The 288358-nt window shown below is 42.0% G+C and overlaps 7 protein-coding genes across 12 annotated transcripts; 6 read left to right on the plus strand and 1 right to left on the minus strand.

Moving 5' to 3' along the window:
• Positions 1-666: 666 nt before the first annotated feature.
• Positions 667-49259, plus strand: ATOSA (atos homolog A). 5 transcript variants are annotated; one of them, XR_013957748.1, is made up of 14 exons: positions 667-1429; positions 24158-24245; positions 32342-32526; positions 33413-33615; positions 34040-34165; positions 34444-36298; positions 36804-36920; positions 37855-37934; positions 38690-38798; positions 39618-39776; positions 41670-41738; positions 42579-42778; positions 43365-43569; positions 48137-48260. XR_013957748.1 is itself a non-coding variant. In XM_080626407.1 (13 exons), exons 2-13 carry the CDS (start codon positions 24194-24196, stop codon positions 48288-48290), a joined length of 3309 nt encoding a protein of 1102 aa, XP_080482533.1. In that variant the 5' UTR covers positions 667-1429; positions 24158-24193; the 3' UTR covers positions 48291-49258. The 5 variants fall into 5 exon arrangements, 4 of the variants coding, with proteins under 4 accessions (XP_080482533.1, XP_080482534.1, XP_080482535.1 ...); XM_080626407.1 differs by lacking the exon at positions 43365-43569 and having other exon boundaries at positions 48137-49258; XM_080626408.1 differs by lacking the exons at positions 24158-24245; positions 43365-43569 and having other exon boundaries at positions 48137-49258.
• A 4068-nt stretch (positions 49260-53327) lies between these two features.
• Positions 53328-65266, plus strand: ARPP19 (cAMP regulated phosphoprotein 19). Of its 2 annotated transcripts, none has more exons than XM_080626709.1 (3): positions 53328-53518; positions 58394-58516; positions 61758-65266. In XM_080626709.1, exons 1-3 carry the CDS (start codon positions 53474-53476, stop codon positions 61926-61928), a joined length of 339 nt encoding a protein of 112 aa, XP_080482835.1. In that variant the 5' UTR covers positions 53328-53473; the 3' UTR covers positions 61929-65266. The 2 variants fall into 2 exon arrangements, with proteins under 2 accessions (XP_080482835.1, XP_080482834.1); XM_080626708.1 differs by lacking the exon at positions 53328-53518 and adding an exon at positions 53596-54075.
• A 4012-nt stretch (positions 65267-69278) lies between these two features.
• MYO5A (myosin VA) lies at positions 69279-166294 on the plus strand (the record flags this gene model as incomplete). Its single annotated transcript, XM_080626536.1, has 41 exons — positions 69279-69305; positions 88551-88661; positions 90073-90244; positions 95405-95549; positions 110388-110544; positions 114165-114308; positions 115720-115801; positions 117246-117353; positions 117886-117992; positions 120340-120605; positions 121136-121217; positions 123716-123856; positions 124629-124754; positions 126920-127003; positions 130507-130668; positions 132627-132724; positions 133365-133451; positions 133546-133654; positions 135165-135376; positions 136321-136477; positions 139979-140218; positions 140735-140983; positions 142089-142182; positions 142872-143020; positions 143612-143725; positions 145809-145952; positions 146782-146835; positions 147527-147754; positions 150298-150398; positions 150949-151029; positions 152912-153110; positions 154652-154726; positions 156682-156775; positions 158927-159073; positions 159478-159632; positions 160797-160886; positions 161584-161734; positions 162556-162838; positions 163666-163840; positions 165178-165258; positions 166142-166294. 41 exons carry the CDS (start codon positions 69279-69281, stop codon positions 166292-166294), a joined length of 5634 nt encoding a protein of 1877 aa, XP_080482662.1.
• Positions 166295-170349: 4055 nt separating this feature from the next.
• MYO5C (myosin VC) lies at positions 170350-203740 on the plus strand (the record flags this gene model as incomplete). The annotated part of the gene is made up of 41 exons (XM_080626538.1): positions 170350-170376; positions 172868-172978; positions 173857-174022; positions 174257-174401; positions 174821-174977; positions 175528-175671; positions 176408-176489; positions 177089-177196; positions 177749-177855; positions 178497-178762; positions 179197-179278; positions 179607-179747; positions 180268-180393; positions 181028-181111; positions 182047-182181; positions 182545-182642; positions 184220-184306; positions 184392-184503; positions 185417-185628; positions 186259-186424; positions 186832-186978; positions 187528-187692; positions 187920-188013; positions 188572-188635; positions 189841-190021; positions 190627-190720; positions 191560-191623; positions 191710-191790; positions 192418-192598; positions 194680-194773; positions 195544-195595; positions 195804-195969; positions 196224-196311; positions 197004-197099; positions 198067-198221; positions 199313-199402; positions 200691-200841; positions 201268-201550; positions 202562-202736; positions 203253-203333; positions 203588-203740. 41 exons carry the CDS (start codon positions 170350-170352, stop codon positions 203738-203740), a joined length of 5211 nt encoding a protein of 1736 aa, XP_080482664.1.
• A 5258-nt stretch (positions 203741-208998) lies between these two features.
• GNB5 (G protein subunit beta 5) lies at positions 208999-234531 on the plus strand (the record flags this gene model as incomplete). The annotated part of the gene is made up of 12 exons (XM_080626438.1): positions 208999-209121; positions 214712-214823; positions 218755-218891; positions 220457-220498; positions 221269-221345; positions 222842-222974; positions 226701-226844; positions 229977-230068; positions 230196-230244; positions 232915-233011; positions 234026-234192; positions 234520-234531. 12 exons carry the CDS (start codon positions 208999-209001, stop codon positions 234529-234531), a joined length of 1185 nt encoding a protein of 394 aa, XP_080482564.1.
• Positions 234532-239258: 4727 nt separating this feature from the next.
• On the plus strand, positions 239259-242278 carry BCL2L10 (BCL2 like 10; the record flags this gene model as incomplete). Its single annotated transcript, XM_080626660.1, has 2 exons — positions 239259-239660; positions 241253-242278. 2 exons carry the CDS (start codon positions 239259-239261, stop codon positions 241382-241384), a joined length of 534 nt encoding a protein of 177 aa, XP_080482786.1. The 3' UTR covers positions 241385-242278.
• Positions 242279-280144: 37866 nt separating this feature from the next.
• On the minus strand, positions 280145-287784 carry MAPK6 (mitogen-activated protein kinase 6; the record flags this gene model as incomplete). Its single annotated transcript, XM_080625977.1, has 5 exons — positions 280145-282505; positions 283107-283308; positions 283905-284069; positions 286351-286495; positions 287230-287784. The coding sequence occupies 5 exons, from the start codon at positions 287782-287784 to the stop codon at positions 281407-281409; spliced, it is 2166 nt and encodes a 721-aa protein (XP_080482103.1). The 3' UTR covers positions 280145-281406.
• Between the last annotated feature and the right edge of the window lie 574 nt (positions 287785-288358).

Consider the following 288358-nt stretch of genomic DNA (forward strand, 5'->3'; position numbering starts at 1 on the left):
TCCCCTGGGGCCAGGGGCACAAAGGCGGCCTCCTCCCCTCTGTCGCAACTTCTCTGGGCAGGCGGGGGCACAGCCTCCCGGGGCTCGGGTCATTCACACTTTCAATCGCTGCTCAGAGGATGCCTATATACACAGCTATATATATAGGTCCCTACAGAGATGAGCACGCGGTCTTGTGGAGACACGGGGTGCCAGCGCGGGAAAACCTCTGTGGCAGCACAGGCCGAACAGCGGGAGCCGGCGAGCGGCTAACGGCAGTGCGGGACGGGCCCTTCGCGGGAGCAGGCCCACCAACGGCTGGGCAGCCTACACCGGGTGAATAAGGGGCCGGGCGCCTCCCTGCCAAAACACTTTTTGGGCGGGGAGTATAAGAGGGAAGGATACCGGTAAACTGGAAAACCGATAAACCGCGGCAGCGCCGATCCCCGCCGACGGGTTGGGACCGCCAGCGCCAAAAGGCCTCAGCCGGGCCGGCGCTCAGTTGCTATGACAACCGAGTTGCCCGGCAGGCGGGCAGCCAGGCAGGAAGTGAATGCACGCGATTGGGCGCCGCGGAGCACGTGAGGCGGGCGACGGGCGGGGCGGCCGAGTCCGGCCTGGGGGTGGGATGAGCGCGGTGCCGGGTTCCGCAGTCCTGTCCGGTCCCGTCCCGTTCTGTTCCGTTGTGTTGTACCGGCGGCCGCGAGGCGGCCGAGCGCGGCGGGTCCCGCGCTGCCGAGCGGACGTGCCCGCAGCCGCCGGGCTGTCATGTGTGTGCCCCGCTCGGCGGGAGGCGGGGAGTTCCCGGCGGAGAGGAGGGGAGTTAGTCAGCCGCGAGGAGGAGGAAGGGCGGGAGGCAGAGCCATGGAGAGCAGCACTCCGCGGTGGCGGGAGGGGCGTGCTGTCTGACCGGGGCGAAGCGCGGGGGGCACGGCCCGGCAACCCGGGCAGCAGCGGTGGTGCCGGGGATGAAGGTGCCGGGCAGCCCCCCGCCGCCACCCGCCGGCCGGTGACGGGGCAGGGCCCGCAGTCCGCGGGCTGCGGGGCGGGGGGGGGGCCGCTCGTTGCCCTCCTCGGGGCAGGCGAGAGGGAGGGGACTCCGTCCGGGGCCGCCGTAGCCCGGGGCCGCGGTGACTCAGAGCCGGGGGTGAGCCGAGGTCTGTTGTTGTGGGATTTTTTCCTCGGCAGGTTATAAATAGCCCCGCTCGGCGCCGTGTCACGGAAGGACACCCTGGCCGGGAGCGGAGAGAGGCCGCCGCCGCTCAGCCGTCCCCGGCCTGCTGCCTGCCTGCCGGCGGGCCCCGCTACCAGGCGGGGGTCCGCTTGCTGGTCGTACGGCAAAGAATCGCTCTCGGGTAGCTGGAGGCAGCGGCAGCCAGCCTTCGTGGGGGGAGCAGCGGGGTGCCGGGGCTCCTGCCTGAGGAGACGGAGAAAATGAAGCCGGAACGAGGTAAACGGTTTATCGGGATATTTCTTTGTATGTGTTTTGTTTTGTCTCGGATTAGCCTGGTATTTTGTTTCGGTGTTATCGCTCTATTTCCTTATCCCCTCCCCTGTCATTTTGGGGGATGGGAGAGAATCTTGGTGCTCGGCTTCACTCCCATTAGCATTTCCCGAGTTGGTAGACTAGAAGGTACCCCGGGAATGTGTCCAAGAGCCCCATGTCCTGCCTGCCCTTCAGCTTCCCATTGTCTGGGTTGGACGGAAGGGAAACAAACACCGTAGCGAACTGCTTTTGCTCCGGGAATGCTGCAGTTGGTGTGTCAGCTACAACCGGCTTGCTCGCCGGGACTGCAGTGCTGGGGCGGGAGACGGTCAAAGGCAAATGGGACATCGACAGACAATGCCAGCACGTGGCCAAAAATGACAAAATGTAGCTGAAAAACACCCTCAGAGGAGCCGTAACTTCCATCTGTGATGTTTTGTAATCTGGCAGAAGCGTTTGTTCCGGTTATAAAGGAGATGTATCATAACAAGCATGCTGAAATACTATTTTTTGCCATAATTTGATTCCATTTTAATCTGGATTACTGACATCTGGATTTACAGGAAAATAAAGTCGACTGTCTACGTATGTGTTTATAACACTTCAGCCCTTTTGCAGTATAGCAACAGCTGCTGATGCCCCTAGAGTTGAAAATATGTCATGACTTCTCTCTTGATCTACAAGAGCAGTGATTATTGATTCCTGTTACTTAAAGCAAGATTGTTTTTTAAACAAATCTTATGAGTGCTCATCGTAGAAGTGAGTGTTAATTAAGAAAAAAATGCTTATAATTATTGCTTAGATATTTGGGTTTCTTAAATTTTTGGTGATTCTATTGTTCACCTGGTTGCTTTCAGTTTTAAAAACATGTTCTTTTTGTGTTATAATCACTTTGGTGTTTTGAGAAACACTTTAATATAGCTTAGATATCCGTGTGTTAAATGCTAACACTTACATGACATACACACCTTAATTAGGGTTGTTAATGACATGTTTGCTAATAGTGACACCACATAAATGACCACTCTTAGATGGATTTCTTGTATGTATATGCTGTAAGGATTATATGGTGTGAAAGTAGCACAGATAGTACAGAAATGATCACAAACGTATACATAAAATAATGGGGTTTAAGTACTAGGGTTTTGAAATGGGCTTTTCTCTTTGCTTCCTTGTTTCTTAATTGCGTAAACCTTTACCTGATCAATTGCAGCAAGGCAAGTTGTTTTCAGAATCTCTTTGTTTTAATACCAGACACTGAAGTTTGAAAGGTGTTTGCTGTTAAGGTGAAACAGAACTTCAAAATAGCCAGGTAAAAACCCAAGTCAATATTTGCAGCTTTAAGATGTTCTTCTGTGGCAGTTCAGAACCTCCATATGACCTTTGCTTATTCTTTAATTTTCAGGCAAAAAAAATTAGATGTGAATGTCTGTCATTAACTGGGTGAAACCCTTCAAAAGTTATGTTTTGGAATTCTATTAAGATTAACAAAAAATCCAGAAATATCACCAGACTGAGGGAATATCTCCAGCCATTTTAGTAGATACGTGTAGCTTATCTGTGTGCTAATGTAATAAAGCAATACCCTGCGCAAAGGGAGTTGTGAAAGTGCTGCCCTAAATGCCACACGCAGCCCATAGAGCCTCTTAGGAGGCAGGAATCATGCACATGTTTACATGTGCTGCTTTCTGCATAGCAGCTGTACTACAGGATACAAGCAGCCAAGTGTGTAGTCACCTGCTTCCAATCGTCCCAAATTAATAGCTAAGAACAGGGGAGAAGCACACTCAGCTTGCCACAGTCTGCACTTTTCTACAGACCCTCACAATCCTGAGAGGACTGCAAATCCATGCAGCAAGTAAAACAAAGAAACAGACTTAAACAATTTGAGTTTTTTTCATTCTTGCGAATAATTATATCAGAATCCAATTAGAGCAGAGGTGTAGTTTTTGTAGATAGAATTAAGCATAAGCTATAGTTAATAAGATTGTAATGGCCTTAGGCACATTGGGGAAGTTATGGTTTAGCCTTTGTCATACTAGGAGTAAGATTCTTGTTATCACCAGCAATAAAGGGTGGTGCAGGAGAAGAAAGGGGAGATCTAAATGTGCAACCACTTTAACAGTGGGAAATGTTACAGAATATTTTAATTTAAGGAGGTGAGAGGGATGAGCGGAAATGAAGAAAAAAGGGAAATCCTGCCCTAAGGTACTTACCTCCCTTTATATTGTGGAAAGTTTGAAAATTACAGCTCTAAACGTGCAATATATGAGAGCAATATGGAGAAGATGGAATGTGGAGTGTTGCATAGCAAACCGGTGGAGCAGTTTTGCAAATGAGGAAGAGGGGTTTGAAAGTACAGGTAAAAATGTGGTCTTGCTTCTTTGCCATGCAAAGGCACAGGCATTCACAGGATGTGTCTCATGAGCATCACTCAGGACTTGCCCATCAGGTGGGGTGTCAGTGTGGGAGGGCAGTGGCTGTTCTAAGCATATTCACATGAACGTATACCTGGTTTAGGGAATACAGTAGCTACAATACTGGTGGCTGCTGCTTGGCTTTACCTTTCCTATGCTGCCACTTTTAAAGTGAAGTGTTGAAGCATCTTAAAATACAGTGGACATGTTGGTTCAGCTGAGGCTTCATCAGTGCAAAGAATGATGTGTCTCCCTTTCTCGCATATGTTTCTGAAGTGATGTTTGAGTTTTGTTCTTTCTGGTTTGTTAGTTTTTGTCTTCCTGCAGTAGCAACATATCAGCTTACCTAGCTTTGATCCATAATACCATCACCATTTATTTTCTGCAGTACAGCTTCTTAGTCAGCTGCCTCATATTGGGTGTTTGGACCTCTGTTTCCTTTCTCAAGTACAGAGCTTTGCTCTTGCTTCTATTGAACTTCGTTCTAATGACTTCTGATCACTTCGCCAGTTTATTGAGTTTGGAAGACAGAACTAGGCTTTGTAGCAGAGTGCTTGCAAGCTTTTCCAGCTCAGCTTTGTTCATAAACTGTATAAACACACTGTTTCACCATCAGAGTTAATGAAAACATTGCATAATGTCAGGGTGATAGCTTACTGCCAAATGCAGAAGGATTGTTATGTACTCTTAGAGTACACTTGGTGCACAACTGGAAAAAATCTTGTGGTTTACATGAATCTACAGTATAGTCATATTTTACTGTGGGAATGTTACAAGACATCAAAAGTCTTAGTATAGTCTAAGTAGCTCAGAGTTTTTGCTCCTTCCTCCTCCCTCCCCCTTGCTGCATGAGTGATCAGTTAAAGGAGGAAGACAGGCTTGTTTGTCTCTAAATGCATGCTGGCTGGTTTTTATCACCTTATTCAAGTCTTTTCTTACTTTTTTATTACCTTGCTTTGTTTATTCCTCTGCTGTGTTCTCTGTGTAGACTATTCTGTTTTCACTTACAAATTAAGCTAAAAGCAGTTCTCTCTTACTTTCTGAAGCATTAATTCCCTCCTTGAGATTATCATAATTTAACGAAATGGCTTTCTGTCTACAAGAGAGGAACAATCAGTCTGAAGGTTGCTTATTCTCTTCTCCCTCTTTCTTTGCAAGTCAAACTCGGCTACATGCCTCTAGGTCTGCTTGTAGTAACTGGGTTAAGAAGGTTTCTTCCACCTTATTTGGTGGTTTGGTACGGAAAGAGCTAACTCTTTGGGCTCAACAGAAGTCTGTTTACTACCTCATATTGGAAGCATAGCTGAAGGATTTCTCAGTGTATCTGTGAGGAAGCTGGAGAAGAGATTAATGAAGATAAACATCTGATTGAATGCTTTACCTCAAATTCTTAGGAGGAAGGATTGAGGAGACATTGGGTTGGGGGGAAGTGAGCTGAACCAATGTGGTTAAGAGCTGTGGAGTTAGCTTAACAGCTAACTTAACAGCTCTGGATAAGGACCTTGTTTTAAAAAACAAGATCTAATTTTATGCCCTATATTCACTCTGTGAAAGGTTTTTACTAAAAACATTTTAGTAAAGATGGTGTGCTACAGAGTATGCAGATCAGGAAGTGAAAATATCTTTCTCAAAAGAATGAGTGGTATTTTAGTGTCCCATATTGCACTGTGATGCAGACACTTTATTTTTATAGTATCTTCTCAGTGAAATGTCACGAAGCGCTTAAACTTTTCCGTGGTGGAATGATATAGCCAGTAAACAAAGTAGTAAACTGGAAATGAGGTGCTTCCTGCTTAGAGGAGCTGTCACTCCAAAAGCGTTTGGGCAATGCTTGGGGCTTGGTTGCCACAGGTAAGTGCAGGTTGGGTGATAATGAGGTGGAGGTGACGCTGCTCCCTGGCCAGGGAGGAAGCCGTGCTGGCGGACACGCTGTGCAGGGCACGTGCAAGAAGGTGCGTGTGGCGAGAGGCTGGCTCTGACATGGGGTGTCTGCTGCTCCCAGGTTGGGTAGATTGCTTCCAAATAAAACCAGATCCCTTTCAAAGGAGGAAAACCCAACCAAACTGACAGGTGATCAAGATACTGCACTCGGATTCCATTTATGAGACATGAAGCCATCTAGCTCTAATCTTCGGGGAGAGCAGATTTGGCCTGATAGCAAATCATATGTAAATGGAGAGGATGAGTGAACAGGAATATAAGCTGCTTTTTTTTTTTTTTTTTTTTTTTTTTTTTTTTTTTTTAAATTGAAGATGGAGTCTGGATTCTTTCAATGTAGCCTTGTCCTGGCATCCAAGAAATTGGAGTATGTGTTCTGTTATTTCTTCTACAGAAATTTAGCTTAGGAGAATTCTTAGCTTTTAGAAGCTTAAGTCCTCTCCCTCTCCTCCTACCCCCAAGAAAAAAACCCAATAAAAATCTAAGGATATTAATTTGTAGACTTCATAGAATTGGAAAATCTTACAGTTTGGGTGTGTTTGCTTATGCTAAAATTTTCTTACTCTTCTGCAACTCGTACCTGGATGTTGACAATGAGGTGAGTTGTCCTGTTGTAGAAATAGCTCTTGGGTTGGAAGAGCGCTTGTATCTGTGTTCAACAGGGAGAGTTCTTCACTGTGTGCCTGTACCTCAGAGAACAAACCATAGTAGTAACAGCTTTGCCATTTGCTTTTTATTTATTTGGTGGTGTCCATACAAGCTGCATTTAGAGGGGATCTTGTGCTAAAATGGATGCTGCTGGAGTGGCATTTAAGTGGATATTTTGGGGCTTGTAGATATGCCAAGCCCATAGGTTTGGGCTATACTACTGACTCTTCTGACCATCTTCGCTACTTCCTGAAGTGAGAAACTTTGGCATGCCAGATCAGATCCCTGGGCTGAGGCACATTATACTGGACTTTGTTGTTAAGGGCAGTGTTGAAACTATTATTGGAACTGAGGTCTGCCAGCTTCTAAATGTTTTTAAAAATAAGCTAACATTTATAAATACAGATTCTCATGAGGGATGTGAGTTTGCTGCCAAATGAAATTCTGCTTATTAAAATTAGAAATCTTCTGTGAAAACAGAGTAACTGATGGGAACAAACCAGCTCTATGACATTTGTGAAAAGAACTTGCTCTGCTTCGCTGTTTATAAAATGTTTCTTTGTTATTTTGACAAATGTGTACTAATAGCAAGTGTTAAATGGTGGTGAAATAGCCATAGCTTTTCATTCTATCAGGCACAGGTTTAGGATAACAGTCTGGCAGTTACTAGCTGTTCTTTCAGTCAATAAGATCTTGCCATCTAACTGTAATTATAGCTGTAATAACTTCTCCATTCTGAATTGATACTTGGTAAATTCTGCTTTTTAGATTTTTGAAGGAGTCTCACATTGTTGTCTTTCAGGGTGGTAATAAATTGTTCAGTCTTTGCAGGTCATTTGTATTTAATGTTTAGACAGAAGCCAGTTTTTAGGTTTACATTATTTTAGAAGTGCCTGTACAATCGCATGGTTACCTTTGTACTCCGGAGTACAAAAACTTCATGTAGAAGTAGGCAATTAAGGATGTCTATAAACCTGGGTGAATGCAAGTACTGAAGAGTGCCTCTTGGACTTGAGTAGGTAGTTGGACTTTGGAAGACTTTGCATTCATTATGTGTTCCTTTTTCTGCTGGTGCTGTGCAGGGTGGGATGACTGTAGCTGTGAGCACACTGCCAAAGCCATATACAGTTATTTTTTATCTGCATTCACAACTGTACCAAGATTGGAAGAGATTTTTTATATATATAAAGGCTACTTGTAAACAGCAAAACTGAGCTGTAAGACAGTAATGAAAATTCTTCATCTGTTCTTAACAATTTAGTGTGGTTTTGACCAAATCAAATAAAACTCACTTGCATTAATAAGTTTTCTTCCATATTAAATCAGCCTGACTAGTTCTTTTGGCTAGTGATTGTTGCATTACCTTTTAATGTTGGCTCTGGGACCAAAACTATCTAGAGTTTCTATCTGGATGGTATTAGTACATTATGTTGACTCAAAATGCAAAGATGTAATAGAATAGTGTGAGAATGTTCTCAGGGATAATTTGAAGAGGAGAACTGTGCATGAATCAGTGGAGGCTGATGAACACAGGAGGAAAGAAGCACTCCACATGTGAAGTACTACAGACACTTTCATGTCTGTTCTTAATGTAAGAATCCCTGTTAGGAATAAAGGTAAAGAAAATAGTGTTACTGAGAAGTCTTCTGGACAACTTTGTCCCTTTAGGAGCAGTAAGGGGAGTTCTTCAGCTCCCACTGTACGCATTTCTTTTGATTTCACCACTTTTCAGTTAGTGGGAAGGCATCCACTCTCTGTCCAGGTATCTAGTGTGGGGCACATAGACTTCTCTCTTAGCAGCAATCAATGCATTTCCCAAACCTATTGCCAAGTATGACTTTTTTTGTTCCAAGGGAAAAAACCAAGTTGAATTGTTTCCTGAAGTAAAATAAAAAAAGAATTTATCTAAAATAAGGAATGTGTGGTGCACATGAGCCATGTCATCTGTTTTACATTATGTATCCTATGAAGTTACTGATGTTTTTTCCATTAAGATCCCAGAGATCCAGGTTGGTAAGTCAGTCCATTTTGGCTTGAGGACTTTAGTGAGACTGGAAGCAGGTGACTGCTCAAGCTAGTTTAGCCTTTTATGGTGCTGTGCATGCAGGAATTCCTTTTTCCCACTGAGCCTTGAGGATTTCTAGGGCATGTTTCACACTTTCTCTGTGCTGGAATAAATTAAGTTTCTTTCTCAGGGTGTCATACAAGTATCATCTTGTTGTTGGGTGTAATGGGGGAGGGAAGGGCAGAGAGAGAGCTGAGGATGGTATTAGTTGGTACCATGGTGGGAGGTGGCAGGGTGGTGGTGGTTTCCTCTGAAGGTCAGCAGAAGGAGAGGTGAAGGAAGAGCTGCTGTGGTCAGCACTTTTCCCACAGTGATGGGAAGCCCTTCTCCCCTGCCTGCCAGGTATTGTTCTCCTCTGTTCCCTGCCAGGGCACTAGCCCAACAACCTAAGTGAAACAAACCTTGGCTCAAACTCACACTTCCAGATAGGTCAGCAAGTTTGCTAGAAGGCTTTGTCTGCAGACTTGGAGGGGCAGAGGGGGTGGCTAAGGGTAGTATCTGACAAATGTCTGTGATGCCTACTTGCTGAGGGCATAAATTCTGTGTTAGCAGAAAGTGAATTTTGCTATGTTGTATTGATGTTCTTTTCCTGTGCAGTTTTTGTAAAGACACAAGTATCAATGTATGGTTTGTTTGCATGATAGATCTGAATGTTTATTTGCAATGTAGTCCTGGTAAGACATCCCATTTACTCACTCTTTTTTGTTACAGTTTTTAGTTAGGCTTTATTTTTGATAAAGTTGGACTTGGGAGTAAGGGGGAAGAGCACAGATGCATCAAGAAGAGCATTAGTAAATATACCAGTGATGTGGAGTAAGAGTTTCCCACCAGTAGGGACTGAGCAGGGACAAAGTCGTCAAAATCAGTATGCACTGGGAACGCACTGTTAGGTCAAAGGAATTTATATCAACACTTGTGCTACTCAAAGGTAAATCCTTTTTTCTCTGCTGTATAATTGCTTAAAAATGAGTCTTCAGGCATATTTCCTATGCAAGGTTTCCCACTTCAGTTGCATTTTAATGAAAAATATGGCTTTGTTTTGCTTTATTTTGAGGGGGAAACAGTTTCTTCCTTTTGAAGCACTTGCTATTTGAACAGGCAGAGAAATTTTGTTTACTGTGGAGAAGCAACAAGAAACAAAATATCTGAAGGACTAGAACTGGAGGAGTGAGCTGAGTAAAGGCTGCTACCATAACCATGCTAGTAGCACTACTCACAGTGCAGCTGCTTGCACCATGCTAACGCAAGCAAGGTGTGGAACACCCTTTATTAGATTTGTGCATGCTGTTAAAAAGTGAATAAATATAACCAAGTAGCTGGTTTATGAAGCTGAAACAGGAGGAATAGTTCATAAAACTAGAAAAAATTGAAGGTGAAGATCAGGAGATCAATGTAGAACTGGTAGGGTAAACATCTGCCTCATCTTACATAGTGATTAAGTTCACTAAAACTGGCATAACTGGCTATTATTGTACTGACTTTGATAGTCTCACTGAATAAACAGGTTTCTACAAGAAAGTATTTTGGATCCATTTCTGATCCACTAGAGAAAAAGGTTAAGGGACAATGCTTGATATGCATTTTATGTTCTTTCATCCCATGTTCATGTTGAGACTATGTAATGGCCTTTCCTAAATGTTTAGGACACTTTTTATAAGCTGGCTGTATTCATCCTCAGTCAAGCTTCTTGTATGAAATTTTGAACAGCTTTATGATATACACTGATTTTGTTTTGTTTTAAAATGGTAGCGGAATTGTTAGTATCTGATGCTACTTTTCTAGGTGTGCTGTAGCCAATATGTACAAAGAAGTCTGAGTTTAAACATAAAGAAAAACTATACATAATTATTAAGACTGTGAATAGTGTATCTTATGAGCTCTTTGACATGCATTGCAAGCATCAAGAGCTGACCTCAGCTTTGTTCTGAGGAAGTAAGCATCTGAGGAGGGAGAAGGGAAATAGGGCTGTCTGCATGAGTGTTTTCTCATTTTATACTTTTCACATTGATACCTCAGTCCAAAGTGATAGTTTTGAGCAAGGGATGCATTGGTAGGAGTGTGATTTTGTTTTTAGCTTGTCTCTGCAGCTAGGCTGTGTAAACATAAGGTGTTACGAAGTCACGCTTTGCTCCTTAGGGGTCATGTGCACACTTTGCTTTTCTCACTCAAGACAGGGCTGGAATTGAACTAGAGTGTTTTTCTGAACTAGCTCGTTACTAGACATGCTGTGCTTTGGCATGGCCCTCCAAAGGCTGGAGTTGGGCTTTTTTTATAACAGGGGTGATGCCAATTATGTCTACTGGCAAGTGCCTCTGAATTGATGCACAGCTGACTTGATACCAAGATGAACCACACTTGGCTGTGATTTCCTGCTTTGTGAAATGTGTAGGACTGCTTATTCCTAAAGTTTGTATTGGAATAAAATCCATTCTTTTTAAAATAATCTCTTTTTATTTTAATAAATGTTACCCTGTTTGTGGTAGAAGGTGGGGCGCAATAGTCCATTAAATTCAATCTTGCTTTTTTCTCGTCATTTTGCAATGTTAAAACTGCAAGGGTAATAGTAGTATTTTAAGTGCAGCTCCTTTATGATGATGGAATATGCAGCTGAGGGAAAAGTCCTATGAATATCTGTGTTGCTGTACATACTGTACATCTCATATTCAGTCACGCTACCAGTGTCCTGTTATATGTATCTTGTGCCTCTGAGAGTTTGTGGAAGAGTATGAGATCAGACTGACAAATGAATAGCATGTTTCAAGGTGGGGTTTTTTATTTGTGGAATTTCTAATATTGTAGTTTCTAAGTTTAGCATTCTGTTAGGCTAGATGCATTCATTTCTGGGGTGTTCTTCTACAAGCAGTCACAGAGCTAAGCTATGCATACCTACAGCTGGCTTAGGACTTTAAGCTTAAAAGCTGGGTTGTCAACATGCTGTCCTGCTTTTTACTGTACTTGAAGACTGTCAGATGTGAAAAGGATCTTTGTGGTTGCACCCTAGTATCCCAGTGTGGGGAGGCTGTTCAGGAGCACTATGGTGGATATGCCTGTCATCCAGAGGCAGCTGCTCATCACTAAAACATGGTCAGTTGGCCTGTGAAAACAGCTGGTGGCTCCTGAATGCTGTCTGTGCCAGCCCTTGCGGGAATTGACTTGGGGTTGGTGCTTCTGCCTCTTGTTAGCAAAGCTTTTAAACATAGTGCGTTTACTGACATGGTAAATATTCCTCTTACCCCTCCCACAGATACTGAATAACTGTTCCATAGAAAATCATCTGAGTACTTTTTTCAAAGGCTGGGTGGTTGATTGATTATGAAAACTTGAAATTGGTTTTTCAGACAACTGTGTAAACTTCTGGTGTTTTTGTAGAAGTAAATGTTCCATGAAAGAAAAATACTTGGAAAGCAAACTGAGATAAAATACACAGGAAGCTTGAATGTCAGTGACTAATGAAATGGTATGTTTCATGTATAACTTTCTGTAAGGCACTATCTGTATCTACAGTCTTTAAATGGGCCAGCTACTAAAAGGTATCCAGCCCTCCTCAGAGAAAATATCTGCTTAAAGATCTTGTATAGGCCACGACTTTGCACGACCACAGCTAACTAATACTGCTCTCTAAAATGTGAGTGGGGAGAAGGTATTGTTCCGTGAACATGTTCTCCATGCTCTCAATGGGGTAGTGAGTGCTACTGGATTTTGAACGTGGTTGTGAAGTCTAGTTTTATCTGGACTTACAGTTTCATGGCATCTAATTACAGAGCAGGAGTTGTGGTCCTGTTTTGCAACGTGGTTAGGGTGACAGTACTTTTTTTTGGTGCTGATCCTGTTAATGTGGTGCATGTAATCTGACTTCAGTTCTTGTAAATAGGGAGAAATTGGATGAAATTAATGCAGACAATATGTTGTTTAGACTTCGCCTCGAATAATACATGCGGTTTTGGGACTAGTCTCTTGAAACAACTTCATGAATTAGTCCCCAGAAGTGCCCCTGAAAAGATCGAGGAGGGAGTTGTAAAGAACGCTGAAGTAAAGAGCTCATCGGGTGGGTTAACAGCTGCGGTGATGCAGGGAGAGCCAGGGACCGTTTGCGTGGGGTCAGAGGGATGGGGCTGAGCCGTGTCAGCGGCGCTGTGGAAGCGGCTCTTGGGGCTGGCGGCAGGACGGGCCTTCGCCTTTTCCACTGCAGCAGCCGCCGATGTCCATCCCCCGCATACGTGCCCCTCTGTGTGAGCACTCTGTGCATGGGGCATGCGCGGGGCCGGGCGTTCGGCGGCGTCGAAGCCTCTCGTGTGGAGCTGGACGGTGCCGGTGTTTGCCCTCCCACGGGTGTCGGCAGCTCCGCGGCAGGGCACGCGTGGCGATAGCGCCCGCCCTTGTGGACAGCAGCGCCTCAGCACCCGTGTCGGCGGCTCCTGCTGCCGTGGGTCGGTGCCCAGTCCCGTCCCTTCGTTCACCTGCCGGCGGGGCGGTGCAGCCGGTGGGGCGGGCCCCGGCCGTCCTGTCCCGCCCCGGGGGCGGCCGCTCTCCCGGCGGGGCCAATGGGCGCGGGCCCTGTTGCTATGCGCGGCCCTACTCTGCCTCCTTTGTGGAAATGCCGTGGGCACCCACCCGCGGCGCGCTGGCGGGGCTCGCTGCGGGAGCGCCGAGCCGCGCGGAGAAGGTGTGTACCGGCGGGGAAACGGGCCCGCCGCGCCCGCTCACCCGCGCTTGGCTTGGGGCTGGCCGCGGCGCCCGCTCGCCTGCAGTTGGGGTGTCCTCGCATCCTGTGGCGGAGCAAGGGGTTGAACCGGGCGGTTCGGGGGCGGCGGGACGCGGGTGCCGGGAGGGGCGGCGGGGCTGGTGTGGGGGGCCGGATAGGCGTCCCTGGCTTGAAACCAGCTCAGGCTGTGGAACCGTGAGCGCGATCGGCGGTGTATGTCGGTGTTTTGCTGTGGGAGGTGATTTAAAGTCCGTCTATGCTGAAGTTTGCCCCTCCGGCACAGTGCGGGAGCGCACTGTGCTTGGGCTGTACATAGTTCCTTCAGAAAAACAAACAGTTTCCCCATATGTTCTCCCTTTCTTTCCGATTACTGAGCCTAGGAAAGGCTGGGGCTTGTGAGGTCTCTTTTTAACAACTCTGTTTAAAGGAAAGTAATGGACAACCTGAAAATTAATTCTGTTAATTCATTACATTGTTAGGGCAAAAGTATTAAGTAGCCTGGAACAGGAAGGGGATATTTTTAAGCCTTAAAAGTGAGACATGTAGTTAAAGTCAAATCTGCCAACAGTTGTCGGTGTAGCCATATGTAACTGCTTGACTCTTCATTGTTACAGAGGAGAAAACTTTTCCCCCCTCCCAAAACCACCCTGAAGCTTAACTGAGTTTCTTCTGTGCCTTGTTATGTAGGTCAAGTTTCTCTCTCTCTTTTTTCCCTTTTCCTCCAGCAGGAGGAAACTATTACAGTATTTTGATTTCTGCTGGAAACAATGCATGAAAGCACTATCAGCCCTTTGCCACCACTTGTTTGTCTTGGGACAAATGAAGCTGATGCAAGTATATCAGCTTTGGGGGCAACTACAAATATGTATTTTTAATTAGCAGCTTACTGGTTGCTTAACTGTAGGCTGTGTTTAAAGCTAATTAAATAGCATATGAGCTCAATGCTGAATTGAGGATTATCCATTTCTTTTTATGCCAACCTGTTCTCTAAAAATGCAAATGTTGTTCCAGCCAAGTACTTGCATGTATTTTCATCTTGGGTCTGAAGCTTGCTCTTCCTCTGAAAGGTACCAGAGCTCTAGCTTCAGTGAGCTGGCTGCTATTAGCCATTCACCTCCCAGTATGGGAGGAACAACAATTCCACTAGTGTACTCTTGTGGTTTGTGTGGGAATATTAGTTTTGACCCAATGAAGCCTTGCTTTATAAAGTAGTAAGGAATTTTTGAGAGGACAATGTGAAATTTCATAATTGCATAAATTGAATTTTAAATGTGTTAATTTCATGTCTGCCATTTTGCTATGTAGAAAATTACCATATATTAGGAGAGAGGGAGGCAAACTAGATTCTTGGCTGGAATTCTGTTAAGCCTTTCAATTTTGACCCTCTGTAACATTTTATTCTTTTGAGTACCAGAAGACTATTAAAGCTTAATAACATGGCGTACAATGTGGAAACTTGTAAATGGCTGAATTGTGCTGTTTGACACAGTTAAATTCTAAAATGATCCAAAATGTTCTTTTGTTTTATGCATGCAAAATTCCATAGTAGGTTCTGGTGTCCATTTTAAATTGAGCAGTCTTTTACACAGCGTGAGAGTTGTAATGTCCTCATTTGTCCTCCTGAATAAAGTTTAAATACAATTTTATGCGCCTGGCTGTTCTCCCAGAAGTTTTTTAAATGAGAAGCATATATTGTCTCTTTTGTAACTTTTTTACTTTTGCAGGTTACTGTTTAACCACTTAAGGGCAGGCCTTGTAGGTGAAGGTTAATAGCACTGGAAAAATTACCTGAGGAGCTTCATGCTGCTCCACCATCATTAATGTCATCTGGGTTCTTTCAGAGCTCCTTGCCTTTCTGATGAAGAAGCCTTTGGTGTGCTAGCCTTATTCCTTTCCCTCCACCTCACCCTCTAAATAATCTGGACTGCAAATATGGAAACAAACCTGAAGCCGGAGGTAGCCTCATTAGCTAGGAGGAGGATTTTGGGTGGTCAAACATGTTCTAACAAAGTTCTACAAGATAAATTATCCACCACTTAGATGACAATGAGCAGGTTGTAACATCAAAGTTTTGAGAGATGAAGTAGGAAAGCAGAAGATGAATACAGAAAGAAACTGCAGTAGAAGAGGTCAGATGTCATGAAAATAAGTTGCTCTGGGTTTTTTGATTTGTCTTTTTCCTTATTTCAGATAAACTAATGGGGTTCTTAATCTACATTCCTCACCTGGGGACAGTGTGCTTTTCTTTAAATACCGTAATAGCTAGTTCTGTTCTAGCAGCAGTACTGCAGAAGTTTTCAGCTTGTAGGTGTAATTTCTAACTGACATGATGTTGTAATAAAGATATGAGAGTATCAGCTCCTAGTTAACCTGCATACTACATATCTAATGTTGAATGTGCTGTCCATTAAAATAAAAGTCTTGAATTCTTGAGTGTTTCTCTCTTCTCCTCGTGCATATGGTTTAAAAGCTCTGTTATTAACAGTGCATTTGCATTGTTTGGTTTGTTTCTCATTTCCTTGTTTTTCAGTTATTCTGGGAAAATAAGAAAACTCTTCCCCAGTGTGACTATTTGTCTTGGACTTAGGTATGCCACCAGTGTTCGCAGAGCTTCTTGGAGTTGAACCAGGTCTCTGGAGTTGACATGATTTGATAGTCAGAAAGCTGCCCTGGATGCAATTCACACGTGAAGCTGAATATCTGTAATGGAGACTTTTTCTGAACATGCTGAAAGAAAGAAAACCCTTTTCAGACACTTCGTCTGTTCAGTTGCATTGTTCTTGTCAGAACGAGAAGTGATGAATTGGTCTGGGTTCTTGTTTTCATACAGTACCACACAGGTCTCTAAACCCATGCATTGTATCAGATCTATACATGTGTGGTTGTATCTACCAAATCTCTCATCTTCGTAGAATCTGAGAATGCATCTTAGCCAGTGCTGTCTGTGCACCGGGTCTTGCTGCGCTGAGAATGCTGGTATGTTTGCCGGGCTGTTGGTGGTCTTGTCATCTGAATGAAAGACTAGCCTGGAAAATCCTGTCTTGTTATTTGGATGAGTGAATTAGTCTTCTGATGCTCTGCAAGTCTCTCCCCACATAAATGCTTTTCAAATTTTTCATCCACTTTCAAAGTTCAGAGGATCCAATCTTTATTGGCTGTACGTGTGAGCAGAGTGGTCTTAGCTTATGTGATACCATGTTTAAGTTGTTAAATGACTGAAACAAGGACTTCCTGCTGAAAGCCTCTTACTTGCTCCTAATAGCACTGATCTTTTTTGCGAAGTAAGTTTAGGAACAGTAAAAGAAACATTCATGTTGTTCCCCTTTTGTCATTGAATAGCCTCCCACTTTCTTTTGCGAGCATGATGAGTGAGAAGCAGCAAGGCTGGCCTGCTATCCTAGGACTAGATTCAGAAAGAGTCAGTATTTTGCTTTAGGTTGTAGAGATTTGAATGTAGATAGTGATGATTTTTAACTCCAAAATTCTAAGCTTGGAAATGTGAGAACAAAGTTTTTGTTTTCTTAATGTGTACAGCTAGTAGATGAATCTATTTCAGATCCTCTTGGAGGATAAAAGGTAGTATTTCCTTGCTAGCAACACACCGTTGAGTCTATGCTATTCATACTCTGAAATAAAATTACAAAACTGTTTTCTTCTGCAATATTGAGAAGGTAGGATGTAGAAGATGAAGGGATACTTTGGAAATTGGGAATATAACACACAGTGGAATACGTTTAAATGGGAGGCATGTAGCCTGTCTTGGAGTTCAGCCACATCATCTACTGCCTGAAATTCTTTTCAAATTGATGCCTCTAACAATGAAGCTGGTGCTTCCAGAGGTTGGTGTCTGTATAAGTGTATGCTTTTTCCTTTGTGAGAAAGGAGAATACTGACCAAATTTAAGTAATGGTGGTCATCCTACCTGAAAGACAGCTGAGCCCTCAGATGAATTTCCACATTAATTAGGATATTTACAAAAGGGCTGAAGGTGGGGAGATAGATTCTGCGAACTTAAATAGCAAGCACCAGTGCTAACAAGCAAGACTGTTGTTAAATAGTTAATAACAGATGGCTGAACTTCTGATGCAAATGATCAGACAGAACAAGAGAAGTTCTCTGCATCCTGACCCAGTGACTCCTCACTGCTGCCATGGCAACTAACACTTTTTCACCCTCCTCTCTCATTTTAGCAAAGTTTATGAAACTGAAGATAACTTGTTGGTTTTATGACTTTAAAATAAATTTTAAAAGGCAAAGCAGACCAGCTGGAGGAGCAGAAAACATAAACTTTAGACAATGTGGATGTGAATTCCGAGAGGCCTAGCGTATCCTAGTTCCTGTAAGATATTTCTAAAAGATGTTTGAAATACTGTATACTTTAAAAGCCTGGCTGCTAAATCATTAGTTTAAATATGGAAGTTTATAATCTGAGATCTCTCTTGATCTTTTTCATTTGACTTAAGGTGAAAATTGCCTACTGCAACTCGAATAGCATGGCAAGGGGGAAAACAAGGAGGAGGTAGGAAGCTCTATGTATTTGGCCTAGGCATGGTACACAGGAGCAAGGAATATCCTGTAGCTTGTGGCCTTTCATGTGACTTACACTTGCAGCCAGGCATTTGTCCTCCCTGGTGGGAACAGAGGAATGTTGCTGTAGGACAGTGGAGGTCTATAGCAGGTGCCACAGAAGGGGTTGAAGCTCTTTCCCACTGAATAGGGCAAACTTCTCTGACCCTTTAGTTCAATTGTTAAAGACTGGGAGAGTATTCTGGGGAAATACCAGCACAGTCCTACTTTGTCTGTGCTCTTTTTGCTAAGGTGCTTGCCCTTGGCTGCTGTGAGCAGGATGCTAGAAGGATCCTGAGTGTTATCTTGCTTATTTTTACAGTAAAGTTAATCTACAGTTCTTGTACCTACTACAGTTAAATTCAAAACAGAAGGCTCAGTATGTCTTTTTAGGATAGGGCAACTGAAGAAGTGTTGGTATAGAGTAAACTTCATAGCACTGAAACTGCTGGAGGGAAGTGCTTCTGAGGCAGGTTTTGATCTGGTCCCCTGGGAAAGTCTTGAACAAGACCTGTGTATATTTCTGAATGCAGGTTGCTTCTCATAAAGCACAAACAACCCATTGTGAGTCTGTTTCATCAATGCTGTTAGAACACAGTTTTTTCAGCTCTTGCTGTTTCTGTGAGGGACATCTATGCCTGTGGGTCTTAACACTACAACAGTGGCTTCTTTACAGAATTAGGTCCTTCATGTAGGTCTGTAGCAAGCCACTATATTCTTCAACTGTATTTCCGGAGTGTATTATATTGCTGTGTTTGATTGTCTAGATGGATTAAGGAATTATTCAGCCTCCAGGTGCCTAACTCAGTCATAATACTACTTTTAAAGAGAAGGGAAGCAAATTCCTGGAGTTCTTTCCTGGAGATTATAATCTGTTATCTGTGATACAAATTAAGAGGTACATTCAGGTATCATGGCTTGCTGGGTATTATACAAGCATGGAACAAAAGGCCATCTTCACCTCAGACCTTATGCAAGTATCAAACATGAAATCGATGACTTCCAACAGAGGCCTGTAAGGAAACAAAGGGATAATACTGATGAGGCAGATAAACTGTGCTCCCAGCGTACAGGCTAACAAGCCTTTATCAATGTAATGGAGAAGCTAGGAAGCAGTCAGTTGCATAAAGTGTTCTTCCTGACTATAGGATAACATAGGGGGGAAGAAGTACAAGTACGATCAGAGGCTAATTGGAAGTTTATTGCAATAGTGAGTGGGAGACAATAGGAATGATGGTGAGCTGTGGAAGACCCTGAAAGTTGGGGTTTGGGTTTTGTATGTAAGTTATTTGCTTGTCATGAAAGATGATATTTTGAGAGGCAAAAAAGAGGACAGGATGTTTTCCTGTTAGACACTGACCAGATGTATCTTCCTCACAAAGCTGGATGCTGGTGAGGTATCATCTCTTCTTTGTCTCTTTCACACTCATTTTCAGTGATGAATTCCATGAGAAATCCTGTGGGCACTGCTGGCACTTCCCCAGCAGGCAGATAAGGCACTGCCATCTGCCTGCTGGAGCCCTGATGGCATTCACGTGGGCTGCACCCAGCCTAGAGGTCCCCACTGGCAGGGCATGTTTCCAGCTTTATCACAGCTCGGACTGTGAAGAATCTCTGAGGAAAATTGTAGGATTCCAGACAGTGTTTTTCCACAGTTGAGGAAAACCAACTCATGCCGAAAGCAATTCTCTAAATGCTATTTCCTAGGGATCCAACGCAGTATTAAGCCTGTAGTGAACCCAATTTGTGTGCTCTTCTGGGGATAAAGAGGGTGGGTTGCTTGTTGTCTGGATTCCCATGCCAGATTCTGGTCCTTTCAAGATCAGCCACTAATTCAGATGGTAAGAATAAAATGTTCTGTGCTAAAAATCTCTTGGATATGTTTTTTATTAGTTCTTGAAGATAAGTGATTACAAATACCAGCTGTTTATAGTAATAGCCAATGTAGTTATGTATTCCTAAATGTAAACTTGAAATCTTTTTAACTACGCTTAGTCTTTGTAATCTGTTAGGAAAAGATGCTCTTTCTCCAACAGAATTTGGTGTTGATGTCACTTGATAGTAATGAAATTTGTTTTATTGATTTTAACAGAAAATCTCTGGATAATCTGTTTGGTAACCGAGAGGGTTGACAAAACAAGTGTGGCTGTCAGGCCCCTGGATTCTGTAATGGTTCGGGGAGGGAGGCTGGTTGGTTCTGTGGGGTTTTTTGTGTGTTTTGGATTTTTTTTTTTGTTTGTTTTTTTCCCAATGCTCAACTTGAGCATTCACAATAATTTATTAAATCTATAAAACCTGGCAAGTAGGCAAATCCTAAATGTTGCCTGAGCTATGCTAGTAGCTGGTGTGTAGCAGATAGTGACTTTTTGGCATTTCTGAACTGAAGGCAGCTTGGGGAAATTTTCCCAAAAGACAGTGATTTTGACATCTTCTGATTTAAGTTTCATTGAATATTTACTTTGGACATTAATACCTTTTCTGTTGGTACCAAATTCAGCTTCCTGCTCTCTCTCCCCCCCCCCCCCCCCCCGGTATATTTTGTTTAAATATATTTTTGGAAGTTATCAGGGAAGAGCTAAAGTTGGGGTTTATTTCTTTATCTGCCTTTGCTTATATCAGTTGTTTTTGCACAAAACACAAAAGAGGCTGTGGAGGTCCTTGAGCTTTGACTGGATAAAAACATGTTGGTTTTCATATGCTGCTCATGTGTGCTATTTTTAGAGCACTGTTTTGTTTTCCCTAATAATTTATTGCTCTGTGTCTTGCCTCACGGGTCACCTGATTTTAGAGCATGCAAACGCAGAGGTTGGATCCTTCACTATTCTGTAAACTGCTAGTTTATCTTGAGGAGCAGGAGGATGCTGCTGCTGGTGAGATTGGTCTGGAAGTGCTCGTGGAGGGGTGAGCCCTGTCCCTTTGGTTCTCTGGAAAGTATGTTCTAAGAATACACAGTACAGGGTGTTACAAAACACACGTGCAACCAGTAAACTTGGAGTGAAGGCCAGGGATGGTGGGTGACTCGAGGTCAGTGCTGTGCCTGCTGGCCTCACCATGCCTGTCTTAGCTCTGTGCCAGCAATGGCGCAGTCATCCGTGAACTCACTTTTTCCCTTGAAGGGAGAATTGTTTTGAACAGATATGAGTACACCACTATTATTCTTGCTCTAGTAGTGGTCATTTTGGCACTGCATCTAGCATTGTCATAAACTTTTGTTCCATGAGGTGCTGGATGTTTCTGGTAGCCTTCAAAGCTGCAGCGCAGCACTAGCAGGATGGCTGAATGAAGGGGAGAGGGAAAGCAGACACATTTTGTAAGCAAACAAGTATGTTGTTTGAAATTTCAGTGTTCAAGTGGGCCCCGGTTTTAGAAAGGTACTTTCCAAGATGTGTGTATTTGTGGAGGGAAAACATAACAAGGTCTGAGTGCTCTAGAGTTTCATTAATCTGATTTTAAAGTTCTGTTATTGTTTTGTTTTTTAAATTTTAAAGTGAATATGAACTGTAACAAGATAAATGTCACTCAGTTACATCTTGGTGATCCTTCAAATCGCTTGAAAACAAGAGAGGAATGAAATTGCATCCATCAAGTTATTCAGCATTTGCACGAGTGAAATCAAGTCTAGATGTGCAAAATGGGTATTGTGATGGCTTGGATTGAAACAGAAGTTCATTACTGCCCAGGCAGTTGCAGATTTTTAATTCCTGTCCCATGAGGTCTTTTCAGCCTGGTGAAAAACTGCAGAAGTTGTGCAGACTTCTCTGGGGTTTACAAATAAAGCAAGTTAACCTTCACCTGTGTGGATCTTGGCTTAACTGAAACAGGGCTATCGGCTGACCTGGGTAACAGTGCTGGCATTCTCAGGGCTTTCATTCACATCATTATAATTCTTATAGGTTCCTCCAAGACCACACAACATTTGAAATTGGGTGTTGTGTGCCTTTGAGGGAGGGGGGTTGCTTTTTGGCTGACTGCAGGGCTTATCGCTGTGCTGGTGAGTTGCTGATAGCACCTCTGTTGCGCTTGTACCAAATATGTAATGCTGGTAATGAAACCAAAACCTTCTGAAGGCGTGACACAGCGAGATGATGCCCCTGAAGAACTGACATACTGATCGTGCACGTGGGAGGCCTCAGTTGCTTTTTTAATTTCTTTAATAGTCTTTTAATAGAGTAGACTACTTTCACCGAAAAGTAGACTAGGTCATAGATGGGTTTTTTTCCAGAACTTCTAAACTTCTACCCACCCCCATCCCACAGCCTCCTCGGGCTTACTGTTGGTTTGGGGTTTTGTTACCACAGGAGGACTGAGAAATTGCAGATAGTGATAGGTAGCCTTAAGGAGATTTTCAACATACAAAAGCTTCTTAGTATTTACAGTCATCTTGTATCTTTCTGTACATTGAAAAAAAGATCCTTTTCAAGAGATTAAAAGGAGGGAGGAATTACCAGGGATGTCTGATTTGTGCAAGTTTAAATTAGTTTGTTAATGTCAGTAGTTCCTGACATCGAAGTCTAAAGATCATGGCTATTGAAAAACCCATTTATTGGGCTTGTTGGTACCTGGCTGTAGTGTGAAGATGAGAGTGTTTGGCTACTGGTTGTTGAAGGTCTTCAGGCTTTGTGGAAGGCTGAGTACTTCTGTACTTACAAAACTTCACCTGCTTTGACAATGGTTCTGTGTTGAAGGCTGAGTACTTAGTGAAGGGTTTCCATAATGTGCGTTCCTGTAAATCAACATGGTACTTTTTCCAGGGGGTTTCCCTGACTCCTGTGGCTATAGCATCCCTGCTGATTCCACCCAAAAATGAGTCAGTGCTTTCACATTGCAATTTTTAAATCACTCTGGTTTATATTCAAGAAATCTGACTATGGGTTTGAAGCAAATAGCACATGATGTAACTTCTTTTTCTTGCAGTGATCTTAGGGAAGAAGAATATCAGTTTATGCACGGTGATCATAAACCACAATGGAACCTATGTTCACACAGCATAGCTGGCTTTCCCCATCAGGAGTTTCGTATGCTCCCATTACAGTTTTTCTCAGACCCTTAATGCCTCTTCCAAATCGTTCACTCAGTCTGTCTGAGCTGAAGGCTACTTTACATTCCTCCTCAGCACAGAAGTGTTATTTTATCGGTGTTGACAGGAAAATAAGTACAAGAACACTTTAAAGTGTATTGTCAAAGTTTCTAAGCACAATAAATACTTAAGGTGATGAAATAAAGCATGAAATACCCCAAAGAGATTAACTCTTAGTAGGGAAATTTCAAAACCCATTGTTTTTTGTCAAGTGTAACCCTACATCACTATGAATGCTGTTCCCAAAGATACTTGAGTATATCGTGAAGTTGATAAGCTACAGAGGAATAAATGGAGTAACACTTCAGCAAACATCTGATCAGCACAAGGTGCGAACATGTCGCATTTTAAATAGAGGGCTGCTCTCTCTGACGGCTCTCATAAGCACTGAAATACCTACTGTAGTAAACAGTCCTGTGCTGTTTTTCAGTAACATCTGAGAGTGATTTATTATTACAGATTACTGCTTTCCATCTTTAAGCCAATCTCTGTATAAAATATTGCAGAAGTCTGCAAATAGTTGAATCTTTGTCAAGCTGGATTGTTAAAAAAATTAGAAAGGAAACTTATGTTTGTTGTCATGAGTTGTTTTGTGTTTAAGGCCTCAAATAAAATTTCTGGCATGCATTTTTATTTATTTATTATAAAAATGCTATCACAGCTGGAATTCAATGTAGAGCTGCCATCAACCTGTTTAATGGGAGGGATGTCTTGGCTGCCAAATGGAACTGGACTTCCCAGACCTCAACTGTTAACAAGCGTTGTGTGGAAGATAGCCCTTCAGAAGGAGATTAAGCTTAGCTAAATACATGTACTTTTTCATAGTTGATTCATGTTAGGCTTCCTTTAAACAGAAAGCAACAGTTGTGGAGTCACTGCAGTATGGTGTTTACAGCTATCATAAGGCTGTGTAAGTTGATGAAAGCCTTTAGTTCATGTGTCTTCAGCCATGTAGTTGTGGCTGAGTTGATTCTTGAATTAGTGAGTAACAGCAGTGAAGATGGTCATCATCTATCATCATCCTTATCTCCAAAATGCTCCCTTGGCTGGAGAAGCCTTGATGAAAGATGTAATGGTCATCATCAACATCAGTGAAGGAAGCTGTGAAGTGGTAAAAAAAGGAAAAGATTGACTATATCTAGAATTCTCATCTTGGGAGATCTGTATTTTAATACAAAAGTATTCAGTTGTGTTTCCAGAGAACAAAACAAAAAAAATTTCTTAGGAAGAAATTTTCACATGTTCTGTAAGCTTAAGTGCATTCTGTTTTCTGTTCTAGGGTGACACACGGCTCCTTCAGCTCCCCAAACCAAGCATGTTGGACGCGGTTTCACATTATGGTGGCAGTGACTGTGAAGCTAGCGTAGGTCTGATCTCCACATTGCCCTTCCTCGTATGAACTAGGGTGGGATTTAAAACAGGAGCATTTCAGTAATTTCTTTTCAGTATAATTCTGCAAAATTTATGTCAGCATATTTGAGGTTGGTAAATCACTGTATTGATGGTGAGGGTGAAGACTAGATATAAATCTTTTATTCCCTTCAAATTACAGCTTAGTGTCTATTCTATACTTAGTGCCACAGCTACATATTTACTGTAAAAGAGATGTTTTCTCCTAATTGTTTTCTTTTATGACCTAACAAATACGTGAAAAGAATAGTTTTGAATTGCAGAATTAGAAATCTTATTGCTTTGTCAGGTTTTTAAAGTGTGTTTTGTTATGATTTTTTTTGTTCAGGTAGGTTTAGGTTTATTGAGTCATGTAGTTTGTTCTAACATAAGCTAATTTAGGCAGAGCATCAGTTAAGGGAAAAATGTGAAAAGCTAGAGAAGAATGAATGGAAAACTCAGAAATTACTTCGTCTGCTGCTAATAGGCTTGTTTGTTTCATTATAACTTGAGAATTTTTTGTGTAGTCACATTTAATAAAATCAAAATCTAGGAAACCATAATATAAAGGAAAACATAAATTGATATGTGCGTAAGTAAGGGCATTAGCTGAGACAAGTCCTCTTTGCTTTGTGTACCTGTCCAGTTATAACATGTCAGTACAAGTGGCGTCTTTTGCAACTTGTTCGGTAGACTAGGAAGTTAAGGGATCAGCAGAAAAGTATATGTTCTGTTCCTTCAATCTGCTTATACATAAAATGCTAAACATTGCAGCACTGATAATCTTACAGCTTTATACTGACAGTTCAGCACTTCTTTACCCATGTAAGAAGGTGTGTTTTAGAATATGTGAGTTCTCTTGCAACTTTTGTTGAACTTAGGTTTGAAATGAGCCTTAAACTTCACATTTTTCAGGTATTGCTTTCTATCTATGAAATACAGATGACGAAATCATAATGATCTACTTCACAATTTGTGATTTCCATGTGGAGCAAGAAACAATTCAGCTTACATAATTTGTTCTTAAGTATTCTTTTTCTTTGTCCAGTTAAGAGAAAATAAAACCAGTTTTCTTGATCCAAATGCAAATGTTGGATCTAGAATTTGGTTTAATGCCAAAAAAAATCAAAAGAAGCAGGTTAAACTGTTGTTGCTGAGATAAAAATAGAAAGCTACAGTTGGAAGAAGAGAAGTGACTCAGTAAGCAGTATGGTGATGGCAAAATAGGATGTCAGCCAAAATGCAGGAAGCAAGATGGGAACACCCAGATCAGTTTAACAGTCTGCATTTTACACTCTCAAAGAGCGGTAGTTTCTGAGATGACTGCAGGAAATCTTAGCTTTAAATAAATACAACTGGATTTTACTTCTGTACTTACTAAGCTGCTTGAACATGAGTAAGTTTTACTAAATATGAAATGTATGGTTTTGGTTGGGGTTTTTTTTTTAACTCAGCCCAATTTTAAGACCAGTCTCTTTTTGGTAACTTTATTTATGGTAAAGCTGCCTTGAGTTTAGCTTTGGATGCTGCGAGAGGCATCCAGCAGAAGCGTGTGGTAAGTAGGCAGTGATACGCACGTTCTGGGGAGTGACTGTGACACTGCAGTCTGGAGTGGAGCTGCTGGCACTGATTGGTACTGATTGATTTTTATTACTCTGGAGCCTCGAGCTAACTTCATCATCTGCCATGTAGCTGTGTCTTGACTTTTAAAAATCCCCCCTTAGTGATGTACATGGTTTTGTTTTTCTAATTATAAACTGGCATAACAACACAAGCAGGTAAATGTCTTCCTCTTCTGCTATGCAAAACTAAGTAGATTCAGCAATTTTTTATAGCTTATACTCTATATTTTCTTCGAATAGCAGCTGTGCATCAATCCTAATGTGAAATTCCTATGCTACCACTTCCTGCCTTCAGCTGAACTGCTTTGATAATCAGGTAGTGGTTCAGTTTGGTACCCTGGAAAAAGTAAGGAAGACAGCAAGAGTAAGATGAGGTACTGTGCTGCAGTCCTCATGTTTTCATAATGGCTGTCCCTGACCTTGAAGATCTTGGTCCCTAAGAATCCAAGATAGGAGTTAATGTGGGAGGAAAAATGTCTATGTAGGAGTATTGTAAGATAAGGTAACCAGTTCCTTGAATATGCTTTGATTTAAGTAAACTTAACCAATACTTTGTTTTTTGAAACAAGTAGACCATCTCATGACTTTACCTCTTGATAGCTTAAGTTATACTTAAACTCAATATTGCCTGGCTTTTGAAGCGTGTGACTTCAGATATAATTACAGGTTTGTAATATGCAGACGCAATATGACTGCTCATCATGAATTTGGGGGGGTTCAAGGGCAACTTTCTTTTGAAGTGAAGCACAACATGGAATTAGTTAACCGAAGCACCCATAGGTGTTTCTAATTCCAGAAGAGAAGCTGTTAGTCAAATGTTTACATTGTGTTTCATTTCCTTTACAGTAGTTTCCTGAACCCCTGCTTTATTCTTAAAATACGGATCTACCTTTACCTCTGCTTCTTGGAATAGTGAGATAATGAAACTTATCCAGTTGACTGTTTTGGGAGAAGAGCCAAAGAGCTTTTGCTGTACATTTGTAAATGCAGAGCGATGCCTTTGCTAGGAGGTGGTGGATTCTGAACGCTGACAGTGCAGCCTGACTGTCCTGCCACGGGGCTCTTAGACTGAAGCATCTCCTTACAGACAGCCTGTACTAAAAGCACAAAACCCCCAAGTACTTAAGGAATATATTTAGTCTTTCAAAGAAAATCGTAACACGTGAAGGAAGCAGAGAACCGAGATAGCAACTGTGCCATGGTGCCTGTTGGACAGCTGGGGTAGGTCAGGAGCAGGGCTTGTCAGCTGGGCATCCAACCAGAACACACCGTGTGCTCTTGTCTACTGCTTTGCTTACTGGGTTTCAACTTTCTAAGAAGTGAGATAGAAATCTGATTATTTTAAATCGGTGGCCTTCAAAACTCATTATGGATGCCTGAAGATTTTCCAGGAAGGAAAAGTCAATTATTAGTTGTTTTGTGGACCATCTTGGAAAATAGCCCTCCAAATCAGTGGAGGTCAGGACTAACAGATAGTTCAAGCTGAATAAATTTGATCTTCTGAGAAGTGGACAAGCTTGGCAGATGTTTATGGTATGCAGTGCAGTAGGAAAGGTGGTAGGACAATAAAATAAGCATGGACTAAGGGAGATTACAGTGGCACTGCCTGGTCGTGGCAGGAGGAAGGCACAGGGCTGTTTACCCTTTCACTGTCCCTGGGCAGGACAGGGCATAGGATTGCCGATGGCCCCTGGAGCACAATGGGTTACATGGTACCAAATGTCTTTGTTTCCTGTCAAAGCCTAGAAAATAGATTAAATGCTCTTCTAATGCACATGTTTCAGGAAAGCGTTTTCTGTAATGACTACAGAAAATGCTGTGATAGGAAAGGGAAGGGAGTTGGTCCACACAAGTGTGACCTGCTTGGGAAAGGAGTCGGCTGGGTACGAGTGGAATAACAGAAGTTTTGGGAAAATCCGTGGGTGACAGTTAAGTGGATTTGTGACTCACTGCTACCACATCCTAGCACTAGTACCTAACTTCCACAGATGTTTTAAGATGTCAGCCTCTTTAACTCTTTTGGGTTTTTTTGCGTTCTTATTCTTCATTTCAGTGCTCCAATGATGTGCATATGTGTGTAGTGGATGGGGGAGGACAAGGATTTGAAGACCATCTTTATGACTTCTCTGGTTAAATGGGCTTTTCTGCTTGTCCAGAAGGTGTACGAAATCAGCCTTAGTTGAGGTTGATATGTGCAGGAGACAAAGCAAGAAACAAGGATGTGCCTCCAGGTTCCAGTTCTCCAGTACTGTGTGTTCTGGTGTATGTGTAATAGCTTCAGTCTAAATTTGTGTTTGCCTTTTTCCCTCCTAGAGGAGTCTGACATCTGCTGCTATCTCTTGTGACCACCTGGTCAATAAACTTCAGTTCCAATGTATCTGTTAAAGGGCTGTAGTGTCTTGTTACTTTAATTCCAATCTACTCAGTCAAGTAACTGATTTTTCTTTGCTATTTTAGGGGGAATAAAACCCAGGTGCTGCTGGGATGCATATTTTATATTATATACTTGCATGTCCCGTTGCTAGAGATGAAGCAGAAAAGTAATCATTTTTGTATAGTCAGATTATAGGATTGAGGTTTCTCTATGCACAATATATGATGTGTCTCTTAAACAGGGCTGATTCATACACAAAAGAAAACGGTTACAGCACACACACTGTAAGACTTTTTATAACTAAACACTGAGTTTGCTGTTTCTATAAATGTCTTTCCACCCTTGTCCTCAATTACATCAACTTGCATCATCTGTGTCTTTTGTATAGGAACAATTTACCAGGCTTTTCAATATTTATAGGGGTTTTTCCTTAATGAAAAGGGGCTAAATGATATATAAACCTAATGGAGCTAAAAACCATCAATATGCCCATGAACTTTATAGAAAACCCCTTGCTATTTGTGCTTTTTTAGTCCGTATCAAATACTTTGTTACAATGCTGACATAAAGCGTTGCCCGTCTTCATAATGCTGTTGTGAAAACAGTAGCATTTCCTAGTTGAATACTTGCTGTTTACCATCCTTTAAGAAGATGAAGGTTTTATTTTGAAACAGTATCATGTTTTTGTGACTGCAGCCAATACAGATTTGAATCTCCAGCGAGATGAGTCTCCTATCTTTAACGCAAGAAACTGGTTGCTTCTGAAATAATGGGTCTGATACAGGAACAGAGGCAGTGTTTGCAAATTGCACTTAGAAGTAAGCTTTATCTGTTTATGTAAAGTAGTATTGCATATGTATTCTGAAATAATCATTACTAATTTCAGATTTATTTGCCCTACTTTATTCACTAGATCTTGCTTATTTACTACATTCACTGGATCTTGGACACGTTTAAATCGTCTATGGCTTGTTATGTCAATTAGTGCTACATGTCTGTAAAGACCCTGAGTGTTTTAGGTATACAATTATAAGCTTTGATATCAGATTTTTTTCATGCAAAAAGGGGCTGGGCTTTTTTACCTGCCTCTGACCAGCTCAGCAGAAGCACTCAGGCCATATGATTTATCTGTTAATTTCTGTCAAGTCCAGAAGCTTCTGATCAAATATGGATTTTTACCTTTTTTCTTTCTAAGAAAAGAGAGGGAAGTAATACAAGGTCTACAGCTTCACATAGTAAGCTGCTAATGTTAATTAAAGGGCTTATCAATTTTACTGTTCCTTGCTATTTAAAATCATTGAAGGTAAATTTTCAGATACCACATCTTACTGTGCATGTTTCTGTTACAGTAAGATGAAGTTTGAGATGGGATCTGTGTGCAAAAGCATGTGCAGATCTTGATCAAGCTCTTTATTTTTTCTGTAAACTCATAGATGTTTTTACTTATTTTAACTAAACAGAATTCCTCTTACACATTTTCTCAAGGATGAGTTCCCCTTCTGTTTAGTCTGCTAAGCATGAGGCAATTCTGATTTAAGTTAGTATCATTCCTGCTGAACAATTTCTAGAATTTTTGAACTTCTATGTCAGAGTAGGAAAAGTACTCCAGTAGTGATATTTCCTGCTGTGGCTTCCTTGACATTACCATGGCCTTGAGCATACAAAGATGAGCATGATGCTTGTGTTAGCAGAAAGATCGTAGAATCATGAATGGTTTGGGTTGGAAATGACCTTAAAGCTTATCCAGTTCTAACCCCCTGCCATGGGCAGGGACACCTTTCATTACAGGAGGTTGCTCCAAGCCCCGTCCAACCTGGCCTTGAACACTGCCAGGGATGGGGCAGCCACAGCTTCTCTGGGCACCCTGTTCTAGATAAATAATGCTGCTGTTATGTTTTTGGTCAGCTGTAATACCAAATGCTTTTCAGAGTCCTTGCAAATCCCATTTCCCTATCCTCAAGGATGATTTGCCTATTGCTCACCAGACTTTCAGCTGGAAAAAAAAAGAAAAAAAAAAAGCAGGTGCCTAATTTTCTAAGTGACTCATAACACCACTGAAGTGTCTTGTCCTTTTTTATTTACTATTCCTTTCATGCACCCTTTATTAGTCATTTTCTGCCATCCGTCAGATGAATGACCATTTTAACTCGTGCCAGATGATTTAATGTATTGTTCACGTGCCATGTGGGGTCTTCCAGGGTAATTCATCTGTTCTCTGGCTTTTCTTCTGCCTGAGGGCAGGCAATGGCCGGATGAATTGTCCTGGCAGCGCCCTGTTCTTCCAGAGCCCACGATCCCTTTCTGGTAAGGGTGCCCCCCAAGGTGGGGGCAGACAACTGTGTTAGAAGAGCCCCTTCCCTGCTCCCCCATGGAGGATGGAGCCAAGACCTGTGTTGGTTGTGGCAGTCCAGTGGCTGGCACCTTCTCATGGATGTGTGCGTGCAGGTGTGACATGTATGGTGTGGGTCAGGAGTGCTGCACCACTGGCTAGATATGGGCACACAGTGCAAAGAGGGGCCCAGTTATAGCCTGTCCCTGCCACTGAAAGCAGCTGTGTAAGTGCATCCCTTTAAAAGGGTGGGGAGAAAGAGTCAGTAAAGATGAGGATGACTATGCAATGAATTTTGTTCCCTGGCAGTGGGCTGGCTTCTCTTACTTACTTTATGTAGATCCATCAAAAAGGCTATAAGCCCTGGGGTCTGTGGAGTACAAGCCTGGGCTAGGCAAATATGTACATGCAAAAGCTAGTTTTACACACTTTACAATTTGCATATGCAGGTAATTGCACATTTAATTGGAGCTTTTGTTTCATGCATCTCTTCTTGTATGGATCTCTGAAGTCTGTCTTGCCATGTCTGGCAAACACTCTGCTGTGAGGGAATGAAGACAAAAGAGACTTTCTTTTTTTTCTAAGTGGAAAGGTGTTTTATGCATGGTAATCAAAACATGAATAGAAATTAACTCTGTTCCTGTGGCACTTTTGTTGGATGACTTAGGACATTTAAGCTAAAATTGTAAAGGTGTCATGTGCTTTTGTTCCCCTAAAGCATAAATATAAAGGTGAAGGACTGCTGGCAGCCTTGCCTCCACCTGCTTTTCTTTGCTGCTCTTAAAATAGACTTTGAAGTAGAAGTAGTTTAGCTTTTTCAGAAAAGCGATTTTCCTTTAACCTCTTCAGTAACTAAATCATTTTGAAACTTAAGCGTTTCTAAGCAGAGAAGGGAGTGACATGGTCTGGTTGTACTTGAATCTGTTTGAATGATGTATGACATCTTCATGATGAGGGGGAAGGAGGAGGGTGGTCATACCATAAACAACACCATAAAATCAGGGAACATTCTCCCTCTGTGGGAATAGAGTGTGCCAGGGTAATTCATGAAGAGCAATGCCAGCTGCTGCTTTGTCTGCGGAGACTTGTTGAGTTTTAATTCTTTGCGCAAGTTTAGACTGACCATGGTACAAAACAATGAACACTCTGTATGTTCCTTGGGAACCTTTGCTCTGTGTTAATGGTAACTGAAAATGGACCTCTCAAGTGAGCCTTGCTCTCAGCAGGAGGGAATCACAGTAAAAACTTCAAGAACATTGTCCCACTTTTTCTAATAGAAGACAATATTTCTTTTTTTTTCCTTATTCAATCTTTAATGTATTTTATGATGTATTGTGATTTCTCTTTCTATCCCATGATACTAACAATGCCAAGTCATACTGCCATTAGACTTTTCCTACCAGAACCCAGGAAACTTTTTTCTTCTAGGGAGGCTGTGATCCATCTGTGGTTCACAACACAAAGCATTGTTCCTCAGCACTGCTGACATGTGCTGCACTGACAGTTACGATATGAATCTTTCTTCAGAGTATTTCTAATCTTGTCTGCTTGTAGCGACAGTGTTATGGGATGAGGAAAATTATTTTGTGGTGGTACAGTAACTTATGGGGAGTGCAGCCAGTGTGGTACAAAGATCCATTTCCCTTAGCTCTCGCTTTAAATGTAAATTGAAACAAACTGTGGGGTAAGCCAACAATTGAAAGCTTAGTATACAGCAGATGTCATTTTTTTGTCTTTTTGAACTGACAGATACTCTGGATGAATACTTTGAGTATGAAGCTGAGGAGTTCCTGGTCTCCTTGGCCTTGCTGATCACTGAAGGTCGAACACCTGAGTACTCGATCAAAGGCAGAACAGAGGGCTTTCATTGCCCGCCGGCACAATCAGGCCAGCTGCCAACAACTAAGCATGAATGCAGCGACAAACTGGCTCAGGTATGATGGTACCCGTTTCATTTTAAGTGTCATGATGGGCATCCTTGCTACCCTGATCAAAGTCAGCTGAGAACCCCATGGTAGAGTTACAGTTTAGCATGAATAACAATTGCTTTCTGTCAGTCCCACATTTAAATGAGTATGTAATTCAGTATCATACTAATAATAGAGCTGTCCTTAAAATAAGAGATCATTAAGCCTTTTATCCTTGAACATGAAATTCTGCATGACTACTTCAATGCAGTACATTTTCAAGTCTTTATTATGCAAATGGTGAGTGCTATTCTTAGCATTCTTGGTCTGTTTGGTTTGGATGTTTTTTCGGTTTGGTTTTGGGGTTTTTTTTGAGAAAATATAGGCTGACTTGCCTAACTTCTTGCTTTTTCATGTATTATTGAAAAGTTAGTGATCCAAAAACATGATCGCAACAAATGTAGCTACTCTGTTTGGGCGTAAGGTTGGAGCATCCTATTTCAAGTAAAAGTTCCTAAGTACTGTGAGAATTTAAGCTATTATTCATGTAGAAGTTAGCCCGCTCCAAGACACAGAACTTATAAAGATACTGCTTGAGTGTGTCCATCCTAGAGGATGACTTGTGGAGAGAGAAGTGCAAGGTAGCAAAGTACAATTATTGGTGAAATGTGGTTTTATATGCTCTTTTTAATATAATTGTCTACAGAAGTTGCTCAGATGGCAACCATAAAAGGATTTGGTAATTATTTTTCATTTAACAGCTCTGGAATCTTATCTCTGATTTAGTGAAACCTGTTTTACAGAATTTCACCCTTAGCCTTTTCCAGTACTTTGGAACATGTTTTTAAAGTACACTTAAATCTGGATAATATTTTTATGGCTTGCATGCGTTGACATTTCTTCTTTCCTTCAGTGTCGTCAAGCCAGGCGAACCAGATCTGAGGTTATGCTACTGTGGAAGAACAATATTCCAATCATGGTAGAAGTGATGCTACTTCCAGACTGTTGCTATAGCGATGAAGGGCCCACCACTGAGGGGAATGATATAAATGATCCTGCAATCAAACAAGATGCATTGCTATTAGAAAGGTGGATTTTGGAGCCAGTTCCTCGACAGTAAGTTGAATATGAGGATTAGCTGATAGTTGCAAGAATCTTGTCATATTAAAGGCCTTAAAGTTATCAGCGGTTTTGAACTGGTCCATAGCCATGAGGACTGATCTAAGAAAACCACTATTTACCAATGAAATCTGAACATCTTTTAAACATAGTCTTCCCGTACTCATACGTTCTGCAGTGCACACTCTGCAACACAGAGTATGAAATGCTCCTAGCTGAAGATCTTTGTACATGACTTGTTATGTTAAATTGTATAAATTACTATGTGGATAAAACCAAATCAGGCTCTGTAATCTTCAATGTTTCATTGTTTTGCTTGATTCAGCTGCATTTTATTTTCAGAATGAAGCTTTTAAAATGTTCTAGTTCTAATAGTGTATATTCTTGACAGCATCCATGTGTTTCTTTTACTCCATTTTAGGAGTGGAGATCGATTTATTGAAGAGAAGACTCTTTTATTGGCTGTTCGCTCTTTTGTGTTCTTCTCTCAGCTAAGTGCGTGGCTGAGTGTTTCACATGGTGCTGTTCCCCGAAACATTCTGTACAGGTATGTCTGAGATGGAAAAAAATACTACTCATTTGCTGTTTGCAGGTTGTTGCAAGTTGTCTTAAAACCATCCTTCCCTCTAGTTTTCCTGTTTGCTTTCAGAAGGTGCCACATTGTTGTCCCAGTTCTTTGGTGGTTATATAGGATTCGTACACTTAGCGAAGTACAGCAATTGCTGGTTTTTCTAGTGTTTTTACTTAGACATTTGTGTTATGAAGTAGATAATTAAAGGCTCTTCATTTAGATAATTCTGTAAATGCCTTTCTGTATTGTTTCAGGGTGAGCGCTGCAGACGTGGACTTGCAATGGAAGTTTTCCCAGACACCAACTGAGCATGTCTTTCCTGTTCCAAACGTTTCTCACAACGTGGCCTTGAGAGTCAGTGTCCAGTCGTTGCCCAGACAATCGAACTACCCAGTACTGACCTGTAGTATTCACACCAACCTTAGCTTTTATGAAAAGAGAATGCCAGAGCGTAAGTTACATCAGCACAGTGATTCCATTGCGGCACAGCAATGCAGTACCTCCAGTCCACAGCGCTTCTGTGGGAAACAGACGTGGACAGTGACACCTGAAGGACAACTTAATGGGAAAAAGGCACCTGAATTTACCACATCTATCAGAAATTTAAAACTTTATCCATCTACTGGACTTGGATCTGACTTTGGGGCATCGCAGTCTAAAGTTCAGTGCTATAATGCTACAGCAGACAGTAAGACACAATCTCATGAAGCACCTGTCAGAACTTTTAAATCCTTTTCCCTAGCTGATTCTCGTGTTTCGAATAGTCATTGCTCTCATCAGCCCACAGGAGAAACCAATCCTTTGATAGGCTCTTTACTTCAAGAGCGACAAGAAGTCATTGCACGGATTGCTCAGCACTTGATTCACTGTGATCCAGCTACTTCACCAGTTGTTACTAGGCGTCCATTCAACATACATGAAAACAGCTTGGCTACACCAAAAGCTTTTCGGAGTACTTATGAGGATGAAAACTTGCCAAGGAAGGGCAAGGAGACCTCCCCTGTTTCTATTGCCAACTTAGACAATGCGATACAAGATGGCGGTGAAGGGAAAACTAGAGCAATACCAGAGATCACACTGCTGGATTCCCGTGTTCCAGTGAACCATTGTGGCCGTCAGTTGGCAGGAGAAGGCAATCCCCTGATCGATTCTCTGCTCCAGGAGAGGCAGGAGGTGATAGCAAGGATTGCCCAACACTTGATTCATTGTGATCCGGCCACTTCTCATGTTACTGGACATCCTTTAAAAGGACATGAGACTAGCCCAGTTACTTCAAAGATTTTCCGAAGTACGTATGAAGATGAAAATTTGCTGAAGAAAGGCAAGGAACCCTCTTCTGTTTCTTTTGCTAAATCTGATTTTAATTTGTTAGAAGACAGCAGTAAATCAAGGACTAAGACACCTGATACTCCTATCAGTCCTTCTAGGTTTGATGGAGAATCGAAGCCTTCTCTGAAACTCCAAGCAAGAAGAAAACTAGTTTTATCAAAACCCAGTGAAGCTGTCCGCAATGCATTTCATCAGACTTCCAATAAAACTTATCATGCATTTACTAACATTCACACATCATCATCATCATGTATTAAAGAAAATAAATCTGAATTGCCAGATAAATCAGAAATGAAACATTCTGGTTGTGCACAGAAAGACCAGGTAACCAACAGAATTAAACAGTGTTCAAATTTCAGCAACATTGATGAACAGATTTGCACAAATAAACTCAAAGAAAGAACAGTTATTAATGAGAACAACAGCATGGACACTTCTTTTAACAATTTACAGATAGATAAATGCAGAATACTTGAAGGTACAAAAAAGGCAACTGTGATGCAGGTTTCTGACTCTTCGCACAAAAATGAGCTCAAGTGTTTAGATAAAGACTCAAAAAAACCAATTATTTATGAGCAAAACACTCAGCTTATTAGTATTGAGAATTATTTAAATAAAGATCATGACATTTGCAAAAACAAAACCAAACAAGATAAAACTAAAACTGCACATGATGAGAATGAAGACCCAATAGGTGTCGATTTACAAAGCACTTCTCAGAAGAAACCTACAGAAGACAATGTAGTTAAGTGTGAGCGGCTGAAGAACGCAGATGTACAGGTAAATACATAAGAGGGGAAAAAACAATTCGTATAGCTGCTCTTAGTACAAGCTCTTAGCTTGTACTCAATATCTGCTAAGGACCAATATGAACATGGATTTAAGTCTAACTTCATAGAAAGCAGCATGTTGTCATTGCTGGTTTGGTCTGAAGTAATGTTTGGCTGGTAGTGCCTTCCCCATACCTTCCTAATTACAAATTTAACATTGAGAAGAACATTATCTTACTCTGCTTACGGTGATAGCCTAATGAACGACAATTAGGCAGTTAAGCATCCTGTCTTTTTATAAGTACACCAGTGTCTCAGAGTATGTGATCTTTAGTGACCAGTCTCTGTAGTTGTAGTTTGAGTCAAGGCATATTTATACTAAGTATTTCATAATATGCTAGTGTGATGCAGATCCATCTGGTTCAGAAGTCCTCTCCCTTACAGCAAGGAGAGTATTGCCATGGTAGGCCATTGAAATATGCCATTGAACTTGGGTAAATTTGTTTTGCTGACAGAAAGCACCATCTTTAAAACACGCAAATACATGGCGGAAACATAATTTTCGATCCTTGGATGGAACATCAACCAAGGCTTTTCATCCCAGAACTGGATTGCCTCTGCTTTCAAGTCCTGTAAGTTATTGTTGGAATTATACTGAGAAAGGAGGTATTTTGTTCTTTTAATATCTATGTATGGTAGAAAAATGGACCAATTACCTAGGTGAAGTGTGTGTGTTTACTTTCAGTGTCAGAATGAATGCTCTTGCAAGTGGAAATTTGAGAGTTAACACTCACATGAAGTTGAACAATAATTCTGGAAACGAGAATATTTAAGGAGGTAGTTGTTGAGATCCTATCAAGATTAACAAAAGGTGACATTAGAAAATTCTATAGAAAAAAAAGCTTTGGTGTTATTTTAGAGCATAGAAGAAAGCATTTTGCAAATTAGTGTAAGCTAACATATTTTGTCATTTAAGAGTTTTTTGTGTGAGTTATTAATACCTGATTGCCTATTGTTCCAAAGCTTTTGTTTCTGTGAACAGTTTGTACTGTATATTCTTCAGCAATCAGAGATGTCATTGAATGACTCAGTGATACAAAGCTGCTGTGATAAGACAGGAGGACATTGGGGAAGTGTTACAGCTCTTGGTAGGTTGTTGGGAGTCTTTAAAGAAAAAGGGAGTCTCAACTGAAACTTCTGAAGTACTGATGTTTTGTAATCAATGCCTGATATGTTTTATTCTTCAGTGCTTGTAAAGGCTGTCATATTTTCAGGGAACTTGGATGGAAATTGTTACAGCCTGTTTATTAGTAATGTTCTGTACCGTTCTAAAAAGGCATCAGCCTCTTGAATGAGTCTTTATTCAAAATCAGAATTTACAGTCTTGTCATCAATAATTCTAGGATTTCCTTCACTAGGTTTAGAATGTATAGGAATGACTTTCTTCTGCTCTGTGTTCATAGTTTTGTAATGTCATGAACATTACTGGGAAACTTGTGCTTACTTGGCAAAATTGCCCTTGCTAGCGGTACAGTTTTCAAATTAGCATGTTCTTTCCCTTTTGAGGTTCCTCAAAGGAAAACACAGTCTGGGTGCTTTGATCTGGATTCATCACTGCTGCAGTTGAAATGTCTGTCTGCAAGAAGGTGTGTTTTATTTACAAGCAACATCAATATTTTTTGGGGAGACATATCCATATGCAACCACAAATCATGTTAGCAAAGACAGAAAATGGGGGCCTTTCAAAAAGAATCCTTATTTTGAAATAAGGTTTGGCAGCTGAGAGGCTGCAGGGTTCCAGGTTAGCACAGTTCTGGGGAATAGCCACGGTACGAGAGCTGCTGCCAGGACGAGCTCTATCCTGGGGTAGGCATGCTGTCATATACACTTGAATTTTCAAACAAGATACAGTAATTGTTGATTCTTCTTCAAGTCAGTGTTATTTTTGTGTTTGTTTTGTTCTTGATGTTGAATGGGTTAAACATTTTGCCTTATAAAAGTAACCGACCGTGGTCTTTTGTACATTAATACCGTTAACGCAAACAGCTTATAGTATGGTATTTTGGTGTTAGAAGCATCAGGGTACGAGACAAAAATACCTGCATGCAAGAGAGAACAATCTGATACTTTGGTTCCTATTTAATGGAGTTAATGAACAACCTACGTTTTTATTATCTTCAACCCCTGTAATGTAAAACTTGTGACTGTATTTTTTTCAGTCAACTTGAAAATGTTTTGCTAAAGCATTACCAGGCAGTGTTCAACTGTTACTTCCTTAGGACAATATTTTGTAATGCAGTAAGTAAATGATTCTTTCTAGAGCTCTTTGTACCCAGAAGACAAAAGCCAATGCTTTTATCCTTTATATTTATTCTGTCTTTTTTTTTTTTTTTTTAAATAGCCCACAACAATGTATAAACAGAGACAGGGATCCAGAGAGCCATGGGAAACCATTCCTAAGTTCTAGTGCTCCATCAGTAACAAGTCTTAGCCTTCTGGGGAACTTTGAGGTATTGCATATTCTCTGGAATTCTTGTGGTATTGTTATTATTCTTCTGAACTGCTTTGAAAAGTACTTGACTGTGAATAATTCCAGCCTGATTACAATGTAAAAGTTTATAATTAAATTGAATAAAATTTGTTTTAATTTCCAGCTGTAAGGGCACGTATTTCATGCCCCAGACATCTTCTATGTCAGAGATTCAGACACAACGCATTGCTTAACTTTTATTTCCCGCTATGGTCAAGTGAGGAGGTGTTCTGTTGACTTAAATAAGATTTAATAATCTGTAATTGTCCGTGTGTATACCTAGAAAAAAAGATTCACATTTTCACTCTTTAAGACTACTTGATCACAAAAGCTGTGTTGAATCAGTGTAGTAAACAGAATGTATTTGAAGTGTAGCCTCCAGCTTTTCACTTTGTGTAGCGTATCAAATACCAGCAACTGATAGCAAGTGCATTAATGGGTTGTATCATACTCTGTGAAATACAGAGTGAGTATGTTGAGAAAAGTTACAGATTCTAGGTTACCCCACTCCCCCCACTATTGTATGTCAAGGAAAATCATGCCTAGATCCTTCTGCAATTAAATTCTCTGGGCTTTTGTACCAGTTTCAGTAGGATGAAGACCGGATGTGGATGGTGCTTTCTCTCAAACCTGTATCATCTTTCTGAATGTTCTGCTGTTGATCATAATTCTTGCCTCAGTGTTGATTTCTGGCTGGTCACCTTAGAACAGACCCAAGGTTTCATATAAACCTGTTCCCTGGTTTGCTGCTATATTCTGAGGGGTTTCCAACCAAAGCTGTGTGTGTTTTGTTTTTCAGGAATCTGTCCTGAATTTTCGCTTAGACCCACTTGGCGTCGTGGAGGGTTTCACAGCAGAAGTAGGAGCAAGTGGAGTCTTTTGTCCCACACACATGACTCTGCCAGTTGAAGTGTCATTCTACAGCGTTTCAGATGATAATGCGCCCTCTCCTTACATGGTGAGTGTGTGATTGGATTTGTTTTACATAAATTCTGATAGGTGGAGGTGAACAAGATCTCGCTGAGTAGATGTTCAGCAAGTGGGTTTGAAGGGATCTAGGTTATTTTCAGCTGCTTATGATGGAGTTCTGTCCCTTTTTCCTTTCCCTAATTAGTGCTTTTTCTCCCATTGCTGTGCCGCACCATCCAACTGCTCTCACCTTGGGATATTGGACATATTTGTCTCCCTCTGCACTGGAGGGATCAACCTGCACCATCTCTTTTTATCCACCTAACTTAAAATAGGCAGTGAGGCAATAGCTGGACTTAATGGGATACATTTTGTTGTCCCAACAAGCAGCTGCTCTGGGCAACTAACCACTCCCAAAGTGGGTTAGATGCAGGCCAAGGTATATTTGCTGATGAAGACTTTAGGCACAGAAGTTTTTCAGCCCTTTCTTTTAAAGCGAATAATGTCTCAGCTACTGTGACACGTGGCACCCTCACAAGCTGTATGGTTTGCTGATGTTCACACCGACACAGTATTTGTGTTCTCAGTATTTGTGTGCTAATTCCATGTTTCTACAACGACAGCATGGTTTTTGGATGTTTCAAAGTGCTTCCTTGTAAAAAGCATGCTTCCTTGTAAGAATCAAGGGATCTCTTATATGATAGCATTGAATTGGGCAGCTAGATTTGTTCTGAATGCCTGTTAAGGGATCTCAGTGTTACTGATTTTTAGAGGTTTTCAAGTGTGTATGTCTGTCTAAGATATAGTAAATAGTCCATTTAAATATGTAAGTAAAGCATTGAACATCTGATTATCCCAATACTGAGATTGTAAATTAATGGCACTTAACATATTTCTCACCTTCTGTTTCTGACAGAAGGTCAGAGCAGTGAAAATGACCTTCAGGAAATGAAATGGTTTTACAAATTATGTTTGAGTAATACTTTAAACTTTTATATATCTTCTCTTAACCACTGCAAAGAAGTATCTATTGTTTTGCTTTCATTTTTCTAGATTATTTCACTTGATTTTGCAGGAGGTGAAGGGATTCTGATGTTCCTCAAATGGTTAAAGTAGCATTGCTTATCTTCCTAGCTGAGTTTCATTGTTTCAGGCTTTTCCACATGCTCTAAACATGCTATTATGGCTGAATCTCCCAGGATTAATACAACATTTGTATAGTGCCTCCATCATCAGAAACATTGTTCCTATTTTTATAGCTAGTTTCTCTCCTCTGGGGTCTTTTTTTGTTGTTTGTTTGGGGGTTTTGGAGATTTAGGTCCAGTGCAGTGGGGGCCAACAGCTGTGCACTGCAGGTCAATCAAACGTGTGCTCTAGGGCAGTACCCTAAGGGTGGCCTCAGCAGTGTTCCAGCGCACTCGGATGCTCTGTAGTTCACAGCTGGTACAAAAGCAGATGTCATCATTGCTAAAGTTTGGATTAGAATGGAAGATTAAGTGCATCTGCTGCCTTTGAAAAGCAGAAATCAGTTCTTTGAGATATGGGGTATATTGGTGCGATTGTAGGTGATATAAAAATGGAAAGGAGGAGACAAAGTTTCCATTTTAACTTAGGAGCCATGTTTTAAAGACAGCTCTATTTTGCCATAGCTCCCTGACTGCTAGTTTGGGAATGCAGCAAGTTGGATCTTTACAAGATGAGAATATACCACTTACTGCACAGCTTCTAATGATCTGCCAAAGTATCTGTAAGGCCCCTACTGTTGATTTTTAGCTGTATCTTAAATTCATTGCCTTCTTTATTTTTTAGTTTTTATACATTACTAGTTTTGGGTTTGTTTTGCTTTTTAATGAATGCAATTACATGAATAGAATGTTTTGATTTGTTTACATCTCTCCCTGTGAATTAAATGCGTGTCCTTCATTATCATTTTTTTTCCTAGGGTGTAATTACTTTAGAGTCCCTTGGTAAAAGGGGTTATCGGGTACCGCCTTCAGGAACAATACAAGTGGTATGTATTCAGCAGATAAGGGTGCCTTGAAACCACTAATATCAAAGAAGTCATGCAGAGGAGATGGGGTTATTGGAATGAGCACGAAGCTAGCAGTATAAATGCTACATCTCTGTAGGTACTGCAGTTATTCAAAGCAGAAATAAGAAGACTCCCAACCTTTGAACCCATCTGTGCTGTGAAGAGACTTAAAATCAGTTACTGAAGATTTAAGAATAGTTGGGGACACTGTGGCTTTGAACACGTAACAGGGAAGTAATTGGGCCACAGTCCAAATTCTGAAATCCTTCTAAAGGGATTAAGATTAAATACTCAGTTGTATCTAAATTTTGTAACATTTTAACACCACCTATTTTTTTTGTAATAAAATTAGAAAGTAAATCACAGTCGTTGCTTAAAACTGAAGATCTGCCTCTTTCTTTTAAGAACCCAGTCCAGGGTAACACGTTTCAGGATTAAAAGCAGAGCCCACCACTGTGCTTCCTGTGAGCATATTGTGTTTAGAAAATAGCATAGACAAAAAGCTGACTGGAAAAATAAACGGGGAGGGATGCAGATTAGCAAAACAGTATTCATACACTGGTGTTTCATTCAGATGAGGTTGTGTTTAGTATTATATTTAAAAGTGGGAATTGCTAGTAGCTAAGGTGTTGAAAACCAGAAAAACTGCACAATGTTTTTACATAAACGTTTCTGTATGGCACCAGAACAAAGTGCATAGAGGATGGCGACTATTTTGGCAGGTGGAGTTTGTTTGGGTTTTGTTGTTTGTTTGTTCATTTATGTTTTATTAATTTGCCATCTCTAAAGAGTATTGCATTGAACTATTTGTCTTTTCAGACCTTATTTAACCCTAACAAAACTGTGGTGAAGATGTTTGTGGTGATCTATGACTTGAGAGAAATGCCAGCTAATCATCAAACATTCCTACGGCAAAGAACTTTCTCTGTTCCTGTGAGACGAGAAGTCAAGAGAACTGTCAATAAAGAAAACAGTCAACAGACTGAAGAAAGGCTACTACGCTACCTCATACATCTGAGGTAAGCCCCTCAGAGTTAACAAAAGAAGCCCCCAAAATCAAAACAACCCAAACACACAAAACCCCAAGTACCTCACAACATTTATCTCATGATTTCCTTCCCAGCCAACCTTTCTGTACGCAGACTGATTTACAAAAAGAATGCCTTTAACTTTGGTCCTGAAGCTAGACAGCAGAGGAAGTAGAGCTAATAAATAATTTGGCTTGGGAGAAACAAAGTTAAAATATAAAGCTCTTTTTTGGCATTGAAGTATTTTGTACAGCCTTGTAAAGCTTAATACTTAGTAAGAGAGATCTAGTTCTGGCTGGATCAATGTACTTTTTCCGAGGTTACAGGAAATAGTGAGTGTGGATGTTACATGGGGAAAAGCCAAAACTAAGGATCAATGTAGAGAAGGTGCCCAGTGTCCCACATGCATACCTCTTGACCAGAATAGCTTGTAATATGAAAAGCGTTCTGAGTTACTCCTAAAAATGTAGAGGTTAGTGGTAAAAAATGTAAATGCCTGTTCCATGATGCAAAACTGCTGATAATGCCTTTCACTTTATAAAATATTCACACAATCTTCCTTAAATGATTTACAAAGCACTGCCTGAAACCAGATACTGTGCTGCTGCTCTCAGGAGGTTCTGGAGACTGTAGTTTGGAACAAAGGAGGAATGGTGGATATACTCTGTCCTTCTCCAGTGTGCAGACTTTTGCCTGCATTGTGGAAAACAAACCACATACGTGCAGACCCAGTGCTTTCATTGCAGCACTTGGATAAAAACAATGGCAGCTGACATTCTGGGGTGAGCAAGCCAAACAAAATCAAATCTCTCATACTCTTCTCTTTAACTTGTTGTAGAATTACTTCTGGTACATACTATTTTCCTTATTTAGTGGTGCTGATTTCTACCCAGCAGACTTCTGAAACACTACTTTGTTTAAGGCAGTGATTCCAGGCCAAGCTTTCCCATTACATGAAAGTTGAAAGTCATAAAAAAATGTGTGTTGGTTCACTGGAGTGTGAAAATAGCATTCTGCTGAGGCTGCTGAACTGTGTTTTCATTCTGAATTTTAGCCTGGATTGAAATTCACCCTTTCAGGCCACACTAACTTGCCGTGTCTAACTTGAGAATGTGGTTCTGGGCTAAACTCTGAAAAAGAATGTGTAGGCCAAATAAAAGGCCTCATTCACTTGTAGTGTTGAGCTAACTGATGCAGAGGAACTGGGGACAAGCATCAGCTGCAGAGGTGGGCAAAAGTCTGTGGCCAACCAAGTCTGGCATACAGGCATGGAGAGTAGTAGACTTGTGTCCCCTTTCAATTTCTGCTTTAATGTAGTTTGTAAATTTGTTGTAGACTGGCCCAATAATTACTTGTATTTGAAGGCAAACCTGGTTTCCTCTCTGTTGGCTTTTATAGCTGGAAATCTTCTTTCATGAGCTTCCTATTTCTGATACCTACTGAGAAACAGAAATGCTATTTTGATTCTTCTAGTTTTGAAATACCTGTACAATTTAGCTCAGCTTTCAGACATCTCATAGGGATCAACTTATAATATGTAATTTGAAACGCATCCATTTCTGGCTGAAAAAATGACATTTAGCTGCTTAGTGTGGAAAGTAAGGACCTGCAGAGTGTCCCAGAAGTTCTCTGCTTCAGAGATGAACCCAAGCAGTGGGTCCTTTCTCACAAGTGGAGAACTACAGAACTCCTTGAAATATTATGGGAGTTTATGTGGATCTATCTTGTGGTTTATTAAAGGTACTTCACGTTTTACAAGTCTCAGTTGTCAGTTTAGTAGCCTTCTTTACTGAAGATGGATTTTAATCAGGAGAGCTTAAAAAGTCTTAGTATACTAATTTCTATGTAAGTTGGTTTTCAAACTTCATTTTTAAAAGCAGCAATGTTTCCTCAAACCCGTTTTACTGAAAGCTTATACACAAACCTGAAAAAATTAAACTACTAAGATTTTTTTCTGTTACTCAAGTTGGCTTAGAACAGCCTTTCAGTTTTAGTTGCAGCAGTTGTTGAAAACAAGCATCTTAAGCTTACATGTTGAAACTTCATTTAAAAAAAACAAATGAAGTCACCACCAGTAAGCTGCATTGTGGTTGCATCTGCTTGCGAGGCCTTAATCACAGTTGTCAGCACTCGCATTATGAAAGCTGCTTTTCAAGTGGTAATGCAGCAAAAATGCTTGCACAGGTCTGGAACTTAACATTGGCAGCCAGATTTTCTATAACACTCTTTAAAATGTCAGAATTATTGTGTATGCAGCTTCTGCATGCAGCTTTGTATGTTTGAGATACTGTTCAATATGCCATTAGACTGTATTTATACCCACAGCTACAGTATTGAGATATAAAATGGAGCCTGAAAGGACAGCTGAGCTTCATTCACTTTTAAGAAAATCAAGAGTTGCATCTGCAATTTAAGTCATTTCTTGGAGATGTTTTGGGGATCAATTTTTTGTTGCATGTGAAGCAATGATTTTTGCATTGTATTTTATCTGCTGAGAGTTGCGAGTCCAGCTCTGCTCATGCCTCATTTCTGCCAGTGTTATGAAGGTGATGACCATTTAGGTTTCTAGGTCACATTCTGGCATCCCTATAAAAGACAATTAAACAGTTAACCTGCCCAGAGCTCAGCATTTTTCAAGTTTTTAAAGCTTGGTCAACAGCTTTAGTTACTGACATTTCCTCTTTTAATTGCATGGAGCATCGTTGTTGTCACTTAACAGCTAAACAGGGGTTGTTACTGAAGGCTAGGTGGAGGGTAAGCTTGAAACTGGTTGTTAAAAGTAGTGATTCTTCAAGGTGTTAGAACTTTAAAAAAGAAAAGATTTCCTCATGTGGCATATGATAAATTTACTGATGGAAGCTGAAGGTACCTGCAATTACTGATGTAATGTTTGGGCTTTGATCTTTCTGATCTCTCCGCTTTCTTCCTGATCTCGAAATTTGTGTCCTTGTCCTAATCAGTTTACTTACATATTTTACAGATGGTGTTGTATAGTCTTTTCCACCTGCAAAACATGTCTTGCTACCTACGTTTTTGTGCTCATCCTGCTATATCCTGTTTCTGTGGCTTACTCTGTGAATTTTGATGGCGTATAAAATATATTGGACGGGGTTTATGCTTGTATTTGCTATTCTTCAGTAATGTTTGTCACTTTGTTTCCTCTGTCAGACTTTCTAACTCATCTGATATTTGTGTGTTTAAGCCTTCCTGTATTTGTGTATTGTAACTGTTCCTAGGACACCATCTGTCAGAGACCTTTGTGTTTTTCTTGATTCCTCTACACAACACTACTGAAGCTGCCACAGCTCCAGAGCCAGTCCCATGCTGGCCACTCCATCACCACCCCTCAAGGGTGGTGTGTGTAATGGTTGTCTCTTGATTATTCCAATGTATTCACATGTACACTATTTCTAAATCCCAATTACTATGATGAAAATTTCTCAAAGAAAAAAGGTGATGGAAGGAGAGATGAGAAGAATCCTCTGAATTCTGTCTCCACTCATAGAATCATAGAATCATCCTCAGTCCCTGCGAAATGTCATGCTCAGAGAAGCCACGTTGCAGGGAAGTGTTATTTTCTGGGCAAAGGGAGTCTTGCAGAATTTGCACTAATAGAAAATAGTAAGCTTGAGAAGTTTAAAAATAGACCTTGCTAATTATTTTCCAATAGATCCACGTGTAAAATGGGAATTGAGCTCTACTTTATGATGATGCTCTGATAACTAGATCTGTCTGTTCTGGATGAATTCATTTCAATCATAGTTTTGCTGAAAAAGATCTTTCAATATTTTATTTATTTTCATTTTAAAATGTCTTAAGACCTACATGCTGAATTAACTGAATTAATGTGTTCAGTTTGTCCCTCGCCTCTTTCAGTCTTCCTTCTTGTGCTCTCCTCCAGAGTCTTAAGATAGGCAAAGGAGAGAGGATTCTATCAGGTAAAGGGCTGACAGCACCAAGCAAATAAATAGTGATGGATGGGAGCTCTGTGGGAGCCAGTAGGAGCATTCTGACAGACTCCACCACATTTAGTGTCCTTGACAGCTGTATCTAGGAGAGTAGGATTTTCCTTTGTCTGTCTGTGGGGATGACTACAGGCTATTTTACATCACTTGCCTAAATGAAATGGGGGCACAGAATCCATTTCTACAACCTGGCTGCCCCAGACAATGAAATCTTGACATATCTTCTGTAGCTGTCTCTTTATTGCCTCTCACAATTCAGCCTGATTATGGCTAGGTTTAATCTAAGAGGTACTACTTTTGCTTCAGAGTGGTCAATGAGTAAATGCTTATTAAAGATCTGTGCTAATTGTAATACATGGGATAATACAGTGTGCACTGCTCTCAGCATTTGTAATGGTATCATTTGATCATTAAAATAGCAGTAGCTTTTCTGTTTCTATTTCTGTTACAGTAGCAATAGCTTTTTTTCCCCTTACCGTGGCATGGTGATAAGGACGTTAACATCAGCTGCCATGAGAAATGCTCCTTAGGCTCTCCTGCTTTTCCTGGTCGAGGGAAGGAAATCAAGGAGCTCTGCCAGATAAAGACTATGGAATACAACTCTCTGAAATGCAGATCTCTCCTCTCTATATATACTTGTTAAATCTCAGGGAAAGTGGAACTGGCACATTCCTGGCAGGTTTGGAGGACCTGAATTAGGCTGTTTAGTCAGAGCATAGAAGATAAATGAGTGCAGGAATTGGCTGCTGTTTACTTTGGTGATTAGGCCAGTGAACTGTAGTCTCTTTGAAATAGCTCCATATTCGGTGCAAAAACCTTTCAACCTTTCCTGTCTGTCTGCAGAGATCCCTCTACCTACTGTTTCTTGAGTTGGACTTCAGTTTGGCATGTGGTATAAAGCAGTAGTAAACTTCTTGCATGAACAGAGTAATGAAGTCTGTATAGTAGCTAACAGTGAGATGCATATATAATATGTATATATGTCTTTGTTGATAGCTGAACTTTCCCTTTTCTGTGTGCTTAGGCCACCCTCTGGGCATTTTTAGGCGTGCTCACTGAAGAGCACCTTTTGCCTTTCTAGATCACTGAGAGCTTTAATATTCAATACCCAAAATTGCAGTCGGAACTCCAAATATTCCACGCCACTTTCAGAGCTGTGCACCACATTGGTGATCAGGAACAGAACCTGTCAATGCTGAAGGAAACAAAGTAGATCAAAAATGTTAGGTTATTCTTTGTTCTTTCATTTTAACTTGACTTACTTTGTGTGTGTTCAAATGTTGGGTTTTTTTGCCTTTATCTCTTAAAGGAATACATTTTATTCAATCATATTTAAAGATGAATCTTTTGGTTTAGATAATACAGATATTTGTTATCTTTTCAGGTTCCAGAGTTCTAAATCTGGAAAGATCTACCTCCACAGAGATGTAAGGCTCCTATTCTCTCGGAAATCCATGGAAGTTGATAGCGGCGCTGCATATGAACTCAAATCTTACACTGAATCTCCAACAAATCCTCAGTTTTCACCAAGATGCTAGCAAACAATGGCAAACTGAAGTATTCATTTTACTGTTGATTACTCCTTACGAGCAAAGACTGGTAGAGGTGGCAGTATAAAGTTAAGTCTGTAAAGGAATGAAAATAGCGCTCAAGAGAGAGAAGGTTCTTATGTGATCCTGGACCAGTTTTTAAAAGGTTTCTGGAATGAGCTTTGTGTATTCCAAGTAGACTGGAAATATACTTAAATCTAATCTTTTTGTACTGTTTTAAAACCACTTCATTGGATGTGTTGCAATAGCAAATTCCCAAGTTAGTTTAGTGTTTACACTTTTTATTTTATTTTTCAGTTATTTAATATTTAATGTTTCATTTAATACTCAAGTGATGTTTGTCTTCAGTGTTCTAATGTAGCATAAATCCTATGTAAAATCATACTATGTATTTTTGGCATTAATATTGAAATCTGAAATATATACAGATGTCTTTAATCTGTGTGATGTTTTAAGTGATATTCATTTAAGTTATTGCAAATGGGGACAACTGGTGAATTTCCATAACATTTCACACTATGCAAACATTTAGCTTTCTTTTTTTTCTCTTTGATGGTACCCTCTTTATTTCCTCACATACAGATTTAATAATGCTTGCAACCATACTGCAGACTGTTTCTTTACTTACTCATGCATTCAGATCATTGGTTTGATTCATATTTTGCTCCCTCAATTTCTTCCTTTGCCTAAGGGCCACTTTAATTTTGCTTTCAGTTATTAGTTTTTCTCACACACAATTCCTGCCCTCCCCCATTTGATTTCTCAGACTGTGTTAAAGGATGTACTGTGCAAACAAATTAGTATTTATATCTTAAATATATGCAAAAGCTATGGAACCTGTACTTTTTGTTTTATTTTTAGATAAGGAGGATCTTCGTGTAATCCTGAATATTTTTAATAGGTCAATTCTATTTGGGCCACTAGGTGGCCATAGGAAGTTTTACTAGAAATGCTACATTGGGCATATAAATATTTTCCAGTATGTATGTGTATTCCTAAACCAAAATACCGCCAGAGAAACAGTTTATGCTAAGTGTTAAACTGTGTAACTGAGAGAAATAAAGCTAGAAACATTTGATTATATTTGAGGTATATATTTAATAATGAGGCTTTGCAATGTTTGCTGAAGATCTCAACTGCCTTACCTTGACTTACACATTCTTCTTTACATGGCTGTAGGTTTTCAGCGGGTAATATGAAAGGTGACCTTCATATCTGGGAGTATAACACGCTTATCTGATGAAGACTCTGGAGAAGGAATGAATGTGCGCCTTGTATATTCAGCAGTGCCCTTAGATGAGAGAAGTCAGTGTATCGTGAAATCTCCAGGAAGTCTGCCAGGGAAAGTAAGGGAGACCAGACTTTCCAGATGATACTTATCCACTACCTTGTATATTCAAATCCCTGTTGCTCTAAGAGGGCAAAGCTCAGATATTACTGCATTCGTTCCCTGTTTCAGCAGTATTTTCCCCTCTGATACACTGGGTTTTCAAAGGTTAGTTAGCATTTACTTTATAGAGACTTGGGAAAACTGTACATGAAGAGATTGTTTGCCTTTTCTAGTCATTTGTGTTACCTGTGAAACTGGGAAAAGTCTTCTTTTGGTAGCAGAAGAGTTAAACACAACTGCAGTTATACTTTATATAGAACTAGACTAGTGTAATGAGAATGTGTCCTAGTTTCTTTGTAGTTACTATTGAGTCATAAGCAAACAGCATGTATCCTCAAAGTACTTTTTGTGTCATGGTGCACATCTGCTTGCATACTTGACAAAAAAAAGGATGAGAAAAGGACACGCTTTTAATGAAAAGTCGCAGTTCACCTGTAGTAGATTAACTTTTTATTTTGCACTGATAATACACAATGTATGTTTGTGTCCTCTTGATAACTTTAAAGGACTTCTTCAAGCCTTTTCTCCCTTAAGAGTGAGTAATATATTGATTCATTTTGAGCAGTGAAGAAGTGTGGATTTTGACTATGTGGTCACTGCAAATCATGCCTAGGAAATAAATTTGTATTGACTTAAAGTACATTTAGTTCCTGTATGGATTCAGAATGAAAGTGACCTTAGATTATCCATGCACAACTTTGATTTAACAAAGCCATTCTCCATTTATAGCTTGATCTGAGTTAACACTTCCTATTAGGGACACACCTGGAGAAATGCTGAATGAATAAAATATGAGTTGAATTCCACATGACCTTCTATGGATAAGTTAAGAAACTAGACTACAGGCTAATTTCTGAGAGGGCATTTGCTGCTTCCCTTTACTCCTCAATAGGCTAAACCACATAGAATTATTCTTGATAACCATTATGAGGGCCTCCATAGATGGACACCCAAGTAATCTCTTCCAGTGTTAAACTACACAAGTAAGCTATTTATAATGCCCAACTAAGCCTTGCTGCAGTTGAAGTCAAATGCTACTTGGCCTTTTCACTATATGCAAAGAAAACAACTTAGTTCTTGTATCTCCCTTCTCAGTCTATTTTTTCTAAGACAACCCCAGACTCTTCAGTCAGCATTGCCTTGTACATTCTGCACATCTCATCATTCTAGCTCTTTGCTTTCTTCTGGCCTGAATCTGTCTTGAAATGCCTCAAGTGGACACAGCATCGCAAGCAGGGCCTCTCTGCCAATTAGACTGGAAGGACTGGTTGATAAGTCTTAGGATGTATGAAGAGGACTTTAATCCATATTATACTTGTTATTTTAGTATCAAAGATGTCAACTTACATTCATCTTGCAATCCAATATAACAGAGGTGTCCTACCTGCTTGTTCCCAATATGGTAGCTTTCCTGGATATGACACTATTGAACTTCATTCTCTCCGTACCCAAGACCTTGTATCTGATCTTCTGTTTGAATCTGAATTGCAATTATTTTCTAGTGTTCTTGTAGCTTCTCTTACTGAATGTAATTTGCTCCTGTTGAAACTGATGAGCAGTATTGGCCCCAGGAAGCAGCTTTGTGAAACCCTACTAAACACAGCATTGCTGTCTGAACAATTGATAGGCATTTCCAACAGAACCTGCAGCAGCTGTATTAAAGTTTCATCTAGTTTAGTTTCCCTAATTTGCATGCAGAAGTGTCAGAAGCCTTACTAATGCCAGAAGGCATCTGGAACTTCACCCACCTCACCCACTTCTCCACATGGTCTGTTTGCTTTCATTAAGGGAAATATGATTGCGTTAAACCCTTGTTCTTAATTGTGAATTTGCATCTAGCTCCTCAGTTTCTTTTCTGAGTGCCTATTTTAGATGATTTCTCTGGTAATTATTGATTAGACAGCTTAATTATATAGCTTGTATTCTGTCCTTCCCTTACTCCTATTTAAATTCAGAAATATGGCCAAGTCTCCTAGAAACACATTAATTTTCTACACATTCCTATATAGATGACTACTGGTTAATTGGAGATCAGTCAGTTCCCTAAACCCTAAAGGTTAATTTTTCATCCAAGTTGAATACATTCACCAGATAAGAAAACCAGTAACTGATTTGAGTATCCCTTAAACTGATCTTTCCTTACTCCAGCTTGAGGTTATACTCTGTTTGTTACACTGCCTAGCTCGATCATGCCAGATTGAACAAAATAAACATGAAGCCCTTTGGCCTCTACAAGGTTTGGTCAGTAATTTTCAGTAATGATTCTGCGCCCCTTTGTCTTCATGATCTGCTTTAGACACACATCTCTAAAGTATTGACCTAGTTTCTGTATGCTGCTTTCTTATATTTGAGGCTATTGAAGAACTTGTGCTTTTCCTGAGGTTCTCAATTTACTTCCCATCCTTCCTCTGCACAGTATAGTTTACATTTGTTCCCTTCAAGAAATAATTTTAAGGAACCGCTGGATCCTCAAAACTGTTTTCCCTCACATTAACGTCCTAAGAGGTTTAAAATAAATGCCTGAAGTCTGCATCCTTGTCTGCTATCACTGCTTTGTTCTGTTTCTTTTCAAAACCTATGGTCTTCATCCTTCTCATGATCATTCTTTCTACCTGCTGCTCTGTTTCTTGCACCTCCAGACCATTGCTGCCTGGTTTTTTTTTTTTGCTAGAAGGAAATGGGGCACACCCACTGCTATCTTTGCTTCTTTTATCATTAGGAAACACAATACTAGTGTGTTCTATGGTTTTCCTGTGCAATCTGCCCTGCTGTAGTATCCCTTTCTGAACAAGAGAGATGTGCATTCCTTGAGTTCCGTGCTACTACACAATCGTCATCTCTGGACAAATCTCTCAGTTGCTTAAAATGACTCTTCCAACTACTGTTTTGGGGGGCTGTTAGTAAAATTCAGCTATGGCAAAATCACTGACTTAAAATAGAAGCTGTAGACTTCTTTGATCTGGCTCAATCTATCCTCTGGATCTCAACCACACATGCCCATCCCTCCTGGCTGTACCAGAGCCGGTTCAGAACACGTGTGGGCAGGGTCTGCAGTGCGGATGGAGAGCGTGTGCTCGCTTCCAGGGAGAGCTGCAGTGGGAGAGTTGGAGGTCAGAATCACAGGACAACAGCAAAGGTGCCGGGAAAGGATGTTCTGTGTAGCATAAGTGTGCATTCACTTAACTGAGTATTAAGTAAAATCTATACCTTGTTGTTCAATCCCCATATTTAGGGATCCCTAAGCATTTATTGACAGTGAGCTATTTAAAACCCTCCTCTATGTTCTGAAAGTCCCAGGGAAGTTATTGTTCTGCCAGGAGCTAGACAGAGAGAAGTAGATGGAGAGGGAATATAACACTTATATACTTGAAACCGTGCTGTTAACAAATTTCGACGATCTGAGACCTCCTGTGTCACCTGGTGTCTGGGAGTTAAAGCTCCTCAGATCCAGCTGCCGAGGGCTCGAGAGCTCAGGTTAACCAAGCAGCAAGACCTTTCCTTGCCTATACCCGGTGTGGGGCCGGCCAGCGGGAGCAGCGGGCCGGGCTCACCCACCTGGGCCCGGCTCCGCCACAGCAGTACAGTGCCCGCCACCGGACGTGAAGTCAGGGGGCGGAGACGGAAGCGGTTCCCGAGCGCGCGCGCGGAGGAAGTGTGGTCCCAGCGGCGCTCCGTCCTGCGGGCGGCCGCCATCTTGTGCGGGGGGCGGTGGTAGCGCTGCGCTGCGCGGAGGAGCGGCGGTCGCGCTTCCCTCTCCCGCCCGTCCTGCTGCCGCGGCGCCATGTCTGCCGAGAGCCCCGAGCCCGCCTCGGCCGAGGAGCAGAAGGTGGGTGTCCGGCACCCCCCGCGCAGCACCGCCGAGGGGCAGGAGGCGACCCTCGGGGCTTCTCCCGCCTCCATCTGCGCGGGAGCGGGGCCGACATGGCCGGGTTTCCCCCGCACCCGGCTCTCTCAGCCCGGGGAGCCTCGCGGGCTGCCGCGGCCCTTCAGGCAGCGTCTCCTCGTGCTGGCCGTGCCCGGAGGCCCTTAGACCAGCGCCGTGCAGGAGTGTAGGGGGAGTCGGCGGCTCTCTGCAGCCACCCTCCGCCGCCGGTTTTGGCGGGATGGAACCCGGGGCCTGTGGCGGGAGCGGCGGGCCGGGGCTGGAGGCGGAGGAGCGGCACCACCATGTTGGCTTCTGCGCTTGGGGATTTCTGTTCTCTAGTGGATCGCAGGCGTGCGCTGGCCTGGGCGGGCTCATGGCGCTTCCCCGCTCGCAGAGCGCTGGGCCCTGCCTGCCAGCGCGTACCGCTGACGGAGCCTCGGCGCAGAGCAGCGGCGGGAGACGGCCATAATCCGGTGGCCAAACGTTCGTTTGCTTTTAGAAACATTCCGGGTTTTGATGTAAGCTGTTCCAGAGCACGGGTACCCAAAGCACAGTGGTTGTGACCTGTTCTAATGTGGGCTTTTAGGGCGAACAACAGGTTGGGTTGTCTTGTGATTAAGCTATTACGTCATCTCTGTAGCTAATAATTTTACAGTTTAGGTGGGATTTGGCCTCACAGGTGACTGTACTGTTAGCAGCTCCCATCTGCGGGCTGTGACGTTAAGAAGTCGTTTGGTTTTTAGTATCGTCATTGCTATGTGGACTTAGTTCGAATCTCCACAGCTATTTCTGGCAGAGAGAAGTTAAGAAACACTGCTTTGGAGGACGCTGAAAGAAAAAGCCGGATCTGTTTTAGCTATCAATTATTTGTTTAATAATTCACAGTTTGTAATATGAGTTAGATGTACAAGTAGAGCTTTGAGGGTTAATGTGGAAGGATACTATCTCAATAGGTGCAGTAATCAGAACCAACTGCTATGGCAGGTCTGTAATCTGCTCTTAAATGCGTGCTCTGCAGCTTGACATAACGTTCATCTTAGGTGGACTGCTGGAGGGATACTGTTCCTGTTCAAAGCCTGTAAAAATAAGTCCCTGGCCTATGCAGCTCTCCTAGAATAGCTCTGTAATAAGAGCAGAGTAAAACATGTGGCAGCAAGTTTATTGTGATGCCTTCTAGTGTGTTCTGGTGAAATCAGGTGAGTGGCGCTGATTTTGCTAAGTTTCAGGCTGAAGTCTGGAAAAGCAGTGCTTATGCATGGGCTTGGAAAATTACCCTTTATCTGAGAGGCAGGAGTCCCATACCGGTGTGCTAATTTAGGTTTAATCTGATGAGGTGTTCGAGACAAATTAATAACATCAATAAAAGAATTTGGATTGCTGTGAGTTTATGTCCTGTTAGGATCCTGTGTTATCAGTGCTATGCAGTATTAACCTCCACTAAAACTATTTGTCTGCATAGGCAAAATTCAACACTGACTCAGTTAATGCTTAGCTCTGAAATATAAATAACCCGTTTTGCAGTACTTATATATATGCTTGAAAAAGATCAAGCCCCTAAATGAACTTTGAGACAGCATTTTCATGACCAGACCTCTTTTCTAGACTGTCCTGCTATGCTTTCTGACATATGTGTTAAGTGAGAAAGGTGTTAAACAAGAGAGTGATACACGTTGAAAACTTGCCAAAGACCAGCGTTTCCTGTTCTCAGTGTGAAAACTCAGGATAGTGGCAAGAGGAAGTTCAACAACAAAGAAACTTTAGACATTGGAGAACATATGCTTGGGTGACTGACGTTTTTTTACCTTAAAAGCCATATTTTTTCAGGAAGCTGTTGGAAGTGGTGCATTTTGTTTCTAGACTGGCCTTTGCCACATACGTTTGCTGTAGAGTTGTGCTCTTGTCCCTATTGTTTTCCTATTTTCTGTGTTACATTTTGTTTAATAATTTTTTGCTAAAGAGGATGAGCGCTTAATATCAGAATTCTAAAAGGCTGATGGCTCTTTCTTTAGCCATGCAGTTTAGTTGTCCAACAGATACAGAACTTTATGCTGCTGTTACCTCTGTAAAGTTTAAAAGCAAAAGCTATATTTAAATGAGTTAGGTAACTACTGCCTTCCTGGTAGATCCTTTTAATGAAGTAAGCAGACTTCATTAGCTGTGTCAAATTCCTGTAGAGATCTAAAATTATAGCTTTTGTGTGGTTGTTGCTAGGAAGTGGAGCGTGGTATATCTTGACTTCCTCCCCCCCAGTCATGTGTTAGTCACTTTTTGTTGCTTCTGTAACTCAACAGAGGATGTTATAAATGTAAGATCAAGCCTTGCTGGCTTGAGTTAAAGCCGTTGCGGCTCAGCAACACATCTCCAGGAGTGCTGAAGACAGTCTAGTCCACAGAAGGATATAAGGTCAGGACATGCATGCAGTGATCTTCTCCAGAAAACTATCTTCGGTCTCAGCAGTCTGTGGTTTAAAATTCTTCTGAGCTGCGAATGAACGTATCCATTTACTTTCTGAATTCTTCTAATTTCTTGGCACCCCCAATATCCTTTGGCATGGATTCTGCAGCTTAACTGTATTTTATATGAAGGACTGTTGTCTTAACTATTTTTTGAACCTGCCATGGCCTGGTTTTGTTTGACACCCCAAGTCTTTGTGTTGAAATTCTTACGTTCTTGCATAGTTTTTTTGAGCCTTAGTTGTTCTTGGTCATCAAGGGTAAGTGACCACAGTCTCTATCCTTTTCAGCTGCATTGATGCATAACATGGCATTTTGTGTTTTGATTGCCTGCTGTGTGATGATTTGTGAGCCCTGTGAGTTTGCATAAATGTCTCCTTTGATGCACCATGAATACATATTTGTGTAAGCTATTAATTGTTGGCCGGCTGTTCTTAAAAAAAATAAACCTCCTCTTGGTTAATATTGGCGAAACATGCCCCCTGAAATGCTTTGTCTGTTGGCTTAGCAGTGAGTACCCAGTGATTCAGCATTAGATGTTGAAAGTATTTAGCTGAAAGGATTGCTTTTGAGAAAATCCTGTCGGCATGATAATAAAGCACAATAGGAAGGACAGCAGCTGAAGAATGGTCTTTATAACATGTGAAAACATTGGTCTTGGCTAGTATGATTGTATAGTGCAAAATAGCTCTATGTTGTAGTGTCAGGGAGACTTTGCCCTTTATATGTATTTTTGTGTTTTGCATTGTATTGCCTAGCTGTGTTTTCATCTAATAAAAAGCATTGGTTCTTATCTTCATAAAGGTTTTCTTTAACTGTTACGACAATTTCCTTAGTAGAACTGTTAATTCAGATTCCCGCTGTGTTGTGCAAAGCTCTCTTTCATATGTCCTGGTCTAATGGAGCAGTTAGCCACTGTTAGATTATAAATCTGTTGTTATAACCCTTGCTTTTGAGGCTTCTTACCAGAAATAATGTTAAATATTACATAGACTATTGAGTTTTTATAAAGGAAAGTACTGGGGGTAGGCTAGTATGGTGGCTCTAGTTCTTCGGCAGCTCTGGCTTAAATAGCTCCCAGCTGCTTGTGTTCCTGTGCCCCCCCTGCTTCTCTGCTAACATACATGTTTGTGCTGCTGCTTCGTTAAACAGACTGTGAAAACTGATCCAAATGAAACGCAGCCCAGCAGGGGGCAAGGTGGTTATTTTTCTGTTGAATTATTTTCTGTAACCCATTCATGTGGAGTACACACAATCATGCTGAATGATTCAAAGGATGGTGACACAGATGGAAAGACTGTGAAGGGGATGCCTAAGCAGCTCTAAGTGCATATGAAATCTTAGTTACAGATGAATGAAAGGGCCTCCTAATTTCAAAGATAACTCTTATTTCCTGCCTAAAAGTCATTCTGTGACTTTGGATGATGATAACAATTCAGCACTACATCAGTCAGTGGAAATCAATGTATATTTTCCTGAAGTAGCAATGATTTGCATGCAAAACAAAAGAAAAGCCTTAGTCAAATACTGGAAAGTAGCAAAACAAGAATTTTGAATGGAAGATACTTTAGAAATGATCTAATAGATGAAATTATACTTCATACATCAAGTCGCTACATGGACTGGATTAGTCAGTGTTGAAAGACTGGATGAACAAATTGCAGTTTTTGCCAAATGAGTACCTTCAAATGATTACTTTTCAGCATTCACATTTTACAGTATACTCATAAAATAGGCATTTTATTTTACCTAAATGCACTATCCAGCTGTCTTCATCCTCATAATTTTAGGATAATTATAGACATATATAAATACAGTATTGTTGCTACTAATATGATAGCAGGCATGTTTTTGAGTCTGAGCAGCTTTAACACTTTCACAGTGAATATCAACACATTACAGTTAAAGCAGTTATGCAGACTAGATTGTGGCAATGCATGTGCTAGTCTGTCTGTGCAACTTTATGATCAGACGGGCAGTTGAAAAAATTCCTGTGGCTCTTGCTCAGCTCTCAGCATTTGTTTGTTCTTAGTGGAACCCTTGTGTTGACAAAGAAAAATTAAATTTGTTTAGGGGCATTTTTTTCTTTTTTTTTTTTTTCCCCTTCAAAATCGAATTTAATTTTGGTACAGACTATTTTTATGTGAAAGAGGAATGCTTTGATTAGGTTTAAACACATCTCCAGGAAGGGTATCTAAAATGGGAGGCTCAACTCCTACAGTTGCTGTCAGTATTCAGGAATGAATGTATGAAAAGGTCTAACCAAATAATTATGTTCACTTGATAGCAGCAGTTGGCTGCTGGTGAATTACCTGTGAAGGGATTCTGCATAAATAGTTCATTATTGTGTATTTCATTTACAGCATTGCTAATTGTCTTTCAGGAAATGGAGGATAAGGTGATCAGCCCAGAGAAAGTTGAAGAAGCAAAATTGAAAGCAAGATATCCTCATCTGGGCCAGAAGCCAGGAGGCTCAGACTTCTTGAGGAAGAGGCTTCAAAAAGGAGTAAGTTAGTCATTGTCCACAGGGTATGGACAAGAAATTCCAAAATCCCCATATCTCTGTGTTTGGTGTTTGGGTTTTTGTTTCTTTTTTCCCCCTGCTCCACGGGTCTTTGTGAATAAAAGAGTGCTCAGAAATTTAAACTTTGTCTGTGAAAGCACAAGGAAGACAAATTTATTTCCACAAAAGAAATGCCAAATTGGCAGGATAGCTGTTCTACAGCAGCAGTGGCTTAACTGCATTTTATAGGAAAAAATTGAACTTAAAAGCTGGCTCAGTGCTGCTGTGATAGACATCATAAAAGACTTCATAATAAACACTAAAGGTCAGAACCTCACCCCGGTTTTGTACTGATCTTGCTCATTCTTAAGTCCCAAAAATGACCGCTCTTGTTATCCATGTTTTAGCACATGAAAGCTTAGTGTCTGCTGAGTTACACCAGGCACCATCTGACATCAGCGGCTTGGGAATGGTGGTATGATTCTGAATATATACCCTAAGGAAAAAAATAGCGATAGAAGAATGAAGAGTGAGTTCGTATTTCAATATTGTTCCACACTTAACCAGTGTCTCTTATTTTCTTAGTTATTCAGCTGGTTGTTTGGCTGGTTTTATTTTTAGTTTAATTATTCATAAAGGTGTTATGTAATGCCTTCCAGGCACGCTAGAACCCTGTTCTTGGAATAATCCTAGAATATCACTTCTTCTGATGGTGCTTTTATTGCTGTCATGCTGGTTTTTTTCTTTTTTTCCTCTTTTTTCCTCCTTTTTTTTCCCACTATTGTCTAGGCCCTTTGAGTGCACACAACGACTCCAAGTATAAATCCTTCGCAAACCAGCTGTTGGAGTTTGGTGCTGATCTAATTCTGTACTACCTGGTAACATCTCATGGGAATTGTTAAATGTTTTCTGAAGAAGCTTTCTCTTATAAGTTGGAGCATACGCAGCATAGTTAATAACTGATGGGCATGGGCAGGTAGATTAGGTGACTCCTTTTGTGAGTTAGGCTGTTAACGTTGTCAAAGTCAGCCTAAATTGGACTTCAGTGGGTTCAGTCCACATGTAGAGACAGATCGGAGAAGGTTAGTGTGTATTGCAATGATAATACAGGAAAACAGCATCCACTCCCTAAGGACTGATGACCATAAAGGAGTTATGGTTGCTTGCACTCAGTGTAACCGTGAGGAAAACTCACCAACTGTAACAATCTGTACAATACCCTCATTTTGATGAAGTAAATGAGGAAGCATTTTTACTTGCTATAGAGCCTGGTGTATTTTGGGCTGCTTGTATTACTGAAGTTTACAATAGAGTGAGGATAGTGAGTATATTTCAGATCATGTTTCTGACATGAAGATACTGGGACAGACATCATCAGTTCAAAAGAGATGATCAAATACAGGCCATCTATGAAAAGCTAGAGTAAATCAGAGGAAAATACAACAGTAAGTTGAAGGAGGTAATGGACTGATATTCTACGCATGAAAGATGGTGGATTTTTTCAGATACTCTTCTAAATGTGTGTACTTATCCATAGCCCAGATTTTCTTTGATTTGGCAACTAGGACACACTTTACCCATTGATATTTGCTCTCCAGAAAAGTTCTGCATTGGGCACACGCACCATTATTATCACACTTTCTCCAGAATAATAGTAGATGAGAACTATGTGATACCAAGTTCCTGTGGAAGGATTCTGTTCGGAGCTCTTGCATGGACAGAAATAGATATCCATTAACAGCAGCAACACACCTAAAGATGGAGCACTTCTGTTATTACCTAGTTGTCGTTTAAAAGTTTCTTTTGGTTGCTGTAGTCTTGAAGGGCAAAATAGGAAAGCCTCTTTCCAAATTAGGTTATGATATAACTTGGTGTCTGGTCTGCAGATCGCAGTGTTAGAACATTATGGTATAAATAGGGATTACACCATCAAAAGGACTGAATTGTGAAGGTTTATTCATAAAAGTTCATATGTACTACTGACTGCATGGGAAAACCAGATTTGGTAACTTAAGGCTGTGGCAGGGAACATTGAAAGCCTTCTTCAAGAGGCCTTGCATAAACACCCATACCTGCTGCCCTTAGGTAAAGCCCTGTTAAATCAGGAGTTCAAGTTATGTCTCTCTAACAGCTGTTGAACGTTTTGCAGCTGGTTAGTTCTAATGCAGAATAAAGAGTATAGTAGTAATATGCAGCCTGGAAGCACTTAAATGTAGCAGGTAGTGATGGCTGCTCAACTGACCTATGAATAAGCCTATATAAAGCTAACTAGGGAGGGTTCTCTCCAGGGTTTGTGACTGTAAGCAGAAGTTGCTAGTGTAAATCTCCATCCTGAATCTAATTTTTTTGGCCTTATATGACAACCTGTTCAGAATCATGGGTTGCAAGTACCTTAACAGTAAATGTCATAGTAAGATATAAACAAAATAAACTTTTCCTGCAAAATGTGTTAATAAGCAGTTGAACCCTTGATTCAGACCTTAGATGAAATTCCATGCCTCCTCTTAACCATGGTGCAGATGAGTCATAACAGGCATTTGGCTTTAGCATCCATAGGTAACTTCGTATTTTTAGAATCTAACAGAAAACATTGTTAGAGGTAATGCTAATAAAAATATGCTGAAATAGTAAGGAACACTGCTTTAGAACTTCAAACTTGATGTACTTATTTTTGTATTCAGAAGAAACCTGGAGTGTGGGATAAGAATTTCCTTCACATAGTGGTTTTCTGAAGGACTACACAGTAGATTTGACTTTGCTAATAATTGGTTTGGGAGCTTTAGGGATTGTAGTTTCACTGTTTTAATGTATGCAGATAAGAGGGTTTCTTGTAAGCATGCAGTTTCATGCCACTTTGATCTTCTGGTATGATGAAGCAGGCTCTTTTCTCCACCTGCAGTTCATGCATTGTTTGGTTATTCTGTGTAGCAGAACTTGTTCGCTGCAACAGAATTCACAAATGCAAAGTTTCACTCTTGGAAAAACTCTTGGGAAAGCAGGGGCAAAAATAATGTGTGAGTTTAATGGTATATGTAGAACCCTAACTGTACATTTACCATTACTAATGTTAAGAGTTCAGATACGTGTGCCTAATAGTCCTGATAAGATTTTATTTTTAATCAACGTAAAGCTAACTGTGCCAAATCAGGATTTTATAACTGTGTTTAAAATGTAGAGAATCTACTTTCTGTGTATGAATTCAGTAAGATTTCAGGCTTTTAAACATATATGTTTTGTCTTCCAGCAAAAATACTTTGATTCTGGTGATTACAACATGGCTAAAGCAAAGATGAAGAATAAGCAACTGCCTACTGCAGCACCTGACAAGACAGAAGTCACTGGTGACCATATTCCTACTCCACAGGATCTTCCACAGCGGAAACCATCTCTTGTTGCTAGCAAGCTGGCTGGCTGACGAGAACAGCTGAACTGCATGATTATTCTCATTCCTGTTATTTCTCCTGAATAGTTATTTCTCACCCTCACATCCCCCTTTTTCTTTCTTACACTAAGTCATGAGACTGACAGCTTTGCAGGTAGCGATAGCATGTGCTGCTATTGTAAGGGAGTACTGTTAAGAGTAAAACGTTTAGTATTTGAACTAGTTGAGAACAATGCACTGAATAAAAAGGACAAGTTTGGTTAGAGCAATGTAATCTACTTGAAAATGTACATATTTGCCCATTTCCTAGTGTAGGACTGGTTCCAACAAGTGACATCGCAAGTTTTACTTCTAATGTTTCTGCTTTTGTTATTTCATCTTAATTACAGCATATTTGTATTTAATATAACCTCCAGTTGTGTTGGGTTTTTCTTCCGTGTTTGAGTTTGTTGTCTAAAATAGAGGTTTAGACCACAAGTTGCTAGATGGTAAAGCATGTATTAAAACAAAGACCAGGGCTCTGATTGAATTTTGTTTCTGCTTTTGAACTTGAACGGCCTTAAACCTGTTTCAGCTTTAACAATAGAGTTTTTACTTGGGCAATATTTGCCCATTTGGTGTAACTCTTGTGAATCTAGTGCTTATTGACAACTGCCTGTTGAAGCTGGTATTCTTTTCAGTTCCGTAGCTTAGGACACACTTTTGTTGAAGATGTGAATGAAGTGTGCATGTGCATAGACTGTTGAATTCACTTTTGTGCCATTTTTGTAAATACAATAGTTTTGCACAACCTTTTGCAAACGTCTATTAGTTTTACATTTTAAAAGCAGATAATGTGCCAATCAAAGCACAAGTGATTCTGTATCTTTCAAAGTCTTGTCCTGAAACTAAGAGCCCAGAATCTTGCTACTGAAAGTTAAAATTGTATACCTGAAATTTGGGAACCACATTTACACTTGACTCAGCCTTATGCTTTGCAGTTGTATATTTTGATTTTGCAACAGTCTCCAGCATTCAAATCTAAATCTGGAGTTTGTACCTGTATTTGGAGACAAATGCCCTTTCAGTTCAGCAACTCTTCAAGCTTTTGAAGCTGAAATGCTCTATCTGATGACATGGAAGATGGATAAATGTACTGTTCGAGCAAGTTTTCTGTGTGGCAAACACCAAATCTAGGCTTGCTGAGGTTTAATATGCAATTGTCTTTGGGCTATTTTAGACTTCTAGAAGGAGAAGCCTATAATTTTTGTTTTCTTGGCCTCCTGAAGTGGTAGTAAAATACCTCCTTTTCTCTCTGTTATACAGCAGCCCCTCATTGGCTTTGAAGAAACAAAGAACTGGAAGTGGTATTTATACAATGACCTATTGAGAAATAGGTAACTTTTCATGTCAGAAAATAGGAATGAACTTCAGTTCATCTTCGAGATGCAGGTCGTAAGTACTAGATAGCCAAAATACATAGTTGATATAAGGCAGGTAACGATGCATTTAAAAGCATGTTTATTCAATGAAATCAGAATACTAAAAGCACAGTATCATCCATAATGTAATTGATTTTCATATAGGTAACCACAGCCTTGATCTTTTGGAGTTTAGAAACTTTTAAGATCAGTTTACTGAATACCTTTTTCTTGAAAGCAACAGTTCTGAAACAGCCTGTTGTAAACAAAGCACTAATGTGGGTATTACAAAACACTCTTAAAGATGCATGTTTTCAGAAGGATGTGCTTTTGTTGACATATTCAGAAAGGTCTTAGAGGATGAAGGACTGCCAGCTGAAAAAGAACACTGGCCCGTATCTTGTGTAATGCTCTCTTCTAAAGACAAACATAAGAAAATGATCAAGAGAAAATGAATAATCTTAATTTGGTCCTATTTTGATAAGAACATGGGCAAAGCATTATTGGTGTCTATATAATGTCTTTGGTTCAGAGAAGTTATTCCAGGTAATTTTGAAATTGCTAACCTGGTTCTCTTCAAGTCTGTCTAGCACCTTTCTAGTAAATAAATGGGCTCTATCAAATCTGTCCTGATTCCTTATCCTCCACTCTTATTATAAAGAATTGTGACTTTTGCAGAACAGGTTGGAGAAATGAACCTACGTGACTTCTTTAAGTAAGAAAGTAGGCTGGGACAATAGCAGGGAAGCTGGATATATTGAAGCAAACTGCTTTTTATAGATGTTTGTCCTAATGTGAAAATCCCTCTTTATTTTTGTATGTATAAATGAAATTGGAACTTAATGATAGGACTGGGCCTGAAACAAATTTTGAACAACTTAAGGTGACTTGCTGTGTGTTGTCTGGTGCCACTACTCTAGCTCACAGAAGGTGAGCTTTCTTGATGTTTGGGAAGGTTTCAAAACAAAAAATAGCCATGGAAATGTAAACATTCCACTCACTTAGTTACAACTTAGCTGGTCCTGCTGGTTGGACAGCACAAGCTCTTCTGATGTTCACTCAGTGACTTGCAGTTCTTAATAATACTACAAATTCAGCTATGAATATATTATCCATGTGTATATTTGAAGTACTGTAATACTAACTAGATCAATGACTGATTATGAGCCTTCACATCTGACAGACCTCAGCAGCAGGCACAGCTATTTTGGTTCTATACACTGTATAAAACTTAAGTCCTGTAATCACTTAACAGTAAATCAAACATGACTGCAAATCGATGCTTACTTTCAGCTTACTCCAGCAAGATAACTCAGCTATCCAAACTTAATGTACATAATGTATTATATGAGTTTTACCATTTGATAATTGCCTTTTTCAAAGAAAACCTGTCCACACTGTAGACTGGCAGTCCCTTTCATATCTTTGCCTTTAAAGGTAGAAGTGTTTAGTTATTAGAGTAGTACTCATGTAGGCATATAATAGCAGATAGCACCAACATTTTATTTGAGATAGTTAAGTGGATTAATTACAACTTCACAGATATGTCCCCAAATCTGTAACACCAAAGGCTTCCCTCTCATTGTTCTTGATGTAGTAGGACAGTGTTTGTGTAAAGGCCACAGGAGTACATTTTGTTGGACATATTTACACCCAGTCGAGATGTTAAGGTGATAAAATTGTCAATTGTTCTTTACAAACTTACACATTGTATAGTATACAGAATAAATTGATCTACTTAGTTTTTATTGCAACATGTCTTGTCTTGTCTTGGTTTCCTAAAAGATATGGGATACTCCGGTATTCTCTATGGAAAATTTCTGAAACCTAAATCTTGGTACGCTGTATCACTAAAAATACAACTAGGCTTTGGTTTCTAGTATGTTAGACTACAGAATTACTTTAATGTAATCACGTTTATATATATTTCAGTGCTTATTTTTCTAATAAGGCAATTAAAAGCTTATTGTTTGAAAACTCTGTAACAGATGATTGTTTTGGTCCCTTGCACTGAGCGAAGGGGATATCTGGGAATTAGCTTGGCATATAGAAGCTTGCATTGCTAAAGACTATTGGCCTGAATGTAGCAATGTTTTCAGGAAATCAAGATGCTGCAAAAAGGCCAACTAATTTTATATTCAGGTTGACTCAGGTGCTGATCTTTGTGCATCTTGAAGATCCATGTGTATATTTACACGATTAGCTGAGTCGCCAAGGTCGTAGTAACACCTTCTGTACTCTGCATCTATAGGGATAAAAATGTCTGATTGAAGTAGCGTTATTCAGATACTGTGCTGGGGCAGTGCAAAGGCTGCATGAACACTGGCATCAGTAACCTAAAGTAACTTACCTGAATCTCTGTATGAGGAGTGGCATCAATCTTCAGGCAAAGAGAAACTTTTTAAATATAGGCTTAATGCCCAAATCTATTTCTAATTAGAACTGAAGCATGTGCAATTGCACAAACCTGTGCCCAGAGAAGCTTCACGTTTAACGGCTGTGCTCACAGAACATGACCATGTTCTTCAGGAAGGAGGCCAGATTGCAGTGGCTTGTTCGTTTGATGACTGGAGGCCTTTCTGAAGGCCAGACTGGAGGATGTACTTGAAAAAGCAGTAGTTTAGGGACAGGTGACCGAATTGTGTCATTCTCAGGCAGTACATCTTTGTTACAGTGAGGATGCTGCTTGATCCATGTTCATAATAAATACCGTCCATATTTATAGGAGGCACAGAAGTCTGTTCACTTACTGCTTTGGAAAATACTGACAAAGCCACCACTGATTTCACAGAATCGCAGAATGGTTTGGGTGGAAGGGACCTTAGAGATCATCTGGTTCCAACCTTCCTGCTATGGGCAGGGAGACCTTCCATTCAGCTGGATGTTTATTTGACTTTGGTTTAAAATGGGAAAATGAAGTACTTTTTGTTTCTGACTTTGTCTAAATTTAATAACAGATTTCAGTTGGGTTTAGCTTTTTTTTTTACCTTACTGCAGAACAGTGTTGTAGCTTCTGTTAAAGAGGACTACGGTTGGATGATGTCAACTTCCCTTGACAATATTATGGAATAATCAAATAACTGTCATTGACATCTCCACAGAGACTGGATTCAACCTCTGCGGGTACTTCTGCATTAGCATGGTAGGGTTGTTTCCTTACTGGGTTTGAGTCAAAAAACAACTCTGTCTTCCTTGAGTAACAGGATTTTGATTAAATGGACGGCATTGAATTATATGGCTGTAATTACAAGGATGCTTAAATGCAAGAATGGGAACTTGATTCTACTGACCTTCAGGTCTGTTTGCAGGTGGTGGTTTTTATACTGTTGAGGAAAATTTGGCTAATGCATTGGAAAGAAAATACGTATGTGATGTTCTAGAGACAAGAGAAATCTTCCTAGTGTAGGCATAGATAGATAGATCGAGGCAAGCTTTTTGTGTGGGAATTTCATTATGTAGGTTTTGTCTTTTCTGTAAGGCCAGAAAAGAACTGGAAGTAAATCCCAAATGTTATTGGGAGAATATGTGCATAGAACAGGATTTTATCTCTTCTTATGTATCTCTTGCATGACATTTCAGAGTTCTTAACTGGTGACTGTTCAGTCAGTGCCAGCTGAAACCAGCCCGGTTTGTTTTCTGCAGCTAAAAGTTACAGGCCCAATCCTTGTAGTGTGAGAATATAGGAAAGGGTAAGTGGAGGATTTAAGCCTATGAATTTCTCAGCTTTGTCTGTCTTTCCTGTGATTAGTTACACTGATGGTCTGTGCTGAATATACAAATGCTTTTCTGAAGGAGTGGATAGGCCCATCCACTGGGTATCTCATGTTCTTCATATTACCAGTACATATTGTTTCTGTGCCTGCAATGAATTCCCTTTCTTGTTTGGCCAGCAGAGAATCCACTGCTCACTTGTGGCACAGTGTGACAGCAGAGTAGGAAGTCCTAATTGAGAAGGGAATTTTTCTGCCACAGTTGAACAGGTTATGGATGTAAACATAATGGAACATAGGTGGAAGAGAAAAGATAGATGTTTTGCGGTCACTTCTGAAAAAGTTACATAAACTAATCTCAATTCATAGTATTATTTTCTACCTCTTTCAGTTTGGGTGGTTTTTTTTATTGGCTTCAAATTCAGTATAAATTCTTCATGTGGACTGTGTCAGCTACATGAGCTGGAATTGACATGACATTGACAGCTGAAATACCCTGGGATATATGCTCTGAAATCAAATGCCATAAATGGTCTTTTTGAAAAGATGCTGTGGAAGACACAAGATGAATGTTGCCAGCAACTGTTTGATGCAGGATATGCATCTTAAAGTAATAATTAGGTAGTCAGTCTAAATGCATGACAAACAGGTTGTTTCTTGGCAACTTTCAGTGCCCCCAATTCCTGTCCTTAATGACAGATTTGAAATCCTGGTTTATACAAATTGTGTCAAATCGTAGCATATTTTGGCCTCAGATATCTATTTTTTGCTGGGGCTTATAATTACATTTGGCTCCTGAGCTCCAGCTGTGAATGGCTGATACAGTAATCCACAGTCCAAGCAAACTCCTGAAGTGAGTCTGTGAATTTAGAATACAGTGAAGAAAGGGTATTGAATACTGGATGTGAAGCAGCAAACAGAGCAGAGGTTCCTGTCCCTTCTGAAAACAAAACAGATTCATGGTTCATACATCCAGATTCTTAGATGAAGTCTGTTAAAGGGAAGTGATTATACTGTTAAATGAACCCCAGATCACTTTTGTGTTACACATGAAAGGTGACTGGCAGCTTTAGGATTTCTCTCTCTTTTGACATACCGCTCATGTGAAGAGCAGCTGTGCAGACTTCTTAGCCAAAAACCCCCACCACTGACCTGGACAGCAACTCGCAGGAACCCGGTCTGGACTCCTCCTAGGAATGAAAGGAAAAGCCAAAAGCAGTTTGGTGGAGTGTGGCAAAAGTCACTGTTTGGAGCTTGTCTGTATGTTGGACCACATGGACTGGTAGGAGGCATTCCCATGGGGAAGAAGGAAAATACAGAAAGGTAGTATAGCTTCAGTTCTGCTGTCAAAAGAACTCTTGTTGTATTGTGAGCTATAAAAAACACCCACTAATGATTCATAAAGCAATGAGGTGCCACTTTAAAACCTAGGCAGAACATGGCTTACGTTTTTCATTCCCTTTTGACACAGACCGTCAACTTTTCACAGATAAGTGCTGTCACTTCTTGGTGAGAACTGGACTTGGTTTTTGAAGAAACTCTTTTGGGCCCAGTTCTCTTCAGTGTTTTCAGTAGCGGTTTCAATGTAAAGAAGCAATCAATCTGGAAGAGACAGTAAACAATTGCAAGGATGGGATCAGGATCAGAGGGAGGAAACAAAGAGTGGAAAACGTGGTGCTTGGGCAATACATGCAGAAACCCCAATGTGACTAAGTGGGTAGGAGGAAGGATATCACCGGGGCTCAGGGAGTCTGCAGCAGGCTGTAAGCCAGCAGGCTGAGAGTGCACAGGAGGCTCCCCTCCCAGAGGGTTAGAGGAGAGCGCAGGGCTATCCCGGGCTGCAGGGCTGGGGGGGGACCGCAACTCAAGTAGCGCGGGCTGGGAAGCAACAAACCCGAAACGCTGGTGCAGGAACGAGCGGTAACTGCTCACTCCGGAGAGGCACGGCAGGAATGCCGCTTCCTGCCCTGGGCGGGAGAAGGCGCGGGCCGGGCCGGGGGCAGCCGGGCGGGTGTCTCTGTGCCAGGGCCCGGCAGCGCGCAACGGAGCGGTCACCGCCGGGGCCCGCGCCGGTGGGAAGCACCGCCCGCCCGCGCCGCTCCCACAATGCACAGAGCGGCGGCCGCCCCGCAGGTAGCAACATGGCGCGGCGTGCCCGGGCCGCCGCCTGAGCATCCTCCCTCTCGCCTCCTTTCATCCCTCCCTCCCGCCGCCGCCCTCCGCCTCCCGCCGTCGGGCTGCCGCAGAGGGGCCGCCCGCCCGCGCCCTGCGCCATGGCAGCCTCCGAGCTCTACACGAAGGTAGGGCGGCGGCGGCGGGGCCGGGGGCTGCGCGGAGCGGGCGAGGGGGAGCGCGGCCCGGGCGGGCATCACCGCTCCGAGCGGGGACAGGCAGGGGCCGGCGCTGCCAGCCGCGGCCCCGGCAGACGCCCCCGGCGGGAGCCGGCGCCTCTCCTCAGGATGGAGCCGCATCCCGCCGGCGGTGCGTGCCCGGCCCGGTGAGTCAGGGCCCCGCTGCTGCCGGGCCGGGCCGGACGTGGGGAGGCTGCGGCGGTGTGTGCCCGCAGAGTAGCGCAGGGGAACGGCCGTGCTGCCCGGCCTGGGCAGCGGGGACGTGCCGGGAGCGGGCGGGTCAGCCGGCTCCGTAGGGATGCGCCGCTCCTTGCAGCGCCTCGGGTTGGAATGGCCATTCCATTCCACGCGGGTTTGCGCTGCTCGGCTGTCTCCTTCAGAAACACCGCCCTGCCCCTTGCAGAGAAACCACTTCTACAGCATAGGCGCTTTGATATTAAACTAACCTTTTCGGTGACACTGCACCTTTAGATTGTATTTATTCTCTTGGCAGTCGTTCAGAAGCCCTACAGCCAGCAGCGATGCTGTGTGTGACTCTCATATGCGTTTCAAACAGGCATTTTCCTAATCTTGTTAGCCTTGTGTCTTAGTATCTCATCAGCTTACACCTGGAAGTAGTTACTGCCCTGAACAAGCCTGCAGATCGATAGCTGTGGAAGTGATTGTTTTATCCACTAACAATGCATTGTTTTCATCGCTCTGCCTTGATCTGGTGTAGAAAACTGGGAAAAAAGGACAGAGCTCAGTTTCTAAGGGTGGAAGAGTTGACTGGGGTCACCAGAACTGAGCACCACAGTGCAGCGCAGCAAACTGCAAATAGTTCTGCCAGAAAGCCTGCGCAAAGTGTGCTTCATCGACAGCCATGCCATGCCATCCACATGCTTGAGCCGCTGCATGAAATACTCCAGAATTATCCCCTGTCTAGCTCTTTGTGTGAGGGGGGAAAGGAAACATGCTTTTTGTTTTGGCATGAAGAGGTTACCTTATTTACATTTACCCTCTGAGAGGGTGGTGAGGCACTGGAATGGGTTGCCCAGGGAGGTTGTGAATGCTCCATCCTTGGCGGTGTTCAAGGCCAGGTTGGATGAGGCCTTGGGTGCCATGGTTTAGTGTGGGGTGTCCCTGCCCATGGCAGGGGGTTGGAACTAAATGATCTCAAGGTCCTTTCCAACCCTATTCTATGATTCTATGCAGTGGACAACACGTTGAGTGTCTATCAGTGCAAATCAAACCAGAGAGTCACTTCAATAGGCTTGACCATATCTGAATAATGTATTTGTGTAGGAGAGACTGAATGTGAGGAAGTGAGGTGCACGCCTGCACCCCCAAAGAGTGCTAATGCCTTAGTGGATATGAGGCATCTTAGTGCCTTGTGTCTCACAGAGGAGCAGCTCTGTTGTCATTGCGAAACAGGATGAAAATTACCATTCTGGTCAAGAGAGCAGTGGTGCTGCAGAGTTGTTCCCAGGCGCCCAATAGACCTCTACGTGAGGAGTTACATTGGAAAGGTATTCTTGATTTATCTCTCTCTGTGGAGTTTCTTATGGAATTAAGATGTCTCATAAGGAGTTGATCAGAAATACTTATATTTTTAATTTCCAGCCCTGCCAGGCCTTGAATTCATTTCCTTGATTGGTTAAATCCTTTGGTCAGGAGGTGCCCCAGCAATGTGTGTGTCCTGTTGTCTTGGGACTGTGTAACAGTAGAAAGCTCAGGACCCCTTGTAGTTCCCAAGGAAGTCATTGCTCTGCATTGGGTGCTGGGATAGGAGAGCTGCTGGGCATTCAAGAGAAATTGTCTCTGCTGTCTTCCTCAAGTAAAGGCAGCATGCTGGTTAAATCATGTTCAGTATCTCATCCTTAATTAAGTAACATAAATAATGGATGTAGGGTCATAGCACGCAGAGGTAAAAAGAGCAAACACAAAGTCAGACAAACACAGGCATGATCCTCCAGTAGGGACTTGCTGGGTGACCAAGGGCAGTGAGATTGCTTCTGTGCTTCACACCACAGGCTGTTCTTGTCCTCTTCAGAGCCATATGTATAGCACTTCCAGTATAGCACTGACACTTAACATAAGGTGTTGGCATAGAACATGCTGGCAAGCAAGGTAGGGTATATCATTGCTGACTGTCTATGTGCATGTGTCACCCCTGGAGCAAAGAGCTTGGCAGCTCTCTTACCTGGAAACCCATGTCCCAGCTCGCCCGAGTTGCTCGGGTAGCTGTGTTCATGTGAGTTACTTGGGAACAGTTGACAGAATTACATCAGTGACTGGGTGGCCAGTGTCGCAAGGAGGTTGTCAGCATCGCTGCAAATGTTTCCTGAGAACAGGAGACCCAGACCTTGTATGTCCAGCTGTCATTTGTGGAAGTGGGGCTCTCTGCTGTATGCTTCAGTGTGTCCAGTTTTGTTAACATGCACTGTTGAGCCTTCTAATCTGGTTCCTTTGCATGGCAGTGTAAAAATAGCACCTATTGTCTCAACCATGTGCCACCTTGAAATAGCATAAAGGAACTCTTATTTTCCCAAGCTAAACTCTGTTTTTTAGGAACTAGCAATGCACATTTTTGAGCCACTCCTGTGAAAATCCTGTTCCTTTGATTCATCCAGGTGTATGCCTAAACTCGGTGACCTCATTGTGTAGGCAGCCTCTTTGTTGTGTATGGTTATGGTTAATCTGGAAATTTGTATTTAAGTTAAAGGACTGGCTCTGGCACACTCACAAGATAGTTATAGTTATGAACAATGGGTCCAAACCGTGCCTGACTTTGTATCCTGTGATGCTGTGGGTACAGACCCTGCTTGAAGGCATTAGCTTCAGTTGTGGGATGCAGCAGTTTAAAACTGCTCCATGGGTTATATCCTGGGCATTCCTATTTAAAATATTATGCCTCTGAGCTGTGTTTAACTTGTCCCATTGGCCATCTATCACTGGCAGGTTGGTGGTTCTGCTGTAAGATCATTTCTGAAAGCTTTGGTTCTTTGACTTTGGAAACAAACAGGAGAATCTCTGTGTTTCCTGCATCACCATAGCCTCGCTGAGTTGTGATCAGATGTAGCTGATCAGCATTTCAGTAGCTGTTGACCTATTTGTACTGATCCATAAAAATTGATAGGGACAATCTAGGCCATGTGTCGGTTCCTGTTAGATGTAATCTGCTTTCCTTGGAAATCAAGAGCAAGTGAGGATGCTTTGCCTAGGCATGGAGCTCATCTGACTTCTCCGCACAGGCTGAACTGCCATGTTTTTGTGTTACACATCTTTGTGGGCTTCAGGTGTGTAAAACCAAGCCCCAGCACTTGCTTTCATTACCCGTACATGAAAATTAACTAATCAGATCAGATCACTGTGTTTATGTTGCCTCTTTTAAAGTCAGAGTGAAGAGTTGACATTCAGTCATTTTTGTCCTCCATCTCTATCCTTTTTTGCCTGGATTTGAGTTGTTTCCATTTCAAGCCGTGCTTTGCTACAGCACGCTGCTTTGCCTTCCTGGGATTTCTGTTTCAGTTTTGTATGGCTGTGCACAGCACACTTACTTATTTATCTATGCAGTCAGACATTCATTTATTTTCATTCTTGCTGCTACCAATATATGTCTGTTGTTCCAGTATCTTTGAGATTAGGGGCAGCAGGCTCCAGCCAGCTCACTCCTAACTTAGGGCCTAAGCCAATTTCAGTTAAGGTGAGTGGCAATATTCCTTTGAACACAGAGCAATCAGTAAACAGTTTCGCTGGTGAGCATGATCTGGGCAAGCTGAACTCAGTACCTGACCTTCAGTCCTGCTGCTCTGTCCTTGAAATGGTTCAGTTTGAAGTTTATGAGCTGTAAATTAAGTTAGGGAAGTGTCAGAGGGAACTGCATAGAACAAACCACTACTTGTGAACTCCCTAGCGTCCCAGGGAGCCCTTTCTTGCTCTCCTGGGACTGTCTGCAGGCAGCTGCTTCTGTGTGCAGTGTTAGGAGACTCGGTCCCCAGTTCCGTTGTGCCATGTCCTTACGGGCAAAGATGGCAAAAGGCAGATTTTGACCAGGTTATGGCTCTTCTTGGGTATGTCAATGGTACATAAGGAGGGAAATACAGCAAAAACCAGCCTGAGCATGAGAGAAAATACAACTATTGCCAAATTTCTGTGCTTATTAATGGGCTTCTTTGGTGGGTTAAAAACCCCTGCCTTAATGATATAGTCTTGTATATTGCCATTCAAACCACTGCATGTGACATAAGTGTTTACTAACACTACATGGTAACCACTTGTCTCAGTAGGTCATTGCTTTGTTCTTCCAGAGCCATGCTGCCCTGTAATGCAGAGATGGGAGTCATTCATCTCTACGCACAACTTGGGCATCCTGCTCTTACCTCTGAGTCGAACCCATGTGGTTTAGAGCAGAAAGGCTGTTGCAGAAATCAAATGTTTACTGTCAATTTCACATGAAAATGACAGAGATGTCATTTACAGTGTATTTTTTAACTGTATCTCTGTCTCTTCTAAAAAATGCAGTAGAAGAGGGGATATTTCAGCTGCTTTTCTGCTTCAGGGACCTGCTGTGCCACTAGAACAAACCTGATGGCAACTCTGTGGCAGCTCCCAACTTTGCACCAACTCTTTTCCTGTTGCCTTTAAACTGGAGGTGCTGGGGATGTAATTACCTAACAGCCTAACAATACTTGGTTTGCCCTAACCTGGATATTTTATTATGCTTTTGTGAAAAGTTTCCTGTAGTTGGATGCCAACTGGAGCAGCCCAAGAAGCTGAAAACCCTCTTGGCTTTCTAACGGCAGCTGTGTGACGTGTCAGCAATCCAGCCTTCTTGTTAAAAGAAACTGTGAGCCTTGGGAAACGAGAGGAGCGATGGTTTGAGTCAGAGCCCAGCCTGTGCCAGAGCTGTTCTCCTGCGTGCTGAGCGTGGCTGCAGGAGGAAATGAAACCACCCTGGGCAGGACGGTGGGGCCTGAGAGATAGCAAGCTGTTTGTGAAAGCTGCTCGCAGCACACAGTGTTTGGGAGGGTGTTTTTGGGAGGCCTACTCAAACACTGAGAGTGTAGCATTGTTGGGAGCTGCTTTTGGGGCAGGAGATCATAGCTTCATATCCAAAAATGTATTTTTTTTAATCTTATTTTTTGCTGTAGACCTCATCTTTAAACTTGTGTGAATTCTTTGTTATATGTAAAATAATTGTGAAGGTCCTATTTATAATAATTGGTCTTATTTTTTTTTTAATTTGGGTATCATGTTTGAACACTTACCTAATATTAGTGGATTATTTGGGAATCTCCCACAAACTGTCATCAGCAATCCTTGCAGAATAATAGTGTCTGTATGCTGAGCTGCCACTGGTTATTTGCAGTCAGTTTCTACTGCAGTGATTTTATAGCGTGTGCCAGATGGCTTAGGTAATGGATTACTATTATTTTTTAGAGAAATAAATAAAGAGATAAAGTGCTGTCAAACTCCTGCTGTGTCAGGAAATGTGTGCAATGACCACCCTTATCTTTGGTGAGCCACAGAGCTCCAAGTTGAGTTGGAAGGGATCAAGCGGCTGGTCAGGCAGATGCAACTGGCTCTTAGAGGCTCCTCATGGGGCCTTCCGGAGTTTAATCCTTTCCACTTGTTCTAATAACAAAGCAATTTGTCTCACTCTTTAATGAGACTCATTGCTTAACCTTTGTAGGACTAAAGAAAGCATTTTTGTTATTGAGATTTGCTCGTTGAACCAGTTGAATTGGAGGAAGTCACATAACCGTCCAGTATCACAAGGTTTCACTGTTTCTGGATGGTCTATTTTTAATAGGATTTAAAAAAAGCAAGAAGTGATAGGTTAATTGTAAATGGTGCTTCTGTGGTGAGGGAAAAGTAGCGCTCAGCTGGCAAATCTGCTGTGCTGTGGGTACCAGTGGGATTGTGCCTGGATTTCTGGCAAGTCAGAACAGTGTCTGCAGCTGACCTCAGAGGAGCCACCAACTTGGGGTGTTCTACAGGGACATTGAATTTGGATTTCATTCCGTGAAAACACGAAGCATACATTAAACAAATACCTAACTACTTGAAGTGTTGCTTGTATTACTGGAGTCTGTGATGCATGCATGTGTATATGAGCATATGTACAGACGTTGCTGGTTTGAAAGACATCTTGGCTAGTGGGAAGTAATGGACTCAGTTTCACTTCGGGCTGTAAAAGCAGCAAGAGCTCCTCTGATACAGTGGGTTTTATGCCTTTTGATTAAAGGCAGCTTAGCTTGGTTTGCCTGTATGAAGTTAGGGATGAGCAGAGCCTGAACTCTGCTTGGTTGGGTTTTATTTTGTACGCTTGAAGGCGCAGAGGTTAACTCTGATCCAATTTTGTGCTCACTGTAGTGGAGCAGTGTTTACTACTGCCTGTATTGTGCTGGACTCTGGTAGTGAGTATTTGTACAGTTGGGCCTGAGGCCAAGAAATGATGTTTGGGCAAGGCTATTGTTCCGGCTGCTCCATCAGCAAGCTACTCGAATGAGTTGCAGCAGCTTGCTCACCTTCTGCTTGTCTTCTCTGCTGCTGAAATAGCAAGGAAGAACTCTCTATTTACCCTTAATAATAGGTGGTTCTTGTTGCAGAAAATATGGTGTTAGGGTCAGACTAGAGCTGTGGTTCTTGGAAATCTTCATCATGTCTGTGACTTTGACTTTTTCCTCAAACTATGTCTTTCTGCTTAAGTTATTTTCATAGACCAGAACCCCATTCCTGATACACCACAACAGAGGCATGTTTTTATTTTGGGGATGATGCTCCTAAGAGATTGATTGGTTTAAATTGGTACCAAAACTTTTAAGTAGAAATGCATTAGGTACAAAATTGAATCTGTTATCTAAATGGCCTGGGAGATAGAGAAAATTCAAACCATGTTGAGTTCAAAGGCTCTTTGTACAGTAAGTTTTTCTTTTTGTTGGCTTTACTTTTGAGCTGCATCCAGGATGGAGTGTTGTCTGATTGGGTTGCTAAGGCCTTGTCTACCAACACTAATAGCAAGGCTTTTAGTGACTTCCTGGCAGAGAACAGCACTTTCATGTCAGTGCCAGTCCGTGCTCTATGCCACTCTTAGGACTGCATCATTTCCTCCTGTTCTCAGTGTTGCTTGGCTTTGCTTAACCCTGCGTTTGCTTAAGCCTGATACTGCAAATATTTATCCTTATTCCATGTGAGTAATCGCATTGCTTAATTCATGCTTTGAAATCAAGCATGTAAATCTGAAAGATTGGGCTTTTTTTTTTTCTTGATTTCCTCTTCTTGCAGGGCATGGCTTTGCTGTGGTATACCTGTTCAGAATAATTTGTGCAGGAAAACAAATTAAAACATATCCTAGGGATGTCGTCTTGTTGGGTTCTTTGTGTTAAGCTCTGTGTATGCAGTGTTGCAGTAGGTTGGTCACTTAAAACCCAATTTTAATGTTTAATAGCAAGAGTATTTTCAGTCGGAGCTTCTGCTTTCAGGACACCCACCATCTCGGGCACATAGTGGTTCCACTCATCTTATTTTAGCATAGCCCACTGTCTCAGCGTGCTACAGGCAGCAGCCTGATGTGAAATACTATGTGAGATGGATAACCTGAACTGCCCAGCACTGCACACATGTAAAAAGCACCAGAGATACCGAGCTGATAATCTGGGTGGTTTGGGATCTTCCTGTTCCTGGCCATCGGGGTCATAACCCTCATCTTTTGTGTCACAATACGGCTGCTTTGCTGCCTGCTCTCAGTTAATCACAGTATTTAGGAGTTTTATTTGTATGTATCAGTATACACATAAATGTAAGAAATAAATCAGTGCTGGCTAAAAGCTTTGTTGTTTTTTTGGGTTTCTTCTGCTTGTTTGTTTTTAAAAGAATACTGAGTACTTGGTGTGATGACATTAGGGGAATGCTGCTCTTGCTGAATTCTGGGCATTAGACAGCTGGAAGGTCAGCACAGGAAACATTAGGCACTACTAATAAAGTTTCACTCTTACTGTATGTCTGTGGATTGCACCTATTGATCCAAATTTTAATGTATTAGCGCATTTTAATGCAAATTCTGAAGAAGGTGAAAATGGGTTACTTATAAAAACTATAAATATAAATATGAAATATATATTATGAATGTATATAAATTTATAATATATAAATCTATATATAAAATATAATATAAAATTACTTATAAACAAAAGCAGAGATCTTGTGTCTTTACACCATCTGTTCTCCTTAGTGGCATGGATTTAATTTCTTTGGCCTGTTAATCAGGGACAATAGCAAGAATTGTCACAGATCTTTCCCTGAATACTAATGGTGTGCAGGTACTCAAGGCTGGAGTAAAGCTTTGTAAAATGTGAAGGGAGAAGAAGGTACAAACCCTAACATCAGATAAGTACGAATGAGGAGTCACCGTGCTGCAGAACGTTCTGAGGGAGCAGCATGAAGATGACACTGGAGGAGAAGCAGTCAGGGATGCAGAGTGCAGCTGTGCCTGCAGGGTCGTCTTTGAGCCTGTTACCTCCGTGCTGCTTGGGGAAAGTTGTGGTTATTTTATGAATATCTTGAAAGCTGTTTCATTTCCCTCATTGCTCGTCGAGTCTTCATTTCTACCTCTTAACATTGCTTCAGGTGTGGCTGTAGGTAGGGCTGTGAGGATAATTCATATAGGATAAAAAGTGCCTCTGATAATTAGCAGAAGTGGCTTGTTGAGTTTATTTAGCTCTTAGGAGACAGTGAGGATGATGAAGAGCAGACTCTTCCAGGCTACTTAAATACACTGTGGTCTGATGAGAGCCCTCGCTTTACAATTAAATGTAAAGACTAAAGCAGCATTGCTTTGAAGAGCTCTCATTCTGTCTTTGTAGTAGATAACATGGGGGGCAGGGAATAATGTGATGTGTGACTTGTGTCAAGTTTCCCAAGACTGCTTTGTGGTTAGATGTAAACTGCACGTTTCTCTCCTATATTCTCCTAAATACAGGAGAACAGAGACTTCTCATCTGAGTGACTTTCATACCCATATGGTCTCTTTTTTGTAAATGGATATGAAAAACCATGAAGTCTTGCTGCAGTTTACCAACGGTGGCTTTGAGTTGTTCCATTTGATTATCACAAGACAAGAGTTTTGCAATTACTTTGTGATTTACAGGAGGATACTCTTGCTCTTTGTAGAACAAGAGTGTGAAAATACTATGAGTTGGCCTAACAATGCAGGAATTCATTGCCCCAACATGGCTTGTCACACGTTACTCTCTGCAGACTCCATGGGTTATTCATAAGTATCTTTAAAGCAGATGACCTCAGTTGTTTTGCTGAGGAAGCCAGACAGAGAGATTCCTAAGTTGCCTTATGAGTTAGTGTACACCAATATAAGAAATATGGAAGTATTTTCTGTGGAGATTGAGCCCATTTTGCCTGGAAACGAAACACCGACTGCCTCTGAAAGTGCTGAAAATCTGTGTTACAAGAGATACGGGATGGAAATAGATGGTTTAGACTGTATGTATGTGAAAGTAAGTGAAATGTTTGTTTTTTCTTGGGTTTAAGATAGGTGAAGCGTGTACAGCCAAGCATATTCTAGTTTATTACTACAATGGTTTATTGAGGTTTAAAGTAAGTAGAGTTTTGACTTATGATCTGGAATACACAAGGAGGACTTTTTCAGACATGCCAGACAATAATGTCATTGTTTAGGACATAGTCTCCCTTGGAGAAATCTTCCATGAGGAGAAGCATTTGCAGAACTTGTTAGAATTTGATGTCAGAGTGCTCTTTTCCTTGTGACAGTCATATACTGGAAATAAAAAGGCAATATAAGCATGTTGCAAACAATCAAATAGAGATCTCTTCTTGTACAGAAGTGGGATAGTTTCTCTAGGGCTGAATGTGGAATACGATTTCCAGCCATTGTGAAAGGCATTAATTTCTCCTCCAAGACAGAGGTGTTTTCTGTAATTTCTCATGTTAATTGAGGTTAGAATTGCAGTGAGGAAATGGGCTGGACCAGTCAGCACTCAGGAGCTAGTGGTGCTGGTGCTCGCAGCCCTGTTGTGACTCCTGTGCGTGCATTTACATCCCTTTGGGGATGTATGGGAGCAGGGCTGAGGGTTGCAGGGGAAGAAGTGCAGCTGCTGTTGCTGGGGAGTTCCTGAGAGCAGCATTGACCTTAACCCTAGTTCTGCTTTCACAGCTTCCCCTGGCTCTTGTGGAGGCTCTGTGGGAGGTTTAACTGCTCGCTGGTTTGAAACTGGAGCTTGCAGGCTCGTTCATAGCTGGTCATTCTGTTTTCCTTGCGTGGGGACTTTCTGTTGATTTCCCATGAAAGCATGGTGAGAATAAATATAACCTCATTAGATGTGCTTCACTCATGTCAGATCGTTGTAACATGGCAGAAAGGTGTCTGTGGTGTGAACTTGACCATAATGACAGAGTTATGTTCTGGGTTAGCTGAGTAAAACTAGTTTTCCCTGCATAACTCTAGGTCAGTCAGAAAAAGCTCTGTTTTAATGGTAGAACCTCAAGCGGGTGTTTTACTTTCAGAGTGACTATGTTTTTGGGGGAGAGCAGGGGTTAGGATTAAGTAAAAACTAAAGAATGCTGTTTGGACTGGAGCTTAACTTTACAGAGAGATACTCGAAACGTACATTCTTATCTACTATCAAAACTTATGCCAAATACCTTTCCTTTCATTTTTAACTTTTGAATTAAGCTTTCACGGTTAAGTCATCAATGTTCTATACACCAGATGCTTTACAGATACCAGAAAACTTAGCTTTATTTCACCTCTGTGAGCCAGGTGGTAGTTATGGCTCCACGACTTTTTCCTCAATAACTTCTTGTTTCAAACCCCAGTGCTGCAGCAGGGCACGGCGCAGTGCATCTGCGCGATCAATACAACCCTTTATTTCCCCTTCCTGCCTAAGCGAGTGCCAGATACACCAAATAGTCTCATGGCAGTGATGCAGATGGCTCCGCGCTGAAGCAGGGACACCGAGACAAAAGACAGCGCTTCCTCTCTCTGCGTGTAGGAGCCCAGGATGAAGAACCAGCTGCAGCCAGTGCTGTGAGCCCCTTCTGTCCTCGAGGAAAACTTGGGCTGTGCTGCGTGTTGTGGGAAATGTATCAGTTCCCCTGGCCTCTGTGGGTGAGGCTTCTGGAAACTGTGGTGATTTGTAAGACCTTAAATCCACTCAAGAGCATTTCATTGTGTGACATCAGCAAGTGAAAATGTGAGGGTCCGGACTGAAGTTGTACCAGTGGCCTGGAAATAATACGTATTTCAGCGTTTAGGTAATGGTGCTGTGCAGTCTGTGTTATGACTTGCATCATCTTAGTGTTAAAACAAAACCACTTTTTTCATTTCCCCTCATGGTATTTGGTTTCTTGGATCTTGACTTGAGGCACCCATGATGTTAATCATGACACGTTGAATGAGGGGTTTTGTGTATTCCTTAAGTATTGGCTTTTAAGAAGTTCTTAAAATTAAATTCTTAAAATTAATTCTTAAATTGGAGTATTTTTGTAATATACCCACAACATTCACTGTAAGCATGCATGAAACCATACATCCTTTCCCTAATATTCTCAATATGTCAATATTTCTCAATATGTCTCATTGGCTTAATATTCAGGGAATGGCTGGAGTTGTTTCATTTGCCCTTAAATTTCTTGTGGCCACTCGTCTACAACTCTTGTAACATGTTTTTCAGGTTGCATGAATTAGGGGTTTTAAGGCAGGCTTACAATCCTTTTTGAAATCACTAGCATATAATTCAGTGCTGGCCTTCACTGTGGTGTTATGGCTCAAAATGCATTGCAGTGTATGCCTCTCTGTGTGGACATGACCCCAAATGAAGTTTTATATGAGTGAGAATATTTCCCTGTCGCTCAGTCTGGGGTAGGTGTCACGCTTCTGCTTGATGTTTTCCCTGACCTTATTGTGGTTATTCAGCTGGTTTGTCTCAAGGAGTGACCAAAACATTGGTGGGTTTGATGTAGCTGTAATTGCCATCTTCCTGAAGATCTCTCGGTCGCGTTCATTCCTTTGACAGGTCTAGAAATCAAAACTGTTTCAAACACAGAATTGAAACAGTTGAAAATATTTTCTTAAACGTTAATTTTTTTGTTTGAATATCCATTTTTAATCCTGATTTGCTTTAAATGAGTGTTTCTTGATCAGTGTGCTGCACTGAATGGGAATGACATACTGCAGCAAGTAAGGTGGAAGTGCTGGTGTTTCACCATGGTTTTAATGTGGGTTATTACCTTGCAGGTTTGCTGATGCCTGGTGATGTGTGAGGAACCCCGCAGTCAGACAGGGCAGGTGGGGAGCCGCAGGGGCAGTGACGCGAGGGGATCATCACTCCTTGTTGTCCTATATAAGCTCATGGTAGTGGTGGGGGTGTAGGCAAGCATGTAGCTGCACTTCCCATTTAACACCTTTGTCCAGGCCAGCGTCTGCCCCAGTCCTTGTGAAACGTGATTTATTTTTCAGTAATTGACAGTGCAGCCTTAGTTAAGCCCTGTCAGAAGCATCATGTGGGCAACTTCTTGGTGTACCCAGCAGCACTGCATGTGACGTCCCATCGCTGTCCAGTGGCTTTCTACAATGGGTGCTCATCACAAGATGAGCGATGATCACAGCGTACAAGATGGTAACTGTGGCTGAAGGTGGAGAAGAGCCTGTGAAAAGAGGGTCTGTGAGACACAGCATGTGAAAAGAGGGTCTGTGAGACACAGCATGAGCTGACAAATGCTGTTCCTGCGTGCAGCAGCTCATAGTGAAGTATTGTCTGGGTTAATAATGACTGAGTATAAACCAGATCTGTCTTCCTCAGTATGACATTCTGAAGAGGGCAAGTGCAATCAACATAGAATGTAGAAAGTTTTGTTTTTAAACATGAAAATTCACGATTTTTAAACAGTTTATGTGTGTTAACTCCTTAAAAATGTGCCTTACAAAAATTGTATCAACTACAACCTGGGAATAGAACTGTTCTTTGATAGATTTGATAGTTTAAGGTAAAACACTGAGTTTTCTGGCCTTGATGTCAGACCCAGTGCCTAGATTTGCAGGGTGATAATTTGCTCTGAATTGCAGTGGAAAGGTTGCTAAAATTGTAATATTTCAAGAAATTTTAAAAAGTCTACATTTGTGTTTGCTGACCAGGGTTGCCTGTAGCAGCAGGTGTACATATCCTGTGTTGGGGTTTTAGCTTTTCTTGTGTTGCTTGAAGTAAGGTGAAGTTTCAGGTAAATGTAAGTCAATAGGCATTTTCCTGGTGGCTGAAGGTATAAATCTTGCTGCAGTGATTCTTTGTGGCATGCCAACAGTTTCTGATTGTATCTTGTACAATCAAGGTGTGCATGGCAAACAGCGTGCAAGTTGTTTTTATTTTACAAGGCACCAGGCCCTAAATGCAAAGAATTCCTTATAGAAATGCTTAAAAGAAAGAAGGAAAGGCATTTTGACTTACATCTGCAAACACAACGTCAGTAGCATGCAGGCTGGTGGTGGTGTCTTGGGATGTAGCTCAGAGTCACCACTGTCCCCTGGATGCTGTTTGAGAGCTCTGCATGTGGCTGGTCAGGGACTTTGCACAGGTCAGAACAACATGAGGCTTTTGATCTTTCTATTGGGTAAATGAGCTGTGTGAGATTGTTTTTCAGATAAAACATTAATAGAAATTGTCACATGTGTTTTCCCCACTGTATATCATGATGGAAATGTCTTTGTAGATCAACACTTTCTAAATGCCAGGCCTTAAACTATACAAGAGGTATGAGGTATATAAATGGCTGTTGCTGAGCAACAAGAGAGAAAATATGCTCCATGCCCCAAAAACGCTGCTGCCTTTAAGAAAACTGATAATTTTTGTTTTGATTCTTTTGCAAAGTTAATGATGCCATTTCCTTCAGGCCGTAAGAAGAATTGAGATGGGTTCTGCAGCAGCCTGCTTGCCTTGGGAATGCTCTTATGTCTGATCCTGCCTGGTTACTTGGCATGTTTATGAAAGGAGGGTAAAGTCTTGTCTTTCTTTTCAGAGTGCAGCCTCAGCAGCAGTTTGTCGGTATAAATGCAGTCCTTCCTTTGGACTGCCTGTGTATCACAGGGCAGATAGCAGAAATTTTAGTGGCTTCAGCAGTTGAAGAAATGGGACCTCCTCTCACCTTGTGTGTGAATGATCAGGATCTCTTTGTAGGGGATCCGGGTTGGTCAAGTTAAGACTTGTGTTTGACCTGGCCTGCTTACGGGGTTAATATAAAAGCTGAACTTTTCTGTTTCAGGTGTTTCTAGGCTCAGTATTATCATCCACGGTGGTGGTGCTGTGAACAAGTATAGGGGAGAAGATAAAAAGCTGAAAGGAAGTTATTATAATAGCATCAAATTATGTTTTCAGAGCAGTCCCATCCAAGGAAGTCACACAGCTCAGAAATCCTTTTCTAATAAGTCTGCGTTTTGCACAGATCATTTCAACACTTCTGCAGTGAGAACATTTACAGCGTTGTGCTTTGTTTTGATATTGTGCCTTGCTAGCCCAGACACTTCTCTTTTTCCAGCCTAATAATTCAGCCTGCTCTTTCCAGGTGGCCGTGTTCAGTTAGCAACAGGTTCAACACTGAATGACTTCGGTCCAGTTTGGCTTTGACTTTCATCAGCTGTTGCTGTTCCACCAGCTCCTTCAGCTACTGCTGCCAGAAGTGATGGTATCTCTTTGATGCAGACATCACCGAGCTGGCTTATTCCTACTCAAACCTGAGGTCATTCTGGAGAGAGAGAGGGGCAGTGCCTCTTGTAAGGTTCTCATGGTTAACACCTGAAAGACCCTGGGGTTTGAGGCTGCCTGTAAATAGATAGCTGATCTTGGCTAAAGTGAATTCTCATACAGGTTCACTTGCATGGGTAGGTCTTGCTGAAAAACTGGGGACTGGTCTTTTTGAGTTGAAATTTTGTTTCTAGGATGTAGATAATTTCATAAACTCTTTCAGCTCTTATCAGAAGAGCTGCCAAGCTGGGAAGGTAGCTGTATCTGCTTCTGCAGTGTTTGAGATTGTGCAAGGGAGGTAGAAAACTGTTTGACTGCTGGAGGGACAGCTGAGCCGCCTGCATGGCTAATTCTGTCAGCAATGTCAATTAGTGCTTCAAGAGGTTAATATCTCAGAAGAGAGGCTTTGTGAGTCATATGATCTTATTTGGTAGGTAATTCTTATAGTCTGCTGATTTCTTCATGTGATCTGAGGCAAGAAATCATGAGGTATGACAAAATATTGCGATTTCCTATTATATTTTCTCATTATATAAAACTGTAGTAATGCTGCCCGCTTTCTGACCCCCCAGTAAAAAGTGGAAACTTCTCCCTCTATTTGTTTCTGCTGTGAATTCTTTTAAAGAGTCACTAATAGTGTAGCTACCACTAAGCCATTGCCTTTCAGCAGCCCTCCCTACTTGACCTTTGTTGAATAGGTATTTCATACTTTGTGTGATTTTGGAGGTGTTGGGGTTTTTTTATGTTAGCCTGCTGAGGCTGGAAGAGAGTTTAGGCAAGAAACTGGGTTTGAAACAGTCCGGTCAGTATTCATTTAATTATTTGTTTTCCTTCTGAATTCAGGCATATTTCATCTATGTGCCTTACATTTTCATTCTAATGTAAAATATCATTCAGTGCCTTTCCTTGAATAAATTGTACTGTTATATCCCCTGTCAGCAGTTTTATGTTGGTTGTTCAATCTGCATCAAACTATTACAGAGGAAAGCATTCGTTGATCAGAATCAGGCACAATTTCACTGAGGTTCATTTGATTCTTGCTGCAATTTTTATTGTCATTTCAGTGCTATAATTTTAGAATTTATTGTCATTTTTAGGCTAGAATTTCCTTCCCTTTTTAGAGGGCTGATTTGTAAATTGGTGTCTCTACAAGTTTATCATATTTTAGTATTCATGTTGTCATAAACTTGATTTTATATACTAGTAAATGAAGAGGGATGAATGGACAAGAGTAAGATAATTCCCAGGAGAGAGGCCCTCTGTTCTGTTTGCACCAAAGGTGGTGCTTCAATTTCTGCTGTAGGATTGGATCCCATTAAAGGCTAGCCAGCAATGGGATTTTAACACCAACTGATTATATAAAAGACTGAAAATCTTATGTTGCAAATCATTCTGCTAAATTAAGGAGATGAGAATGTTGTGAAATGATTCAGTTCTTGTAAGAAGGAACATCTCTCTCTCCTCCCACTTCTTCCTTTTACCAGGTGTTTTCTTTGGCAGAGATTTAAGGCTAGGCAATGAAAAGCTACAGCTTAGTGCTCATAGGATGACTTCAGTATCTGTGGGGTTATGTCATGTGGAAGGTTCAGCTGTCTGTAGTAAACTGGGTTAGAACCCAGTTTCTATGGTGATCTGTTTTCTTCTTTCTCTTTCCCTTCTGTAGACAGGAGAAAATGTACAGTTTCAGCTGAATAAATTAAAGGTGCCTATTTCATGCTGGCATAGATCATGCAGTTAGAAACTGCTATGCAGCATTTGCTGCCTGAAGTTAACAGTGTTTGTGTCTTAGAAGGCTGCTGCCTTTTTTACATCAGGAAACTTTTCATTGTGTAGCCTAGAGGAAACCAGCCTGCTAACCTGTTTTGCTAGACAGTATTTAAATGCTTTCCTCTTTCAGATTGCATTTACTTTGCTTTCTTTTAATTCCTGTGATGAGCGGGAAATAACATCCATCAGAAATGTTGAGGATAGGGAACTGCTGCTATAGCTGGGGTGGGGGAAAACCTCAGCAAAGTGTGGTAGGCATTCAGTCTTCAGCCTGACACTGCAGCATCTTTGCTTTAAACTGAAAAACTTCCCCACTTTATGGCAGGGTTTTGATTTTTTCCCAGGTAAGAGAGTTCTGTGAACAAGTGCATTGGGGTAAGTTTGAAGTTTTATGGGGAATCCTTTGTTTAAAAAACAGGTGTAAAGGAAAGAAGACATTGCTCCTGAGCATAATATGTGGCTTTAATGCTGCACCCCTATGGTCATGTCCTGGTTAATTTGGTATTACGCTGTAGTTTCTGTAGGTTTGTATTTGCATTAGCACATACGTATATTACCACACACCTTCATTTTAACCTGAACGAGGCTTTTAAGCCCGTGAGTTTTGGATACAGCAGGGCTGAAAACAAACATAATCCAAGTGCCCAAGTCATGGCTTCTGCTGGTAATTTCCCAGCTGCTCCACTGCTTTTCTGTTGTCCTCCATTGCTGTTATTATATACAGTGCTCTGTCAATGGCAAGACCACGTACAGAAGAATTGTTTGGGGATCTTTAATTTTTCAGATAATTCATCAATATTCTTTTCTTTTGGGGAGCGGGATGAGGGTGTGTAAATAATAAAGTAATACTGTACTTTTGTACCGGAAACAATAGCAAATACATATGAAAATAATAAAGGTTGATGGGGGAAAAAAAAACCCAACACAGCCACATTCACTACAAAGAACAGTCTCTTCTCTTTGTGTAAGTTACGTTCTCAGGGCTTACATAAACATCCAGTGAAGATGAAGAGAGACGAGGTGTGGGAGCACAGCGTACTCTGTAGTGGGAACAATGAAAGTGGTTTTGGAACCAATTTTTGATTCTTTATTTCATTACTTTTCTCCTTTCACTCAGTAGGGAGGATTGGTTTACATCCATGGCACGTGCTTTTCAGGAGTTAGGAGCTTTCTAGACAAAGGCAGCAGCAGTGCTTTAAAGGCTGCAGAGTGTTAAGGGTAAAAGCCATTGATTTAGGCTGCTGTAAATTACTCACGTGCTCTGTTCTTGAGAAATGTCCTGGGTATGGGAAGCAAATTGCTGTGTCAAGTTTGAAAGCTGCACATTCCTGGCAGCCTCTATCCAGGCAGGGTGCGTTTCCCCCTTCTGGACCAGGGGCTGGGGCTCCTCTAGTCTTGCTCATCAACCCGTTGCGTTTGCTGAACACACTTTATCATTTCCTGTGTTGCAAGAAGATGGCAGTGTAAAGTTTGGTCTTTCGAAGGATCCCGAGTAGAAACAACAAGTTTGCCATTTTAAGTAGAGGGAAAACTGGGTTAGTAAGAGGAGGGAAAAGAGCGCTTCAGCATTCTTTGAGGCAGAAGATGCTATACAAAGATAAGTTGTGTAAGATTAGGTGATGAAGCTGTATGAGCACATGCAGTTTTCTCTGCCATCAAATGTTTGCTTTGTCAAATACTTAACAGTTATTTTGAAATAACTTAGTGTATTGAGAGTGTTTTGCAACATGGCTGCACCTCTAAAGCCAAAAAGCTGTTTTATTTGCAAAGGTGATGGGTGTGGGATGATCCCAGTGCTCTCGAGGCATTGCAAGAGCATCAGTTCAGAAGCTTTAATATATTAAAAATGTCGTAGCCTTTTCCTTGTATTACTCAAGAGCTGCTTTCGCACGTACTTATTTGCATGGATATGCAACTGTATAAGTAATTAGGTGGTTTCCATACACCTTTGATTCTGGAATATGACATGACCATTAGGTCTTTACCCTATTAAAAATACTTTCTGGTTTGAAAACAGGCCGTATGTTTGTTCTGGGTTACTTTTATGAATAAAGTTTGGTGAAAATAGGCATTAACTGGAATGCTGGTTTGTTGAGGGGTTTTCCCTATTATTTGGAGGTCTTTTTAACCAAATCTTTTAAGTTTTTTTTCTATTGGCATTTTGGAGATAATCTGTTTTAAACTTGCCCTATTTACAACTATAAAGGAAAGAGCATTTAATACTTGAGATCGGGTAGCTTTGCCTGAATTAACACAGATGTGCCAAAGTGTTCTCTTAGGGGGAGAAAAAAAAAGGCAGAAAGAGCTATATAATGTTATGCTGCAAATGCATTTAGAACCTACTCAACAGAGTTACTCTAACTAATTTTTTTTTATAGCCAAGTATTTGATCTCTCTAAAATCACAGATTTTTTTTTTCTTTGTAGATTTTCAGCATTGAATGTGCATCTTGTAACATTCTGTGGGGGAAATGTCTTTTTCTGGTGGGGAATGAAATTAAGCTTGTATAGCCTTTTATCGATAGAGCAACTTATCGCAGATGTTCAAATGCGAGGGTTTGGATGTTCAACATCCATGTAAAAAAAAAAGAAAAACATGGCTTGGGTGTCACGTATATTGATGATTTAACTCTATTGCCACAAGCAGCCAATGATCCTTTGCTGTTGTTACTGTATTGCAGTATGCCAGGGTTTGGATCCCTGATCCAGAGGAGGTCTGGAAGTCAGCAGAACTTCTCAAAGACTATAAACCTGGAGATAAAGTCCTCCAGCTTCGACTTGAAGAAGGCAAGGTAGGTCTGCGGTGTTCTTAAGGTGATTTTCTTCTTGATCAGAGGCTGATACATCTAATGCAGGAAGCTGCATTATGTCGGAATGTATCTGTATTTATGTATGTGCAATTATACTTAGCCACTGACTGCCAGTGGTATTTTTTTTGGTGTGATAAATTATACTGTTTAGTTAGAAAAATCCATTTTGCCTGGTCTTTAAAATAACATTAAAAAATGGTTGCATTTATCCAACTGCCTGTTATATTCAGTTGCATCATCTTTTTCTGCTTGTGCTGTTTAACCTATAACCCTGGTTTGATACTGCAGTGAGAACAGTGTTGCAGAGAAAGAACTGTGACTTGTAAGTTGAGCAGAAGATTACTAAAGATAAAAAAGGGAAAAGATTAAGGGCATGACAAAAATGATGCTGTATACAGTGGACAGAAATGGTGACGAGTGCGAAAAGCTCCTTCTAGTAAAGGCCTGTTCATTTTTTTCATGCTACTTAAATGATTATTTAGTTTTAATGATGGTGATTCCTCAGATCCTCTAATGAAAAATGTAGATCTAATGCAGGGGATGAAATACTTATTTTTACTTTCTTCTTTTTTCTTACGAGTGGGCATCTTAGATCCTGCTTTCATGTAGAAGCCTACAAAGCAATGAAGTAAAAAGAGCAGACTATATATATATATAAAAAACAGCTTCTAAATAAAATATCTTACTTGAATGAATTTCAGTCTTTGACTCAAATTTCTTATATGACAATATGAGTACAACCTTTTTAATCTGATGAGATTAATTTTCCCTTCATGTATTCCAGGCTGTGTGGTGATGCTGCACACTTACATGTAGTAGAATGGGGGTGTTTGCCAGTTAAGTCACATTATGTAGGGACAAGGAAATAGCAAGTAAATAAAGTGATTTTAGATCTAGAGACAGGTGCAATTAAACCATCCATGTTAGAGACTGATTTTCATCTGCAGAAATTGTAAGTAGCATTTTTTCCAGTTTATGTGTTCCTCATGATGTTCTCCCTTATTCTCGTGTTGTATTAGCCTATGAAGCTGGCTGATGGGAATCTGCTTCCTGTGTTCCTCTCACGAGAAAGATAATTTGGAAAAACTGGTTAGATATTTGATAGAACATATTTTGTTTTGTTTAATAAAAAAATAGGCAACAAAATCAAGGGGTTTGCTTAAGTAATAGTCTGAAAAAATTATATCTCTTTATGGTTGACTGGTATATATGTAGAATACCCTTTTGGGAAATCTTAACATTTTGGAGAAAAAGCTGCAAACTGAAATCACCAGATAGTTTAAATATTGCTTTATTTTTTGGGGCATCTTTTGCTGGGAAGAACGGCTGGAGGGACTGAATGAGGAAACCTAAACACCAGCTCTTTCAACACGTGTTTTCATTTGATTTTCAGGACTTAGAATATTGCCTAGATCCGAAGACGAAGGAACTCCCGCCCTTGCGAAACCCTGACATACTTGTTGGTGAAAATGACCTCACAGCACTCAGTTATCTCCATGAACCTGCTGTTCTACACAACCTCAAAGTTCGATTCATAGACTCTAAACTAATCTATACCTATTGTGGCAAGTACAGTCTTTTCATACCATAATCTTTACAGAGAATGCCCTAGATGGGAAAAGGGACGTTGATTATTGATATGTCTGCCTTTAAGTTAAAGTAAGTTAATACCAGGCTATGTTGGGCTATTGTTATGAAAGTCCCTATGTTTGTTGTGGTTGTTAAGTGCTTCAAGTATACTTGACAGTATTAAGGTTCAGAGAAAAGCCTTAGTGTTCCCCATAGGCTTACTTTGATAGGCATGGGCTGGCGGAGGGCTTCACATGGTGCAGATGCAGGAGGCGAGCCTTGCTGTTCAATGTGTTTGTTACCCAGCTATGGTTGCCTACCTCTGCACTGAGCTCCTCCCCCTCTGTATGGAAAATACCAGTTTATTTTCCTTTTCATGTTTTCCAGTCAGTGCAACTACAAGAGTGAATTTGTAACAGTACATGAGGCAATGCTTGTCCAGTCACAATTAGGAACAATCTTGGTTTTAAAAATACCATTTAGCTCATAAGGGATTACCTGAAGTTGTAATTGCATGTGTTATTTTCAGATGGTCAGAATGAGAGGAAGTTACTTTAATGATAATTTCATCATAAGTGCAGAATTGCAGCTGAGTGGTCTATTTTAAAGAAACATTGTGAGATAATTTAGGCTCAAAATTTAGATTTCATGATTCTGGACTTTGTGTGCATGTGTTTCTTTTAAATCTCTGTTCAGTCAAAACATTGCTAACTTTTCACATAACCTTTCCATATACATAAACTTTGTAAATTTTCGAATGTTTCTCTGGTTTATCTGTATTTGGACACTGTGCCAGTGCATAAGAAACAGTTTAAATCATAAGTGGATGTTTTACATTTTGAGTAAAACAAAACGTAGTACGATGATGTGCTTGCTAGAGACTAGATATTGAAAATTTTCTTCTTGTCTGATTGAGGCAAAGACACATTTCTCCAGTACCTGTAGTGAAATTATCATTTCATATCCATTGTAGCCTGGTTTATGCCAGGAGAAAACATGCCCCATGATTTCTTTTTTTAATATACAATTCAACTTTGTCTCTAATAAGACTTTATTAGGATAGTCCCAGTTCTTGGTATTCCAAGCCAGAGTACACTGAACCTCCTTGATGTTATCATATATTATTAGAGTTGTTGTTTATAATTTCATTTGTTTTGCAAACTATTGAGTAGGAAAGTCATATTGCAAGGTGGCCCTTGACAGATATCAGCTAATCATGGCTGCAGGTAGCTGAAGGCCTTGTTCTGTCCTGCTCTGCGTATAGAGCATACCAAGGGTCAGATCTTCCGTCTTCTGGTCACTGTTACAGCTCCACCTATGGTGATGTGTATGGAAAGCTAAGGTGACCACATTAAACATGTTGTGATGGACAGGCTGTAGGCATTAATGTCCTCCCACATTTTGCTCACTCTCCTATTCCTAGTCTGTGGATGCTCAGCAGAGTGTATCTATTCCCAGTCCTGCTTTCAAGTGTCCAGACTGTGGAGGACTGAATCAGACTGTGCCACCCTCTGCTTGGAGCCAGCCTTCATTCCTGTAGGAGTGGGAGATGATTCATACCCGTGTCTCATCCCATCATGCAGTCAGAGCATGGCCAGAGGCACAGAATAACTTAGATTGCAAGAGACCTCTGGAAATCTTCAGTGAAGCTCCCTACTTAAAACAGGTCTGACCAGATCAGGTTGCTCAGGTCTTGGACCAGTCTGTATCTGAGATTTGAGTATCTTCAGTGATGGACATACCACAGCCTCTCTGGGCAACCCCTTCTGAGAGTGCATGTTCTGGTCCCTGCACTGGGAAACTTCCTCAGTTCCCCAGTTTAGGCATTGTCTGTGTTTCACTCCCTGGTGCCCCCACCCAAAGCTCTTGATGAGGAAACATTTTGTGAAAGGGCCTTGCACAGCTGGAGTCTCATGGCTTGAGGGTGTAAGGGTTTCACTCTGAGTTTCGTGGTCCTGTGCCTACTGATACCGCTGTACCTCTCCCGTAAGGCAGCCTACCCGGTTCATGTTTTGGCTGCTTACAATGTGCTCTGTGTTTAGCATCATTGAAGAGGCTCTCAAAAGGAATGTGCTTTCTGCTAGTTCTGTTTTGACGTGTTTGGGAAAGCATGTTGTTCTCATGTTTTCCCTTGTGCCACTTCAGTTGTGGGTTTGGCTGGTTTTATAGTTTCTCATAGTGCTGGAAGGCAGTTAGCTCCTCATGGATGGGTCTGCCAAAGGGCGTGGGATGGCGGAGCTTGGTCAGCTGCTTTGCTTCCAAACAAGCCTCAAGTGATGACTCTGCTAGCTACGTGTGGGTTTATTAGAAACATGTGGATCGAGTAGCGTGGGGGTTCCTGGTCCTGAAAGTGCAGGTGAAAGAGGTTTAGCTCTTCCTCAAGAGACGGGAGGAACGCAGTATGTGGTGGATTTATTAGTCTGGGACGTAGGCATGTGTACGTTATGTTACAAGCTAAAGAAAATACAGTTGGCGTGTCAGCCCTTCAAAATCTGATCCTTTGGCCATGGACATTCACCTTTCAAACTGCTCTGTTGTTTCCTGTCCTGAGTACAAGTTAACTTCCCCTTTGCAAAGATTATTGCCTTACAGCTCTGCCTGTGGAAGGAACTGCATTTGCCTCCTTAATCTGACTCACACATTAGCCAGGTTAGTTTAAATACCTCATGAAGGTGGTTTGAGCTTGCCCAGTTGATTTAGCCTGAAGGAGATTAAAAAACACCTTAATCCACCAAGAGAATTGTTCTCAACCAGCAGAACTAGAAGTAGATGTCCACGGCCCTAGAAATGATTTCAACCACTCTGTCTTAGTGTAGCATGTCAAATGGATATTAAGTCCTTTAAAATTTCACTTCGAAGTAATCCAGACTTGAACAGAAAACATCCTGATTTCTTAATTTCATGTCTGCCTTTTACTAGCAATTCAGAGGTGATTTTTAACTTTGCTTTACTGTTGGGGGTATGAAATGAAGAATTAATGAAGGAAGTTGGGAAAAAGAAAATCTGAACGCTTACGTGGAAAAACTGCTATGGCTGCAATTACAAGTCAGGGATACTGCTAGTTAGTTCAGAGGTATAAACTACTGCCTGCTATGCAAGAGAGCAAACTTTCAGTTAATAATTAATTTATGTTAATATCCAGTTTGTCCACAGATGGATGATTATGTTAAAAGAATTAAATACACTTATTTTGGGTATATATAAGATGAATGGCAAAGAGAGTAGCCAGAGTTCAATTTAGTGTAATTGTAGGAACGAAAACGCACATAAATCTGATCCGAGACAGGCCATGATATTTCTTAAAATAGCAACATGATTTAGTGGAGATAAAGTTATATATAAATTCATCTGGATTACAGTCCTGCGAGACGGACTGATTTAAAAGTTCCGTACAAAGCACATAATCCCTGACTCTTGTTTTGGATGTTTCCAGATGGTAGTTGTTTGTTGATTTTACAGGTCGCTACCGAAGATAAGTGATTTAATATGCTGGAGACTTGTCACGGGGCTGCTTGTTTTGAATTCAAGGGTCTATTTTTGCCAACATAGCCAAAAGCAGGAGGGAATTGTCTGAAGCCTCGCATGGCTTTTTTTCAATGTCTCTTTGATTAGACTTGCAAGCCTGGAAGGCTGGGCTCCCTGGAGCAGCGTTACTTAACTTTTTACTACTTGTCAGTTACAAAGGGCAGATGTTAAAAACCGACAGCAAAAATACTGCGTGAGTCTGCTGGTGCTGAGGTGTCCCCTACTCGTAACTCCCTTATGTTTTGGCTCATCACTGCGGCATTAGAGCTTGGCATACAGTTTTATAGAGACTTTTCATTTGAGCTCCTGAGTTGTTTCAGTGGAGTCATGGCTGATGGAAAAACACTGACTTGACTTACATGGGTGTGTGTCTAGACATAAAACCTGCTGTGTATTTGAGGAAATAGATTGAGGCCTCTCAGATCTCTTTGTGACAGATACTCTATTATTTAATGTTTTTGCTAGGGTTTGTGCTTGATCTCTAAGTGCATGAGAGGATTTAAAAACGGATGATGCTCCCAGCAGCGGTGCCAGACTGTAGGTGCTTTCACTTCCCTGCTTTTCCGTGGAAAATTTCTTAGATCATCCCAACACTGTGATCTGCACAGAGCAGAGGGCTGGGATCTGCACTGAGGAAGTCTCTGCATGTGCGTGTGAATTTCTGGGTAAATTTAGAAGCAAGTTGAGTGCTGTGGAAATGCTGCTGGTGCAGGTCCTTCAGGGGTGGTTGGCCAAGGAGCATGTGTAGCATGCTTGCTATAGTCACTATGCAGCTGTCTGCAGCTGCATTAAACACTCCTAGGCACCAAAATACATATGTGAGAATAAATTCTGCTTTTAAAATGGCCACTTCAGTGATGGAGATACCACTTCTATGTCTTACATGGTATTAAAAGAAGCAGATACGTGTTTAATTGGGATCTAAGAACTAGAAAATGGAAGGTGTAAGCAGTTACACACACGAGTGTTTTGTGGTGCCTTCTAGAGGTATAATTACTTAAATTCCTGGCATGACTGTGTACCGCTGTGTATCAGCCCTATGAAATATATCTAATGGGAGGGTTTTTATCCTTTTGAGCAGGAGGTTGTCCTGCCTAACATGCAGAGGTGCCCTGGAATCCAAATTACACAATGACTGGTTTGTTGCTTTTTACAAAAACTGGTCACAGCGTAACAGCTGAAGGGTTAACCCACTTCACCTATCCAAACTGTCAGCCCGTGAGGCCATGTGGTAGTTATAACTCACAAATCATTATCATTTGTAATTCACAGTAATACACAGGGAAGTACAATGCACGTTCATTGGTTTACTGCAGTGAGCAGGCGGTGTTTCAAGTCAACACACTCTGAATCTGGTTGTTCTATGCTTGCTAGGAAAGACAGAGAGGAAAAATAAGAGGTTGTCCCTGATGTGTTTTCCTACAGCAGAGTAGAAGTTAACTCTTCTGATACTTTTTGAATGCAAACCGTGGTGAGAATAAGTATCTGTTGAAGTCAGTAATATCAGATTCTTATTCTTCCCCAGTTACTATTTTTAGAAAGCTGAGAACAATAGTTGGTGTTAAAGCTATTTTTTTGGTTTTATTTTGAAACACCTATTCATAATTCCTATTGTTCCATTTCCTTTCTAGGTATCGTCTTAGTGGCCATAAATCCTTATGAACAACTGCCTATCTATGGCGAAGATATCATCAATGCATACAGTGGCCAAAATATGGGGGATATGGATCCACATATCTTTGCGGTGGCTGAAGAAGCGTATAAGCAGATGGCCAGGTTTGTAGACCACAACTGTTGAATTCATTGTTTTTCCAAGAGGAATAAAACTAAAAATTCCTGGCCAGTGGCCTTCTCTTTGATTTATAGCTCATGAAGTATTTTGCAAGATCTGTCTTTTATCCAGTGTTTTAGTACATTTCACAGGAGGATAAGTTGCCTAAGTTAGTGAGCAGTAAAGCGTTATGAATGCCGCAGAGATCATGGCTGCTGACAGGTAACAGGAATAATCACAGATCCGGTCAGTATTTAGGTCTAAAGTTAGCCTAGAGCTTTATAACATTAGGATGTTTTAATTTGATTAGCAAAATACGGAGATACTTTTTAACCATAAGTGGATGTTTAAAGAGGAAAGCACCAGATTCTGAACTGGTTTGTATTTATATGTGATACTGACAGCATTAAAAATAAATCGCTCGGCTTATGAGTGCTATTATAGGCTCCTGGTTGTGATGGTAAAGTCCTAGCTACATAATCTGCCTGTGGCTGTTGTTGACTAGATTTAAGAGGGAGCAGAGGGAACGATTGCACAGAGCTCCTGAAACGGTGTCTCTGAGGACACTGTAACAGCTGCACAGGAAATCCTCATTTCTTTACACGTTACATGAAAATGAGCTTGTCACCCAAGGAGAATGTTTATTAGAAACTTCACCCTGAGAGCCTGCCAACCTGAGGAGCTTTGGCAATGTTTCATTTCCAAGATAAAGATCTTTTGGGCTACTCTGTGGTCTTTAGTTAACAAGATGGTCCCTTGTGTCCTAATGGTCAGCTGCAAGCTACTGATACAGTTTTCCTTGTTGACAGTACAGCCCATGATCAAATTACTCCAGTAAAACTAAGGCGTATTTCTGGATTAATTCTGATCACCCTCAAGTATACTGCAGGAGGGGGAAGCACAGGGAGAATGGGTTGAAAATGATAAAATTTTCATCTTAGAAATTAGCTATCTGTTAATTTAAGAATCCATATGAGAGCTGGAACGGTGCAGTGACCTGCACTTGTATGTCAGTGATGGATGTAACCTCGATTCCCAGACTTGTTGTGAGTGGAATCTCTCTCCACTGGCTGCCTCCAGCCATGGTCTGAAGTGGGCTTAACTCTTACTTGTGTTGAAATTTCAAGTTGCCAGATCACCTGTATTCTGTGTGCTTGATCTATAAGTGCATGACAAGATTTGGAAATGGAATGATGCCATAACTGAAGCCTATGCAGTGAAGGTTTCTGTCTGCCACCATCTGCATTTTCTGCTGTCGGAGGAAGACTCAGGGGGCTGAGATTTTGGCTAGAGTTTCTGCTGTGGTTTTTCCTTTCTGTGTTAATTGCCTGCTCCTCAGCTCTCGCTGCACCCTCCAGCGGTTCTGCTGGCCTGAATAAGAACAAATAACATGCGGTGGAAGGTCCTTTTTGAAACAAATGATGTTTCAATTATGTAAGCATGGAAATGATCTTAAATAATCCTTTTGCATTCATGAAGTAAACTCCTTTATGTGTCTACAATGTTTATAAACAATTTGTTATTCTTTTATGAATAACTGACAGGACTTTCATCAGTGCGAAGTGAAATCTGAGCACACCATGACAATGAAAAGAATTCCTCTACACTGAAGTAACAATTCCAGTGTTTGTTTAGTTTCTTGATGTGTATTTCCTTTCTCTCTATTTTTTTTACTTGTTTGTTTTTAAGAACTTCTTCTGTCATTTGGACATAACTGCCTTTGCTCATTGAATTTCTTTTTCTATGCTGTTTCCAATTCCTTGTCCTGCCCTTTAACTTCTGTGATTTCTACACCCGGAACAAATCACATTTGCACCTGAATTATGAAGTTAGACAAAAATGTGCAGATTTACATTTCTGCAGCTGGTTATTTAAAAATGGAAATCAGGTTGTCTGTGACTCCTTCATTAACACTTCAGTAATTGCATTGAATATTCATGTGGTAGCTACTCATATGGCATTAATCTGTATTTATGCATGTAATTAATTGGTGAGATTTAATTTTCTGTTGTTTCTAATCTCTTCTAACTCCATCTTTAAATGCTCACTGGAATAATTAGTTATGACGCTTCTATCCATAAGGCTTCCGTGAGCTCTTCTAAATATTTACTCCTTAGGTCTTCTTGTTAACTTCTAATTTAGCGGTCTGAAATTTGTTCTTGCTAGCTTCATTACTCATCTGCTGTCACTGAGAAACTCCCTTACATGTGCATAGTTGTAACTAAATGATCTCTGTGGTCGTCTTCAGCCAGAGAAAATGCCCCATGACAGCAGTCGGGAAGCCAGTGACTGCACACTAAATACTTGCCTTCCATCTTCAGAAAAAATGCAGTGCAATAATGTTGGCCACTGGAATGACAGGGATAGAGCTTACATCTGATCTGTGCCTGAGAAGTGATACTCAGCAACTGTGTGGGGTTAATTGCGATATAAAGCAGCCCATAAGGATACCTTTGCGTGTGAAATTTTCTGCACAGAGTTAGCCAAATGGTGTGGTGTGTCTGGGCTGTGGTATGCCCCTTTGGGCATCCATTACTTCCTCTTTCAGCAGCAGTTCTGTCACCAGTTTCCAGTGAAAAGGAGTATGGCTCTTCTTTACCCAGAGCTGACAAAGAAATAAGTGATTGCTGTTTGCTTGGTGGCTTCTTACTGATTTCGGCACAGAAGAGTGTGCACAGCTCTTTCACGACTAATCTCATATTGAATTGTTCTTTCTTCTGTTTCTTTTCTCTCTGCTTTTTCCTTCTATTTCCTCCTCCTTATGTGTATCTTTTTGCTGTTTTTTTCTCTCTCCACCTCTGACCACTCCTCTGTGCAGACCGACAGTTTTGTTTCTTTCCTCTGCTGTGCCCAAAGTAAGCAATGATCTAGTTTTACCACTGCAGTTAAGTTGTGTTAGACCCAGGGTTATGTATGCCTCATGCTTACCAGTAGCTTCACTAGTTTGAGTTGTGTGATCTGGACCAGAGCAGATCTCTTCCTTTGTCTGAGCAGGAGGAGATCCACCTGTGAGTGTGTCCCAGTGGGAAGGAGCAGGATTGGTTGGATGGGGACCTGCCTGAGGGGCTCCCCCCTGCCACAGGGCTTTGTGCAGAACAATTTGAGGGCTGCTGTGGTTCTGTAGGAACAGCTGTAACAAGCTGTGCTTTTTGGAAAGAGCTGGGACCTGCACTCAGAGGTCTCTCTCCTCATTCGATAGGCAATGGGTGGCTTGGTTCCTTTGAGAGAACACATACAGGTTTGGGGCAATGTTTAAGGCAGATGGGTGATTTAGAAGGAAGTAAATTATTATTGAAGAACTTATTTTTGTCTCAGAAACATAAACCACAAACAGTGTTTGTGTGTGTTGAACTCTTTGAACTGTGATGCACAGTTTTGTAAGCCAGCATTTCCAAATTGCTAACAAAAAAGAAGTTGAGTCTTCAGTCACCTCTCTCTGTGGTAATGATGCAAATTGAGGCAAAGCAGCAGTTGGCAAATGCTTCATTCTTTTTGGAAAGCATCACAATTTCAGTAGGAATCAACCATCAGCAGGTGCAGCTCATTTTCTTTGTCATATTCAGCAGAAGCCTCTGTTTTTAACTGTATGGGTTGCAGTAAGAGAAGATGTTGATGATTATACTCTTGAATCTGCTAAGAAATGCATTAGTGTATGAGACTTATGAGTATCAGTTTCCTAACACTATTAGGGAAAGAAGTTCTAAATCACTCTTAACAAGAATCCTTTCCCTGCTTAGTAAGGGTATATTGCGGTAATTAGTATGTATTTTTATCAGCACTTGGTTGGTCTGGTTTTTTACATGCTACTTGTTGTTGATGACAGATACAGCAGAGTTCAGTGCTTTTCAGTTTAATAAATTAACTTGGAAATTTTCTGCTGATTAATTAGCAGAGTGCAAGTTGAAAGTAACATTTGCAAACAGAATTACATATTGATGAGATCCGTATAAAACTCAACAAATGCCAGGATGGAAAGCATTAGTGTTTAAAGCATCAATCTCCAATGTGTTGCTGTTTCTGTTTGGACAAAGTGATATTCAATGTTAGTGTGTATCTTTTTCATTAAATTACCTTTAATAAGAAGGCTGCCTCTCTGTTTTGTCAGATTTTTGGCATGTATCTGATGGCTCTCAGCTGCAGGAAGACTTTTCCTCCTGTCACTTTTTGTTCAAAAGGAAGCGTGGTGAGCTGTTGAGTAGGTGTTTTGAAAGCACCTTGACTGACAGTCTCCAGTTATTCCAGGCATCCCAACATGATGTCCTCTTACAAAAATGCACATTTGATCTGCTGCTGCTTTGCTTCTGAGTGTCTGATAAATGGGTGCTCTCTTCTCCCCTGGCAGAAGTCGGGAGGGGGATGATTAACAACATGTCATGGATCTGCATCCAGTGATGCAATGAGAGCCTGCTGTGGTGGGTACTGTACTGTACAACTGTACAACAGCCTTCTTTGACTTACGGCTTTGATGTATGACTCTTTAAATTAAATACCTTGAAAAGAGATGGCAATTTTGGGGCTCTATTGTTAAAATTAGAATGAAAAGGGATATTGTCCTTTCTGGAGAGAACAGATGACTTTTAGATTAGTCTTTTATACTTTTGGTCTGACATTTTATGATGTTACGGGTACAAGACAGCAAATGGGGTAATCAACGTAATATCAGGGACCTACTTGTCTAAGCAGTGATTATTTTTAGGCAACAAAAAGGGTTAAGTATGGTGGTAGCTGGAAGTGAGAGTTCATGTGAGGCATCCTGCTGGTAGCTAAGCAATGAGCTTTCCTAAGCTATTGCAGGAGTGACCTCTGACTAATCCCCAGATAAATCAGTTGCATAGTGCTGGCTCATCTTTGTGCTCTGGAGTGCAATCTGTCATGATTTTGCAGCATGTGCTGACCTCAGTTTTCTTCATTTGTATGTGTTGAGAGATGTTACTGTCAATTCATTATCTTTTCACCTTTTGCTGTTTTACAGTCAAGAGCTGTGTTTCCTGGATACCATTAAAATAGCAAGCGGCATGGTTTGTTAATTAAAACAAGGTCCATCTGCTGATTTTGAGAGTATTGCAGAATGTTTTGATGAAGCGGTTGCTTAAGAGGACCAAAAGATGCTTGTGAACTTAAGGTGTTTTGGAGTGCCTGAGTTTGCAGCTGGAACAGACTCAAGGGAATTCAGGTTATGTATAGTAGTAATATTTCACCTTTGTTTGGCACTTTCCATGGGCAGATCTCATAGTCCTCTACCTCAAAGTAGCTGAAAATATTGTCTACTGATAGTGATCAATACTATTTTTTCCATTTTATAAACTGAAACAGACGGGGGGGGGTTAGGAGAGCAACTTTGGTGAGTTCACTAAGGTGGCAAAAGCGGGGCATAGAGCCCCTGAATTGAATATCCTGACCCAGTGTCTGATGACTTGATCAGACCAGTTTGACAATAAAATACATGAGAATGGGATGTGCAATTGATAATGCAGCACTTAAGTGGGTTTCCTGGTAACATTCTCCCAAAGCTGATTTGTTTTCAGTGTACAAAAATTACCGTGCTATGTTTTGCATGTCTTCATTTCCTGCAGGGGTCTCTGTGCCAGGTAACTCATGGTGCATAGTAACGTTTGCTTTCCAAACCCCTGTCCTGTGGTCAGAGCGTCCTCTTTTCTCCAGCAGCTAAAGATGTCATGAAATACGGTTAGGCTTCAAAAACTATTTAAGCTCAAAATATATATAGAAGCGTGGTTAAAGAGCATGGTTTGCTGGACTAGCGTTTCGTGCCTATTCAAAATGAATGATTTTACAAAGAATTAATTTACTGCTTAGTCGGGAGCAATTGTTGTGACTCAAGGTGCAGCTGAACAGTTCTCTGATGTTTTAAATTGTGGTGTCTGTGAAGGCTGGGATGTGTCAGGTCAGAGCATGGTAGATCCAGACAGAATAAACTGGTGTGTGAGGGTGGAACAGACCAAGAAATGTGGGTGCTGTTGCATGCAAGAAGTGACGCTTGCTCCTGGGGCACAGCACTGGTAGCTCACTTTTTCTTCCCTCCATCCCATCATCACAGAATGGTTCAAAGCAGTCTCTAATAATAATCCTTAGTGCTTACGTAGCACTTTGCACGTTCTGGGCGTTTTACAAGAGTTAATCCACTCAACCACCTTTTGAGGGTGGAAAAAACACATTATCTGTGTCAGGCCGCACCTTTTGGGATGTGCCAATACAAGCGAATTTGGAGGCTTCAGCACCGGGAATGCCGGGATGACATGGCTCTGTGGGAAGGAGGGATTGTGCCTGCTGTGCAAGGGAACACTGTGAGAAGGAAACTTTAAAAGTGGAGAAAAAGGGTTTCCTGCAGTACAGGTGAAGGTAGAGCACTGGGTGGCATTTATTGGTGCTGCCTGGTTGTTCTCCTGAGGGAGGTGACCTAGGGAAAGGGCTTCAGCAGCTACATAGAGAATGGAAGGATGTGCTTGTGTTGTGTGGGCTATAGGAAGTGGTTGGAAAGTAAGAGGACAAAACGGGGGTGCTTTCCCATGTTAAATGATGCCAAGAACCAAATCCAGAAACAGGGGATAACAGAACTTTGGGCTGCAGAGAACTTTGTGATTAAATTGTTTGTTCAGAAGGCTGATGGAAGCTCAAGATGTTGCCTCCTACCTTCGATGCTGGGAAGGCTGCCCGAACTGGCTGCTGCTGTTCTCCACCGGAGCATTAGAAAACTGCTGAATGAATCCTTATTTATTTGTTTATTGAACAGTTAAATTACTTCTGTTTGAAAAGTTAATCCTGGGTTTGTAGAGTTGCCAGTTTTTATAATGGCTCCTAACAGATGCTGCACACCCTGGGCTGAATTTCAAAGGCCTTTGGACTGGACAGGTGCTGCTAAACATGTACAGCCTTGTTTGCTGCCACACAGCACCGCACTCAGGCAAAGGTGAAGCTAAATATATTGCACTGACTCATGTTAAGTCTTTTGGGTCTGGTGGGCTTTACAGCTGCCTTTCGTTTTAGGGTAAGTGTGAGAAGCAGTTTTGGTCTTTTAGCAAAGCAAGTAACTGTAACGCTGGAAGCATCACACAGAAGTGGAGCACAGTTGCCCAAAGAGTGAACCTGGGACCTGCACTGACATGGGACTAGGAGGGCAGGTGCTGGGGAGAGCACAGGCTGGTGAGCTCTCTAAATATCCTTGTGTCTCTCATTTCATGCTGAAAAAGAAGAGAGTGCTCTAGGGGGGCAAAAACCCCAAACCAAACCCAGTTGTATTTTGATTTCAAGTTTACAATCACTGGTATTTTTAGGAAACACTCTATTTATTTCAATGTTAATTGAAGTCAGACCTAATCAGTGGGCCTTCAGATGAGCTGTGCAAAACCATTTCATTTCATCTTATACCACAGATTTGTCCTTCTCTTGCTGCATTCTTTTCCCTGCATTTGTCTGCTGTGCATTCTCTTTCCTCCGTTGGAAGATGCTCAGTCCCTTGAAGGCAGTGCTCCCTTTAGCCTGCTGGGACTGGCCACCTGCAGCTGGGAAGTTCTTCCTGCATTTCTTGATAAATTAATCAGGCTGCTTTCTGTGAAGGTCACAAAAAACAATTGATACTAGAGAGAACTCTTAACTTTGTATTGATACCTGATGAAAGCCAATGGATTTCACAGGAAAGGAGTTTAAAGTCTTTCCTTGGATGATATTCCCAGACTGAGTAACCTGTTTGGAATGGGTGAAGTACCAGATGCATTTTTCTATTTCTGTTAACATCAGTACTTCTAAGTTATTTGGGAACATCAACAGAGCAGTAACAATGATACGGAGTGCTTTCACACTGCTTTTGTTTTCAGTGTGTTATTTTCAGTAAACTGATTTCCTCTTATCAGTGAGGAAGCTGTTTGGTAAAGTTTTCTGTGCTCTTGTTTTGTTACAGCTGCCTCATGGGAGAGAAACTGATCTTTATTAAACAGAGTTGTTTAGTCATGCTCTTGGATACAAAGATGAGAATGTTCTGACTGTAGATACTGCAGGTTATTTTGGTCATATGTTGTCACAGACATGCAGCGGGGATGCTGAGAGATTGATTACAAAAAATAGGATGCTTACTTAGGTCAGAGTTACATTTGCATTGCTGGAGACACTTAATCATGTCAGCTGCATGTATGTACCTGTATCCTTGCAGAGCCTGGAAATATGTTTTATAGTGCAGGGTGTAAAACATGTCATTTGGCTCAAAGTAGGTTTGTGTTGGTCCCTGGTTAATCCAGCAGCGCTCAGAGTAGCTGGAGCTAATGAAAGTACAGCAAGATTTCAGCGTTGCAGAATGCATCCTGTCAGACCTTTCAGCAGTGTCGCTGGGTTTTAAATTATTTTGTTGGTTTTCCTGCTGCAGTCATTCAGCTGTAGAATGGCATATTGCTAAGGTGCTTTTCTGTCTTTGATGGTCACAACACACATCAATGTTAATGGTAATTATGTGTGTGCTAAGAACAGGATCTATCCCAGATGTTCCCTGAGTCACAGGTTCCTTTCCTGGCATTTTATGTCAGGTTCTTAATCACTCAAAATTCACTGTTTTGAAAATGCGAAGCAATTTCAGGCTTACAGGTCTACCTTACTACCACAGAACTGCAGTAGAGGAACAGCAGTGGGGTAAAGCAGGCCAGACTATCACTGCTAGGTTAAAGAAAAGCTATTCATTTTGTTCTTGCATTGAAGCAGTAAGAGATAGAAGTATTTGAAGTTTGCTGGATCAAGCCTTTAGTGGCAGTTTGTGCTGTTTTGATTTAAATGAAAAATGAAACTGACACATGCCATGGGCTTGGTGCCCTTCACCGTAACCTAAACCTGTTATTCCAAAAGAAAAGAAAAAGCCAGTAGCAACTCCACAAAAAAGAAAGAAAGGCACTAGATTTAATTAAACCTCTTAGCAGTGGAGCAGTGGGAGGAGAAGATGACCTGAAGGTGGTGGCCTTCAAACCACCCTGACAAGAAGCTTCCTTAGAAACATCAGCTCTGTGGCAGTGTGCTCAAGGTAAACAAATGCAGATGATTTAGGATCAAGGGCAAAGTAAGTACTAATGGTCTTCTCATCAAATTGCTCTGTTATTTGGCATCTTCAATTTATATTAAGGATATCTTGCTCTAGTCTTTTCTGCCAATCTCATCTATGTTGTACGGCATTGAGACAACTCAGCTTTGAAGTAGTTCAGCACAGGCAAGCATTCAAAGTCCATATCAGAATCTTTTAAAATCGGCAGTTAAATACACGCTTTTCCCAGGTAGAGCTGCTGGTGGCTTGGGTACTAATGGGTTGATACAAATATTGAGGTTGATACCAATAGTTCTGTATTCCTTTTGTTCATTTTCTCAGGCTGATGTTTTTTGTGGTGTGTGTGCTTATATACATCTATTTGACATTATTTGCTGTGGAGTCATGAGTGTGAAAGACACGATCAAGTGGTACATCCGATGCATCAATCACAGGAAGCAAAAAAACAGTGTTGTGCTTTGATGATTAAATTGGATAGCTCTGAGCTTTTTTAATCTCCTTTGAAATGCTGATTGATGGATAGGTTTTTAACTGTTTTAGTATTCTGGCTTCAGAGGGGGAAGAAGGTATAGAGGAAGAAGGTAAACAAAGATATCTGTAGGGCTTTTTCAGTTTGTATGTCTTGTTTACCCTTATCTGTTTGGACAGTCTACTATGGAAATAATGGCTGCGGTGCAGTAGGTGCTTTTGGGTTTTGAGGGAATCAGCTTAAGTGGGTGTAGTGATCTTAAGGAATGAAAATAGTTTGAAAAATGACAGCTCTGCCTTTAATGTTAGTAATGTTAATGTTTCATTGCGTGATCAGGTTTTTTCTATTTTGCCTCAGTTTTTCCATTGGTCAACTGGAATCGTTAAAAGCTGCCTTAGATACTGACAGCTATCAAAGATTAGTCAGTGTTGGTGCAGCACTGTACGCATAGAAGGTGCCCAGTGACCTGCTCTTGCTTCCACTGCAGCCAACAGCTGTAACCTCACTGGGACTAGCATTTCCTGCATTCTTCTGAAAGCATCTCCCTTAGATTTCTATGAAATACAAAATTTAAAGTTAGTTAAAAGTATTGAATTTTAATGTATGCATGTCCTCAACAAGACTTTTTTTTGACATCTTGAAAACTAAATTATTATTTTTTTAAACCACTTTCTGGTTTCTTGTGTATTGCCATTTCATTCATATTGTGCAAAACCATTTTCTGCATGTAAGCTATCTCAGGTCAGTTTGTAGCACTCCTTTTCTCGAGTGCTGAACCTTCTTTGAACAGAAGCAATCCTCAGTGTTGCATTTTGCAGTCGTTTTTCAAAGCATAAAAAATCCTTATTGGAATGTAATTGTAATCTCAGGCTTCCAGGAGTTAGGTAAGTCTGTATCTGTTCTGTTTTGGCACTCTGGCAGTAAATTTTCTCATGAACATATTTGCCTGTCGACAGAATTTTGTAGGGAAAGCAAAATTGTCTTTAAAATTTAGCAGCCTGTGCCAGCCTATGCACAAATCTGTTTCTGTTCTCTACTGAAATTATTATATGAAAAATTAGTGACATTTATTGCTCATTCTATAGCCATTACTTGTCACAAGGAGTGAAGTTGTGTACAGCTTGGATACAGCATCTGAATATTACCTTTCAAAATTAGACATCAGCATTATTTTTGTGATAGATAATACTATATTAAATTACCAGTTACTTATTCCATAATTGGTTACTGTTCTTTTATTTAACAAGAGCTGTTACCCTCAGATAACTCTTAAAGCATATAGGCCTCAGAGAATGGATATGCAACATTTGTGAATCAAGTCCCCAGCCACTGCAAGTAATCTCAGCCTTTCATTTCACGTTTCAGCTTTTGAAATGTTTGGGCCTGTCATCTTAAAACACAAGTTTTATTTTGATTTCCTCATTCCTTTATTCTTCTGCACTGTTCAGAAATGGTAAATGCTGAACGTGACCCTGGCCGATGACTGAACATGATACTTTCTGTTTCCATGAATGGTAAACTGCTCCCAGTCAGTGGTTCAGTCTGCTGGGGTTAAACGTGTATTTTCAAGATAATCATCTCATTTTAAATTTTTTCAAAAATCATCTTTTAAAATCATCCAATTATGTACTTTATTCAGAGAAAAAGCTCGAAGAGGATGAAAAAGTACTGCATAGATAATGGATTGTGGCATCAGGCTGCAGAGTGGTGTCACATATAATGTTGTTGCCCTATTGACGTGTTTCATTGCCTGGAAGTTTTAATTACAGCTTTTTTTTCTGGCTGCTGACGTGTTAAGCTCTCAGAATGTCAGGTCAAAGGTTGGGGGCTAACAGTTAAACTAAAAATAACTTCAGAGGTGTTATTTATACCCGAGAAAGAACTCGGGCTGTTGTGACTTGTGTTTTCTGGGGATTTACTTTGTTTATTGTGTTTTTTGGTTGTGTTTTTAATGCAGCCTGATTGTGAATATTTCATTTGGCATAAGCAGAGGTTATTTTTTAGATGGACACTGCTTATACCAAGCCATTAAAAATAATTCTCGTGATATGTCATACGCTATCCAAGGTATTTTGATTCTGTTTTATTTGTAATTTTCTTTTCGTGTAGCATTTTGTTTCTTAAAAGCTTAATGACTTAAAAGAGCCTTCTGCTGAGCTGACACGGCTGCCTGGCAGGACTGCCCACCCTCTTTGACAGACTGAGTTATCTTGCTGTGTGGTAGGATGCTCACATGCCAAGTCTTCCCCTGGGGTTGTGGCAGTAACAGCCGCTGTTGTGTTTGGGGTGTTGTGTTACTCTGTCCTCTATCCTTCTTCAAATGTCGAGTGTGATCTTGGGCGTTCTGTTGTGTTTTCCTTTCTCTGTGCCAAAAAGCAGAAAGAATAATATGCTAGAGGATGGCCACTCCAGTGTGTTAAGGCAAAACAATGGACTAATGTGCTTTGGAAGACAAGAGCTGCTGTGAGCGTGGATGGAGCGCTGGCAGGGCGATGTGAGAGGACTGTGCTGCAGACAATGAGTGAGCCCTTTGTTTCTCATGATTGCTGTAGCTGCTGCAGGCACAAATACTCATTGCAGAAGAGATGGCAGCAATGTTTTCAGCTTGCACAGAGCCCGCCGTATCTTCTCTCTGCAAATCTATGAAAAGTGTATGTGTGTGCATACCTACACAGTAATGCAATAATGGATCCCTTATTCCTGGGCACATTAATGAGCGTTAAGGAGAAGAGTACATCTTCATATCTTAAGCATGGAGGAAGGAAACTCTAGTCTAATTAGCAACAGTATTCTTAAGCAGAAAGTTTTTCAACCTCCTTTCTTCATTACTGTCAAAGACATGGAGCTCCCTCCTCTGCATTGCTCTGAAGATCCTGGTGTTTCCTACCCCTCCCGAGCTCCCCAGGGGAGACTAGGGACTGCAAAACCAGCGTGCACCTCTCATGCTCTCACACATGCCCTTCAGGGGTGTGACATTTAGGATGAGACACCTTTACTTTGGTGTTCCTCTCTTGGCAGCAGAGTGGTTTTGTTGATAGTTTTGTCATAAGCCTATAGTACTGAGGTTGCACTGCTTTGTTTTCTGAAAGCCTTTTGTTCTTCAGAAACTAAGCTAAAAATCAGCTTAATCATCAGAGGATACATTTCATAGGACTTGAGCTTCCCGAGTCTTCATATATTTAATGATATTTAATACATGAAACAGAGCTGTTGATCTACAAATGAAAGGCTTGTTAAGTTGTTCCCCATCTCCTGTGTTGGGCAGCTCCTGAAATCAGACCAGAAGTTTCTTATTTTCAAATTATATGTTTGGGGGTTTTGCCATGGCAAAGAGCACAGGAGGAATGAAAGAGAGAACAATGCCAGTCCTATGAAGAAATTGTTCTCTCTCTTTTGTCTCTCTGCAGGAACTGTTTGTGTGAGAGGAAAACTCTTGTTGTTTGTCTCCTTTAAGCCTAGATGTTATGTGTTCGGTTGGACTTCTACCATGTCCTTCTGCTGCTCTTTTTGACCGTGAACATCCATATAACTCACTCCACCTCCTGACGTGCAGAGCTGCAGGCTGTCCCTTGTGCACTGGGAGGGGGTTCTGGGAGGGGAAATGGGGAAGAAGCAAGAGTGTTTCTTCTTCCTTTCCCAGCTGGAGAAGCTTATCATTACTGCAAGGCTCACAGGCTTCCTTCAGGAGTGTGCGCAGCAGGATCCATGGCCACTGTAATGGGAGGTGTCACTGGTGGGTGTTTTCACTGTCATGTGGCCAAGGCTGGCATCTCTGGCAGTGCAGTCTTTGAAACCTGGAACACACAACCCGCTACCAAGCTGACTAGTTGTGCTTTCCCACAACTTTCCCAGTAAGACTGGCAGCTTGGTGCATAGGAACGTGTGAACTGTGCTGTAGTCATTCACACCTATTGCATGTGTTAAATGGAAGTTGAGAACATAAAATTAGGTTGCTTTGATCTTCTTAACACTTTCCTATTAAATTTAAATCAGCACTCAGTCATTTCAAGTAATTTACCAAAATGTGGAAAATCTGCTTCAAGTGATGCCTTTATCCGGTTAAATGAATGCCAGCTTGGTTAAATGAAGGCCCAAGTGTGTGATGGAACCAGAGGCTCCTCTAGCTATGTCTTTGTGCAACATGAAGTAGAAGCTGGAGCTGTGCTCTTACCTGGGGGCTTGCTAATGGCTTGAGACTAACAACTTGATCTGTAATTTACCTTCATAATTTCATCAGCAGCTTTTATTTGACCGCCTCAGAAATAGAACCCCAGACCTTCTGGAGGATGTTCAAGCTACAGAAGCCACAAATAGTTTTTCCATGTGTGTTTCTTTGCTTGCTCTGCATAGCATTTACTGATGGCCTCAGCAGGCGTTTGGAGGCAGTGCAGACTGCATATGTGCTGCTTGAGTGTGTGTGCCTGAAATTCCATTCACAGTTACTGTGCAGCCTGCTCTGGGGCTTGGCTGTACTTTCTGTGTTCCTGCTCTTAAAGCTTTGGGGTAAAATTTTACTTCTTCATTCTCCATTTTCCAGTATGTAAAAGAGAGCTAAGCTCACCCGGCTCATAGGAGTCTTTTGAAATATCATTCATTTGAACTTCTTCTGCTTTGGAAGTAAAAAGTTCATATAAAGCATGTATGGTCTTTAGAAGATTCAGGCTATATAAATGCTAATTTCTACCCTTGTTATTTTGCAGTGTGTTTATTATTCATACAGTTGGGTTTTCTGGATAGAGCCCTCTCTGAGATGAGAAAATTGTTTTAGTAGGAAATGGAGATTTTCTTTCTTTTGATGAAAAGAAATTACTTCACAGCAAAGGGATCATCTTCGCTCCAGAGCTTCTATTTGTGTCCTGAACAGCCCTGCTTGCGTTTTTCAGATTCAGAACAATTCTGGGAAAAGCTGGTGATAGATCAGAAGGACGAAAGGTTTCTGTGGCTGACTCTGCTGTTGATTTCTCTATCTGTAAGATGGCATTAATGATCTTTACTAATAAGCACTGATAATTAGTGGAGCACTGTGCCACAGAGCCTGGGTAGAAGTAGCTGCAGAAGCACGTAGTGAATAGTGGTAACAGGTACTTTGCTGTAGCCAGGTTCTCTAGAGCAGCTCTGCTTGCTGGCTGGACTGTCACGGCAGCATCAGTCTCAACTGAGCATCCTGTTTGCAGGCAGTCCAATGAGCCGTTCAGGAGCTTGGTCACTAACAGCCTCGTGTCTGCCACATGCATTTACATTACTGCTCTCTTGCTAACATTTATGGTAGAAGGGTTGTTGCCAAGCTGGGGACACACAAAATGTATGTCCTCGAGAGGTAATTAACATGTCTTTGTGTTTCAGAGATGAGCGAAATCAGTCAATCATTGTCAGTGGGGAATCTGGGGCTGGAAAGACTGTCTCTGCTAAGTACGCCATGAGGTACTTTGCCACGGTCAGTGGATCTGCCAGTGAAGCCAATGTTGAGGAGAAAGTCTTGGCCTCCAACCCCATCATGGAGGTAAGAGAGCTACTGCGCTAACCCTACCCTCCAGCTGCAGTTATTATTCTGGGGTTAACATAAGCACTCAGTTGAAAGAGCAATCCATACTGGCATCAAAGAACCTAGAATAAATAGATTTTAAAATATTGTTTTTAATCTGTTTATCAGGAGGTGCTTTAGGCATCATTTTGTGTAGTATTTATGACAGATTGAAAGAAGGTGAGAAGTAGGGTTTCAGTGTTGTTAATGTATTTCACATAGCAAGTAACTTTTATCTGAATACTGCTTCAGATCTGTTAAGCTTTGTAACAGTGGTATTCCCCAGACCACTGGCCAAATGCACACCTGCTGTGTTTTGTGTCTTTGCCTGTATGTGTTATATTCAAGTTGTAGCTGAAGTTAAGGAACTATGTTGAGTAATGATTCATCAGAGAGAAAGTCTTGGGGAAATTCCTTGAGAGAAGTAGCGCTGTGCATAGGCACACACGTGCACGCATCTGTGAGCAGCCTAAGAAAATCCTTGGGACAGCTGATGCCTTGGTAGATGTTTAGCATCTCTGTACAGTAATGTGAAGTATTAGTGAATAGACAAGAGTAAATGGAGTACACGCAGTGAAACATGAAATGCTGCCATTATTGTCTTGCTCAGGTATTTTTAAAAATTAACTTATGTTTTATTCCTTCTTTCCTCCTGGCATGAGGAGTTCATGGTACTCAAACTATAGCTGCCCCATCACAGTTGTGTGTGTTCTGTCACAAGGTAATTGTGCCTGGTTTGTGGTGCTGTGTGGTGTTTTGAGACCATTTTATGGGCTATACCAAGCTGTGCTGTGATGGGCAGTGGGCTCTGCTGTTGAGGGATCTGAATGTCCCGCTGTGGGAGGAAACCAGAGGAGCTGAGCCTTGTCTTGAGCTGCATTTTCCCCAGCGGGAGCCGCCTGGGAAGCAATGGCAGTTTTGCAGGCGTGAGCTAATCCCAGAGTACTCCTTTCATTGCTCCAACGTTTGCAGTGTGTGTCACACTGTCCTTGGCCACGTTGAGATTCGGTGCATGGCTAACAGGTCCGTGGGTCTGCCTTCCCCTGCACACCAGGAGGTGGTACCTAGGGCCAGGCAGGTGGCTGTGCCCTCATCGCCTGTCTGATGAGTGACAGCTATTGTAAGAGACTGTGCAGGATGGGTCTGCAGTTTGCTGTGTGTTTGCTCTGCAAAACAAACTGTGCACAGGTTTCCCTGTGCCACTTCTGTTTGGTCTCAAAGCCTAAATCAGACATCCTAGTGAGACATCCTTCTGTCTCACTCCTTGGACCCCACCTCCCAGTCACTGGTCAGCACCTCACCGCTAATTGTCTGATTAAATTTCCAGAGCGAGGAACTCCAAACTGAGGGCTAGAAATGAACTTTCCATCCATACCTTTTTTATCCACTAAAAACCAGTGGTGGCGCTTTATTTTTATTTTCTAGGGATAACAACAATTTCATGAACCTGGGTATACCTAAAATTCCAATTACTTTCAACATTGCTATAATTGGATGAAAGTAATCCTTTTAACTTCAGCACTTGAACTCTAAATAAGCTTTAGACTGTTATGAAATCAGGTGTTGAGGCAGATTCTAGGATAGCGAAATTAGTGTTTTGAACTCTTCAGTTGATAAATCAGCAGAAACACAAATTAACCCATGTAGATTAGGAAGAAAATGAGTAATTCATTATAGAAAGAGGAAACTCCTCATCTGCTGATTGTGAAATCTTAGGAGCAGAAGGTAATTTCTTTTTTTTAATTCTTGTTTGAGCAACCTAAACTTGAGCATTTTATGAGCTGCAGAGCTGGAATTTCACCTCATCTGTGCCTACTAAATACTCTGTAATATCAAGTGACCACTATACCTTTCTAGCAACATTTGAATAATAAGTTTCATAGTCAGTAACTATATACAATTTTCCTATTGCAGATGTAGAAATTGTCAGGTCTTGAAACACATCTTTATGTGTAATTTCCTGCTTCTCGTTGTTTGTAGCTATGTGAATCGTACAGCGTAGTACAGATTCTGCTAAACAATCTTGTAATAGCAAAGACTGTTTTTATTATACCTTCCAAAGTAATAATTGGTTTCTGAAAATATTGTAATATTGCTGCCACCACCACCAAAATAGATACACAGTAGCAATAACTTTAAAACACAAGAAATGCAGCTTGAGTACATTCAGTTTGAATGAATTTAGTGTTTCTTAGGACTGCAGAGATGCAATTTATTGTTCCTTTATAGCAGCTGTTCATCTGGTATCCACTTTGACATTCGTTTGGTCAGGCATACGTGGTGCTGCTGTTGTTAATGGAGGTTTGAAGAGTATAATCCCTGCTTCCTGTGCTGTACCCAGCTAGCCTGTACTGATTCACAGGCCTGGAACACTGGATTCCACAGATTTGGAATACTCATACTTAGCATTGCTATTTGCTCTCATTTGGTTTCCTCAAGTTTTATTTCAGTACAGAGTTCCTATGGATGACTACATGAACAAGGGAACCAGGACATAGTTACAACTCTGTGTTCTTTAGTTGGGGTGCACTTCAGAGTTAGGTGCTTGGTAACATACACGAAGTGGCGTATGATAATGGGCAGTGTGCTATATCTGAATTACTCCAAATGCCATTCCTTTCAATACAGAGATATCTAGGATTTTTTTGGAAGGTCAGTTGTTATATGATGTCTAAAACACAATATAATAGAGAAGAGAAAATGCTATTCTTTGGAGTTCAGTGTGTTGTGGTTTGCATGCCTTGAATTCTGATATATCCAGCTGGTACCTAATATCCCAACACTGGTGAGGTAAGGCAGAGGTGCACCAAGACTATTTAGGAACCACAGTCATCGTTCCAAGACCATGTGCCAGAGAGGAAACACATGGAATTTAGTTTACTTCGTATGAAGCTGTATTGAATCACTCTAAGAAACTTAAGCGTGCAGGGCAGCATTGAAGACTGTCTCCACAGAGTCAGTAACCGGGCTGCTATGGAAGGGATCCGGTTTCAGGGGAATGACATGAGTCTGTAAGTGTTCATTTTTAGATTCTGTTTAGACACACAAGTAAATATTTTATAATGATATGTTTGCAGAAATAGTTTGGAAATGTGGTTGGTTACAGAGTAATAATAGTAATAAACTGTTATCCAGACAGGATACAGGGGCTGTTTGCTGGACTATGGGTTTATGATAGGTAGACTTACAGAGGTTGCAAGAACTATACATATATCTGTACATATACAGTGTGTGTGAAATAATTGTTGTAGTTTCATTAAGTCCATAGAAGAAATCTGGGTGTAGGTGAGCATTCTGTCAGACTCTTTAATTCTTTTAAAAGACTTCAGAGAGCAATGAAGAATTTTTAGATTGAAACTTTGGCTATGTGGAAGTGAAATCATTGCTAGGAAGTTCAGCTTCTGATCCTGCGTTACTGAAAGAACCATATTTTGATGTAACTTGGTGACTAGGCAGAGATTGTTCCTTATTAAATTCTTGATTATTTTGAAACCAGGGCAAAACTGATGTTGTTAAGTGTTTATGAGCCATGGAGGTGATTAAATAGAGTCGATAATTTCTAAAAGCTGTTTAACCCTTACAATATTTCCATTTTTCAGTCTATTGGAAATGCCAAAACTACAAGGAATGACAACAGCAGTCGTTTTGGGAAATACATTGAAATTGGTTTTGATAAGAGGTATCGAATCATTGGTGCTAACATGAGAACTTACCTCTTGGAAAAATCAAGAGTGGTGTTTCAGGTAATACTGATACAATCTTCTTATTGTATATTTGTGTGACTGTTCTTAAAAATGCTGTTGCAATATTAGTCATCTCTCCTAAGGGCTGGCTGTAATAGTGTATTTGTAATATAGCACATGTAGGGAGGGAGGAGAAAAAGAAAACCAAGTCAGCCCTTCATTATAGGCCTTATTCGTAGTGGTAAAATGTATATTAAAAAGGCTGTGTACTTGAACATAAAATACTGTCAGCGCACTACTAGGTGTGAGTTTGTGCTTACAGTAGTAATACAGAGTACGGCTACAAAACCCAGCAGAAACCACTCATGCTCAAGAAGAGCTCTCTGTTGTGGTTTGTAAAGGTGACACCTTAGCTCACTTTCAACCCCTTGTTAAAACCCAGTGCTATCACAGTAATTACGAATGAGTCTCAATTGCCTTCACTTCTCTCTGTCTTTGCCTACCTTACAGTCTAGAGCTCAATAAAAATGGTCTTATCCTTGACTGGCTGCCTAAAGGTATAGACCTAAATAGTTACAATTTGCATTTTGTAGGGGTGTTACATGAAATACTGTTGTAAATTTAAAAAATGAGAGACTTCCTGCACATTGTTCTGTTGGAAGAGAGTTTTGTGGTTTTTTGGGGTTTGAAATTATGAAACTGAGAGTGCTTAAATTCACAATTATAGTGTTGGTCTTGAGTCATTACCTTCTGAGCTGTGTTTGTCCTCCGTTTGAAAATTCCAGCTTTGCCTTGGCAAGGAAGATATTGCCTTCACCAGCTTACTATAAATGCTGAGGCGGATGGTATTAGTTATTTTTGGAAAATGAAAAGCTTTTAAGTATGATCATTTACCCAGCCATAGAACCCTGATCTATATTTAATAGTAATCCACAGTTCTGGAAAGTGAAATCATACGATTTTTTGAAATGAAAATGTCTGCATGCTTCTCACTGTTGAATATGGATTAATCAAGAAGGAAATGATAGGTGCTGATTTATCTTTCCTTTTTCCATGTGGCTTCCATGCTCTTAATCATCGAATCATAGATCATTTAGGTTGGAAAAGACCTTAAAGATCAGCAAGTCCAGCCATTAACCATCACTGCCAAGTCCACCACTAAACCGTGTCCCTAAGTGCCACATCTACACATCTTTTAAGTACCTCCAGGGATGGTGACTCAACCATTTCCCTGGGCAGCCTGTTCCAATGTCTGACAAACCTTTCACTGAAGAAATTTTTCCTAATATCAAATCTAAACCTCTTCTGGCACAACTTGAGCCTGTTTCCTCTTGTCCCATCACTTCCTACTTGGAAGAAGAGACTGATTTAATGTTAGAGAAAGCATTAAACATAGTAATTCTTTTCTATTTATGGATGTTTCTGGCATTTGTTAAGTTGTGAAAAATAATAAATTCCTTTCTTTTTAAAGGCAGAAGAGGAAAGAAATTACCACATCTTTTACCAACTTTGTGCCTCTGCAGCATTACCTGAGTTTAAAACTCTACGATTAGGTATGACATTATTATTCATTGTGTTGTGCAATTGTAGGTAGAAAGCAGCATCTCTGAGCTTTTTGAGCCATAGAAATGAGAGAAGAGTTGCTGGCTTTTGAATTCTAAGCTTATAAACCTTCAAATACTAAAATACATTGAAAATAACTAAAATGGCAGATTGCAGACTTTGTGGGGTTTAGATAAAACAGAAGTAGTGAATTTGTTTAGTCAGTATATTTTAACACACTGCAGTTGTAATTACTAGGATTTATTATGTCCTAGATTACCAAGTAGCTTTCCAGTAGTGAGGGTGAAATTCTCTTCTCTTGGTCCTTTAAAACCCTTTTTCCATGGCTCCAGCTATCAGAAAATTTTGCCATTTCTGTTATAAGCACCTGAGAAGCTTGTTTTGCATCTGCATTCTTTCACTTGGGCTGTTACCAACAATTACTTTATCACAAAATTGATAAGTGAATTTTTTCATTTTTGAAGTCGAAATGTTGATAAAGGAAAGGTTTCTCATTTCACAGGAGCTGGTCCTTTGTAAAGGAAAAGCTTGACCATGACCTTGGGCCAGGCAATCACCTCATAATTTTTCAAATTCAGTCTAAATTTCAGTGCTTCTTGTGTATTTTGAAGAGTTAGTTTCATGTGGGCAAACTGCACAGCCTGTCAGTGCTAATTGCTGAAATATCGTTCTGGTTTTAAAGTGTTTCTCTGCTCTTCTGCACCATCCTGGCACATTTAGGATTCACATCTGCTGACACAGGAAAGAAAGGAACTGATGTAATTATAACTAAAGAAGCCATTTAGCAGACTCCTCTTTCAGTGTTCTTGAAACCTTAGCAGATCAGAAGAAAAGGAGTCTGTTACTGCAGCTGGAAACATGGTCACTGAAACCATAGGAATTTACACAGTACCCAGGAGAGCTATGGCTCTCCCAGTGAAGCCCAGTGCTCTCCCCAGAGTGGTATGAAGCATTCAGTTCTCCAACCACGACTTCTCAGCCAGAACGGATCACAGATACATAAGACTAAACCAGACCATAAATTAGAAACGAGACAAAAATGGGCAAAATAGTTATTAAAATATCCTGATGTAAAAATAACATAAGAATATCTGCCACATAATTCCAGAGTGCTGCTGTCAACTCTGTACCTACCACTTGGGTGGCTGGCTCAGACTTGAAGAATAATTGCTTCTAAAGTTGATCACTCCACAGGTGTGGAAGTCTGAACTAAGATTAGGTAGAAAATATGCTTGAGGCCCTACTGTAGGAATCAGGTATTGAAAGAAATTCTTCTCCAGAATAAGTCAGTCCTGTGAGCCAGAAGGCAAAAATATAATGACGTATTTCAAATCATGGATTCTGCCAAGAGCAACTCAGTCATTACACAGCTTTACAGATGTGCTGTGAATTTCTCCATCCGTGTGTGTAAAAGATTTGGTTTTTCTGTTACAGGGAATGCAAATTACTTTCACTATACGAAGCAAGGTGGAAGCCCTGTGATAGATGGTGTTGATGATGCGAAGGAAATGGTAAACACCAGGCAGGCCTGCACTCTGCTAGGTAACTTGTGCAACACAGTCATATCCCAAATCCCATATACTAGCAGGTGTTTTTGGCAATTGTTTGCTCTATTTTGTTAGAATCTGTTCCATTTAAGAGCAGCAGAGTTTGAAAAACTTTAGGACTGAGATGCTTTTATTGCATTAAGAAGGTATTTAAATTGCAATGGAATCACATATCTAGTGTAGGAGGAGCACACGTTACATGAACATAAATACTGGATTTCCTTGGTGTAGCATATACAGTATTGGAGGTCACTGACAAAGCACTTTGAAACAAGAAATTAAATAGTTCATTTAAACGGGTTTTTTGGGGTGCAGAGGGGAGGGGGTGTTTTGGGTAGGTTTTTTTGTATCTGTTTGTAAAATGTTTTTAATAGCAGTGGAGCCAGGCAGTACTGTCCAATATTGAAGCCTCTGAAAAAAACACAGTGGTCACTGGTTTTCTCTTCTTGATAAAATCTTTCAGCAACTGCACGTTGTGGTTCTTTATTTCTCTCTCTGTCCAAAACGTTTTGTTCATCATTTTTCAGGCATTAGCGATTCCTACCAGATGGGAATTTTTCGAATCCTTGCTGGCATCCTTCACTTGGGCAATGTGGAGTTCGCATCTCGGGATTCTGACAGCTGTGTTATTCCTGTGAGTAGCAGATGAGCTGAAGGGTGTAGGTTCTACTCTGACACTTCTGCCTTCTCCTTGGTTGCAGGGACCTCTTCTGAAAGAGGACCAATAAAAAACACAAGCAATGTGTTTATTTCTAATTTGTTACCATTTTCACAGTTCTTTTTGCGGATGGATTCAGCTTTTCTCAGTTTAGAGGCTTTAGACAGTGCTCACTGTATTACAGCAGTGGCAGCCTTAATTTTGTTTCAAAACTGTGATTGATCTGTCCTTGAAAAGACAGGATAGCTTTGAAGTCCTGGGCAGGTGTCTAGATCTTTATATTCCTACATGAATGCATTTTGTGCCCACAGTAAATGCTTTGCAGGATGTTTCACGAAGTCCTCTGAGGGATACCTATCTAGACATAAGTGTGGGATATACAGGTGCAATTCACGTGACTCGTCTAAATGTTCTGGTTTATCAGTCTTTTTTTACCTTTGTGGAGGTCAGCAATGAGGACTGCATAATCTGATCTGGAAAAAAACCTCCTCGTTCAGTGGCTTCTTACTGAAGGCCGTGTTCTGGAGATGAGAAACAAAAAAGATCTGGCTTGTCACTCCTCTCTTCCTTGGATTCACAAGTGACCAGTTTCTCCTTTTGCCTTCCCTTGAATGTCTGCTGCTGGACTACACAGCCTTCATCTTTCTGTCTCTTCAAATAGTAGCAACAGTTGTAGGATTTTGTCCTCATTTTGCAGTCAGTTGCTTTCTCAAGAGTCTGCAGTAGCAGTTTCTGGAGACATCAGGCCACAGATGATCAGTGTGCCTCTGACACTGTCTGCCTATGGGGTCTAATGAGTAACTGCTGTGAAACTGCAGCAGTAGTCTGGCTCTTTGGTGTGTCTTAAAGAGGTTTTCACTACAAAGAAAGCGTCATTTAATGATCACAAGTAGAAAGCTGATGAGCCTCAGGACAAGATGAGCTAGCCTGCGTTGTAATGGGTATCTCCAATGCAGGAATCCCACTGAATGAGCTAGTACAAAGCTGCAAGTTCCTGTGCAATCCTATCCTGAGGTGGTAAACATCGAGCAGGCGGCAGTGAATGTCTGCTCAATGGCATCTGCTACCTGAGCCAAGCTTTTCTCTGGCAATAGCCATGCCACTGCAGAGCTCTGTTTCCAGGCAGACAGGTCTGCTTGGGAAGTGCTGGCGTGGTGCTTCAGGGAGCTCACCGAAGGGCTCCACATAGTGCTTTGTGAATGAATCTGTTTAATGCCAGCTTGAGTAACCCTAATGCGACACTCTTTTGTGCAGTGTTCATTATTATTATTACCTTATTGTCTTCTGAGCCAGTTCAAGTGGTATGGCTAAACTGAAAGAAAGCATGCTCAGTTAATCGGATATTGGAGGTGTAACAGCACTGCCATGGGATCTGTATGCTGTAAGGACTGGAAGAAGCCCCAGAGAAGTCAGGACATGGAAACAGAAAGATAAAGCTGATGTACCCTGAAGCTATTGGGCATGTAGTAGCAGTCCCCTGTCTGTCAAGACGCTGCTTGTCAGTTTGCTGTTGAGTCACTGAGTGCAAAATGAACGTGATGAGGAAGTAGTGTAAGGGGAGTTCCTTATGAGGAAAGACCTATCTGTCCTATTTGATTTCTATATATCGATTTGCCTGTTAGTCACAAGGTATAGTATCTTAACTCATTGAGTGGTAAATGCCTTGCACTGCCTTGCTAGTTGATTTTGCCTGGTTAAACAGAGGTCAGTTTTTTCACTTGTACAGTCCAGTTTGAGAGTTAGAGAACGTAATTTGTGGGCTCCAATCTCTTAATGTTTGTCACCAGAATTCACTGAGGGAATACTGTGTTAAATACTGAGACCAGAGCACTGAAGGCCTCCCACACTTAACTTCTCTTCAATCTTGGCTTGGGTTGTCATGCCCCATTATTGCCCATCACTCTGTGCCCTGCCATGGATGTATATAGGCAGATGAGAGCACCACTCAGGAGCTGTAGTCCAGTCTGTCCCCAGCACACAGCTGATGTCCTCTGCATTTCTCTAGCTTCTTTGCTCAAAACTGAGACAGTTACAAGAGTTCAAAATATGAAGGCCATCCCTGTGAAACTAGATGGTTCATGTTTGTGAAGGTTGCAGGTTCCCTGTGTGGGGCTTTTTGGTCACATGAATTACAAGTATAGTAAAATGCATTTGGGCAAACTGAATCACTAATTTACTGCAGTGATGTGAATGTGGTGAGTGGGCAGAAAACTTGATGCTGTTGCTGCTTGTTGTTGGATCACTGCAGGCAGTTCTGGTTGCATGATTGCGTATGTGTTATTGGTGATACTGCTTCAAGACCTAACCGATTGTTTTTTGTTAGCCCAAGCATGAACCCCTCACCATCTTCTGTGACCTCATGGGTGTGGAGTATGAAGAGATGGCCCACTGGCTTTGCCATAGGAAGCTCGCAACTGCCACCGAAACCTACATCAAGCCGATTTCTAAACTTCATGCCATCAATGCCAGAGATGCACTTGCCAAACATATCTATGCTAATCTCTTTAACTGGATTGTAGATCATGTGAACAAAGCCCTTCACGCTACTGTAAAACAGCATTCTTTTATTGGAGTGTTGGACATTTATGGGTAAGTCCTTCTGTCAGTGATATGACATCTTTTACATAACTATCTAACTGGAAAACATCTTTGTCTTTACCAAGTGGTGTTGCGTGGATTACACAAAAAACCCCAAGCCCTTAGCAGCTGCCTGTTCCATCTGAAGGAAGTAGGTGTTTAGTTTTGACATGCTAACAAAGATCTTTGTCTTGGCTTTCACGTTTGACATTTATGGTGGGATTTCAGATTTTTGCTGTTGGTAGATCCTTTATGTATTGCACTGGGGAAGGTTACAAGGAAATAGCAATCTCCTGGTTCCTCCAGGTGGCAATTCTAGAGAGGACAAAGATAACTAACATGCGTTCCTCATCCCTGCCTAAGGAGGCAGCATTGCCCATGTACTGCATTTTGCCATTTCCCTGTGTGCGTTGTTGCTTGACTGTAGTTTGTGCCTGGAGTAATGCGGTGAATTTGACTAGAGGGAGGGAATTTAAAATTATGCAGTCATTTAATTTGTCTTTTTCACTGCGCTAGTAATTTTGAGTATCTACATATTTTAGATTTGAGACATTCGAAATCAACAGCTTTGAACAGTTCTGTATCAACTATGCCAATGAAAAACTGCAGCAGCAGTTCAATATGGTAAGTAGGAAATGGCTGGCATTTCCTCTTCCCTTTCCCCTCACCCAAGCCCATTCTGCTAATTGGGTCCCCAGTGGTTACAATGAATTCCTTCAGTCTATTAACCAGCTGTCCTGGCCGTGGGCTTTGGGGGATGGAGAGAGATCGACTATCTCCTAGAAATGGATTTTATGACTAACTGCTGCTCTGGGACTATTTGAAATTCCAGTCACACTAACAATTATAAGACACAAGCAGTGCTTGGCAATTAAGACCCTGAGATTGCCTGTCAATGAGAGCACCATGTGGATGAAGTTGGAGTTAGCTGTGTCTCTGTCACCTCCAGCAAGAGCCAGTGCACAGGCAGCAGAGAGCAGGGCTCCGCTGCTGGAAATCTGCCACTCGTGCTGCCTCTCCTGGAGTTATTTTTTAAGGGTTTTCAGCCACGAGCTGGCGACTGACGTGTGCGGGAGGCGCCTCTTCCCCTCCTCCGGAGAGATCACGATTCATTCTCTCTCCTCAGCCCTGTGACGTTTGTAATTACATATCTTACCTGCATAATGATGAGGCAAGTTATTTATGTCAGGTCTGTTGCTAGGCTGTGCTGCAGTGCTGGAGTAGCTTGGAACTCTCTTTACGAGCGTACTTCATGGCAGTGTGTGCTCGCAGGACCGGATTCCCTCATGCCGTTGTTCATCCCGGTGTCAGGGGTGTATGTCAAGGAGTAAGCTGGGTGCTGGAGCAGGGTCTGGGCTTTCCAGATCCCAGTGTGCCCTCTCCATGCTGGTAGTGCCATGGCTGGCTTCAGTTCTGTAAGCAGGATGTCGTAGCTGCTAAGTGCAAGGTATCTTGGAGTTTTCTTAGCTCTATGGCAAAAATCTGGTTACTGTCCAAATTGTAAGGGTTCGCTCCTTTAGTGAAGATCGTTGTCTCCATGTTCCCTTCCCTCTCATGCTGTTGCATGTGTCTCATGAAGGATGGGGCGACAGAGCTCTTGTGTTGATGCCCCATCAAGCTACCAAACCCAGTGACAGTGAACACGGACTCATTGGGCTGCTGTGCAGGTACATGGGGTGGAAGTTGCTTTAAATTAAAGCTCTGTGTCTGACGACTGGCAGCAAACCTTCAAGTGCCACCTGGGGTGGCCTGAGCCCAGCTGAGAGCAGGCTGCTCAGGGACTGCCCAGCCACCAGTCATGCCTCCACAGCCTCCCTGGCCACCCTTCCCCTGCCTCACCACACACAGCCGTAAGGAAAAATGGATCTGAAGACATTTTTCACCACGTAATTGCTAATTCCTTTACAGTGAAGAAATGGTTTTATGTTTTCTGTCAGGACTTGGGTATGATTCATCAGCGAAACACTACCATTGGCTTTCCAGTCAGGAATTAACTTGGCGTGTAACGCAGCCATTAAGCAGCGGGGTGGGAATGGCTCCCACGGGCGCTGTTAAGGAGCACTGCTTTGGAAAGGATGGTGTTAAGCTAATGAAATAAAAGGGATAAACCGCTTTGTCAGGGTAGTTCTCTGCTGTCTGTGAGGCATTTGTGGGCTTGTGCACTGAGCTCAAGGCTGCTGAGGCCAGCTCCATGAATACTGGTGTTTGAGGTGGGCCCCGAACCCACAGCATGGCTCTTTGCTGCTTGGTGGGGTATGCTCTGAGCTCTGTTCTGCCTGCCGGAGGAGTTAGTGTGCTTTAAAATTCAAATGGGAGGTAAAACATCATTTAAAATAACTGGAGTCAGCAGTCTTTTTGTGTTTAAAAAGAGTGCTTGTGCTCTTAAGACCGCAGATTGCCTGTTTAGTATCTTCTTACCTTCTTGTTTCCTGAAGTTTTAATTCATCCATGCACATTTAATTAAAGCTGAGCAGGTTTTTTGTGATAATATTTTGGAATAAATATAAAACTACATTGTTATTGATCTTTGCACCAGGTAAATCTTGCACAGAATTTTGCTTAAAGGATTTCTTGTGCTAATACTCCTACAGTCATTCTCACAGGGTTTTGCTGAAGAGTATATTTTAGCGCAGTGTGTCAGCCATTTAAGAGAAAATGGAGCTCTGTTCTTCTACAAGGAAATGCAGAAGTATTTATAGTGAAGTTTTGCTTGAAATAGAGCAGTATTCATAATTTCAGAAATCATAAATGCATGGCACATCCTGCTTTATAAGTTGCTGTTCCTGCACTTAAGGCTTTTTCTGGGTTTTGTGCTGTTTTGTTTTGGTTTTTTTAATAAAACAGTTTATAATAATTGTGGAACAATGCAGTGAAAAGATAAGAGGAAATAGACCTTGTTTGCAGAGAGTATGGATGAGTGCTTTAATTTAGTCTGTTGCTTTTAGGCCAGGAAAAAAGGTTAATTTATTTTTCATACGCTTACTTGTTAAAGGGTTTATTCAGTTGAACCAGTGTGTTACTTGACAGCCTGGATTAATGTGTCAAGATGAATTCAAGTAAGAGTTCGATATATTTACTCTGCATTTTATTTCACAGAAAACTGTTTTCTTTTTGCCCTGTAGCATGTCTTTAAGCTAGAACAAGAAGAATATATGAAGGAACAAATACCATGGACCTTGATTGATTTCTACGACAATCAGCCTTGCATCAACCTCATAGAGGCCAAAATGGGAATTCTGGATCTGTTGGATGAGGAGTGTAAGGTGTGTGTACACAGGCTTTCACAGAGAAAGAGGTCATCAGCTGTCCTGCTTCTGGGGCCTCACAGGGAAACGTCGTCTGTATACAGCCATCATTTTGACACTCTGCTGTTGAAAGGATTTGGAGAACAAATAAATAGAATTGGCAATTACTGGAGGGGAAAAAATGGTTTTCCTTGTGGTTTTTTCCCTCTCCTCTCCATCATGTATCTGGATCTGGATCTCTGCCTGACCTTTGTTTTGACTCTGGCAACTCTCCCAAGTGTAGCAAGTGCAGTCTTTGTTCCTGTCAGATTTCTCCAAATCACCTCTCACTTGATGTCTCACCTTTGACTTTTGTCTTAGTTGTAATTATGCTAAGCTGTGTACAGGGGATGGCACGTGGTGTCTACTTCAGTGGAAACCTAGCTGGGGGTTCTTGTATATCACAGAGCATCACAAGAAATCTCTACCGGTGGTGGATGAGTTCTGACCCACTAAGATGCTGTTCAGTCAGATATAATATACCTCTTGGATCCCTGTCCTCAAGTGTGTGACACTGGAAGCATTCTTAGTGTCTAGTGTGTCACACAGCCACTACACCAGCTGCTGGCTACTTCCAGTCCGGAGTGTTAGAAAGGCAAGTGCATAGCTGGTTAGTGGCTTCCGTGCTGGAAATCCAAGGAGTTGGGAGTTTGAAAGCAAACCACAAAGTGTTGTCCCCCATTTTCTTAGTTTCTTTTGCTACTGCAAAGTTTTTAAGATATTTTAAATGGCTGTGTGTTCTCTTCCGTAGATGCCAAAAGGCTCGGATGACACTTGGGCCCAGAAACTGTACAATACTCATTTGAATAAATGTGCCCTCTTCGAAAAACCACGTATGTCAAATAAGGCTTTTATCATCAAGCACTTTGCTGACAAGGTGAGGACTTGCTGAGTAGTGCAAGGGAGGGGATCCTGGGGTGGGTGGCTGTTGCTGGCAGCAACTGGACAGCGGCATCCCTGGCTCTGCTCAGCCTCTTGCAGAATGTGTGCCTGCCTGTACACCTGATCGGGAGAAGAAACTTGACCGGGGAGCTTGTGCAGAGCCAGGAACACAAACAAGAGCTCCTGACTCCTGTCACATGCTGTAACCACAAACCATCCTTTTTCGAAACATGACAGCCTGGGTATTTGCAATTCACAGCATAATTGTATCCGTTCCAGTTACGCTATAGAAATACACAAAGCATTTGTGTGTTTCTATATATACCTCACTGCAGTTTTAGCTAAAGAACAATGAAATTACATGGTTTTGCTTCCACTTTAATGTGCAAACAGGAAAGAGGCTAACACACCCTTCTTATCGCTGGAATATCATGCTGGTGCCACCCTCTCCTCTGCTGGTCAGTGAACAGCTACTTCTAGGAAGCCAGACGAGGGGTACCTCAGTGGAGTGTGTGCATGTAGAGCTCCCACAGGGCATCATCAAACTGAGCAACTCCTCAGGTTGAAATACAGTTTAAAATCCTGTTTAATTGTCCTGTTAAACAAAGAAGCTGCCTCAGAATGTTACCAGCTTTGCCAGAAAAAAAGTTTGGAAAACTCAGGGATTCTTATCAGTAGGTCTCTACATGGTGACATGGGGATTTGGAAGCCTTTATTGGCCAACCCTTGATTTTTTCCAGGCTCTGGAATTTATGCATAGGAGAGGGATCCTGTTCTTGTTGTGTCTAGTGTCACCTTAATGAAAGCAGCAAGAACATCTCTGTAACTGTTTGTTTTCATGAGTTCTCTTTTATTTGGTGGATAAGAGAACAAGAAGGATTTAATAGTATTTCATATACTGTTCATTAGGCTAAAGTTTGGTATTTGTAAACAAGGCTTTCCTGTGCCTAGTTTGAGCAGTGAGGGCCAAGTAAAGCTCGAAGTAGCTCCAAGCAGGTATTGACTAAGCTCTAAGCTCTGATGGGCTGTCCGTGCTAAGCTTTTTATGCTTTTCCTGTGTGCTTACGTAGATGCATACAGACATCTTGAAGGAAAAAATAAAGCTGTAGCTGGCAGGTTGGTATTCACTGAGCCTTGACGTTGTTTTCTCTGGGAGAAGGCAGATTCTGCTGCCCTCTCGTGGCATTATTTCCCGCAATAAGAACATTAATGGCAATGTTCAGAGTGGGATTTAGCTGTGGGAAAGACCATGGGAGATCCGCTGCCTTCCGTGCCCAGGAATTCTTTGAAATGGTTTGCACCTCAGGGTATATTGTCAATGTGTGCGCAATGATAAATGGCTGTGCGGAAAGAGGGGCTGCTGATGCTGTCAGTCTGCTCTGAAGAACAAAATTGCTATCAGGGTCTACTCATGTATTTTATAGTGTGCACTTGCGAGATTGAAGACTGAGTGTGAGACACTTCATGAGGGTTAGCATACCTAATTAATAGAGAATTCTGAGGTATAGACTTGTGACAATAGTTTTTGGTTTCTGTCCAGCCTGGAATTAGGACAGTGAAATAAATACCAGGTTTTTATCTGAAGCTCTGGCTGTTCTTTGATTGAGGAGACTCCATGGCCTTGTGATAGAGGATTGTTATCTATTGTCATAACACTTGGGCTTTTTATTGCTTGTGGTAAAAATAGTCTTTCTGAGTACAAATGAGGCATTTTCATAATAAGCTGCAGGCAGATCCACGTGCTGCTTCTCAGCTAGCGAGATGAGATACTTTGTTCTCAGTTGCATCTGGATTTAACACAATTTTGCAGCCGTGATAACTTCAGTGAAGGAGATGCTTAAGACACAGTTTGAGTCCTCACCTTTACAGTAACCATTCAATCATGCTGTCTTACCACAAGCATCTCTCAGCAGTGAAATATATCTGGTATAATGCAGTAACAGTAGTCATCTCTATATCTTTTAATGTTCTACATTTTACTGGAAAACACTCTCCTTGAAGAAAATCTGTATTTAACAAAGATGCACTTGGGAGCTGGTATTTATAACAGCCACAAGTATTATCTTTGTTAAATGGGAATGTTGTAACTGGTGAATTCCATGCAAAATTTTCTTATTAAATACTTCTAATGCTTTTTTTTCGTAAAATGATGGATTTCAGGTAGAATATCAATGTGAAGGCTTTTTGGAAAAGAATAAAGACACAGTTTATGAAGAACAAATTAAGGTCCTAAAATCAAGTAAGGTTAGTACAAGCATTTTTTTGCCTTCTTTTGCAGTTATGAATCCTTGAACTAAGGGTCATATAAAATTCCTTATAAATCTAACAAATCTTTTTCCCATGGTATCAGATCAAGTGAAATTGAACATAGTTTGTATTTTACTTGAATATCTGTATGAGTTTGGAAAATCCTGTAGCTTCATATTCTCCATGTAAAATCAGTCTATATTTAGCCACCGGTTTCACTGTTTCAGGGTTTTTTTTTTTGTTGGCTTGGGTTTGTCTTTGTTTGGGTGGGGGTTTTTGGTGTTTGGGGGTTTGTTTGGGTGGTTATTTTGGTGGTTGTTTTTTGGCATGTTGGGGGTTTTTATTTACTTTTCACAAAACCTTGCTATATTTTCTGTAAAGGCATCAAGGACTAATGTACTATAATGGTATCAGAAGGCTTAACAGTTAAGCCTTAATTTTGTAATGTGAAGACAGAAGCTCCTTATTTATGGCCTGACAATTGAGCAAAAAATTTCTGGAGGAGAAGCAAGTTTTGTTGCAGAAGCAAAGTGAGAGAGGAATGAAATGTATAGACCCTAAGGACACAAACCAGAATTTGTGGAGTCTTGCTGCCTTCATGTCTGTGAAAGGAAGATAACATCTGAATTGAAAAATACTGCATGAAGCAATGTTGCAGAACAGACCTTTGGTAGTGTTGTCTGCTTTTTTTAATGGCAGAAATGCTAGTTGTGCTCTTCTGAAATGTAAAGGCAATTAACTCGACATTGTACTGTGGTGGCTGTTGGGAATTCGCTACCTGTATTGGCCCAGGAAGCTGGATATGAAGGACAGGCTGTTTAAAATTATGCTATTCCATCAGGAAAGCCAACACTTTCCTCTTTGCTTCTATTATGAGCAGATATATGAAGCTAAATGATTAAAATATAATGAAAAGCCACATCAAAATTTCCACAGAGAAAAGTGTTGTCATGGTTTGAGTGCAGTCACTTGCTGGGAGGGGAGGTGGGTGGCATCCTTGGGATCCTGGCAGGGAGGTGCAGCAGTGCTACAGGCATGTAGGCAGTGAGTAAGGTACAATGGGGACATAGCTGTCATGAGAGCATGGCAACAGCTTGGGCAGGCTCAGTAGGCTGGGTCCATTCAGTCTAAACACTAAGAAACTACATGGTTTTCCCCAATGGTAAATTTTACCAAAACTAACATTAGGAAAAAAAAAAATAAGAACTGTGAAGAAAATAGATTTTCAACAGAAGAAAGTTTCATTTTAATTTTCCAGCAGACCCTCTTGGTTAGTAAGTTTAGTGGAATTGCATTTCTGATTTTTGTTTCTTTTTGTTGTCGCTGTGTTCTGGGTTTGCTGTGCACATTCAACAGAAGGTAATTCTAAATCGAATGCATCATCTGTCATCCTGCCTATGCCCACTCTCACATACAGCTTGAATCCTTCTTTCCTCTCCAAAGTGCATGACACACACTGCTCTTGGCAAGCACTGTAGTGTTTAGCTGTTTATTTTGGCCTTCTCTATAAATCTGCCTAGAGGACCTCTTTGAACTAGTTTGGTTTCCACGCATGTATCATGAAAGGAATACAACAGTCCTCAGCTTCTATGCTTGCTACTGGCATGTTGTTAAAATCTTCTGTCGTGGCTCTGTATTGAAAGAAATGATCTGTAAGACTGTTAGCAGCATGTCTGTTCAGTTGTCAGAAAAAAATACAGGGAAAAAGTGCTCACTTGCTTGTTTTGTACCATGTGAATTATCTGCCCTTTGATCAGTGTTTTCCCTCTCTTTGAACACTCCCAGTGTTCTGCAAAGCAAAGAAAATTGATAAAATACTGAAAGCCGAAACCCAATGAAAACACGAATGCCCTCACCATCTGGAAGATCTCAGCAATGCTCTCCTGTTGACCTCTGCTGTGGAAGGCCATGCGTTGCTCCTTCCTTCTGCATGCAGTAGCTAAGGCAGTGTCTATGAAAATGAGGCCTTAGAAATGCACTTGCCCATTTTTACAGAGAGATTTCCCCAGGGTTGGAAAAAGGGAATGAGACTTAGGTACTGGTAGCTTAGAAGAGCTCATCCATCTGCAGTCGAGACACTAAGGACGCCTTCCGACCCTCACCCCTGTGTGTGAGAGCATCAGGAGTTTCCAGCGAAGCATATTGCATTCAAAGAAGTTTCTGTATGGGATGAAAAGACTTGGCTCTGTAGCTCAGATGCCTGCACATAGTGACTCACTCCATCTGACCACAGGCAGCTGAATGAGGTGGTAGTGGCCTGATCATCCTGAGCTCTATTGAGTGTAAGGAGACAGGCTAAATCACCCGCTGGAAATGTCATTCTTCCACCAGCTACAGAGGTAACCTAAGGTGATCATGCTCCTAATCTGGCACACTCGGGTGAGATAAAGCTAAGGTGCGAAACTCCTTTTTTTCTAGTCCAGGAATTTAGGGTACCTTTGCAGCATTCATAGTCATTATATTATGCTGGAGTGCTGTGCTGGATGCTGCTTAGTGTTTGATGCCTTCTGCTAGCCCATCTGGCACAACTGCAGAGCACAAGCACCATTTTGTTGCGCGGCATGTTTCACTGGGTATCGTGCATGCTCACCAAGTGTGTTAAGGCAAAACCAATTTTTCTGTTCTTTAGGTTGCACTTAGCTCAAACACTTTCTAGTACTGAAAATTGAATGCTCCTATCTTGGGAGAAAATGCACAGATGCTAGGTAAAAGATTATTTACTGGCAGGTAGAGAAGTTCAGATTTTCTTACTCTTCTTACTCTTTACAATGCTTCTCACATGTTATGGTTGTCAGTAGAAAGACCTGGTGGTGTTATTTTTAGTTACAAGCTACTTCAAAGCAGCTATTATATATGGGTGTATTTTGTAGCAATTAAAGAAAGGGACCTGGAAGCCCTGTTTGATATTTGGAAAGATGTTTCAGGTTTTTCTTCCACTCCCAATAGCCTGAGAGTAGATCTTCAGTCAGATAAATTTGGCTAGTGTTTTTTTTTTGAGTTGGTGGTTCCTCTTTTAAGTTGATTATTTCAATTTAGAGTGATAAAGCGGGAATATTCTTTGTTGCCTGCTGGGTTCCTCAGTGGCCTAGATATTTCTCAAACATAAAGGAGTCTGAAGCACCACTGAAATATGAGAGGACCCTGTTGTTTCCTTCTTAGATCAAAGCAGCCATATATAATTGCAATTGGTACTTACGGAGCTGCTGTCAATATCTAACAGTTTCACATGGAAGCTGTTGCTGGCTCTATGAAAAAACTTAAATCAGAATTTTATCTTCAGAAGGAGACTCACTGATCAAACCCACAACATTTTTAGTATTAATTCATGGCCCACTCACTATACTACGATGTTGTATGCTTTGTTGCATTTGTCCCCATGTGGAGTTCAACAAAAACTCAGTGCTTGCAAAACCAGGCTGGATTCTAACTACCTTAAGCATGAACAGGTACAATCACATTCTGGATTCTTACCCTCTGTACGTTTTCTGCTATTCCACCAGTTTAAGCTGCTACCAGAGTTGTTCCAGGATGAGGAGAAGGCCATCAGTCCCACATCAGCAACCCCTTCAGGGCGCGTGCCTTTGTCTCGAACGGCTGTCAAACCAGCCAAGGCCAGGCCAGGTCAAGCCAGCAAGGAGCATAAGAAAACTGTGGGACATCAGGTGAGTTTGAAGATGCAGCTCTATTGGATAATCTCTCCCTCTACCTCCTTCTGTCATTTATGTCTCAAGGTGTGCTGGTGCTTCTTGGAATACCTTGTGATTTTGAGACAAGTGCAGCTGATCATGACTGACAGTTTGGAGCAAGTAACTCTAACTGGAAACACATTTTGGGCCACAGTGTCAGGGTACAGTTCTTACTGTGGTGCCAAAACCAAAACTCATGTTTTTCAAAATAGATTTAACATGCCGGATGCTGAGAAGCTTTGAAATTCATGTACTGAGTCCTTTTGATCACTTGCCACATTTTCTGACTCAAATCAGAAGTGGGAGTTCAGTCCCCAGACAGCTTGGTTCTAGTTATCAATGGGCTAAAATAAAATATCTATGTATATGTCCTAGAATTCTATTAAAAGCATGCAGATCAGTGCTTTCCACTCAACAGATGTAACAGATGCTTTCTCAAGATGCTTATGTCCCCAGTCAGTGCTTTATATGTGACAGATTGTCCCTTGGACTGTACATAGGAGCCAAGGGGGACTTCTTTGACAGTTTAGTACTCATTTTTTATCTACTTGCCAGCCTGCACCACTTTACTGGTGAGTGGTGGCATTCTTCTTTTGCCTGGGGTTTCCAGGAGATCTGTGTGGATAACTCTTTGTATGTTACTATTGGACAGCGTGGAATATCAACTAGCTCTCAGGGAGCACAAGTTCTTTGTATCAGGGTCTCCTGCCAATTCTTGAGGATGAACCAGCCACATCTCTCAAGTGTTCAGAGTTCTGATGAAATCACCACAAATGCCTGGGCTTTGTCCTCTGCCTTGGCTGGTTGTTCATCCTCCAACAAAGATAATAGCACAGTGTCTGTGCAGTGTCATGAGCTAGTCACACTGCTGAGTGAGAACTGGAATTCAGAGAATGTTTGATTTGGGTATTTGTAATTTCTCTGTAACCTTCCCCAAGCAAGTTCTATCAAGCTGTGGGTGGGAATAGGAATAGGTATTTATGCAACTATACAGAATGCTGATCTGCCTGGCATGTGTTTGTGGTACAGGCTGAAAATTCCAGTCTTCTGCAATTCATACAAGGGAATCCCTGCCCATCTATCTTCAATTTCTGATTTTGCAGACAGAGAGTATCTTAAAGCTTGCAATGGCCTAACAGTTTTGTTGTCAGACTGAAACTATGAGTTGAAGTGTTAGGGATGCTCTGGTACTATTCCTATCAACCGACCACATTAATTGATTAATAAATTCTAAAGAAAGCTAATACAAAAGTGATTTTTATCATATTCTGTGTAAAAATAGAGATTGACGTAGAATCATGAGTTCAGCAGAAAGAAGGAAATCCATACCAATATGTTTAAAACATCTTAAGATGTGCTTTCTTTATCTAATAGGGTATCCTGTGGTTAGGATACACTGCAGTATGTTAGATATTTGTGGTCATGATATTGCTTTTAAAGTAAAGCTCCTAAAACTCTCAGATACTGGACTTCCAAGGTTTTCTTCAGTAGGACTGACAATGGGATCAGTGGAGCTGAAGAAATTGATACTTTTTTTTTTTTTTTTACTACTTTGTTGATTTTAAATGTGATTTAAATGTATTTAAAATTAAATGGCTGTTTAGTAATATGCCATGAAGTTTAGTCATGAAGAGATGTATTAGGCAAAGATAAGGGTAGATGAGACAGTCAGAAGCTGAAAATAACCCTGTCTATCCAATGTTTTTGTAATTCATCACATGCTGTAAAGCCTAACATTTAGAAGTCTTACTGTAAGATGATTCACCCAAAGATGATATCTGAAACAGAAGTCCATTGCCATAACAAAAACAGGCTGGTGTTTATCACTGAAAGCATTACTACAAATCAGCAGATATCCCTAGGTCAGGATCCTGGGGTTATCTCAAACTTTGAGGCTATTCCCTGATATTTTTCCCTTTTTCTTTTTCAAAAAGTTCCGAAACTCTCTCCACCTGCTGATGGAAACCCTGAACGCCACAACTCCACACTACGTGCGCTGTATTAAGCCCAATGACTTCAAGTTCCCGTTCACGTAAGCTAGTTCATATATGGGTCATACACAGCCTGTGCAGGGGAGAGACTTGCCCAGGGCCTCAGAGGATTCAGGTTCTGCTAAACCTTGCTTACTCAGGAGTGGTCTGTCTCCTTTCGCTTGTTATGGACTTGTTGTGCATTTGTATGCGTACTTACTTACAGTTTGGAAATTAATAGAGGGAGAAATACTTCTTGATGCTTTTTCGTTGTTTATGGTGATATATGAGAAGAAATACCAGCATTTTTATTACTAGTTGTTTTATATGTGACGGACAGTTTGCACTCCTTGAGTTATTTGCCAGAATTTGCTTTTGCAGATTCCAGTGTCTTATTCCTTATCTTTTTTTTGTATATGAACTTGCTTAGAGCTTTTCTCCCAAGCTTAAAGTCCAGGCACACAAAGACTCCATGGCTATGGGGCAGACCAGTGGGAAACAGGCCAGAATGAGCAGCCTGCAGTAGTCAGGCTGTCCTCGTCACTGAGTTGCAGAAGCATTGGCCAGGACTTGTTAACTACCCATCCCATCCCACCCCTGTAGCCCCTCTCTGCCACTCCTGTCCTAGGTGTGCTCAAGACCACAGGTCCCTGTAATGCAAAACTGGTCCCATACCCACAGGCTCTTTTTATTCCTATGTAGATTCGATGAAAAGCGGGCAGTGCAGCAGCTGAGAGCTTGTGGTGTCCTGGAGACCATCCGGATCAGTGCAGCTGGCTTCCCCTCCAGGTGTGTTTGCTGCTTTTTAAACTGCTTTTGCCTGCAGTTCTTCTTAAGAGAATTATTGATTGCTAGGACTGACACTGTCTGTGTTTTTGGGCAGGTGGACGTACCAAGAGTTCTTCAGCCGTTACCGTGTTCTGATGAAGCAAAGAGATGTCCTTGGTGACCGAAAGCAGACGTGTAAAAATGTCCTGGAGAAGCTGATTCTGGTACTAGACTTAGTACTGTCAGCATTCGGAATCTGAAGGAGTAAAGATAGCGTCGCTCACAGCCACACTATTTTAGTACTTCTACACAGTACTAAACCATTTTACTAGCGGAGGAGCTGTAGAATTGCCCAGTGTATCACAGGAAAGGAAGACAGTGATTTTTTAGTGTGAGTGGGTTGAGAGTGAACCTTATCTTGCTTAACGGCAAGGTGCATTAACCACACCTTAGGAAAGGTATAGTTATCTAGAGGTTTTCTAATGTGGAGGTGTTTCTGTCTGTGTAGGTGTTTGCGTCTTTCACATTGCTCCTCTGTGCTCCTGTGCTGAAGTCAGCCTCTTTCACTCCTTTCATCCTCGTGACATTGTCTCCCTGCTTAACACCATGGCTGTCCTCCTGCCTCAGCAGCCTCCTGCTTTGCCTCCTACCTCCGGTTGCAGCCTAACATTCCCGGGCTATGACATCCACACCACCATCCACCACACCACCATCCACACCACACTGGCGTTGCACCTGAACTGATGTGTTTCTTGGGATTTCTTAAGGACTGATGAACAGTGGAGGGCAGGCAGGTTCCAAAGAGAGTTCCAGCCGATTCCCAGTTGAAGGTGGTGAGCTGAGACTTAGTCAGAAGTGTCAGCTAGGAAGAGAAATAGACAAAGTTTTCTGAAGATACAAAAGCAAGAGCACTTACCTTGCCATAGTGCAATGTCTGTGTGAGGATGTTTATGGAAACAGAAAAATACTATGCAGGTAGGCTGGGGCTTAGGTCCTTAAATTCTGTGTTATTAGGTGGACTTAGCTAGTCTCCTGGTTATATGTATGTGTCTGCATTTATAGCGTTAATGTATAGTGCTAAGTGTATCCTAAGCTGTAGCTCTTTGACTGCTGTTCCTTTTAACATCAGACAATGATGAACAAAATAGGGTTTTTTTCAGTGTACTCTGGTGTATTCTCAGTTTTTCCCTCCAAGGAGTACTACAGCCTGTAGTGATAGAGGATTCTCCTTCTGATTTAGTTTTGAAATTTCAGCTGTGTTTGAGCAGCAGCAAAACGCTTTGTTCTGGCTTAGTCCTGGAGCAGTAGATGATGCATACACGTTTGAAGCCCCAGCTGGTTTGCTTGTGTAATATGGTTGAAGATGGACCGTTCAAAGGTGTCATCTACTATTTAAGTAGGAAATTGTATATGTGCGTTGGTTGTATTGCTTTCATCCTCTGGGCCCCTTCATCACCTCCTGTAGCCTTCCACGTCTCTTATAATCTTTGTGAGCAAAAATCTCAGTTACTCCGTTAGGCCATATTTGTGGCCTTGTTTTGTTAGTTTATTAACAGAATCATACAAAGAAAATACTCCCCTCTTCTCCTTAATGTAAGTCTAGGTTTACTTGAAATATTGCACAGATAATTTTGCCTCATTGCTAACTGTACTTTCATTTAGCCCTTCATGCCTTTTTTTTAACTCTCTAACACTTGATGCTGTAACTGATCCTCTTTTTACCTCTGAAAATAGGACAAGGATAAGTACCAGTTTGGTAAGACAAAAATATTTTTCCGGGCTGGTCAAGTAGCCTATCTGGAAAAAATAAGGGCAGATAAGTTGAGAGCTGCCTGTATCCGCATCCAAAAGACGATCCGAGGCTGGCTGATGCGCAAGAAGTACGTGCGTATGAGGAAGGCTGCCATCACCATTCAGAGATATGTCAGAGGGTACCAAGCACGATGGTAAGCAATGCTCGTGGGAAAACCCACAGTAGCCTCAATTCAGATCCCTTTAAGTAGGACATTCAAATGTGATACATTTGTTCTCTTCTTCCTGTACTGGCTGAGAGGAAACAGTTTTCCAGAGAAATTAAGGAAATTGAATATGAATGTATCTGTCCTGCCTGCTTTTGAACTTCCTGAGAGGACAGTAGCACCCTGACTGTATGATGCTTTGAACAGTATGTCATTAGCGAGAGCGGAGTACAAGTAGTACTAGTAGATATGTTGCAAGTGAGATAAAGCAGCACTCTTGGCTGAGTTCTTATTGCCCAGTTTCCATGTGCCCTCTCAGCTGAGTCTGACTGTCCTGCTGGAGAAGCCATTCCTCATCTAGAGTGTAGCAGTGAAGGGAGATACATCAGTAAGCATCCTTTGTTTGGATTGACTCCTGGGGGATGGCTGTGAATGGGTCAGAGAAAAGGGGAGGAGTACAGGTTCAAAGACAAGGTGGGTGGTTATGAAGACTGTAAGAATCAACCTTTGGAAAGAGGCTTCTGTCAAGATGGTTTGTAATTGTCTTGCTGAGAGGGCCAGGAACAAGCAAACATTTTCTACAAGTTGAGGTTAAGAGAGGAGATCTGGAAAGCAGCATAGTGGAAATAGCTTTAAAGCTGGAGAAAAGGTGATGAGAAGCTGAGTTTATCTTGTCAGTTCTATAGCACAGTGCTTGGAGGAAGTGAAAACATTTCCCCATAAAACCTCACAAGATTTCTCATAATTTGTTATTGTACTGCCATATGGTAGGATAGCAGGTAAACATGCTGCATCATTGACAGCATTAGGAAGAAATGGAAGTAGAAAATGTGGCGCTTGAGGAAGAGGGTAAAGTTACAGATTGTAAAAAAAGTAGCATTCAAGCACTGGAAATAATTACAGGTGGTGTTTGTAATCTTTTTCTTGCTTAGCTATGCCAATTTCCTCCGGAGAACGCGAGCTGCCATCACTATTCAGAAGTTCCAGCGTATGTATGTGGTCCGCAAAAGATACCAATGCATGCGAGCTGCTACTATTGCTCTTCAGGCTCTCTTGAGAGGTTACATGGCCAGGAACAAGTACCAAATGGTAAGAAATCATGGTTTACTTCTTCTGTCTAGCTTTATCTCCACACACCTTCACGAAGAAGCTGTGCTGTGCTGCTCCCCGGGACATCTGAAATGTTTGTGTGCGTGCTGTTATGCATAGTGCGCAAACAAAGTATCACAGCGTGGACTGAAGGGCCGCACCTGCAAATAGAAAGATCTGATACTTCAATCAGTGAACTTGTCATTTTAGAGATATTCACATTGTCATCTGATATGGACGTACCTAGACTTTCAGTGCAGTCAGTGGAGAATCTAGCAGAGATTTACAGCATTTCTCACTTTTTCACTTGTTATATAGAGTGTTGAGGTACTTAAATACTGAGAATAGCCTTGCGTGAACGTGCCGCTGTGAGTCTGAATGTGTTGCTCACATTGATACATGTATGTGATGCACTACTATTCCTGTTCCATCCTTCATTTCAGTGGTTCCAAAATAGCTGATGGAAGATACTGAAGGAGATTAACGTCAGCAAAGAGATAGGCACAAAAATAGGAGATTAAAACTTAAGCATGGCTGTGGGTTTGTTTGTTTGCTTAATGTCTTGTTGGTTTTGTTTGGGAAAGCAATCGATATAACCTTGTCCTAGTGATATTGATGGTATTTTCCTGATTATGCTTGATAAAAAATGAAAATTCAATTGAAAAATTAGTGGTTACAGGGCTGGAAACAAAATTATGATTCAGATGGTTAAACTACAAAATGCCGATATGTTTCATGGCACTTTTGTCTACTAATTGTTTTAACAAGGCTCAAAAGGCAGCCTGTATTTCACTGAAAAATTAGCCAGAAGGGTTCTATTTTTTTTCCCAAGCAAGTAGATATTGGAGGAATATAACCAAAAGCCAACTAATGCTTCCACGTCTTTCTCTTTCACATTTGAAGCTTCTGTTTATTTTCCATTTGTATTCAACTTGTCTACTTAGTCACATGTGAATGTGTCTAAATTACAGCATTGTAACACAAACCAAAAAGTCTGAAAACAAGTAATCCTGATAAGAATTTTTAAGTAGTAAGACTTGGCTGTTCTTGTGTGCAGGTATCTGCCTTTTTATTGGAATTCTTAGCATTTTCATTATTACAAATGATATTTTGTGTTGTGAGATTATACAAGATGCATTTTTAACGGTGATCTGACATGTGACAAAGTGAGACATGGGTCACAGCAATATGTGGACTAAAAGCCATCTTTAGGAAAACAGGAGATGATTGTCTATGCCCGAAGTTAGTCATGTGAGTGATACCCACCCCGTCTGTTGTGTAGACAGAGTTTTATAAACCTGTTATATTCTCTCTTAGTCGAGATGGTAGATCTCTGGAGGGGTCCCTGTAAGGGGTGGGCAGACATGCCTGTCAAGGGTTTATCCCCTTTGAGCAGTGAATTGTTCACTGTGGTAAAATGTGAAGTTCTGACAAGTGCCCCTGCAGTGTGCTGTGTATGCATTGTCCTCCTGAGATGGATTGTATTAAAGTTGAGCTACAGGCGTGGCCAGAGAGAGCAGCACGGGCTCTGCGTGCAGTGGGAAGGTAAACAGGGTTGTGTTGAAGTTCACGCTGATTGCAAATGAGTGAAACTGAAAGGTTGCCCCATGACAGCACACTTGGGCTGAGCCGTGACTCTGTAAGTAATGTAGGGTACATATGTTGTTCAGTAGGATTGTGAAAGGTACCTGTTGTTGTTGTTGTTAGAAGGGAGGTCATGTGTTGCAGGCATATGGCTAATACAAGGAATTTGAAATGGTTGAATCATCTACTTCACACATCCTGGGGAAAGCTTCTCCTGAGATGTTGTGATGAGCTTCTCAGCTTAGCAAGGAGTTGAGTTCCTCCATAGCTTTTACATGAGCTTTCCTGGGAAATACCTGGTAAATTAAGTGACTTTTCTGATCCTCTCACCCTGGAGTGGCAGGGTTCCTCACTGAATTCCATGGGTGTGAGAACTCACTGGCAGATGAGGACCAGCCCTGCACGATGGAGGTATTTGATGGGACTTGCTGCTTTCAAACTTGGGTTGAAAATGATGTTGAAAGCTGCTTGTATTTGAGCTGCTCAGGCATCCATGGGTAACCTGAAGGAGTATTCCAGGAACCATGTAAGAAGGAAGCAGGAGTGCTAACATGCTCTCACAAGGACTTTGGCTTTTGAACTTGCTGTGCTTCTGAGAGAGGTATTTCCTTACCTCAGTGTGCTGTTTAACTGAGTGCTGGTATTTCAAATCTCTTTTTCTTCAGAAATAAAGGATAAGGGAGAAAGTGTGTGTGTCTTATAATCTTGCCACTTTGCCAGTGAACCTTTCAACTTCGTTGCTCTGTAAATGTAATGCTTTTAACACATTTCAGTTCATTTTCTAAGAAGTGTAAAAGAAAACAAAACTGTTGTTACCCCACTGGTTTGTCTCACCAGCTTTGTGGTAAATCAGTGTAAGAACGTGAGCTGCATATGATCTTTAAACTATCAAATCCAAGAAGTAACATAAGATCTTAAATAATTTTGTTCTTTAGAATACATTGTTTAATTTGCAGAAGCTTTATGAAGTGAATTCTAACGTTCTCAGAGTCCTAGAAGCTTTGTGGGTTTGAACAGCCTTTCTGAGCATAGCTGTGGTCTGCTGGCACTCAGGTGCTTCACACCTGGGGGATCTCTCATTGTATCAGTGGGTAAAGGATCCAAAAAATAGTAGACTCTTCCTAGTGGAAGTCTGTAGGTGACACACTGATGGGGTTTGCTGGCATTCTGCACTGGTTTTCATATAAAATTATCTTTTTTTAAATTACTTTTTTTTTTTTTACACTTCAAAGCTATAGTTGAAATTTCTGCCATGAAATAAGTTGGAAATATTACAATATAAAATTTCTGATTAGAACAAATGGAGATTTTTCCCTGCTGCCAAGTCTAAGATAGGTAGGGAATACTGACTGGAACTGTAGTTCAGTCAGCTCGCAGCTGGACTAAGGTTCCTGTTTGGATCAGCTACTAAAATTGACTCTGGGTTCTAGTGTCTACTACCTGCATTGCGTATCAAGTGTGTCCGTTTTAAACTGTTCAATCCTACACTGTATGTGTCAATGATTCTAAGATGTTTCAAGATAAAGCATGCAGTAAAACAAACCAAAAAAAAAGATTGTATTTGTAATGTTGCCAACAGGTACCATATATTTTTGTAATTAGCTTGGATCTGACATCAGCATAAAGGAATGCCTGGTTCTTCAGTGTGCCTCCAGATCTTTCTTTCCATGTTTTTCCTTCTGGTTCCTTTTCATTTTATGCCCTGTCATCTTCTTTATTCCTGTCTTCTTTTTCTCTCCTTTTTTATTTCAATGGATTCCATATCATTTCTTATTACCCTTCACCAGAGGTTTCTCTTTTCAGGCTAAGGTGTCTCTGTGTACATCATCTTCACACCTCTCATTATGCAGTCTGTTTAACTGAGCAGGTGTAGTTTGCAACTCTAATATCCCCTGTGGTGTTTTTTCTTCACTGTAGATGCTCCGGGAGCACAAGTCTATTATTATTCAGAAACATGTGAGAGGCTGGCTGGCTCGGGTGCACTACCATAGGACCTTGAAGGCAATTGTTTACTTGCAATGCTGTTACCGGCGCATGATGGCCAAGAGGGAGCTAAAGAAACTGAAGATAGAGGCCCGCTCTGTAGAACGCTACAAGAAGCTTCACATTGGCTTGGAGAACAAGATCATGCAGCTGCAGCGAAAAATTGATGAGCAGGTAAAAGCTCCCTCGCCTCAGGAACATGTTCAGAAATCTTGTATTACCTTTCTCAGTAGCACTGTGGCCATTCACAGAAGAATGCATTGAGTTTTCATTGTAAAGTACCAGTTCTTTTTTCTGCTGAAGAGCATTGACAGAAGAGAAAGGGAGGCCACAGGAGAAGTAGAGCAGGAAAGGATCTGTTTGTGGGTGTCAACAGTGCTGAGAGAAAACATCTGCTCCCTTAACGTCAGTACTCCATTGGAAGCACATCAGTTGCTCAGTTTTAAGGGGAAGTTGAGGTGATCATGTTTGATGTATGTATGTGGGCTCCCTGTCTGATTTTAGTTTGGAGTGTTGATGTGCGGGCTTAGGGGCTGGACTGTTCTGTCACCTCACTAAGCAGTTCTGCAAAACCAGTGGGGAAGCTCCTCTTTTGCTCCTGTGTCTGGGTATATTCTGTAGAGAACTAGAAGGCTTCCATAAATGAGAACTTCTCCAACAGCTGCTGTGTCTGTGTTGTGTTTTGCAAAGAATAAAGAGTACAAATCTCTGATGGAGAAGCTGAGCAACCTGGAGATCACATACAGTACAGAGACAGAGAAGCTGCGGAGTGATGTGGAAAGGCTTCGAATGAGTGAGGAAGAGGCTAAGAATGCAACCAACCGTGTCCTCAGCCTTCAAGAGGAGATTGCCAAGCTCCGGAAGGAGCTGCAGCAAACTCAGTCTGAGAAGAAGACCATTGAGGAATGGGCAGACAAGTACAAACATGAGACTGAGCAGGCAAGTATGCAGTCTCACATGGATGTGATTTATAGGGGCCTGGTGTCGACTCAGGTTTTGCCCGGGCTTAAGTGCTTCAGTTGTGTGGGTGATATTTCTGCAGTATTTTCAAGTAATGTTATACCTGTTGATCCTAAACAGGCTTGATACCTAAATAACTACATCTATGGTAAAAGAATATACCAAATCTGTATCTTGTATGTAAATATACGTATTCAAGCTATTCAGATTTTGATATTGAAAGTATTTGCAAATCCAAATACATAAGCTTCCTCAATTAGTCAGAGGTAGGGCATTCATAAAATCGTTTTGCCTACCTGGAGAGATTACACATAGATATCAGAAATCTGTCCCATACACAATGTTCAAAGGTACCTGCTTATATCATACCTAATTTAAACAATCAGCCTATTAAACACATGTATGTGTGCACAATCTAGTTCCACACGTTTTGACTAACTTATCTTCGCTTCAACCATCAACATATCAAGCAGGTTGTTTCCTGTCAAGATTACTTGCTGATAATGGTGCAAGTTTTGAATACTGGAAGAGCCATTCCATCATTCTGTGATGTGCAGTAATACATTTCAAGATTAGATGAACATAAGGAAAAACATTACTTGGCTAAGCAAAGTGAATGCATAGTAACCATAATCAGAAACAAATGAGTAACTGGCAAAGCTGGGCACAGCTAAAGTGGCACAACTTTTGGGTGGAGGCAAGATGTTAGATTATGGTGTTACTCAGTGCAATGGAATATACAACAGAACTACCAAATTTGTTCCTATTTTAGGAATATTTCTATTCAAGGAATCAATTGTATCTTTGGGACTTTACTGAAAAATACGACACTGTGGAGTGGAAGGTTCAAGGCAGTTTTGGCATCTGATCAAAAATGGAGTGCAGAACATACAGGGGAATCTGCAGTGGGACATGTTTAAGTACTGTAGTTTGAGAAATGAGATGTCATAACTTATTTCACTGATTTTATTCTCTGAAGAGAAGTTGAAGTATTTGAACTCTTACAACAAGGATGTTGTTGCTGTTAGAGCTATTGATGAAAACTGATCTGCATTCTGAGTCAAATATTTTGTTATCTCTGTAGCTGGTATCAGAGTTGAAAGAGCAGAACACATTACTAAAAACAGAAAAGGAGGAGCTGAACCGCCGCATCCATGACCAGGCGAGGGAAATAACAGGTTGGTTCTGTTCTCTTCACTCAGGTTTTCTACTTCATATTACCTTGTACAGCAACAGTACTGTATAGATTGGGTGAATTTGCCATAGTTTGCATTCCTGTTTAGTTTAATGGTTTAATTTCCTTGTCCTAAGAACTCACATGCATCAGAATTACTTACTGTTTGAATTTCCATGAAGTCCTAAGGGTCTTTTTGATGAGGATGACTGTTATAAAGTGTTTCACTTTTTTAAAAGAGGCTCTAGTATTTAAAACAATTAATCTACTGCAGCTCTTCCAGCTGCTGTGGCTATGTAGACAGATGCAAAGGCTGTGATGGACACAGCTGTGATGAGGAGGGGCAGTGTGCTTGAGCCATAAAGAATTTCACATTTTGTTTTCTACATGATGCCACACTGGGCAAGAGCCCCTTCTTCCTTCCTCCTGGAATTACTAATGCAGGGTATTAGCAGAATAACTAACTTGGCTGATTGGACCCTTCTGTGGTTACCACAATAATGTGTTGGTTTTTCATATATTTAGCTTGATATTTGCCTAAAGAAGCACAAATACCAAACACCAGCTTCAGACAGCAGACTGTTTCACTGTCTGTGTTCCCGGAGCAGACACGTGACTGTACCTCCAGTATCGATGCACTGCATGGTAGGTAGAAGTGGAGTTCTCACTTTGGATTCCTGTTCTCCATGGCAGAGACGATGGAAAAGAAGCTAGTGGAGGAAACGAAACAACTAGAGCTAGATCTGAATGATGAGCGCTTACGGTACCAGAACCTGCTGAATGAGTTCAGCCGTTTGGAGGAGCGGTATGATGATCTTAAGGATGAAATGAACTTAATGGTGGTAAGTAGCTAAACATGTGAGAAATCAAAAGCTGTTCACAAATGTGTTCATGCAGAATCTAGTAGTATAAGTTAGTAACTGATTCTGTTGTCAGCTGAGTGGTGGTGACTTGTACCTGGAAAGAGAATATTTCCTTTTAAATACTGATTAATTAGGTTAGCTGTCCGCCCTTATTTTGCCCTGAAGTTATTCACATGTGCTGGGTTGGTTTGTATCACATCCAGTGTTAAATTTTAAGTAGTTCTAGGAATATTGTATATGGTAGGAAGAAAAACTATTCTTCAATAGAATGTCTGGGAAGCTAGAGAATTGCTGCCTGTGCTTCCTGTAAACCGATCTTGTCTTTCCCACAAAATGCTGCATTGTGCTTGATTTTGCAGCAGCACTTGATGGTATGGGATCTGACCTGTCTCCATAGATTTGATTGAGGACTACATCTCACAGGCTTTAGTGGAACGAGAGACTAGAATCAAAAAATCTTTCCTTACAAATTTTGATAGCTGTGAAATAACAGGTGGTTTTTATGTCTGTGAAGACACAGTCACAGGGGAAACCATATAGCTGTATTGATTTGTTTCATTTGCACTCCAGAGCATCCCCAAACCTGGACACAAAAGAACGGATTCCACTCACAGTAGCAATGAATCTGAATATACTTTTAGCTCTGAGATCACAGAAGCAGAAGACTTACCAGTGAGGATGGAGGTAATGTTAAAAAAAAAACCCACAACTTTTCATTGATCCGTGATTGAACTCATACCTATCTCTTTGTCTCATATGTGTGTGAACACCATATCCTTATATTCAGATATCTAATGCTTTAATCCAACTTTTCTCATTTACTTTTTGAAAACAGTTCATTCTCTAGTTATTAATGGTCCTATGTAGAAAGGCTTTGTGAAAGTATGCTTTGAATTCTCTTCTGTATTACAGTAGACATAGACTAGATATTTGTTCATCCACTTGATTTGCATCTGTAAAACATTTGCTTGCCAGTGTTTGTAAGCACAATCACTTTTCCAACACAAAGTAGGAATTCAAAAAAACAGTAAGACTTCCTGAGCAGTCTGTATGCTGTATATTGAAGGATTAAAAATGGCAAGCCAAGAGTTGAATGTAACTCCACGACTCTACTACCCTTTGTATATACAGTGATGCAAATCCCAGGATATTTAAAAATCTTCAGAAAGATGACTCTTTTGATTCAGCTAATGAATAATAATAATGAATAATTTGTGCTGCAACTCCAAGCCATTGCTTAATATTTTCCAAGATAACTCCTCCTTTTGGCTTCTCCTACAGAGCTGGGAGTGCCAGCACAGCAGTGAGCTATCACGTTGGTGATCTGACTGTGCTTGGCAGTTTGCAGATGCAAAGCTTTTTCTGTGCATTATAGAGATCTTCTTAACTGTGAGCCATTGCACAGCTCACTCCATTTGCCCTCTGTCTAGGTTGGTTATCTCCACAATTGCTTTTTGCAGGCTGTCATTACTGGTTTTGAAAGCTTCTGCAGAACATTATTTTCTACTATGGATGCAAAAACCCTGGTGCATTGATGCTGACACATACTGTATGCAGAGTCTTTCTTGATTTGCCTTCCCACTTATTTTTTTACCTTGCATAATTGTTCCAGAAGGATGTTGCTACCTTCGTGGTTAATCAGGAAAAGGACAGCGCAACTGTATGTGATAGCTTTTCACATATGCGCCAAATGTCATCTTTGCCTTTGGCCAATAGACTGACTGAGTTGCTGTTCTAGAACCAGTTGGGGTTTTTGGGATAACTCACCCAAGAGTGTGAATAAATGCTGCACTGAGAAGATTAAATCTGTATTTGTTTAACCCCTTAAGATTTCAAACTCCAGTTTGACTCTAGACTAACAATACAGATTAATGATACAAAACCACATTAAAAAACAGAGTCCATCTCAATGCAAACCAGTAAGGCCAGAAAACTCAGAGTCTTCTTTTTCCTGAGCTGTTGCTGTGGTTTATGACTCTTCCCCTTAGCAGTAAAAGGAGATGAAGTGGAAATGGCTGTGCTTGCTTCTCTGCTACAGTCATTAATATTAATTTTCTAGTTTCTTTTCTAGGCTTAAAATTTTATGCTGCAGTTCACAGTAAATGCTTTGATCTTCTTGCTACATAAAGGACAAAATGGCTGATGGACAATTTCTGGTAGACCTTTGGATTGCAAACGCTGGTCCTTGCCCAGAAAATAGTGAAAAAGCCAGTGGTTAGGCTCAGAACAGGCTGTATAATTAGCATAGTAAATGAACGAAAGGCATAAAATATGTCTTCTGATACCTGGGTTTTTGTCACATCCCACTAATTAACCTGTAAAGCTGCAATCAGTGGAGAGATTTCTCTGTAGCTGAAGAATTCAGAATTTAGCTGTAGAAATGATTTAAAACTGCAAAAAGCACCTCTGTTTACAGTTGTTTCCAGGTGAGTCTAACCACAGACTTTATTTTTCTCCTTTCCCCTTCCAAACAAGTAAGAATAAAAGGTATGCTTAATTATAGACCTCCTATCTGCTAGGTAGTCTCTTGTGCTTTCTTTTGCTAGGCTTTAGGCTTAGATATGTTTTATAGTAGTAGATCTTTTTTAAAATAGCATTTGATAGCTGACAAAATATTTTAGATGCCTGTAGTCAAGCCTCAGAATCAAGTAACATTTCTGTGTTCCTCTTTTTCCCCAGCCTGTTTCCCATCTTTACTCACTGTAGTGCTTCCTCGTAATGTGGAAGGGGAATACTTCTTGACTTCTTTCTGTTCTTTCTAAAGCAGGAACCAAGTGAGAAAAAGGCACCATTGGACATGTCTCTGTTCCTCAAGCTGCAGAAACGGGTTACAGAGCTGGAGCAAGAAAAGCAATCCCTGCAGGATGAACTGGACAGAAAGGAAGAGCAGGCTCTCCGTGCTAAAGCTAAGGTGGACTCTTAGCTGATCAAATGCTGACATCAGAGTATCCCTTCTTGTGAAATAGTAGCTATGTGAATGCTGACTGGCTTTTACTAAATCCTTATGTTCCTCTAGTACTTGCTTTATTTAACATCGTGTTTTATGCCTGGTGCTTAGCACTAGGAACGGGTTATTTAGTTTTCCAGGGTCCTTACTATGCTCTGAGGGGAATTAACAGGAACAAAGTGATTGGAACTTCACTTAGAGGAAAAAAAAAAACCCACCACATTTTTTATTTTTATTAAAATACAATTTTTATTTTATTGATTAATTTATTGTTTTTATTAAGGAATAGTAATATAGAAATATGCTTAATGATGGGGAGAATAAGGAAATGCTCTTTTTAGGCAGAAGAAGAAGTGTTTCAACCAGGATGCAAAGCCAAAGTGCTGGGATTAGACATGTTTAGGAGATCTTATTTGAAATTCTCCTCTGATTTGGTCTCCTTAAATACTTCTAAATGTATGAAACCCGTTTTGGCAATTATGTCTTACTACTCTTCTACCAATGAATTTCTTGAGCATCCTGGGGTTCATCCTGCTCTGCTTCATTACCAGTGACAGCAGTGTGATTTGTACATGATTTTATTTATATTAGCCAATTATGTGTCATGAACTTATAAGTAAATGAAAGAAGATGATGCCAATATTCAAACTAAAGTGCTCAGCAGTACCAGCATGAGTGTTCGCTGGTTTTATAGGAAAATAATTACAGCTCCCTTTCTTTTTCCTGCCTCGACTAAATTAAAGAATAGAAAGGGTTGGATATTTACTTTTCATTTGTCTTTATTCTTTCGCAGGAGGAGGAAAGGCCTCCAATGAGAGGTGCAGAGCTGGAGTATGAATCTCTCAAGGTAATTCTAAAAAGGAGGTTTCTGTTATTTTCTAGTAAGAATATTGCTACTAATTGTATGTGCTGGCATAGAAAATGACATCAGCCCAGTTTCATAATATTAGCTGAAGAAACGAGAACAAAGATTCCCCAGCAATCATCTTACTGTAGAATTGCTCTTTTTGAGGTGTAGAATGTGTCACTGAGGCTGCAGAACAAAAAGATTTCCTAAGACAGGGGTCGTTTGCTATTGAAACACTTAGCACAGCTTGCAGTTTAATTTGAGCAAAACCACAGTGATAAACGTGGCCCTCTTTTCCACACACATTATTTAAATTGCTGCATACCTTAAACCACTAAAAATATTTCCTAATATCACTGAGTGGTGTGGAATCTTCTCAGCCTCCTGACCACTGTTTGTTGTGAACTATATTGTAAAAATTGGTAATTTTTTTCCTATCAAATCTGTATGATACATGTATATGTGTTAAGTGTTCTGATTTTGCACTTCAGACAAAAGGTTAGCCCTATTAGTGAAATCCTCCCAGGTACTATTCACCGCAGGCCAGAGGCCAGGGATACAGGAGAGATTCATTGATCTGTTGCAGTTATTCATCATTTTTACCATTTCTATCTGCATAGGTTGAATACAGATTGTTTTGTACCTGTGGTTGGAATACTGGTACTTGATGGAATTGTCCCTTTCTTTGCAGCGTCAAGAACTTGAGTCTGAGAATAAAAAACTGAAGAATGAGCTGAATGAGCTGCAGAAGGCCCTCACAGAAACGCGATCTCCAGAGGTAACTGCTCCTGGTGCCCCTGCCTATAGAGTCCTCCTGGATCAGCTGACTTCAGTAAGTGAAGAGCTTGAAGTACGCAAGGAAGAAGTCCTCATCCTGAGGTCTCAGCTTGTTAGCCAGAAAGAGGCTATTCAACCCAAGGTAAATAAGTTAGCGGATGCACTGTGTAGTGAAGTTACGTTCCATCACTGACATGCTTTATTTAGTTTAACAGCATGCTTAAAACGGCAGAAAAAATGGTCAGGGTTTGAAAGCCTTTGTAAGTGTAACCCAGTGATCCATCACTAGTGCACGGATTGTGGCAGTCCACATTGGGAGATTCTGTTAATAAACCAATACCAATTTTGTGTTGGTCTACCAGCATTCATGTAAAGATACCGTGTTGATCACACCAAGCTGGCAGATACTCATGGTCTGGCCAGAATCTCTGCAGACTCCTTTAACAGTGCAGAAATAATTCTCATTTGGAGCAGTATCATTTCTCTAGTAAGTGTGTAATTGAACTGGAAAATTTACAGTAGTTCTCAAGAATTGTTTTAATTAATACTCCAGTAGGGAGGTACAAGGACGATTTCTTCTAAGAGGTGCTACATGGTTTTGTTGGGAAGAATAGATTACCACCACTGAAATGCACAGCTTCTAAAAAGCTCTCATTCTGATGACATATTTAGGGAAGCAAAAGCTTTGAAAATGAAAGTTATTCAACCTGGAAAGGTATCATGTGAATCCTGGAATTAGTCATGTCCACTGATCTGAGCAATTCAGTGTTTCATAACCACAGCGAGGAATGAACAGATACGTCACCTTTCCTTTGCTACTGCAAAGTTATGTTTATATTTGCCCTAAATAAATTGAAAGTCTGTGATGCGTGTAGGTGTACCTATCTTGTTTTAAATGATTCATTATAAAGAAAAGTAATTTTCCTGTAATATTAGAGCATTTTAAAAAAAAACTTGAACAGTAAATCCTTGAATAACTTATTCTCAGCAATGGTGGGATATGAGTGTTGTTTTTCCAGCAGTTATGAGTATGAGGGAATATGAAGGTGACCTGTGGGGTGGCTAACAGCCAATTTGCAGATCGCTTCTGCTTGTTAGGTTGGTCAGCTGCAGCACAGACAGATTTGTTTTTAAATGATCTGTTTTTCTTCTTTCTTGCCTACCAATTTGATTGCCAGGAGGATAAGGTACATATTTTCTTCTACAGTTATAAACCAGAACTGTTATATGCTAAAAAAATCCCTGAACAATACTTGAGCTGTCATTTCCTTGCCTCTCATAAGTAGCTTACATGTATTTGAAGTTGTTCTTGCACTTTACTTTGCTGTTATTGAAAAACCTTTCTCATGCCTACTCATCCCCATCTTCCCACTCCATGCACAAGAACAAGTTACTTGAAGCAAATTTAACAATTTTGAACTGTTGGTTTATGGTCACCTGAACGTGAAAGGAAAGATTCAGGAACTGGTCTAGTCAGCTCAATCGATTTATCCTGTAGAGTGTGTCTGGGGAGTAAACAGCAGTCTAAGTCAGGAATCAGATCTCTGTTAACTTGCAAAATTCACAAATTTCACCCAAAAAATGTCTGTGGTATGCAGAACTGCCTTATTTTACAGTGTTTGTTATCCTGTTAATTCAGATACTAGAACTACAGCAGGTGGGGTATTCTTGAAGGTACAAGAGTAATCAGCATTTTTTCTATCAGCACAAAAATAATAAATGTGTTCAGACTGCTAAAGCTTGATAGAGTGGCAGGGGGGATAGAGCAGTTTTACCGTGTAGTAAAATAATAGGAGAAAAATCACAAGGATCTTATAAGGATGTTGGGAATAATTCTTTGATGAGCTTATATATTTGATTGGTTTTTCGTATTAGATAACATGAATAGTACTAGGCATAGAGACCTAGGCTCCAAAATTTATGTCTACAAAGTTCTTACTGGGAATACTCTGCAAAGTTTTACTCAGGAAAACAGAATTTGATTGTTTTGTAAGTCAAAAAGAAAATGCAGAATTCCATCTCTTATGTTCATTAGAGTCCTGTGGTTGCACTGTAATTATTCCACAGCAGTGACTCAGATCACACTGGCCAAGATGCCTGTAAACATCTGTTGAGTATTTCAAGTTTACTGAAGAAGAAGCAGAAGTGCCATAGAAAGCATTCAGAACTGAAATAAAATGGTATTACGATGGCATTTAACTTAAGAAATCTCCAGCCTTTGTAAACTATTTCCTGCTTTGCCAGGGTACTTAAAATACATGAAGTGAGGAATAGACCTTATTTATGAGATTTAAAAGACTACGTGTAATGCTGTGTTTAAGAAATATTAATAGAATTAAGCTTGCTAAATTATGTTTCTTCAGTTTCATGTTCCTGATAATGTGAAATAAAATACACATTCATCATTTCACTAAATTTATTTTACACAGTGAACAAATGAGAAGAGGTTAACACATGTACCTACTTATTAGACTGATAGCTGACTATGTTGCATACATTCCTTTTAAGAGATACACCAAGGGGACATAGAAATTATGGACTAGCCTCCTGCTCAGGTACCCACACTATAATTTTAATGTAGCTGCTCAAGGATTAGCATTCCATATGGGTAAAGTGGTGAAAACATGGATTCAGAGAACAATTACATTGTTAAGTTTACCCTGGAAATCATCATTCTTTTTCCAGAATACCATGACAGATGCTACAATCCTCTTGGAGGATGTACAAAAGATGAAAGACAAAGGAGAAATAGCACAGGCATATATTGGACTGAAGGAAACAAACAGGTACAGGTTCTCTTTCTTTAATCTATGATCAGTTGGGGTCTGCTCTGGCACACTCTGTGTGTATGACATGTCATAGTCGCTAAGTTCCATCCATGTAAGTCAACATACTTAGAGAACATTTATAGTTGGAGTTATAATTTTATTTGATTAGTAAAATTGCTGTATGCAATATTTGAAAGGATTAGGAAACAATGGAGAGCTGCAAAATCAAGCTTCCTGGATTTATGTCTTCTTAGTCCTTAATTGCTACATTGCTCAAACTGGGTGCCGTTCCCCATTCTGCTTTGTTACCTTTTGTCCAGTAATGGTCGCAATAGTCTGTCATAATGCATTTATTGTGACAGCATAGTAACCAGTTGGGCTAACACTGACAGCTTCATCATAAAGAAGAAATACGTACAAATGAGAGAAGTAGTTTGTTAAGTTGTTCTAGAGCATTTTTTTGTTTCTCTTTTATAGTAACTGTAATGCAGTGTGTAATGTCCTTACCATGTCATCTCGTCACCATCACATCTCTCTTGTATTTTTTTCAAAACACTTTTCTTGAAAGGCAATCTCCCCAGGACTATCATATGCTGAATGAGGACGGAGAACTTTGGCTGGTTTATGAAGGGTTAAAACAAGCCAACAGGTTACCAGACTTCTCAGAATGGTTTTTTTTCTTCATTTGCATCTTCTTTTCTAGCTAACTGTGCCCTTTGCTATGGGTTTGCTTCTGCTACAGTATTTCTATTGCTTTAACAGTTAGAAAAACATCCACCATAAATTATACAAATTGAAGTGTTTCCTCAAACTTAGTCCCCAGAACTTTCTACTTGCCAAGTTTTATCATTTAAAAAGTTAAGATGGTGCAGCAACTATTACATAATTTGTAAGAATACTTGCACAAAAATAGACAGTAAAATACCAGAAGCTCCATAATGGGAAAAGATTTGTAGTTTGTATTATTTGTCTGCCTTTATGTCAGGTATCAAAATTCATGTCCCATACAGTTTTTCAGGCTAAAGAAGTACAGTCATTTTAGTAATCATCAAACTATAGTTTGAGTGGCTTCAGCCTACTCTTGACTTTCAAATAGTTACGGGTCTCAGTCTCCTTGTTATGACTCAAGTTCAAGAAACTGAACGTTCTTCTCCATGCCAGATTCAAAATGTAAGACACAAAATAACCAATAAACAAGTTCATTGTGGGGCCATTCAAGCCTCAGTGCACTCACTGCAATCTCTGCAGACTGCATGCTGGCCACGCAATGGGCGAGATTTGCCTTGCTACAAAATGCAGTTCTGGCTCTGTGTGCACAGCTCGTATCCATATGTGTGTCCCAGACTTCCAAAATGGTTTCTGCCAACCTATTCAATGGATCAGCAGTACTGATCATCTTCAGTATACACATTTGGTAGCAGAAACTACAGGAGGAGGTATTTGGTAATGAATGCTACTAATGAAAGTCTTTCTTTTTCTTGTGCTAACAAATTCTACACCTAACATTGTTTCATCAGCCTGTGAAGATCTAACTTGGAGCAAGTGTTCTGCAGAGCAGGGTGTGAGTGTTTGCTCTGTGCCTCTTGCTTCTTGTCCTAGCACTGTAGAGACAAGAACCTTTATATTAAACGGCAGAGCAATGCAGGTAAATGCTATTTGCTCTTGCGTGCTTGATCAGTCTGGTTACTAATAAATGTGCCTGCCTTATGCATATTTAAACCCTGAAAGGTTGTCTAATTGAACACTAGTAGTCACTAGTAATGTCATTTCCTCTGTGTGTGTATGTATGAAATGAGTCAGAGCACTTGGTCAGTGCCTTGCAAGCAGAGTAGATCCCCACAAGCACTGCTCCGAAGGAGGCTGGTACGTGTTATCCCCATTTCACATGAGGAGAATTTGAGACATGAGGTGCCCAAGGGGGAAAAGCGAGTCAGTGGTGAGGGTGAAATAGAGCTCCCAGATCCCAGTGCTGGGTTTGGTTCTGTTGTTAACCTTTTGTGCACTAATGACAACCCTCTGCAAAATGTTGGTTTAAATATAAAAATAAAGATTATTTATGTGCATTTGCAATTACTTGGTTTCTGACTGAAGAGAGTTAACTCTAGAAAGATTTTCCTTTACTATTGCAGGGTCCTAGCTTAAGCCAACAGTGTCGTCTTCATGTTACGCAGTTTGATTTGATGAGAGGTAAAACCTCTTTAAAGCCCCTTTAAAAGCAATGACAATCTGCAGTGACTTATCATTACATTTATTGACACATGTTCTCAGTGGCACCACACAGAGTATGTGTTCAGTCACAGGGGAAATGCAAAGCAGTGTCACAATTAGTTTCTCTCCACTTTTTGATCATGCAAGCTCAATTTAATTAGAAGGCATACTGAAGGGTTTAAAGAGTACTCTGCCTTTTTCATTTTCCTTTGCAAGCCCTGGCTAATTGTTCCTGAGCAGCAGCTAAAGCTTTACACTCCCTCTGAGAATTGGGGATGTGACTTTCTAAGTGTGTTCACGCAACTGTTGCTCAACTTCTTTAGACTGCTGGAGTCTCAGCTTCAGTCGCAGAAGAAGAGCCACGAGAACGAACTGGAATCACTACGAGGTGAGATCCAAAGTCTGAAGGAGGAAAACAATCGCCAGCAGCAGCTCCTAGCACAGAATCTGCAGCTGCCTCCAGAGGCCCGCATTGAAGCCAGTCTACAGCATGAGATCACCCGGCTGACTAATGAGAACTTGGTAAGGGAAATGATGCTGCAAGAGCAGGAGAGGGGACTTGCAGACTTGCTGTACCTGTAAGTTCTTATCAGTTATCAGATGGCAACCTGCAAAAAATCAAGTGTAAGCGCAGTGGGTTTTTTGTAGGTAAGATAATGGACTTGCTGATGAAGTAATAATGTTTCAGGGAATTTGCTTGAAGTTTGTGGCATGAAGAAAGCTCATGGATCCCAGCTGTCAACTGATGAGTTCAATCATTGCTAAATAGAATGCTGATACCAGGGAGGTCAAAAAATATTAGTGCCAAGTAGTGGTATTTCCTTTGAAATATGTTAGTTTGTTTATTTCACTCTGACATAGTTCTTCAATTATCAGTGCCACTTTTGTTCCCCCTTTCCTGAAGCTACACAGATAATGTGCTGTGTTACGAGCTCCAGCTATTCAGTATGTTTTGAAGATAAAGTAGTTTCAGAAAAAGAAAAAGAAAGTTAGAAGTCACTTAGGTAATAATTGGTATTCTTTGTTTAGTGCACATTTTTGTATGAAGGAAAGGTGGGGTGAAACTCCTTACCTTTCACTGCAAAGGAGTGTATTCTTCATATGCAGGCTAGTTCTTTTATGGGGAAATTTTCCGGAGAGTCCCATGTTATTATATTATTACGTTATGCCATGAATGTTATTGGTTTATCACTGTTTATTGGTAAAAGGAACCATGCTGTTTCAGGAAGAAAAATCTTAGCTCTGAGTGTCAATACTTCCTCTAAACATTCCAAAGTGTAGTCTTTCCTGCTTATATATGTTATAGAAGTTACTTGGTTTAGTACCAAAGTTTTTGAGGAATGCATCAGATAATTCATCTAATAGATGTTGAAAAACTAATTGAAAGTATAAGTTTGCCTTCAGCAGCAACTGTCTTCCACTGGCAAAGGTAAATGGTGAATGTTTCTGTCTTTGACAGCTCCCTCCCGCTGCTTAGTCATATGTTATCATTTTTAGCCTTTTTTTCCCTCCAGAGACCTACTCATCACATTCTGCGTTTCCAAGGCAACACACAGTCACGTAATTACATTGCAGAGGAGTTCTCTTTATTTTCAAATACAGTGAATGTAATTTTGCTCATGAAATATAGACTCATTCCTTTGTATTTCACTTCTGATGTTTGAGTATTGCAAGTCCACTTCAGGTCAGGTATATGCTGCTTTTGCACTCCTAGCCCTAGAGTGGAAATACTTTACAGGCTTTCCAGGTGAGATATTAGAATGGCAGTATTCACTGCAATCCCTTCTTGATTAGCATAAGAAAATGTCCTGGCTGGGTTCTCACAAAAGTTGTATTCCAGGCCTTCACAATATTAGCACTGCCCGTTTTTAAAACATCTGCAACTGATCTACATCAGCTTCTGTCTGGGAGAGGCTGATGCAAACACCACAGCTAAGGACTCAACTATCTAAATATTAGAGCTTATGGATCTTGTTGTACTCTGATTTAATTTATATAGTGCTTACTGAAGTATCAGTGTCTCAAGGGAGGGGAAAAAAACAATCCTGTACCTATTTTTGCAGTTTTATGAGGAGTTGTATGCAGATGATCCCAAGAAGTATCAATTGTACCGGATTTCACTTTACAAACGGATGATTGTATGTAGATCACGTGAACCCTGTTTCTCTGTTGTCTTGTTTGCTGTTTCTGGAGCACTAATTGAAAAGCAGGCTGCCTCCCTTTCTCCCTTTCAAAGGAAATCCCCTGCAGAGAGCTTCACAATGCCAATTACTTCCCTCACTGCTTTTTTTGTTAGTCTTAGTGTCCTTTGTTGTAATCTGTGTCTCTTTTTGATGCACAGTTTTGTTACTAATATAAGTCTTGCACTATGAGCAAAGCAGCTTCTTTCTGAATAGTACTTAATGCTGCCCTGAAACAGATGCACATGATGCAAAAGATTCTCAATTTTCGGAACCACTCCTTGCTTTAAAACTTTGGTGCATTTAAATTCAGTTCAGCAAAATAAGGGCTTGGTCATATGGAAACTTATCAAAGTGAACAGTGCCAGCAGTCCCGTCATAGCCTGAATTTGTTCATGAATCTCTTTACAGTGCTGATATCTGCAGTGAATAAATATCAGAATCAAAGTACATAACCTTTAAATATATTTCAAAAAATGCAAAATTATGTAGGATAAAATTGGAAAGAGTATTTTCATAATCATATTGAAGGCAACACTATAAAATATTAACGATGGCACTATATGCAAGCTTGTAAGATTATAATTTTGATATTCTAAATCTTAGATGTGAAATCTGTTCAATTTGTTTAGAGGAACTGCAGAAAGAACTTTATTCCCCCTCACATACTTGTGGTTCAGAAGCCACATTCCTTCACTGATGCATTTGAAACAGTCTGTTGGACTTGGACATATTTTTTGCTAATTTCAGGGGAAATTGTTGTATCTGACAAAAGTATATTGTGTTATTAACAGAACTTCTGTTGCAAAATTGAATACTGCTTTTAATATGAAGCATGGCCTCAATTCTGTTCTTTCAACAGGCCTAGTATCTTGCTGCTCAGGTATATTATATTAGGTTGTGAACTCTTAAATACATGATTAAGAACAGTTTCTACCTAATTCTAAGTTGTTGCCCATGCTGCAATGATATTTTTCAGTACTTTAGGGGAGGTGTTGTTTCCCAGATGATGCTTTTGATGCAAGGAACTCATGGTCCTTTACATTCTTACCAGTGCCAGGAAGAATCATGCTTATGAAAGGGCACTTTTCTTTTAAGCTGCTTTCCAACCCTTACCCTGGAATGGCTCTCAGGGTTTGTTTGAGCTTGAGGTTTTGCTTCCTTTAGATTTACTTCCCCTTTTTTAGTTACATGATTATTTCATGAGTGCAATACCACAGGCACAGAATTATTCAAAGATAGACTTCTGGGGAGTGCTCCTTTGAAGGAAAAATACAGGTTCATTGCAAAAGTAGGACTTCTGGGTGCTAGGTGTTGTTCAGGTGCAGAATAAAAAGATGCAAGACACCATTTTCAGTGTAAGGAAATGTGATGACAGCAAGCAATAGGGAAATGGCAGAGCATCACAAGAAATGCTGCATGTTTGATTTTTCGGTAAATTCAAGTGCAAGTTATGGTCCTTCTGCAGATCTCTCTCTTATCATCTTGTAAAAAGGGTAGGTCTGAATAATGAGTCAGTCCTGAAGGCATGAATAAATGATGCAGAAATACGGGCTAGCTGTTAAATAATGAAGAAAATTATTTCCGTGAGGCATTTGGAAGAGCAGGGAGGAAGCATTAGGGAGATGTGTTTGCAGCAAAACACCTTCTTCCTAAGAGCTGACCTAGTTCTGAGTGTCTGCAGAATATACCTGCCTAAGAGCTTTGCCTTTGTCTTGCTGCACATAACTTAATATTTGTGATATTTGGCTTGTGTTATAGGCAGCATACCAGCTTGCAAACCTCAGCCAGAGGATGGCACCACTGTTCAGCTTTCCTCACTGCCTTGTAATTCTAACAGCACTGATTTTGTCTCTGCCACACGTTGTGGGATTTCTCTCATATCATAATCTTACTCTCATTCTAATTTATAGGATTTAATGGAGCAGCTTGAAAAGCAAGACAAAACTGTTCGCAAGTTAAAGAAACAGTTGAAAGTATTTGCTAAGAAGATCGGTGAACTTGAAGGTACTTTTATATTTTGTGAGAAAGATTTTGGTTTACTTTTTATGATCCTGTTGTCATCATATCCATCTATTCTAGCAATTTGTGAGGGAGCAAAGTCTGCAGTAGTATTAGTCTCTGTTAACTGATTCCAGAAACAGGAGGTACACTCAGACCTGTGTTTCTTTACAAACCTTTAGAAGATTTATCATATTTTGGAGCAATGAGTAAAGGAGATTGATGTTTCTCTGGAGGCAGAAGCTGTTTGAATATAAAGGCATCTTACCTGGGCTCTCTGTGTACTCAAAGACACTACCTGGTTTTGTCAAGACAAAAGCAATACTAAGTATGAACCAAGCAGAAATAATATACCCAGTATAACTTTGGTAATTTCTATATCACTGGAGCCAAGAATGCTGAGAGTGTCTTTTTCTGCTTGAGGTTTCCTTTTGGAGCTGCTGGCCAAACTGGAATATGAGGATGCTAAGATACGGACTAAGCTGATTTTATTTTTATGAGCGTCAGCGTGAGCTGCCTTAGGATCTCAGGACTAGTGGGACTGAGAGCTTTCTACGTCTCTGCATAAGTGAAGTAACTCTAATTGCTAAAAGCAATGAATAATGTTATAAAGCTGAAGTATGAATTTGTTTTTAAATAATCCTGGTCCTAACCTCTCGGAAGCTTTTCATGGTCATCTGCTTTTTCCAGAAACAAGCTTGCTGCCTAATGAGTTGTCTTATTGAGTACTAAGACAGAAATCAGTGACTGTGTAGTTGTCAGTGTTTGAAAAGAACAATATCTGGTTAAATCTGAATTAATAGGAGTATATTATCCTTCAGTTAGTGGGATCTCTCCTTAATCTCCAGTTTGGATTTCTGCGTTTTCTATCCCATTTGACAGGTGCACACATTCAGCATACTTACAGGATGTTACAGTTTATAACTGCATGCAGCTAGGAGGGTTTTGAGAAGAGGATGTAGCTTTCATGGGATGAAGCTGAATTCTGCTTTGCAAAAATAAACATGCAACCTAATCAGGTGGAGTGTAGGTGTTGAATGTGATAGCGGGAGGTATTGTATACAACAGGGTGGATAGTTCAGACGTCCTTTTGAAAGGTTACTCAAGCTAAGTTTCTTTTTAAAAAGTCTTTCAGTATTCTTTGGTTAATGCTGTGGGCAAGGCCACAGCAGTATTCGTATGCAACACAGGATAGGGAAAATGGTTTTGAAAACATAGTTTTGTCTGTGTATATTACCTAATTAATGTAGAAAGGTGTAGTAGGTCTGGCTGGATGGAGTTAACTTTCTTCATAGCAGCCTGTATGATGCTGTGTTTTGGATTTGTGGCCAAAGCAGTGTGGGTAACACATCAGTGTTACCAGGCTATTGCTGAACAGAGCTGGCACTGTGTCGTGGTTGCCTCTTTTTCCCTGCTCTGCCCCCTCAGTAAGCGGGGAGGTAGGAAGGCCCATGGGGACAGTCAGGACAGCTGACCCAAACTAGCTAGAGGAATATTCCATAATCCATACCACCTAATGTCAGGAGCCAGAAGAGGGGTTTTTTTGCAATCAAGGTAGCTGTTGTTTGGAAGCTGGGTGGGTATCTATCCCGCTGTGGGTTGTGAGTGATTGCCTTCGCTTTGCTTCCCCCTGCCGCTTTCCTTTGCTTATTAAACCATCTTTCTCTCAACACACAATTTTTCTCACTTTTGCTCTTAATATTCTCTTATCTGTCCTGCTGGAGCCAGTGTGCGTGCTTGGCTACTGGTTGAGGTAAACCTACCAACTGGCAACAGACATCAAGCTTGAAAAGTACCAACATTTTGCAGAACAATTAACAGTGACCCTTGCAGTATTAATCTGGGATTAAGTGATTAACAGCTATCGCTTTGACTTTGTGCTTTTCTATGATAAAATCCAGGAAATCAGCAGTAAGTTTGTATCAGTGGATGCTATTCACATACTTCTACTGTCCTTCAAAGGAGGAATGCCACCCCAAGATACGTTTGTCAACAGTCTGTCTTTTTGTTTAATGGGAGTTTTGTTTTTTAATGTTATCCTGAAACAAAGAAAACATTTTTACTTCTCTGTGCTGGAGTTCTTCCTTAGAAGTGTCATCGTTTCCTCTGGTATGCACTGGAAAATATTTCATAATTCATTTCATTTTCCCTCTGCAGTGGGCCAGATGGAGAACATATCCCCTGGACAAATCATTGATGAACCCATTCGTCCAGTTAACATTCCACGGAAAGAAAAGGATTTCCAAGGCATGTTGGAATATAAGAAGGAGGATGAACAGAAACTTGTCAAGAATCTTATTTTAGGTAAGCAGCTTTCACATCTGCTGCCTCCTCTGCTCCCACACACCCTGAAAAATGAACAATGAAAAATGAATTGGAAGAGCACAGAATTTGCATTAGGAAATGAAAAGCTTATTTTGGTTTTGACAGTGTTTAGTGTATGTAAAATTCTAAATGTCTATTGTAATTTAATCATCCTTCCTGATGAGTGGTGTACATACTAATGTGCCTGCCTGGGTTTTAGCAGGCAGTTATGATTTTCATTTTATTCTGTTCTGATATTTTGCCGAGAAAGTGGTGGCTCTTAGTTTTCAGCGGCCCTATATAGATATATGTGTACCATTAACTGGGGAAGTTGCAGTTACCTCATAGAACATCTTCCAGTGATTTTACACTTAACAAGACGATGTGTATTTGTTTTTCGCAAGAGCTGAAACCACGTGGGGTAGCTGTCAACCTGATTCCAGGACTACCAGCATATATTCTGTTCATGTGTGTGCGCCATGCGGATTACCTTAATGATGACCAAAAAGTGCGGTCGTTGTTGACTTCTACCATCAATGGCATCAAAAAAGTGTTGAAGGTTGGTTAGTCTGCGTGGTTTAGAAAAATGTTAATTTAAAATCTGCTTTCAATTTTATGTTAGAGGAGTGAGGAAAAGGCTTTCAATGAATTGGCTCTGGATTTCTGATCAGTAAACTCTGCCTACTGAAGTCACAAATAAGTCACCTTAAGAAGCAACGAATTACATCAACAGCATTTTTTCCATGTAATACCATAGATGAATTAGTGGAAAAAGAGCTACCTTCTTTTTAATTTGAATAGTCTTCCTCCTCTGAAGCTCTGCTTATAAACTTTTGAATGTAGTCAGAAGTTTGCATAGTAAATGAGTCTTTGTTAATCTTTTCCAGAACACTTAATTAAAATGTTTAATTTGCAGTTTTGGTTCACAGATCTCTCCATTTGCTTCACCTGCAGATAATAATATGTTACTGCCTGAAGTCTTTGCCGTGAGTTGGCTCGGAGAGTTTAGGTCAGGGGTATCTTGAAGGCATTATTAAGACATAAATATGCATTATGCTTCACGGAGTTTTTTAGTCTTTAAATGAGACAGATGTGCTCAAAAGCCAAGCATTTAATCAAGCTACATTTAGTAAACAATCTTGCAGGAGCTTAGATATTCATAGAAAATTTCTGGGCATTTCTAAGCGACTGGAGTGCGTGCTGCAGAGCTCTAGAAATTTTGATTTGCTCAGCATCTACCAGATCCTGTGTTCTCTGGCGAGGAGGGTTGGTTGCTTTGTTTTGTTCTCCTTCTCAGGCTGCCAAAATGGTTATGATGTGAGCGACGTTCATCAAAACTGAATTGTTCTCTGCTCCTCCTGCTGGAATCATTCCATCCTCCCTGATGGGCTCTTCACTAGAGTCACTGTGCCACAGAGTGGGTGTTTTGGGAATACATTCACACTGCCCAGTGATTTTCTGCACAGAGCAGTTAGGGCAGGTCTGTAAAACATAGAAAGTTCGTATCTGTGGTGGAAATCATATTCTGAAAGTCCTTGAAAAATACTACATAAAACAGGGAGGATGATCAGTGGTATTTCAATAAAAAACTTGGCTTTTCTAGTATGTTACCAAAGCTATTAGAGCTACAAAACAGTGGATTTTAGGTGTTTGTTTAGCTAACATTTTATTATTTTATTCCTCCTACCAGTCTTTGTTAAAATGTGTTTGTTTTTATCTTCAGAAAAGAGGGGATGACTTTGAAACAGTGTCCTTCTGGCTATCTAACACCTGCCGATTTTTGCACTGTTTGAAGCAATACAGCGGAGAAGAGGTAAGCAGCGTTCCTGCTCTGGTTTCTGTTGCTCTACAATGCTACTGTGAGCACTGCTCTCTAACAAATTGCTGTAATATCTCAAAGTCTCTTAAAATGGCTTCACTTTTTGGAATGGTGGTGATGACATCAGTAGGAAGCACAGGAAAATAAGATTTGAACCAGCTTCCATTTATTGCAGGATGGGGGCCCAGAGGCTGGATGACATTGTGCTCCCAGAAGTGCCAACTCAGATGAAGTAGAAGAATCTGGCTGCTACCATTACATTGTTTAGTAATTATTTGCTGCACTTCCTATGAAAAAGGCGATATTAAGCCCATTAACCATACTGTGGCAGACCAGTTTAGGTTTGGAGGCTGTGTTATGCCTAATTCCTTCTTCAGACTTAATTGGGCTTTTGGCTTTAAATGACCAGGTGAAAATGCATATGCTTGAGTGCCAGAAAGTTGGCAGAGTTTGTTCCTCTGTCAGATACTTGAAGTGTCAAGTCACAGAAGCAGATGTTGTACAAATCACAATTGAAAAGTAAATCCTAGCATTAGCCTCAATCAGAAGTTCCAGATTAAAGTTTTGAGGGCTGTGGCTGTTATTTTAAAGTATTATTTGTGACTTACATGGAAAAAAACCCAAATACTGGGCTCATGTAATATTTTTGTATTCCATTAGAGCATTAATTTCTGTTATTTTATGAATTCAGGGATTTATGAAGCATAATACACCCCGTCAAAATGAACACTGCCTCACTAATTTTGATCTAGCCGAATACAGACAAGTACTGAGTGACTTGGCTATTCAGATATACCAACAACTCGTCCGAGTGCTGGAAAACATTCTGCAACCAATGATTGGTAAGGCAAAGTTGACTTCTTTAAACTTCACACTGTAGTACTGAATGGAAAGTTGTGATGGAGGTTATATACTGTATCTTGTATTTCTTCCTAACCAGTAGAGTGTCATTACCATGTCTAGTGGTATTCTGTGTAGTGATGACAAGGACTACACTGGACAGGTTGGATTAGAGGAGAAAACTAAACTGTGGCTGGTTCTTTTGGCAGTGCCAGAATAAATGGATATACCTTATTCATGCTTGTCATGAATCATGCATTTACAGGAATAAACTGTTAGGACAGTCTGATATTTGTTGCCCTATCTGTTAGGAAATATCCCATGGACAAAATAGACTTCAATTACATGAGAACTTGTAATTAAAATGAATATGGAGACTAATGGTTGGTTGTTATTATGGACAGAATTGGCAGTGAAATAGCAGGGATGAAGCTCACATTCAAAGAGATTTCTTTTCATTACAAATACTTTTTTCCTCTCAGACAGTACTCAGTCACATTTTCATTATGCTTTCCAATCACAACATTTAGAAGAATGGAACAGCTCTTGTTTTGCTGACTCTGCTACTCATATGACCATGGGAGGAAAGAAGTACTTTGCTAAGCTAGAGTTAGACTTCCCTTTCAAACACAAATGATGGAATCTTTATATAAACCCTGTGAGTTTAGATTCTGCAGAACGCAGAATTGCTGGAAATCATGGTCAAGTGTGGCAGGCAGAAAGCCCTGCTCTTCCTGTGTAGATACTGTTTTGCCATCTTCCACAATTTGCTTGCATGTTGGTGGTTTTCAGTCATTATTATAATGTTGCCAATCAAATGCAGTTTCAGGAATGCTGGAGCATGAGACAATCCAAGGTGTCTCAGGGGTGAAACCAACAGGGCTGCGGAAGAGAACGTCCAGTATTGCTGATGAAGGAACCTACACTTTGGACTCCATTATTCGGCAGCTGAACTCCTTCCATTCAGTGATGTGTCAGCACGGAATGGATCCAGAGCTGATCAAGCAGGTTGTCAAGCAGATGTTCTACATCATTGGGGCCGTAACGCTTAATAACCTTCTCCTGCGCAAGGACATGTGCTCGTGGAGCAAAGGAATGCAGATAAGGTGGGAGAACATATGTTATACTTTTCTTGAATGTGCTGCTGAAAACCTTAGTGAACTCTTGACACTGCTCAACATCATTTTGGTGGAAAAGCAAATACATTTTGCATATTTATTTTTCCACATGCAAAAGCTGCCAGTGCTGTTAAATTGATGTTGTGTGAGGTTCAGTCAAAAAGAGCTTGGTTAAGTCAGGCTAAATCCCACCTGGCTTTCATCTACGTGTGATAAAGCAAAACAAAAGTATTTTGTCATCAAGTAGGAATCAGAAGTGTAGGTGAAATGTTAATAGTTGCTTTCTCAGCTTTTAGAGTAGCAAACATGCTGTGTTTTTTTGTATGCTGGTGGCACACTGTATACCTGCTGTGTTCACCCACCCTGTAGTTTGCTGCATCCTGTGGTAAGTCCTGTGCCATCTTACTCTGTTCCTGTGTCTGACATTAGTTGTCCAATGCATTCTGCTGGCATATGCCAAGAAATTTAGTCAAGGCATTCCAGCCCCTCAAGTGACCTTGAAAAGCCTCACTGTACTTTTACATGGGCAAAATCTTATTTGTCTTTCTTCTTATAACATTCCTGCAGTTAACAGGAACAGAAACAGATGGGAAAAGCTGGTTAGTGGAAGTCTTGGGCCATAGTTTCTGACTGCTTTGAAAATCAAAATTTTCTGTCTTAATCAGAAGGAAAGAGTATGAAAACAAAATTACGAGAGATTACAAGATAAAACATATAAGGACAAAGAAGAAACACTGGGGAATAGAAATTGCACATGTTTTCAATTTAGCCATCATCAAGCCTTAATATCTTGATACTCCTACCTCTTTGTACAGATACAATGTGAGTCAACTAGAAGAATGGCTACGAGATAAAAATCTGATGAATAGTGGGGCTAAAGAAACCCTGGAGCCTCTCATCCAGGCTGCACAGTTGTTGCAGGTAAAAAAGAAAACAGATGAGGATGCTGAAGCCATTTGTTCAATGTGCAATGCACTGACTACTGCCCAGGTAAGTGAACTGTTATTGACTGTTCTGCTGTCACTTTTGAGCAGTCCTCTGCTCTGCTGGTGTTTGCTATGCCTGCCTGCACAGCTGTTGCACATGGATCAGTGATTTCTTACTTTGTTTTGCATTACTAAAACTGAAACAGATTAAGTTGGAGGGGTAAAAAAAAAAAAGACCAGACCTTTTTTGAGGTCTGATGTTCAAGATAAGTTTTGGAGCAAATGAGAGGGATCTCAATAAATTGTGCAGTGTGTAGTACTATGCATAGTATCTCAGTCTGTGAAAATCTTAGAGAAAGCTCTTCACTCAAAGACGTCTCTGTACTCTGTAGCTCTGCCTGGGATACCAGGAAATGATCTTTCTGCCATCAGAGTTAGTATCCCGTTAATGGACAATTCACACAGAACTGTTGTCTCTGGGTCTGCAAACAAAAGTGTTAAGTTACTGTACCCATTAGCCTGGGAAGGCTGAACCAGGCACATCGCAGTGAACAGCTGAAGACTTCTCTTTATGAAAGCTCAGATTTTGTACAGATAAGGTTGCACTTTTCTTTAACAGGAGTAAATGAATCCAAGCATCTTTGATGATTACTCAACATTCCCATCAGGGAAAGGAAGAAATTTCTCCATTTCTTTCACAATGGGGTTGGCAATAGCAGTTGCATTGATACAGTCATTCTGATTTAGTAATTCCCATTGCTGGAAAAATCTATCCATTTTTTACTGAAATAATAGGTTAGAATTCCATGTGCTTTGAGTGTTTTAACTTTGTTTAAAAGTGTTGTATTTTAGTTTGGTTTGTTTTTAAAGAGAATTGTGTAAAAAACAAAGAGAATTTTTAATACATTTTTTTTACAAGATTAACCCATATTATTGTTTAAAGTCTTTCTGATGCAGTTCTTCCCTTTGGTGGTTTTAGCCCCATTTTTAGAGAAATAGCTCACTCTCATAAGACTCTTGAATGGAAGCTACAGAAGGTCATAATTACAGGGTCAAAATTAGGGTGAGAAATAAAGCATATTTCCAGGGAGTGTAGGAACACAGTCAGTTACTTATCATCTGATTTTTTTCCATAGTTTGGTATTTTCCACATGCATGTAGGAATTTAGAGTTTCTACATCCAAACAACACATGTTCTGGAGGAGGCAGTCATATACCATATTGATTGGTATACCATTATGATGGAATTCCCTATATATCAATGAAGCAAAAAATAAGGAATACTTGTAAAGAATTTTCTTTTTCAAATAGGTAATTTAAAATGTATATTATTAGTAATCATGGATGCATCTGTTGATTCAACAGTAAAATTAACCTGAGAATGGTTGTTTTTCTTCACAGATTGTTAAAGTTCTGAATTTGTATACTCCAGTTAACGAGTTTGAAGAGAGAGTCTTGGTATCATTTATACGTACAATACAGGTATGGCTATATCTTTTCATCTACAATCATCTGACTATTCCTAATAAACCTTCTCCTGAGCCACAATAGCTTGCATCCAGAAATACATTCAGGAGTCTGAAGTAACTAGGTTTGAGGCTGTCAGCCTTAAAATTATAAGCAATCACAATTTACTGCCTTCAGGCTTGCATGAAAATGTTAGCTTCCCTGTCAGCCTCTATGAGATTTTTGGAAGGTGAGAGGGTTCTCATAAAACACACTTTTATGCTTTATGCCAACTTTTCAAGTGGTAACATTTATATATGCAAATTTACTTTTATCAAACCTGTGTCTGCATGAGAAGTTCCAACTGCTTTGAAAACTGAGGCCTATCTTCATTCCAAAGTTCTTCATTTAGCCCTTCTATATAAGTTTATACATATTTTATATATTTAACTTCTATAAAGTTATAAAAACTTCTGTATAAGTTTTATATATATTGATGAAAACGAAATGTGTTGAAAACTCCAAAGAAAAAGCCAATAGAGCAAAGTAAAAGAAACAAAGATGATCCTTCTGGTCTGTTTGAAATTGAATTGCATTACTAGCAGGATAAGGGAGATTGGGAAGGTATAAGACTATAATTTCACTTACTGAAAAGATGCCCAGATAGTGGGCAAATTCTTCCTTTTGCAGTGAATCTTAATATCTTCAGATTGCATTGTAAGGGGAAGATACGCAGCACTGAAAATGACAAAAGTAACTACAGTTAAAGGCATTATTGTTGCAGATGTGTTTGGTCAAGTTAGTATAGAGTGTGTGTCTGTACACACTTGGGTTTCTGTAGGCATAGATGAAACACTACCTCTTTGCAACATGGTAATTATCAATGAATAATTGGCTGAATGCTTTCTTATCTTTGCAGATGCGACTGCGAGACAGGAAGGACTCTCCTCAGTTGCTCATGGATGCTAAACACATCTTCCCTGTTACTTTTCCATTTAATCCGTCCTCTCTGGCATTAGAAACCATTCAGATCCCAGCCAGCTTGGGCCTGGGCTTCATATCACGTGTCTGATCCCAAGGATGTACCATCAGTGTTAGATGGAGAATCAGTTGCCTCATATCTTTACCCATTAAAACATAGTGAGCCATTGAAAACATGTTTTCTGAATACTCTGTATGTATGCCCAGATCTCTAGTACAAGTAACCGGAAAACTACGTAACAGCACCACAGATTGGAGGCTAATAGAAAGATGTGCATTTGTGTTCAGTCATTGCATTTATGAGGACATCACCGACTCTTGCATTTCCAGAACATGGAAATCGGGCTTGGACTAAAATTGTGTCTTCAGCTGTCTAGAGACATTTTTAGATCTTAAGTAACATATTTAAATAGTGTAAATTAAACTCCGTATGTAATCTCATAGGCAGGGATCAACAGGGACAGCCCTGAACATGGAAGACTTGAAAGTAAGGCATTTTGTAGTAGAATACACGGTCACTTGGGAGCCTGTTACATTTAATTTGTGAAAACTGGAGTAGAGAAACACAAACTGGCAATATAGAAAATGATTTCTTAAACCACTTACTTATGTCGGTTTGACATGAATCCTAGTGATAAGTCTTATAGCTCACTATATGCTATAACTTAGGTGTTCATTTGTTAGCACTGTGGTTTACCAAGCATACTAAATCGCTGCTGCATATTGTGTTCTTTTAAATGTACAACAGTATCATACTAAGCACTAAAAATAAGATAATTTCATTTTTTGTTGCCAGCCTTATTTACAGTCTGATGCAGTCTGTTGCTTTAACTGGATTTTTGCAAATGGTATCAAATAACACCTATAAAGGAAAATGGTAACTAAGCACAAGTAGCACACTGGAACTTAAATGTTTAGTTATTTTTAAAAGTAGCAAAAAATACACAATCTTGAAGCAACTGATCAGAAGTCAATAATGATTTCAGTGTTTATTTAGATTTTGTAGTCTGTCTAATGTTCTTCGTTTGTAGACCCCAGAAATGACAGCGTGTGTTTTGAGTGTGATCCCTTTTGGTTTCTTGCCACTTAAAAAAAAAAAAAAAAAGAAAAGAAAGAAAAAAAAGAAGAAAAAAAAAATATTCCTTCATTCTGGAATTTGAGAGGAAAAAAATTACGAGAAAATGTTTGCAGTAGCCCAGGGCTCTCATTCTTTGAAAGGTTGACAAGAACATTAAGTAGGTTTTGACTATGATGCTGTCACTTGACTATGATTCATGCTGATTTAATGGTTGGAGATCCAGAATGCCATTCAATAACAAGAAACTGAGTTATTTTGGATCTTGCACGTCTTACTGGAAAGGTTCTTCTGTCTCACATATCTTCACAACAGAATTCACATTTCACAATGTGCAAATTAAGCACAGAAGCCCTGCTTAGATTTCCTATTCTGAACTTTAAAAACAGGTAGTTTGTGGTGTATGACTGAAATATACACATTAAAAAAAAAGCCACACACATTGTTTAATTGCATTGTGCAATATTTTTTATGTATTATAACAATTAGTATCTTAGCATTAACATTAATTTCTTTTAAAATATTGAGAAATAACCTAGAGGTACACTATTAGACTATTTGGTACTAATCTGTTTGCCTGCAAACTCACAGAAAAAAACCTTGCTGTTAAGCAGACTGAAACATTTCAGTTGTTTTACTTGAGAGGCAGAGATGCTGTTTGTGTGGTTGCTAAAATCAGTAGTACAGACAACCCAAATTTTGTCACTATCAGTTTAAGGTGCTCATGTCATCTTCCTTTCAAATGTGTATGCCCCATGTTATGTTCGATGGGTCATGCCAGTACTTCCAAGAATCTAATAGTGTATTGCGTAACTGTTTTGAGTGATCTTTGCTAAATGATTTGGATTGTTTTCCTGTGCATGGTATACCAAACACTCATTTTTCCAATGTTACTTGATTCTTGAAACTACAGCTACTACTGTTAAGTGACTCCAGATAAGGTATAATGTAATTTTCAGGCTGTTAGAGGTACTGTATTTGTGAGAATGTAATGGGAAAGCCTTCACATCCAGTAATGAGGCTAGGAAAGTAAATACCTGAGAACATGCTGACCTATAATTTTTTTCTCCTGTTGAAAACCAAACTATTGGCATTACAGTGTGTTCCTACTATAGATCAGGAAATGTATCCACTACTTAAGCATTAATGTTTAAAATATATGCCTAAATGTATTTTTGTTTCATTTTTAAGTTTGTTTACCTGTAAAAAGCCTTACTGTATCTTGGTTCCTTAAAAAAAAGTAGTGTTTAGTAATTTATAGGTATTATCCTTAAACTCAGTGGTTTGACTGGTATCACTTTTATATCACATTAAAAGTATATGCTGCTTGACATGTTTTAAAGGAAAATACTTTTAAGTTGGAAGAGATGCATAGTTGGTAACTCACCAAACATTTTACATGGCAGTATTTTACATGCACTTTTCAGAAGTAAAATTTTAGTGTTGGTGTATAATATATCTTTCACCTTAGGACTAATCTCTCTTTAACCACGGAATACACTGCAGATTTATTTTAACAACTTGTTTTGGTTTTTCCCTTTGAATCATTTTCATGCTCTTTTAATGTGGACATATCTTTTATATTTTAATTTATTATCTATTGCTATGATAGATTTTATCGGATGCTGGAAAAATACTTGTCAACAACCCCTTAGAGTTATATACAGTTATTATAGAGAATTTGCACAATAATTACCTCATTCAGTTTGGTGTATTTTTATTCCAGTGATCATTTATTCTGATGTTTAGAACACAGTCTGGAATGGAACATGAAAGTGCATAAGTCCATTAAATGCAATTAATCTAATCTATCCCAGGGGAAAAAAAAATACCAACTTCAATGTTGAAAAGTGGATTGATAACCAGTAACACTGGTTCCCAACTTGGAAACACCAGCATTTGCAATTTGAAGGTCTGTGTAATTTGTCATTTAAACTGAACACATTTCAAATACCATACAAAAACTATGAGTAAACACTTGGGTTTTTAAGATGCTGATACTTCATGTGATAAATAAAGCCTTTAAACACAGGTTTTCACTCAATGCCACTACAGTACATAGATGAAAACCAAAACATTGTCAGAATGACCTGAGCTCTGATCCGTTGTAGTGTCTGATGTTGTACTTAGTAAATGTATGCATCATAAAAGCTGTAGCCTAATAGCTATCACTGGAAAATGTCCAAATAAAAATACAACACTAGGATTTGCTTTGGATTTTTGTGTTTGCTCGTGTGGTTGTTCAGACGCTGTGTGCTGGCACAGTCCCAGGGTTGTCACACAGGTTCCCTGCACCTTCGTGGCAGAGTTCATGTTGACTGCCAGGGGAGTTGGTTCAAATCTGAGGGTTGTGTAAATACACACCCGGACAGTAACACTGTGCCATAAACTGCTGTGCTTGGTTGGAAATACTCTGTTGGACATAACCCACTTCTGTTAGCGTATTTTGTCACCAAATACTGTTACTGAAATAAGAATGAAGGTTTGTGCTTTGCTAAAACATTGTCTTTGTGCGTCTTTGGTGGCGGATCCTGGACTTCTGGCATATATCCACTTGCCAAAACCTGGTACTAGGTTTATTCAAGTCTTCTTCCTCATGAAGGATATTTAAATATAATACCTGTGAGTGCCCTAAGCTTACTAACTGAATTCTGAGATGTTCGTTTTCATCTTGTTCTAAGTTTGCTAGAAAAACCTCTTTATGGTGTCTGATAGGTGATTAACGATGTGTCTGGTTTTTTTCCCTGCTCCGTCTCCCCTCGTGATCCCTCTGCCACCTGGAGTACCCATTATTCCTAATCCCTAAGGATGTACGCGTGATGCCAGCTTTGCCAACGTGGTGCCCGGGAGTACTCCGCATCTCCATTGTACTTGTGTACCTGTCAGAGGCGGGAGCCACCCCGCAGGCTGCGGCACGAACAGCCCCGCACGGCTCCGAATGCTTTCCCGAGCGGCTCGGCCGTGCCTGCGGGAGCCGCCCTGCGGGCGGGGCCGGCCCGGGATCCGCTTCCCCGCGCCTCGGGGCGGGCCGCGGCAGCGCTCCCCGCCGGCTCGAGCGGCCGCTCTGCCCCATGGCGCTGGCCGAGCTCTACACGCAGGTGAGCGGGAAGGGGAAGGGAAGGAGCGGGGCCGCCCTCGCCGCAGCGAGCTTGTGCGTTCCGGGCTGCACCGCCGTGCTGCGTTACAGCGTGAGCCGCTTGTGCTGCGCGGTGTGCGCTGCGCTGGACCTGGAACCTGCGCCTCGGGCAGCTCGGCTACAGCACATCGGGGCGGCCGTGAAGTCCCCGGGCAGCGGGAAAATACGGCTGGTTTTTCAGATAAATACCCATTTCTTGAGACTTCTGGCCTTTGTGTGTAGGGCTCTGATGTGCTAGCCAGCGGTTACCACTTTCAGAGTTTAACAACACTTCCCTGGCCACTCAGTTGTGGGGTACTGGCTCTTCTCGTTGTGCAGATATTGGGTGTTTGGCAGAACTTGGGAACAAACCGAAGTTTGCTCCTCTTTAACGTGGCTGCTGTATTTTTTGCACAACTTTTCCCACTCTTCCTGTAGTCACCAGTAGTGTGACGTACCGTTTGTTTGCTTAGCTTTAAATGGTATAAGTTACTCACTTATAGGACTGTATCTCTTCTATCGCAAAAGCACCTGCTGTGATTAACAGCTGCTAGCCTTGTGCTGCAGGGATATTTATTCGATTGATGTGTTGGGACTGCACTGGGCACAGCTGAAAGCAGGAATGGTTGGGTTTCTTCATCAGGAGTAGTGTGTGGCAGGCGGAAGCGGAGCAGGTGTAACTTGATCTGAAAATGAGCAAACTCTGCTGTGTTTACCTGCGAGGCAGGTCTGGAGAAGGGAATGTTGGTAGGCCGGCTGCATTTGCCAGTGGAGGCTCCTGGAGCTGAAGAACCAGCTCTTCGATCACATGCTTTTTCCTCCCTCTCTTGTCCCTGACTTAGTGCAGCTCACTTTCTTACATGGGAACACGCTGTGTGGGATATTCTTGACCCACACAGAGCAACAGCAAATAAAGGATTCAGTTTAATTTCTCAACTAAGCAGCTGCAGCAGTTCTCATGGGTTTATGTAAGCACAGTTGGTTTCAACTGACCAGGAATATAGATACCTGTGTTCCCTACAGAGGGAAATTAAACGAAGGGTGTTAACCATTTAACACCATTTATCTATCAAAACAGAAAGATGCTGGCAGGTTATATGGCACGGTTGTTTGTGCAAGTGGGGACTAAATGGTCCTGTGCTCTCTGGTGTTACTTTCTCACAAATTAGAGGAGTGATGGTTCATAAGAAACTCAGTATTAGCATGTACTGGTGGTTTTCAGGCTGTCCTTCCTTCTGTCCTCTCCTTACATCCAAATATAGCCTTCAGTGTTGTCTTCATTGCCATCTGAGATACACGCTATATGGTATAAAAAACGGTTTAAGGAAGATGGTGAGGTGTCAGAAGCGATCACAACCTGCAAATCCCTGAAAAGAAGTGATTTCAGCGTTACTGAAAACAGTGTCATCAATGTGTAGCTGATGCATTAGGGAGGCTTTGGGGGATGCTGCTGCTGTGTTAAACCCTGGCAGAACAGGGAGGACACACTCCACATTCAGGAAGGAAGGAATTCCTGATTTACAGAGGTAGCCAGCTGTGTTATATCCTTCTGAGGAATGCTGTTTCCTATAGCTGCTAGGTCAGCACATGTAAAGATGTTGCTAGTGCTTCAACATTGTAACTTCAGCATAGGAGAACTAGATGTCTCCAACAGCAAATTTGCATTCAAACACGCTTCGGAAGGCCGGAGGTAGTTCTGTTGCCTCAGTTCTTCAAATGTGTAAAAGAGAATTACAATTCACCCGCTTCCATTGGAAATAAGCACTCTTAGGAAGGGTCATTTCTCCCTGAGGCAGAGCTAAAGTACCACCCTGGGACTGAGCTCAGCTGAGCCCGCTGATTGCTTGTAAAGAAAGAAACCTGCTGATGGTCTTTGACGTTCACCCTGTAAGAGGGGAAGATGTTGTTTGGAGCTTGCACTTCAGTGCCATTGAAAGAAAGGTACCTGTGCAGAGCCTTTCTTGTGTATACATGTGTACCTATGGCAAAATGCTGCCTAAGGTCAGTGTTCTACACTTGAATTGAGGGAAGTCTCAGTTCTGGTAAATGAGACGTCTTCTTAGGTGCTTGCTCATTTAAAATCTCTTAGAAATCAGGGCTCTGTCTCAAGTGAGTTTTATTCTCTTTGTTCAGTGTTAGAGGGTTTGAAGAACTTGGCAACAGTCTGGCCCTTGTTCACCCTCCTGCACACCACTGTTCTGCAGCCCCCTGCACGCTGTTCTGCAGACCTTGTGCTAAACAGGAGCAGAACAAACATGTCTGAGCTTGAGTCTGCTCTCTCGTTTGTTTGCCTTTCATGAAGAATTGCTAAAACACAGAAAGGCAGCCTGCTGAACACAGCTAATAATAATCCATAGAGTCCTGGCATCCAGTTCGGCTTCAGGTTGCATTGACATTTGAAAACTGTTCTTTTCGTGCCAGTCTGGTATTATGCTAATAACTAAGCTAATCATTACCTTGTTTTTTTGTTGTAGTACAATAGGGTTTGGATCCCTGATAATGAAGAAGTTTGGCAGTCTGCAGAAATCACAAAAAACTACAAAGCTGGAGACTGTTTTCTCCATGTGCATTTAGAAGATGGAACTGTAAGGAGAAAACCTTAATTATTGTGGGGTTTGCTGGGATATGTTTATGTAGAAACACAGGATCCATGGGATATAAATGACTTGTCCATATTTTCTTTCATGCTAACCCTGTGGTGACCAGAATTTTGTCACACTGAAATTTGTACAGAAAACAGCTGTTACCTAAAGTGACGAAAAGTGCAGTTTTACTCTTTGTATAACGTTAGTACAGAGCACGTACCTCTAAGATCACTTCAGTTTTGAAACAAGCACTGAAACTCATCTTAAGTTGAAGTAAATCAGAAGTGCAGGGCAAGCACAGTTCTGTCTCACAGAGCCAGCTGTTGTGGGTTTTTTTCTCTCTCAAGTTGTTGCTGTAAGTAAGATCTGTTAATTTTAGTGTCTGAATTCTTTCCAGTTTAATGTTTCTAAAACAGTATTTCTGCATTGCTGTTCTAGAAGTACAAGTATGAAACGTGTGACTAAATGGATTTGTTGAAAGAAACACAAAAAGAAAAACAAAGGGTTGCAAGTAAGGGAAGTTTCAGAGCTGACTTAAGTTCTGACCAGTTCATTCGGTTGCAGCTGGTCTACTGTTTTCACCAGCACTTGAAATACACGTGTGTTTAGAGAGCTATTGCATTTTCTATTTTATAGATTTCAGTACAAAATACTGTGAATAAAGAGAATGTGGCGTTCACTTTGGTAAACAGTGAAGAGCTCCATCTTATTTCATGATCTGCAAGTCCCCTAAGTTCAGTGGGATATATGGAATTGATGAAATACAGAATCAGACAGGGCTTCATCGGCCCTGTAACTTTGTGTAAAGGTAGAAGATCAATTTATGTTTAGGCAAAACTAATGCATTTTAAGATATTTCAAGTCATTTTTATTGACAGGAACTGAATTACCCTGTTGATCCAGCTGCTTTGCCACCGCTCCGAAACCCTGACATACTTGTTGGTGAAAACGATCTCACTGCACTTAGTTATCTCCATGAACCAGCTGTTCTACACAATCTTAAAGTTCGTTTTGTGGAGTCTAGGCTTATCTACACCTATAGTGGTAAGCAAAGGAAAATGCAAGGCTTAAGAAAAGAAATCTTGGGTTAGTTTGCAATATGATAAGCGTATTTTAACTCTTTTTTGTATGAGTATAGACTTGTTTGTTGATCAGTATCTCCTACCCAGTTTAGAAAATATTACTACTTTGTATCAGTTTAACTGTTGTTGCCAAACAAAACCTGTCATTAATTGAACTAACCTGTGTTTTATTTTTGTTTTGTGCACTTGTTTGTAGGAATAATTTTGGTTGCAATAAACCCCTATAAACAGTTGCCAATATACGGAGATGCTATTATCCATGCATATAGTGGGCAAAACATGGGGGACATGGATCCACATATATTTGCTGTGGCAGAAGAAGCGTACAAGCAAATGGCAAGGTTCAGTACGTTGTTTAATGTCAATAAATAACATTTTAAGTCTGGTGCAGTCAATATTAATTGTCATTTAATTTAGCTGCGTATGTACCACTGGCTATTAAGAATATCTTTGAATGAGCAGCTTAACTAGAAGAAGAATAATTCCTTAACAAGATGAGGAATTTCTAGAACTCATAACTGTCTTCATTCTTGATGAGGGGCAAAATGCTCTTTTAGCTGAGTGAATAGCAGTGACATCAGCTTAGAGGTTACAACCAAAGAGGACTAAAAGATGAACAGTTAAAAGATGAAACTGGTAGGAGAGTAGATCACAGCTGTGCTTTCATATATCTGTTTCATATATATAATTCTTACATTTATACATGTGTTTTAGATGCATCTAAGTTATTTATTAATCATGTCTGATTATTTGGTTTTAGAAATAACAAAAATCAGTCTATTATAGTCAGTGGAGAATCGGGCGCTGGAAAGACTGTGTCTGCAAGATACACTATGAGATATTTTGCCACTGTGAGTAAGTCAAGCAGCAATGCCCATGTGGAGGATAAAGTATTGGCATCCAATCCAATAACTGAGGTAAGCTTCAGAGTATCTGTCAAGTCTGTACTTGTCAAGGAAAGAAATCTGGGAGCTGCTGGGAACCTTCATTTGAAATCTTTAGGGATGTTTTAGCTGCCTGAGTTAGATACGTAAATTAGAAGTTTAGCCTCTGAATGTTACTGATGGAAAGAGGTAATAGCTTCAGGAACACCAAGGTCCTACCTAATTTACCAGTGGCCCTCCAGAGGCTCTAGTTTGCCTCCAGAGTTTTATCTGACCACATCCTGTTAGATGATGAGAAAACAATATTGAACAAGTTGTTTGGTTTTATTAATTGGAATAGAAACTGGTTTAAGTTTTTTTATCATGGGAAAACTTTAATTCTCAGTTTATGCAGTGTTATGCTATTTTTGACTTGAGGCTTATCTTCACATTCAGGCCTCAAAATTTAAGTCTCACATCTCAATGCTAAGATTGATCCTTGAGCACCTATTATTTTAGGAACTTGTAGTTGAGTCATGTTTTGACAAAGTTATTCTGAAAAAAAGGAAGTAAACCAAATTTTAACAGTTTATAATTTTTGTAGGCTGTTGGCAATGCGAAAACCACACGGAATGATAATAGCAGTCGATTCGGAAAATACACTGAGATCAGTTTTGATCAGAGTTATCAAATCATTGGTGCTAACATGAGAACATACCTGCTTGAGAAATCCAGAGTTGTCTTTCAGGTGGGTAAAAGTGGAGGATGTATCTTGGGGACCCTTCCCTGAGATAAGTGTAAGAAGTATTTGAGAAATCTGTGTCTTTCAGTCGTAACAGGAGCACGTGCCAACTGTATCTGGAAATCGACAGTGTATCTAGGGCAGAGAGAGTCTTGGTAGAAAAATGGATGAAAATTTATAAGGCCAGGGTTTATTGCATATGACTCATCGCAGAGCATAATTGTGATAATCTACTAAAGAAAGCACTTACTTAATAAAACTGGTTTTACGAGGTTTTCTTCTCTTATTGTAACTTTTTAAGTACCATGAAAAATACTTCTATGTATCTGCTGCCTGAAGGATGGTTTGGAAATAGAGAGTTTTCTGAGAGACCACAGGGCAGTGTTTCAGCTGGCACTCTGCACAGTTGTTTATTGCAGTATCTGTCAGTTCTTATTAGTATATAGTTGTTCAAGCAGAAGAAATTTAGTAGCGTAAGAGCCTTGGGAAAAAAACTTGGCATATTGGCAATGAAAAGAAAGTATACCTGAATTTATCTCTTTCAAAGCTCTTGTTGAAGTCTAAGATGTGCCATTTTAATATTGGGCAATTTCTTTGCCAAACTATCTTGCAGCAGAATTTATCTTTTAAGGATCATTATCACTTTACAGTAGTGTGGAATACAGAATGTTTTTCTGTTTGTGGTTTCTTTTTTTACTCTTTTCTGTCTTTCCCTAATGGTGTTCCTTGCTTTAATTTACAGTCAGAGAATGAGAGAAACTACCACATATTTTATCAGTTATGTGCATCTGCTATGCAACCTGAATATAAGCATCTCAAATTGGGTAGGTCTCAAGAAAATAACCTACTCTTCATTTTTGAAGTGCAGTATTTTGAAGATTGGATTTTCATGCTAGATATGCTACAACGTTAAGTGCTTTTAGCATAAATCTCACAGACTTACAATGGGACTTGGATTTTTAGGTTACTTAGCTATAAATCCTGCTTGTATTGAACTTGGTAGCAAATCCCTGGTAACTTGAACAGTGCGTGATTAGGTACCTAAGTGTCTTTGAAAATCTTATTCTAATACTTTCTCTAGTGACAGATGCCATAATGACTGTTTAGGGGCATGAGTCATTTACCTGCAGAGAAGCTTTAATGCCACCTGTGAGAAGCAAACCTTGGGTATATGTTTCCTCAGTCTTCATTCCTGTTTGTTTATCAGATCGAGTATTAAGATTGCCAGGAATGATGAATTCCTGTTTGTGTCAGCTTAACTTAGTTAGGTGCCTGGATTTCTCTCAGAAAAAGAGGACTCAGCTCATCCCTGAAGAGCTGTCATCTGACAGCATCTTTACTTTCCCGATGTTACAAGAGTCGTTACCAAGTGGCTATCCGCAGTGAATTTTCCAGCATTACAAGTTTTGCTTCTTATCTATAGGAAGCGCAGAAGAATTTAACTACACAAGAATGGGTGGCAGCACAGTAATAGAAGGAGTTGATGACAGAGCAAATATGGTGGAGACTCAGAAGACATTTGCCTTACTGGGTAACTTTTTGGGGATACCTTTTCAATAGATTTAAACGATGGTCTGTTTTTGTTGGGTTCGTTGGTTGGTTTGTTTTCCTGAAGTGGGCAAAGGTGGATTGTTTCTGAAATGTCCAAAACTGTGGTAGTAATTACCAAAATTATTTCTTTCATAGCTTGTACATTGTGCTGTTGGACTGGTGAAGTACTAGGCAAGAGCAAATGGCTATTTACTGTTAATGGTCAAAATCACTAAGAGCTGGAGCCTTCTTGGCCCTTCAGCTAAGACAGAAGTGCTGTGACCAGAAGTGGAGTTGGAAGCTTCTTTGCCCCTGTATGGCTTATGTGAGAACCGAGTCAGACTTGAGCTGGCGTTTAGCCAGGAATTTATGCCTGATCTCTCCTTGGATCAGACAGGCAGAAAGTAGGCAGAACCAAAGCTTTGCATAGTAGGCTGCAGAGATGCTGTACAATTCTTGGCTGCACAACAAAGCAAGTAATCCAGCACTGTGCTGCTTTAATTAATTGTACTGTTTCTGAGTATTTAAAATAATCAAGAATTGGGTTTTTTAGGTCTGAAGGGGGATTTTCAAATGGATATTTTTAAAATGCTGGCAGCGATCCTACACTTGGGCAACGTGGAAATAACAGCTGTTGGAGATGAAAGATCATCCATCAGTGTAAGGAATTAGCTCATTCAGATACTAACGTTTTCTTTTATATTCTATACCAAATGCCTTTAGCAATAGTTTTTCTTGTATATGGGGATCAGAGCAGCATTAAATCTGAAATACTAAACTTGAGAGATTTTTCCATCCTCACCTAAATAGAGTCACAGCAAGTGTTTACGTGAATCCTATTTCATGCCCAAGTTCAGAGGGTGTGAACAAAAGGCAAAATGTGGCTAAGAGAACCCTGTGTCAAATTGATCCACATCTGCTGGAAAAGCCATTTGGGACTACCTGCAGGATACAGGAAACAGAGCATTTGCAAAGCTGCTCACAGTGTGTCCCAGCAGACAATGCAAGCCTAAAAATCAAGGACACCTTAACATAGACTAAAGTAACTTTTTCTTTGAGTGTCTTAATCCAAAGCAGCTCATCCAGTCTTATTTTTTTTCTCTCCTGTATCAGGAGCAATATGAAGTATTATTTGCTTTAGCTCTTCCTGATATTTTACCAGGCAAGGAAGTGGACACAGCCCCTTGTCTATCTAAAACCAAAAATCATAGTTTGACGTCAGTGGTGCTAGGATTTCACTGTCTAGACAACATCTATAGTATTAAATGTAATCTAATACTATTTATTTGTCTTCTTCAAAGCTGAAGGATAAACATCTCAATATATTCTGTGAACTGCTGGATTTAAACAGTGATAAAATGGCACAATGGTTGTGCCACCGGAAGATAATCACTACCTCAGAGACTGTAATAAAGCCAATGACAAGACCTCAGGCTGTTAATGCAAGGGATGCTCTGGCAAAGAAGATCTATTCCCACCTATTTGACTTTATTGTGGAAAGAATTAACCAAGCTTTGCAGTTCCCTGGCAGACAACATACTTTTATTGGTGTTTTGGACATTTATGGGTAAGAATGTCTCTGGAAACAAATCTAAGTTGTGCTTTTTCTTTGGAGTTGATAAGAGACACGTTTCAGTTTGTACTGCTCTAATGATTTTGGGGGAGGTTCTTTTACTAAAAGGTCATAGTCATGTAAGTTCTTTTAACATCCAGAGTAATGGAAATGTTCAGCAAATATAAATATGTAGTATCTTTGGTGAATGTGGTTTAAATTTCACTTTTGACATGATGTGTCTAGATTCAACTCTGGACTGTTTTAGCTCAGTGATGTCTGGTAACATTAACTTCCAGGGAAGTTTTGAAATGTCTTAACAACCTCATTAGTCTTATGGCTATTTAATTTTCTTGGAAACATTGGGATACATCTGAAGTCTTGCAAGAATCCTCCCATCTGTATTTAAATGTCAGCCTTACTTTTTCCTCATTTGACATGTTTTTCAGCTTTGAAACATTTGATGTGAATAGCTTTGAACAATTTTGCATCAATTATGCTAATGAGAAACTGCAGCAGCAATTTAACCTGGTATGTTCCTTTATTTGTCACAGTTCTTTAACTTATTTTGCTTCAGTTTTGAGATTATTAATAATGGATATTTGCAAATGCTATTTGTATTTGAGTAATGGGTATTCCTGGATAACGGCCATCCAGAAATAGAAAAAAATAGTGATGTACACGCATATATTTATGAAAATTTCTGAGTTTATTTTCTTACAAGACAGACATTTAATATACTCTAAAATACATAAATATTTGGTTTCTGTCTTACATATACAATCACACACATGCACCCATTGTATTTATTTTCTTCCTTAATTGTAGCCTTACATTTTCATAATTTTCACATATCTAGCATGTCTTTAAACTTGAACAAGAAGAATATATGAAAGAAGACATCCCATGGACTTTAATAGACTTCTATGACAACCAGCGTGTCATTGACCTTATTGAAGCCAAAATGGGAATTTTGGAACTTCTGGATGAAGAGTGCTTGGTAATTTAAAAAACTATACGGATTTTTACAAGTTGGGCTTGTAATCCATATTTTGTCCTTTTTAATGGGAAGTAAAGCATTTTCTTTATGGAAGAAACATTAATGTTTGCCCTCTATTTGGTAATTTTAATTATAGCCTATTTTTCTCTTACAAAATTAAGGACCTAAGACTAGATTCTTACCTCGAAGCTAACCCAGATTTCTGCACTGTGAGAGTAGTGCAGTACTAGAACAGGTTGTGCAGAGGCACAGTGGGTGTCCCATCCTTTGATACTTTCCGGTCTCTGAAAGATGTTTTAGTGATATTGCCAAGTCAGAACCCAAATCATGTAGTTATATGGGAGAAATTAGGGAACATTCCCCAACTCATTATCTTATCTGTTGTTCTGCCCATTAGCATTCTTAAGGATCAGATCGTTCCTGATTACAGGTAACACCTTTTACTGATAATAAGCAGTTTTGCTGTTTCTAACAGTCCATCACAGTCTGGTTAAAGAGGTTGCCCTTGTCATTTTTACAGTTACCCCATGGAACAGATGAAAACTGGCTTCAAAAGCTATATAATAATTTTGTCAATAAAAATGCACTCTTTGAAAAGCCGAGGATGTCAAACACATCTTTCATCATTCAGCACTTTGCTGATAAGGTAAAGTGTAAACAATACAGTCTTATTTCACCCTGTTTCTAGAAGTAGCTCGTGCAGAAAAGAAACCAACTTCGTAAATAGAGGAAATAGCCACCACACTTGGAATTCCTATAAAATCAATCTTCAATACATAGTATTACTTATTTATTGGTAATACTGTCTGTATCATGCCATTTACACGTAGGAAGTGCTTAACATAATGAATTTGAGAATATGAAAATAAATAATCAAGATAGAGACCAAAAAAGAGTACAATGTATAAATAAAACAGCTGAGGTTGTAGTCCTTACGTATTTTAGTCTCAGTGATTTACATTTCAAATGTAGTATTCCTTGTTTAGTATTTAGATTTGAAATCACAGAATAATGAAGAGGAAAGAAACTCCTAATGAAGGCAGAGTGAAATTGCAGTTGGTAGTGGATTCTGACAGTTTGTCCTGCTTCTAAATTTGCACTATGCATGTACGTATTCTTTGCCATAGTGAATCTGGATAAAGCAGTGTTTCAGCCATCATTTTAAGAATAATAAAGATCTGTTGGCTACCACAACTTACTAAAAATTATTGTTTTGCTAACTGCTCATGTATTTGTATATGCGTAACTGAGATTTCTAATAATTTCACCTATTTGCACAGGTAGAATATAAATGTGAAGGATTTTTGGAAAAAAACAGAGATACAGTACATGAAGTATTGATTGAAATCTTGAAAGGCAGCAAGGTTTGTGAACAATCAGTAATGACTGATTTTTCTGAATATCTGATTTTACTGGAATTCATTCACATCTAATTTTAAAATATTTGTTCTGATTAAAAGATTTTTTTAAGAAGTTGAATCCATTAGTTTAGACAATTTTTATTAATACAAGTGTGTATTTTTAACATCAGAATAACATACAAGATGAAAAAACACAGTATTCACCTTTTTCATGTATGTGCATTTACTTTGCTAGGTATGTTACGGGTTTTTTGTTTGGTGGTTTGGGTTTTTGATTGGTTTTGTTTGGTTGGTTGGTTTGTTTGGGTTTTTTAATATCTCCTTTGAAGAACATTTTGGAAGCCTTGTAACTGACCAGTTCACTTAGGTTTTTTCCCATAGTCATTACATATAGCTTTAATGGGTAGTGTATCATTAACAGCTGCCTTTGTTTATTCTTCAAGAGACATTAAGAGCATGCCAGGGCAGGGAAAACATCAGATGTCTTATACATGCCTGCCGCTTCCCATCTGCTTGAAGTTCCTTTTGAGTCTACAGACCTGAGACTTCAAGATTACTATTAAGAAGCAAACTTAATCTGATCAAAAAACGTATTCTAAATCTAAATTAAATACTGTGAAAATATAACCTTAAGTGGTCTTATTTTAAATCTGTTCTGTATTAATGTCCATGCTTGCTCATACTGAAATGGCTTTTGCAGGCCAACTTAACAATTATTGAGTTTTGTCTGTGAAATGTGTGCATGCTTCACAATAGACTCAGAGTTGTTGAACTGTTTTTCAGTTGTTGTTTGTGGATTAAAAATCTGGTTCCAAGTCCTGCAATACCTGGCCCAAGCATTAAGGTTTTGTGGTCTATGTTATAGAGAATGTCATTGTTGTTTAAACGTTATTGCAGTTCCACAGCATCTAACTGTGATTCTTTCACTGCACTTTCAGTTTCACCTGTGTGCAAATTTTTTTCAAGACAGTCCGGTGTCCATTTCACCTTTCAGTTCAACTATTAACATCAAATCTGCAAGACCTGTTATCAAGTCACCTAACAAACAACTCCGGATGACGGTTGGCAGTAAGGTACTACATAAACATCCTGTTCTATGATGCTTCTGCTTTCAGAGAAGTATACTGGGCAGTCTGAGACTGTGATGCTGTATTTCACTACTGTTCATGGGGGGCTGTCCAGTTTTCAGTAGAGGCAAGAGCCAGCCACAGTGCATTGCTCCAAGCTTAGGTATAAATAGGTGAATTTAATTAATACGTAGGAGACTTTTAGGTACAGCAGGTCTGTTACGTTTCCTGCATTTAAGATCTAAATCCAAAGAAAATCTCCCAGTGTCCAGCCAGAATCTAACAAATAATTAAAAAACCTCAAGATTCTACTTTTTGCTTAGCTGTAAATGTTTCATTAGCAAAACTGTTCTGTCTGATATTTTCTAGTTCCGGAATTCTTTGTCTTTACTTATGGTGACACTCAATGCAACCACCCCTCATTATGTACGGTGCATAAAGCCAAATGATGAGAAGTTGCCTTTTGAGTAAGTATGTTTGTGGTGTTGAGCTGTTATAATACCTTCAAAGCTAATAGAGTATTCCTCTATTTCACAGTAGCTACATGTCAGCAAGTTAAATTCTTATTGTTGAACACAACTTCCCATACAGAAAACATATTTTAACTTTCAAGATTGCTGAAATGGAAAAAAAAAAAATGGTTGTCTTACAAAAACTAGAATTATTCAGTAATGGTTATTGATACCTTGAAGAATTTTAGGATAATGAAGAATTTTTAGGTTGGATATTAGTGTTTGTGTATTTGTCATAACATTTTTAGGGGAGAGGTTCTCCACCTTTAGTTTAAGTTGATGGATATTTTGTATAGGTGTGTTTGTTCATGTACAGTATGGCTTAGCACTGGTTTGTATTTAGGGGATAAAACCCACTGCCACTTTCTTTATGAACTTTCCTTTTTTCCACAGAAATATTTAGAAGAGCTTTAGAAGTCAAAAGGTGTGAGCACTGTTGAACATAGCATTGGTTTTTCCAGCAATTTTGTATAATTTTAGTCTTATAAAATAATCATGTATGTAAGATAATTTGCAAAATGTCTATGCCCTTCTTAATAAGCACTAACTTGTAAGTAGGAGTTAACCTTGATGCAGCTATTGGTCTGTTTAGTGAGCACAAGTGAAAGCACTCTAGTTTCAATTACACAGCTTTCAGCTGAAGGTAGTGTAATGGCAAGTGAAATAAAACCTCTTACTGTATCTGAGTAGGACGGAAAAGGCGAACTTTGATTCTAAATTAAATTTAAGTGTGTTAGCTCATTTTCCTGAAGCCAGACAAAATCTGTCCATTCAAAGCATGTTACAAATGGCACTGTTTCACTATCACTGCAGTGAGACCTCATTATTCTGTTTAATAGCAGTGGGGGGGGGGAAATAGCTTGGGTAAGATAAAACTGCGTCTGAATCAGACTAGAAGAGTGTATCATCTGAAAGAACAATGAACAGTCTATTGGCCGCAGGGATCTCTTAGCTAGTACTGGATTCACACCGTAGTGTAGTGCTCTGTGGGCATAACAGCTCTGGTCCAGAATCGGAAAGGGTTTTTCTATGCCTTGTGTTGATAATCTTGAACCCAGATATTCATGAATAAATCCAGGTTTATTCATTTGCTCATTCATTTAGCACACTGAATAAGGGTGCTAAAGAGTACCAAGAGAAAGTTTCTTCCCAAAAGACTTGAGGGAATTTATTTCTATGTATGTTGTGTGCTGAGAGTGGCATGATTCTTTGCCACTTGCTAATGTGAACTGTCAACATTAATACAGAAAGGAAGCAGGACTTTCCAAGAGAGCAATAGATGCAGTTTTCTTTTTGGTTTGAGAAAGAAAAAGAAAACCCAAGTAGTCCTTATCACGTATTTTAAAAAACAAACTAACAAACTAAACCCTAACTATTCTATGATTCTGTGGTTCTATGACTGTATATAAAATGTAGGGACCCCTGCATCCTATGGGCAGAAATGGAAATCCAGCAAGTAGAATGCTTCTAATGATCATAGCATGCCAAACCAAGCAAAAATGTGAAATATAACTCTGTTGGGTTTTTTTTAGGTTTGATTCAAAACGAGTTGCTCAGCAACTGCAGGCATGTGGTGTTTTGGAAACTATTCGAATTAGTGCACAGAGCTACCCATCCAGGTAGGGATAGCAGTGGGCCTCCATCTGTCAAAAGTACTTGAGTGCCTCTGAAATGAGTTGCATTTGCTAACTGTTAATTTTCCAGGTGGACATACATTGAGTTTTTCAGCCGTTATAGCATCCTTATGACACAGCAGGAACTCTCCATAAATGATAAGAAGCAGATTTGCAAGATCATTTTGCAGCGGCTAATCCAGGTTGGTTTGTATGCACTGACCCATCATGTATTATAGTGTTTATTATTAATAAACAGTCTTTTTTTGCCAAGAGTAGTATCTTACTCCTCAAATAGGAAAGATGTTTACATTACTATTTTCCTGGTACAGTGTGTTGCACGTAGGCTTATGAGTTAATAACCTTGTGTTGTGATGCAGTCATGATGAGATTTCACCTCTGTACTTAATATCTTCACTTGTAACATGGAAGATATTCTACCTATATTTATAAACCAGTGAACAGTAAATGATACATTTTTTCAGGTATTAGAAATTTACGCACATGAGAGGGCTATTGGTGGTGGAATGCACCACATTGGAGAACTGTTTTAAAAATGTACTATTTTGTACATTGCTCCTATTTTTAGACAAGCCTCTAGCGATGAGGCTCATCCAGTGACTCAAGTCAGCATGTCAGGACTGAGTTCGGAATCAGGGATGTGTAAGACCAAGCACAGGCATATTTGCAACACAGCTCTGGCACAGGCCAAGGGTTGGGAGCCTGAGTTTAAAAGCAACTAAGTTTTTGCTCACACAGCTCACTCATTCAAGGCTAGACATGTACACCAAGAGGTGGTGTTGAGCCCAAGGAACCAGACCTGTAGAAGGGTGTGAAGAAGTTCCTTTCAAGGCCTTAATGATAAGTCCAGATCCTCCCTTTTATTTGAGATCACTAGGGTACAGTATTTTGGATGTGATTCTGTGGTTCTTTCCACATAAGTGGATTTTTCTCCCATATACTTGCATCTCCAAACAAGGCAAAGAGGATATTCTTTTTTAACAAGATTGTGTCATTTCAGAAGAGCTTGCCTGGTGACAATTTATAAAAGGAAGAGAGTGTCTGGTCTACAATAATAGACTAAAAACTGAATACACCCATTGTTTTCTTTTTCAGGATCATAACCAGTATCAGTTTGGGAGAACAAAGATTTTCTTCAGAGCAGGACAGGTTGCTTACTTAGAAAAGCTGCGATCAGACAAACTGAGACACGCATGCATCGTGATCCAAAAGAGTGTTCGAGGCTGGCTGCAGCGGAAGAAGTTCCTTTGCATAAAACAAGCAGCTCTTATAATACAGCAGTATTTCCGGGGGCAGCGGGCTGTACGGTACTTTTGGATGATAATGGATTTGCTGTTAGGGTGTGTCTGAAGGGATAGCAAAGGTCAAACTAATGCCCAGTGCTAATTTGGAAGTGTAATCTTTATGAATGAGCAGTTCAGATTGTATTTCCATTTCCTCCTGACTGTAATTATGGGCTTTAAAACGTTCAAGTTATTCAGGTGATATGAAGAAAGTGCTCTAGCAGGCTTCAGATGTCTGCTGGATTCCTGAGGGGCCTGCCTACCCGTAAGCTCGCTACTTAGCTAATGATGCATGACCCAGTTGTCAGCTTAGGCTTACTGCTGAGCTTCAGAGCCAGAAAAGAAATGAGGTAGCAGAAAGGAAAAGCAATTTACAAGGGTTTACAAATTAGTGTGTAAAAATGATTGAAAGCAATTATGCAGCAGAGATACTGCACCAGAAAAAGACGATCAGAACAATTGCTTGTGGAACAGATTTCAAAGATTGTGGATAATTCCCTCTCTCACTTAATTGAAGAAAAAGCTGTATTACTGATAGTGGATGCCTGTTTTTAATACCTTCTCTATGTGTGTGTGTGTGATTTGACTGGCCAAGGGAATGAGTATGAGAAATCTAATATGACCTAAGTAAACTTTATTGTCTTTTGAATCAAGGCAAGCTATAACTGCCAGAGCTCTGAAGGAAACATGGGCAGCTATAATTATTCAGAAACACTGTCGGGGTTACCTGGTCCGTAGACTTTGCCAGCTCATCCATGTGGCTGCTGTGACAATTCAAGCTTATACAAGAGGATTTCTAGCAAGAAGAAAATATCAGAAGGTACAGCCTATCAAAAGATTTATTTCAGTAACTGGAAAGAGCTATTGCTCTATAAGAAAGTTTGGAGACAAGGGCAATGATCCCAAATACTTTACCTTGTGCATGCCTGGTTCTCGTATCTTCTGCTCAATTTTTATATCATTAAAAGACTATAATAATACTGGTGAATAGTGCTTTATATTTAATCTCTGAGCCACCAAGAACTCTGTCTGGTTTATACCTGATGTGAATCATTTAGTGTGATTACTACAGTGGTTCAAATGCATCTGCAGTCTGGGTATTTCACTGTTTTGATACTTCTATGAGAAGCTTTGTCATTACCAGTGTATGCAGGGTCACAAACCGTTATAATTGTTCTGATTGAGCCATATATAATTACAGACAGATGTTAATATTTTATTTTAAAGATGCTCAAAGAGCACAAGGCTGTGATCCTTCAGAAGTATGCTCGTGCATGGCTTGCCAGGCGCAGATTTCAGAATATTCGGCGGTTTGTATTGAATATCCAGCTTTCATACAGAGTTCAGCAACTGCAGAAGAAGATGGAAGAGAAGGTGAGGCCCACCAGTCAGCTTATGATTTGTACTGGCTTTTTATCATATCTGTTTTATTCAGAGCTCTCACGTTGACTAGAGGTTTACGTGAATTACAATATCCATACTCAACAGGACAGGAGAATATGTAAGGGATATGGTTCTTTATAATAAACCAGTAGTATTCTTTCTACATCCAGGTAGCAAGACTCATCTAGGGTTTCCTTATATTTTTGGGTCAGTTGTGCCAATGAGAAAAGTCTCTTTTTTTAAATAGTCCAATCTCTGGGTGGGATTACTTGTATTAGGATGAAGGATGCTGCTCTCGTGCAATGTATTTTTTAACTTTTGGGAATTCCATATTATGTCTATTTTGCAGCTTATTTCTGAGAGCCATACCAGCCAAACCATCTTTTAGATGGTAGCTTTAATCTAGTTGATGGAAACAATCCTTGATTGAAATAATCGTGACATGGGATGGTGAGCAGAAATAGGTCAGGTGCTGCCTTCAAAGTTCTATTAAACAGTTTCAAGTGTGCATTTTTCTGTTTTCTTTTAACCTCATTGTAGAGTAAAGAAAATCACGGTTTGCTGGAGAGATTGACCAATCTGGCTTCAACCCATATGAATGACATGGATACAATTCAGAAACTTGAATTGGATCTTGAAAAGTTAATTGCTCAAAAGAGAACATGTGAAGAGAAAGGGAAAAAGGATAAAGAGGACAGCGAACAGGTAAATTTTAATTGCCATCTGCATGCTTTTAATTGAAATATTTGGTTTTTTTCAGTTACTGGATTTATCAAATGCATTGTTCAAGAGTTACAAAGTAAATTTACATTGGGGGTGGGCAGCAGGGAAGGAAGGGAGTCCATATATGCTTGTTAAAATGTAAGACCTTCTGTGACCTATTTCATCTTCCTTTGTAATTTGTGTATTATGCTTATTTTCGCTGTGTACAGAAAATCTTAAAACTTGAGAATCAGAATAAAGAATTACAAGAACAGAAAAAGACCTTAGAAATAAAGCTCCAAGAAAAAACTGAGGAAATGAAAGGTATGGTAACTAAAAGGAGCTTTAAAGGAGTTAGAGTGGGTTGAAGTTGTAAAGTCAAGTTTTCAGCAAGGGTAAATAACTTTAGTTCTAATGAAAGCAACATAAATGCTGGATTTACAGTAAATCTAAGCTTCTCTTGCTTAGAACGTGAAATGGAAGTGCTTTTAATGTAATAATTAGATTTGTTCTTTTAGTAGCAAAAGCTCTCCTCCTGGTATGTTTACCATCTCGTGCACATGCACTCCTTCAAAGTGTCGCTTTGTCCTTTCTTCCTTTAATATGCAACTTTTAAGAATCTAATTTCAAAGGACTCAGGCAGCACAGGGGGTCAAGTATAGTTCAGATGAATAACGCATTGGTGTTTCAGATCCTTTGTATTCTATAGCATTACTTGTAAAATTTGCTTTGTTAATTTTTGGTATTTGTGAGAATAATTTCAGCCTTAAAATATGCTAAGGATTATTTATTAAAACAAAACTTCTCATTGTGCTCATACTGTTTTAATAAATGCCCATAATTGCATGAAGGCCTTTGAAATATTGAAATCTTTTCTGACAGAGAAAATGGACGACCTCACGAAGCAACTCTTCAGTGATGTACAAAAAGAAGAAAATCAGCGAATGTATGGAATCTGAATCTTATTGTTTTGAAGCAGACTTCATTTCTTCTCTTCCCCTGCCTTCCTTTCTCCTTCTGTAAATGTATTATACTCACATCATTATGAATCTGTCAGTGTTCTTGGACATGAATGCTGGTACTGAAGTACTTCATGTACAGTTGAGGAAGAGCACATGCTTGTTTGAGGGTCAGTCACACACAGGAAATTATACTGTAGACTTGAGACTCTTCTTGCTCTTGCAGTTTCCTGTCTTTTCATGTGTCTTCCTGAGAAGGGAAAGGCAACCCCAGTCATAATGGTTTCTTTGGAGATATCCTCAGAATTTGGTCAGGACTGAAAGAGATGGCCATACCCGTCAGAATTACTGTGAAGTGAATATTAAAGGACAGAGTCAAAAGATTCAGCTTGAAGGAAAGGCAGTGTCTGTAAAGGACATTTGGTTAAAAATACGGGGGAAAACCTTCATTTTTTCACCCCCTTGGTATTTCATTTGCAGTACTAAAAACCCTATTGTTTAACAATAAATGGTTGTTGCTTTGCAGCATGCTTTCCTCAGATCCAGTGTTTATTTCCCGGTAACTTTTTTCCAGTATTGGACAGAGAACCCTAGGTACCAAATAAATGCTGTTCTCTCAAGTGTGAAGAGTGCAATCAAGTCACTTTTCCTGAGGGCTGGAAGCTGTGTGGTGTTTCAGCTCAGTCTGATTTCAGCTGCAAATAACTTCAGACTATGCTAAGAGGCCTTCTTTGCTAGTTTTCCTGCTTTGCCCCTTAGCTGTATTATGTTTGAAGCCACTCCATTCCAGCACGGACTAGTAGAAAATTGAAAGATTCTTGCAGTGTTTTACTGAGAAGAACAAGAGGGCTTTCTGTAATGTCCTTCCTCAGTGCTGACTGTGGCCATAAATGTAGCGTGAAGCTGCTCAGGTAGGCTGACTCTCAAAGAGGTAGAGAATTAGCCTCTAAGTGGAAATAAATTAGTTTTGCCTTGAATTCAGTTCCAATATCTGAATTATATGTAGTGAAGTCTAGGGACAGTCTCATCCCATTGTCATCCATTTTGTAGATTGATTCTGAGGATATAGGATAGCATTTTCATGTAATTATGGTTCAATGAAACATGTTCTTCAAATTAAAACAAAAACAAAGCCCACTCTTCCACTTACGAATGTAGCAAAATAAAATCACCTCCTCATTATCTTATTTAGGATACTTGAGAAGAATTTCCAGAATCAGAAGCAGGACTATGAAAAGGAGATTGAATTGCTCAAGGCAGAAATCAAGATTCTGAAAGAAGAAAAAAGTCAGCTACAGAATCAAATTCAGCAAGAAATTGTCATTCAGGATGGACTGAAGATGGAAGTAGGACAACTTACAAAACAAGCACAGGTGAAACATGACACATTTAATTTTGACGTCTTTGCTAGATAAAGCGAATAGAGAATATGGGTTTTATTTATAGATTATCTTCACTAATTTTTTTATCTCCAGTGCATTTTTAGAAGAAGTTATAGTTAAGATGCATTTTATACACCACTATGTTGCATTGGTTTCATATAGTCCACAATATGAGTAAGTCACTGCTTGCAGAAATAAGTGCTTGTTTTGAAGAGTAGTTGTGCCTGAGTATTTGTATGTTTAAATAAATGTGTGGGTCTTTTTTTCTTCCTTTCCCCAAGAAAGTGCTCGTTTCTCAAGGGATTTTTCATAAATGTGGTTCATAAACTGAACCTGAAAACAGTACTTTTGTGTAAAGTCACATTTGTTTGATGTTTTTGATCTGGTTTAATCAATTCCATGACCCAAACACGTTTTCACTACATCACATTACTGCTCTCTCTGATGCCTGAGAACCAGCTGCTTTAAACACAACATGTTTTAAGCCTTCTACCACATGTACTTGTTCTTAATTATACTAGTCTTTATGATTTAACTGATACTCAGCCCTTGTCATTCAATTCTTGTCTCGGTTCATAATTTTTGTCTTGATTCAGAAAATACCTGAGTTGCAAAAGGAAATTGAACTGCTTCAGACACAAAAATTGGATGTTGAAAAGCAGGCTCAGTCACAGAAGAGAGAACTGAGGGGTAAGCTACATACTAGGCAATTCAGAGAACTTACCAACTACAGTTTAAATGGATTTCTTCTGTCTTTGCTCTGACAAAACCCCAGTCCTCTTTCCCATCCCATGGAGATTTCATTCTATTCATACCTTTACTCAGAAAAAGAAAAAAACCCAGCAGATGAGTTTTACCAAGTGATCCCCGCATACTGTGATCTGGGGTACCCCTCTGAAGAAACTCTGATGTCAAACATTTCTCTTTTGGGTTCAAAAATCAATGGTAATAACTTAAACCTCACTTAAAATTTAGCAAGTAGCTTGTAAACACCCGAGAACATAGAAACAGTATGTTATCTAGTTTTCATTCATCCTGTCTTTCACCTTAGGTCCAGTAAATGTCAAATATCCTTACGTAACTTGCTGAACTGGGTTCTCTTTGGGAAAAGATACTTAAGAAGCAGCACTACTGTTGTGCACTTTGTTCAGCGCTGACTGTCATAGAACAGACCTGTATCTGCAGCATTTCATGTAGTAACCCAGCGCTAGATGACAGATCATCTATAAAACTCTAGCAGTTGTCCAGATTCAGAACAGAAAGAGGTAACTTTGCATTGGAAGTTTGATGTGTTTATTAGGTATATCACCAATACTGATTTTTATCTGGTGCACCTTACATGTCCAGAAGTAGAACAAAGTCCCTCATTGTATTTTTGTAGTAAATCACATATATATACTGAGTAACAGGAAAAAGCCTCGTAGATTGAGGAATAGGTTGGTTTGATTTTTATAATCAAACTTATTTTGAAATGTAATGAGAAAATTACTCATGTAAGAAACTTTTCTTTTTTTTTTTTTTTTTTCCAGAAAAGATGTCAGAAGTTACAAAACAGCTTCTTGAAAGTTATGATTTTGAAGATGTAAGAAGCAGGTAACTTTGTTCTGGGGTCTGTTCAAAAAAGCTTAGGAAATGCATTTTGTTCACCTGCACACTAATGATGCCACCTTGTATTCTAGACTCTCTACAGAGGATTTGGAACACCTAAATGAAGATGGAGAACTGTGGTTTGCTTATGAGGGCTTGAAAAAAGCTACAAGGTTAGTTCAGTTCTCCAGTGTTTTCATAACTCCACGCTGTGATCCAGAAAATAAAGGGACAGATCAGTGAGTAACTAACCTGACAGTGTAGTTCTGAACATCTGGTTAAGAAATGAACAAACACTACATTATATGACTGGCTGAGCAGTTTAAAATCAGTTTAACAAACTTTTACTACATCAGTCAGATGCATATATGTGTCACTTGGGGAAATGTGTTTCCTCTGAGATAGAATCATAGAATAGTTAGGGTCGGAAAGGGCCTGAAGATCATCTGGTTCCAACCCCCCTGCCATGGGCAGGGATGACTCACACTAAACCATGTCACTCAAGGCTCTGTCCAACCTGGCCTTAAACACTGCCAGGGATGGAGCATTCACAACTTCTTAGGACAACCCTTTCCAGTGCCTCACCACCCTCACAGTAAAGAACTACTTCCTTATATCTGACCTGAACTTCCCCTTTAAGCTCCATAGGATGCGTAACTTTCAACTCCCTTAATGCACAGGTCATGCAATGGAATGTCTGCATGTTAACAACGGTACTTCATTTTCACTTGGTAAACCTGACCCATTAAATCAAGGTCGTACTACATGTGCCATGTTCTTTCTCCCACTTTGTTTAACAGAGTAATGGAAAGTCATTTCCAGTCTCAGAAAGAAATATATGAGAAGGAGATTGAAGGTTTGAACTTTAAAGTTGAACATCTCAGCCAAGATATTAATCATCTACAAAAATTATTTCGAGAGGAAAATGACATAAATGATGGTATTCGACTTGAAGTTAGCAGGCTAACTTCAGAAAACCTGGTAAGATCAAGGTGTAGAGAAGCAAAGTATGTTTTTGGTACTTAGTAATACAATCCAAATATGTTTGTGGCATAAAGACCTCAAAATCTCATGGTGATGTCCTTGAGATCTCAAGGCTCAAACAGGTATGGCCATCTAAGACTGCACACCCATACAGGCTCTTTCCCTGCATGCTGGGTAGTGTGTTAGGAGGCAACCAAATTTAGTCTTGGCTGTACAGCTTGTTGGGGCAGCCTCACAGAGGCTTTTTCCCTTTACTATTCCATAAACCTGAATTGAGATTTTATTTTAATCACAGAATGTCAACTGTTCTACAAACTCTGGCTTCGTGTGTAGTGTGCACACAAGCTCTGGCTTCTGTTGTTGATAGCTAGGGGACACTGAGAACCTTTAGAAAGCATTTGAACCCTTGTACGTTTATGTGGCTGAATACTCAGATTTTATAAGAGAAGTTTTGGACTTCAAGATACTGCCAGGATGTCCAGTGCGGAGCTCATACAGTATTTTGGTTGTGCTATTTGCAGTTTCTCAGCAATGCAGGGAACTTTGAAGGGGCTTGATGATTTGTACAAATACACAGCTTTATACTGGAAGTCATGAAGAAACTAGTATTAATTATTAAATATTATTAATTTAGGGTTTTTTATAAACACAGAATTTTAACTTAAAGATTAAGCAGAGGTTTAGCAGTAACCAGAAAGGTAGCTGACAGCGCCTTTTTAATACCTACCTCATATAACTTCTCATCTGATAATTGAATGACAGTTATTTTAGGTCAGATTATGTGTTTTTCTGATGGAATACTTCCAGTAGTCAGCCTTAATGAAAAGCAGTTTTGTGATACTGTAACGTTCTGTGGGTCAGTGTTATAACAGTGTACTGGGTCTGTCTGGGATGGAGTTAACCTTGTAGCGCTCTATGATGCTGCATTTTGCCTTTGTGGCTGCAACAGTGTTGATAACAGGACAGTGTTTTGGCTGTTGCTGAAAAGAGCTGGCACAGTGTCAAGGCCGCCTCTTTCTCCTACTCTGCCTCATCTCAGCCAGTTGAACCGGAGATGAGTAAGGAGCTGGGAGGGCACACAGCCCAGACAGCCAACCTGAGCTAACTGGAAGGATGTCCCCTACCATATAATGTCATGCTCAGCTATAAAAGATGAGGTAGAGGAAGAAGAAAGGAGGTGTTTGGCTTTATCTTGGCTTTATCTTGACCCAGGTATTTTCTTGCTTCTACTCTTCCTAGTCTCTTCCTTGTAGTTCCAGGATGTGGGTGGGTGTATGGGGAGAGTGAGCATTTTTGGGTGCTCTGCTGCTGGCCAGACGGGCTCAACCCACAACACCCACCTTCAATTTTCATTGTGAGGCATTCGCGTTCAGAATTCAGTTACTCCATTCTTTCCCTGTAATCAGAGGACAGAAATGAGCATCTTTTTCTCAGAAGCCCCTTTAAAACTGTTTCTGTCTCTCAGGCTGACAAGTTCGATGATTTGATAGTGAAAAAACAGACGCGTGTGGGGTTTATGGTGCAGTTCTGAGGCTCTCCCCACCAGAGGGCAGCTAAGTATATCAAGTTACTAACAAATTGCAGGCAAATCTCGTTATTGGTAGGTACTGAGTGAGACACACATAAAACAAGGAAGTGCTATTATTCCAGAAGGTAATATATATCATAATATATACCATATTATGTTTCTGCTGAGTGAAAAATAACTAAAGAAATACTTTAAAAACAAGGCTACTTAAATTGAAAATATAAGGAAAAGTTATAAATAATATTATTTTTAATTGACACAGAGAAATTAAAGCCACAATGTAATTTCCTTTAAACTAGAACAGAAGAATGGGTAGTACTGGTGCCAGTCCAAAACATTTCATTAGCTCACTGTTTCATTTTCAAGAGTGGCCAGCAGCAGATGCCTCCAGAAAAGCTAAACAAGTCAGGCAAGCAGGTAGCACTGCTCCCACACAGTCTCTCCTGGCTTTGACTATTTGCAGTTGAAGGTGTTCAGGTATCATAGGAACTATCGCAGACACTTGAAAAGAAGGTCCTGAAATGCACAAATCTCCCCTTTTCTCTAAAAGGTGATCCCAGACCTTAAACAGCAAGTTTCTGAACTTGAAAATCAAAAACTGGATCTTGAAAACCGTCTTCAAGAACAGGCTATAAAGCTGAAAGGTAAAGTACCAGCATGGTCCCTACTCTTTTGGCTGATTAAGATTAATACAGTGGATTTCCTATATTTGAATTTTTAAAAGCTGAAGCAATATTGCATAACTTAATTGCCTTATCACTTTCTTACAAGAAAGTAACACAATGAAAAAGTGTGTATATAGTTTGTATCTGTTATTAAAGAATAAAACACATGTAAGTATGTCTGCTTTTTTCTCTTTTTTTACCTTTTTGAGGCCATTCGGTTCTGTGATCTGCAAGTGAATTCAGTAGGACTCTGCTAAGAATAATGGGCTATGCCCTTTGGAAGCACTTATAAAATGAAAGATGTTTTGGACCTTGAGGCATACTCTATGAGGTGGACTTCGGGGGGTGCTGAAAAATTCAGAGTGGGAGACAGGGAAAAGTTCTTGCTAAATTTCCTTGTTTGAAGGCTGTTCTCGGTTTAGGAAAGCACACACTGATGGGGATTCCGAGTCTCTCTACTGCAGTGGCTTCCTAGGGAACCGATTTAAAATTTGCAAGCGGTTTTACTGCCAACTGCAAGAAGCGGTGTCAAAATTCCTCCTCCCATAGAGCCTTCTGTGTGGTGGGGAGTAGTCTGATGTTTCTCTGATACTTTATCTGGCATGGCATTCAACTGCATTAGATGAAACAAAATTATGAGTGTAAGAAGAGATTTACCACATACCAGTCCAGAACAGTAAGGAAATATGATTTTGTTCTTTCTTTTTTGTTTTGGGTTTTGTTGTTAATTATTACTGAAAAAATGAAAGAGATGTCTCACCGGCTGCATTACGAGCTTGAAGGGGACAGAACACAGAGAAGGTAAATATATAGTTTAATTTTTTTTAATGTAAGAAATGTCATTGCTATAAGCTATGGTAACAGAGTCATTTAAACTCTTTAAAGTACCACATTCAATATAAGATTTGCCTTACAGCCTTGTGTACAGTTAATAAGTACTGAACAAGTATAATATGACTGTGCTTTAACAAAGGAAAAATAAAATCCAAAGCTTCTTATCTATTTTTAGAAATAATGAGGCCCAGAATGAAGTAAACGTAAAAGAAAAAGAGGGACTGAAAGTCAAAACCCAAGAAATTGAGGGTATGAGCAATGGTTTGATACAAGATGAAACCCAGGATGAAGTGCAAAGCAAGATAAAGCAAGAGACAACACGACTTACTGTCGAAAACATGGTGAGGAAATGGAATCACAATTAAGAAACTGTACCTGAAATGCAGGATAGAGGAGATAATGTGATATCATGGTGTGGACAGGATGTTTTCTCAGATCATTGGGAGAGAAGAAAACTATGAAGGTTTCATGTTTCTTCTATCAAATACAAGTAAAAGCACATCATAGTGTTCTTTCATTGTGGCAACAACATGTAGCAATAGAAGACATTTTTTAATTGTGGTCGCTCTGAACTCACTGAATTTTATTATTACAGGATCTTGAGGAAAAACTGGACATGAAAGATAGAATAATAAAAAAATTGGAGGATCAGATCAAAACTCTTACCAAGTCTATTGAAAAAGGTAAGATAATGTTATGTGATTTCTTTGTAATAATAGCTTTGAATGTCTTTGTAATAATAGCTTTGACAGGTACAGTCTGGGACGGGGTTAGAAATTTAAGTCCACAGAAAAAAGTGCAAGAACCATCAATAGAAATTACATAAAAGTCCTTTCCTGTATTCTTTTAACCCAGCTAAATAATGGGCACATATGGAACCTAGACTATATGATAAAGATTAAGCCAGGAGCATAATATTCTTTCAACAGAAGTTAATACATACCCTCACACAAACTGTCTCTAAGCCAACAGAATGTTAGTTTTGCATCGAATGAGTAACTTCTCCCATTAGCCTTCAAATGGCAGATGGCTCCTGATATGAAATTAGTTTGTACAAAGCTCTTCTATAGCAAGTAATTCTATAAAATACTCTGAAAAGCATTGCAGAGGTGACTAATGCAGAGGTGTTTTGTTGCTGTTTATATGTCATATAAATGCAAGTAATTCCACTGAATCCAGTGAAACTATTCACATGAATAATACAAATGTTGCTTAACTCATAATGCCTGGAACTGTAAGTTAAAAACATTTTTGTGAACAGGGCCCATGCCCATACTATACTAGAAAGAAAACTGCTTTTCTCCAGTAGTTTGTTCTAATGTGAACATTAGCTTAGCCATTTACCTGCAAATAACAGTGCTTTTGTGTTTGATAGCTGAAGCTCATGTGCCAACTTCAGCCAAAGAGTACATTGGAATGATGGAGTACAAAAAAGAAGATGAAGATAGGATCATTCAAAATCTCATCCTCGGTATTTTAGTAGTGCTTCAAATTTTATCAGTAGTCAACAGCAGTCAATGTAGAACACTACAACAAAAATTACAAGGCAACATATTTCATTTATGTTTGAAGTTGCCTTTTCCCCACTCTCTTACTACCAGTACAGCTTGGAGGCTCTATATTGTTCTTGTTCCACTGCTAGACATTCTATGTACAGAAGTGCTATATCTGTGTAAAAGTAGTGTGTCTGACTCTACATAATGCTGACTCTATTATCTTTCTTATTATTTATTCACCTATAAAGCTATAAATCTCAAGAGCACACCAGGGACTTGAATTTACTTGCTTCCTGGTCATCTACTAAATCTGTAAGTCACTGGGTTTATATCCATGTGTGATGGATTACTTCCCTGTCTGTTCTTTCCATATCATTCCCTTCACTGAAAGGAACTGTACTTTAGTGTTTCTCTTGTAAATGAATTTTGTCCTTCCTCTGAGTTACTTTACGTTATCAGTCTTACTGCCAAACCATCTTTTTGCATTAGCTTACAATTACTAGTAAACTCGTCAGATTTTCCATGTACATTATTACCATTATTAAACACTGTTTGGAAACTACACCTTCCTTTCTTCTCACCTACTTCAGCTTTGTGAATGTTTATATCTTTGTGAACAGAGGTGTGTCATTAAGCAATGCCACAATTTGGTAAGGCCTTCAGTGCATAGGTAAATGCAGATTGCTTTTAAAGTTGTCCTGCCTGGCACAGCCTGCTGGCCTTAGAATTTGCTACAATATTCTCCTTCTCTGGAAAACTTCATTAATACTCTTACAGGAACAATACAAACCAGTCATTTTCAGAAACAAGCAATTCGCCAGTAAATCATTATCAAGTGACTGGTCACTGAAGAAATGAACCCTATAGTGCTTCTCTTCTTCAGAATGGTACATTGAATCCTTGAATTTTTGTGTAAAAACCTCATGACTCTCCTTTATGCAGATTTAAAGCCGCGTGGAGTTGTAGTTAATATGATACCTGGCCTTCCAGCTCACATCCTATTCATGTGTGTGAGGTATGCAGATTATCTGAATGATGCTGACATGCTGAAATCCTTCATGAATGCAACCATTGATGGCATCAAGCAAGTTGTTAAGGTAGGAATTATGTTTGGCTGTACTGTATTTTGTGATTTTTGATGTGAGGTTTATAAGATGCATGCGCAGTACCTGGGGAACGCTGACACTTTCATTTGCTAGTGTTCCTATAATAGAATAATAATCCTAAGTGGCACTCTGTTTGAAGTTTGTAGTAGTATCTGTGTAAAGCCTCCAGATAAGGTTCTACTGTGCTGCACACAGAATGCATTAACATAAATTATTTCTATCTGAAGAGCTTGTTGACAGGACCATTTAAAGTATTTTACATTTTACAATTAGGTGAAATGCACCTGTGCCTTCAGCACTGGTACAAGTCAGATGGGCAGAAGGAAGGTTGGTATGTCTGACAGCAGGCAGGTATCAGAGTTTTAAGAGGTTTTTACATTGCTGTTCTACTCTGCTAGTGTAATGGGGGGTTTTGACATGTCGTTTGGTACTGCATCATTAGTACCCAAGTGATTTAAAGTTATGTTGCCAGCCGGTTTACAACATCAAGTTATAAATAAGAATTGTTACCCAGCTCATCTGCATAACAAATGTGAATGCTTCATTATGGATTTATAATGCCATGAAACGCCAGGCATGCTTTGTAGCACAGGCAGGAATGGACTATGGTTTATGCAGTTGAGTTTGTGGTATACAGAATGCTTACAGTTTGTTCATAAATAAATTTATACCAGGGTTTATCCACTAGAAGAGCTTGTGTTTACTTAGCTAACAAAAGTAAAACATACTTAACACATAGTTAAAGTGTGTTTATATGTAGTTCAGTTTCATTTGTGTATACAGGTGGTCACACTTTTTTTGCAGGAAGACCTCCACAATATGCATAGAAATGGGTAATACTGTTTGGTTCGGGCTACTTTATTTAGCCAGTCTGTCATATAAGAAGACTTAAACACTGTTTACCAAATAAAAGAGGGATCTTTGCTATGTGTATATTAGCCTGAAAACACAGCATGTTTTGTTCAGCTAGCATGTTATAGTATATGCTCCTCCTTCTATAATTAGGCTCTATTGCATCAATTCTGTAATGGTCTTTAGTTAATTTAATACCATTGTAAGATTGCTTTACTTACTGTTTTCAGGAACATTCAGAAGACTTTGAGATGTTGTCCTTTTGGCTTTCCAATACCTATTATTTTCTTAACTGTTTGAAGCAGTACAGTGGGGAAGAGGTAGGATCGATTTAATCAAATAATTTCATTACTTTACCTTTGATAGACTTAAATTTGGAATTAAAAATAGTCATAATGCATTCACCAGCACACCAATGTTCCTTCCAGATATTTACACATTCACATTGCTCTGCAGTGGCATTGTATGTCTTACACAAGGAATAGGACAGTATAGAACTAATGTATCAAGTGAAATCAAGGAAACATTAAAGTGTTAAAGTAGGTTAAAGACATGACATGGAAACTGCTACTCAATTTGAACTCTTCCACATGAGTTTAAGATGAGCTGGACTTCGGATATCCAGCTACTTAAATATATTAAAAACAGTTTTACTATTTTATAATTGTGACCGTTCAAACACCTACTGCTGCCAAAATAAGGTTACAGAAGAAAACCTCAGGAAAGGAGCAAAACAATAAAATGACCAGTTTTGTCCTTGTTTCACTTGCTTTTTGAGCCAAGTTTTGTTCCAAGATTCAAAATTCTTTCAATTCTTTTCAGTTAATATAAATCCAGTTAATAGAGCTTGTGATGGTTTTGCTAGGTTTTATCAACTTAGGTAGACTGAACTGGAATTGCATAAACACCTAAGAATATAGTCTTCAGGATTAAAGCAAGGAGGTACCATAAAGCCTTGAAATCACAGTAACTCTACAGTCTAAACACAACACTCCCCCTTGTGGTCATCTCGAGAACATCTAAAGAGCATTGGAGAACTGAAAACATTTGAACTTAATAACAATCTGTTATAATTTAGCTGCAATCTTTTATAATTTGGCTGTAGATTTTTAATCTGTATTTCTAATGAACATTCAAGACTTCAGACAAATTAGGATTCAGCCTAGACTTGAAGTCAGAACTTCCCTGATGAAAAGTCCAAAAATTAGATCCCTTTGTAGCAATAAAATGTAATTCGTAATTGTTTTTTTTGGTCAACATAGTTTAAAAACTGCATTTTGACTTTTTTTTTTTTTTTTGGAGGGCGTGTGTGGGGGTTGCTTTTTGTTTAAGTGGTGTAGTAATCGTGCCAAGGTTCACCGAAATTTATGCATTTCTTTCCTTTGGCTTTAGCAGGCTTAAGAAACAGAGTAAATGCCAACATAAACTGGAAAATTAAGTACAGGAAGCCCAGAACTGGAAGCATCCACTGAAGTCAGCTGTAGCTTTGACTCATTCTGAGGCTGTGTTCAGCCAGTGATAGAATGAGTTACTCTAATACATACGTTACATTGTAGTAACAACTTACAATGTTATGTGATTTCTAATAATTATATTTACAACTTGTAGGAATTCATGAAGTGTAACACTCCACGTCAGAATAAGAACTGCCTGAAGCATTTTGATCTCTCAGAATACAGACAGATTCTTAGTGATTTGGCCATTCGTATCTATTACCAATTCATTGTTGTAATGGAGAACAGCATTCAGCCCATGATCGGTAAGACGGCAATCCAAACAGGCTTCAATGTAGCTTCTGAAGTACACCGATAAAGCTTATACATGGAGAAAAAGAGCGGGATAAGCTGCTTTTTCCTGTTGATTTATAGATATGAGTACTGGCATCTGTGTTTCTGCACACATAAATTCCACTGAATGCTATGTCCCCACAGGGTTTGGAAAGACATTTTCCTCACATGTCCTGATGTGGGATAATGTTTTGAAACCGGTCAACATCCTACAAAAATACAAGGCTGTTTAAAATTTGTGTGCTCCAGAAACCTTTGTCAGTATCTTATTTTTTTCTTTCTTGCATCATTTCCCTTTTAAAATATCCTGAGGTAGGTTTTGTTCAAGAATTAAGTTAATGTAACTGAAAGAAACCTTAGGAGTTTTGGTCTTACCAGTTATTTCTGTTGTATTTCAGTACCAGGCATGCTGGAATATGAAAGTCTTCAGGGCATTTCTGGCTTGAAACCTACAGGGTTCCGTAAACGTTCTTCTAGTATAGATGACACGGATACCTACACGATGACCTCTATCCTGCAACAGCTCAGCTATTTTTATAGTACTATGTGCCAGAATGGCTTGGACTCTGAGCTTCTAAAGCAGACAGTGAAGCAGCTTTTCTTTCTGATTGGAGCTATCACTCTCAATAGCCTCTTCCTCCGCAAGGACATGTGCTCCTGTAGAAAAGGAATGCAGATAAGGTAAAGCCAGTAAAGTTCCAACAAGCTTGAGAACAAATTCTTAACATTTTAATGTAACGTCCTTTATGTCTAAGTCACTGTAACCATTCTGCTGGAAGTAGCCGATCAGATTTTACTGTTATTGAAAAAGTAGATCTTGGCATTTTGTGCTGAGTTTTCTCAACCTAGCATATTACAAATTGTTCTTTCCATGGAAACACTATTGGAGGAAAACACAGAGAAAAATGCAGTCTGCAGTTTACGATCAGACATGTTTAGGATTCTTTTCATGCCAGGTTACTTATGATGTGATAAATAGTATTTTAATTTTTACTGTAGTAAACAAGTGCAGCATCCCCTGGCTGGCAGACAGACCAAAGTTGACTCGCCTTTTCTTAAGCTCTGTGATGAGAAAGGTGCTGAGACAGAGCCTCTGAGGGTGTAGGTTGGGCATCATCTGTCTTGTTACGAACATCAAGAGAACATGCTCCTGTTTTCAGGAGATACAGTTCATTTGTTCTCCATTAGACAGTCTGCAGACTAAGGTGAAAGAAAATCAGTAAAATCTTGACCCATCTGGGAGTATTACTAGAATAAAGCTGCTTGAACCTCTAGGTCATCAATTATAAGCCCGGCCCTGCTTTGCAATGTGCAAAGATTGTTCTGATTTCCTGTACAAGCTCAGCTGTAAATGAATATTTTAAAGACCTATAGTGATACAGAGTAATAGGCAATGCCAAGATATATTAGTAATTTTCTGTAAACAACATCTAAACTTGTAACTTGCTTTCTATTATCCAAACTTTAAGAAATAAAAATCTAAAAATAATCGAAATATACAAGGGATTAAACTTTCAGATCAGCAAGCTATTAATTGTATTATTTTTATGATCTACAGGTATGGTTTTTAACTTAAAATGTATGAGTTTGAACAGTGCATTAGAGGAGCATTCCTTCTTTAGAAATCTTTAATGTAACTTGCTTGTTACGGGGAACCTGACGTTTCTCTTGTCCGTTTGTGGTTTAAACCAGATGTAACATCAGTTACTTGGAAGAATGGCTTAAGGACAAGAATCTTCAAAGCAGCAATGCCAAAGAAACTTTGGAGCCTCTATCTCAGGCAGCCTGGCTCCTTCAGGTCAAAAAGATCACAGATGATGATGCCAAGGAAATATGTGAACACTGCACATCTCTTTCGACTGTGCAGGTAATGAACTATCTGTTTCCTTCTGGCAGCACCAACTGCAGAATCTTAGCTATCTAAAATAGTTCGTTGCAAAGAGTTATTGGCCTTTCATTTGATAAGCAGCATTCCTCAGCATTCCACATCACCACTTGTTAGATTAAATTTTTAACTCCTCGTTCCTAGTTGTTAGCATTTTAACTGCTCTCATGGTGAATACTTGCCTGCTTTGTTCAATCCCATGTTTTTACTCCACAATGTATGTTCTTTACTTTGTCATAGGCTTTTTTTGTTGTTGTTTCCCTTAATCAGTTCAGCTTTTTCTACATCTCCTTCATCCTGCTCATACCTCTGGAAACGAGGCATAGCAATCATCATATATGTAACACCTCATTAGGTGACCAGTCAAAATTCTCTCCTGTAAAACTCTTTACTGAAACTTTAATTAAATATCAGTAACGATGTTATGTTAATGCTTTTTTCTTTTTGTCTTTGCATTTTTTGTGACATATTAAAATAGGGTTTTTTTACTTTGAACAGATTGTTAAGATCCTCAACTCCTACACTCCAATAGATGATTTTGAGAAAAGAGTGACTCCATCATTTGTTCGTAAAGTCCAGGTAACAGCTACCACTCTTATTTCTCATATTGAAGCTACAGGATATGTCATACAGTTTTTGATGCTATGTAATTATGCTTGACCTTTATATCATATTATTACTGAGCTGCTCAGCTTCTAGATATTTGGAACTGATCAAAACAAGTCTCCTTAACATCATGTGAAAGCAAGATTTGCAGTGGGAAGCAAACAATGTACTGGCTTTGCTTTGATTCTTCATACAATATTTCCTTACCGTTTCTGTTATAATTTCAGGCTATGCTAAACAATCGTGAGGATGCTCCACAGCTGATGCTTGATACCAAATATCTCTTTCAAGTGACGTTTCCTTTCACCCCCTCTCCACATGCCTTGGAATTGATACAAGTCCCCAGCAGCTTCAGACTTGGCTTTCTTACAAGGGTTTAATAAAACCAATGCATTGATATTTCCTCAAGGACTACATTAAGTCAGGCAGACTTCCATGGTTCTACCTGGTGGATAGCATTGCAGCTTGGAGTGAATTAAACTGATAAAACCTTGTTCCTGAGTCAAGACTTCAAAGCAGGAATAATTTGAGCTTGTGATTTCCTTCTCTCTTATCTCTTACTTATCTCCTGGCATTACAGTCCCACAATGATTTCTTTATATCATCGGCTGGACACAAAGCTAACTGTACAGTTTCTTAGCCCACACCTGACAAGAGAAGCATTTATCTGGCAGGTTTGCACTGGTGTTCTCTCAGCACCAGTCAGAGGGGAAGAGATGCGATAAATGTTATTACCTTACAATTTTCCTTGCCTTTCCTTCCTGTAACAAGAGATTTCTTTCTTTTCTTTTTCCACAGCAATTTCTATTCATTGCCTGGATCTGTTTTACAGTAGCTTTCACCCTTCTATACTAGTTGTGCCTGTATTCCTTTTATCAGAGGAGTCTTTTCTAACAGTTCTTCCAGAAGACTGTAGGAGGGAAGGGAAGGTCCTTCCATAATTGTTTAAGAAAATCAATATAAATAGCTACATTGAAGCTGGGGAACTCTGACCAACCTTAGAGAATTACAAACCCACATTGTCTCTTTGTAGGCATGCTGGCTTGGCTGACTGAATGCTTGCACTGCAGCTCTTCAGCCAGGGGAAGGACTCAGGTGCTCTTCTTGAAGACAGGTTTTGGTTTTGTTCTTTGCAGTGACAAGTCTGGATTTCAATTTTTTTGGTCTTTATAATACAAAAGTCAGATATAAAATTAATTTCATGATCCAGATTTGAATTGCAAACTTGTTCACTAAAAAGCAGGAGTCATCTCCTGGTTTGGTTCCTTCTCTACTGCAGTGTATTTCAGAATATACACAGTATGCATACATGTGCACACCATCTTTCTCCCTTTTCTTTTTTGCTGGTTTTCCTCCTCCAGTTCAGACACTAAGTAGGAGTGAATGCAGGTACTATGGTCTGGTGCTACCGACAAACCAAGCTTAATTCCTTACATTTCATCTTCATTTCGTTTCAACTGTGGGATCCTCAGAAGCAGGAGTGTGGCCCCTTTTGCTTTGTCCAGCTTCCTCCTGTAGTCAGAAGGCAACAAACAGTAACTTTATTTTAGTACTGGACCATGTCAGAACGACTGGAGAAACGGCATTCACCTCACCACAGTGATGACTGTCCTTAGGAATTCCTCAGTAAATAATGCTGGATTTCTGGCTAGTCTATCAGGCATAATTATTAAAACTGAATACTAAAGCTTTGGAATATTTAAAGGATTCTGATTTAGTTAATTTGAATATTACAGGAAGGAACAATTGATTTGATTTTATTACACAGTATTAGTACTGCTTGTTTAATTTCACAGAACTATCTGTAAATATAGAGGAATGATTCTTGTAACTTAGCGTTCTTGGTGTTTACTATGTCCAGTGAAATATTCCTGGTGATATTCACGGAGATATATTCAAAATATATGGTGGAAAAAATCTGTATTTTGTTCAATAACACTGAAAGCTGTACAAAATATCACAGACGCGTAGGTAGACTGGTAATTTTAGCTGTTAAATAAAGTAGCTTTTAAACCAACTTGTAGTGTTTTGAGTGATGCAATAGTTATGTTTTCAGTATGGGATCATTTGAAACTTTTAACTATGTGAACATCAGTGAATACTGTCAGTCTTGTATTGCACCATAAACATCTATTGGTTTGCTATGGTGTATTTTCCTGTCAGAATGGTATGCTGTCCTGGCTCCTCATGAGTTTCTGTAAGTATTTTACTGCAAGCAAGTTTTATTGCTGTAATTTGTATATAGCCTTTTTTCACTGTTACTGGACCTGTTTGTCTGACACCTAGGATGATATGAATAAAACCACAGCTCACTTTTACGTCTATATCACACAGAAGCATCAGAAGGCATGTATGTCATTATGACAAAAATTATTGATTAAGGAAAAATGTCCTGACAATTTGATGTGAGGTTACTTTGGGAGGTTTGTGTGAAGATTGCTATTAACAGTGTGTTAACAAGCAACAAAGTGTATTTTTAAAAGAAAGTTCAAAATGATCAGTGTCTACCACACTCTCAGAACCTTACTTTTGCTGACAACAATACCTTCAACCAGAGCGCAGGTACAAAATTCTGTGTGTTATCTGCAATTCTTCTAAGTATAAGGAGCAGTTTTAGACTGCAGAAGGCAGATACATGAAAGAGGCATTACTGAGGTTAACTTTCCCAGGATGATAGCAAAGGAGAAAGCTGTTTCATTCAACTGGGAGAGTGTCAAATGATGATCCCTGCTGAATGGAAAAGCACTGGAATGCCTTATGGCGAGACGTGTAAGATGTTGTTGGCATCTTTGGATGTGTTTAGACATGCGACTCCTGCAGTTTCTGGGCATAGGACTCAGCAGCATACATGGGTCCCTTTCAGTCCTGTGCTTCCATAATATTCTAATAAAGAAAGATTAGGACAGGTGACCTCTACCCAAGTCTCTGCTGAGCAGAGACCTCATTTTTTTCCCCTTTTTTCCCCCTTCATTTTGTCTGAGATCCTCTTGCCTATCAAATGCAAACATCTAATGGCATGAAGTCAGTGACTTCAGTGGAGTCTCAAGAGCAGATGTGATCTTCAGTATTTTTTAATTTTTTCAGACATGTTTTCATAAATTTCCCAAAAATTTTTTGAAGCATGTGAAAAAGCAACAATTTTTTATCTTACTGATTTTAAGTCTATTGAATTGAAACAGGTGAATAGTAAAAGCATATCCAAGGAAGAACCAGCACGGACACTGATCAGTTTGTTTGACTTTTAAAGTTCATTAAGAATATGAGATAAACTTCACATTGACAGTGCTATTTGTCTGAGTGTCAATTTAACAGTTGGAAAAATCAGTCGTCATTATCTCTCCAGTATGTTTAAACTTTAACATTTGGAAACCATCCAAAAATTGCTGCTATTTGGAATAGGAAGGTAAGATCTAGTGTGCCTAATAGTTTGGTTTTTATATTATGAAACAGGGCAGTTAAAATTAAGTCTTTAAATTATAATCATCAGTATGTAGCTGACCTAAGGTGTTAGCACTGGAAGAGGCTGAGCTTTAAATACCCTTTAAGTAGACTTAATGGGAAGGTTGCCTTTCTGCGTTAGCAGTTGCATACAGCTTATTTAGTCATCTTGAGAATCTCCAAGTTCTTGCTGCTTGAAAAGGTGGGTAATTTTGGATATTTATCAATGAGATTCATTGTATAGAATTTCTAAGTAGCATATTTCTTCATGTTTCACCATGGCATCATTTGTAAATTTCCGCTGTAACCTTAAAAACCAGTAAGTTTAAAATTTCAGGCTGCAATGCAAGAAGTTGTAATTTTTTAAGACTTTTTTAGTTTAAATAGTTTATGTATTTATAAAATAGCGTAAAAATCCACCATTATCGCAATCAATCTCAGGTATAAAACTGCTTTTTAGGTATTCATAAGTTTTGATGGCTTCTCTCGTAGCAAAATTTTGTAACGTCATAATCTCATCTGAGGTAAAATACTGAGCAGTTATGATTCACCCTGTATGTTACTCCAGCGAATTCTCACACTTTATCAAAGATTAATTCTGCCCAGAGTACCTATTCCAAGCCTACAGATCCTTGTATAAAGTCCTTAGAAACAGTAATGATATTTTGTTCAAATAGGTTGGCATGTAAGATTCCCTGTAATATCTTCATTTTACACTTCTTCTGAAATAAAGGTTTTCCTCCCACAGTCTAGTTGGCCTCGTGTCTTGAGGCTTCACACCAAGTATATAAATCTGTGATTTTATCACCTGAGTGGGAATTTTATCACTTGGTGGGAATGACTAATTCTAAGAACCTCAGAATAACAGGTTACTCAGTTGTAAATGTCCAGTTTAAATAATCTGACAGAACTGAACCCTGATGCTGCAGTCATTTGAAAGATATGAGCAATACCAGCACAGAGAAACTCCCTGAAAGGATGGCAGCTCCTGGTCTCAGGCTCATTGTTTGCAAAAAAAATGCATTGAAAACTTCAGCAGGACATATTTGCTGTTCTTCATCAAATGGAATACAAACCTCCTCGACTGCTTGTAGCTGACTGAAAGCTGCATCCATATTTCAGGTTAATGTGCTGTAGTTCCTTTCAGGACAGATTGCTTCCCACATGCCTTGGGATGAAGTTATGCATTGCCTGGAGACAACAGCAAAACTTACTGACTTGAGTGTGGGCAGAAGTTCTGAGTTTATCATCTCTCTGTTCAAGTAGTCCACTGAAATACGTAAGAATAAGCAGCAGAATGCAGGCAGGGGCATAGAAAAGTTTTGGGTTGTATAATGTCCAGCCAAACAAATTCTAAAGTCTGCATAGCTCACTGAATTTCTTTTGCTCCATTTAAGTCTCTCTTGCAATAGCTTCTTCTAATTGTTACACATGAACTCATTATTTATGTACATGTCTAAATAATGTTAAAAGCTTTCATTTTAGAAGTGGTGAAAGGTCCCATTTTCCCTATGAAAAATGTACAGAGAAAAATGACAGTACAGTATTATTCTTGTTTGGTTTTGACTCTGAAGTTGGATTTGAATCTCTGTTGGTGGTAGTGCTTTAATCCTAGAGATGGCTGGCTTGAGGACAAAAGTGGGTTCACAATGACCCAGCTTTCAGTGTGCTTGAAGCATCAATTTCTCTTCAAGCAGCACATTGTTCATATTTTTGTTGCTGCTGACTGATTCCTGGGTTGTCTTTTCAGCTTTAAAAATAATGCATGGTATTGACTGTTTAATAATGTAGTGGAAAACCAGTATCGATCAGTGCAGGTCGCTCACAGATCCAGCTGCTGTTAGAAATTTCTGGCTACTGTCTGCTGACAGTAGTTAGAAACTAAGAATAATTTCCTGCACGTAGTGAATCCACGTGTGCATTATAACCATGTATAATCTGTGCAGGTTGTAACACAATATATGTATTTTGCGTTGTATTTTTCTTCACAGAAATATAATCTGCAGAGCATGTTAGCGTCTTGCATATAGTGACAGTTCAAGCTTCAGAGATTAGTCACAGAGAGATAATCCAGCCTACAGATGTCTATATTCAGTCTAGGCCGCATTAGCTAGCAGAGCAGTCACAGGAAGCTTTGTGCTGGACTGGAACGCACTCATTCCTTCTTCTCCATCTCTTTCAGCTCTCTCAAGCCACAAAGATGGACCAGACCTTTTTAGCAGTTGTATTTGGCCCATGTGACAAGTGCTTTAAAGAGAAGCCCCTTAGGCCTGTTTACATCAAATCAGAACAACTCAGCTACTGCTCGCTATGTGTGGAAATGGTACGTTACTGATTTTATCAGCCAGAATGTGGAAGGACTACAAAAACGGGGGTTGATGTATTTATGGTCTGTTATGTTGGATTTTTCTGGACAGCAAATAAGCATTGCTAGGCCTATAGACTGCCAAAAAAACCAGCTCTGCAGATGTGTTTCTACAAGCCTGCAATAGAGGTGGTCCAGGGTTCAAGGACACCTTTTATGATTCTTGACTGGAAAATGCCTATGAGATTTTTCCTCTAGGGTACCATATTCCTCAACTGTGCAAATGTTGCCTGCCTGTCTAAACTCTTCTCCGAGGTCTATGCATGCATGTCTGCTTGGTCTATGATCTTGAGTGTTTCCTGTGATCTTTAGCAGAACTTAACAAACGAAAAAGGTTAAACCACTGCAATAAACTCATTAACTAGTGATTAGCGGATATGAAGTTCATCTAGTCTGTCTCAATAAAACCTAGACACAAGTGCAGTGCTGTCAGAACTCCTCCATGGCCCACGTTCAATGCTGAGACCATATTGTCTCCTATGCCGTGTGCAGTACTTGGGTGAGAGCTGGAAGTAGTTACAATGAAGATAAGGCAGGAAAAGGATGCACAGCAGTGGGGGGGTCTTCTGTCATCATGTGTGTGCCTCAGAAGAAGGTAGTAATGAGGAGACTAGCAAACCTGCTAATCTGACCAGTAGGTCCCACCAGAATACCTGCATGAAGAAGGGATGGTGTTGGAGACTTTCTAATCACCAGCAATTACTGATGAGGTGATGTTCCACTCTCCTGGTAGGGAGCACTGTTCTAGAGAGATCACAGTGAGGCTTTCAGATTAAATATAAAGCTAAGGTCATGAACCCATGTGGCTACTGAAGAGCTGGTCTCCAAACCTCCTTTTGTAAACTTAAGAATTTTGTTGTCCTGATTGTACTCCAACTTGGAATAGTTTTATTTCATCTTTCTGAACCATTGTGCATTATCAGTTGGAGAAGACATCCTTCCCTGTTTCCTCCCCAGAACTGGTCTCTACCACAATTGAGTAGGGTCCCGTAGTTTGTTTTATTTGGGTCCAATAGTTTGCTTTATCTGAGTGTCAGATTAAATGATCTCTGCATGAATGCTAAAAGGTTTAACTAGAGGTGTTTATCAAACACTGCTTTACAGGCAGATGAGAGCACTGATTTGATGGCTGTAGGTGGTGTGTGTGTACGGTTCCCTGGCTGATGCAGCACATTCTCATGCGTTACTTTGTTTAGGAGGAAATCTAAATGTAATGACTACAAAACAAAAGACAGTCCCTTCCTGGTTTACATGGTTCTCCTGACTTTGAAATTGCTGCTTTGTTCAGGTCCTTCTTGGCCAACAGCCTAGAAATAGCTATCTATCCGATGAATTTTTGCATGACGTGATAAATACATGCTGGAATCACAGGAAACTGGATGTTTGTTATTTACAGTTCCTGCAACTTTCTCCTTATTATTCTCATTATGGAAGTTAAACTCCTTCCAACTGAAACAGCTGCTAGGTGGAAGCAGATTGAGACTTCAGGAAGAATTGTGTCAGTACCTAACAGCCTGTTCAGCTTCCTATTAGCACTGCAGTAGGATCTTGGGTTTTCCGGTAGATCTGCCTTTAGCTTGCTGCTTCATATTTATTTTGTAAAAGATTTAAAAACAAGTTTTCAGAACACAAGTTTCAGAGAGCTCCCTCCACTAGCATATGCATATCTCCTTACCTACATATGGGTACAGGAATTGTATCCTTTTTTGAACAGACTTTTTCAGAGCTATGGGTATACTTTGGCTTATATCAAAATGCATAATATATCCTTGCCACACTTGTACACATGTTTGGGGATGCATGTGCATAATGTGGAGTATAATTGGCTGATCTTTTTGCAGCGTCCTGATTTGCACATGCAGCTCCTAATTTCAGTCCAGCAGATGCACACATGCATTTTCATCAGCCAGTCTTTGTGATTTCTCCAAAACCAACTTATGTTGAGGGGTAACAGAATTAGAAATTGCTGATTCCCAGTGTTGAGATCATCCTACGTAAGTTCTTTGCCTTTTAGACTAAATGATCATTTTCTTTCAGTTTTTGCTTGCTTTGGAGATTGGTGCTAATCAATAGAAACTTGCTGGTTTAACCTCCCCACAGAAGTGTTAGTAAATTACTAAAAAGAGATCAGCTGGTGAATTAGTAAGAGTGAAAACTTATTTTAAAGACCTAACTCTTGAGATAGGTGACAATTTGTGACATACTGTGACAATTTGTGACGCACTGTTACATCCTCCGTTTTCCCCAGTGTCCTTATTAATGGAACAGTACCAACTTTCTTCCATGCACCCCCATCACTACAATCTGGTGTATTTGCCATGTGTGGAAGGTAGGTTTATGATTGCAATATTGAGTGGGTTTGCCACAGTTCTTGGTGATTAATGTTTCTGTAGCAGCTCCATAGAGTAGTGCCCTATAGAAAGCTGACTACTTTCAGAGTGGTTACCTCAAAATACATGAAACCAGGAGTCAGTTTGCCCTTGCTCCGTTGGGAAGAGTCAGGGGAAAAAAGCCGTCCTTGTTTTGGGCAACTTGGAAGCTCACTGCTGCTGAGGACATAGCAGCCGGTTTGGAAGAAGCCAGCTTTCTAAGGAATGCTGGTGGGCAGTAGGAAGCCAGAGCAACAAACATTGTTATATGCCAGTCGTTAGTGCACAGTTACTGGATCATAACATTACAAAGGGGAGTTCAGTTACTTGTCACTGCTTTTTCATATATTCCACATACCATCACCTTCTGTGCAGGATGTTTTCACAGCCGTTCATCCTGTGCTGATGCATTTTGAAACTCATCTGAAAGCAGAGACCAGACTAAGAGAGCCTAGACTTTATCTGCTGCTGCTGACTGCACTGCCATTTCAGATTCAACATGCCTTCAGCATGGTGGATTCTAATATTGTTTTAACAAATTGTTTACTCCTTACCATTTCTTTAAGCAATTGCTAGTATACTGAAGAAGTGTTGCCTTCAGTAAGGTTAGATCTTGTGAAAAGGGAGAAACAAAAACCTTGATTGTTTATTAAATTGCAATGTTTTTTCTTTTTTAGTTGACCTAGTACTGTGTTATTCTCTAAATTAATCCAGCCCTGGTTCATTTTATTTAAAGCTCCCAAATGGCCTGACTCTAACCTGTGGTTTTGGCATGGTTAGGTAACAGCTACGTGGGTAGATGAGCAGCTCAGTCAGATGAGTTAAATACTTTTCTTTAAATTCAGCCCAATGAAATACACATTACATATCACACACTTCTAGAGCTCGCTCCGTTCAGTAGAGGCTTCTCTTTCACTTTAGGTCTCAGCTTATCCCTGTTACATCATGTATCAGTCTGAACGTGTATGGATCCCAAAGACTTTCACCTTCCATGCTGTTCTTTGTAGACTTTTTAATCCCATTCCCCAAGGCAGTGAGACTGTTCATATCAGTAAGGCTAGAAAATCTTCAGTTTTCACTTAGGACTGTGCCAACTATCTGACATACAGGTGTTACCCAAGTCAAATTCCTTAGAGCTGATGTGTTTCTATCAAGGCAAAGACATTTCCCATGGGGGGTTTTTGTTGTTGAGCCCATTCACACTTGTCAGGTGTCAGAAATAGGGCATTTGTCATAGACTGAAGTTCTTCAAAAATGAAATTTCTTATTGAAACTCTTCCCCTGCTACTCCCCCAGCACACAGACGCATTACTGAGCTCTATATAAGTAGGTTTAACTTTTGAGACATGGAGATAACACACTAGAAGTTTCCTGTCACTTTCCTGCTAAAGGGTGCTTTTTTTGTTCTTTTGGAATCACTTTAAAAATAGTGAATTTCTTTTCCCTCGGCACTGTCAGTATGCGGGAAGGCAATTCCAATGTGCTATTTACTCTCAGGGGCTTTGAAGAACATTCCCATATCGAGCAGTACGTGAACTCTATACTGCCTACTTCTGCTTTTGTGATACTGAATGTAACTGGATCAATTCACTTCAGGATTCAGAATTTCAAGTTCAAGGTTTCCTATGTGGCAACCTATGGGGTGGGGTTAGGTCACACCAGTTTGTGTAGACAATGAGAAGACCTGGAAATGCATCCACTGCATTTGACTTTCCAGCAAAGTAACCCTGCTCCTGCTTGCAAATCCATTGACTAAGAGAGACCTTAAGCACACAGCCAGACCAGGGCCCGAATTCAGCTTCCACAGTGACAGTGAAGAGCTCAACAGCTCTGCCTGTGCATCCTGCTTGGATGGTGACACTGCTGCTAAGTAAGCCCAGTGTGGGAAAGGAGTTTTATTTCCTCCAAGACTCACATGGTGTCCAGGATGTGCCCAGAGTCTAAACAACAGCTGCAAACATGTATTTTCTTATCTCCCTTTCCAATTTTGGCACATCTCCACGTTGAACAATAGCCATTGGATTGTCTATTTTCTGGCTAAAGGGAGACAATGGGAGTCAGCTTGACCACCGTTTCTCTGTGTAGATCAAGGACAATTGCTGTAATAAGAAGAGGACGTTTTCAAGGAACTCCCCTTGCAGGGAACAAAAACCTGCAAGGCCATGTGCCATGGCTCTTTCCCTGGAAGCATCAGCTTCTCCCTGTGCCCAGCACATGTTCTGACCTACACATGTGCAGAACTGCAGAGCCATGAAGCTGTGCCTTAGGCTCACACCAACACCAAACTGGAGTGTTCCTTGTTCACTTTGGGGTTTTGGAAACTGGTCCCTTTCAAGGACTGGAAAGGCCTCAGACCACTTACCCATGTGTAGGTGAACGAAATGGCATTGGGAGGTGGAAGGGGGTGGGTAAGGGAGGAAAATAAAAGAAACCTTGATAACACCAAATCTAAAAATGAGGAATTCAAAGCATAGTAGAGAGAAGGGTTCACACCACTGCGTCTGTCCTGCTGGCACAGGAGCTGGGCCAACTACCTTCTGAGTGACGAAGTTTTCTAGTGCTCCTTACCCATAGGATGTAAAGGAATGATGGAGCTGAGCTGGGATTTCCTAAGCCTGTGTTTTCAGGCTTAGCAGATCAGTCTTTCCAGACTGATATTTTAAAATTCCATATGACTTGTTTTTTACTCCCCTTTTGCGCATGCAGCGTGTGCAACTTCTGGTACAAACAAGTTTGGGTACAAAGCAGCAACACCCTTTTGCGTGTATTTCTGGGGAAATGAAGCCTCTGGGCTGTGAAAATGGCTTGGGACGTACAGTAGGTGGAAGCCTGTGGGTGGGAGGAGGCAGGAGGTGAGGCTGGTCCTGCTGCCTGCCTGGAGGCCAGCAGGGATGGATGATGGTCCTGCTGTGCTGCCTCTGCGCGGGGCCGGGCAGGGGCTGCTGGCTCTCGGGGGTGTTTTTCCATGCGGTGTCTGGTCAGGTGCTGGCTGCGCACAGGCTGGAGCAGCATCCAGTCCGGCTCTGGACGTCAGCATGGGGAGGGGGAGGGAGCCCGGGCCGGCTCCGGCGCCGTTGCTGAGGCAGCAGGAGCCTCAGCAGCATCCCTGAGAGCCAGGCAAGCAAACTCCTCCTCCCTCCCGATCTCATCTCGTCTCTTTCCCTGCTTCCTTCGCAAAGATGGCAACCGAGGGGCTGCGCGAGAACGAGACCTTGGCATCGCTGAAAAATGAGGCTGAGACCCTGAAGGGCAAGCTGGAGGAGGAGCGGGCCAAGCTGCATGACGTGGAGCGTGAGTGGGGCCGGGGTGCGAGGGCCGCGGGCACCGCTGGGCGCTGCCGGGCAGGGGCCGCTGCATGCCGGCACCACGGCCTGGCCTCGCCGGGTGGCCAGGAAAACACGCTGCTGTGCCCCGAAATGAGCGCAGCTGGAAGCCGGGGCCGCTGCCCGGGAAAGGCAGGAACGCCGCTCTGGAGCGGAGTGCGGAGAGAGCTGCCCCAGCTCTGCTGTCATGACAGCCGGTTTTCCATGTTTGCTGAAGCCCAGCTGAGAGCACGACGGGTGCGCTCGGCCGCGCTGCTCAAACAATGCACGGCTCCGTGATGGGATAAATAGGAAGCGGATGAGGAGCAGAGGCGGCGCAGCCTCCCTGGGTGCTCAGTGCCATGCAGTGCCCGCCGGGTGCGCAGACAGTCACCCCGCAGCGCCCCGGCCGCTTCCTGCACCGCCTTTGGTGTGGGAGGCAGGAGGGCACGGACCTTGGGACATCCCCCTCGGTGGTTTCTATCTCAGTGTTTGCATAGGTTTAGTGTTCATCTTAGTGGCAGAAACAAAAATTAAGCCCAGCCTTGGGGAATTTGGTGGGAATTCTCTTTAATGAGGCCAGGATTTCACCCAAGGTGAAAGGGCTTAGAAATGAACCTTGTTTCCAAAACCAGCTCCTTCTCCCCACTCCTTTCTCAAGGAAACAACTTGCAAGGATCCAGTGCTGATTCAGAGGTGCGGGGTGAGTCAGTGCTGGAGCTGTCAATACGTAACTCACCGTTATCAGCTGCAGTTTCAAGACCCACGGTTAACGTAACAGAAATGACATGGGCAGATTTCAATCCTGCCCTCCTCCCGTGCCCCCCGCCCCTGCTCAGGAAAAATAAGCTAACCGTATTTTTATGGAGCTTCTAAAATACGTATTAATTCATCTGTCCTGAGAGATAAAAATCCTTTTATTTTTGTTATTTAATTTTTATAACTACAGTGATATCGTATATTGCAGTTTAGGGGTTTTATTCCTCTGAAATCATATAGCCCACTCTAATAGAAATATTAATGGGTCATTAAAACTTTTCTTTCATCTGTCTGGATGACTTTGATATTGGAAAGGAAAATGAGCCTGATCCAATGTTTAAGCTTTCAGTGTTCTGTAAGACTGAGGGACTGGCAAACATCCTTAAATTTCAGGTGGGGAAGATTTAAGAGATTTTTTTCTGGAGTAAATAGAGCATTTTCTTGTCTAAATTAGACAATCACATGTTATGTGAATATCCTATTAATAGGAATCATTAAACAAATGACGATGTCCTCATTACAGAAACATCATAAATCATCATATTCCTACAGTATAATTTCTGTATCAGAAACCGTGAGGCCTCTTTAGCAGACTTCTTAAGCATATGCTTAAATCCATTTTTGCTCACAAGGAGTGTTCCCTGTGATTTCAGAGACACTGTAACTTTACATGTCATTGACAGTCATAGGACATTTATGTCTTTGTCATGTGTAGAATCTGTCGAAAGGCTATGTTTGCATAGCTATGAAATGATTTTGAAGACAGAAATCTTATGTTGCTGTAGAACAAGGCTCCTTCATGATATTTCATATTATTGATTCTGTATCAGAGCCTTTTTTGCACTTATCTGCAAGAACTAATTCTGCAGAGATTGGAAGTTTCAGAACAAAGCATCTCTTCTGCTTTGGTTTGGTTTTGTTGGTTTGTTTTGGTTTGGGTGTTTTTTTCTAATCTAAAATTGTATCCTGGACATTTCTTTGCTCTGATCATGATTTTCCCTCTATGGTTCCCAAAACAAACAGCTGGCTGAACTAGGATTGCCCTTATTTGTTCAACTGGTTTTGAACAGCAGCTCTCAAAAATGTGGGTAGAAAAAGGAAATACCAAACGTGCATTTGATTTGCAATCGCGCAATTTTAAGGATTCAATTCTACCGCTTAAAGTTGAGGTCTAAAGAAAAGTTTGTTCTGTTCACACAAACTGCCAATTTTTAAGCCCAGAAGAGACCATTAGGACCAAATGGACTTCCAGCACAGAAAAGGTCAAAGACCTAATAGTATCTGCATCGAGTTCCCACCTCCTGTTCAGGCCAAATGATACGTTTTAGAACAAACAGCCTGTTTTACCTGGACCTTTGTAGAACCACTCATCTGCTTGCCTGAGTGCATGATTTTCAGCTATCTTGAAACAATATTGGAGAATGCTTCAAAATAATTATCTGCCCCTAAACCCTGTGCTAGGCGGGTGCAGGATTATTATGGCTGTGGTTGGAGATAAGCGTCCTCAGAGAATCAGAAAGGCTAAACCAGACAATTCCAGCCTTAGCTGCATTGACATAATGGGAACACTTTGTCCATTGTCTGTGAAACGTTTGTTTTCTCAGATATGTTCTGGACACAGGCATCTTTCCAGCTGTGACGATAACCTCCTGTCCTGTGTTTTCATGTCTTTTGATTGGATCATTTGGCAGGTTTCCATGGGTGAAAATAGGGGGAATGTATCTTTCCTCAGTGGATTGGTATGCTGCTTTCTCAGAAACTTGCTTCTGACCTCATGTTAGAGATAGTGGGGACAAATTGTCAAGGATAGTGGACAGTATTTGTCCCCTGGCTGGCTGAGACTGGTTGAGCAGGTAAATACATTATTCCGGCACAGCCTGTGGGGCAGGTGGTTTTGAAAGGCAACTCGTGAAAAGCTGATCTACTGGAAATCAGTCTCTGCCTTAGGCAGAAGTTGTTCCCCTGACTCTGGGCCATGAAAGGAGCTCAAAGTTAAGGATGCCTGCTCTTGATGTGCCAGCCCTTCCTGGCCTATGAGCTTTCTTGCAGTGCTACAAAAGTGACGAGGCATGAAGCAGCAATGCAGCTCCAGAGCGATCACCTGCCATGTGGGGTGTGGAGCTCAGCCTCCAGCCTGGCACTGAAAAACTTTGTATTTCCTTCCCCATCCCATTAAAGCATGTGAGCTTCTGCATTCATTTCAATTACTGAGTCAGACCTTGCCCCCTTAGCTAACAGCAGATGGATCTTCTTAGGTTTGTGTGTGGACAAACAACACAGGTAAGCACTGGAGCCTACTAGCTCTGCTCTAGACAGTAATTTTTAGTTCTGGTGCCTCAGGACCCCTGCTCTGCTGTGAGACTTCACCATCAGCAGACGATGCTACTCAGCAAAGTTCCTTGCCTGCCCGCTGTTTCTCTTTCCCATAAAAGAAAAAGCTGACTAATCCATGAAGTCCTTAATGTCCATGGACACTGTTGAGAAGTTGGGTAGTGCACTTTTACAGTAAATGCCAAGCTCACCTGCTCACTCAGAGCTGTCCTGGCCCTCAGTGCTTTCCCGGCCACCAGAAGTGGTGGCACAGCAGAGAAGTCCCCAGCAGCAGTGGCTAGTACCTGTATCATACTGCACCAGCCCTGCGGTACTGAAAGGCGATGGCAGCTGGGAGTCTCACATCTAGAAATGTTTTATCATAGAAACTTTGGAGAATTGATGTTACCCCCTTCTTTTGTATGATTTCTTTTTTGTCCAAGATCCATCAGGGGGCTTCACTGCTGGGTACCTTGAGGCATGTGTTAGGCTGGAGGCTGGCTGTGCGCTTTCAAGCTTCAGCCAGTTTAAGGATTTCTCAAGTAAGAGGGGGCAAGAGTGTAATCTGTTTTCCAGTTTTACTTGGCTGTGATGGTCTGCAAGAGCTTCAGCTGCTACAACCCTCAAATTTAAGCTCTTAAGTGAATTCACCCTTATCTTTGTCTGGTAAATGTGTTCATACACTGCTCACCTTGGTTTTACTACCTGCCAGCTCTGAAGCAGAGTTCATTGGCTTGCACTATAGACTCAAACTTCAGGGATTACTTCCTCCAAGTAGCATTACTCATAGCATAGAGATTTACCAGGGAAGAGCTTTGATGCAGGGCTCGCTAACCATCAGCTGTTTGCAGTTCACCAGGTGGCAGAGCGTGTGGAGGCGCTGGGCCAGTTTGTGATGAAGACCAGGAGGACCCTGAAGGGCCATGGAAATAAAGTTCTCTGTATGGACTGGTGCAAAGATAAGAGAAGAATTGTGAGCTCTTCCCAGGTACGCTGTTGGGCAGCTGTTTCCAAAGCTAGTGTTGGGCACTATACAAATCTCCTGGCTGTGCTATGTGCCACTATTTGCAGATGATACCTGTGTACAGTGTAAATGTTTTCAAGGTGCCATTAAAGCAGTTCATTGGCAATGTGTTTGTTTAGAGAGTATAAATCCAAGATCATCACTACACCTGTTGTAGCTAATACCCTAAATATTTCTTGTCCAGTCATATATAAGTTTTCCCCATATTCCATACTACAATAGAAAATAGAGCTCATCTGAGGCCACTTTTTTTTCTTTGTTCTTTACAGATGAAATATTTAGTAACTATATCAGTTTATGTGTTCAGAGAAAATAATCAGGAAAAGGGAAGGGTAAAAAAGGCTTTTGTGCGCAGAGATTTCGTCTGCAGTATGTATGATTGCTGCAGCCTTGAGAGCATCAAATGTCCTCCCAGACTTACTGCTTTTACTTGGGCATGTTGAGAAACAGTCTTAACACCTGCTCCAGACCAGTCTCATGAGCCGGAGGAGGTAATGAGTTAATTACTTTCTAGATCCCCTGGTTTGTCCTGAGCCCAGTATGGCAGTGAGTGAGCTCGTTGCATCTCACAGCTGTTCATTGACCTATATGAAATCTGTCAGGGGTCTCACTTGAGGGATAAAAATAGGCAATCTGCATTGCAAGCCACCTTCAGTCACTGCAAGTTTTTACCATTCATGGTGATCTCAACACAGAGTAATTTTAAATAATTGATGTCACATTTTCTGAAGTGGTTAAAAAGTGAGTGTGCAGCTCAGAAAGCTGAACAAGGCAAGCTGTAATGCACTTTAGTGTTTTTTACTCTAGTTAAGAACCACAGTGAGCCCAGGTACACCAATAATTGTTGCTCAGTAATAAACATTTTGCTTTTGTGATGCAGGGAGCATAACAATATTACGTGCATAAGGCATTAAGTGTATAGCTGCCATGAGTGTAGCTGGCATACACAAAGTGCTTGCGTTGCTCTCTGGGGACGGTTCTCACAATGGCAATTTAGCAGATGGTATCAATGGTTAATTGAAGGTTAAGTAAGTGTAGAGAGAAGGGAAAACCAGGGAAATACAGGAAAAGGAAGATGAATAAACCGTGTAATGTCCATAAATAGTCCCTATGAGTGCTGCCAGTTCAACAAGTGATTTGTAACACAGGCCACCTCTGGTATTTGTAATGCTCTGTACTGGCCCTGCCCATCCTGCAAGTGAGAGGATTTCTCAAACCCACTAAAAGGGAAAGGGATGTGAGGGGAAGGGAAATTAAAAAAACCCCATCTTTTAAGCCAGCATTAGTCATCTCAGTGAGGAGGAAATACACCTTTCTTCTGGTCAAAGGCATAACTGACACTATTGAGGAGTGTCTCCTTGGTGCTTCACTGTGACCATTGTGCCATTGTTAAAATGGGGATAAAAATTTAATGACATAACAGACTGGGGGATGGAATTGAGCAGCAGAGTTTTCCCATATCTAGGAAGCAGGCTGACAACTATGTCTCTGGAAGGCCTCAGTTTCTCTCTCTGTGTGCTTTCATTTAGGATGGGAAGGTGATCGTATGGGATTCCTTCACTACCAACAAGGTAAGTGAAACTTTAGCAGAAGTCTAATTCCTGTGCACGGGCAGATGACAGTGGGATAAGATGGAGGGCTGAGAGCTCGCAGTGTCACAGGGGGCTGCAGGATGATAGGATAACATGCAAACCTCCCCCAGCATGTCAAACCAGGGGGCCCAGGGCAAAGCACCTCCCTTGACCTGTCTCTGAGCACAGTCCCTGTCAGGGCATGAGAGTTTGCTGTGGTGTCAGTGGGAGGCTCTTTGCTGACAGGGAGAGAGACCCCAGCTGGGGACATAGCCCATCCAGCAAAGCAGAGGCCCTCCCTGGGTAACCCCATACGAGGTGCCATATGTGGTCACCAGGGATCCTTCAGCTGTGGTGTTCACTGTGCAGTGGTGCCACTGCTCTTCCAGCCCCTGCCAGGGCTGCCTCATGGCTCCTGCTCCACACAGCTGAGAAAAACAGCTTGTTTGTATGTCACTTTTACAGCGCAGCATTGGGACCTTTTACAGCGCAGCATTGGGACCTTTTACAGCACTGAGTAACCCAAATTAAACATGCTCTTTGATCAGGTTGGGGTGCGTGAATAAGGTGGCAAGGGTCAGGACTGCCCATCCTGGCGGGTTCTGCATAAGGGCTGTCCCAGCCTTACATGTGAGTTATGGCTGGGGGAAACACCTTTCACTGACCCTCAGGGTGTCCCACAGAAATACTGAACTGCTACTGTACACTGTTTTCCTTGCACTGACTAGAAAAACAGTGACATCCCAGTTTAAAGAGATGCTGTGTTTCAGGAACATGCAGTGACGATGCCATGCACCTGGGTGATGGCGTGTGCATATGCCCCCTCTGGATGTGCCATTGCTTGTGGGTAAGTTCCCTGTTCCCACAGCTGCTTACACAAAGGAGTTAGCTTGATTGGTAGTGGTGTCCTCGTGCCTTTAGATGCTGACAGCTAGAAGTTTTCATGCCTTGATCGTGGGTGGAAGGACTACATTCAGTGCCTCTGATTCTATTCCCATAATGTCTCGTACGTATTATCTCCAGTGACTTCAGTGCAATAACATTTGTTGTGTAAGCATGGAAAATAATCCTCTTTCAGCATTTGTATCATGGGTTAAGAATTCTGCATGCATGCAACTTCCCCGTTCCAGTTTGGTTATGTGTTGGATATATCTTCTAAAGGAGAGAGGTTTTAACCCTGGTCTTACTTTGCACTTTTTCTTCTACGACATAGACATTAGTCATGAATGATAACCAGCACGTGAATAGATCTTGCCAAGGTGGGGTGGGGAGAAGTAACTCCATCCTTTATAATCTGCTTTAAGTTTTCTGAGGACTCAGGTTTGAAAATACGGAGTTTATGCTGGGGAGGAAATAAAGATGAAATGTTGGCAAAGCATCTTTTCATAAGAGACTGGGTGGATCAGACAGACAAAGCAAGCTTGGGGCAAGAGAAAGGAACAAAGGGAGACTTCACTGTGCAGCTTGCAAATCCAGAAAGCAGCAGGCTGGCACAGACAGGCTGACTCCACAAATGTGTGTGGAGAGGGAGTTCGGAAACAGGATGGCTTTGATTGAATCTCAAAGAATGGCAAGAAAACTCTGTCTTCATACTTGCAAGAGAGACAGTGAGGGCACGCATGCATTGCACTACCTAATTCTCTGTTTCTGTTGTCCTGTTGGTTAAGTGCTGTGCACATACTACAAGGCACAGAACCAGCACTGGTGGTGTGCTGAGATCCCAGGGATGGCAGGGCTGACCTACCATGGCTCCTAGAAAGGGGTCAGACACAAGACAGAGCCTTTAGAAAAGACTCCTGCATTTGGCCTGGGAGACACTGGTGCAACTGTCCAGGAAGGACATGTCAGCTATAGAGATCAGTGCTTCTGCTAAAGCCCTGTCTTCACTCCCACTACCTGCTATAGCATCTCTTCCATAGGAGTTAAGTTCAATTTGCCAAGGTAGTTAAATAATGATGCTTTACTACCGATGCTCAGTGACAGATGTCAACAGAAAGCTGGCAGTTTGGCTCTATGTGAAACTACCCCTGAGGTGACTGCTCTGTCACCTCCCGGGTTATACTTTGGTGAGGTTTCATTCAGTGCCATTTATAAACTCCACGAGGGTCAGAAATACCGGGAGCAGCTGTTGGAGTTCTGTAAAGCAGCCAGGCTGGTGAGGCAGCTGGGGCTTCCCTGTGCAGGGAGATCCCCGGCAGCACAATACAGGGAAGTCGGTACTTGTAAGGGTTTGGCAGTGCAGCACTGACAGGTGGTTTCCTTCTTATCACCACTCGCCTTTTGTCGTTGCAGTTTTAACCAGTTCTACCCTCTCTCTGTTATTGCTATTATTGCTCTCTTTAGTGGCCTGGACAACAAGTGTTCTGTGTACCCTCTGACATTTGACAAAAATGAGAATATGGCTGCAAAGAAGAAATCGGTTGCAATGCACACAAACTACTTGTCTGCCTGCAGCTTCACTAACTCAGACATGCAGGTAAATGCATTCCCTACCCGCTGCTCGCTGTCCTGCAACACTTAACACGGGCTGCACTCATATGTGATGCAAGTCACCTTCCTTGCACTCAGGGCACCCAGAGCCATGTCCTGCTCCACGCAGGGGCTGCTGGAACACCCTCACTGAGGGCAATGAAGATGCTGCAAAAGCTGCTGTAAGAAGATGCTTGTCACAGCCCACAGCCAGGCTGTGATCCCTGCACTTCCACAGAGGGAGCTCACTGGTATCTGTGTGTTCTCTGCTCACTGGGTCTGTGCTGGCTTCTGCTTTTAGGAGCAAAAACTAACACAAGTAGTTAAAACCCCAGTTTCACCAGGACTAGGTTGGGTATGTGCTGTGCTGTGTTGTTTGCTTGCTTTGTCCTGGGCATCCAGCCCACTTTTGCTTTAATTCTTAGTATTTTTGTTGAGTGAAACGTTTGAGGTCGAGGATGGCCCTGTAGGGCCAGCCCTGTGCTCCCTACATGCAGTGATGTGTTCCCTTGAGGAAAGAGTGATGCTGTCCTCATCTGTCAGCAGGGGAGGTGGAGCAGAGAGGCCCACAGTGGGAGACAATGGCAAAGCTAGAAACTAAATGCAGATCTTCTGAGACCAGGCCAGCCTTCCTCTGTAGTGAATATCAAAGATCTCCTTCTCCAGGAGCATGAAAGATGATGGAAGGAGCCAAGATAATTCCCTGTCCTCTTGGTTTTTGAATTTCATTGAAGCTCTGCTCAGTGCAGTTCTGCAGCAAAATAAGTGGCAGAAGAGAGCATTTTCATTGCTCTATGTGTCAGCAGAGCTGCTGGAAAGGGAATACCTTGTCCCCTTCTTCCAGATACTTGGAGCTTTGCTGAAGGAAATCTCAGCTTTCATTGCTTCTATTTCAGGACATGAGATGCCCAAGAGTATGTTGTTGTTTGTCGTTCTATGGTGCCTGCAGTGACTCCGAGGTGCTAATTTAAGTGCATTGCCATGGAAACAAGTGCTGGAGGTACCCATCGCTCAGGCTTGCTTAAGCCCTGACCTTACTGTGCAGGAGCCTGGCGTAATTAGAGCAGTCTAAATTAAGTGGAATGTTTTTGATGAGATAGAAAACCAGTATTCTCTTTCCTTGTCTGTATTTATATGCATCATGATTAAATCCTATGAAAGGAGAAAGAATTATTTTTCATAGAAGAAACAGAAAGAAAAGTTGGGTCTTTTTTCTCCATATTAAATACAGAAATCTGCATTGATATTGAAGGTAATGTATTGTTACTGTTAAATAATACTACAGAGGACTTAGATGCTTTATATTCAGTGATTCAGAGATTTTTCTAAAGACTTTAAAAAGAAATCTTCTTGTGATTGATAGGCTTATAAGTGATCGTTTATAGCACTGCATGTTGCTATCAAAACAAATACAAACAAGTGGGTTGGCCAAGCTTCTGTTAGAACACTGTTATGTAGAGGATCCTAGAAAATCCCATATTTCTTATCTTTCCCCTTCTACTTAATGCCCCCAGAATTAAGATTACTCAGTAACAATAAGGGTGCACACTGCAATGAGCACACTGTGCAGGAGCTTTCCCAGCTGTGTGCAAAGTAGCTCTGCTTTCCCTGCTTGTGTCACTGAGGGATGTGGTACCTGTCCTGGAGCAGCCCTAGCACGTGGCAGAGGTCCAGCACCCACTGCTAGGTGCTGTGAATGCTGCTGCTCCGCCGTGGCTGCTCTCTTAAACTACGGCTCGGTTTTCCTCAGAGGAATGAAAGACAGGATTTTAGGAGCTGGTGTGCCCATGGGCAGTGCAGTGGAAAGAGAGATGCGGGGTGGTTCATTATTGATTAAAGCCACTCTCAGGCTATGTGAGTGCTGAGAAACGGGGTCCCACCCTTGCTCCTCATCATGTTCCTACCTGGGCCAAGACAAGCACTGAGCTGCAGGGCTGGGTGACCCGCACCTTGTTCTCAGTGCCCCAGATCAGCCTTGCCAGCGGGAGCCTCCCCTCCCTCAGTACACAGAGAGCCTCGCTTCCTAAATTAGGTATGTGCAGCTCTGCGGTGTGATAATGCTCCCCACGTGACAGTGCTCCATGTGTATTAATAGCAGCAGTTAATTGGGATCTCAAGTGTTTTGCATAGGGCAGGCGGACATACTGCCAGTGCGGCTGGGCTGAGGAGCAGGATGAAGCCCGCGGCGATGGCAGAGGCGGCCGAGGTGAGGATAGCCCCTCTGCCCTCACCGCTGCTCCCAGCCCTGGTAGGGGCTGTGTCCCTGCTGGCCCCTGCTCTGTGCAAGTGCTGCCTCTTGCCACCAGGCGCCAGGCAAGGATCCTCATCCGGTGCTGCTGGAGCCCCTCGAGCAGCGAGCGGGAGTCTGGTAGCAAAGATTGATAATTTCCTTCTGGGCTTGGATTGTTTGGGTTCTTTTGGTTTGGTTTTCAACAGCAATGCCCTGACGTTAAGTCCATAACCTTTCTCTTTAAGCATTAGCTGCGTTGCCAGCAGACCCCTCCCTTACCCCTTTAGCTATTCCTATTCCCCTCATATCTTTCTTACAAGAGCAAATCCTCAGAGCTGAAAGTCTTCATTCCTCAGCCAAGTACAAATATCCCTCAGAACAGAGAAGTTCATTGATCTAGGCTCAAAAGCTGGTCAGAAAGACAAGTCATGACTTTCTTCTGCTATGATCATCTTAGTGTATTAATGTCTCTCTACTGCAGGATTCGGAACAGTTTGTTCTGCAGCTTTGCAGACCTCTGTTTATGGGGGGAGTTTTTGGAGCACCTGTCAGACACGCTCAGTGTTTAACCTTTGTGCAGCTCTGTGACTGGTTTCATGATTGTATGATCATTTTCTTCTTGACGAGTATTTTCTTGCTAATTTCTAGCTACCCACTGCGGTCCCTTGAGTTTTCTCACCGACCGTGAGAAAAGCCTGTGTACAAGGCTGAGAGCTCTCCCAAGTTCGCACTTGCCTCTTCCACGCCAGTGCACAGGGACTTTTTCCACCCTGCAGAACCTGCGACTGTATAACAGCTTTGGGTGCCAAGGGGGAGTTTTGAACAATTGACCATCATCAGGATTTAGGCACAATAACAAGCACTGATCACAAGCGCTGTAGCAGATGAGGGAAGCTGGGAGCTGGGTTTGTTCAGTGTATGTTCAAGCTGTTTCACACACAAATGGTTTTGGACAAGTGAGGGACGATGGACTTACAAACAACTGTCTAGACAGGCTTACTTCCCTTTCAGAAAATCCATGCCTTAAGCCCGATTAATTGAGGTTAACCTGGTTATTTCAAGTAGAAAGAAAAACTTAGGGAGCTAAACAGGTATACTTGACTCCAACAGTTCTGCTCTTTACCCAGGTTGAACTACAGCTGCTTAAATATGGATAGGGTTAAATACAGGGGCAGACAGGAATACCGGTCTGGTTCTAACTCCTTTTTGGAGGATATGGAAATGCCAGCAGATCCTTATTGCTATCAGTTCTCCAAACCCACTGCATAAAACTGATCATTATTGAAGCTATGAAGATACAGCTGTCCTTTCCACTCTTGCTTCTTTCCTTAAAAATAAAAACCATAAACTGTGCTTAGGTTCACATTGAGTTTATGGCTTTGATTTATTGCACGTTTCATCAAATTAAAGCTGTTCTTGGTGTGTTTATAGGATGTCACTTGTTTGTGAACTTGCAGATCATCTGATTTTTGCATTGTGACTCTTGTTGCCACATCCTTATAGATCCTGACAGCAAGTGGAGATGGCACTTGTGCTCTGTGGGATGTGGAGAGTGGGCAGCTTCTACAGAGTTTCCATGGTCATGGAGCTGATGTCCTGTGCCTGGATCTGGCCCCTTCTGAAACAGGAAATACTTTTGTCTCTGGGGTAAGCAGGAGCTTCCTATCATAATATAAAATTAAGGAATGTGTAAAAGGCAGCAAAGGAGGAGGCTCGTGATCGGCTTGAGAGACTGCTGGGGTATGTGTTGGAAGCCCTAGTGCAATCCACTCATTGCAAGCACATTTTCCAAGCTGGAGCAAATTAAACCCCTGAGTGTGGGGTCAAACCCACCCAGCCAGTCTGACTGCAGTTCTGCTTACTTAGCAAATTCCACCCCACACCAAAGCGATCCAGCCTGACATCAAAACAACGCCTCTGCAGGGCAGGGAACGGCTCAGAGTCAGAGCAGCGGGCTCGAACCACAGCAGAGGTGTGAGCCCCTGTGGATAGGAGCCTGGCACAGCAGATGACTTCCCACATTTGGCTCCTCTATGGTGACCAGCTCTCTGGAGCCAGACGGGGTGTGCCAGGCGGCTGCTCAGGGCATCGAAACGGGGCCACAAATAACATGCGTGCCACCGTGTCCCTCAACCGCTCCCCAGAAGCCAAGAGGTAGCTTGGATGCTGGTAAACCCTCGTACAAGTTGGAGCAAGGAGATGAGGTGTGGCCACATCTTCAGCTGTTGTTGAGTCCTCTGTGCCTTCCAGCGGTACCAGAGGTATTTAGAGCCCCTTCGTCAGTGGAACACTGCCCGCTCCCTGTCCTGGCCCAGAGGAACACACAACCCTTGCTGGGGCTGCAGCACTGCTCCGGGAAGTACCGGAGGCATCTCCCACATCTTGTCCTGCTGCTGAGGGATCACTGATCCAGGCAGCTGAGCCATTGGCATGCAGCCTGGCAGTGAGGCGGGCAAGGCATAGGTGAGATGGGGTCAGCTCCTTTTTGAGGTGGTTCTGGTCTGGCCCACATCAGAGTGTGCAGGTGAGAGCTGGCAGCAGCTGAGATGACCTCTCTTACTGAAGGCAGGCTACTACCAGTAATTTTGCTGAAGGTACCCGGTTTCTGAGCCCCACCAGCACTGGCCCAGGGCTGGTCGTTTGCTCGCTGATGGAAACGGCCCTTGTGCCAAAGAATGCCAACCGTGGATTAGGGGATTCCACCTGTGCTCGGCATCATGGTCACATCCCTGCACAATAAACCTGGGTGTCTTCTGTCACATTTGGCTGGCCCATCAGGAGCAGATCCCAGCACACTGGCCCAGTTTGCCCGCTGCTAGCACAGCTGCTCTGAAGCGTGACTGAAAGCTAATTCCATCCAAGTGCATTACTCCTCCCGGGCTTTCCTGTCACCGAGATTGCTTCCCAGAAAGGATAGATTCATTCTCCCTAGGAACAGCTCAGCTTATTATAGGGCAAAGAATCACAAGCAGCTATGGTACTGCTGAGAGAATATGTCATACTTTGTAGATGTAGCAGCTTGGGCATGTCTGTGCTTACAGGGACTTGCTTAATTCATCACATGCAAAATACTACTTCAGTGAAGGTCTGTCTTATACTGTGTCAATCCAGGTAGAGCCAAAACAGTGCAACCTGAAGGTATGGTGGTATAGAGAAACTCCCTATGCATTGTGCCTATGTAATACAGTAACCTTGAGCTGGAATAAACAATGCCAATACATCAGTGTGTAGACTGGGTGCTGTTATACTTAGTGACTTAAGCCCTCCTGGGTGAGCTCAGGGCTGCGTCCTGGGCTCAATGCCCTCAGAGTGAGCTGGATGGCACTCGGCGGTCCCGTCTCTCCAGACAGTTGCTGGTTTCTTCTTCAAGACCTTAGGAGACAAATCACCAGCTTGTCGAATTGGTCTTGCCCCCAAACTCCCAGAGAGATCACTATAAACAGTGCACATGGAAGCAATATAAAGGGCTGGGCTTGGGCTGTGGCAGGGCTTGAGAGGCAAATATGCTGAGTCCAGAATGTTCTCTATCATGTTTCGTTTCCTTTGTGCAGAAACCACAAGCTGGTACAAAGGAACATTACCTCTTTTAAATATGACATCATTAGTAGAAAACTGAGATTTCATTTAACAAGAGAATTAAAAAAAAGAGAGAAAAAGATGTGAATTGTGAAGAGGCTGTTTAATTTAATTAGCAATCATCTTTGCTTAAAAATAAATGATGTGTGGCACAGTCCGTTGGGCAGGACACCCTTGCTTGGCAGAAGCAGCAATGTCCTGACCTGCCCCATGCTTCCACACGCCTCAGAGAGGCTGAGCCCCGCCAGAGCTGATCCTACCTACAGCCTGCCCCTCAGCAGGGGCATATCTATTAAAATCTCCTGATCCTCTTAAGAGACCACCACAATTGTTACAGCAGTTCAGACACCACAATTGAGACATCCCAGTTCACACCATGACCCTACGGGTAAGAGACGGTTCCTGCCCCGAGGACGTTGCAGAGTACATGGGCTGAGCCCCTTGCCCAGAGCATTCAGGGTGTTGAGCACCTCACAAGCACTGAATGTTAAATGGTCTTTTCAAAGCATTGCTTGGAAGGCAGGTTAGAGCTTGACAATGAGATGTTAAATGAGATGTTAGATGTTAAAATGAGATGTTAAAATGAGATGTTAAAGTGCTGTTATGCTTCTTTTCTCATCCCAAGCAAGCCATTGAGCAGTGGTTGCAGAGCCACAGCAGGGGTTAACTGGTAGGAGGCTGTGCAAGAGACCCTCCAGATACACTTATTTCATTTTCTATTTCAGTGTATGAAGAGAATTAGTTATAAAACTTTAAATGCTGCATATTAATTTTTTATACTGGGTATGTTAAGTGGTAAGGAATGAATCAGTAATGCAGCTCTGTGGGATGGTGGGACTGCAGGCACAGGTACAGCAGCAGCACAAGCACAGCAGGGCTGTGAGTGCTGGTTAGTATGGGACTTCCTGTGCACCCCGCCGGCCTGTCTGCACCCCACTGTGCTGCATGGCAGTGCTGTGCCCTTGCTGGTCTGCAGTATCACTGAGGCTCCAGCCTTGATAGCATACTCTGCTTCTAACTGCAGCTGCATCAGGCTTGGGGTACCAGTACAGCCAGCTCTGGGGCTGCTTTGCTGGTTAAATCCACTCAGAGCAGTGATGTTCTGAGCCTTTTAATGTAGCTGGGCTTCATGACATGTATCAGACACGAGTGATGGATGTCACCATTTGCACAACCATAGTGATTTTTTTTTTGTCTTATTAGGGCTGTGATAAGAAAGCCATGGTTTGGGATATGCGGTCTGGTCAGTGCATCCAGTCATTTGAAACCCACGATTCAGATATCAACAGTGTCAGGTCAGTGTGTTTCTGGGAGAGGACACATTTGCGATGTTGAGCAATGTGCTGGTTCTATTTTTGAAGTCTGACCTCATCCAAGTAATGTAATGTAATGTGTTCTGGTCTTTTTTTTACTTGTGCACAGATACTACCCAAGTGGGGATGCTTTTGCCTCTGGTTCAGATGATGCCACGGTATGTCAATTCCTATATATAAATAAATAAAAGTAACCTGATTTAGGAGAGTTCTGCTACTTCCTGAGTCTGATTTTCCTAAAAGACTGAGTCACATCCACAGAGGACTTGCCTGTGATACCAAAGTTGCAGAAATGCTGTATATAATACAGTAAATATACTAATAATAAGTAATAAAATTATGAAATCTGTATTACTATTAATGCATAATATTTATCATATTACTATTAAGATAAATAGTATATATAATGCTGTAGGGGAAATCTAGTAGCACTTTGTAGGTCACCTCTGCAAACTTTTCTACATGAGGTTCTGTCCAAATACTCATTTCAGCTTTTCTGTGTTTTGAAGTTTCATGATCAAAATTACTTGTCTTACTGGAAGAGATTTGGCTTTCTATAGCTGTTGGTCACAAATAGAAGGAGCCAGATGAAATGCTGCAGCTTGTGTCAGAAGCAGCAGCACAGTGCAAGGGTATAAATGGAGTCTGAACATGAGTGTGCGTGTCCCAGCAAGCAGAGAGGCAATGGGCTTAGTGCAGAGCTGGGCAGACCCTCTCAGCACTGTGCACTCTGAGAACAGGGTCCAAGGGTGGCCTTGGCCACGTACATCTCCTCTCTCTCAGCCTGAGTCACTGACAGGTCTTCACTGCGGTGAATCACCACATCCAGGTTGTCCTGGATGATCTTCCTTATCTATGAGCCAGCTGCTAGGAGGGGCACAGTATGTATTGACAGGTAGTTGTGGTCAGCACATTGTATGCCACTTACCTGTTGGTGCCTCCGGGTCCCTGAGTCATGCACAGGGCTGGTGGCTCTCCCTGCAGCTGGTGGGTCCCCATGGAGGGGGAGGACACAGCCCTGCAGGGACTGAGCTGGCAGTTCAGTATATCTCCAGAGCAGATGTTTGGGAGGCAGCTGGGACCTTGTTTCTTCTGTTTATTCAAACATCACAGAGTTGCCTGAGGATGAACACTTTATAAAGTACTCTGTCCTCATTGCATGTTTTGAGTCTACTGCGGTACTAGCTAAGCTCAGTAGAATCATTCCTTGTGTCTTCACTGGATGTAGAGGTGTTCTAAGGCTCTTCTGGAGAGAGTGTACACTGCTTTGGGGTCTTAAAAGCTGTTATTATAAATTAATACCTCTAGCTCTGTGGTGAGCACAGTGGCTCTCTGCACATTCAGATGTGGTACCGAGATGCTGAGGCAGTGAGATGGAGAAATTGTCCATTATTAAATTCCAATAAGAGCACTCTCTTTTTATGCCCAGTACCACAGGCTCTTATTAATTTATTTTTCCCCCCTCTCTTAACTATTCCTGACACCCCTGACTTGAGCAGGAGAATGGGAAATTCCATCTCTGTACTTTTGACAGAGGTTTTGACAGCTTCCATTTCTTTAAATTGAGAGGTTGGTGTTTTGAGTGTATATCCTGATGCACTGACAGGTATCTTTGACCTGATTTGCATGCTTAGGGATTTCAAGGAACAGATAAGCCTGACTGTCTGGAGGGAGACCATAAAAGCATGTTCACATGGCAGTGCTGTCACCTGTGGTGACCCCAGCTCCCTAACAGGACAGCCTGATGGAATTATTCATCAACCTGGAGCACTGGAGACCTGGACTTCACATACCTGGCAGCTCCCCACTGCCCTGCGAATGAAACAGCCTCTCCTTTATGTGTAGGCTTGAATAGCAGCCATTTTTTATTTGTAAAGTCTTAATATTAGCAACCCCATCTGGCCAGTGTTTGCTTAAACTTAACTTACTGAGGAAGGTTTTCAGTTCAAATAGATTCAAAAATGCATTTTGATTTCAGGCTAACAGACTGCCTTTATGCACGGCAATGAAGACTGGTCTGCCTGTACATTATTTCCATGTTAAACAAACCCAAGTATGCTCGCAAATGATAAAAACAGGAAGTGCAGGTTGTAGAGGTGATTGGGAATTTTCCATGAGAAATGAACACCCAGTGGTCTATATAAAAATGTTTTATCTCACTTGAATTATTTTCATGTAGGGTTTTCAGACAGAGAAGCCTCATGGAAGGGCAGGGGCTGTTTGCTGTCCTGTCTTACTCAGAGCAAGGACTACCATGTAGGCTTCCCCATGCCAAGGGACTGTCTGAGCACTGTGCCATGTGCTCTGTGTTCTCAAAGGTTACTGGTGATTTAATCCTTTGTCTCCCAGACCCCAGCTGTGGCTAAACTATTTCTTTAGAGACTGTCTTCCATGCACCTCCTTAACAGCAGGACGCCCTAATATGTAGGAAACCATGGTGGGGAAGCAAGAGGGACCTTCAGTGGGTAGCCATGGTCCAAAGCCCACCACTCATCTCTTTGTAGCAGGACAGGCAGGAGGCTTACAGAAGTAAGCTTACAGAAGAGGCTTACAGAAGACTTTTCCAAAGGTTTGGGAAAGCAAGTCCTTCACTCAATTTGTACAAAACAGCTTTGTTTTGCTTAGGTTGCTGTTAGGCTCCAGAGGAGTCTCAGTTACAGCACGCAGGAATAGCAGAAGGAAGCCAAGAAGGAAGAAGAAGCCAAGCAGCCACTTCCCATGATGTGTTAGGCTGCGGTCCTTCACACTCATGTTTTTTTAATGGAATGTGGTAGTCATTGACTCCAGCCTTTACTGAGGCATGTGTGTTGGTTTTGTTCTAATCCTAGTGTCGTTTATATGACCTTCGTGCAGACAGAGAAGTAGCAATTTATTCCAAAGAGAGCATCATTTTTGGAGCATCCAGTGTGGACTTCTCTCTCAGTGGTGAGTCCTGAACTTTGGAGGTTATCTTAGTGTTGGAATTTGAGGGGAACTATAAAGTTTTACCAGTGTAACTTGGTAAAGCATTTGTTATAAAAGTAATACTAAGTACCAAAGGAAACATTTAATACATGGGAGACTCTTTTTGTCTCTGTAAAAAGAATTACTCTTTAAATAGCCTCACTGGCTATTGGTTTGTTGTAGCAATGAAAAGTATTTTCCTGGCCCTACTGAAGGCAGGAAATATTTTGTCATTAACTACAGCTGGGCTAGAATTTCACAATAATGACTAAAAACATTTCAAAGGAAACAAGAAATGTAACTAGACTATGAGGCACGCTTACACAAATAGCATTTAAAAGGATAGCAAATGACTAATAGTTAACGTATGTTAGAGGAGCATGAAGACAGATATATTACCACTTTTCACTGCAGATCTGGAGACATGAGCTCCAGTCTTCTCCCTCCTGCCCCAGCACAAATGCAGATTTGCATGGGGATGAGTGGGTGGTGAACTGCCCTCCCCCCTGGGACAGAGGCAAATGTCTCTGTCATGGTCACAAGCCCACAGCTCATCCCCTTGGGGACAATGAATCACTTACCAAATTGTCTACTAATCATTCAACCATTTGTATTCAACTTCTTGTGTAAAGTCTGAGCAAAATATCATTACCCTGAACTGGCTTTTGAAGCTCTCTTCAGTCTGTTGTGATTTGGAGTCGTCCTCGTCTCTAATGACTGAACAGATGCTATATAATTTAATTAAATTGAACTATATTTTTAACTAATGCATTTTAATTGGTTCAGCATTCAGTATGGCTAGCTCAGCAGTGGAGCAGGGCTGCCTAACAGGAGCACAGCTAGCCTGGAGGGACAGTCAAGGCTTGCTGTGTGCAGAGAGTGGCATGGGAAAGCTGGCTTGTGGCTCACTGAGTGATGAATGTCCTGCAGAAGGCCCTTGCTGCAGACAAGATGTTCCTTAAGACCTCACTTTGTAAAATCCCATTTTCTTTGTAGGTCGCCTACTGTTTGCAGGCTATAATGATTACACCATCAATGTGTGGGATGTGCTGAAAGGGTCCCGGGTATCCATTCTGTTTGGACATGAAAATCGTGTCAGCACCTTGCGGGTCTCTCCGGATGGGACAGCGTTCTGCTCAGGCTCCTGGGACCACACGCTCCGAGTAAGTGTTGGGGGCAGCTACTTTGGGTGCTTCTTTCTTTCTTTGATTGTTTAAAAAGAGAGGGTGAGTGGGAAGATTGTTATAAGAAAATTGACTCTAGAGTGACCTAACAAGGCTATAAAAACATAGTGTAAAACATGAGCAGAAAATTCCAATTTAAATATCCCCACAAAGTGCTAACAGAACTGTTGAGTTTTGAACTTGTGGGTTAAATAACATCATTGCTGCTGATGCTCTGTATGACTAACCTGACTGCCTTGCCAAATTCTGATTAAACATTTGATAGAGTAGTCAATGTCATAAATGATTGTTCAACTCTCTCTGCAGATCTGGGCTTAACCTGAGATCCTGTATGCAGAATTGAGTGAAGACTGAAATCCTGGATTACAAAAACTGCATAAAAACACCACTCCTCAAAATCACATACTTGCTGTACCACAGAAGAGTGACATCAAACCCACAGGCTAACACAGCTAGGTAGAAAATGTAATCTGCTTGATCATATAGCAAACACCAACCTGTAGTAAAATGCAATATTTTTAATTCTGTTTTGAAACTATCGTCTTTTATTAGAACTAGTTTAGATAGTTTAAAAGGGACTTTTCTCTGAAGTCACCCGTATCATAGAATTGAGTATTTCAGTGCACATTATGTATTTATTTGCATGAATTTAGTTCCTTTTTAAAGTAAAAAAAGAAAAAAAAAGAAAAAAAAAGAAAAAAGTTTAAAAAACCCTGATTTCTGATTTTTATCAGGATGTAGCATAAGACTTTGGAAACATTCCATAGTAGCGCATTGAATTTTGGTGGTGAAAAGTGGAAAGAAAAACAATTCTGATACTTTATGGTGGCGTTATGGATGACTGAACCTTGGTAGTAAGTAGAGGAGCAAAGGACCTACTGTGAAGGTACTGGCTGTTGTCATAAAAATGTATTTTTTGTACAGAAAAGGAATCCTTTCAATCCCTGTTTTTTCCTACTGTCTTTTTAGATAAAAAAAAGTATTTCATCTCCGTTACCTGAATATAAAGAATCTAAATATATACAAACTGATAAGCTGCAAAAAGGAGGGATATAAACATGATTTACTTAATCATGAGGTAATACTTAACCAGTAGTTTCTTAGAAATTTTTAATTGTATCACTTGGTGAGTGAATTTTCTTTTACTTAAAGGAATACTACATGCTAAGCACTAAGGGATACTACACGCTAAGCACTAAACACCGTTATATACTGATGGTCAAATCTTTTCCAAGTCAGTCATAGTCATTCTACAGTCATGATTGTTACTTGCATTTTGAGCAGTTCATACCACTTTGGCAGCGCATTGTAGCCTAAATGTGCATTGAGGCAGTATATTCCCATTTTAAGGCCCTTCTGCAATGTCAGAGCAGTGTAAGTTCATGCAAATGCCTATCAAACATTGCAAGTCCAATCGTACAGTCTTTACTCCAACAGTAATCTCCTACTACTAGCATGGACATAATTTTGTCATATTTAGAGCTGAGAATTCACAACAGTGAGTTGTTGAAAACCTGCTGTGAGCACAGTTCTGCCAGCATTTGATACCGTGCTCACCAGAGCATCTGATCCAGGAGCTGCTGGGCTTCAGGAAATCAGTACAGCCGCATTGCTGGCAGCACCTAGCCTTCTGTGTGAGCATGGTAATGCAATACAGACTGGCAGGACTACGCCTGTGAGGAGCTGATGCTGTAGAAAGAAGATTTAATCAGATAAAGCTGAGATACAGTTATTTATAGAACTACTGGGAAATTATATCTGCATTTATACATTGGAAACTATTGAGTGTGTCACCTGAGCAAAGGCACATAGGGAGCAAAGTGCTGGAGTAATGCTGGCGGCTTGCATGGTCTGGCCTTTGAAATGCAAGTGGTGAGATACGTCTCTGAAAAGATGAAAGACATGGTTTATACTTAGATTGAAACAAGAGAAAATAAGCTCACTGGAGTGGGCTTGATCACAACCTCACTGATCGCTGGAATTGACTGTTCACCCAAGTTTGCTAATATCCTCATTCTATTTGAAAATGGGATTTCTTTACAATTCTATAAAAGTTGTGTTAGGAACAAAGTCTCCTCATTCACGAAAACATTAGGTTCCATGAATTCACAGTTACCCTAGGACACTGACATTTGTGTGAGCCTTCAGACTCTAATGAAATAGTCCAGCTGTTCTCACTTGGAAAAGCCAACTCTGATGCTTTGCAATGTTTGTGGCAAACTATCCCTGTAACAAACGGCACTATGGAAATGTCATATAGAGCTCACTGTGCAATACTGTGTCAATACACTGTACACATCTGATCAAAAGATTAATATTAATGTTTAGATAGTATTTATTGGTAAGATGTTTGTTTCAAACATACTACATTGTGTTGATACTTATGAATGGCCTAAATACAATAAATTGTATTTTACATATTGGGAACATGTATATATTAGTTTTCCACATCCGTTAGGTATTTGTAACGGTAGCTATTTTTTCTGTTTTGGGGGATTTACTTTTTGTATCATACAGTTTCTTAGATCATTTGTCCTGCAAAAAATCTAGGGTGAAATCCAGGTTGACGATAAAATTGCTTCTGGAATATCTTCTGGAAATACCCAAGGTGAGCCACAGCAACTGAGTCCTTGAAAGCACCTGAAACTCCACATGAACTCCTGCATTCAGGAGGCCAGCATTCAGGTTGTGCTTTCCTGCTCAGAAGGATCACAGCTAATGTGATGTTTTCTGTCCAGATCCAGTATGTGTTTTGTGGGAGCACAGGATTCTCCTGGCTTTGCAGTGGGACACCAGTGATAGCTGGGCACTGACGCACTGTTGAGGGCTCAGGCTCTCACTGTTTGGGTAAACCAGATGTGCAGATCTTGAGATTTGCATCTTGAGATGCAGCAGTTCAGCCTTGTCAGTAGAGGAGAATTGTGCTGGGGTCAGCTGTCCACTTCCATGTAGGTTTTGTGGTCAGCATGAAGTTGGCTGGTGGAAGTGCTCAGTTTAGATGCTGAAAAAAACCCACATCCTTAATTTAGGCACATTGTTTCATTTCCTTCTCTCTGAGGGGAAAAGTGCTGAGCCAGCTTGTTCTGAGAGACAGCAGTACCCAAACCATCACCAGTCCCAGTGAAAATGAGGCTAGCATCACATCTTGCACCTCTGTTCTTAAGAAGGGAGAATTCCTGTGGTTCTTGCACTTCAGGGCCAGTAAGCCAGGCTTCATGGACTGGCTCAGTGTGGAAACCACCTTTTTGCTCCTGAGGGAATAGTGAAAGCTATGAGCCAGAATGAGCTTCAACTTCCCATCAGATAAATGAAGACAGAGGAACAGGGCACTTACATATCCATTGTAGCTCTTACTCACTAAAGGTTGGCCAGGGAGGCTTTGGAAAATTCAGTGGTTTGAGACTCCCCCTTTTTTCTGGGAAGCTATTTGTGTCCCCAAAATGACTCTATTCCTTTCCAGAGGGAGAGGTTTTACCCTGCATCTTGTCCTTTCCTTAACACATCCCAGCCCTAGAGAACAGCCACAGCAGCTCTGGGTGCAGCAATGGAGCAGCAGTGTCACATTCCAGAGCCCCAGCACTGGCCCTACTTTCCTGACCCGAGCTGGGGTGAAGTAAAAGCAGTCCTGAAAGGCTACACAAGCAGGCTGTAACCAGGGTAAATGTATGGAAGCAAGCTATAGCCAGGGCAAAGTCACTATCGGACAGCTCCATCCTGTTAAACAGAAATGCTGTATAAACAGGAAGGGTGGAAAAGGATATTGCAAGAGAAAGAGCGGCCTCTCCCTCTTGCTCTCCTGCTGTGAGGAATGCAATAGGAAATTCCTGCCGCAAGATTAACAATCGTAAGGAAAACTCTAGTTAAAAAAGCATGTGTGTAAAGCACTGGTGACAAGTAAAGATATTCCAGCTACTGCTCTAGCCCATAAACACAGGCTTGATTTCCCTGCTTCAAAACAAAACAAAAGCCAAATATGGGGATGTAAAACTAAAACTTTGCCTTGGGAATGACTCTGAGAGATCAGGCCAGTTCTTGATAGTGATCTGAGAAACTGCAATAGGGTTTATTCCAACCATCTATTTTTAGATTTTTCTAGTAGGGATGTGAAATGGAGACAGAGAGCTGTGACTCAAGATAGATGCAGTGAAGCTGAGCAGTCCCATGCTAACACGTTGGGCACCCGGATCCTGTTGTGTGAAGAGAGGTGACAGCTTGCCCCCATCCCAGGCTGCTGTGGCAGCACCTCTCCCAGCACTGGTATGGGGCTGTGTGGGACAGCATGGTCTCAGGCCACCACCTGAACCTCGCCAGCAAACCAGCACTGAGCAGGAAGCACATGTTGGGTGTACTTGTGCTGTCCTGCCATAAATCTCGGTGTGGTGTTTATGGGAGTCTTGATATCTGTTAAGGAGCTGATGGTACTCCCAGCTCGAAGGGCACAGCTGGGATGCAGGGGAGGCATGTGGCTGAGATGTCTCCATGGTGCTGTGCAAACAACACGGCTTGGCCAGTGTTGTTCTCTGCCAATTCATTTTACACCAGCAGTGAAGGGCCAACCTTTGTACCACAAAGGTCCTAATCCTAATTTTTGCCTGTAAGTCCATCACAGAGCAAACGCCACTGTACTTGTTTGGTAAATACACAATGCGCACATCCTGTGACCCTAGAAAACCTGACGCGCTCTGATGCACATCATCCACTGATGTGTGTGTGTGGGAAACTATGAATAAACAGGTATCTCTCCGCCCGCATCTGGTAACCCAGCGGTTTGCAGCTGCCGGGGACACCTGAGGCTCCGTGCAGTGCGTGCCCTCCGCAGACCCAGACCGTGGGGGAGCCCCGCTCGCTTCCCTGCCGCTGTGCTGTACGTGCCGCTCGGGGGACCGCCGTCCCCCAGCTCCGGGCTCGGCTTTCCGCCGGGCCCCGCCCTGGAGGAGGGCAGCGCTGCCCATCGCCCCGGGGCTGGGCCGGGCGGAGGGGCCGCCCCGCCTCTTAGTCGGCAGCAGCTGCTGCTGCGGGGCCGCAGCCGCCGTTGGGCCGCCGCCATGCCGGGATCGCTGAAGGAGGAGACGGCGCTGCTGCTGGAGGACTACTTCCAGCACCGCAGCGGCGGCAGCGCGCTGCCCCCCAGCCCCACGGCGGCCACGCTGCGGCGGGCGGCGGCCGAGCTGGAACGGCAGGAGCGGGTCTTCTTCCGCTCCTGCGCGCCGCTGGCGCGGGCCGAGCCGCAGGAGGCGACGGCGCTGCTGGAGCGGGTGGCGGTGCAGCTGGAGGCGGACGGCGGCCTCAACTGGGGCCGGATCCTGGCGCTGGTGGTGTTCGCCGGCACGCTGGCGGCCGCGCTGGACGAGCGGGGCTGCACCGATGGCCCGCGCTGCCTGGCCGCCGCGCTGGCCGCATACCTGGCCGAGGAGCGCGGCGAGTGGCTGGAGGCGCACGGCGGATGGGTGAGCGGGGACGGGGCGCGGGGCGGACCCCGGGAACAGCGAGGGTGGGGAGCGGGAGCCCTGCCCGGCGTGGATAACGGGGGCCTGGCCCCTTTCCCCCGCTCGCAGAGCACGGCAGGGCAGCCCCCGGCGCCGCGGGTATCGCCGGGGAAGGGGCCGCCGTGATGCGGGTGATGGGCGCATGTGGCCCAGGCGGGAGGCTCCGCGGAGGACGGCGCTGACCATCTGCGGGGCCTGGGGAGCTCACAGCTATGGTCGGTGGGGACATGCGGGGTGCCTGCGGGAGTCCTGTGTTGCGCCTTGGCCCGGTTCTATAAAGGTGCCAATGTCCATCGTAGATGAACTGCAGCCTTCTGGATACAGGAGCTGTGTACTGGCTTGTGGGAACGAGGGTTACCTTCTCAGGGCCGCAGATTTTGGAGAGCAGGCTGACACGGGTCTTCTCCCAAGTGTAAACACAAAACACTGATGTGCCTGTTCTCAAACACGCCTGGGTACGAAGCCACCCATCTGCTAGACCTGCTGCTCTGGTTCCTGCTTGTCCTGGAACTGGTCAGGTCGGAGCCTTGGGAAGGTGTGGGCATCAGCATTCATGTACATTGCAGTGCAAAGCGATGGTTGCTGTTGCTTTCTGCCACTTGAGATGCATGCTAAAGTACAGCTTTTAAAACGTCCATGCAGCTCTGCCTGTGTTTCTAAGCAAAACGTCAGCTGTCCCACAGAACTGCACATTCCCTATTTCCAGTCGTAGTGGAATATTTGATGTCAGTACAAATAAGCACTAAAAATAGAAGGGAGGGGGGGAAGCAGCCACTGGTTTCATTGACTTTTCCAGACACCAAAATGAACTTGGTTTTCCAGTGGTCCATCTGACGGCTTAGAACAGCGTGGTCGTTGGTTGCAGTGTACACTGTCACTTGGCAAAATCGCATTGCTTGTTCGCACAAATTAAAGCGTAAAGAACAAAGTTCCGGAAGAAATTAAGAGTATAACTTGTTTACATAGACATCTGCGGAGCAGAGTTCAAACACGACCATCTGGAGTTGTATTGCTGCCACTTCTGATTATCACAACTAACGATCTGGGAGAGCAGCTGCCAGCTTTGCTCTGAGCAGTGTCCACTTGGCCCTTCCAAGAGCGTGTTATCATCAGTCCTGTATCCACTGAGATGGGACCAGCTTCAGTCTCCTGCCTTTCAAGTGGAAATTTCCATATCCTGTGTTTCAGATGCTTTCTGGAACTTGAATGAGGGGGAACAATGCTGGCAGCTCCCATCAGAAACTTGCCTAAAAGGGCTAAAATAACGTAATGGCACACTGAGCATCTTGATAGGAAGTTTGTGATTGTCTGTTGAGCAAGGCATACAAGCACTTGTAGCTACTGCTTCTAGTTGCCTTGTGCAAAGGCTCTCACAAAGCATTTTTTTGTGCCCAAGGCAGAAGGTTTAGACTTTCATAATTAAATTGATACTTCTACAGCTGACACACCATTCTGGGAGTGTGAACCAAACTGTGTGCCAAGACTTGTTAAAAGAAATCCAGTCAATTGTAAGCCAACCAACTCAATGTCATTTCTCTTTCTTGCTTTTCTAGGATGGCTTCTGCCGCTTCTTTGGCAGACAGGGATCTGAGACGGCTGAGCAGAGCAGTACCATAAGCAACGCGATCATGGCCGCAGCAGGGTTTGGAATAGCAGGATTGGCTTTTCTCTTGGTGGTGCGGTAGGCTGATGAACGGATCTCACCATGGGGAAGTACTCTCAAAACTGACAATTTACCAGATTTCACTCTATTTTCTATAGAACAGACCCTCTAAGAAGAAGTTTATATTTTTAAGCTGGCTCGGGAAACTGTCTTGCCAAATCCTTGGCTATAAACTGCTTCACTCAATACTCAGTAACAGCACAAACAAATGTGTCCTAAATGACCATTTGTGCATGTTCAAAACCTCTCATCTACAAACATCCTCTGGACTTTCTTATTGAAGATGTAACCTAAGCTTTAGCATGGTTCATGTACTGTAACTTCTGAGTGCTTGGTGTTATGCTAGGAAGACATTATGGTGGACTTGCTACTACTAAACCCTCTGTTTGAGACATCTTTTTTACATGGAGGCAAGTCTCTGAACCTGCCTTCCATTAATACTGTAAAGTGGGCGAACGTTAACTGTGATTTAACATAGCTTATGGCTTCAAATGCGGTGCACAGCACTTGTTACTGAAAGGCAACTAGTTGGTTGATTTAGAGCAATTAAATGCCTGTGATGCAAGAGGCATTAGGGCTTGATATAACATACAGCTGATTTCATTACACTACAAGAAGATAAGTATTGATACAGGACGCTAATGGCTGCAGTACTGGTTCTTACTGAAAGGAATTTAAATATTAAACCTTAATTGGTATATTGAAATCCAGTGGAGGCTGGAATTTCTCTGGATTTCTTTGACAAAACAAGAATTTCCATATATCTTAATATATTTTTGAAGTATTTATCACTGTATAATACTTGTAGCCATAACATCTTTATTTTTGTTTAAAACTTAATGCTGGTTCTTGTCACTCTAGTGCGTATCAAGCGTTGTCTTGTTTGAGTAATATTTCACTCTATTTTCAACATGCTGTGTATTTCTTTCAATGGTTGTACAAATTGCCTTATGTTTCTGGTAGCTTTTAATAACGTTCCTGGGTTACTCATAGCGTGTACAATTTTACTATGGTGACTTCAAAGGTGAATAAATGTTGAGTATTTTTATTTTAAAAACCCTAACTTTCTGCTTATTTGCTCAAATGGGTGATCCGCTCCTTGGATGCTGAGTGTTTTGATGCATCAGTTTGTGTTGACCTTCCTGGTGCTTTGACCTGAAACGAGTAACTGTGCAGCACTAGAGCAGTGTGGTACCTTCCTGCGGAGGAGTCCTGCAGTAAGAACTAGGGCTAAGTCAGCCTAAGTGGAAAATCCAGTCCAAAAAGTCCGTCTTCACCACTGCAACTGGAAATACCATGTGGTTTTGTAGGGCAAAACTTTCCAGAGTTCATTAGCATAGGTGAGTGCAGATAGGCTCCTCTGAGAGCTGCTCCTTCTTGTACAGAGCAAAAGAACTCCTGTTCTCTGCCAACACTTGCTGCTGCCTCTCTCTTTCACACGTGCACGCTTTTTTACTGAAACTGGAGTTTCTAACACGCGTTACAATGATGACTGAGCAGTAGGTGATGGAGCTTAACCTGACTAGATTAGTAATACCGAGCAGCTGTACTTTTTGAGGGTGCTGGGCTTAATTCTTGAAAGCAGTCTCATGCTCCTGTCTACAAGTGAGATGTTTCTGTGGCACTGGTGGCTCTGATGCCTGCTAAATGGTGCATACCTGTTGTTCAGCCTCTCTCCCTGATCACCCATCAGCCCACTGCTCTGCTTGTAAAGAGGGTATGTCCCTTCATGGGGAGAGCAGCTGGCGTGTGTCAAACTTCCTCTTGGGAAAGTTGAGCCTTGGCAAGCATCACTGTGGCCAGCAGTGGCCACACTGCTTCTCCTTCTGCTGGCCACTGGGCCCCGGGGGAGGCGTGTGGCAGGGACCACAACCCAGCGCCAGACAGAGCAGCGTTGTGTGCCCGGCCGCAGATGCGGGAGAAGGACAAAAAGGGACATTCAGGGACGGTAAGTCCCGCGGAGGCGGGAAGGAGCTGGTGGTGCTCCCCCCCGCGCTGCCCGCTCTGAACAAATGCCTGCTTGTTCTCCGACTTCCAGTTCTCTAACTCCAGCTTGGCTGCTCCCGGCAAGAGGATTAAGAGCCCGCGGTGTGGGACCATTGTGCTCAGTTCCTCTCCCAAGTTCCCACAGGGATGGCGCCTGCCTCGGCAGCAGCTGGATGCTCTCGGGCGTTTGCCTCCAGTCCTTCTGGCCAACCGGGAGCCTGCGGTGCTGGCAACTTTGGCTACAGTGGGAATGAGCTGGCTGGCGCTGGGAAACAAAGGTAGTTTCCGAAATACAGGATGCTTAGGGGCATGTGTGCTGAATGACAGGGCAAGAAATGCTCTAAACAGAGGGCAAAAGCTCCATGGAAATCTGCTGTGGATCTCAGTGCCTCTCCAATATCAAGCAGAACAAAGATAAAACATGAGTATTTTTATTTCCAGTGTAACCTGACCTGGCAGGCCCCACAAAAGCAATAGCAGAAAAGATATTATCCTGGTTTTCACCATGTGCTCTGGAAAAGAGAAGAAAATGGTCTGGAAATGTCCTTGAATAAAGTCACAAGCAGCCTTTGGTGTAAGCCTGACCCTTTACAAGGTGCAGCTTGGAGAGCATCTGCCGCTCTTCCCTGGCCTGGGAGATGCTGGGAATGGGTTTCTAAGGCTAGAAGAATCGGGGTAGTTTGGGAAAGCTGTAAGGCTATCAGGAGACCGCAGTGCAGCTCAGCAGCATGGTGGCAATGCTGCCTGTAGCTTCCTGAAGCCGGGCTGCTCTGGGCTCTGCTGGGAACCCGTGCCTGAGGGTGCTCTGCTCAGCCACCCTGAGAGCAGTGGGCAGAGCCCAGGCTCCTGGAGCCTGGCATGGGGGTGACTTGCCTGTCACAGCTGGAGCCATACTCTGATTCATGGGGGCTGTGGTGATGTAGGGTTGAAGACCAGGGCTATATCACCAAAGCCTCACTTATTTCAGGGCAGTTTAGACTTAACTTACATTTGCGTGACTCTTCTATTTTAATTTATTATTTTCAGTTTCATCCTGACAGTTCATCTCAATGAAGCCCTCTATTTCAATTGAAAACTGCTGCTCATCCTCTTTTCTGCCTCAGAAAAGGGAAGCAGAATGCTTTCTTTAAATGCAGAAGAGGAGTAGGGGATGTTTAAGTACAAGGCTGCAGCTAATCCTCACGACAGCTTGCTGACCTTCAGCGTTGGTGAGCTTCCTGGGCAGGTGGTGGGTGCAACAAGCCTCATCCTATCTAATGATTAGCACACAGTAATTGCTGCAGGTTCTGCTGAGGGCCTGTGTGCCTACACCTGCAGAAGCCATCAGTTGTGGGTCACTTCAAGGCACCTGAGTGCTGGGCAGGGTCTTGTGTTCGAAGGGAGGTGCTGGCTGAGCTGCATCCCTTGTCTGGATGCTCACACCAGTTTGGAGTCTTCCCTGCTCTGCTGTGTACAGACACCTTTTCAGGGCCCAGTTTTCAGTGGTGGTCCCTCTGATCTTACTGGAGCTGTTAGTGTTATCTGCTGGCACAGCACCTGCTCCCAACCCAGTTCCCTTCTGAAGGCACAGCCATTGTAACCACAGGCAAAGGCTGCAGTGCTGTTGCAGGAGCCCAGCTGCCTTCTCTCTAAAGGAAAAAGCAATCTATTCATCATGGGTCCCAAGGGCGTTGAATTAGCAAGTGGGTTTCTTTTTGACTTGGAAAAAATGAGAAGCTGTTAGAGCTCAAAACCTGTGAGTTGCAGAATGGTGTTAACATGGCACTTTGTGAGCTGTGGTATGCAAAAAATCTGGTCTGGCATGTCTCGCTGGAGGAACTAGTGCTGCTGCTGCATCCTGCTCTCTCCACACATGGTGGTGGGGTGCACATGGTGGTACCCAAGCCTGGGCAGGATGGGAAAGCCCTGTTGCAAATGACTTAGTAACTGAGCAGCCAAACCTCCCCCCCTGAGAATCACTGGAAAGAAAAAAAGATCAAGTGTGTGACATTTATTAATGTAATTTCACTTCTTGTGCTCATTCAGTTTGGATAGTGAAAACAAACTTCTGGGTTTCACTTCTGTTTCCCTGCTTTCTGTATCTGCCTCAGGCTGGGTTGTCCCTGCTATGATGAGATGCTGTGTGGGAAGAGCACGCACAGCTGGGAATTACCTGCTTTAGGGTTTAAAGAGTCAGTGTAATTGCTTCACAAATGCTGCTCTTATTGGGTGCACTTTAAAGTGTTACCTTCACACTTTTAACCATTATCTTGTCACAAACTGAAGTTCTTCAATAAGAACAGAGTTAAATAAAATCCTGGTTTACTTGAAGTCAAATGTAGGAAGTTTAAACATCAACTCTGCTGAGCTAACAAGGTTGTTTTGTTGGACTTTTTCTCTGCCTGGGCTTGGTCTATTTGTTTTATTCAAATGAGAAAGAGAGGACCTGGCTTTCCTTGTCACAGAGGTTTCCTTCCGAAGAGGCTGTTTGTTTCTGCCCAGCCTGTGATCAGTTTCTATCACTGCAGCCTGTAACTGAACTTGCCAATTGGCAGTCTCACGTTCTGGATGTTCACCCGTCTTGTGTCATAGCTGACGTGCGTTACACGTTTCTGTTAGTTAGGAATTAAACCTGTTAAATTGGCTGCTTTAATTCAGTAGGGGATCACACCAGCTATCGAGGCAGTGGAAATCCATCATGTCCTGTAGTAAGAGACACCACAGTGCAGGGCATTGGAAAAGCCTGTCCACAGAGAGCTATGGGAGGCACTGCAGAAACTTCGTGCTCTCTAGGTCTAATCCCTTTAATGATTGTGACCTGTGACAACAGCTCACTTGAGGGAGTTCCTGTGTTTGACCCAGCCTGCTCTTTTGTTTGAACAGCTCAGCACATGGTGAGTAACAGCAGGAACCCCACACCCGGCTTACAGCTTCTGGATACTGCCTTTTAATTATTTGTATAATTATCACATCTGGCTTATACCCAGCAGGGCCTGTGGGGAACGATGGCCAGGCTCATCTAACCGTGGGGAAGGCGTCCGTGCTGCATTGCTCGTCGGGGAGGACCGGGCATGGCACTGGAGCTCTGCTATGGGCAGCCCGACACCAAAGCCAGGAGCTCTTGCTGGTGCTTTTCATTTGCAATGTGTAAAAGTGCAAAGGTGGATTCATCAAAGTGCTAGAGAGAAAGCACTGTGTGCCGAGCTAACAGGCTGGTTGGCTTCTTCCTTGTAGTGATTAGTGTCTTTAGAAGAATCCCAGAGTGTTGTAATTAATTTCTGAGCATTAATTGTGAAGCTCTATGATGTGCCCATTGGAGACTCCTAGAACACAGGCAGAGCCATGTGGCTTGGTGAGGAGTCAGAGCAGGGCGGGCAGTGCTTAACTCTTGTCTCTCTAGCAGCTGACAGCAGAAGCTCACTCGGTACCTGATATCCTGGTATACGGGTTGGACCTGGGGCTTTCCCACCCCTCCTGAGGCAGAGGATGTGCGCCTAGAGCTCTGCTGGAAGTGTGGCCGTGCTGGATGTACCCTGTGTCATCCTCCTTCCTGGCAGCATGGCCATGCTGCCTCTTGGTGCCAAGCACGAGACTGTGAAGGAGTGGCCATGTTGGCGCTACACTGGATGGGTGGTGGTTAGATAACTTTCGGATGATTATAATGCATGAGCAAGAATGAATTCCACCAGCCAGGTGTAAAATAACCTTGTAAAATAGTATTGACAAGACCAGTGGCAGCTGAGAGCTGAAGGTGCTTGACACTCAGAGTGAGCGCTTGCTTCCTGATACCCAGCACATGGGCGCGTGCTTTGATACAGACAAGGACTTTAAATGTTGAACCAAATCACACTGGGAGCCTGCTAGGGATGTGGTTCCTTGAGCGATTCACACTCAAGCTGGATGGTGGCATTCTCAAGCAGAACATGGGATGTGGTCCAGCAGCCAGCTCTGCCCAGGAGGCTGGATTCCTGCTTGGGCTGTGCCGGGTCCTGTCTCCTCACACAGCCCCAAACGGGGCAGCACTGCTGGGCTGGGATGGTGTGTTTTGCTCCACTGTGGTGGGACATGGGGCTATAGCACAGCCACTGCCTGCTGCACTCAGCCAGTCCGTACGTTGGCTCCATCCCAAAACTCTGCAGAAACCCCTGAGCTTTCTGGTGTGAGAAGTGTCAAACGTGTGCAGGGCTTGAGTTTTTAATCGTATTTTCCTTTTGTCTTCCCCTAACCCTTACGTGCCCTGCAGAACATGTACCTGCAGTAGCTCTGCTGGCAGTCCCAGCGTGAGCACCTCTCCTGTGTGGGGCTGCTGGCCAGCGCAAGTCAGAGTCACAGCATGAAAAGCCCGGCATCCTTAAGCGTTCCTGCTGCCGGGCGAGTAGGCAGCTCTGTGCCATACAGCACTGCCCTGCCCTGGGCTAGAAAATGGAAGAAAAGAAAATGATTTCTCATAACCTCTTGTGAAAATGGCACAAAATAGCACAAAAGGAGCCTGAAGCTTTACAAAGAAAAAAACAACCCCTTGGGATCTGGTGTATTGTCCTTGGTGATGTTCAGAGCAGAACACCACCTGCCGCTTTGAAACCCTTCCAGCGTTCCTGGTTGCTTTTGCCAAGCGAAGGTCTGCCCCATGGGAGGAGAAGGTTAAACGTGGGAGTGAGTGGGGCGAGATATTGTGTGAACCAGAAATCCCGGTGCTGTGTTCTGCCATCTGCTCTGTAGCCGGTCCAGGGCTGTAGGTGGTTTCCCACCGCACTCCCCTCGCTGCCACACGGCCGGCAGCTGGCTTTGAACTCCGGTGCTGGCACTGCAGGGCTGGGTGAGGTCCGTGTCTCCCGTGTCCCGCAGGAGCTGCCCTTTGGCCCGGCGAAGCTGGGCACCATGTCCTGGCTGGCGGCTGTGTGCTGTGCCGGTGCCCACGCTGGAGCTGCTGCCGAGAGCCAGCTCCAGAACAGCATGGATCTCAGTGCCTTTGGCACTTGGGCAAGTGAGTGCCAGGGAGTCCTGGTGTGGGCACCCCCTATGCTGTGCCCATAGGGAGAGTCCTGCTTTCAGTGCCTGGGGCTGCGGCTGCACACCCCTCTGCTCCGCAACCCCTCCTGCCCACCCCTGCTCCACTTTCACTTGGGAATGTGACCTTGCTCTCTAGATTATTTACAGACAAAATATTGCTGCAAGGCAGTGGAAGGGTTTTCTGTTGTTTTTCTTGTTGTTTTCTTTTCAAGTGACTGAATTCCACGAAAAATGAATTATTTCAAGGGGTGTGTGGGGCCTGGTGGGAATGGTTTGCTGTGTTTGGGAACAGGCTGCCCAGAGCCTCTCTCCTGGCCAGCACAGAGGTGAGAGAGGCTCTTAGTTTCCCTACCCACAGGAAACAATCTTTCTCTGGTTTTATTACAGAAACCCACCCCAGGCTAGGGGAAGGCTGCCAGGACAGGATACCAGAATTAACAGGGATGTGGCACACATGTAACGAACTGGGCTCCTTCCCTGCTTGTGTGAGCGGGTGCATAGTGCTAGCTGTGGGGAAGGGAAGAGCAGAAGCAGGGACAGCTTTCCATGGCTCCCCCTCCTGCACCCCTAGAACCACGGCTCTCCACTTCCCATCACTTGGGAGCCCCTGGGCCTCCTGCTGCGCTTGCGACACAGGCGGGGTTTGCTGCGCACTTCAGGCAAAGCTGTCACATCCGATCGGAAGTGGTGTGGACTCATTTCTCCTGTTATGTTTTTACTGGCAGGACCAGCAGCTGCCCTTTTCCCCACTGCTGACAGTTCTTCTGTCCAGCTTAACTTCTGAAAGCCTCATGGTGGTGGTTTCCCACTGTGCAGAGACATGATGCCTTTGACCTTGCACCGCTGCGGTACCCTTTGCATGCTGCTGGAGGCCATGTTGCTGCTCACTGTGCACAGTAATGTGAGTCATTAGGTTCAAGCAGTATTGATTGTGCACTGGGCAGTGAGGATGCTGAAGGAATGGAGGTGGTGTCTCTAGGGACCTTTGATCAACCAAACATGATCAACCATCTTGCAGCAGACTTGTCTAGTTGGTGGAGTGGTGCTAGCTGGGGTGCTACTGAGCTATGGAGCACTCTGTGCAAATCATAAATAGTATACTGGTTATACATAAGGGCAAAATCCAATGAATTTTGTGCAAAACAAAATCTGAAGTTTCCCTGGCTGAAAGGCCGCAGGGATGAAGGCCTGGGCAGGGAAGACAAGTGGAAAAAGGCTTATTATTTTAGTCAAATCCTTGATTTGGCTGCAGCCACCATGCTTAGTGCCAGAGTAGAAACCTACCAGGTGAGAAACAGCAATACCACTGAGATCTTGTGCAGCAGCAGCATATAGAGCTAAAGGGCATCATGAGGCTGTGTCTGTAGGGGCTGCTCTCTATTGATGTGCTGGCTCTTTGTCCAAGCAGCCCCTTGCCCTGTGAGGACTCCAGCACCTAACCCTGTATCTGCTTCTACTCATGTATAATGCTGCTCCTCACTAACAGGGTCTCTGGCACGTTGCTTCCAGCCAAGTATTACTGACTTGACTGGCTTGAAGAACCGAGTGTGACCAGCCCCATGCCATGCAGGGGTGCAGAGCAGCCTCAGTAGGTGCCTGGGGAAAGGCTCCAGGGGTGCTGCTGGTGAGCACCTTTCCATAGCATTAGATCAGTAGTATCCCAGTTCCCTCAGGGTAAGCCTGGGGCTTTGATGGATGCTCCTGCCCCCTTCGAATAGGGAATCGGGCATCCTGAGCGAAGCATCTTCTCTGCCTGGGTGTCCAAAGCAGTTAATGATCCCAGCAGCAGATGGATGGGTGGTAAAGAGATTGATTGCCTCCTGCGAGGGACATAAAGTCTCACCTTCCTGCAGAAACACAACGCTTGTTCAACCAGGTAAATAACTGGCTCTACATCCCCTCTTGCAGCAGCTGACCCTACGCGTGTTTATCCAAGTGACTGGAGTTGTGCCAGCCTCTCTGGTAAGTGACCTTTCCCGAATTTTTCTTTTCAAGTTGACATTTAAGAAGGGGGGGAAAAGTCATAGCAACAAACGGTGTTTTAACAGCGATAAAGCCGTACCCGTCAACAAAGCCAGGAAAGCTGCACTGGAGCCTGTGCCGACGGCTCTGCTGTCCCTAACGGAGCCCGTATGGACAGCACTGGCTTGTGCTTCCCAACCTGCTTGGTTTTGCATGAACCAGTGCCCGTGGGCTGGGCTGGGCACCTCCACAGCTCCAGGGAAAGGCTTGTGGGGTGCGATTAAGCCTAAGCCAGCTGCTGGCAGCTGGAGGCACTCACAATATTAGTTCATTACTGCAATTCAAATGAAGAAGAGTCTTAAATCTCTGAAAGGAATCTGGGTTTGGCAGGCAGTGGAGCACTTGGCTGATATTGAAAATGCCTTGGACAATTTACTGTGTGTTTGGGGGGAGTAAACTTCACCCCTAGTTTCCATGTTCCTTGGTTCTCAGCTTCAGCACTGCTGTGACTCACCCTTCACCCCTGGCAGTTGTCTCACAGGGAAATATTTAAGCAATGAAGTGCCTGTGCTTTGCAGGAAGTTTACATCTAAAGCCCAGATGAGCTCCTCTTTGAGGCTTGGGAAGTGCTGAGGGCATCACTGAAGGGTTCCCCAAATCCTACTCTCCCCATGTCCTGGCCAATGCCATAGCTCTGGCATGCCAGCTGCCAGCCACTCCATCTCCACTGGGCTCTGCGGGATCTCTTGTGTGTCCCTGCCTTCTCCATCTGCAAAGCACCCTGCAGCCCTTACCCATGTTTTTGGTTTACTTGCAGGTGGTGAGTAGGACTGTGAGCAGCAACCAGTCTGGGGTGTTGGAGCCTCCCTGCAATCCTCTCTCCGGCTCCTCTCCTTGATGTGACACTACAAATGATTTCCACCAGGACTACTCTAGGGACGGCAGCATGGAGTGTCTGCATGGTCCTGCCTTGACAAGAGGAATCAAAACAGGAACATTCCAGTAGTGGTGTTTCCTGTAGCTGGAGGCATAGGAGATCCATGGGAAGCACCTGGCAGCAGGGATCCCCCAGAACTGAGTGCTTCCCAGGCCTTTCTTGCAGATGGCTCAATGGGAGAGGCTGCAAAAAGGTACGAGACAACAAGGGGACCAGGGCAGTGGCAGCACTTTGGTTGTGCAGGGATGTGCTGTGGCTCAGGGTGGCGCTGGGCAGCTCTGCACCACAGTCTTCCTAAGCATGGGGGCTGGTGCCAAGCTCTGCTTCCAGCAGACCAGTGTTTGTGACACATTTCAGTTGAGGAACGCCTAAGCTGTTCTGCCATGACAGGCCTGATCAATGCGCCTGGCTCTGCGGTGATGCTGTTTCTTGTATTTAATCTATTTGTGCAAGAGGATAAAAGAATAATGAAATAAATCCCAGGTAAGTCCAATAGCAAAGATGCTTTTAGTGAGCTGATAGCCAAGCCTTGTCTTTGCAGTTTACTGCATCCCTGTTCAGCCCTGGCTCTGCTGCTGGTGAGGACAGGACACTGCACCCCCCAAGCTGCTGGGAATGGGGACTAGCAGCTCACAGATACCCGTTAGGAGTGTCCATCTGCTGCAGCAATCCCCAGTCCCCTGCTGCTCCTGAGAGGTCTCTAGGCCCTTAACATGAGACAAGTAAGCTTTATTGCCAGGCTGCTGCTGGAGTGATGCTCATGCAAGGCCCTGTGGCTGCTCGGTGGTGATGGCAACTTTGAGACTTCACCCGCTGAGTTGTCTTCAATCCATCACAGCAAGAATGCCTCGTTCCACTGCTGCTCACAGCCAGCCCAGCTGTTGGCTTGCTGCAGGGCTGGTACGTGAGCTCTGGAGCGGGGCTGCCTGTATCCAGAGCTTTCCTTCCCCTGTGATAACGTCAGCGCTGGAGAGCAGGCGGCTATTTTGGTCCCAGGAATGCCAGCGGATGATTTCACTTTTGTTTTGTACCCGATAACCTTTCCCATCACAATGAGAGACGACATCCGTGCTCCCTGTGCTTCCGTGTGCGAGGGGAAAGCCATTCAAGCGCCTCTGCAGAGGAAAAGAAAAAGCCAGTTTAAAAATAGCTGCCCAATTGTCCATGGAGCCTGGGCAAAAGGAAGGTCAAAAGCTTCTCCACACTGCACTGTGCACTGGGGTTGGCTTCCCTGGGGCTCAAAGACGGCAACCGTGGGAATATTTGCTGTGCTGGCTTTTCCCATCAGCCTCCTGCAGACGGGAAGGTCTGAGAGGGGCTTTCTTCTCCATGCAAAGCCATCCCAATGTGGGGCTTCAGGAGAGCTACAGCAGCTCCTTTTGCCACCCACCTCCCCATCTCTGCCCCTCCTGCCCTTCCCCAAGTCCTTTCCCTGCAGGGTTTCATGTCTGGGAGCTGGGTCAGGAGCTTAGCAAGACAAACGACCCGGGGCCGCAGGCAAGATAAGTCGTGTCAAACCCAGACTGCTGAAGCTGAGCTCCAAGTTTTGTTTCCTGTGGGGAAGGAGCTGGCTGAAGTAACTGGGTTTTAACTTTCAGGCTCTGACTTCCCACGAGCTGCTGACCCGCCATGTGACAGAAGCTGCTGCGGGGCCCTGCACCGAGATGCTATATCACTGGATAACCAAGCTGCACTGGGGCCACAGCAAGCCCCGTGCTCTGGTGGGGAAGGGCTTTGTGGTACCCATGTGTGTCAGGGCACAGGCAGCATCGGGTACCAGACCCTTTGGGAATGGGTAACCCCTGATTTGCTTAAAGAGGGAAGGCAGCAAGTTTGTGTAGCACCAAACCCCCTCTCCTATGGAGAGATGCTTCTCTGCTCCCCTGGGGCTGTGTGGCACAGCTCACCAATGCCTGCCCTGGCCTCCTGAGAACATTATAGGCCATTTTCCAGGCAATGGGCAGCGGGGTGACTGTCTGGGCTCCAGTTTGATCTCCCCCTTTGCTCATTGAAAGGTTTTTGTACAGTCTCCTGAGCACATGACTTCACGTGGCTCCAAATCTGCCCTTGTCCTTCCTGAGCTGGAGCCTGTTTACAAAACAGAGGCTGAGGGCTGCTATTTATCCTTACATACACATTACATTCAGAGTTGCTAAACAGGCAAAGCCAAAATGAAAGTCATCTGAGTTTTCCTTAATTAGGATAAGATCCTCATGAATCATGAGGTTCTTTACCTCAAGGTTGCACAAAGAATTGACTTTGGCAGCAGACATCAAGGTACAGCAGTCAGCGGAGCTCGCTCACTGCATTGACATCTGCTGGAAAGACTTGCTTTTCCCTCCCAAGTCACATGCTAACTTGTGATCTGATCATGAGATACAAAGGATAACCTTCCAATATGTACTTTTCTCATCTGGATTTTTAAAAGGCAGAGGAAAAGACCAAAAAGCAATGTAAGCGAGGGGGGGAAAAGCCTCCCTGCCTCTTTTGGTTAGCGTTGCTGTGATTGCTGCTGCGACAGGGCAGGAGACTGGCTCCAGCGTGATTGGCTGCATGAGTGATGGAGAGCATCGGTGGGGAGAGCCTCGGTGAGGGCAGAGCTATGTGTGTTCACCCCATGGGTGTCCCCCTCTTCACCTGTGTGCCCACAGAGGTGGGCAGGAGCTGCCTGTCCCAGGGTGGCCTGCGCTGGTCCAGGCAGGGGGAGCTTGTTCTGGCCCCATGCCATCCCATCTCTCAACATTAAGCTTGCATGTTTGATTATAAATCTCAAAGTAACTCTTTTTAATAACAATATCCCAATGTAATCAGCTGGGCAGGTGGAGTTATTTGATATGTGTTCTGATCCAAAGGTTTATAGTAAGCCCAGCTGCAAGATTAAACCAGAATTGCCCTTGGATAAAATCCCCCATATAATCTTTGGGGAATTTTGCTAGTGAAGCTTGGGTATGTTTACTTCAGTGAGATGATGCTTATCGAGCACCAAAAACCCCCAGAAACCCATCATGGTGCTGACACAGAGGATGTTCAGGCTGCTGAAGGCTTTGGTGTGAGAGGAGTTCTTGCTGAGGAGTGTCTAAAGCAAAGCAACGGGGCAGGGTTGTTTATCTTCCAAGCTGGAAAGGTGTGTGCCATTGACTACCAAATTTGAATGAGGAGGTTGCTGCCCATGGTTTGCATGCATGCAGCACTCCTGACTTGCACCTACAGCAGGATTACTCTGGGAACAGCAGGCTGAGATTAGCAGTGTGTGCATGTGTGTGTCTGTCTGTTCAGTGCTGGGAGCAACTACACAGAGCAGGAAAATGCAACAAGTCATGGCCGTACTTTCCGAAACCCCATCACCATGGAATGACCCTGGCTGCACATCTTCCAGGCACTCATACTGGTGGGAAGAGCTGAGGCTGGGTGGCCTCTGCAGCTGTGTGTGGGATGACCGGCCTGGCATCGTCCCAGTTACTGAGTACTTCACCTCCGATGCTTCAGAGCCTGTGTGTGACACGCTGTGTGTCAGCCTGACAGAGGGTGAAATACTCACTGTAGCTGCTCTAGGAAGAAGTCACTGCGAGGAGGAACATAAAGGGGTGGATGTCTCACTGGAGGGGGGCAGCCAGAACAAACTCAGTTACAAAAGCACTGCCTGCAAGAGCCACGCGCCTGGCCACAGCCTGGCCACAGCTATTTCAGTGCCGAGACAGGGCTGACCACGGAGGTGTTTCCAGTAAACACACGTGTTGGTGTCATGTGGGGAAGGAGGGAAGCGGGATGGAGGGCACAGCAGAGACACCCTCCCTAACAGGGAGGGCACGAAGGCAGGGTGTCTGCTGGTGCCTTTGATGTGGTGAATGGCATTTTGACTGCTGTAGGAAGGTAGACTTTGATGTTTTGGGGAGGATGGTTGGGTGATGAACTTGCAGTAGAAGTAGATGAAATCCAGCCTTTGCCAGGACCACAGCATTTGTGAGAGGCTTTGGATAGCTTGGGTCTGATACAGTCCCTAGGCTCAAAGCTGGGGGAGCATGAACAGGAGATGATTTTAAACTAAAACCAAAGCAATCCCTAATAAAGAGCTGTCTCTAGCAAGCAGGGTTATTTCTGATTTCAGGTTTTGAGAAGTCTTGAAACTGTTTCAGTCAAATTACATGTCTCCTGCTGTTACAAGAGCTTCACTCTGCAGTGTCCTGAGCCACCCTCCCATCTCCACACTTAGTGCAAAGACCAATATTTTTATTCTGAACATCAAACTATCCTCTTGCCTTAGGCAAGTATTCTGTGGCCTCTGCAGCAGCATTAGCCAGAGCTATTTAGGAGCACTGTGGCAGGCTAATGAGGGGGTTGGTGTGCAGTCATCAGGGGTCTGTGCAGGACAGCAGTGAACCTGCCTCTGGCTCGCAGGCATTTGGAAGGAGTTTGGGGGTTCTGGACTTGGCTGATCTGTTGCTGTGCCCCAGGGGCACCTCTGAACTCTGGTTTCCTGGTTTGCTGGCCCTTTGCCTACCCCTAACAAAAATAGGGCAGGCCTGTCCCATAAAGCTCAGTGCATAAGTGATCAATAGTAGTGGCAGTTGGTCAGCAGCACTGCCTGGCTTGCAGCATCTTAGTCCCGAAAGAAATACATGTATGCAGAAAAAATGCAGGCAGTCTAATGTATGCAGTCTAGCTTGGTGGCTGGAGGGGGTTTCAGCCTGCGGTCCATGGGCCACAGAGGGCAGATGCCCCATCCCTGGTGAATGACTTCAGTCCTTCTGGTCTTCCTTGTTGGAGATGGCATGTGCGTCTCTAGCAGGTTTTGCTGTACAAGGTGTTTGTTCTGCAGCAGTACAGCGCAGAAGGCTCAGGCAGAGGGAGGCAGCCAGGACAGTGCTGTGGGGCAGGACACACACAGCAGCTCCGGGTGTGATCGCTCCTCATGTGAGCGCCTCGGGAAGGAAATGCACTGCTCATCCCTGAGTGTAGTGTAGGCACTTGCTCCTGGACAAGAAAGCAGTCCCTGTTCTTAAGGAGATAAACAAATCCCAAAGAACATCCTCTTGGAGTGGCCCCTCCTGCCTGCCTGTGTTCCTAGAGGACAACGAGGGCTTTGTCACTGCCCACGGCTCTTGGGAACCAAAACAACCTCTGTGTGAGCTCAGTGGCTGTAAATCAGCGGGTTCCACTGAGTGCTAGTGCTGGGTAAATTTAGTGCCGATTGCTTTGATCTGAAATGTTTTCATTTCATACCCTCCACAGAGATAGACACAAGGTCAGACTAACGGCTAATACATGAAAAACGTGTGTGGTGGTTATTGATTTTGCAGTGATTAATGATCCAAAGGGAAGGACAGTGATTCATGCACAGGAACAGTGCCTGGGAATGAGCAACACTGACTGAGGTGGCCTTTTAATTCCAGCACTGAGCCTATTTCCTGCTCCTTGGGGGTAACAGCACTGCTCTCACTGATGTCCTTGCACTGGGCAAACACTCATTGGTACACTGTGAGCTCTCGCACCCGTGTCTGAGCTCTGTTTGACTTGCTTTTGCTCTCTGTTTTGCAAGGGGATCAAAAAGACCAAACCTAAAGACTTACTGTACTCTTACTGATAAAGGCTCTTGAAGCTTTCCTGTTGCTGTCCCGGGTAGCCAGGAGAGGCCTGGGAAAGGGTATGGCACAGCACCTTGCCCAGGCTCACACTGGAAGGCATCGTGGCTGAGTGCCTGCAGGAGAGGTCACTGGAATCAGCCCTTTGGTTACCAGTCAGTGATCTCTCAATGAAGGAGTTTCAAAGCTCCCTGCTGTGATCAGCCTTGCAGGTGATGATTTTCAAGATGCTTTTCCACCTCTCAAGCACATGGGGCTCCCCAGAGGCTGCCAAGCTGTAGCGGGATGCATGCTCTTCTTTTAGAGCCACTCCGCAACTCCCCGGGTCACTCTGTGCCACAGACACAGCTGGAAACTGGTGCAAGGGGAAGTCCCCCTAATTCTGGAGGGGGAAATCAGGCCCTGTTTGAAGGATCTGGGCAGCAGTTATGCAACCTTCCTATTTGTATTTGAGAAAACTTCCCCCTCCTGGCTGTTTTAGCCTTGTGACTATGACTAAAGTCATCATGCTGCTACCAAGGCTCTTTCTGCTGGGCTCATTGCTTTTATATTAGCTGTCTCGCTGAGTGGGCCAGACCTCCTACATCTCTTAGGGCCCGAAGACTTACCACACTTGTTGCCAGCACTAGTGCTTATTTTTCTCTCTCACAGTTGTTCATGTCTTTCCGTTGCTGAAAGCAAAGACATTTCCTCTCTTGGGCAGCATCATTGAGGAGGCGATGCTTTGCTGTAAGAGCAATTGCTTAGTTATGGTGGTGACTCTCCTGGAGCCATGCATCCCTCACACCCCTCCTTGGGGTGCTCAGTGCTGAGGATTGGGCAGCGTAAATGTGGCCAGGAAGGGGGGTTGAGGCAGGAGGTGGGAACGCTGGAATGGATAAGGGGTTCCTTCAGCTTTGTTCCATGCGGATGGATTCAGGGGTAGGAATTTCAGAGTTGGTGGTGATACGTGTGTGCGTTGCTGATGCTGGTTAGCTCATCACCCATCCCTGTGACCAAGCAAGTCAACAAAGGATGACATACGATGGTGCCATATGGTGATTCCTGCGGGAACCTGTGTTCTGCTTTGCAGGAAGTCATTACGTGGCAGCACAAACATGGACACAGTGAAGGTCCACGTGTACCGGATGGGTTCAGGCTACGTGGATGCCAGTGCACACAAACCCGTTCAGCCACATGCAGGGAGGTGTCAGGCCATCTGCACCTCGCTCAGTGGCGCTGGCTCTCAGCCCATTTGTGCCTGGAGCTGTAGAGGTGCTTTGAACGTGCCGAGGAGACAAGGGAGCTGCATACATTGGACATACATAAGTCCATGTCCTCACACTCCCAGACCTCCTTCTGCAGCCCTCCCTCATTCCTCCTTCACACTGCAGGAGAATAATGTCCCAGCACATCAGGGTGCACTGCCCTAAGGGAAGGGGCAGGAAAAGCTTCCCAGTGGTGCAGCTTGGTGACAGTATCTCCCCTGTGAGTGGTTGCAGGGCAGTGCTCATGCTCTCTGCTGTTAACACTGAAACTGACTGGTCCCACATGCCCAATGCCAGCTCTGGGTGTGATTGGGAATAGTCCCAGTGGGGTCCTCATTCCTGTTAAGGAGCAGTTGAGGGCTGTTGTCTCCCTCCAAGGGCCACTATAGAGACAAGGGGTGTTGGCCCTAGTGCTGTCCCGCTACCACTGGCATGGCAAGAGCGGGCGGGAAGCATCACAGTGAGGCATACCAAGAGAGGCTGTGTGCTCCCAAATTAGCTACCAGGCCAGGTCGGTTTTCCTGTTTACTCCCTAAGTGGAAAATAGGAAGAGAGTGAAAAACCTCATCCCCTCAGCTATAAAAGGACCTTGCTGTGTAGGAACAGGAATTTTACCTTCTTTCCATTTTCTGCCTCGGTGGTGCCAGGTGTGTGGCGTGGGCTGCAGCGGGAGCAATGCAAATAAAGTGGGATGCCGGAAAAAGCAGCTCCTCTGGAGGAGATGGTTCCTTTTGGGCAAAGAACTGGGCCCAGTCTGCTGGTGAGCAGCTGTGTGGGGGTTTCACAAAGCACGAGGGTCATAGAGGAGACACGCAGGGTTTGTGTGGGTTGTACTGGGACACGAAGCCCACACCAGTATACCTGGCACTTGCACAGGGTGCAAGGCTGATGGCTGCTCACAGCTCCAGAGAGCAGAGCAGAAGGTGAAGAAACCACGTCATCCCTATAGCATTTCATGGGCAGATGGCAATAAAAAAGTCGGCTGGTGGGTTTGGCCAGCAGGAGCGAGGGGTTGGAGCAGATAAGATATTGCCATGGTGGAAAAATGGCTGGGCTGCCTGTCAGGTTTACAGCATCAGGATGAGTTATTGGGATCCTAAACCCTGCAAACGCAGTGAGGTTGCTAAACCTTGTTTGCCTCACATTGTTTGTCCAAAATGATACTGGGAGATGAACTCATTCTTCCCTTCGTAATTGGCAATGTCCTTATCTGAAGCCTTCAAAGTGTCCTAGAGACTCCTCAAGGAGATAACAACCAAAGAAACAAGAAGTCCAAGAGCATTTCTTTCTGGGGAATGGAACAAGTTTCTTGGACAGCTTTGGCCACCCTTATTTGTCACAGAGAAGGAAAGAACACCCAGAGCTGCCAGTGTCTTGCTTAGGCAGCAACTGAGCTTTCTTGCCTCCTTGCTCCTCTGGGATAAATGCAGCTCTTTTAAGGAGTGAAGGTTCCAAGTTTATTTAGCTAATAACTATGAAGGAATACTGCATGAGAGCATGCAGTTTAACCAGTGTGGCTTAACTGTGTCCCACCAAAGGGTATTGTTGGTGTGTTTGTTGTGGGCCTGTGGATACCCTCCAGGTGAGAGCCTTTCTCATGGATCTGGGGGTGGTTTCAAGGTACTGAAGGCTCTGCTGGTTTATGGCTTCTCACTTGCTAGAGGAGCCTCTAATAACCTCACTGTGGGCTTTGAAAAGTTTGTGCAATTGTAAAAGAAGATCCCCCCAACATAGTATTTCCAGTAAAATCAGCTCAGTGTCTGTGTGCCTGACTGGTCTGAGCTGGTCTTGCCATAAAAGACTTCACAGACAATGTGGTTTCTTTGGGAGGGTCTACTTCTGCTGGTGCCACCTGTAGTTGTCCATTTGAAGCAGCTGAGTGTTATTTGTGATGTTGCTTCCATGTGCGCACGCTCATGTGGGCTTGCTGGAGTAGATGTAGTGGGTCATAGGTGGCTTTGTCCATGCTGCATGTCTCATCCCCAGCAACAGAAAAGCTGCTGTGCTGCACATCCATTCCCCTTGCTGAAGCTTTAAGCTGGGGAGGAGGTGGGATACCAGAGAGGGACACACCATCCCAGCAGCACTCAGACTGGGTCCAGCTGGGGTGTTCTCGCAGGGATCTTTGCTCATGAATTGGATGAGCCCTGTTAGTACCATGAGGGTCCATCATGCCCCTCGTGTCCTGTTGCTGAGTCTGTCTTGGCTTTAGCTGTGATTTTTGTATTTGTTAGTATCAAACTTTTGCTGCATGTCCATGTGCCCAGCTCTGGAGATGGGGGCTGGATTCTGTGTTAATTTTGGTGGGTTTGTCCAGTTCATTGCTTAAAAACGTGACCTTTCAGAGGCAGGAAAAAATCCCTCGCTGACAAACTGTCTACTTGACACTGGTTCATGACTTAGCACGGGGATTCACACCTAAGAGTTGGCCAGGTTTTGCCGTGGTTGTGATGTGCTATATTACATTTTGCGTTATTCTGGTTCTGAGAGTAATACAGCAGCCTGTATCAGCAAGTTACCATGAACAGAAACCAGATCTGTTTTCTGGGAACCCTTCTTGATTAGCAGAAGTAAACTGTTTAAGGGAGGGGAACTGAATTAATCAGCACCCACCTGGGCTCTAGGTCATGGTGACTTGCCTCCAGCATTGTCCTGTTTACTCTTGCAGAACACTGGCATCTTAGTTTTCTTTCGGATGAGTTCCTGGGCAGCTGGAGCGAGGGCAGGACACACGGCTGCTGTCTGTGCCAGTGCCGATGCCCTCTGTCAGTCCTCAATCAGTCCTGAAACGTGTATTTTAGAAGCAAAGGAAGTAGATGTAAAGGACACTTCAATGTTGGGTTCCGAGCAAAGCAAACTAATGTGACAAATGAGCAGTTTGCCAAGCTGGTATAATGACTTCATTAATACAGGCCAGTTCACGGGCAGTCAGGACACTCTGTCAAAGCAAATGGATTTCTTTCTGACTGTTTTGCCCGCCTGCAGCAAGCCTTGGGCAGCATTCAAAAGGCTCTTTGGGTGCCCTTTGCTTTGCTGTGCTCAGCCCCACGCTCCCTGGTGCTCACTCCCTGGCCTGGCTGTGGGATCACCTCTGGGGTAGCAGTGCCGGGACTCAGGCTCAGGCTCCATAGGAACAGGGCAGCTACAGGATGTGGTGGATGCTGGGTGCAGGCAGCAGGGCTTGGCTTGTGCCGTAGAGCGCAGGGGACAGGCATGGAGGAGTTAAAGCCCTTAGCCTGACTCTGCTAAAAGCCCATGCTGCATGGTTTGTGTGCACAGGCTGCCCCAGTTCCCTGGGGTTTACCACACATTTTCATCATGCTTGCAAAATGCTGTTATCGCACATTGCAACAACCAACCTCATCCTCATCTGATCAGAGCGAAACCAGCACAGCTCTGCATGTCTCCAGTGTGTCCGGTCTGCTGCATGCTCCTGTGGGGCACAGGGTTATGACTCAGAGAGACTTTAGTTTGCTGCTTTGAGGTTGTTTTTCGCCACTGCAGATTCCTTGGTCTGTGGAAGCAGTTGGTAACCACTGCAGCCAGGGTCCTTGCTGCTTAGGTCATGCCAGTACTTGGTCCATGCCGGTACCTTGCATGATACTGGCCATGACACGACTCTTTGCTGAGGGCTGACGTGACCTGTCTATATGCAGATGGCTGCAGTAAAGCTGAGGTTGCTGGGGAGCCTGTGCTGGGCTGCCCCTGATCACAGGGTCTGAGCTTCAGCCAAAGCCCTGCTGAGCAGAGGCATAGCTGGAGCTGACCATGGAGCCCATCCCAGCCTCTCCTCTGCCTGTCCCACCGGGCCAGCAGCAGCCTTTTGGGGTCACCCCGTCCCTCTGGGGCAAGGTGAGTGGGGCACCCACTATCTCCCCGCTGCCAGTGCCCCTGTTTCACCCTGATAGCTCCTCCCATCCCAATAGCATTTTGTGTCCCAATGGCTCCTCCTGACCCACCCCTTGTCTCTGGATGGGACAATGATGCGGATGAATGAGTGGGCCTGGCAGGGAGGGAGTCAGAGAGGCTCTGGGTATTCCTCAAGAGCAAAGCTGCTGGTTAGACTAATGTATTTAACAATTATCGCATGTCCTGGAGGCTGTTTAACCTGTGTGGAGGACACATGCTGGAGGCACCATGCAGCTTACCAGCACCAGTCCCTATGACAGACCACTCTGGTGTGCAGCTGGGAGGGAGGATGGTACATGCAAAGTACTGGGGAGCACTGCAGGTTGCTTTCACTAGAGCTTACCACTCAGATTGGGCTAGAAGTGAGCCAAGCCAGATCTCACCTCTTCCAGCACCTACAGCTGCCTGGGTTTGCTGCAGGTGGATGGTTTGGGGCTGAGGAGAGGAAAGCCCAGGTTACATGCACAAGAAATGATGGAAATGCATCTGGTGAAGGCTGGCGTGGGACTGTCAGCACTGCGGGCATGCAGACACACAGCTCCCTGCCTTCAAACGCTGTGTCATACATTGGGATCATACGGTGCATCTTACACCAGTAATCAAGTGACTCAGAATCAGGACATGAAAGTGCTTTGGCAATGCCAAAAGCAAAACGTAATGAAAAAGACTTCCCTTCCTCTTACTCCATAAAAGTTCAGTATTAAGCAGCCGATCTGGGAATTTTTGAAGTGCTAAAGGCTGACTGTAGGACACAAGTGTTTTACAGTGGGCACAGGGATCTTCTGCTTCTAAAATAGATGGAACACTTCACAGGGGAGTCTTTAGACTTTTCAGACCGGAGATATCAGCAGAAACTTGATACTGTTGGAGGCCGGCTGTAGGAAATGCAATTGCTAATGGCTGGTCTTGATGTTCTGCTGCGCTTTGAACTTAGAAGTATGTGTTTTATCATGAGGGATGATGGGAAGCTGAGCTTTAAAGGCTTGTGTTGCTGTAGGAGGAGGCATGCAGGTGGATGTCCAGCTTGGCTCCAGCCCAGGTTGTGTTTATGAGCAGAGGCTGGGAACACCCCAGCCTCTCTCAAACCTCTTCCTTTTTGCAGGATCAAAGATCATTTTACCCAGCTGCAGGGAGTTAATTATCCAAAAGCCTTTAGTGCTCTGCCTGGGTGCCTTTGGCTCTACCCATGCAGGCATGGCAGGTTGGTGTTTCTGCTTTGTCCTGCAGGATGGAGCCCACCCAGATCTGCATTGCAAGCCGCAGCAGGAAGCTTTCTGGGGTGCTGGTCTCGGCAAAGCCAGACTTCACCCTCCATCCTGAGCGGGGTTTGCAGTGGCTGAGGTGTCTGAGCCTCTTGACGAGGTGTGTGGATACCCACCCACACAGGGCAGGAGCAAGCAGCGCCCTGATGCAGTTAGGTCTAATTGAACACTGACCTAACCAACGAGGCTCCTGTTTCCACCCACTTCCCATCTAGGTCAGCTCACTTCTCGGCCACACCACAGAACAACTGAGGTGGTGTGTTGGGTGTCGCGCCGCCAGCCGGGGCCGCTCGGTGGTGGCGGTGCCAGGCTATAGACAGCACGGCGGAGCTGCCGGACGCGGGGGGGAGCGGCGCCTCGGGCTTCCTGGCAGCACGGCTTCCTGCAGGATGCGGCCGCCATCCCTGCCTCCATCCCTGCCTCCATCCCACCGGCGGGGCTCGGCGTGGTGCGGGCAGCGGCTCCCCGCGGTGGCTGCGGGGTTGCATCTGTGTGAGAGCAGTCGGCCCTGCCCGGGGAGGCGTGAGACAACCTGTGCACACACACACACACCGCTTACATAGGCACACATATGTAGACACATGTATGTGTATAAATGCATGTATATATTGTGTGTATGCGTATGTAAAATCTATACATACATAAATATATATAGGTGTGTATACGCATACGTATGTGTATATGTATACAAATGATATACATATGAATACATATACACATACATACATATGTATACATATATACATAAATATGTATATTTATATAGTTTACATATGCATATATACATATGTATCTCTACACACATATGCGGTTGTGTATATAAATTATACATATATACACCTGTACACATACACATGTACATATACATATGTATATATTAAGATAAATTATATACATATGCACATGCATGAATTTGGTTATGCATATACACACGCATACACACATTTATAGACGTATATGTGCATATATGTACGTGTGTTTATGTATATAAATGATACATGTATGCATATATATGTATATGTCTACATAAATTATATACATATGCATGAATATTCATGAATATATACATAAGTATCTATATATACACGTGTATCTATGCACATACCTACGTGTCTCTATATGTGATGTAAATAATGCACGTATGCATTCAGGTTACGCGTGCTGGTGTATGTCTGTAACTGTCCGTATATGCCCGACAGGTGTCGCTGTGCGCCGCTCCTGGGAAGCTCTGCTGGGGCTGCGGCTGGAGGGGGTGCTTCTGCTTTGAGCTGGGGCCCTTGGAAGAGTCGCACTTGCATTGTGGTGGTAGGACAGACACCTCGCACTGTAGAAAAGGCCTGAGAACAGGTCGAAGATACGGATGTTTAATACAGCAGTCTCAATTTGTACCAGTCTATTCTCAGCCCTAAAGCCCTAAAGCCCTTTTTACTTAGGTCACTCCACAGTGAAATCTACATTTGCGGAAGAGGTAATGGGATGGGCATAATGCCAGGTCAAGTATGGCTTTGAAAAGATTGATACTTAAAAATCTTGTGTGATTCAGCTGAAAAATATGTCCTGGGGAAATGGGAAGAAAATGTCTTCTGGAGAAGTACACAGTTTTCAAATTAATTTATCTCATTTAGAAATGAGTTTTCACACAAACACATCTTGCATCCTATTAGAGTTGCTGTGCTTATGTTTTCATACCAGATAATATCCTAATAGCTTGTCAAATTGAAGTCATTTGGGAAATTTTTGCTGTGCCTGGTAGGAGTGAGGGGCTGAAGAATCACTGATAAAGCAGAGGTTGTCTGGAACCCACACACAGGCTGGTGCAGTGTGGCACTAGGCTGGAGCAGCCTGGTGTGGTGGGCTTAGGCACGGGCACACAGCCCGCAGTGCAGAGCAGCCTCTTGCTTGCCTCCTCCCAGGCTGGAGTTCTGGGCCCACTGAGGCAGAACACCTCTATCTGTGTCTGAATGGGTCTCAAGGTGGTGGTTTAGGTTGGTTTGGGTGAGTAGCTGCAGGGTTACACTGGTGATGCTTTGCAGGAAAATGGGTTTGATCTCATTCAAACCGAAAAAACGGAAAGAACCCCAGCCCCATAGAGCACAACACAGCAGCCATGGATTTATGCCTCCTGCTGATTTCACTGCACTGTGCAAGCATGGGGAGACCGAAGGGGAAAAGCTGCTTGAGCTCTTTGAAGCACAGGGGCTGTGCTGATGTGCAGGGCCACGGCATCACCCCTGTTAGCAAACCCCCACCAAATGCAAACCCTCTCAGGCACTTCAGCTAACACTCTGCTCCTGAGAAAGGGCTAATCTTTACATGCCTTGGCCGTTCCCAACACATCCTGGTTCACAAGTTCAGCAGCTTCAAAGTTGCATCTGATCATTAACCCTGAAAGACCAGAGATTACTGGGTTTTTTTAACTGCATGTTTGGGATGGCTGAGAGGCACAAAGTTCAGGCACAAATCTGTGTCCAAATGCCGGGACAATCTTCCCAAAGTTCAAGAGGCAGAGGGAGGGTTTCAGTTCAGCTGTGCAATGCCTGAGCTTTGTGTCAATTTGTGTCTTCATTTCCTTTTAAAGCTGCTCTCATGCAGCTATTTCAAAAGTGGCCATGAATTTTGGGTGCTTCTGGACGTGTGGTCTGTGGTGAGCATGGCTGGGCTTATAGCTCCTGTGGACTTCAGCCAGAGGGATGAGACAGTCCAAGGAAAAGCCCTGCAAGTTACAATTCCTATATGCCAAAGACTACTAGAAAGTTACTCTTTTATTGTGCATTTCTCTGTCACTTTTATGCCTGATATGTACAAAATAAAATGCTGTTTGTGACCATGCTATGCACAAAAACAGAAGACAGAAGCTCTGAGAAGTTTTCTTTTCAGTTTCATTTCCGTGAGATAGCTTTTTGTATTTGAAAGCCATCCATGGGGAAACTTAGGTTGGAAGATGCCTCTGGAGGCCGTTTGGCCCTCCCTCTTCTTCAGCTGCTCAGTGGCAAAGAGTCCCTTAAGCCTGAACAGTGTGAACCCTGGCACTTTGATAGTGATTTCGGAAGGATCTGAACAAGCACTGAGAGGCAAAGACATTGGTATTCTCCTTGATGGGATTTAATCTTAATGCAGTTCATTAGCCTTCAGGGTGGAAGTCCTGAACCTGATGGTACCAAAGGATTAATTTAAATCTAAATTCCTTTGGTATAGCCTCAAAGAACTGGAGGTGAAGGTCATGTAAGTGAAGGAGGCCCATGAATACAGAGGTCAGGCCCCCAGGGCAAAGCTGGTAAAGGGATGAACCCTTTGAGCCCTGCTGGTGCTGATGCTCCTGGGAGGGGTAAGCTCGAGGCAGTGCGGAGCCCACAGTTCATCATTCAGGAGAAACTACCAATGCCCCAGTGTCAAGCAGGAGCTGAGGTTGTTGCTGGTTATGGGTTTTACCTGTTTATATTGCTGCTACCCAATAGACACAGATCATTAGGTAAGGTTGGAGTCTGCAGCGAGATGCTCTGCTCAGAGCAGGCTGAGACCACTACCTACTGAGGGACATGGAAGTTGAGCTGGTCACGGGCAAGCAGCACCGTTTGGTGAGCCAGAGATTATCCCATCTGCAAACCGAGGCACCATCTCCCTCATGCTCTGCCCTGTGCTGGGGATGCCAGGCGTCAGCCCCACAACAGCAGCAGGCTGCCAGCCAGCCGCAAGAGCACAAGAGCGTGGTGGCCAGGCTCCCACCACACCAAATACAAAGCACGAGAGTGTAGCTGCTTTCATCTTCTGTCTTTCATCTCCTAAAATTGCCTCACATTGCCTGAGCAAGCTGGCATGTTTTCAGCGCTGAAAACCTGATGTTGCCAGATTTCCAGTGGTTGTTCTTGGTGCTTTTTGCTGTTACTTTAACAGAGTATGTGTGTCATGCCTCTTGCAAAAACAGATAGGATTTACACCTTTAACAGGGGTCAGCTCTGTTTTCAGCTGCCTTCCCCTCCACAGAGATGTCTATCTACCTAGCTAGCTCAGAAATGTTGCTGTCAGCTTTCTATAAGCACGAATTCAGCAGCACCCTCCATAGCAACACACAGTCCTCTCCCAGCCACTTGCTACCTGCTCAGTTTGTGCCTGCAAAAGTACACGCCTGGGTATTTTTGCCAGTAATATGACTTCTTTTTTCCATCTGCAGTTTTAGACATTAAGCCCAGGGTTTCATCACTAGCTCTGTGCCTCCCACCTGGCTGCAAGTACTGCAATAGATAGATAGAGAGATAGATACATCTATATATAAAATACACATATATGAGTATATATATATGTACGTATGCACATTATATTTGTATGTATATTATTTATATATGTACACGTATACATGTATATAAACATTATATATTTCTGTATATACAGACATATACCTATACATATGCAACAAGTCTATATACCTGGTATGTATGGATGTGGTGGAGAGACCAGCACCAATGGGTTAACTCCATGGGAAAGTAATATAAATGTGGGAAATGTGCAGGGCATTAAGAAGTGTGCACAGCATTAAAAATCAGCTAATAGAGCACTATAGGAAACGTGTGTTAGGTAACCTGTGCTGTCACCCCGCAGTGCTCAGACTGTGGCCAAATGAAGGCCTCTAGCAGAGTCACCAAGGTATCCAAAGCACCGGTGCCGACCCACACAGACCAAGGCTTGCCAAGGGCTGCTGCCAGAGCTGCTGCTTAGGTTGGCTCCAGTTTTAGTGAGCGTGGCTCATAGTCGAGTGCCCCATCACCCAGCTGCAAACCAGGAAAAATAAGCAAAATTCTTCTAGCAGTTTTCTTAGCATTTTTTATTTTTATACTTACTGGAAGAGTCAAGTGTCACATTAATAACTGTCTTCTCAGAAATAGAGAAAAACAGTGCAAAGAGAAGGGTGGGGTTTTCGTGACAGCTTAGTTTTTGTGGGCCACTCACTGGAACGGAAATTACTTAATGAATTGTAAGCACAAATCCCAGTAGGAAAAGAGCTTGCTACATCTTTGCACACAGAAGATATTGGGCTGCCTTTTAACCTTATTTTAATTGACACAGGGAAAAGTGATAGTTACCTCTAGGAGAGCGACCAGGTATGTACTGCTGTGTGCTGGGGCACTTGGACTTGGACCTGGGAGACTGTGGAACAGTCAAGGCTGTAAGGTGGGAAATATACCATATTCCCTTGATTTGGCAGGGCAAACACAGTCACTACAGCAATGTGGGGCTCTGTAGCATGTCACCCAAGCACTGTGCTGAAAGTGCCTTCACATAGGCATCAGTGCAAATGCAGCTTTATGTTGAATGAGAGGTACAGGGAATCACATTCCATTGCAAGAGCCCTGTGTTAACCATCACTATTGAACTCCTAAAAGAACAAGCACTGGCAATATAAGAGTCTTGGGCCACTGCCTGGGTCGCCTGCTCTGCACAGGGGGAGCTTCCCTTTGCGTGTGTGTGTCTGTGTGTTTGCGTATGTATATGTTCTCACATATATGTATATAGACACCTTACATATATGTGCATGTATGTATGCACATGCATGTATATATATACATTATATATGCATATACGTATGTATATATATGGGTGTAGAGACATAGATGTACTTAAAAATGTGTATGTGTATATACACCTATGTGCAGGTGTATATACGCCTATGCGCAGGTGTATATATATACATATTCTATACCTGTTTCTATATATACATACATATATACTTATACATAGATACGTTCTATATGTACATATAGTTATATACATACACATATATGGATATATAGACATTATGCATGTGTATATATACACATATGTGTGTATAGAGAGCTATATAACATCTATATACATATATATGTATGTTATACATATATAATATATATACATACATATATAGCAAGGTTATATATAGTTATATTGCATATAATGTTACATATTGTTTATACATGTATATATAATGTTAGATATGTTATAGAACTATCTTTGAGATCAAACCATCCCTAAGGAGCCTCGGGGGATGTAAGTGGTTTGCAGTCCTCTGTGCATTTGTGAGGTTTTTTATCCTGTTCTTCAGCCCCATCACTTTTGGCAGAAGGGTTGTGGTTGCTTCTATTCCTGTCTTCACACAGCCATACCCTATATAGACACCTCCCATTCAAGCTCCCAAAATCCTTCCATGTACTTATGACAGCCATTAATTTAAATAGAAAAAGCTGCTGCACCCCAGCAACATTGCAGCACTTGAAGGTACACCCGAGGCTTGAGCACAGCCTCTGCGGCAGGGCTGCTCTCAGTGCTGGGAAGCGTTAAACACTCTGTGGCCACTTTGTAGGTTTATTTTTTGTTTCTGGTTTTGCTTTTTCTTTCTATCTGTTCATGACTTTATTGGATAAACTCTAAGGGGTCAGAAGCATTTGTACTACATGTGCCTATTGATTTCCAGAAGGGAAGTGACTGATGAATCACTGCAGGTCCAGCTCTAGAAGACACCCAAGTGCTGCTTGACCCAGCGTTCTCCGCACGCCTGCAGGCAGCGACTCCCCCAACAAAGCAAGGGCAGCAGAGACAAAGATGAATGTCTCATCTCGCCTGTAATGCACAACAGAAACAGGCTTTTGTGAAAAACAGAGTGCAGACCAAGACAGAAAAGGCAACAGTCGTTTCCAAAGGTCACACATACTGTTTCTTTATGGCAAGTTTGTCTTCTATGACTGACAAAAGCAGGACCGATCAAGTGTCTTCCAACAGACCTGGATTAAAAATGAAGTCATGTTACTTGGAGAACTGACAGTCCCACCAGAAATAATAGAAGCTGCTGACAGTTCTGGCTTCTCGATAAAAAGCATCTTCCCACATTGTCAAAATGGGCATAAAATAAAGCATTATTTGAATGGAAATGTTAATGGCGAAAAGATATAAATCATACTGGTCTGTTGTAAAAATACACTATGGCTGAAAAATGTGTTCTTGTTTCTCATATGTATGAAAATATATGTGTTTGTATAAACACGATTTGCATATCTATTCATATCTCTATATATTTATGTATAACTCTATGCATGTGTTGTACATGTCAGTAGCTAAAAATACTTGGTGATCAGCCCTTCCTCTAAGAACGAATGGTTAGTGTGATGCACCGAAGGCTGTTGTGCAGGATTTGACTGTCTTTCCATACATAAAGGTTGTAACATAGCAACCATTGTTTTCTGCTCACAAGACACTATTCCTAAGCTAATTGTCACTACCTTTATTAGTTGCTGCTGTTACGGCTCCTGAGCTGGATGAAGAGCACAGCGGCTTTGATCAACCACAGTTTTGATGGAGTTGGCTATAGAGAAGAGGCATTGCAAACAAGGTCTTACCCACTGATGGCATTTCAGATGGCCTCCCTGCGATGGCAAGCTGTGCCTGGGCATGCAAGAGCCCACAGCCTGAGGCCATGCTGCAAACCCTGAGCTGCAAAGAGTCAGCTCTTGTACTATGCCATGTGTATATATAAATATACACATGCAAACCTATATATATAGACACACAATCCCTGTGTGCACATTGGGATGAAGAATTCCAGCTCTCAATATTCAAAACAGCTTTCTTTGCTTTAAGGACCAAAGAGATTGACCCTAAGGGACTGTATGTGTAGCATCCAGCTGCTGAATCTGGGTAATCACCATTATCACAGCACTGCTGCTGGAAAATGCAGGTGTCCTCACAGGGGCTGACACGAACAGGAATACCATGAGAGTATCCTGTGATTGCTGATGTGAGCGAGGAGATGGAAGGGAATCAAACTTAACAAGTACCAATCAAACGATGTCCCTTCAGCAGGCACTGTCTCCCTGGAGAGGCACTGACAGGCAGGTTGGGGATGGGATGGGGATTGGTCTGTGACTGCAAAGGCCAGCACCGTCTCACAGCCATGGCCAGGCAGGCATCTGAACAGGGCATTGTGGCACCACTGCCCCCCACCGCTGGGCTGGTGGCTGGTGCAGCTGTTGGGTGCGATGCCAACAAAGAGTTATATAAATGTGAAAGCATTTTATATAAGCCTATTTTATCTGCACATCACTTATATTTAGAACACCTATTTCTACTGGAAACACTAAAACCATGTTACATAAGAGCTCGTTTAAGTCCTTTGGCTTAAGATTTGGGCAGGGGGAGGGGTTGGTTCAGGCATGGTGCATTCAGGCTGTGTTTTATAATCAGAGCCTGGACAGGCAGCCAAAAGGAGTCTTGAAATCCTTTTTGCTTTCACTCCACACTGCCCTGACAATAGCAGAATACTGCACCTGGGAGGAGTTTCCCTCTTCCTCAGTGCTGCCTTCGTATTTAGAAACATTCATTGGTAATGCTCTGCATGTGTTGCCAACATAGCAGAGGCAGCAGCTCACACTGCCAGCCAGCATCCCAACATCCGGGCTGCAATAGCAGGCAGGAACACCACTGACATCACCCGAGTGACTGCGGTGTGTTCTCAGAAATTGAAAACCCCATTAACTGGAACTGACTATTTAGCAATATAAAATGACTTATGTTGGCATTTGTGCAATAGGGTTTTCTAATGAATTAATGATTCCCCAAGCCCACCTCTGAGGGAAAAGCAGGAAGGATGGTGACGATGGCCATAAAATACATGTACAACTGCACTGGAGGCAGTTGAATCCCTCTGGACGCATGGCCACCTCGGGCCAGCTCACCCTGCTCTGCCACGGCTGTGAAAAGGTTTGTTTCCTGTCACATGCCAGAACAAACTGCTTTGGGTTGTGATAAGACTGCACTGCACTGTGCTGTTGGGCCATGGATGCACACAGGCTCTGTACATTACAGCTGCATCACGGCTTTACAGCAGGGCTCTCGGGGGAAGGCAGTCTCTGCATGCACAGAGGTGTGGTGGTGGCCACTGCCAGCAATGTGTGGTGGGCTCCAGCACTGCCATGGCAAACAGTCCTTAAGCAGTAGCTGGATGCTGATCCCACCTCAGCTTCCCAGCTCTAGAAACTCCAAAAAGAGAGAAGTGGAAGATCCCACCTCACAGGGATGATGCCATCCCTGAGACCTCTTCGCTGGCCCAGGTCACGAATGCTACCACTGCCATAGGACGCTGCTCCCCGGCACACTTTGCTCTCCCAAAGGAGCAGCACTGAGCTCTCGTCTGAACGCTACCTTCAATCACTATCACTGCTGCAATTCTCCCTGCAACTGCTCCATATTCAGATGACGTGGTTCATTAGTTTCTATAAATGGCCATGACATTGCATTGATTTCAGGGACAAAGTAAGAGCTGAAGCTCTAAATGACTTTTTCTCCTTACCTTAAGGTTTCTTGCATGGTGACTCAGACTCCAGCATCTGGTAGAGCCCAGGTGTTTCCACCCCAGCCAAACCCTCCTCTAGCACCTTCCATTTCCTCTGCTGTAAAGTGGAAAAGACAAGATACAAATTTCCTAGGAGGAAAGCAGCTAACACCTGAGCATGCTGCAAAGCCCTCTGAGGCTTCCTTCCCTCACCAGGAAGCGAGGGTGGCTTAAAATGATCAAAACCAATCTCATTCCTGTATTTCTGTGGGCCCTGCAGTGGGAGTGGGGTGGTGTGCGGCAGTGAGATGGGGTCCCTGACACCCGGAGGCAAATGCCCTGAAGGAAAACTACCCAAAGGCACGAGCAGTGGAGTCCCTGACTTGTTTTTTACAGCAGCTTCATGAGCATTTTAAGGAGAAGGCAGGGAAAGACCGGTGTGCTGTGCTGATGATCTGCTGCCACTGTCCTCACAGGGTGCCTGTGCTGGCCAGCAGGAGCTTTCCCAAGCCCTCCTGGCTGCTCAGCACCGTGCTCCCAGGGGACACGGGCAGTGCCCTGCCTGCATGCCCAGCTCCCCACAGCGACACATCCCTGCTCCAATAGCCGAAACAAATTCTTCTCATACTTCACTTGAGCCAGACACTGCAAATTGGATTAAAGTGGTGCCTGGAGAGATTTCTACTGCCAAACATTTGAAACTAACATGAACACGAAACTGACTCCCCTCTGGCATGCAGGGGGCTCCCCAGCTCTGGCTCCCCAGGTTTGAAGCCAGCTGTCCTGTGACACCACCAGCAGATGACAAAATTCATGTCAAAACCTGCAACAGTGAAGAATTTCAGCTCAAAAAGGTGCCTTTTCAATCTCTGCTTGGACAAAAATTGTACTGGAGCTGACTGTTAAAGAAGCTGGGCATCCCCCTGAGCTCCTGGGCCTGGCAGGCCACTAAATCCAGCTAATTATTTCACTTTAAGCACTCCATCATCTTCTGTTATTTCTCACCTGCCATAAAACTCAAGCGATGTAGTGAACATCTGTGATGTTCATGAATGAGCATTTTGACAGTTTTATGGACTGCGAGAGCATATCTGTCCCACTGAGCATGGAAGAATTGAAACCGAGGTGATAGGAAACACAAATCAGGCTGGCATCCTCAGGACCCAAATCATCTGGAACACTGATGAGGAAAGTAACTCGCAGCTACACCAGGGAAAGGCAGTGGAGCCCAGCTGCACAGCCACAGGATCCACATGGTGCTGGGCAGGGCCGGGGAGCCTGCCACTTACTGAGCTTTCCTTCCCCTGCTGAAAGGCTACAGAGCACTACAGTGATGCCTGTCAAGCTGTGATCCTAACTGGGAGACCCCCAGATGACCGAGGAGAATTGCTCTGTTTTAACCAGCCCACCTGATTAAAACTGATGACATGGTTCTCACCCAGGGGCCGTTTTGCATTCAATTCTGCATTGACAAACACTGATGGCTTGCAATGTACCTGGCAGATTTAATTTGACCGTGGAAGGTTAAAAAGTGGATAGCAGTATGGACTCATGGAAAAGATGTTTTTATTGTATCTTAAGGAATAAACCAGTTTGGTTTAGCCTCAGAGATTTTAGTAAGCATTTTCTAACGCCTCAATGAACTCACACATTACGGAGTTAGGGCTGAGTTTGTGCTTGCTTTTGAGCATGGCCAACATGTGCTGGAGAGTGGGACTTTGCAACGTAAAGACCTCTCATGAGCCCACCACATTCTCTCAGGCTGAAACCAGCCCCTGGCACCCAACCTTTCCCTGCTTGCAGAGGAGCAGAAATGCCTCAGTGATGGGTGTGTGAGGGTTTCCACGAGCTGCCAAGCACCCATCAGCAGCAAAACCTCTGATGGTCACAAACCAGCTACTGGCACTGGGATCCAGCTCCCTGTCTGCAGGGACCTGCCAGCCCTGCCGTAAATCTGCACCAGTAACTGCTGCTGTCAGCCCCTGAAAGGAAGAGACAGTTAGCAAGAGAAAAACACTGTTTGGTTTTTACTTTGTCTGCGGCTGGAAGGAAGCCATGGATCACAGCGCGGAGAGCAGGAGAGAAATACAGCTCCCTGGTGACAGCCGAGCTGTGAAACAGAGCTGCCTCTTGCTGCCTGGCAGCGCCTCCGAGGTCATATCAATTAAATAAATGTGATGCCAGGCTGATGTGCTGCAGGGAATGGTTTATGACCTTCATCCGGTGAGAAGGGAGAAGGCAGGTGTTGAGAGAAGGTGAGCGAACACATTTGTGTAAATAGCCGTAATCAGTCATATTTTGGGAACACAGAACACCAGCCGGCTGCCAGCAGTCACGCTGCCTCTGCCTCAGGGCGTTCGTGGGTCCTAAGGCACATGGGAACCGGGTGTTCTCCCCCGGACAGCTCCCATGTGAGAGCCTCCCAGCACCCTCTGCCCAGCCAGCCCTGCAGCCCCACTCTGACCAGTTTTCCAACATCCTGTTTTCACTGGGGTTATTTTAATCTCCCCGTTTCCCATCGTGTTTTTCCTCCTGCCCGTGCCAACACAGACTGATTCCTGGCAGGCAGGGCGGAAATCTCCTCCCTGGGCCACACCACCGTTCTTGGGGATGAGCCGGACTCTGCCCTTGTCGCTCCTGGTTCCTCTCCATGCAGGCACTGGTATCTGCTGCTGGCCCCAAACCCCCCCCATGGCCAAATGCCTGTTTCACATCAAGTCATTCTGTGTTCGCTCAGTCGCTAAATGGCTCAAGCAACTTTGTGCTTCCATATTTTGCTCTATGGCAGCAGCAGAACCAAAAAACCTGCTTTGCTGCTGACATAGTTTGCTTTTACTGGGACGAGAAGTGATGCAAGGTACTGGTGAGCTATCCAGGAGCCATACAGGAATGCTAGCAGTGAGTTTTTGGCAGCTGCAAAGTGTGAGCTGCTCGGTGGCTGCCCAGTTGCCACAGCTCCACTTTGGACTTCAGGGTTCACTTCACTCCTGAATTTCCTCTGTCCTGGATGATGAATCTCCTTGCCCTGCACAGGTCCCTGAGCCAGTCACGGTGAGGTTTTGTATCTTGTCTTGCTGGAAATCGACGCTGCATGCTAGGTGATGTGGTTAGCAAGGTCCTTGCAAGGAAATATGGACAGAAGGGCTGGCAATACCCAGAGAACATTCCTGTCCACTCTGCACTCCAATAGCTGTATAGACCTGCACCTTGCTGCTTCACAGGGCTAGGTGTACAAAACTGAGAGACTCAAACAACTGAGAGTGTCTCTGCATAAAGCAAGAAAAACAAAATGATGGAAAATCAGTGAAATATCATGTGTAAGGGTGCAAAAGATAATGTATTACATGGAAGTAACCCAACCTTTCAGTACGTGTCAACATCTAATTCACTAAGAGACTGTAGCATTACCAGAAAAAAATCTGAGGCAGACATAACAAAAGAAGACACAAACCTATCTAGTTTCTTAATCACAGCCTTTAAAAATGTCTCTGTTAGCTATCCAGCTGTTTCAAGAGCTGTACCGTTTAAATCTATATCCAAACACAGAAGTCACAATAAATCTGTCATTCAGTTATTCAGGTCTATGGCTTTAAATGATTAAAAACGATAAAATTCACAACAGATGTTAAATGGAAACACTGTTCCTTTATAGCCTCTAGCACTGAAGATTTAAGTTCTAATCTAGTCTGAACAGCACCCGGAAGAACAAGACAATGTCCTTTTATTGACAGAGTCTGGGTTTGGAGCATCAGTTCCTGAAGCCTGAGCTGCAAAGTAAAAGTGTGTCAAGGACCAACCATTTGGTAAAGCAGGAACTCTGCCCTGGCTACACCTGCAGTACAGACACACCTTGGGAAAGATGCTGTGGGGATGGTGGCATGGGAAAATGACTGGGTTTATACCAACCTTGCGCCAGCCATGGTGGGATTGGGATGGCAAAAAAGCTTCCATGCTGCACAGCACCAGAGCCTTGGGGCATGGCTTGAGGAACAAATCAGGTATAAAGGAAAGCCTGTATTCTGAAAGTGGCCAGCAATCTTTAACCAAGCAGGCAGGGGATCACCACATGCCTTGGACTACAGTCCATGAATGGCTACTATAAGTCTATGAGCAGTCTAAACCAGAAGTTACAATAAATCATGTAAGAGCCATGGCGGGAGCCTTGCTGCACTGCTGCAGTCCTGCAGGTAATCACTGCCCAGCACCGTTGTTCTATCAGCAAGGGAACCAAAGCTGGGGAGGTGAGCAGGTTGTCAAAGGCAATAGTATCACTGGCTCTGAAGCCACACAAGTCATAAGTTCCCTGTCCCACACCCAACTGCGAAAAGCAGACTTTTGTATTTCATACCACATGTAACAGCCAGGCCGGGTGACATAAAGGTTAAAAGTGATTTTGGCTGCAGTAGACCAGCACACAGATTACAAGAGGAATTTTATTATCAGAGTTCTCTATAGAAGGGCTGCTTTGCAGTCAGGATGCAATAGACAGATTCCAGAGGAAAGCCAAATGATGTTATGTGCCTGCTGCCGGCTATTGAGACAGCTATTTGCAGAGCACAGCCATACGTGGCTATCACCACATCCACATGGGCTACCAGGGCAGAGCTCCACCTGCACATGGTGCATGCAAATCACCTTATCAGTGATGTTAATTCTCAGTCAAAAGAAGTCATTGAACTTTTCAACAGTAAATATTTTAAGGAGTTCTCAAATAGCACTTGGAGTAAGCAGATAACCACTTTAAATATAGAGACACGGGAATGGAAGCCCAGGAGTGCTGTGGTGATCTGGATTATTTGCTTGTTGCTAAATACCCTGCAGCATTACTTCCCAGGTTGTTCCGCTCACTGACGCAAACACTGGCAGAACAACAAACAGGAATTTGCAGGATTTTGTAAGAATTGAGGTAACTCAAAGAATAACGAGCAAATTGGTTCAGGGTTGCTTTGCTCAGGATTGCGTCTTTGGAGGAATGAGGACAGTTTACTGTTTAATTACATATAAACCCTTAGTGAAGGCTTGACAAGTGCTTCTAAACCTCAGCAACAGAAAAGCAACACGAGTATAAATAAAGATGACTTGCAAGAGCAGATTTAGTTCAAGGATGCTTTTCCCCCTCTATTGATACCCAGAAATAACATGCACCACAGCATGTCACTGGATTCCTCAGGAGCCCAAGTACAGTTCTCTGTGGTTTGTAGAATATGTGCCTGTAGAATAGGGAATGAAAGTCCACACACGGAAAAACTTGTTACCTCTGACTATCGCAGTTTAGAAGGGGACAGAAAAAGACAGCAAAAATAGCCCCAGAATAACATCAGCTCCATATGGAAGGAAAACTCTCCAGGAAGAAGCCTCCCCCCATAAAAAGAAGTATTAAAAACCTGTTTGTAAACTAACACCTCCAGGCAATAAGCCAGACTGAAGTGAGAACTTCGCAAGGCTTTAAATGTGGTACCAGCCACGCTTCTAAGAACTGCTACAGCACAGAAAAAGCAATAGCAAGGTGACAGGAAAACAAAGTAAATCAAGGCATACAACATCAGCTCTACGCAGCAGAGCTACTGCTGCAGGTTGAGGCTGCCCTGCTGACCAGGGCCATGATGGAAACTCATGCTGTACTCATACCACTAACAGTCGCATGGGCAAAGTCTCATATAAATAGCTAAGGTTATATATAGCAACTCTCATTTAATTATAATTAAATACAATTGTGAGGAACTGACCATGACTGAGAACTCCTGATCAGAACAAACTGTTCAGCATTGTGCCACTCTGCAATAATTAGATCCCATGTGATGGGAGAGCGCATGTAAAATGCTCTGTCCTGGTCTGTTCGGTGAGGGAAACATCACCTGTTTTAGCTGAAGTTCTTGTTAGATCTACTTTAAAATGCTGCCTTTCAACCAAAGACCACAGAGAGAAGAGAAGGTATTTTGAAAAGATGGTTAGTATCCTCATTCCTTATTGCTTTTTTGTTAAATAAGGGTGTTCCATTTTACTTGGCAAGTACCTTGGCATGGAACAGCAGCCCCTTCATCTAGTTTATAATTAAAGCCTCTTCCATAATATGTTTTTAAAGACATATCAGTTGCTAGGTCACAGCCAAAGGGTTACACATGTAAGTGGCCTAGGATGGGCCCAGCTGATGAGTGTGGGACAAAAACCATCTTCCACCCACTGGGAGCATTCCATGAAAGCCTGCTCTTCCCGCAGACTGCTCTCCTAACACAGGACTCCTATGCTTTGCCAAGGGAGAAACCAACACTCAGTATCTTCACTTTCTAGCAGTAGATTTCACTTTGCCTTACAAAGCACTTTTACTCTCTTTAATCATCTCCGCACACGGAATTACTTCTAAGTAATAAGCTTGACTGCCCAGCTGAAACCTCCAACAACGGAGCCCCTTTAGGAGAGCAGGGTTTTCACCAATGCAGCCAGCAGTGCCTGTACAGCATTGCTTTCCCAGTGCAAGTGGAAGTCCAGGGCAGTGAGAAGCACTGTGCTGGATTTAAGCTCAGTGCTAGCATCTCCCTTTCTGAGTTTAAAAATGTTCCCTTTCTACCATTACAGGCTTCTTAAGTTCCACTGAGTGTCATTGGTGTGCTTAAAAACTAAACAAATAAAAAAGATTCATTTGCCAAAGATGTGTTTTCAAGCTGAAATTTGTTTCCAGTTTCTAAGCACTTCCCACCCACTGCTTTCCATCTCAGTAAAACCTACCACAGTCCCCTGCCTAGGAGAAAAGGCAGCGAGCCATTTCCTCCTCCCCACAGCCCCATACATACAAACTGATGTACCTAAGCATTCACATGCCATACCCAAAGACATCCTTTGGGTCCCATCTCCCTAAGTGACCACTGTCTGCCACGAGTGGCAGCTCCTTGCTTTATGCAAATTGCATCTGTGCTACTTACCAGAGGAGGAGGGTAGGAAGGATGGAAAAATTGGAGAACTAAGATATTATCACAGAAAAAGCTGCAGAGTTTGCCAAAAGATGTAGCTTTACTGCACAGCTAATTAGCTCCCCCAGGAACGGTTCTGACGGGAGGAACTGGAAGAGAAATATTCACTGATCTTAGGGCTTGCTGCAGCAGAGATCTGATCTGCACATTTTGAAAACCCCATAGGAATTACCTGGTCCCACTCCTTGTGAAAGTGCTTGACAGGCTCTTGGCTGAAGGACCTGCATCAACACCTTCATTCCATGTTGCCCGCAACATGAAGATGCTTACAGCAGCTCTTCTGCTTTAACGCTGTTACGCTTAAAAAGTTGATAGAACAGTAAAGCTCACTTACACCTGCCAGTCAGCTGTATTTTGAACAAAACATAGTTACTGATGCTATGCACACTCACACTTCCATTAGTCATACCATTACACAAGACTCTCTTCAATACAGGCAATGTGCACTGGGACAAAATTACATTTCTGGAGGCTCCTTCCACTAGCACACAGCACCCCCAGCAGCGGCACATCTAGGGTAGACTGCAAGGCAATTCCTCATGTTTCCCTGAGCACCTTGTAGAGGGAGTGCTGCCTTTCACAAAGCAACATTACAGCAGCAGCTCTTTATCTTACATTCACAAAGCACCACCAGTCGTTTTTGCTGGCCATGTTTTTATTTGTTCTTCGTTTTAAACAGGGGAGCCAATGATACATCCAGTATTTCAAAAAAATCAGAAGGTAAACCAAATTTTCAGAAGACTGAGATGCTACATGCTATATTTAACCTAATTTTAGTCATGCTTGCTTTTGAGGGGGGTTGGGAGTGGGACAGGAATCATTCAGTAAAAACATACAGTAAAAACAAAATGCCTCACCATATAGAACTTTAACCTACAGTAATGTTGTACCTTAATTATTTCCATGCACACAACTAACATTACAAAATCTTAAAAAATGAACACAATTAAGACTTCTAGGAGCATTTGATAATAAAGCAATTCCTAATTTCTTTTGTCGAGATCAAGCACCTCCAATTACAAATTCCTATACACAGTGAGTGCTTTCATTGAAATGAAAACTAAGAAATTAAAATAAAAAGAATGTATTTGATAGCCTCAGAATAAGCCGATGTTAATATATATCCAGCTATGTAGGCAATAAAACCATAGTGCTAAACAAATTTTTATCTGAAAAGTAACTCAAAAATTAAGTTGACTTTCTATAATTACAGAAATATACTTATTTGCTAAAATAAATAAAAGTGCTGCATATTAACACTTCACTATAAAGAATGCATACCAGAACATTTATAAATATTGAATGATTTTCAATAAGAATAGCTACTACAATAATGCCGGCTAAATAGAAGTGCATAATGAGAAGCACTATGGGTGGTTAATGTTTTGCCACATACTGCTGTTACCTTGAGGTAGATAACACATGCGTACCAAATTCTGCATTCGTTTCAGTTGCTGCTGGTATCATGTGTCTAAGAAATGTGTACAGTATGAAAAACTCTAAAATACGCATGAATGAAAAAATGTTTTGGGAAAAATAGATATTCTCATGCAGTTATGTACAGTCTCACTGTGTAAATTTCAAGGCAAGGTTCTTTTTCTGCAAAACATGGACACCGTTTTACTGAGAGAATGTTTTTTTTTTTACTTGGTTTAGTGCACTTTTTTTTGTTACCTCCTGCATTTTGCATTATTTTGCTCTATTCTTTAATTTTGTGTGCAAACGACATGCCAGTTTAAAAACAAACCTAACTTATGTATAGAAAGTAATTCTGGATTGTAAAAACAATGGTAAACAGAAAACTAATGAAATCCATACCAAAATTACACCGTCTGATTCAAGTAAAAAAATTACTTACACTAGTAATAAAAAAAGACAAACATATCTCATGAATATAAAAGAAATGTCTGCTGAGTGTTTTAATTTAGATGTTTCAGAATGCTGCTGTACGTTTTGTGGGGAATCTGGGGAGACGACTTCATAGCAGAAGGCGTTAATGTGGCCTGTATTGATTTCAGCGGCGAACCAACGGGGCTGTGAAACTGAGGAATACCTATAGCCTCAAGCTGCTTGTTGAAGAGGAGCTCTCCACTGTTACTGAGAAAGCTCTCTTCTCTTTCCTTCTCCCCAAGCTTCCCCTCTTCTACTGGCTCAGGTTCTAGCATTTCAGCATCTTCTTTCTTACTAAAAAATTTGTCCAAATAACTGGTGTAAGTATTTTCTTTTTCAGCTTGTTCATCTTTCCTTACTTCGCAACAAAACTGGTCTATGAGGAAGCACTCCTCCCCACTACTTACAAACTGACTGTCCCAAGAGGTTTGGTACAGAGCTTCTAACTGTGCCAAATTAGCCATTCCTTTCTCCTGCTTCTCTCTGCTTACTGACTTTGATATTAATCCTTTCAACTCTATTTGAGACACTGAGCTATTCAAGTCATTTAATTTATCAACATCAGTAGATTCATGTTGTAAACTAAGCTGAATGGTTTCTGCTATAAAGGAATCAAAGTCAAATCCTTGATTCTTCTCCCTTTCTTTTTCAACAAGTTGCTGTGATGCTTCCTCAAGCGCTATCTGAGCTTTCACCAACCCATTCTTTTCACATTTAGACTTGCCTTTCTTATCAGACTTTTCTTTGCTCTGTTCCTTCCAGTTTGAAAGATCTATAATAAGCTTGGGCTCATAGTAATGGTTAACTTCACTGTCTCGCCAAACTAAATTATCTAGGTATGAAGATGACCTCATTTTGTAATTACAAGTGTGACTACATTCTAGATCACAATACTTGTTTTCATGGTGATCTGAATACTGCCAGCAAGGCTCAGTAGAGAAGTGGGTGTCAAAGGCAGGATCCTCCAGATACTTTTCACGATCTCCATCCAAGTACTTGCGAGGATCTACTTGCACTTCTTCCTCGTCAGTAACATCAGAGAGAGCCCTTGGATCACGCTGAACTTCATCAGCTTCATAGTTATTATGAATAGGCCAGTCATGGTCTGAAAACTGACTTTCATGGTATCTGTAAAACAATTTCCTAAGTGTTAGCAGCTACAAAACAGTCTTCTCACTCCCAAGACAGAGACAGTTAAGTTTAGAAATTCTCTTACAAAATAATGACAATTTAACACAGATAAATTTTTTTCCTCAATCCACTGGGTACCTCCTCCAGGCTTTTAAATTAATCTGGCATAAAGCAATCCTCATACACACATTTGACAGATTTAAATCCAGAACTATGTATGACAGCTCAACTTCATTTACAGAGCTCTTCCTTAAAGTGCGTTAAATTGACTTTCCATGACTATTGTCAATCTATTTACTATAACATGCACTAAGCATTGGACAAGACATTCATACTTAAAATTTTTTTAGAGAAATATTTTTTTTGAAAAAAGTAATGGGGAGATTAGCTTTAGATTCTAGACTGCCGAGTGCATCTCAGGAATGCATCAGCATTGCCAAGTCACTCTCATGAATTATAAACCCAATGACAAGGCACTGCCTATAAGGGAAAAGTTTATTCTCAGGTCAACTTGACATGAAACAAGCAGAAAAGGAAGTTACGCCTATGAAGCAGTATTATTTCGAGCACGTAACCATTCAGTAAGTGATAAATTTACCTTTCCCAATTATAAACATGGCTGTGACTTTCATCCATCAGCAGAATATCATCAACTTCATCTTCAATGTGAAAAGGATGACTTGAAATAGGCTCATCCGTTGGAAAGGAATAAATGCTCATATAAGGATGGGACAAAGCTTCTTCTGCTGTCAATCGATCCATGGGACTAAATGTCAAAATTTGCTCCAGAAAGTCCAGTGCTGCAGCAAAAAAGTTATAGTAAATAGGAGAGAAATGACATTTCAGACATCTAGAACTTAAGGTGCAGAACTTTGCTCTACAGTTATGCATTTCCTTGAAAATAGCCACCTGTGAAGTATCAGCTCTTGACAGTTTACTGCCAAATACGCATTCTGTAGCCACAGGAAAGCTAGAAGAGTAGAGGTCAAACCTACGATCAACAACAATTTAACTTAAAGCAGGAAAATATACTAACAGACAGAATGCTTCAAGCTGAATCAGTATCCACCCACAGCTATCAGGAAACACTGCTCCCAGTTAGCTTGGAGGACACTTCTGAAAACATCTGAAAGACAGTTGTTTTATACTGACTCCATTCCAGTGCTCCCTTATATTTAGGAGGCCAGTGTCTCAAAATAGAGCAATTCCAGTGCAAACAGGTCCAGTAGAGATTCACAATTCCACTCCAAAGATGACCAAGTAGCTATCATGCAAGCAGATAATCCTGCTTCAGAGAATGTATAGATTCTTCCAACTGACACTTGCTTTTAACAATCACACACATTCACTATTTTATGGTTTTGAAATACAGGAAGTATTTTTTTTAATTACTTACCTTCAGGGCTGATGCCTGGAAGCAACTGAGTTAAAGGTTTATGTGGCTCAGTCATATCGTTTCTAATGTAAACTGGAATTACATTGAGAAGCTCCTGACGGTCCTCCTCATGTACGACAGGAATTGATTCTAGAATCAACTGCATCTGTTCAAGTTCATGCGCACCTAAGCACCCAGAGAAAACACAAGCTGCCATTTCAACTTCAAACACTCCTGATCCCTGTATATGAAAAGCATGTCAAAATTTTGTGCTCCGAGTAGCTATTTTCAGCAGACTATTATCTCCCACAACAGAGGAAAAGCTTGAGTTCTAAATTTGAATGATAAATCTGAAGAGCTCTCAAAAATGCGGTAGCATACAAAGAATTACAGCACTGCTACACACAGATAAAATGACCCAACCTTAAGCTTTTGCAAGAATGTTTTCAACATGAAGTACTCTACAGCAACAACCTATCTTTTTGTTATATACTATACTACTGTAATCCTCCTCTTTGAACTGATCCACCTAATTAATTCAATATTTGACCTCACTTTGAATTTTATGTCCCTTATTAATAAAACCAGCGGTTTAGCTCAACAAGAGATCTTACAGGACACAGCCACTTGTATTCATATACTGTGTTAGGATTGAAATTATAGCACACTTTTAGCACTACTGAAACTTCCTTGGGTAAGAACTGTAAGGAAACTGCAAGAACCACACAGCAGGTCAGTTCTGAATGGACAGCATCTACATGCTGTACCAATGTAGCCGGAAAAACCAGAAATACAGCTTGTCTACCTCAGTTTATTGTTCAGCTCCAAGAAGCACATAGCACCCTAGAAAGTCAACTAGCAGATTAAGCTATGTAGAATTATTTGATGCCAGTGTTTCTCTCCTTCACCAAGCAGCTCTGGGATATCAGTTATACTGATGCATGTGACATTAAACACAAAAATAACTGGAGATTGTACCACCTCAAAATCTATGCACTATCAGTTCACTTCAGCAGTCTGCACTGGACATCCTACCAACACATCTGCCAGATGACTTAAAGAAAAGCCAAGACAAAGCCACTGCAGAAAATATGACCCCAAATGAATTTTGGTTACTAATACCAAGTTGAAAACCCCCAGAATTCTAGCTCACTGCACAGCTATTGGACCAATAAAAACTTTTGGCAAATACCAACACTACTAAAAACCAAAAGCCAAAATGCTAGCAGTTGCAATCAATCTATGCTGAGCGCTGAAATCTGCAGACTTTCTCTGTTTCACTATTTTCTAGCAGAACTGCTTGATGCAATGGAAACGTAATAAATCTCTTATCAGTTGAGCAATTAATACACTGTGAACTTTACTGCAACAGTTAGTAACTCAAAGTTAGCAACTCACTGCAAGTCAAGAAAAGCCTCTTTGCATATTAGTTACTGATTTCTATCAGCGATTACATGATTAATGATTAATCATTATGATTAATTTTAATTAATTAAAATAATGATTCCAAGGTGACAGAACTTCATTAATAGTACTTAACAAGAAAAGCTCTCAATTTCATTACCTTGACATACAAAGGTAAGAATTAATGCAGAGATGTGGTTTTAGTCCACATGTATCTTAAGGAATGCGAACTTCGAAATGCAAGCTCAGTTCTTAGAGGATTTTTCTGTATTACTCCAGTAATTTAGATCAAGAGAAGCAAATCCAAGAGCGAGCTTGAATACGGCAGCCACTGTTGAGGCTCCAGGGTGCACAGAAAGTAAGCATGTCGGGGGTTTACTCTAGACTAGCACATCTGCTCCCATGGACTGAATGCCTAACAGCAGGTGGAGCCTATGGGGTGATCTCCTACAATGCAAACGACAGTTTGATTTTATCTAAAAAGAGGTTATACATTTCCCTGGTATGCCACACTAAATTTTAAATCTTAAGGCTCCTTCCTAGACCACTGAAACAAAGGTCAGGCCAAAAGAATCTGCTGATGACAAAAAAAATTGGGAATGGGAAAAAAGGGTCACTCTTCTGTAATTTAACATATAAGAAAGTGAGATGTGATTAGGTTGACTGTACTTAAAAAAAAATCTTCATATAATGCTTGGGGGATTCATAATCCTCAGATAGTTCCTGGCTAAACCAGTTCACTAAACCACATGTATTTAGAACACTTCATAGGTACACAATAAATTTTAGCTTAACCTAACTACAGACAGCTTTCCATACAGGAATACTACATCAAATTGTGATATATATATATACACACTGGTTTGAGTAACAAAAATTGAAACATGTTTTGCTTTACAAATACATTGATTCTAGTTTGCTTATATAAATGCATGATAATATAGTATATCCTGATAGTCAGTGACTAGTGATATTACCCATGAGAAACCACCTTTCTGGAGGAAGACAATCAGGCAGTACCGCTCCTTGTAGCAATACACAAACATATTTTTATTCTACCCACCTGCAAAGAGGGTTTTCCCAGTCAGCATTTCAGCAAAGATGCAACCTGCAGCCCACATGTCAATGGCTTTAGTGTAGTTGTTAGGAGAAAGCAAAAGACGGGGCGATCTGTACCATTTAGTAACCAATCCTTCAGAAAGATGGCCCTAAATTGATTGAAAAATGAAAACAGGTTACTTAGATTTTTAAGAGGTATGGGGTTTTTAATTACTTGTTCTTATTTTTTAATGCACTACTACAAGATGTTTTGGTCTCAAATGTAGTACCATGTGCCCCCTGCTGTGCCTTTCTGCCTTTTAAAATATAACAGCTGTATCTTTACAAGTGCACAGCAACAATGCTGAAATATCACACTATTTATTACGAGGTACTGCAAATGAGGTACTGCAGCAAAACTTTCTTATTCCCAGATGCCAAATAAACACAGAGATTATAACAAACTCTCCTGTGAAACATCTAAACCAGGAAGACAGTAACTCTAAATCAATGCCAGGAAGTAGCCCCACTTGCACACTATGAATGCATCACATATAAACTTGCCTACGGCTTCTGGTAGTTGTGCCTCTAAATATTGCCCTTAATCTTCGGTCCTGTATTCATTGCTAAAAATCTGCTTTTCTGAACACAGATAGTAAAAAAAGAAGTTTTATCTTATGCTTGCAGTAGTCCTGTCTGAGACAAAATATGTCATCATCAGAAAGAGATCCACTTTACTCTATTCGCAAGCATTCCAGTTCTACTGTATGATTCCTAACATGATATCCCATCGGCTAACGAGACCTTCCACAGACTATCTACCTCTGTGAAAGGGAGAAAAAACACTACTCTAAGAAGGCACAATTGTGAGTACATCACTTGAATATTCCCACTCTTCACATACCTTGTGGGAATAATGAGGATCCATGATTCGTGCAAGACCGAAGTCACCAATCTTCAGCACCAAGTCTTCAGTATTAATGAAAAGATTAGCTGGTTTGAGATCTCTATGGAGAACATTTGCAGAGTGAATATACTTGAGCCCACGTAGCAGCTGGTACATGAAAAGTCTGGCATGATCTTCCAGTAAAGGGCCTTGCTCTAGCAGATTAGCCAGATCTGTCTCCATGTATTCCTGAACAATGTAAACACAGTTCAATTCTGTAAGGGAGCCCACATCATCTGTTAACTGGCTTCCACTAGGACCAAGGATTTCAAATACTTTGACAATGTTATCGTGGTCAAGTCTTCTAATAATTTTGATCTCACGTAGAGCATGTTTAACACTCTGGGGATCTGTAAGGACAATTTTCTTGACAGCCACTCTTTTGTCACAGTCATTATCGACAGCAGAAAATACTAAGCCATTTCCACCACAGCCTAGTGGTTTTAAGTCCATATACCGAGAGCCCAGATCAAATCCATGAATGTTCATGAGACTTTCAAATTTTTCTGCCATGTTTAAATTCTTTACGTTTCTCTTTTCTCAAACTACTAAGCTTCTGTAAACACGCGGAGACACTTCCACTGGTATCTGAAGGAAAGGTCTTATGGAAAGGGAGAAGAAACACTTGGCTTTGACTGAAAGATGGTTTCTTGACACTCTCATTTCATTATGAGCCAGCCAGGCCTGTTGTGTCCCCTTGAATTTAGAGCCCGTAAGCTCTAGAACTCAAACCGAGCATAAGATAGAAAGATTGCAGCATTCATAGTTCAAGAAAGGTGCAGCATTTCTGCAGACATTAAAGAAAATACTCACAAGAAACTCAAACGGAATGAAATGACATACTATGCACTCAGCTCTACTGGGCTAAACTGGTTAACATTTAACAAAAATGTGAATAAATATGCACATAATAGGCTTCTATTAACATCCTCCTCCTCACAGTGCAGATACATTCAGTGTTGGACTGGTCCTGAGCAGCGTCATTCTATGGTGCTGGTAAGCACTACTTTTTCTCTTCTTCCTCTTTTTTCTCTCCTTTGTTTACAGTCTCGTTTAAATGGGAAACTGGCAGCTCTTGATTTACAAA

This window comes from Psittacula echo (assembly GCF_963264785.1).
Source record: "Psittacula echo genome assembly, chromosome: 10".
NCBI lineage: Eukaryota > Metazoa > Chordata > Aves > Psittaciformes > Psittacidae > Psittacula > Psittacula echo.

What these genes read in the sequence shown, in the direction of transcription:
- ATOSA (XM_080626407.1), top strand. Translation starts at nt 24,194, where the DNA reads ATGTTGGACGCGGTTTCACATTATGGTGGCAGTGACTGTGAAGCTAGC. An exon ending in ATGCGCCCTCTCCTTACATG is followed by an intron (nt 39,777 to 41,669) that starts GTGAGTGTGTGA and finishes TTTTTTTCCTAG; the next exon opens with GGTGTAATTACTTTAGAGTC. An exon ending in CTTCAGGAACAATACAAGTG is followed by an intron (nt 41,739 to 42,578) that starts GTATGTATTCAG and finishes TTGTCTTTTCAG; the next exon opens with ACCTTATTTAACCCTAACAA.
- ARPP19 (XM_080626708.1), top strand. Translation starts at nt 53,860, where the DNA reads ATGTTGGCTTCTGCGCTTGGGGATTTCTGTTCTCTAGTGGATCGCAGG. An exon ending in GAAACATTCCGGGTTTTGAT is followed by an intron (nt 54,076 to 58,393) that starts GTAAGCTGTTCC and finishes ATTGTCTTTCAG; the next exon opens with GAAATGGAGGATAAGGTGAT. An exon ending in GGAAGAGGCTTCAAAAAGGA is followed by an intron (nt 58,517 to 61,757) that starts GTAAGTTAGTCA and finishes TTTGTCTTCCAG; the next exon opens with CAAAAATACTTTGATTCTGG.